The sequence below is a fragment of the Hyla sarda genome, chromosome 5 (genome assembly GCF_029499605.1).
Source record: "Hyla sarda isolate aHylSar1 chromosome 5, aHylSar1.hap1, whole genome shotgun sequence".
NCBI classification, from domain to species: domain Eukaryota; kingdom Metazoa; phylum Chordata; class Amphibia; order Anura; family Hylidae; genus Hyla; species Hyla sarda.
This window is the reverse complement of record NC_079193.1, coordinates 204,984,104-205,272,461: the sequence shown is the minus strand read 5'-3', so window position 1 is coordinate 205,272,461 and position 288,358 is coordinate 204,984,104.

The window sequence follows — 288,358 nt, the reverse complement described above, 5'->3', positions numbered from 1 at the left end:
TACAGCCTGGAACTGGCATCAGCATGGGGAAAACATATGGTGGCAGTATGAGACAGCATGGAGCTAGCATCAGCATGAGGAGAAAATATGGTGGCAGAATTAGAAAGCCTAGAGCTAGCATCAGCATGAGAAGAACATAAGGTGGCAGAAGGAGACAGCCTTGAGCTGGCATCAGCATGAGGAGAACATATTTTGGAAGATTGAGACAGCCTGGAGCTAGCATCCCCATAAGGAGAAAACATTGTGGCAGAATGCGACAGCCTGGAGCTGGCATCAGCATGAAGAGAACATATGGTGGCAGAATGAGACAGCCTGGAGCTGGCATCGGCATGAGGAGAACATATGGTAGCAGTATGAGACGGCCTGGAGCTGCCATCAGCATGAGGAGATCATATGGTGGCAGTAATAAAGAGCCTGGAGCTGGCATCAGCATGAGAACATTTGGTGGCAAAATGAGACAGCCTGGAGGTGGCATCAGCATGAGGAGAATATATGGTGGCAGAATGAGACAGCCTGGAGCTGGCATCAGCAGCATTAGGAGTCCTGAAAGTGACCCCAGTGACAGAGTGGGGCGGTGGGTGGCAGTACCAATACCCGGTGACGAAGGTGGGTGAAAAAAGGAGAACTTAGCATCAGATGTGTGGCGTCATGCAGGTGGCAGGATCAGAATAGTAGCTGAGGCAGGTAGGCAGAAGAAGACGGTCTCTTTTGTAAAAGTGTTAGCGTGCACAAGTAAGTATTGAGGATATACATTACGTAAAACTTAACTTTTAATAATGTTCTTAGGATAAAATATGTGGACCCAACATTTTTCTTTTTATTTAACAAAAGGAAAGGTGTGCAAAAAATACCATGTGCCACCTACACCAACAAATTATTGATGTGATGCAAAGACCTCTAAAAGGGGGAAGGGAACAATGGATGGTCCATTGTAACCGGTGGGGGTAAAAACTTCGCCTGTAAGGCCCTACTCTCGCACTATTAATTCCCTTCTTGGCAAGTGTTACTCCCCCTAAAAAGGGTGGCCCCACACAGGAACCTCTCCCTATTTCCACCTAAAAACCCTGGGAAATGGCAGTGTTTGTAGGTAGAAATAGGGAGAGGTTCCTGTGTGGGGCCACCGCTTTTAGGAAGAGTAATACTTGCCAAGGGCAAGTTTTTACCTCCACCAGTTACAATGGACCATATGTTGTTCCCTTCCACCTTTTAGAGGTCTTTGCATCACATCAATACTTTGTGGTGTAGGTGACACATGATGTTTTTTGCACACCTTTCCTTTTCTTAGATATAAAAAAAAATTGGGGTCCATATATTTTATCCAAAGAAAAGTTAAGTTTTAGCTAATACATATCCTCAACACTTATTTGTGGTCTGATACGGAAGCATTCCTGTAAGGGTGGTTTCACACCACGTTTTGTACTTACGGTTCCCGTATATGACTGGGAGGAGGGGGGCGGGGCTTAATCGCGGCGCCCGCACTCAGCCATATAGGGGAACCGTATTTAATGCATGTCTATGAGCTGACCGGAGTGAACCGCAGCCTCCGTTCGGCTGTGTTTTCGGCCGTATGTGGTTTCCCGACCGTAGGCAAAAATGCGGTTGACCACGTTTTTGCCTGCAGTCGGGAAACCGCATACGGCCGAAAAACGCAGCCGACCGGAGGCTGCGGTTCACTCCAGTCGGCTCATAGACATGTATTATATACGGTTCCCCTATACGGCTGAGTGCGGGTGCCACGATTAAGCCCCACCCCCCTCCTCCCAGCCGAATACGGGAACCGTAAGTACAAAACGTGGTGTGAAACCACCCTGACTGGGGAGCAGCACCTTAAATATGTTTTGCACTATCCATATTTGTAAAGTGTTGTGGCACCATGGTCAAGAGGTGAGGCACCATGGTCAATCTACTCTGATGCTGATGCATCAGGCATTGGTGGGTGGAAATCCTGGCTGATCCATACCTGATTCATCTTCACAAAGGTCAGTCTTTCCACATTTTTCATGGACATACGAGTTCTCCTTTGGGTAACTATGGCCCCCACCGCACTAAACACCCACTCTAATGGCGCACTACTGGCCGGGAAGGACAGTTTTTCTAGGGCAAACTCTGCTAGCTGCGGCCACAAATCATGTTTGGCTGCCCAGAAGTCCAAAGTGTGTTGGCAGGTTCATGTCAAGGTATGCTATCACCTGCTGGTTCAGGTTCTGCTCCAAGTCTACCTTCTGCTGATTAGTGTTGCTCGCGAATATTCGCAATGCGAATTTTATTCGCGAATATCGCATATTTACGAATTCGCGAATATTCGCGAATATAGCACTATATATTTGTAATTACGAATATTCGTTTTTTTAGTTATTTTCGTTATTTAGTTTTTTTTTTTCACAGTACACATCACTGTGATCACCCCTCTCTGCTTCCAGCTTGTGTGGTATAAAGAAGGCTCTAATACTACTGTGAGAGACCGCCGGGCGAATTTTCACATATGCGGAAATTTGCATATGCTAATTTTCGCGTATGCGAATTTTCGCTTATGCAATTTTTTTTATATGCAAATTTTTGCAAATGCAAATTTTCGCATACGCGAATTCTCGCATATGCGAAAAAAAAATGCGATTATTACGAATATGCGAATTTAGCGGATATATGACGAATATTCGGCCATATATTCGCGAAATATCGCGAATTCGAATATGGCCTATGCCGCTCAACACTACTGATGATGAGTTGCTTCACTATACGGGTGTGTCTGGGTGCTCTGTCTAGTCTTCCTCACAACCCTCTAGCTCCTCTGGCTGCTCCTGCTCCTCCTCTCCTGTTGGATGACTATAAAAAATGCATATTTCATGAAACCTTAACTGTGCTCCACTGTCCCCCTCCTCCTCCTCTTCTAGTTCAGCTCCCACAGGGCTCATGTGGCCGTGAGATGTAGGCGCCACATCTCCAGTGCCCTGACCAGCCATCGTTTCCAACACGTATTGTAGTAAATAAAGCAGTGGAATGATGTTGTTCATCCCATAATCCTGGCGACTAACAATGTGGCTTCCTCAAAGGGCCTGAGAAAATGGCAGGTGTCACATAGAGCTGCCACTGGTTGACATTGAAGTTACACAGGGGAGTACCCCTATCCGCTTGGATCATCAAGAAATCGGTGATGGCTTTTCTCTGTTCGTACAGTCGGTCCAACATATGGAGGGTGGAATTTCAACATGTGGAAACGTTGCAAATCACACTATGTTGGTGGATGCCATTCTGACGCTGCAGCTCAAGGAGGGTGTGCTTTGCGGTGTACCAGTGGCGGAAGTGCATGCAAAGTTTCCTTCCATTGTTAGGATGTCTTGCAGATGGGGGGAACACTTCAGGAATCGCTTGACAACCAGATTGAACATGTGTGGCATGCCGGGCGCATGGCTCAGCCTTCCTCTTCGCAGCGCAGACAAGATGTTCTTCCCATTGTCGGTCACCATGGTTCCCATTTTCAGTTTTGGTAGACTAAGCCATGATTCTATGATTTCTTGATGAATTACTTTTAGCAGTTCATCCTCTTCGTTCGCCAAGACAAACCATGTGAAGGAAGCATGACACCACCGTGCCCTGCACACATGGTATGCTAGAGAGGCACTTAGACTTGTCTGCTCAGTGGAGGCTGAGGACACTGTGGAGGATGAGGAGTGGAGTCGCACACTGTCACAGGACCAACGGCCTGAGAGCATAGAGGTGGAAGTGGCGTGACCTGTCCAAGTTGCTGTTGTGGCTTTGCAGGAACCACATTCACCCACATTCACAGGACATGTATTGTCTCTGACCGTAGTTACAGCTCCACACGTCGTCGCTGCCGTGCACTTTTGGTACACACTGACAGGCTCAAGGAATGGCCCACTTTCTGTTTCACAAAATTGTGCTGGGCTTGTACTGCCTTCTTCGCAAAGAAATGATGGCTTGGGACTCTCCACCTCAGCTCGGCACAAGCCATCAGTTCTCTGAAAGGTGCAGAGTCCACCAATTGAAAAGGGAGGGACTGCAGCCCCAGCAACATAAACAGCAGCTCATTTAGCTTCTGTGCCATTGGATGAGTGGGTGCATACTGTTATCTCTTGGACATGGCTTCACCGATGGATTGCTGGCAGAATGACTGACTCGAAGTAGGACGAGCAGGAGCATCTGGAGTGATAGAACATGGGTATGACAGACAGCTCTCTTCGGCTGAAGTGGTGGAGCCTTGGCTGGCTGAAACAGAGAGCGGCCTTCCACTGAGTGATGCAGGAGGTTGGACCACCACATCGGAGCCACGGTTCCCCCAGGTCGCTTAATGTATATGTTGATGCAGAGACGTGGTGCCAACATTGGGACCTTGGCCATGCTTCACCTTCTGCTGACACATCTTGCATTTGGCCATGTTAACTAGCTGGCCAGTAGCTGCTGACTGTCCTCTGGTAGATCGTCCTCTCTAAATAGTGGAGCTGAACCTGCAGCATACGATTCTTCTGTGGGGGAGGGAACAATATAAGACAGAGGCAATGGAAGGACAGAGACTGCTCCTGGGCTATACCAACTGAGGGTTGTGTCTGAGGTACCCACCAGCTGTAGACTGGGGGTGTCAGATGTCACTTGTGAGGAAGTGGATGACTGACTTAACCAACCGATGACGGCTTATGGGTGCTGATAGCATGACCTCAGGCCTCTCGCTGCAACTCCTGCTGCCGCTCGCCCCTAGTCTCCTGCGACCTTTGCCTGCGCCTGATGAATTTAGGCCTCTGTGCATGTCCTAGCACTTCTCTGCCTGACATAATTAGTGCTCCACTACGCTTAAAACAGTATTTGTCTAGAACAGCTTCAGGTGTGTACTTTTGGCTGTCCTTTCAGAGTAACTAGGCCCTTAAGACTTTATCAGGAACAAAATGGTGCACCACGTAGATGTAGGCCTGTGCTATGCACTTATGAGGGGAGTACAATATGCTCCACTACTCTTAAAACAGTATTTGTCTACAACACCAGTAAGTGTGTACTTTTGGCTGGCCTTTCAAAGTAACTATGCCCTTATCCTCTTAAGGACTCAGGGCATACCTGTACGCCCTGAGCCCGGTCCCGGTGTGAAAAACGGGGTCACACCGTGACCCTGCATCACACCGGGTTGGTCCCGGCTGCTAATCATAGCCGGGACCCTGGGCTAACAGCGTGCGGCATCGATCGTTGTACCGCGCGCTTTTAACCTTTCAAACACGGCGATCAAAGTTGACCGCCACATCTGAAAACGAAAGTAAACACTTCCCGGCAGCTCAGTCGGGCTGATCGGGACATCGCAATAAAATCGCGATCTTCCGATCAGCTGGGACGCAGGCGGAGGTCTCCTTACCTGTCTCTGCGACGTCCGATCGCCGATTGATTGCTCCAAGCCTGAGTTACAGGCTTGAGCAATAGTGTTGCTCGCGAATATTCGCAATTCGAATATTATTCGCGAATATCGCATATTCGCGAATTCGCGAATTTCGCGAATATAGCGCTATATATTCGTAATTACGAATATTCGTTTTTTATTTATTTTTTTTATTCACAGTACACATCACAGTGATCACCCCTCTCTGCTTCCAGCTTGTGTGGTGTAAAGAAGGCTGTAATACTACTGTGTGAGACTGGCGTGCGAAAATTCGCATATGCGAAAATTAACATATGCTAATTTTCGCATACGCGTATTTTCGCACACGCGAAAATAAAACGAGAATATAGCGAATATGCGATATTCGCGAATATATGACGAATATTCGTCCACATATTCGCGAATATTCGCGAATTCGAATATGGCCTATGCCGCTCAACACTATTGAGCAATGGAGCCCCTATCTGACTGATCTGTGCAAAGCTATGGCTTTGCAGGAATCAGCATAGGAGATCAGTGTGTGCAGTGCTAGCACTGCAAAAAAAAAAAAAAAAAGGGAAAAAAAAAAAGTTAACAAAGGTCATTTAACCGCTTCCCTAATAAGAGTTTGAATCACCCCCCTTTTCCCATAAAAAAACCTGTGTAAATAAAAATAAACATATGTGGTATTGCCGCGTGCAAAAATGTCCGAACTATAAAAATATATCCTTAATTAAATTGCACAGTCAATGGCGTGCACGCAAAAAAATTCCAAAGTCCAAAATAGTGTATTTATGGTTACTTTTTATATCGTGAAAAAATGAATAAAAAGCGATCAAAAAGTCAGATCAATACAAAAATGGTACCAATAAAACGCAGAAAAATAAAAAAGTTATAGGGGTTAGAAGATGAGAATTTTTAACATGTAAATTTTCCTGCATGTAGTTATGCTTTTTTTTCCTAAGTACGACAATATCCAACCTATATAAGTAGGGTATCATTTTAACCATATGGACCTACAGAATAAAGATAAGGTGTTTTACCGAAAAATGCACTGCGTAGAAACGGAAGCCCCCAAAAGTTACAAAATGAAATTTTTTCTTAAATTTTGTCGCACAATGATTTTTTTTTTCCATTTCGCTGTGGATTTTTTTGTAAAATGACTAATGTCACTGCAAAGTAGAGTTGGTGGCGCAAAAAATAAGCCATCATATGGATTTTTAAGTGCAAAATTGAAAGCGTTATGATTTTTAGATGGTGATGAGGAAAAAATGAAAATGCAAAAATGGAAAAACGCTGAGTCCTTAAGGGGTTAAGACTTTAACAGGAACAAAATTATACACCACCTATGTATGCACAGGTTACACTTAATAGAGGACAACACGCTCCACTACGCAACTTGTATTTGGCACTAATAGAAGGTGATTATGGCTTTTAGTGCTCTGCTCTCCCAGACTGGCTGGCTACTATTAGCTTTTCAGTGTTTGTACACACCAGTGCTGCAGTACACAGTCGCTGTGTGGTACACACCCTTTCAGTGCTTCTAGGCTGGAATTGAGCTTGAGGGAAATCGCTGGTGTAAATGCTTCTCTGTGCCACACACTGCTCTCTGTCCCTCTCTCTCTCTCTCTGCAATAAAACGTTGATGTGACTGACCGCAATATGGCTGCCGATTATATAGGGCTGTGACACCACAGGGGTGGCTGGCTGCTGATAGGCTGCATGCTGCATGGGATTCAGGGTCATCCCTCCTACCTGGCTTGCCACCTTCCCAGAGTTCCTTGCCCCATGTCCTGACATGTGGAGCCGCCATCTTAGATGCCCTGGAGCCTGGACCGCAATAAATGGAGTTTAATTAATCGATTCGTGTGATTAAATCGCAGCGATATTCGGATTCATTGCAAAGCAAATTTTTCCTGAAATTCGTAACAAATTCAGATTAATCAGATTCGATTCGCTCATCCCTAATGGATTTTTGTTTTATACTGTAGTTTTAAGCTAAGGCTAAACTAAACCTAAGATTTTATTCAGTATGTGACATTTTTGTAATTTAATTACATTATGCCTTTTATTGACTTGGTTCTGCGGTAGTCAGTGGCACTGCTGTTTTAAACCAATGGTTTCACAGTTTGATGTGCTGAGGTCCTATTTATGTTAAAGGGTAAAAGAAAGCATTGGTGTAGAAGCTGGGAGCAATTCCGAGAAGCCCATTTTGTGCATCCATGTAATTGCACTCTCTAGCAGCAGAGTTTACAAAACAGATCATTACGTTAGATAAGGATCATAAAGTCAGCAAAGGCTACTACAATAATATATCTATATAGCCAAACACTTGTATGTAGAACTGAATAAAATAATGAATTGTAAAATTCTACAAGACACATCAGGAAGAATACATCAAGAAAAGGTCACTGTAGGCAGACAAAAGACGGTCAGCAGAAAGGGAGGTTCATTTAAACACAGTAATTTGAAAACAGACACAACAGGAGACAATCTATATTATCTTTTACTTGCTGAATCTTTTTGGTTTTACTACTGTCAATTCCACCCCTGCCGCTCAGACCTGCTAGCTAAACTGCAGTTTTTTCCTAAAGAAATACAAGGAAAGAAAGAGAAAAAAAGGAAATAAGCAAAGATAAAATACATATGGAATGGTAATTTATATATGCCTGCCTTTCCTCCTTTTCCCTATGATAATGATTTCATGAACAAGAGGATATTTACTAACCGACTCATATTCTGTTACTAGACAATATGTGACTGTACTGTAATTGTACTTTATTGTTATTATAATAGATTGACACTTAAAACATCATAGTGAAGCACTACTATATTCACAGGCAGTGAAATTATAATATGAATACTTTTTTATACTAGTGAAATCAATAATAATAAAAATAAATATCTGCATTCGTATTGTCCCAAAGGGTCCATACAAAATAATAAAAAAAAGTTATCAAGGACAGAATGGAACATTTTATAGCATACTATTTTTTTTTTTACAAAAAGTTTTAATTTGATAAAAGAAAAAAAAAACTTAAATGGTACCTGTCATTAGTAATAATTAGTCTATTTGAGTTACTTTTCTAATATATTTCCTTATAAAATTTTGTAACTTAGGGTACGTTCCCACACGGCGTATTTTGCTGCGTATTTGCTGCATATTTGGTGCTGCGTATTTTCCTACCCATTGACTTCAACAGAGAAAATAAAATACGCAGCAGCAAATACGCAGCAAATACGGCGTGTGGGAATGTACCCTAAATGTGCTAAATTAACCCCTAAAGGTGTGGCCACCCAATGTTTTCCTTCTGATCCGGCTGCAGTGCTGCTTGCAGATTTTCTCCTGCAGCAGCCTAGCAGAGACAAAAGTCAGAAAATGCAGGTGATACCTCAACTCAGCACGGTGCATAGAGTATATAGAGCTAAATATTTCAGCTTCCTTTCCCTTTGAGCAGAGCTAGACTGTAGAATCATGATGTCTTCTGTGCATAGTGCTGAATATTGTGCTGAATATTTCAGCTCACTTTGCAAGCGACTGGGCAGAGCTGACACATTGAAGAGTTCAGTTCTGAGAGCTGAGGTGTGTGTGTGTGTCTCAATCAATCACAGCCAATCTCACACCAAACTGCTCTTGGTTGTGTGTAAGCAGAGTGAGGGAGGAAATTCTTCCCAGCAGGGCTCCAGATGATGTCACACCTGCTGGGGAATGCCTCTTCCTAACCTTTGGAGCTTTCTGAGACTGAGCAGAAGATACCGAACAATATCAAGGTAGAAAACTAAAAAATAATAAAAATAAAAGCAGGTGGTTATTTATCATGATGGGGGAGGGACTGGGAGGGTCAGAAAATGTATCAAACTCATGACAGGTTCTCTTTAATAATAAAGAATTGTTGTAATCAAATCAAGTAAAGCTAACATGTCAGTTTAACCATAAAGTTTATGCATTCCCTGTCTGTCTTTTTGCTCTGGTTTTCTAGTTAATCCTCTCATTTTCTGATTTATTTATTGTGGTAAGCCTTTGCAACGCCATGCACTTAAGTACTGTAGGGACTGACATCGTGGTTGGGGCAATTCTTCTATGGAAGTTAGTACCTCAAAAGGCAGGGACAGAAATATGGGAGGAGGTCATGGCTGAACTTATCTCTGCCCAATATGGCAATGTTATTACAAAGTATAATTGGTTTCATATAAAATAAGCCCTCATATGGCCCTGTAGGTGGAACATGTAAAAACTTATAGCTATTAAAAGGTAGGAGGAAAAATTTTAAAAGCAAAAAAAAAATAATAAATAATAATTCCTGCGCTCTAAAGGGGCTAGACGAGTCAAAAGTTTGGTTGCACAGAATCTCAGTCCTGAGGGGCGCTGTGATCCTAAGTAATAGCCAGGTAGAGTACACAGCATCTCGCTCCTAACTAGTTGATCCATCAAATTTTGTTTGTTTACTTTTTTTTTTATACATAGGAAAAGAGGGGTGTTATTAAAATTGTTATAAGGGGCGGAACTTTTTGTTATATTTTTAAAACCTTTTTTTCTTTTATACTTTTTATGTCCCTGTAGGGGAATTTTATATAATCAATCATTGGATTGCTTATACTGATCAGTGCAATGCAACAGTGTTAGATCAGCACTGTATTAGCAGAGTTAAAATGGCAGAAATGGAGGCTTAATAAAGGCCTTTGTCTGCCATAATGTTGTTGACACCCTGTGATCGCATTGTAGTCCCCAAGCCGCACATGCCGTAACTGTACAGCATGTTCCACCAAGGAGTTAATGAGGTTATCCAAAATATTAAAATTTTCACTTATCCACAGTAAAGGTCATAAGTATGTGATCATTAGATTTCTGACTACTCGGACCCCTACCTATCAGAAGAACAGGGTCTCTTGTTCTTTTCATCTAAACCTACAAAACTAGCTCCAGTGCCAAAGCCAATATATAAACCTACAATTACTGACTTGTTTGTCACAATACTTTATTGAATACCAAAAGACACGAATAGCCCTCCCACTATAAAAGCAATCCACCCCCTTAACCCCTTAAGGACCGAGGGTTTTTCCGTTTTTGCATTTTAGTTTTTTCCTCCTTGCCTTTAAAAAATCATAACCTGAAAATCCATATGATGGCCAATTCTACTTTGTAATGACATCAGTAATTTTGCCCAAACATCTACGGCGAAACGGAAAAAACAAATCATTGTGAAACAAAATTGAAAATAAAACGCTGTTTTGTAAATTTTGGGGGCTTCCGTTTCTACGTAGCACATTTTTCGGTAAAAATGACACCTTGTCTTTATTCTGTAGGTCCATACGATTAAAATGATATCCTACTTATATAGGTTTGATTTTGTTGTACTTCTGGAAAAAATCATAACTATATGTAGGAAAATTAAAAAAGTTTAAAATTGTCATTTTCTTACCCCTATAACTTTTTTTATTTTTCCGCGTATGGGGCGGTATGAAATTTTTAGCGGTACCATTTTTGCATTGATAGGACTTTTTATTCATTTTTTCATGATATAAAAAGTGACCAAAAATGCACTATTTTGGGCTTTGGAATTTTTTTGCGCGTACGCCATTGACCGTGCGATTTAATTAACAATATATTTTTATAATTCGTACATTTCCGCACGCGGCGATACCATGTATGTTTATTTTTATTTACACTGTGTTTTTTTATGGGAAAAGGGGGGTGATTCAAACTTTTAATAGGGAAGGGGTTAAATAATCTTTATTCATTTTTTTTTTGCTGTGTTATAGCTCCCATAGGGACCTATAACACTGCACACACTAATCTATTACATTAATCACTGGTTTCTCATAGGAAACCAGTGATTGATGATTCTGCCGCTTGACTGCTCATGCCTGGATCTCAGGCACTGAGCAGTCATTCGGCGATCGGACAGCGAGGAGGCAGGTAGGGATCCTCCAGCTGTCCTGTAAGCTGTTCGGGATGCCGCTATTTCGCCGCGGCTATCCCGAACAGCTCCCTGAGCTAACCGGCATGCTTTCACTTTAGACGCGGCGTTCAACTTTGAACGCCGCATCTAAAGGGTTAATAGCGTACGGCACCTCGATAAATGCCACCCGCTATTAGCGTGGCCCAGCGTAATAGCGGGTCAGGCCCGGCCTCTAACAACGGCCTCGACCCGCTATTACGCTGGGCCACGCCGTGGCCCTGCGTTATAGATCGGGAACGGACTCATGACACACCGGTACGTCATGTGTCCTTAAGGGGTTAAAACACATACACCCCACAAGGAGAAAACACAAGGGTTAGGAAGCACCAGATATTGACCCTAACACAATAAAACTCAAAGGTACAACATGCATCAAACTACCAATATATTGCTGTGCCCAATAAAATGCTAAAATCATACCATACCAAATTGTGGGACATAGTAAGGGTCATGTCATGACACAGTGCTTGTGTGTGAACAGATTCATGTCCCACGGTCAGGGAATAGTGAAAGCCTTTGGCATTCTATCCAATAGCTCTTAGGGTGTGCCTAGATAATGATCATCTCAGCCTAGCTACTGGGCTGGTGATACATTTGACATTTTGACTTCCTGAGATCCTGACATGCTGCTATGGAGCTCTTGGTGAAATACTCTTTATTTGAGCTTTTAATCTACTATATCTGTTAGAGATGAGCGAATCAAAGCAGATGAACCTGAATTCATTACGAATTTCAGGATTTATTCTATTTATAATTTTTTTTAGCGGACTGTAGTGCATTTTTCTGCCCTCATACGTGCATACTACATACCTACATCAAAGCAGTCTACTATTTTGTATCTGTAAATCTGTAATAAGTCTAGATACTGGGAAAGTCCAAGAAAAAGTCATCACTGGCTGGTGTTTTACGAAAATATGTTTTCCAAGTGTACTGTAGCGCATTTTTTTGCCCTCATACGTGCAAAAAACATACCTCTAAGTAGTGCACTTTTTTGTACCTGTTAATCTGTAACAAGCCTACATACTGTGAAAGGCCAGGGAAAACTAATCACTGGCTGTTGTTTTATGAAAATAAGTTTCCAAGTGTACTGAGGCGCATTTTTTGCCCTTATACGTGCAAACCACATACCTACATCTAAGTAGTCTACCATATAGTACCTGTTAATCTGTCAAGGGCCTACATACTGTGAAAGCCCAAGCACTAGTACTAACCGGCTGGTGTTTTACAAAAATACAGAGTTTTTAATGCATATTGTAGCGCATTTTTCTGCCCTCATCAGTGCATACCGCATATGTACATCTAAGTAGCTCACCATTTTGTACCTTTTAATCTGTCAAGGGCCTACATACTGTGAAAGTCCAAGCACTAGTACTCACTGGCTGGTGTTTTACAAAAATACAGAGTTTTTGATGCGTATTGTAGCAAATTTTTCTGCCCTCATCAGTGCATACCGCACACGTACATATAAGTATTGTACTATTTTGTACCTGTTAATCTGTAAAGGGCCAAAATACTGTGAAAGGACAGCCAAAAGTAATCACCTGCTGCTGTTCTAGACAAATACTGTTTTAAGAGTAGTGAAGCGTATTGTACTACCCTCATATACGCACTAAGTATGTCAGGCAGAGAAGTGCCAGGACATGCACATAGGAGTGTCAGAGGCCTAAATCATTCAGGCAGAGGTTGCAGCAGAAGTGAGTGGCAGCAGGAGTCGCAGTGAGATCAGCTAGAGGTCGTGTCTCGACCCGCAACTATCTGCCATCGTCGATTGGTTAACACGATCATCCACTTCCTCACAAGTTACATCTGACACCCCCAGTCAACAGTCGTTGGGTTCCTCAGACACAACACTCAGTTTGCATGGCCCGGGAGCAGTCCCTGTCCTCTCATTGCCTCTGTCCTATGCTGTTCCTTCTCCTACAGAAGTATCTTATGCTGTGTGTTCAGCTCCACTATTCACTGAGGACGATCTAATAGAGGACAGTCAGCAGCTACTGGCCAGCCAAGAAGGGAAGGAGACATGTGCTGTTTCCTCCGCTAGGCGGGCAAGTAATGATTTGGAAAGTGATGTGGGAGGCGGTGTTACCAGGGTTCAGGTTCCTGAAGCAGACAATGTTGAGGAACCTGAGGAGGACATCAGTGACATGCAGACACAGCTCGATGATGATGATGAAGCCGATCGCAATTGGGAGCCGGGTGTAGAAATGGCTTCATCATCATCAGGAGAAGAGAGTTGCAGGTTGCCCGGGTAGCAGCAGCGGAGCCAGCAAGGCGGTAGCATGGTTGGCAGTCAGGTTGGTGGCAGAAGTGGAAATTCTGGAGCCAAACGTGCCCGGGGAAGACCACCTGCTTCGCGGAAGCCTACCTTTCCGGGAGGTAGAGGAACAGAGGTTCCTGGAGACGGCGGCAGTAGCAGTCAATTAGTGCGGACTGTTGGTGGGAAAATCAGCTACTCGGCGGTGTGGCAGGTTTTCATCAAGCATCTGGAGGAGGTTCACATAGCCACATGCAAGATGTGTCGGCTGAAGGTGAAGCGTGGCCAGGGTCCCAATGTTGGCACCACGGCCCTGCATCAACACATGCTTCGCCACCATAAAGCGGTCTGGGAGAACCATGGATCTGATGTGGTGGTCCAGCCTGCTGCATCACACAGTGGGCAGCCGCTCCCTCTTTCAGCCAGCCAAGGCTCCACCACCACCTCATACCCTCCTTCTGTCGCTCCAGATGCTCCTGCTTCTCCCACTTTTAGTCAGCCATTCCGCCAACAATTCATCCGCGAAGCCATGTCCAAAAGACAACAGTGTGCACTCATCTAACAGCGCAGAAGCTTAATGTGCTCCTGTCTAAGTTGCTGGTGCTGCAGTCCCTCCATTTTCAAGTGGGGGACTTTGCACCTTTGAAAGAACTGATGGCTTGTGCCGAGCCAAGGTGGAGAGTAACAAGCCGTCATTTCTTTGCGAAAAAGGCAGTACGAGCCCTACACAATTGTGTGGAAGAGAAGGTGGGCCAGTCCTTGAGCCTTGAGCCAGTCCTGAAGGTGGGCCAGTCCTCGGTGTGTACCAAAGTGCATGGCAGTGCCGACGTCTGGAGCTGTAACTACGGTCAGGGATAATACATGTCCTTTATGTCTCACTGGGTGAATGTGGTTCCTGCACAGCCACAACCCAAACTTGGACAGGTCACGCCGCTTTCTCCTTCACGCTGTTAGCCCATTGGTCCTGTGACAGTGTGCGACTCTGCCTCCTTATCCTCCACCGTGTCCTCAGCCTCCACTGCCTGGACAAGTCTCAGTGGCCCTTCAGCATACCACATGTGCAGGGCACGGCGGTGTCAGGCTGTTCTTCACATGGGTTGCCTTGGCGAAAAGAGTCACACAGGGGATGAACTTCTAAAAGTAATTCGTAAAAAAAATAGCATGGCTTACTCCCCGAACACTGGATATGGGAACAATGGTGACCGACAATGGGAACAACATTTAGGCAGCGCTGCGACAAGGAAGCGTGACCCATTCGCCCTGCCTGGCACACGTGTTAAATCTGGTTGTCAAGCAGTTCCTGAAGTGTACCCCCCATTTGCAAGACATCCTAAAAAATGGAAAGGAAAATTTGCGTGCACTTTAGCCACTCGTATACAACAAAGCACCCTCCTTGAGCTGCAGCGTCAGAATGGTATCCCCCAACATATTCTGATTTGTGACGTTGCCACACGCTGGAATTCCACCCTGCATATGTTGGACCGACTGTACGAACAGAGAAAAGCCATTGCTGATTTCTTGATGATCCAAGCGGATAGGGGTAATCTTGTGAGTAACTTCAATGTGAACCAGTGGCAGCTCATACGTGACACCTGCCGTTTGCTCAGGCCCTTTGAGAAAGCCACATTGTACGTAAATCGCCAGGATTACGGGATGAACGACATCTCTCCACTGTTTCATATCCTACAAGTGTTGGAAACGATGGCTGGTCAGGGCAATGGAGACTTGGGCCTACATCTCATGGCCACATGATCCCTGTGGGGGCTGAACTGGAGGAGGAGGAGCGGCACAGTGGAGCATAGTTTAGGTTTGATGAGATGGGCAGTGTTTCTAGTCATCTGACAGGAGAGGAGGAGCATGATGAACTAGAGGAGCTAGAGGGTTATGAGGAAGGCGAGACAGAGGACCCAGACACACCATGGCAGTATGCAGGGGAGATGGAGGTAGGGAGTCCCTCTGAGTCACTTGCACAAATTACACGATGCATGCTCACTTGCTTGCGTAGTAACAGACGAATTGTCAGCATTCGGCAGGTGGATGACTTCTGGGTCTCCACCTTATTGGACCCTAGCTACCCGCACAAAATGGCTGCCTTTTTTTACACCCACTAAGAGGGTGGACAAACTGACCTACTACAGAGAGATCCTACTTAGTCAGCCATCGCCCATCCACTAGCAGGTCTTACTCGGGGGGCCCTCTGTGCTCACCTTCCACTGCCATGGCTGCTGGGGAGGGGAGGGGTGGGGTGGCAGGAGCAGTACCAGCTCCATCAGCAGCAGCCTGAGTCTACAGTCGCTGATGAGTACCTTTCTTCACCCGCATAGTAAAGCAACTCATCAGTAGCAGGTAGATATGGAGCAAGACCTGAACCAGCAAGTGGTGGCATACCTTGACATGCTCATGCCAACACACCTTGAAGATCTGCAGGACCTTTGGGCAGCCAAACTTTATTTGTGGACGCAACTTGCAGAGTTTGCCATGGAAAAGCTGTCCTGCCCGGCCAGTAGTGTGGCATCAGAGCGAGTGTTTAGTGCGGCGGGGCAAGAGCCAACCCAAGGAGAACTCGTCTGTCCACGAAAAATATGGAGAGACTGACCTTTGCGAAGATGAATCAGGCATGGATCAGCCAGGATTTCCACCCACCAATGCCAGATGCATCAGAGTACATTGGTCCCTCAACATACGATGGTAATTCGTTCCAAATGAGCCATCGTTTGTCGAATCCATGGTATGTTGAGGGATTCATGCAATGTAAAGTATTGGAAGCTGTACTCACCTGTCCCCGCCGCTCCGGACCGCGTCCTGCCGCTCCCGATGGTGTCCCCGCCGCTCCCGATGGTGACCCCGGGCCTCCGCTGGGCTCTGCTGGTCTTCTCCGGTCCTCTGCTGGGCTCTTCTGGTCTTCTCCGGTCCTCCGCTGTCTTCCGCAAGGCCTTACTGGGCCTGCGTAGCGACGTCATTACGCAGCTGCGTACTCCGCTCCTATTGGATGACTGGATGGCGTGCGCAGCAGCGTATTGACGTCACCGGAGAGGGCCGAGAAGACACTGTAGGACCAGCGCTGGACCCAAAGGGCACCCCGGAGCATCGTGAAGGGGTAAGTAATACTCACCGCACCACACGGGAAACATTAAGCTGCTATCCGGCAGCAGCTTAAGCATTTTGGATAGCACTTAATGCCATGGCCCCAACATAAAAAAGCATCGTATGTCGATGCTGACATCGACATGTGATGGCCTCTGAGAGGCCATCGTATGTCGATTTGATCATATGTTGGGGCCATCGTATGTCGGGGGGTCACTGCAGATTGACCATGGTGCTACACCAACATTGCATAAATATGGATAGTGCCAAACAGATTTAAGCCACTGCTGCCCAGTTACAAACATTGCAGCCACCTTCATCACTGGGTACTGGTATTGCCACCCACCACACCACTCTGTCACCGGGTCACTTTCAGGACTCCTGATGCTGCTGCTGTCACCTCCGGGCTGTTTCATTTAGCCACTGTTTTGTCTCCTTATGCTTCTGCCAGCTCCAGGCTGTGTTATTCAGGCAAAATATACTCTCCCAGAATTATTGCCATGTTGATACCGGACCAGTAATTAAAGGAATAATGCCAAGGACTAGAAGAAACAGGCAACTGTGGTACTGACCACCGGCTGTTGGAATTGACTGACTATCCTATGTTGTAGATTTACCATTTTGAAGTTCCTCAGTTTCAGTAGGCTTTAAGTGGATAGCACTTAATGCGATGGCCCCGACATAAAAAAGCATCGTATGTCAATGCTGACATCGACATGTGATGGCCTCTGAGAGGCCATCGTATGTCGATTTGATCATATGTCGGGGCCATCGTATGTCGGGGGGTCACTGTAGATTGACCATGGTGCTACACCAACACTGCATAAATATGGATAGTGCCAAACAGATTTAAGCCACTGCTCCCCAGTTACAAACATTGCAGCCACCTTCATCACTGGGTACTGGTATTGCCACCCACCACACCACTCTGTCACCGGGTCACTTTCAGGACTCCTGATGCTGCTGCTGCCACCTCCAGGCTGTTTCATTTAGCCACTGTTTTGTCTCCTTATGCTTCTGCCAACTCCAGGCTGTGTTATTCAGGCAACATATACTCTCCCAGAATTATTGCCATGTTGATACCGGACCAGTAATTAAAGGAATAATGCCAAGGACTAGAAGAAACAGGCAACTGTGGATACTGACCACCGGCTGTTGGAATTGACTGACTATCCTATGTTGTAGATTTACCATTTTGAAGTTCCTCAGTTTCAGTAGGCTTTAAGTCGTTCTTCAGTTGTGGTTCTTCAGTTGCAGAATTAAGTTATATCATCTTTTCCTGTTCCTCTGATGAACTAATGTCACTGGAACACACAATACTCATATTGTCATCTAATGAAGGATCCTTTTCTTCAGAGAGCGTATCTATCATTTTAGTATTTTCAATGTCAGGTGGTATTCTGACAATTTTTGTGAAGCCCTGGGGTCTCCTCATGCTTCAGCCAACTCCAGGCTGTGTCATTCAAACACTATATGGTCTCCTCCTACTGATGCCACCTCCAGGCTCTGTCATTGTGCTGACATGTGACATGGGCTCCTTCTTAGATTAGGTCCTTTGTACCCACACGCCGGGGCCCGGGCCACTAAAATTTAGGAGTTAAAAGTTCAATTTCAAAATCCTTAATTTCAATATCTTAGATTTCTATTTAAAATTCTTGTATTTCAATGGTCTCCTCATGCTTCAGCCACCTTCAGGCTGTACCATTCAGACACTACATGGGCTCCTTATGCTTTCCCCACCTCCAGGCTGTGTCATTCAGCCAATATATAGTTTTCTAATGCTAATGGGACTGGGATTTTAACTCCAATTTTTTTCTGGCAGCACTAGCTAACATAAATGCTTAATTGAGATTTCAAGATTGATCTTTCAATGTAAGGGGTTATGAAACCCTCTGATGTACTGCTGATACTTGACTGCTCCTGTGTCTTTCAGGAATTACTTGGCTTACTGATGATTCTGGGATTGGGCCTTATATTTTTGAATGTTTAGCACGAGCTAAATACATGCTTAATAGAATTTTCAACTTTGATCTTTCAATGTAAGGGGTTATGAAACCCTCTGGTGTACTGCTGATGCCTGCTCCTGACTCTGTGTTTCAGGGACTACTTGGCTTATTGATGCTTCTGGGCTTGGGCCTTAAATTTTTGGATGTTTAGCACTAGCTAAATACGTGCTTAAGCGAAATTTCAACATTGATCTTTCAATGTAAGGGGTTATGAAACCCTCTTGGGTACTGCTGATGCAGGCATCTGACTATTCCTGCGTCTTTCAGGAACGTGGGCCTTACATTTTTGGATGTTTTGCACTAGCTTGCATACATGCTTAATTGAGATATCAACATTGATTTTCAATCTTAGGGGTTACTCTTGTGTACTGCTGATGCCTTTTTGCTGACTGTGTCTTTCTGGAATTACTTGGCTTACTGATGCTTCTGGGCTTAGGCCTTAACCACTTAGCGCAAATGGACATATAAACATCCATATGCGCCTCCCCAGATAAAATGTGCGCTATACATTTTCCTACATGTAGTTATGATTTTTTTCAGAAGTAATACAAAATCAAACCTAAAGAAAAATGTACTGCGTAGAAACGGAAGCCCCCAAAAGTTACGAAATGGTGTTTTTTCTTCCATTTTTCCGCACAATGATTAGTTTTTTCCATTTCGCTGCAGATATTTGGGTAAAATGACTGATGTCATTACAAAGTAGTATTAGTGGTGCAAAAAAATAAGCCATCATATGGATTTTTAGGTGCAAAATTGAAAGTGTTATTATTTTTAGAAGGTGATGAGGAAAAAACGAAAATGCAAAAACTGAAAAACCTCAGTCCTTAAGGGGTTACATTTTTGGATGGTAGCACTACCTAACATGAATCTTCAATAGAGATTTCAACATTCACCTTTTAATTTTAGGGGTTGTGAACCCCTCTTGTGTACTCATGCTGCTTCCTGCTCCACTCTGTCAGCCCGTTGGTCCTGTGACAGTGTGCGACTCCACCTTCTCATCCTCCACCATGTCCTCAGCCTCCACTGCCCGGACAAGTCTCAGCGGCCCTTCAGCATACCATGTGTGCAGGGCACGGCGGTGTCACACTGTTCTTCACATGGTTTGCCTTGGCGAAAAGTGTTGGAAATAATGGCTGGTCAGGACAATGGAGAAGTTGCACCTACATCTCACGGCAGTGGCAGATCCGGGGGGGGGGGAACGGGGCAATTGCCCCCCCCCCCCGAGATTGCTGCCCCCCGCCCCCCAGCATGGTGGAGCCGAAGCTGTAAGCTCCTGCTCCAGCATTCACTAACCTTTCAGACACGCTGTGAGTATACAGCGTGTGAGCTGCGGGGACGCGATCCACTAAAGGCCGGCACGATGACGTCACATCATCGCGCCGGCGCCTGGAGAACCCGTCCCCGTGGCCCGCATACTGTAAGTAAGGGTATGCTCAGGGTCCAGGGATTAGGGAAACAGGATATGCGCCACTGTTCGGAGGGGGAGGGGGAGGGGGATTTAATAACTTGGGGGGAGGGGGCAGAGAAAAGGGAATATTTAATGAGGGGCTGCAGGGCAAAGCACAGGGGGCATTATATGTGAGGGGCACAGCACAGGGGGCATTATATGTGTGGGGCACAGAACAGGGGGCATTATATGTGTGGGGCACAGAACAGGGGGCATTATATCATATAATGCCCCCCTGTCCTGTGCCCCTCACATATAATGCCCCCTGTGCTGTGCCCATCACATATAAATTTAATGTGTGGGGCACAGCACAGGAGGCATTATATGTGAGGGGCACATGACAGGGGGGCATTACATGATATAATGCCCCCTGTTCTGTGCCCCAGACATATAATGCCCCCTGTTCTGTGCCCCACACATATAATGTCCCCTGTGCTGTGCCCCTCACATATATTGCCCCATGTGCTGTGCCCCTCACATATATTGCCCCGTCATGTGCCCCACACATATAATGCCAGCTGTGCTGTGCCCCTCACATATAATGCCCCATCATGCGCCCCTCATATATAATGCCCCCATCATGCGCCCCTCACTTATAATTCCCTCTCTGCTGTGCCCCTCACATATAATGCTCCTGTCATGTGCCCCTCACATATAATGCCCCCTGTGCTGTGCCCTTCACATATAATGCCCCCATTCTTTGCCCCTCACATATAATGCCACCATCATGCGCCCCTCATATACAATGCCCCCTGTGCTGTGCCCTTCACATAGAATGCCCCCATCATGCGCCCCTCACATATAATGCCCCCATCATGCGCCCCTCACATATAATGCCCCCTGTGCTGTGCCCCTCACATATAATGCTCCTGTAATGTGCCCCAAACATATAATGCCCCCTGTGCTGTGCCCCTCACATATAATGCCCCCTGAGGGGTCAGGACAGGGGGCATTATATGTGAGGGGCGCATGATGGGGGCATTATATGTGAGGGGCACAGCACAGAGGGCATTATTATTATGTGGGGGGAACAGGACGTGTCATAATTATTATATGCAGGGGCACAAGATGGGGCATTATTACTATATGTGAAGGCACAGAGTGTTTTGCATTTCAGAAGTATAGTGTATATTATGAGGAATTTCTGGGGTGGTGCGTTTTTTAGGGGCCACAATACATTACGGTATTTTACTCAGAGGGTGCACTGCACAGCAAGTTATATTCAGAGAATGCAGTGTGTGGTAGTATTCGATTTAGAGGGCACAGTGTGTGGTAGTACTATATTCAGTGGGTACAGTGTATGATAGTATTATTTTTAGAGGGTGCAGTGTGTGATAGTATTATATTTAGAGGGTGCAGTGTGTGATAGTATTATATTTAGTGGGTGCAGTGTGTGATAGTATTATATTTAAAGGGTGCAGTGTGTGATAGTTTATATTCAGAGGGTGCAGTGTGTGATAGTATTATATTTAGAGGGTGCAGTGTGTGATAGTATTATAATTAGAGGGTAAATACAAAGGAATGGGATGGAGTAATAAGTAGATAAAAATATGACTTTATTAATAATTCATTACATATTAAAAACAAGAAAAGACATCATACAGAGGGAGAAAACAACTTGTGGTGGAAAAGAGGGCGTCACTCCAGAAAGTCCACAATGTAAACCATAGTATTAAATACATTTCATACGTTGTACTACTTCTCATTCTATTGCACAATCCCATAGAGGAAATACCTCAACAACTATAAAGTGCCTAGAGACAGTATACATACCAATAAATAGAATCAAAGTGCAAATTCAAGAGGGACCGCTGGAGAGACGCCACCCCAACGTACGTTTCGTGTTGTCCTTCGTCCTGGGGGTGGCGTCCTCTCAGCAGGAGCTGCTTTTTATATGGTCCCCGTCCAATAACATACATCCACGTCATAAATTGCCAGGTAAGACATACCTTTCTATCGGCGCATGATGCCGGGACCCGCAGGCTCCGCTACTTCCGGTCGCCGCGTCCCCGACGCGGCCATGATAGCGGTCACATGACCGCATCACATGACCAGCCGGATAGGATACAGCGCCGGAAGAGCGAAGTACGGGCACCCCGGCGCATGCGCACATTCGGTATGACATCGGCGCTGCATCAGTGGAGCATCAAGGCAACCACCCGCCCACAGGCGGTGATTGGCCGGAGGCTCCACTGGCGCAGCGCCGATATTACAATTTACAGTAATGCAATTGCAAAATAATACACTTATTACAGGGGTGTCTTACATATGTATATATGAAATGAAATTATTATATAAAAAAGAAAAATTAAGCAGTGCGGATCATGATACCAATCAGAGGAAAAGGAAAAATTTATATTTATAATTCAAAACATTAACAATCAGGTGAGTAATTACTATATGTGACACTCATAATATTTAAATTTCATAATCAATTAAATATGTAATATATATATCATATATACTTAACTATATATGTATGTAGGCTGTTATATGTGATACCTAGTGCAGTCATGATGGACAGAAATACTATTCCATCATTATTATAAATTGTGTAAATACTGTGAATAAATATTATAAGTAAAGTATGTGTTGAAAACTAATGGATAAGCTGTGTACATATATGTGATAGCGTGAATATATAATTAAAAATATAAAAAATATATATAAATAAATAAATAGAATATAAAAAATATATAAAAGATATAAAAATATTATAGAAATGTTTGTGATCAAAATTTAATTATTAATCGTGTAACAAATTCATATAAATTAATAATAATACTAAAGGTGTATAAATCGTACCAAACTGGTGCAAAACAACTAAAATAAAATAGTCTGTGAATAATAAATAATATAAGTGATAAAAAGTGTATGTGTATAAATTTATAATTGCACATAATTCCGTCCCGCAAACAATACTTTGAAATTAATCGAGAAGATCTCTATATCAGTCTCATACATATGTCCGAGTGTGTGATCATGTCCAGATGTCACAATCCGTCATGTGATTCTTCAGGCGTGGAGATGAGGAGGGGAACAAAGAAAGACCAATCAATGTAAAATAATCTAGAACAAGAAAAGAAGAAATAAAATAAATTAGTATACAAATACTAAGTGATTAAAATATCATCTAAAAAGCAAACGCGGCTGAAAGGAAACGTCCGGTGATCAGAGAAATGGGGCGAATGGTTGTATTTCATTAAGTCCAAGTGGTTGTAGGGTATGAAGACGCCAAATCCATTTGCTTTCGCACTGTGCTAGAATTTTTGGAATATCACCACCTCTGATGCCTAGGTTCACTTGATCAATTCCTTTTACCTTCAGGAGGTTTGGGTCACGCTCATGTTCTGACAAGAAATGCCTTGCAATGGGTTTTAGTTCTTCTACATGTACCCGTGTAGCCGCCTGTCTAATGTCTCGCATGTGTTCCCGCACCCTGACCTTTAATGGTCTAGTAGTTAGTCCGATGTAGATTTTAGGACATGGGCAATAAGCATAATATACCACTGCTTTAGACTCACAAGTAATGTGATGTCGAATTTTGAATGTTTTCTGTCCACCAGAATCACTGAAGTCGGTGCTTCTCACAATGTTGGGACATGCGACACATTTACCACAAGGAAAACAACCATTTTTTATGGTACCCAAATTAAATAGATTAGGAGTAGATGAAACATACTCACTTTTCACGAGGATATCTTTCAAATTGCGGGCACGTCTTGCTGTCATCTGTAGTCTATCTGGAACGTAGTGACGAAGGACAGAGTCCGTTTTCAGAATGGGTAGATGTTTTTCAATTGCTCATCTCATCTCTTCCCAGTGTGCATTGTAATCTGATATATAACGTATAGAATCATCTGAAATACGTGGAGGTTTCTTTTGGAGTAATTGTTTTCGTGGTGTCTCTCTAGCACGTCGATAAGCTTTTTTCAAACATCGTTGGCTATACCCTCTCTCTTTAAACCTTTTTCGTAGAGTCCTTGCTTGTTCTTCAAACATTGTGTCGGTGGAGCAAATTCTTCTGATTCGTAGATATTTTCCAACAGGGACTGCATCTTTCATATGTTTCGGATGTGCGGAAGTAGCATGAAGGTAAGTATTAGTGGCGGTTGGTTTTCGATATACATTTGTTTGGATGAATCCCTCCTGATCTCGTGTTAAGGTGACATCTAAAAATGGAATTGAGGATCTGTCAAATGAGTATGTAACCTTAATATTCATATTATTGTTGTTGAGACCACAGATGAAGGCTTCTAATTCAACGGCCGTTCCCTGCCAGATCATGAGGACGTCATCGATGTACCGAGCCCAAAACAGGACTCTGTCCATCGAGACGTCCCCACGATCTGACAGGAATAGATCCCTCTCCCACAGCCTCAGGAACAGATTAGCATACGAGGGCGCACAAGGCGCCCCCATAGCTGTGCCCTGGAGCTGCAGGTAGAGGGATCCATTAAATGTAAAGAAGTTATGCGTTAAGACAAATTGTAATGTCTCACACAAAAACTTGGCAAGTCCACTCCCAATATCACTTGATCTCAGAAAGAATTCAGTTGCTCGCAGGCCATCCTCATGTCTAATGCATGTATATAGTGATTCAATATCTATTGCCACCAAAAGTGTGTCTTCAGCCAGATGGAGTCCCTCAATACGGCTCAATAAATCATTGGTATCCCTCACAAATGAGGGTAAGCACTCGACCAATGGTTTCAATTTATCATCAATATATCGTGAAATATTTTCAGTCAGATTACCCATACCTGAGATAATTGGTCGCCCAGGTGGTCTGGTAGGGTGTTTATGCACTTTCGGCAACAGATATGGCGTTGGTATCTTGGGGTGTGATACATTCAGGGCACGATGAAGTTCTGAAGAAATAATGGAATCTGCTTCTGCCCGCTCAAGAATTATTTCAAGACTGTTTTTAAATGAAATCAAAGGGTTAAAGGACAATTTTTTATAACAGGTATTATCACGTAATTGTCTGCGTGCTTCTGCTTCATACATCTCTCTAGGCCATACAATGATATTCCCACCCTTATCGGCTGGTTTAATTATCACATCATTAAGATTTCTCAATCTTTCTAAACTCTGTCTTTCCTCTCTGGTCAAATTATCATTGTATGTATTCCTTTTGATCTTCTTGAATTCTTCATCAACCATATTGACAAAAGTATCAATTATTGGGCAGACAGAGAGGGAAGTATTAGTATTAGTATTATTATTAATTTATATGAATTTGTTACACGATTAATAATTAAATTTTGATCACAAACATTTCTATAATATTTTTATATCTTTTATATATTTTTTATATTCTATTTATTTATTTATATATATTTTTTATATTTTTAATTATATATTCACGCTATCACATATATGTACACAGCTTATCCATTAGTTTTCAACACATACTTTACTTATAATATTTATTCACAGTATTTACACAATTTATAATAATGATGGAATAGTATATCTGTCCATCATGACTGCACTAGGTATCACATATAACAGCCTACATACATATATAGTTAAGTATATATGATATATATATTACATATTTAATTGATTATGAAATTTAAATATTATGAGTGTCACATATAGTAATTACTCACCTGATTGTTAATGTTTTTAATTATAAATATGAATTTTTTCTTTTCCTCTGATTGGTATCATGATCCGCACTGCTTAATTTTTCTTTTTTATATAATAATTTCAGTTCATATATACATATGTAAGACACCCCTGTAATAAGTGTATTATTTTGCAATTGTATTGCTGTAAATTGTAATATCGGCGCTGCGCCAGTGGAGCCTCCGGCCAATCACCGCCTGTGGGCGGGTGGTTGCCTTGATGCTCCACTGATGCAGCGCCGACGTCATACCGAATGTGCGCATGCGCCGGGGTGCCCGTACTTCGCTCTTCCGGCGCTGTATCCTATCCGGCTGGTCATGTGATGCGGTCATGTGACCGCTATCATGGCCGCGCCGGTGACGCATCGACCGGAAGTAGCGGAGCCTGCGGGTCCCGGCGTCATGCGCCGATAGAAAGGTATGTCTTACCTGGCAATTTATGACGTGGATGTATGTTATTGGACGGGGACCATATAAAAAGCAGCTCCTGCTGAGAGGACGCCACCCCCAGGACGAAGGACAACCCGAAACGTACGTTGGGGTGGCGTCTCTCCAGCGGTCCCTCTTGTATTTGCACTTTGATTCTATTTATTGGTATGTATACTGTCTCTAGGCACTTTATAGTTGTTGAGGTATTTCCTCTATGGGATTGTGCAATAGAATGAGCAGTAGTACAACGTATGAAATGTATTTAATACTATAGTTTACATTGTGGACTTTCTGGAGTGATGCCCTCTTTTCCACCACAAGTTGTTTTCTCCCTCTGTATGATGTCTTTTCTTGTTTTTAATATGTAATGAATTATTAATAAAGTCATATTTTTATCTACTTATTACTCCATCCCATTCCTTTGTATTTGTTCTTAGTATAAGGAGTGTATAGTAGGGCCATATGTAACAACACTACATATATAGGTATCATAGATCCCTAATTATAATAATATATAATATATTGTGCCATAATTTTGGTTATAATTAGAGGGTGCAGAGTGTAATAGTATTATATTCAGTGGGTACAGTGTGTGATAGTATTATATTTAGAGGGTGCAGTGTGTAATACTATTAAATTCAGTGGGTACAGTGTGTGATAGTATTATATTCAGTGGGTACAGTGTGTGATAGTATTATATTTAGAGGGTGCAGTGTGTGGTAGTATTATATTTAGAAGGTGCAGTGTGTGGTAGTGTTATATTTAGAGGGTGCAGTGTGTAATAGTATTATATTCAGTGGGTACAGTGTGTGATAGTAATATATCCAGTGGGTACAGTGTGTGATAGTATTATATTTAGAGGGTGCAGTGTGTGATAGTATTATATTCAGAGGGTGCAGTGTGTGGTAGTATTATATTCAGAGGGTACAGTGTGTTGTATATCCAGGGGGTAAAGTGTGTCAGAAATATATTCAGAGTGTGTGTGCCAGTGTTATATACAAAGAATACTGTCACGATGCCGGCTGGCAGGAGGTGGATCCTCTGTGCCAGAGAGGGATAGCGAGGACCGTGCTAGTGGACCGGTTCTAAGACACTACAGGTTTTCACCAGAGCCCGCCGCAAAGCGGGATGGTCTAGCTGCGGCGGTAGTGACCAGGTCGTATCCACTAGCAACGGCTCACCTCTCTGGCTGCTGAAGATAGGCGCGGTACAAGGGAGTAGACAGAAGCAAGGTCGGACGTAGCAGAAGGTCGGGGCAGGCAGCAAGGATCGTAGTCAGGGGAGATAGCAAAGTTCTGGTACACAGGGTATAAACACACAAAAACGCTTTCACTAGGCTCTAGGGCAACAAGATCCGGCAAGGAAGTGCAAGGGAGTAGACTAGATATAGCCAGGAAACAGATGGGAACCAATCAAGCTAATTGGGCCAGGCACCAATCATTGGTGCACTGGCCCTTTAAGTCTCAGGGAGCTGGCGCGCGCGCGCCCTAGAGAGCGGAGCCGCGCGCGCCAGCACATGACCGCAGGAGACGGGAACGGGTAAGTGACCTGGGATGCGATTCGCGAGCGGGCGCGTCCCGCTGTGCGAATCGCATCCCCAACGGCCATGACAGGGCAGCGCTCCCGGTCAGCGCTGACCGGGGAGCTGCAGGGAGAAAGGCGCCGTGAGCGCTCCGGGGAGGAGCGGGGACCCGGAGCGCTAGGCGTAACAGTACCCCCCCCCTTAGGTCTCCCCTTCTCTTTATCGGGTAACTGCCTCCCCTGGGATGAGGACACCGGGAAAGGAAGGAGGGATTCCTCAACGGCAGGCAGAACCGCAGGAGTAGGAATGGGGAGAGAGGGCAGAGGGCGAGACCTGGCACGGGGCAGTGTGACACCAGGACGAGGGCCATGAGGGGACACAGAAGCTTGCCTGGGAGGGGGGGAGGGGCATTTCCTGTGGCAGGCAGAGTCCTTAATGACCTTAGGGGGACCGGATACAGGAGGAACCACAGAGTTACGGCAAGGGTTACTGGGAACCGGTTTTAGACAGTTCTTGGCACAAGAGGACCCCCAACTCTTGATCTCCCCAGTGGACCAATCCAGGGTTGGGGAATGAAGTTGAAGCCAGGGAAGTCCAAGGAGAATTTCCGAGGTGCAATTGGGGAGGACCAAAAGTTCAATCCTCTCGTGATGAGATCCGATGCTCATAAGAAGGGGCTCCGTGCGGAAACGTATGGTACAGTCCAACCTGGCTCCGTTGACCGCGGAGATGCGGAGTGGCTTGACAAGACGGGTCACCGGAATATGGAATTTATTCACAAAGGACTCCCGAATAAAATTCCCAGAAGCTCCAGAGTCCAGACAGGCCACGGCTGAGAGGGGAGAGCTGGCTGAAGTGGAAATCCGAACAGGTACCGTGAGACGTGGAGAAGCCGACTTGGCATCAAGAGACGCCACACCCACGAGAGCTGGGTGCGAGCGTGCGTTTCCCAGACGTGGAGGACGGATTGGGCAATCCACCAGAAAATGTTCAGTACTGGCACAGTACAGACAAAGATTCTCTTCCTTACGGCGATTCCTCTCTTCCAGGGTCAGGCGAGACCGATCCACTTGCATGGCCTCCTCGGCGGGAGGCCTAGGCGCAGATTGCAGTGGAGACTGTGGGAGAGGTGGCCAGAGATCTAAGTCTTTTTCCTGGCGGAGCTCTTGATGCCTCTCAGAAAAACGCATGTCAATGCGAGTGGCTAGATGAATGAGTTCATGCAGGCTAGCAGGAGTCTCTCGTGCGGCCAGAACATCTTTAATGTTGCTGGATAGGCCTTTTTTAAAGGTCGCGCAGAGAGCCTCATTATTCCAGGAAAGTTCAGAAGCAAGAGTACGGAATTGTATGGCGTACTCGCCAACGGAGGAATTACCCTGGACCAGGTTCAGCAGGGCAGTCTCAGCAGAAGAGGCTCGGGCAGGTTCCTCAAAGACACTTCGAATTTCCGAGAAGAAGGAGTGTACAGAGGCAGTGACGGGGTCATCACGGTCCCAGAGCGGTGTGGCCCATGACAGGGCTTTTCCAGACAGAAGGCTGACTACGAAAGCCACCTTAGACCTTTCAGTAGGAAACTGATCCGACATCATCTCCAGATGCAGGGAACATTGGGAAAGAAAGCCACGGCAAAACTTAGAGTCCCCATTAAATTTGTCCGGCAAAGACAGGCGGAGGCTAGGAGTGGCCACTCGCTGCGGAAGAGGTGCAGGAGCTGGCGGAGGAGATGGTTGCTGCTGCTGTAGCTGAGACTGAATCTGCTGTAGCTGAGACTGGAGTTGCTGAGTCATGGTGGTCAAGTACGACAGCTGGTGATCTTGTTGGGCAATCTGTCGGGCTTGCTGGGCGACCAGTGTGGGGAGGTCGGCGACAACAGGCAGAGGAACTTCAGCGGGATCCATGGCCGGATCTACTGTCACGATGCCGGCTGGCAGGAGGTGGATCCTCTGTGCCAGAGAGGGATAGCGAGGACCGTGCTAGTGGACCGGTTCTAAGACACTACAGGTTTTCACCAGAGCCCGCCGCAAAGCGGGATGGTCTAGCTGCGGCGGTAGTGACCAGGTCGTATCCACTAGCAACGGCTCACCTCTCTGGCTGCTGAAGATAGGCGCGGTACAAGGGAGTAGACAGAAGCAAGGTCGGACGTAGCAGAAGGTCGGGGCAGGCAGCAAGGATCGTAGTCAGGGGAGATAGCAAAGTTCTGGTACACAGGGTATAAACACACAAAAACGCTTTCACTAGGCTCTAGGGCAACAAGATCCGGCAAGGAAGTGCAAGGGAGTAGACTAGATATAGCCAGGAAACAGATGGGAACCAATCAAGCTAATTGGGCCAGGCACCAATCATTGGTGCACTGGCCCTTTAAGTCTCAGGGAGCTGGCGCGCGCGCGCCCTAGAGAGCGGAGCCGCGCGCGCCAGCACATGACCGCAGGAGACGGGAACGGGTAAGTGACCTGGGATGCGATTCGCGAGCGGGCGCGTCCCGCTGTGCGAATCGCATCCCCAACGGCCATGACAGGGCAGCGCTCCCGGTCAGCGCTGACCGGGGAGCTGCAGGGAGAAAGGCGCCGTGAGCGCTCCGGGGAGGAGCGGGGACCCGGAGCGCTAGGCGTAACAAATACAGTGTTTGGCAGTATTTTAATGATTATTGTTTTCATATAGAGGATCAGAATGTGCTGACATAGTGAGGAGCCATCTGGTCATCAAGTTCTGCAGAGAGAAGATTTAGCTGGAACAAATCCTGGCAGTATGAACAAATCCTGGCAGCGGAATTAGATAAGGAAAGACTATAGAGAAGACGTCACCTGTATCTATATCTATCAGCAGGCACCCCGCGCAAATGCCCAGGGGGGTCATCAGAATGTGATTTGCGGCTATTCCGGGTCATACGGGTCTGTGGTGACCCGGAATATAACGGGGATCGCGGTTGTCCAAGATACCCACGAACCCCCTTGAAGGCACAGGAGTGAGGTGGCAGGGGTGCCACCCCTCCTATCCCTGCTATTGGTGGTCTAGACGCGACCACCAATAGCAGATTGGGGGCGGGGGGCTTTACTTTCGGTTTCCCTGTTCTGCCCACCCACAATAGATGGGGTAGAACAGGGAACCGACAGAGGACTGGTGCCGACATCCACTTACCCCGCGGGCGAGGCTGCGGGCGACCATCAGTGGAGGAGATCGGAGTCCGGCGATGTCGTGCGGCTGGCTCCCTGGATCTGACGGGAGCCGGTAAGTTGCCTAGCAACATCTGGAGGGTACAGTTTGAGATCACTATACAGTGGTCTCTAAACTGTAACCCTCCAGATGTTGCAAAACTACAACTCCCAGCATGCCCAGACAGCTGTTAGGGCATGCAGGGATTTGTAGTTTTGCAACAGCTGGAGGGCCCCAGTTTGGAGATCACTGGCAGTGATCTCTAACTGTGGCCCTCCAGATGTTGCAAAACTGCAACTCCTAGCATGCCCAAACAGCAGTTTGCTGTCAGGGCATGCTGGGATTTGTAGTTTTGCAACGGCTGGAGGTCCACAGTTTGGAGATCTATAAATAGTAGACCTCCAGATGTTGCAAAAGTGCAAATCCCTGCATGCCCTAACAGCAAATGCTGTCTCGGCATGCTGGGAGTTGTAGTTGTGTACCTCCAGCTGTTGCATAACTACATCTCCCAGCATGCCCTTTCGGCGATCAGTACATGCTGGGAGTGATAGTTTTGCAACAGCTGGAGGCACACTGGTTGGTTAATACTGAGTTAGGTAAAAGAACCTAACTGAAGGTTTTCCGAACCAGTGTGCCTCCAGCTGTTGCAAAAGTACAACTCCCAGCATGCACGGTTTGTCAGTGCATGCTGGGAGTTGTAGTTTTGAAACAGCTGGAGGTTTGCCCCCCCCCCATGTGAATGTACAGGGTACATTCACACGGGCAGGTTTACAGTAAGTTTCCTGCTTCAAGTATGAGCTGCGGCAAATTTTTCACCGCAGCGCATACTCCTAGCGGTAAGCTCACTGTAAACCGCCGCCAGTGTGAATGTACCCTAAAAACACTACACTACACTAATACAAAATAAAGGGTAAAACACAACATATACACCCCCTTACACTGTCCCCCCAATAAAAATGAAAAACGTATTGTACGGCAGTAATAAGGCATACAGTGAGCATGTAATAAGTCATAATGTAATAAGTAATAAGGCATACAGTGAGCATTTATGCCCCACAGGGGTCTTACAGATTTTTGTAACAGTGGTCCGTGAAAATGAAAATTGTAATTTTTCATTTCCACAGCCCACTGTTCAAATGATCTGTCAAACGCCAGTGGGGTGTAAATGCTCACTGCACCCCTTATTAAATTCTGTGAGGGGTGTAGTTTCCAAAATGGGGTCACATGTGGGGGGGTCCACTGTTCTGGCACCACGGGGGGGCTTTGTAAACACACATGGCCCCTGACTTCCATACCTTACAAATTCCCTTTTCAAAAGCTTAATGGCGCTCCTTCTCTTCTGAGCATTGTAGTGCGCCAGCAGAGCACTTGATGTCCACACATGGGGTATTTCCATACTCATAAAAAATGGGGTTACAAATTTTGGGGGTAATGTTCTCCTATTACCCCTTGTAAAAATGTAAAATTTGGGGAAAAACCAGCATTTTAATGGAAAAAAATTTTTTTTTTCATTTACACATCCGACTTTAACAAAAAGTTGTGAAATACCTGTGAGGTGTTAAGGCTCCCTGTACCCCTCGTTACATTCCTTGAGGGGTGTAGTTTCCAAAATTGTGTTCCATATGTTTTTTTTTCTCGCTGTTCTGGCACCATAGGGGCTTCCTAAATGTGACATGCCCCCCAAAAACCATTTCAGAAGAACTCACTCTCCAAAATCCCATTGTCGCTCCCTCCCTTCTGAGCCCTCTACAGCGCCCGCCGAACACTTGGCATACACATATGAGGTATTTTCTTACTCAAGAGAAATTGGGTTACAAATTTTGAGAGGATTTTTTTCCTTTTACCTCTTGTAAAAATTCAAAAACTGGGTCTACAAGAACATGCGAGTGTAAGAAATGAAGATTTTGAATTTTCTCCTTCACTTTGCTGCTATTCCTGTGAAACACCTAAAGGGTTAAAACTACTGAATGTCATTTTGAATACTTTGAGGGGTGCAGTTTTTATAATGGGGTCATTTGTGGGGTATTTCTAATATGAAGGCCCTTCAAATCCACTTCAAACCTGAACTGGTCCATGAAAAATTCAGATTTTTAAAATTTGGTGAAAAATTGGAAAATTGCTGCTGAACTTTGAAGCCCCCTGATGTCCTCCGAAAGTAAAAACATGTCAACTTTATGATGCAAACATAAAGAAGACATATTGTATATGTGAATCAAAATATTATTTATTTAGAATGTTTATTTTCCTTACAAGCAGAGAGCTTCAAAGATAGAAAAATGCTAAATTTTCTATTTTTTCATCAAATTTTGGAATTTTTCACCAAGAAATGATGCAAGTATCGACAAAATTTTACCAATAACATAAAGTAGAATATGTCACTAAAAAGCAATCTCAGAATCAGAATGATAGGTAAAAGCCTCCCAGAGTTAATGATGCTTAAAGTGAAAGTGGTCAGATGTGCAAAAAACGCTCTGGTCCTACAGTGAAAATTGTCCTGGTCCTTAAGGGGTTAAAATTTCAAAATCTTAAATTTAAATAAAAAATCATCCATTTCAATGGTCTCCTCATGCTTGAGCCAACTCCAGGGTGTGTCATTAAGGCAATATATAGTTTACTGATACTGCTGCTGGGCCTGGGAAAATTTTTTAGTTATGGTAGGGAGCACTAGCTATCCAAAATCTTTGGTTCAAATATCTGAATTCATCTTTTAATCTTAGGGATTGTGAAGGCCTAGTGTCTGCTCATGCTGGTGCCAACTCCTCCACGCTGTGTCAGCCACTATATGGTCTCCTCATGCTGCCAACACCTCCATGCTGTGTCATTCAGCCACTATATGGTCTCCTCATGCTGCCAACACCTCCACGCTGTGTCATTCAGCCACCATATGGTCTCCTCATACTGATGCCACCTCCAAGCTCTGTCATTGTGCTGCTCTGCGGCAGTGATTCTAAAAGCGATGCTGGTAATTTGCATGTTATTCTGAATAACAGTATTATTTCACTACCCCAGCACACTCCATATGTGTGTTTGAACACAGCAAAGTGTTCTATACCCCTATTGATGCTCTCTGCAGGCCAGAAATTTTTAATTTTAATATAGATTTGCCGTGAATAACTTCGGATCAAAACACATTTTTTGGGAAAATTCGTTGAGTCGGCCGAACCGAATTTTTGAAAAGTTCACTCATTTCTAATCTCTGTCTTAGCATGCACCTTGTATGTTTTGGTTTTAGCCATGGTTATGTGGCATGCTCTTAGTAGATTTTAGCTGTGTTTGTTTAGTCGGTTTTAGGATTTGTATATCCTTTCTGTTATTTATCTGTTCACACTGTGTTCTCTCTTGTATCCGTTTTCTGTGTTTCTATAACTAGGCTTTCCTGTAGCTGTCAATGGGGACTCCGTGTCTACTGGAGATTTTCTGAGGGATAGCGATTCCAGTCTTGTGTTCAGTGTGAACAGTGTTTTATAATTATATCCTGTTGTATCTGTTTTCTGAGTTGTAACTAGGCATCCCTTTTAACGATCCATGGGGACTCAGAGGGTATAGTTATTCCTGTGTCTACTGGAGGTATTTTGAGGGATTGAGATTATTCCTGTCTTGTGTTCAGTGTGAACAGTGTTCTATAATTATATCCTGTGTATCTAGGCATCCCTGTTATCGGTCCATGGGGACTCAGAGGGTATAGTTATTCCTGTGTCTACTGGAGGTGTTCTGAGTGTTTGCGATTATTCCTGTCTTGTGTTCAGTGTGAACAGTGTTCTATAATTATATCCTGTTGTATCTGTTTTCTGAGTTGTAACTAGGCATCCCTGTTACCTATCCATGGGCACTCCATGTCTACTGGAAGTTTTCTGAGGGATTATGCTATATTCCTGTCTGTTCCTGGAATCTGTTTAGACTCATCCATTTTCTTGTCTGGTGTTTTGAACTCTATTTGTTTATTATTTCTGTATTCAGATCTTTGGAGTTTTTATACATGCACTGATCTTAGAGTACATGATATCTTGGCTAGTGTTTTCCTCTGTGCTTTACCATAGGTCTATGATGTCCTCTGTGCTGCTCACTGATCTGTGTCCTCTGAACTTAATCTGTTATAGCGTTCTATGTTCCTGTTATGTTTCTTGTTTGTGACCGACTGTTTATTAGTATGTGTTTTTAAGCCCACTGCACTTTAGTTCAGGAAGGGTCTGGCGCCCAGTTGTCGATCCACCGTTTAGGGTGGATTGGCAAGTAGGCAGGGAGAGATGTTTTTGGGTTAGTTTAGGGCTCACTCTCCCTGTCAACTGGTCAGTCCCTGACAATGGGAATGCTGAAGATAGCCGAGTGCTGTAATTTATCATAAAACTGCTGCAAGGTATCACAGTTATTTCAATATGGTTGTCTCTTTCTTAAGAACATTATGAAACTGCTTCCCAATTATTTCAATATGACTGTCTCTGTTATAAGAACAGTATAACTGTCATTATTACAGGGCCATTGGTGCTGGCAACGCTATAATGGAACTGCTATTGGCAATAATATATAGGAAAGCTTTGCTATTGCTTTTATAGTAAGCTCTGCATTAGTCTGTATGGCACTGTATCAGGTTGTTTATAGGGAAATTGTACATTGAAGGCTATGTAGTTCACGCTACATTGTAGTACCCAATTCAACATTGTCATTTGTTCTGTTATGGAGAACTGTGGTCAACACTTTTGGCAAATTGCCTTTTTGAACACTCATCATCAGGCTACATTATACAGTCAATAATGTATTTAGCAAGTGTGCTTTATACTGCATATGCTTATTATGTAAATATAGAACCAGAGTTTAGGAGGATGTAAACTGCTTTTGCTGGTAATGTAGTAGGCATAGGACAATTATTCCTATGTGCAAAAGAAGAAAAATAATGAAATTGAATTAAAAGTAACAGTATGTCATTGTTTTTATTCTCTATTATTATAAGTAAAATCCTTCTCATCCCTGTTGAGGCATAGAGGGATATACTTAATTCCCTATTAAAGCATCAGGGAAGCTTCACAGCCATTCATTAGATAAAAACCAATGAGTAATCACATCATCACAGCAAGACTGATTACCTGTTCACATACCAATTATGCAAACATATGTATCCTCACAACCAGCCTCCCATGCTAAAATAGGTACCATGAACAATCACATTTCACAATACCTGGCTATTATATTAGATTTTGATGTTTGAGCTGCTGGCAAAACTGGAAGGAATTTGCTTCAAATTTTTGACAATATATTGTAAAAGAATAAAGGGTAGCAGGAGGAAAATAGAGAACTTCTGCGTAGGCAACTGTTGAGAGAAGTTAAGTGGCCAGCAGCCCATCATAGTTTAACGTCCCACAATTAAATTTCAGCAATAATCCAGACTAAAGTTATAAAAAGCAAGGTAATATCTTAAAGAGGACCTGTGCCACTCCAAAAAAATATGGATATGTGGGTTTATAATTTGTCTGAAAATTTAGTTGCTAGCAAGATGGGTGTTAATTTTAAAAATGGGAGTTAATATCAGGTGATGGGTGGGGTAGTACAATCAGGGGGGTATATTAGGTATACATGCCCCTTAATGTACAACATATGCATCCCCTGACTATATCACCACACCAATATTTACTCCAAATATAAAAATTTTGTTCACGCCCATCTGACTCAATTTGTGAATTTTTATGCAAGCTATAAACCCACATACAGTGGGGCAAAAAAGTTTTTAGCCAGCCACCAATTGTGCAAGTTCTCCCACTTAAAAGGGTACTCCCCTGGCCAGTGTTCAGAGGCAAATGCTCTGAACGCTGTTTACGCTCTGCGGGGGTCGGTCATGCCCCTCGTGACATCATGCTCACGCCCCCTAAATGCAAGTCAATGGGAGGGGGTGTGATGGCGACCACACATCTCCTATTGACTTGCATTGAGGGGGCATTACAATGACATCACGAGGGGTGTGTCCGACTCCTGCAGTGTGAAAACAGCATTCGGAGCATTTACTTCCAAACGCTGGCCAGTGGAGTACCCCTTTAAAAGATGAGAGAGGCCTGTAATTTTCATCATAGGTATACCTCAACTTTGAGAGACACATAATGAGAAAAAAAATACATAAAATTACATTGTCTGATTTTTAAAGAATTTAATTGCAAATTATGGTGGAAAATAAGTACTTGGTCACCTACAAATAAGCATTATTTTCGGGCTCTCACAGACTTGTAACTTCTTCTTTAAGAGTCTTCTCTGTCCTCTACTCATTACCTGTATTAATGGCACCTGTTTGAACTTGTTATCAGTATAAAGGACACCTGTCCACAACCTCAAACAGTCAAACTCCACTATGGTTAAGACCAAAGAGCTGCCAAAGGACACCAGAAACAAAATTGTAGACCTGCACCAGGCTGGGAAGACTGAATCTGCAATAGGAAGCAGCTTGGTGTGAAGAAATCAACTGTGGGAGCTATTATTAGAAAATGGAAGACATACAAGACCACTGATAATCTCCCTCGATCTGTGGCTCCATGCAAGATCTCAACTTCTGCGTAGTCAAAATGATCACAAGAACGGTTAGCAAAAATCCCAGAACCACACACGGGGGGACCTAGTGAATGACCTGCAGAGAACTGTGACCACACACTACACTGCTAAGGACTCAAATAATGCAGTAGAACTTTTTGGTAAAAAAAACTCAACTTGTCATGTTTGGAGGAGAAAGAATGCTGAGTTGCATCCAAAGAACACCATACCTACTGTGAAGCATGGGGGTGGAAACATCATGCTTTGGGGCTGTTTTTCTCCTAAGGGACCAGGACGACTGATCCATGTAAAGGAAAGAATGAATGGGGCCATGTATCGTGAGATTTTGAGTGAAAACCTCCTTCTATCAGCAAGGGCATTAGAGATGAAACATGGCTGGGTCTTTCAGCATGTCAATGATCCGAAACACACCTCCCGGGTAACAAAGGAGTGGCTTCATAAGAAGCATTTCAAGGTCCTGGAGTGGCCAGTCTCCAGATCTCAACCCAATAGAAAACCTTTGGAGGGAGTTGAAAGTCTGTGTTGCCCAGTGACAGCCCCAAAACATCACTGCTCTAGAGGAGATCTGCATGGAGGAATGGGCCAAAATACCAACAACAGTGTGTGAAAACCTTGTGAAGACTTACAGAAAACATTTGACCTATGTCATTGCCAACAAAGGGTATATGACAAAGTATTGAGATGCACTTTTGTTATTGACCAAATACTTATTTTCCACCATAACTTGCAAATAAATTATTTAACCTCTTAACGACCATGGACGTAAATGTACGTCCTGGTTTGGCAGTACTTAGTGCACCAGGACGTCCATTTAGGTCCTGTACATGACTGTGAGCATCAGACTGATGAGCTGGTCATGTGCGGCAAGTCCCAGCTGCTGAAAGCAGCCAGGGACCCGCCGGTAATGGCAGACATCTGTGATCGCGTGGATGTCTGCCATTAATCCCTCTGCTGTGATGCTGTGATCAATACAGATCATGGCATCTGTGGCAGTGCGGCTACATTTTATGCTGATCTGATCACCTGTGGCATGGCCGCTGAGATCAGATCAGTTAACATAATGGATGGAGGTCCCCTCACCTGCCTCTGCCGCCTTCCTGGCTTCTCCTGCTCTTGTCTGAGATCAAGCAGACCAGATCAGAAGATAGCTTACAATACTGATCAGTGCTCTGCTTTATGTATAGCACTAAACAGTATTAGCAATCAACTGATTGCTATAAAGAAAATCCCCTCCTACAATAAAAATGTCAAATGTCCCTTTTTCCCATTTTACCCCCAAAAAGTGTAAAAAATAAATACATTTATAAACATATACTCTATGGTAATGCCACGTGCGAAAATGTCCAAACTATTACAATATATTGTTAATTATCCCGTATGGGGAATGGCGTGAACGTAAAAAAAAAAAAATCCAAAATTGCTGCTTTTTTGTCACATTTTATTTTAAAAAAATGTATAAAAGTTTTATATACACAAATGTGGTATCAATAAAAATTTAAGATCACGGTGCAAAAATTAAGCCCTAATACCGCCGCTTATACGGAAAAATGAAAAAGTTATAGGTATAGGGATATAGGGATTTTTAACGTACTAATTTGGTTAAAATGTTGTGATTTTTTTAAGCACAACAATAATAGAAAAGTATGTAATCATGGGTATCATTTTAATCACATTGACCCACAGAATAAAGAACACATCATTTTTACTGTAAATTGTACAGCGTGAAAATGAAACCTTCCAAAATTTGCTGAATTGTGGTTTTCTTTTTAATTTCCCCACACAAATAGTATTTTTTTGGTTGCGCCATACATTTTATGGAAAAATGAGGGATGTCTTTTCAACGGACAACGGGTCGTGCAAAAAAACAAGCCCTCATACTAGTTTGTGGATGAAAATATAAAAGAGTTACGATTTTTAGAAGGCGAGGAAGAAAATAAGAAAATGCTAAAATAAAATTGGTCCTTAAGGTTAAAATGGACTTGGTCTTTAAGGGGTTAAAAATCAGACAAGGTGATTTTATGGATTTTTTTTTGTGGGAGCTATTATTAGAAAATGGAAGACATACAAGACCACTGATAATCTCCCTCGATCTGTGGCTCCATGCAAGATCTCAACTTCTGCGTAGTCAAAATGATCACAAGAACGGTTAGCAAAAATCCCAGAACCACACACGGGGGGACCTAGTGAATGACCTGCAGAGAACTGTGACCACACACTACACTGCTAAGGACTCAAATAATGCAGTAGAACTTTTTGGTAAAAAAAACTCAACTTGTCATGTTTGGAGGAGAAAGAATGCTGAGTTGCATCCAAAGAACACCATACCTACTGTGAAGCATGGGGGTGGAAACATCATGCTTTGGGGCTGTTTTTCTCCTAAGGGACCAGGACGACTGATCCATGTAAAGGAAAGAATGAATGGGGCCATGTATCGTGAGATTTTGAGTGAAAACCTCCTTCTATCAGCAAGGGCATTAGAGATGAAACATGGCTGGGTCTTTCAGCATGTCAATGATCCGAAACACACCTCCCGGGTAACAAAGGAGTGGCTTCATAAGAAGCATTTCAAGGTCCTGGAGTGGCAAGTCTCCAGATCTCAACCCAATAGAAAACCTTTGGAGGGAGTTGAAAGTCTGTGTTGCCCAGTGACAGCCCCAAAACATCACTGCTCTAGAGGAGATCTGCATGGAGGAATGGGCCAAAATACCAACAACAGTGTGTGAAAACCTTGTGAAGACTTACAGAAAACATTTGACCTATGTCATTGCCAACAAAGGGTATATGACAAAGTATTGAGATGCACTTTTGTTATTGACCAAATACTTATTTTCCACCATAACTTGCAAATAAATTATTTAACCTCTTAACGACCACGGACGTAAATGTACGTCCTGGTTTGGCAGTACTTAGTGCACCAGGACGTCCATTTAGGTCCTGTACATGACTGTGAGCATCAGACTGATGAGCTGGTCATGTGCGGCAAGTCCCAGCTGCAGAAAGCAGCCAGGGACCCGCCGGTAATGGCAGACATCTGTGATCGCGTGGATGTCTGCCATTAATCCCTCTGCTGTGATGCTGTGATCAATACAGATCATGGCATCTGTGGCAGTGCGGCTACATTTTATGCTGATCTGATCACCTGTGGCATGGCCGCTGAGATCAGATCAGTTAACATAATGGATGGAGGTCCCCTCACCTGCCTCTGCCGCCTTCCTGGCTTCTCCTGCTCTTGTCTGAGATCAAGCAGACCAGATCAGAAGATAGCTTACAATACTGATCAGTGCTCTGCTTTATGTATAGCACTAAACAGTATTAGCAATCAACTGATTGCTATAAAGAAAATCCCCTCCTACAATAAAAATGTCAAATGTCCCTTTTTCCCATTTTACCCCCAAAAAGTGTAAAAAATAAATACATTTATAAACATATACTCTATGGTAACGCCACGTGCGAAAATGTCCAAACTATTACAATATATTGTTAATTATCCCGTATGGGGAATGGCGTGAACGTAAAAAAAAAAAAAAAATCCAAAATTGCTGCTTTTTTGTCACATTTTATTTAAAAAAAATGTATAAAAGTTTTATATACACAAATGTGGTATCAATAAAAATTTAAGATCACGGTGCAAAAATTAAGCCCTAATACCGTCGCTTATACGGAAAAATGAAAAAGTTATAGGTATAGGGATATAGGGATTTTTAACGTACTAATTTGGTTAAAATGTTGTGATTTTTTTAAGCACAACAATAATAGAAAAGTATGTAATCATGGGTATCATTTTAATCGCATTGACCCACAGAATAAAGAACACATCATTTTTACTGTAAATTGTACAGCGTGAAAATGAAACCTTCCAAAATTTGCTGAATTGTGGTTTTCTTTTTAATTTCCCCACACAAATAGTATTTTTTTGGTTGCGCCATACATTTTATGGAAAAATGAGGGATGTCATTTCAACGGACAACGGGTCGTGCAAAAAAACAAGCCCTCATACTAGTTTGTGGATGAAAATATAAAAGAGTTACGATTTTTAGAAGGCGAGGAAGAAAATAAGAAAATGCAAAAATAAAATTGGTCCTTAAGGTTAAAATGGACTTGGTCTTTAAGGGGTTAAAAATCAGACAAGGTGATTTTATGGATTTTTTTTTCTCCTTATGTTTCTCATTGTTGAGGTATACCTATAATGAAAATTACAGGTCTCTCTCATCTTTTTAAGTGGGGGAACTTGCACAATTGGTGGCTGACTAAATACTTTTTTGCCCCACTGTATCTTGGTAATTGGAGGTCGTATCAAGAAAACATAAAAAGGTCTGTAATAAGGGAGCCCTCAGCTATTTAATAATCATAACATCTAGTTATATTTTCCACAGGGTACTGTCAGAATCAAAAACATTTTATATGTTGTACATCTTGGCAAAACATTATCCTTTCTAACATACTTTTTAGATTCTTTTTTACAGAAATCATGGGTTATACAAAGGACCACTCCATGGGAGGTTCCCATGAATGAAGACACCCAGCACTGCACAATATACTCAGGGCAGAGGTGAATGCATGGTGAGTGAGGGCGAGCATAGTGCTTGCCTCGGATACACCCCTTCCTGAGCAGAGGGTGTCCGGATGAGTAAGCAGCAAAACAGAGGAATTTATGAACCAAACACAGATGCTAGACACATAAAAATTTTAAGCATATAGAAGTATAATCTTTTTCTGTGATATTAAAGGTAAGCTTTAACCATGTTAGAAAGTGCATATTATCCTAACAAAGATTGTTTTTTTCTTCTTCTAACATTTACAGCATTTATTACGGTAACTTATATGGCACTGATATATACCTCACAAGATCTTCTTCATTCACTTCAATATTTGACCCCAACAGGATAAACAAATTTTCTTATTTCAGACAGAAAGATAAACACATACACACAGGGGTCAGTTTCGTAGGAGGCAAATTAACCTCCTGAAAATATTTTTGGGTGTATATGAAAAACAAAGCACTTTAAAGTAACTCATGCAAACACAGGGAGAAGATCTAAGTTCCATGCAAATGTTGCTCTTGGTCATATTTAGAGATGAGCGAATCAAAGCTGACGAACCCGAATTTGTTATAATTTCATGAAATATTCAATTTGCAGTGAATGCGAATATCGCCATGATTCTATTGTGCGAATCACTTCATTAAACTCCATTTACTGCGGTCCAGGCTCTAGTGCATCTAAAATGGCAGATCAACATGTCAGTACATGGGGCAAGGAATGCTGGGAAGGCACGGCGGGAAGGGAGGTAGGCGGAATGACGCTGAATCACATGCAGGATGCAGCCTATCAGCAGCCAGTCACCCCTGTGATGTCACAGCCCTATATATTCGGCAGCAATTTTGCGGCTCGTCATATCATTCATTACACCATATAGAGATAGGACGGACATCGCTATGTGTGTGTGTTACACAGAAAAGCTCATTCCAGCAGCGTTTCACATCCTAGTCACATCAGTGTTCTGGTGGAAAGAGAGCAGTGTTTTTTTCACTGAAAAGGATTTTTACTGCAGCCATTAACCTCCCAGTCACTTTCTTCAGCATAGTATTACAGAGAGGGGCAGATAGCTGTGTGTTACCTCATATATTTCCACAAGCTGCCTCAACTTCATAAACCTTCGCAGAGGAGGCAGGAAGAATTTTTCAGCGCAATTCTCTGTCTTTGTTCCACAATAAATTATCTCCTGGTTATACTAGTCTGTAGACAGTAAAATACCCAGCAGTCCATTCTTAATAGTCTTTGACAGACTATTTTGTGTTTAGTACACAGCTTTTTTGTGCTGCAGCACTGTTGTGTACTGCTGGTGTTGTGCAAAAAAAATGTTTTTTAAGCGTACTTTACCACATTTTTCTGCCCTCATAAGTGCATACCACATACGTACCTCTAAATATTCTACTATTTTGTACCTGTTAATCTGTCAAGGGCCAAGATACTGTGAAAGTCTAGGCAAAAGTAATCACTGGCTGGTGTTTTACTAAAATACGTTTTTTTAAGCGCACTGTTCGCATTTTTCTGCCCTCATAAGTGCATAACTGCATACCACATACGTACATCTAAGTAGTGTACTATTTTGTACCTGTTAATCTGTTAAGGGCCTAGATACTGTGAAAGTCCAGGCAAAAGTAATCACAGGCTGGTGTTTTACTAAAAGATTATTTTTTAAGTGTACTGTAGCGCATTTTTCTGCCCTCATAAGTGCATATCACATACATACATCTAAGAAGTGTACTACTTTGTACCTGTAAATCTTTCGTGGTCCCACATACTGTGACAGTCCAGGCAAAAGTACTCACCGGCTGGTGTTGTACTCAGGTACTTTTTTAAGTGTGAAGAAAAAAAGGGGGGTATCATAAGCCTTCAGACTAATACCAGATATGCTGGTACATTAGTGACCAGATTAAATAGATATTAGAACTGTGCTTCATTTTATTGATGAGAAAAAAGATATATATTTTTTAATTTATGCAATAAAAAACAGTTTATTATAAAAATGATAATAATAATAACAGACTCCTTACACAGGGCCCTTGTGGGGAGGTAAAAATAAACCATACAATAAGAAATGCAATAAAATGTAGTAAAAAAAATTTGCTAAGTATGCATTGAGTTCCACTAGTCTGGCATCTGAAGGACCGGCAAAGTTCACAATCCGTGATTGAATGATAAAGCCCGCCTAGATATATGGTAAATGTCCAAATTTGCACAACAGATCACCATTTGTAGTTACCAGCTTATGATGGAAAAGCAGTTCATAAAAATTCTAAGAAGATGCAGCTGTATGCTAGACTTCCGGGAGGTAGATGGTATGCAGACCCGGGGCTGTGTAGAAGCCCTGGCGAGCGCTGCTGGCCTGCCTGCCACAGGCCTTAGAAGAGCCGCTGGTTTCGGAGAAGATGGAATTACACCGGGGATGAGAAAAGTCTCGTGGAGGAAACCTTGGCATCTGACGTCAGCCAGGTAAGAATGGAAGAGAGACCGGCAAGATGGAATGCTGGATTAGGTGATTGAAGAACGAGCGGCTATAGTCGAGGATATCGGTCCTTCAGGGATTGTGGAATAATGCAGTAGAATTGCGATATTAATGCGATAATATTCTCTAGACGCGTTTCAGGGTACTTAGTGTAATGACCCTTTCCTCAGTAGAAGTATTGTGTTAATGCAGCAACAAGTCCTACAATTCTATATCAAAATTCATGCATCAAAGATACAAAGTATTACTTGTAACCTTTAGATAGATGGTATAAACATAATGAATAAGTATAAAGGAAATGAAAATGGGGACAATAGATGCAAAAATACAGTAACATGGAAAAATAGAGCAGTAATAGTAGAAGTGGATAATAAATGAATAAATAAATAATAATAATAATAATAATAAAATAGAAATGAAAATGAATACAAAAATAAACATAAATAAATAGAGACAAACGTGAAAAAGTGAAATACAAATAATAAAAAAAATAATAAAAAAATAAAAGTTTAAATAAACATAGAGATATAAACTTTGTGTAGATGAAATAACAGTAGAACACAGAAAATAATTGCAGTGGAATACTTATGAATTATATCTTTTCTCATGAAGATTGAATATAGGGTGTATCAAGGTCTCCAACGGGGGCCCAAAATTTAAATAGGACATCCGTGGGAAAGCAAAATACACCCTATAAGAAACCAAACAATTCATAATTTTCAAACCACTGGGTTCCAATTTTCTGACTTTCTGTCCTAGACAAAATGTTTTAAATTTCCATTTTTTATATTTGTTAAATGTTCTGCAATCCATACTTTTAAAGCTCTTTTCATCCTTCCTATGTATTGTTTTCTGCAGCCACATTGAAGTAAATTTAAAACCCCACTTGTATGGCACGAAATATGATCATTAATTGTCCACTTAAATTCTGAGGTGTATGATGTCACCTCTAGAGTTTTTTTGGGACTTTTCACTTTTAGACAATTGGGGCACATCCCACATCTGTAGAAACCTTTAGTGTTTAGCCATGTCTTGGAATTAATATGGGTTTTGGGAGGGGATTTTACACTGGGTGCTATGGTTATCCCTACGTTTGGGGCTTTTGTGTAAACTATGGGAGGGTGGTCTGGCAGCGATCCCCCTATGTCCTTATCGTGTTTAATTATATACCAATGCTTCTTTATAATTTTTTCTATTTTTTTGTTTTCATAGTTATAAGGCAAAATCAGTTTGATATTGTGCTCTGTGGGAATAGTGTCTGAATCTTTTGGTGTGAAAAAAGTGTCTCTATCAAGAAGTTTAACTTGATTGAGTGATTGAGACAAAAGGGAGTCCGGATAATTTTTTTTTCTTTAAAGAGAGATGTCATGTTTTGAGCTTCTTCTAAAAATGTACTATCAGAAGTGCAGTTGCATTTTTCTGCCCTCATAATTGCATACCACATACCTACATCTAAGTAGTGTACTATTTTGTACCTGTCATTCTGTCAAGGGCCTATATACTGTGAAAGGACAGCTAATGGTACAAATACTGTTCTTGACAAATACTGTTTTAAGCGTAGTGAAGCGTATTGTACTCCTCTGATATATGCAATAAGTATGTCAGGCAGAGTAGAGCCAGGATGTGCACAGTGGAGTGTCAGAGGTCTAAATTCATCAGGTGCAGGCAGAGGTCGCAGGAGAGTAGGGCCATGTGGCAGTTGGAGTCGCAGCAAGAGGTCTGAGCTCCTGGTGTCAGCTAGCAGTTGTGTCTCGACCAGCAGCCCAGCATCTGTGATTGATCGGTTCACTCGGTCATCCACTTCATCCCAAGTGGCATCCGACACTCCCAGTCAACAGTCGGTGGGTTCCTCAGACTCAACCCTAACTTGGCACTGCCCTCTTGCTGCTGCTGCCACCTCAAGGCTCTGTCATTTTGCAGCTCTATGGTCTCCTCATGCTAATGCTACCACCTCCAGACTTTCTCATTGTGCTGCTCTATGGTCTCCTCATGCTAATGCTACCTCCTCCAGACTCTGTCATTGTGCCGCCATATGGTCTCCTCCTGCTGATGCCGCCACCTCCAGGCTCTCTCATTGTGCTGCTCAATGGTCTCCTCATGCTGATGCTACAGCCTCTATGCTATTTCATTGTGCCACCATATGGTCTCCTCATGCTGATGCTACCACCTCCAGGCTCTCTCATTGTGCTGCCATGGATACTGCAAAACATAATGAAGGTGCTTGTCCCCAGTTTCAGAAATTCCTTTGCATTAGGGTCACTTTCAGGACTCCTGATGCTGCTGCCACCTCCAGGCTGTCTCATTCAGCCACTATATGGTATCCTCATGCTTCAGCCACCTCCAGGCTTTGCCATTCAACCACTATGTGGTATTTTCATGCTTCAGCCACCTCCAGGCTGTGCCATTCAGCCATTATATGGTCTCTTCATGCTGCCACAAACTCCAGGCAGTCATTCAGCCATTTTATGGTCTCCTAATACTGATGCCACCTCCAGGCTCTGTCATTGTGCTGCCATGTGACAAGCGACTCCTTGTTAAATTTGGTCCTTTGTACCCCCATGCTGGGGCCCGGAACACTAAATTTGGAAGTAAAAATGTCATGTGCCATTCAGCCACTATATGGTCTCCTCATGCTTCAGTCTACTCCAGGCTGTGCCATTCAGACACTATATGGTCTCCTCATTCTTCAGCCAACTCCAGGCTGTGTCATTCAGCCACTATATGGTCTCCTATATGGTCTCCTGCTGCCAACACCTCCATGCTGTGTCATTAAGCCACTATATGGTCTCCTCATGCTGCCAACACCTCCACGCTGTGTCATTAAGCCACTATATGGTCTCCTCATGCTGCCAACACCTTCACCCTGTGTCATTCAGCCACTATATGGTCTCCTCATGCTTCAGCCACATCCAAACTGTGTCATTCACTCACAATATGGTCTCCTCATGCTGCAAACACCTCCATGCTGTGTCATTTAGCCGCTATATGGTCTCCTCGTGCTGCCAACACCTCCACGCTTTGTCATTCAGCCACTATATGGTCTCCTCATACTGATGCCACCTCCAGGTTCTGTCATTGTGCCGCTCTGTGGCAGTGATTCTGAAAGCGATGCCTGTATTCTGCATGTCATACTGAATAACAGTATTATTTCAGTACGCCAGCACACTCCATATATACGTGTTAGAAGAATGCAAAGTGTTCTACACCCCTATTGAGGCTCTCTGTCGGCCAGAGATAGACATTTTTAAAATAGATTCGCCGCAAAACAATTCGGATCAAACCAATTTTTTGGGGGAAAATTAGGCGAATCGTCCGAATCAAATTTTTCAAAAGTTTGTTCATCTTTAGTCATATCCACGCCCAGGACCCCAGCCTGTTAATAAATTAGTCACATCTGTAGCCAAATGTACACCACAGACTAAAATTTATGTTGGCTGTGAGCAGCCACAGATTTCAGCTAAAATATGTATCAGTTTTGTGGCATAAATTATTGTGAATCTGGTGAAGATCTTTTAATTTAAAAAAAGTGACAAGGGCAATGGGAGAAGGTCAAAAGCTAGTAATTTTAACGCAAAACACTAGCTTGCAAAAAAACTTTACATTTTTTGACACAAGAAAAATTGCATATGCCTTTACTAAATTTCCCCCAAAAAGTGTGCAGTTGCATAAAGCGGATTTGTTACAGAAATCTTTTTGACAGTGCCAAACTTTTCAGTACTTTTTCAGTACTTTTCAGTAAGTTGAGTTACACACAGCATTTTGGCCAATGTTTTGATCAGTGTTTTTAGCCTCAAAAGACTTATTAAAATACTGTGTGTGATCCCTGCCTTATGGTAAAAAAAAATATGTGGCAGATTTGGATGCCAGTAAATGCATTTCTTTAAGCCCTATTCAAATGAATAGGACAATCACAGAAATTTCTGTAACAAATCTGCTATGCAGGAATTTACCCTTAAGCATTTTCTGAATTTTTTTATATAAACATCTGACACAATTTAAAAAGCAAAATACGCAAGTTGTTGCCAAGAAAAGTGAAATAATCTGACAATATTATAGTAGGTTAACCACACAAGGAATTTTTTTTATTATTTGGCATCTTCAGTAGCTTTTAACAATTTGTGTAGAAAATTGTTGGAGAAGGGGGAGAAGAGTAATTAATCATAGACAGCAAACATAAAGATCCGGTCTTAGCTAGAATTGTGCTTATCGATTAGTCATAGCAAATTGCTTTGTTTACCTAGAGAGGAGACTATTTAAGAAGAGGATAGTTTCCCCAGGGACTATCTGCACATTAATGAGGCTTAAAGACAGTGAGAGTACTTGGCAAGTTTTAACCAAAAGTTTCAGATTTCAGACGTGCAAAATGTTCATATTAGAAGTTTACATGCACATGGACATATTGGGGCTCGAAGATATGTCTGAAAAATTATGTAAATAGATATAGCTTTTGTTCATAAAGTTCATGTAATACTCATGAGGTGGCCAATGGAATTAAATGGGTACTCCGGTCCTAAGGCATCTTATCCCCTATCCAATGCAAGTCTATGGGAGGGGGCTGCATGCGAGATAGCGGGGGGCCCCAGTGGTGGGACCCCTGCGATCAGACATCTTATCCCCCATCCTTTGGATAGGGGATAAGATGTCTTAGGGCCAGAGTACCCCTTTAAACGTCATATGTATGAAAATAATGACAATATATGTAAGTGATTACAGTATTAGAGGGAAAGGATACATTTATTGGGGAAAAGTGAAAGGAAACTCTAGTAACTCCCTGTTGGGCCACTTCTAGCCTGGAACAAGATGAGATACATACCGGTGGTCATCGAGGCACATAGATTCTGTATGGCATCCCACGGCATATTTGCCCAAAGACATTACAGGTGGGTCTGTAGATTCTGCAGACTGGTCGGTTGACAAAGCAGACTATCCATAAAAGCTTTATTGGTGGTAAATAGAGATGATTTCTCTGGTTTGGCGAACAGTCAAGTGTTTATCGGTTCGGGTTGAGTGACCCAGTAAACAGAGCGAAAAACCAGAAAGCATGGTTTTTGGTTGGCGGAGCAAGCAGGGCAGGCGGGGGTGGTGAGAAGACTTAGGGAAAGCAGCAGATCACATGATAACCCAGGATTATCATGTGATTTGCTGCTTACTGTGTCAATCAAGCACAAAGGCCAATAGAACACAGCCAGGGACACAGATAAAGGGGCACACAGCATTCAGAGTGCTCAGAACTTTTGCAGAGAGCAGACAGATAGGGAGAGAGCAAAACATAGGGACAGTTAGTGGTTAGAAAGAGAGAGAAAGCTAGATAGATAGATACAGACTAGAAAGAGAGACTGTGTGTGTTTGTGTGTGTGTGTACAGGAGTCAATCCCCATGCAAGAAACATATAGGGGCCCCTATACAGCAGATAAGGACATCCTTCTCACAGCCTCTGAAGGACTAATCTTTTGTTACCACAAATCTAAAGCCTTTTTCAAGGCTCATACTTGCAAATACTTGAATTGAATAGTGTTCCCCAACCAGCTACAGTAGCCAGTGCTGTGATCTGTATCTTGCCTGTAGTTCTGGTGCATTTCATATATTTCATAAAACACTTTCAGTACGCATTGTGCAGTAATCTCTGCCAGTCAAAAAGCGTGTTGAAGTTCTACGTATCTAGCCTGTAGTGGTAATACAGGTATGGTACATTTCATATAGTTTCGCATACACCGTCAGTACGCATTGTGCAGTAATCTCTACTAGTCAAAAAGCGTGTAAAAGTTATACGTATCTAGCCTGTAGTGTGAATACAGTTGTCCATTTCATAAAGTTACACAAACACCTTCAGTACTCATTGTGCTGTCATCTCTGCAACGCAAAAATCGAAGCTGACATGTACAGAGCAGGAGGGTAGTGTCAGTGAAGAATAGCATAGCCAAAGTAGGGGAAGAAAACCTGTTAAATGTAACAGGTCTAGGGCTGCTGGTCTGATTAGCTAGGGTGACGGCAACGCTGCTGCATGTTTGGGTTCTAATAAAAGACCAGTGCGAGGAGGGGCACAGTCAGGTGTGAAACTTCTTCTCCACCTTACCTGATGCAGAGAACCGGGCAATATGTCCTCTCTGCAAACAGAAAGTAAGCCGTGGCCAGGGTCTGAGTGTAGGGACTACGTCTCTAAGCAGGCATGTGGAGCGTCACCACAAGGCCTCTTTGGACAGTCGAGATCCCTCTCAACTGTCTAACAGCCAGGCCTCTTCAACAGGCAGAGGCCATCTGTGTCATGCCCTCCTCCTCCCTGATCCTGTCAGTTATCCATTGGGAATCTATGTAGAGTATTCTCCCAGTCACTCTGTTGTAGTTCACCTCAATTCCTACCTGCGAGAAAAGCCACCCAATGGAGGAGCTGCTGCTCTGTCTGCAACAAAAGTTTTCACACTGGTTCACAGATTGTGAGCTGACATTGGGCACACGTCATCACCGATAATGGCATTGTCAAAACGCTGCGTGTAGGTGGCACGACACATACTCCCTGTTTGGCATACGTGCTAAATATTGTGGTCAAACATTTCTTGACAACTTGTCCAGGTGTGACGCTAGTGGTGTCTACATTCAGGAAAATTTGTGTTTGGTTTAGCCGTTCCTATACTTCTAAACATGACTTGCTTCATCAACAGTGCCAAAATGGTCTCCCAACACAGCCTTATTTGTGATGTTCCAACATTGTGGAACTCACCTTACACATGTTGGACCGCCTCCACAAGCAGCATAAAGATTCTCTCTCATGCAACAGCAGGACAATTTCTGGATCCAGTGTGATTTATAGCTCAGGGATTGGCAGCTTCTGCATCCTGTATACTCCCCTGACATAAGTCATGAAAGGGATTAAATCACCAACTTAACAACCAAATTGAAGCCTACCTGAGGAGTGCCATTTGTTTGACAGGCACAATGAGCCAAGACCCCATGGACTTCTGGCTCACCAGATTACCCCATTGGCCAGAACTTGCCCAGTTTGCCATGAGTGTTCTGTCTTGTCCACCCTCTAGTGTAGCTTCGGAGAGAGTGTACAGAGCAGCAGGCGGCGTGGTCACCCCAAACGAACAAAATTGTCAGCCAGCAGCGCGGAAAAACTTTTACTAAAATGAATCAGGCATGGATCAGTGAGGAATTTAAACCTCCTGTACCAGACGCCACTGATTAGGCAGTACTAACACCCCCCCCCTGCTGAATGCTAGTTACATCAGCTCGCCATCTCATGCTGTACAATAGTAACATCAGTTAGCAAAACAGCCCACCACCTTCCTGCCACTAAAAGTCTGCAATCTCATGCTGTACGCTAGTGACATCTTTCCTCCATCTCATGCTGTACACTTGTAACATCTGTCCGCCATCTCATGCTGTACAATAGTAACATCAGTCATCCACCAGCCCACCACCTTCCTGCCACTACCAGTCTGCCATCTCATACTGTACGCTAGTGACATGTGTCTGCCATCTCATGCTGTACGCTAGTGACACCTGTACACCATCTCATGCAGTATGCTATAAACATCTGTCTTCAATCTCATGCTGTACACTATTAACATCAGTCAGCCACCACCTGCTGTGGTACTACTAGTAACACCAATCCACCATCATCCTACTTCCAGCCAGGCCTAAATATACACACACCATCTTCCCCAGAAAAATGATAATTTTTGGGGGCTTTTCATGTAAGAGCAATTTCTTCTTCAGTCTTCATTTTTGAATGCCAAGTATTACTTCCAAAAAAGGGATCATTTTTGGAACACTTGGAAAAATCCCTGCCGTCTTTTTCACTTGCTAGATTAAGAACCTATTACTACTCCCAAAAAAAGGAATCATTTTTAGAACTCTTGGAAAAATCCATGCCGGTTTCTTTACTTCCTAGACTAAGAACCTGTTGCTACTCCCAAAAAAGGATAATTTTTGGCATGCTGGGATAAAGCCCCGGCACCTTCCCATGCCTCCATAGCGTATCTGCCGACAATCAGGGATACTTTATTTAGCATTATTTTGTTGTGAATAAGCCTAAAAAAATTGTGAGCTGAAATAGTTACCATAGATTACAGCATGTTGTCATAACTGAGCCTTAAAAACACTTTAAAAATACTTGAATACACTCCCAACAATGTAAGACAGGGGTTTAGAGCTGTTAGGCAGTGTTTAATTAAAAACGCCTGCGCCGAATGGGTGGAGCAGAGTGCTGGCTATGAAAGAGGGGACAGACTAGAATTGTAAAACAAAAATAGGGAAAAAGAAACACAGCCACACATCCACAATTTGTATTTTGATCCATTTGCTTCTCAGCATAAATAAAAAAACTAACAGGTTGTTAGTATACATTTTGATCAAAAAATACAAGCCCACTCGCCATGTCAAGGCCACCTATTATGAGTGGGTCCCTAACCTGACATCGGCGTAGCGCCGGGTGGCAGCCACCACCACCGCAACACCATGCCCACAGGGGGAGCCACCCAGTGGCCAGGAAGCCCCACTGCTGCCCGACCAAGCCCATGGCTCTGGGCCACACCACTCCACAGACAAAGCATCACAGCAACAATGACCGCTGCAGTGCAACCACACCAATGTGAATACCTTCCAAGTACTCCCTGCCAAAGGGCTTGGAGAATGCTAGGAGGAAACCCTTATGCAGTCTCCTGCTAATTAAAAATGCTTGGGATGAATGGGTGGAGCAGAGTGCTGGCTATGAAAGAGGGGACAGACTACAATTGTAAAACAAAACTAGAGAAAAAGAAACACAGCCGCACAGCCACAAGCACAGCCACAATTTGTATTTTGATCTACTTGCTTCTCAGCATAAATTAAAAAACAAATAGGTTGTTAGTATACATTTTGATCAAAAAGTGCAATCCCATTCGCCACATCAAGGCAATCTATTAAATATGGCTCCCTAATCCGAAATTGGCGTAGTACCGGGTGACGGCCACCACAACTGCAACACGTTGCCCACAAGGGGAGCGACTGCCTGGCCACACCACCTCACAGACGAAGCATCACAGCAACAATGACCGCCGCAGTGAAACCACACCAATGGGAACACCTATGAAATACTCCCTGCCAAAGTGCTGGGAGAATGCTAGGAGGAAACCCTTATCCTGCTAATTAAAGGGGTTCTCCGCTGCCCTGCCTTCTGGAGCTCCGCTTGCAGCATCCTGAAGTTTATTACTCTGAATGCTGTGTGCGGGCTTCTGTGTTCGAGGCCGCCCCCTCGTGACGTCATGCCCACCCCCTCAATGAAAGTCTATGGGAAGGGGGCGTGACAGCCACTTCAGCCTTTTATTTCAGAGAGAGAGAGAAAGAGAGAGGGACAGACAACAATGTGTGTTGCACAGAAAAGCATTTTTACAGCAGCGATTTACCTCAGTCACATGAGCATTCTGTTGCAGAGAGAGAGACAGAGAGAGAGAGACAGAGAGCAGTGTGTGTTGCACAGAAAAACATTTTTACAGCAGTGATTCACCTCCCAGTCACATCAGTGTTCTATTGCAGAGAGGGACAGAGAGAAGTGTGTTGCACAGAAAAGCTTTTTAACAGCAGCGATTCACCTCAAGCCCAAATCCAGCCTAGAAACACTGATAGGGAAGGGAGTGAGATTGAGAGAAAAAAGTGCAATTTTGGGTGTAGAACACAGCTTCTGTGTGCTGCAGCACTGGTGTGTACAACAAATGATAAGCTAATAGTGGCCAGCCAGTTATGGTGAGCAGAGAGCTAAAAGCATACTGTCCTCGATTAAGTGTAACCTTTGCGCACACCTAAGTGGTGTACCATTTTGTTCTGTTTTGTCCTGTTAAAGTCTTAAGGGCCTAGATACTGTGAAAGGCCAGCCAAAAGTACACAACTGCTGGTGTTGTAAACAAATACTGTTTTAAGCACAGTGGAGCGCATTGATCTCCCCTCATAAGTGCATACCACATACGTACATCTAAGTGGTGTACTGTTTTGTTCCTTTTAAAGTCTTAAGGGTCTAGATACTGTGATAGTCCAGCTAAGTATGTCAGACAGATAAGGCAGAGGTCGCAGCAGACTAGGGGCGAGTGGCAGCAGGAGTCGCAGCGAGAGGCCTGAGATCCTGGTATCAGCTAGCGGTCATGTCTCAACCAGCAACCCATCAGCCATAATCGATTGTTTATCTCAGTCATCCACTTCATCACAAGTGACATCTGACACCCCCAGTCAACAGTCAGTGGGTTCCTCAGACACAACCCTCAGTTAGCATGGCCCAGGAGCAGTCCCTGTCCTCCCATTGCCTCTGTCCTATGCTGTTCACTCCCCCACAGAAGTATCTTATGCTGTGAATTCAGCTCCACTATTTAGTGATGACGATCTACTAGAGGACAGTCAGCAACTACTGCCGCTGCTTCCTCCACTAGGCGGGCAAGTAGTAATGAGGAGAGTGGCATGGGAGGTGGTGTTGCGAGGGTTCAGGCTCCTGAAGCAGACACTGTTAAGGAACGTGAGGAGGACATCAGTGAAGTGCAGACACAACTCGATGATGATGAAGCCGATCGCACTTGGGAGCTGGGGGCAGAAGGGGTTTTATCATCATCAGGAGAAGAGAGTTGCAGGTTGCCCGTGAGGCAGCAGCTGAGCCAGCAAGGTGGTAGCATGGTTGGCAATCAGCATGGTGGCAGAAGTGGAAAGTCTGGAGCCAAACGTGCTTGGGGTAGACAACCTGCTTCGTGGCAGCCTACCTTCCTGGGAGGTAGTGGAACAGGGGTTCCTGGAGTCGGTGGCAGTAGCAGTCAATCAGTGCGGACTGTTGTGGGAAAATCAGCTTCTCGGCGGTGTGGCAATTTTTCATCAAGCATCCATAGAATGTTAACCTGGCCACATGCATGATGTGTTGGCAGAATATGAAGCGTGGCCAGGGTCCCAATGTTGGCACCACGTCCCTGTGTCAACATATGCAGCATCAACATAAAGCGGCCTTGTAGTACCATGGCTCCAATGTGGTGGTCCAGACTGCTTCATCACCTAGTGGCACGCCGCTCCCTGTTTCAACCAGCCAAGGCTCCACCACCTTGGCCAAAGGAAGCTGTGTGTCATACCCATCTTCTATCGCTCCAGATGCTCCTGCTCCTCCTACTTCGAGTCAGTCATTCTGCCGGCAATCCATCAGCAAAGCCATGTACAAGAGACAACAGTAACCCACTCTTCCAACGGCACAGAAGCTGAATGTGCTCCTGTCCAAGTTGCTGGTGCTGCAGTCCCTCCCTTTTCAAGTGGTGGACACTGCTCCTTTCAGAAAACTGATGTCTTGTGCCGAGCCGAGGTGGAGAGTCCCAAGCCGTCATATCTTTGTGAAGAAGGCAGTACAAGCCCTGCAAAATTTTGTGGAACAGAAGGTGGGCCAGTCCTTGAGCCTGTCAGTGTGTACCAAAAATGCGCGGCATCACTGACGCGTGGAGCTGTAACTATGGTCAGGAACAATACATGTCCTTTACGGCCCACTGGGTGAATGTGGTTCCGGCACAGTCACAACAGCAACTTGGACAGGTCATGCCGCTTCCGCCTCCACGCTCTCAGGCCATTGGTCCTGTGACAGTGTGCGACTCTGCCTCCTCATCCTCCACCATGTCCTCAGCCTCCACTGCAGGGACAAATCTCAGTGCCCCTCCAGCATACCATGTGTGCAGAGCACAGTTGTGTCATGTTGTTCTTCACATGGTTTTCCTTGGCAAACAGAGTCACACAGGGGAGGAACTGCTAAAAGTCATTCATCAAGAACTCGAATCATGGCTTACTCCACGAAAACTGGAAATGGGAACCAGAGTGACCGACAACGGGAATAACATCTTGTCTGCGCTGCGACAAGGAAGCCTGAGACATCCGCCCGGCATGGCGCACGTGTTGAATCTGGTTGTCAAGCGACTCCTGAAGTGTTCCCCCCATCTGCAAGACATCCTAACAATGGGGAGGAAACTTTGCATGCACTTCAGCCACTCGTAAACAGCAAACCACACCCTCCTTGAGTTGCAGCGTCAGAACGGTATCCCCCAACATAAGTTGGACCGACTATACAAACAGAGAAAAGCCATCACCGATTTTTTATGATCAAAACGGATAGGGGAACTCCCCTATGTAGCTTCAATGTCAACCAGTGACAGCTCATAGGTGACACCTCAGGCCCTTTGAGAAAGCCGCATTATTAGTCAGTCGCCAGGATTACGGGATGAACAATGTCATTCCACTGTTTCATCTACTACAACATGTGTTGGAAACAATGGCTGGTCAGGGCACTGGAGACGTGGCACCTACATCTCACGGCCACATGAGCCCTGAGGAGGCTGAACTGGAGGAGTAGGAGGGGGGGCACAGTGGGGCACAGTTTAGGTTTCACGGGATGGGCAGTTTTTCTAGACATTTGACAGGAGAGGAGGAGCAGGAGAAGCTAGAGGAGCTAGAGGGTTATGAGGAAGGTGAGACAGAGGACCCATACAAACCATTGCAGTATGCAGTGGAGATTCAGGCAGCGAGTTCCTCTGAGCCACTTGCACAAATGGCACGATGCATGCCCACTTGCTTGCGTAGTGACCTCGGAATTGTCACCATTCGGCAGTGGGAAGACTTCTGGCTCTCCACCTTATTGGACCCTCGCAACCGGCACAAAATGGGGCCTTTTTTTACATCCACTGAGAGGGAGGACAAACTGAGCTACTACAGAGACATCCTACGTAGTCAGATGGCCGATGCCTATCTGCGCCATCATCCATCCGCTTGCAGGTCTGACTCGGGGGGGCGCTCTGTGCTCACCTTCCATTGCCATGGCTGCTGTAGAGAGGTGGGGTGGCAGGAGCAGTACAAGCTCCATCAGCAGCAGCCTGAGTCTATAATCACTGTTGAGTAGCTTTCTTCAACCGCATAGTGAAGCAACTCATCAGCAGCAGGTAGACCTGGAGCAGGACCTGAACCAGCACTTTGTGGTATACCTTTCCATGACCATGCCAACACATTTCTGCGCAGCCAAACTTGATTTGTGGCCACAACTAGCAGATATTACCTGGAAAAGCTTTCCTGCCCACCCAGTAGTGTGCCATCAGAGCAGATTTTTAGTGCGGCGGGGGCCAAAGTAACCCCAAGGAGAACTTGTCTGTCCACGAAAAATGTGGAGAGACTCACCTTTGTGAAGATGAATGAGGCATGGATAAGCCAGGATTTCCACCCACCAATGCCTGATGCATCAGAGTAGATTGACCATGGTGCCACACGAACACTTCACAAATATGGAAAGTGCTAAACATATTTAAGGTGCTGCTCCCCAGTTACAGACATTCTTCTGCATCAGACCACAAGTAAGAATTGAGAATATGCATTACGTAAAACTTAACTTTTAATAATATTCTTAGGATACAATATATGTACCCAAATTTTTTTGAAATTAAACAAAAGGAAAGGTGTGCAAAAAACACCATGTGCCACCTACACCATCAAGTACTGATGAGATGCAAAGACCTCTAAAAGGTGGAAGGGAACAACGTATGGTCCATTGTAACAGGTGGGGGTAAAAACTTCCACTGTAAAGCCCAATTCTCGCATTATTAATTGCCTTCTTGGCAAGTGTTACTCGCCCTAAAAAGGGAACCTCTCCCTATTTCCCCCTACAAACATTGCCATTTCCCAGGGTTTTTAAGTGGAAATAGAGAGAGTTTCCTTTGTGGGGCCGCCCTTTTTATGGTGAGTAACACTTGCCAAGAAGGGAATTAATAGGGCGAGAGTAGGGCCTTGCAGGGAAAGTTTTAATTCCCAACTGTTACAATGGACCACACGTTGTTCCCTTCCACCTTTTTGAGGAAAGTGTTACTCTTCTTAAAAAGGGCAGCCCCACACAGGTACCAATCCCCATTTCCACCTAAAAACTCTGGGAAATGGCAGTGTTTGTAGGTGGAAATAGGGAGAGGTTCCTGTGTGGGGCCGCCCTTTTTAGGGCGAGTAACACTTGCCAAGAAGGGAATTAATAATGCGAGAGTAGGGCTTTTCAGGGGAAGTTTTTACCCCTACCTGTTACAATGGACCATACGTTGTTCCCTTCCGCTTTTTAGAGGTCTTTGCATCACATCAATACTTGGTAGTGTAGGTGGCATATGGTGTTTTTTGCCCACCTATCCTTTTGTTTGATTTAAAAAAAATATACTAGTGTCCATATATTTTATCCTAAGCATATTATTAAAAGTTAAGTTTTACGTAATGCATATCCTCAATACTTACTTGTGCACATTAAAACTTTTACAAAAGAGACCGTCTTCTTCTGTCTACCTGCCTCAGCTACTATTCTATTCCTGCCACCCCCCTCATGCCACACATCTGAAGCAAAGTTTTCCTTTTTTCACCCACCTTCGTCACTGGGTGCTGGTATTGCAACCCACCGCACCACTCTGTCCATCAGGTCACTTTAAGGAATCCTGATGATGCTGCTGCCACCTTCAGGCTGTCTCATTCTGCCACCATATGTTCTCCTAGTGTTAATGCCACCTCTAGGCTGTGTCATTCAGCCACTATATGTTATCCTCATGCTGCCGCCAAATCTAGGCTGTGTCATTAAGCCACTATATGGTCTTCTAATCCTGCCGCCACCTCCAGGCTGTGTCATTCAGGAACTATATGTTCTCCTCATGCTGCCGCCAACTTCAGGCTGTGTCATTGAGCCACTATATGGTCTTCTCATGCTGCTGCCATCTCCAGGCTGTGTCATTCAGCCACTATATGGTATCCTCATGCTTCTGCCACCTCCAGGCTGTGTCATTCAGCCACTGTAGTTTTTCCTCATGCTGCCACAAAATCCAGGCTGTGTCATTCAGCCACTATATGCTGCTGCCAACTCCCAGATGTGTCATTAAGCCACTATATGGTCTCCTCATGCTGCCACCAGCTCAAGGCTGTGTCATTCGGCCACTATATGGTCTCCTCATGCTGCCCCCACTTCCATGCTGGCTCATTCAGCCACTATATGGTCTCCTCATGCTGCTGCCAACTCCATGCTGTGTCATTCAGCCACTGTATGGTCTGTTCATGCTGCTGCAACCTCCATGCTGGGTCATTCATTCACTATATGTCTCCTCATGCTGCCGCCAACTCCAGGCTGTGTCATTTAGCCACTATATGGTCTCCTCATGCTGCCACCACCTCCACGCTGGGTCATTCAGGCACTAAATGGTCTTCTCATGCTGCCGTCACCTTCACGCTGGGTCATTCAGCCACTATATGGTCTCCTTATGCTTCCGCCACTGCCACGATGTGTCATTCAGGCACTATATGGTCTCCTCATGCTGCCGCCACCTCCACGCTGGGTCATTCAGCCAATATATTGCCTCCTCATGTTGCCGCCAACTCCAGGTTGTATCCTTCAGACACTTTATGGCCTCCTCATGCTGCCGCCAACTCCCGGCTGTGTCATTCAGCCACTATATGGTCTTTTCATGCTGTTGCCACCTCCACGCTGGGTCATTAAGCCACTATATGATCTCCTCATGCTACCGCCAACTCCGGGCTGTGTCATTCAGACACTGTATGGTCTTCTCATGCTGCCATCACCTCCCCACTGGGTCATTCAGCCACTATAGTGTATCCTCATGTGGCCGCCACCTCCACGCTGTGTCATTCAGCCACTGTATGGTCTCTTCATGCTGCCGCCAACTCCACGCTGTGTCATTCAGCCACTATATGGTCTCCTCATTCTGACGCCAATTTCAGGCTGTCATTCAGCCACTATATGGTCTCCTCATGCTGCCGCCACCTCCACGCTGTGTCATTCAGCCACTATATGATCTCCTCTAGTATTGGGCGCAAATATTCGCATTTCAAATTTTTATTGTGAATTTCGCAAATTCGCGAATATTGGGAATATATTCGCTATATATAAAAAATTGTGAATATTCGTTCTTTTTCTGCATATGCGCATATTCGCATGTGCGAATATTCGCATGTGTGAATATTCGCATATGTGAATATTTGCATATTCCTTCTTTTCACTTGTGGGCCAACTAGAATGATGCAAATACACTTGTCCGAGGTTATCAACAACATCCCTAGCAACCAATAGTAAAGTTGCCCACCCCCTCACTGTTTTCTTCCTCCAATACACGAATTCGCAAATATAGGACGAATATTCATCTATATATTCGCAAAATATCGTGAATTTGAATATGGGCAATGCCGCTCATCACTATTCTCTTCTTGCTGAGGCCAATTTCAGGCTGTGTCATTCAGCCACTATATGGCCTTCTCATGCTGCTACTACCTCCACTTTTGGTCATTCAGTCACTATATGGTCTCCTCCTGCTGCCACCAACTCCAGGCGGTGTCATTAAGCCACTATATGGTCTCCTCATGCTGCTGCCACCTCCATACTGTGTCATTCAGCCACTATATGTTCTCCTCATACTGTCGTCACCTCCACACTATGTCATTAAGGCACTATATGGTCTCCTCATGCTGCCGCTACCTCCACGCTTGGTCATTCAGCCTTTATATGGTCTCCTCATGCTGCTGCCAACTCCACGCTATGTCATTTAGTCACTATTTGGTCTCCTCATGCTGACGCCACTTCCATGCCGTGTTATTCAGCCACTATATGGTCTCCTCATGCTGCTGCCACCTCCACAATTTTTCATTCAGCCACTATATGTTCTCCTCATGCTGCCGCAATCTCCACGCTGTGTCATTTAGGCACTATATGGTCTCCTCATGCTGCCGCTACCTCCACGCTGGGTCATTCAGCCACTATATGGTCTCCTCATGCTGCTGCCAACTCCACGCTGTGTCATTCTGTCCCTATTTGGTCTCCTCATGCTGCTGCCACCTCCATGCTGTGACATTCAGGCACTATATGGTCTTCTCATGCTGTTGCCACCTCCCTGCTGTGTCATTCAGGCACTATATGGTCTCCTCATGCTGCCGCTACCTCCACATTGGGTCATTCAGCCACCATATGGTCTCCTCATGTTGCTGCCAACTCCACGCTGTGTCATTCAGTCACTATTTGGTCTCCTCATGCTGACGCCACCTCCATGCCGTGTCATTCATTCATTCACTATATGGTCTCCTCATGCTGCTGCCACCTCCACGCTGGGTCATTCAGCCACTACACGGTCTCCTCATGATGCTACCAACTCCACGCTGTGTCATTCAGTCACTATATGGTCTCCTCATGCGGCCACCACCTCCACGCTGTGTCATTCAGCCACTATATGGTCTCCTCATGCTGTGCCACCTCCACACTTTGTCATGCAGGCACTATATGGTCTCCTTATGCTGCCGCTACCTCCACGCTGGGTCATTCAGCATGAAGGCAATGATGGCTGGCTGTCAATGGTAGGACACACAATGGGCGCTGTGACACCTTTCTGGAAACAGTCCAGGCAGAGACGGGTGTGTAATAAAGGTGCCACCTCTGTCTGGATGGTAGACCTACACATTGATTCGGCTACAAATACTATGTGCAAACCCAGCCTTAAGCTATATGTGAATTTGTACCTGACAACAATCAGTTTAAGAGTCTACAGCATTGTCATATAGTACACAGTTTATATTAGAGGTGCACCGAAATGGAAATTTCAGAACCGAAACAAAACCAAAATAAAAAAAAATGTCTGGCCGAAACCGATACCGAAACCGAAAATGACTTCTCCCCATCTTCTGGTAAAATGCAGCCAGGGCAATAGAGTCAGCAGCAACAATAGAGTCAGACACAGGCTGACAATCAATGGCTGATGGACTACTATACCCAGCATGCCCTGAAAATCTGCAGCAGAGATAGTGCCAAGCGCAGTGCACATGCTGCAGCCCCATGTGAGGCCACTAACCCTACCCCTCCTTCACCATGCCGGTACCTGCTATGCTCCAACTTCCAGGGATACATGGCTGCATGGTGCCAGGGGTTTCTCGGCCCCAGGCGGTCGGTCCCAGGACGCACCAACTACAGCCCTGTAGGCCTTGGGGCTTTTACTAAGGAACCAGAGGCTAGTGGGCGGTATGCACCTGGCTGGTCACCAGGCAACCAGGGTGCGGAGGCAGCGGCCTATTCTGTCTATCGGTTGCGCCGGCCCTGTTTGAAAACAATAGCAACCCTGCTATTGGCAATTTCAAAATTCAATAGCCAATCGCAGGTTGGCTATTGGACCCGCCCATTATCTGCAGAGGAGTGGACCTGAAGGAGAACTTACTCCTTCAGCAGGTAGAGGGCGGGTCCAAAAGCCAACCTGCGATTGGCTATTGCATTTTGAAATAGCCAATAGCAGGTTTTTCCATTTGGTAAATGGTATACGGGAAGCGGAGCTTGAAGAGGCCCCGGAGCAGCCCCGGAGCCGATCGGCCAGCGGGAGATGGTGAGTTGGGATGGTCTTGGGGGGAGGTGGGTCATTATTGGAAATTTTTTGTTGTTTAGGCATTTCCCCAAAATAGCTATTTTCGGCCGATATGTTTCGGCCGCCGATATATCGGTGCATCCCTAGTTTATATCATATACAAGAAAAAGCAGGCTCAGCAACAATAATCATACCAGGGGTGCCACTGCATATCAATAAACTAACATTACAACACAAGAAAATACAATATGCCAAAAAGCGCACACCCACTGTTAATTTATAATAGAAAATATCCTTTATTATCATTTCAACATGATAATACAGCAGACAAGGATATTTAAAAACATCTAAAAGGCCCCAAAGCCATTACACAACATGGGGGACCCCCCTAAAAGAGGGAGAGACCACTCCCGGGGTACTTGATTGATAACAATCTATAAATTACTCTAGTCCTAAGCAGCCCTAATCATACTGCTGCAAAAATAACAATACAAGGGGGCGGAGCCTAGCCGCGGACTGAATGGACGTGTGAGCCTGCAGCTCCCTGTCCTGGCACGCTACTAACACCTATTACTGCCTTGTTACAAGCTGAAAAATGGGTTAAATAGGTAGGGGATCCTACCAGGACCGCTTTGAATCTCCTGGACCAGGAAGAAATCAAGCCCACATGGCCAAGTTTTTAAAGAAGAAAGATGCTGCCTCACCAGCGAGACCTTCCAAGATGGCGCCGGCGTCCTCCCTGCAGAGTATGTATGACGACGCTGAGGATTCTGGCAGGGAGGAAGAGGGGCAGGAGGCGGCGGTTATTATGCAGCAGTTCCTGAAATTGTTTATGAAGAAGGCAATCTCAGATGCGCTGAAGCCGGTCATTGCTGACTTATCAAAGATAAAGACAGATGTCCACGCCATAGGCTACCGTACCGAGGCTCTGGAAGCTACATGCATAGGGCTCAAAACTCACTCGGAGGCGCTGGTGGCTAGGCAGAGCAAGGTGGTGTTGCACGTCAACTCGGCTCTGGCCCTCATAGAGGACACAGAGAACAGGAGCCGCAGGAAGAACCTGAGACTCAAAGGCATCCCAGAGACTTGGAGGCCTGAAACACTGTCAGACGCTGCACTGGAACTTTTCACTGCTTGACTGGGCCCTGAGAGGGCAGCGGGGATCACCATAGAGCGGATCCACAGAGCATTACACCCCAAACCTCGTCCCTTGGAGCCCCCGAGAGACGTTATATGTGGCCTACTCTCATATGTGGACACCGCGGCTGTTCTCAAAGCTGCAAGGGACCACAGGCCGCTTGTTCTGAGTGATAATGAGATTGTGATCTATCAAGATATCTCCCCGACCATGCTGGCCAAGAGAAGGATACTTAGACCCTTGCTGGAGCTGCTGAGGAGCAGAAATATTACCTACGCCTGGCTTTACCCCTTTGGGCTTTCTGTCAATGGGAAAAGAATCGTTGTTAGAACCCCAGAGGACTTATCTGCTATCTGGTCGTCTCTGGATGTGCCACCGATGGACATTCCTACTTGGCTCCTGGTCTCTGATTTACCCCAGTTACCCGTGCTGCCTAGGCAAGTGGGTTGGAGACAATCCGCGAAGCAGAAGTCCAACAAGAATAAGAAGACCCAGACGAAAGAACTCCCCCCTCTGCGCTGAGAGATCCCCTGCCTCAGCCTGAAAGCCAGCTGCTGCTGCGCCTGGGATGTGTGGAGCTGATTTCGGCAGTCTGAACGAGAAGCTGCTTCTTGCCTCCGGTGGGAGAGTGACTGACATCTCTGTGCGAGACTGTATCCTGCTGCGAGCTCTTGTCCTCACAGGGAGTACCTATTACCTAACTCTGGACTGAATTCCCTCTTCTTTCTCTTCTTCTTGCCATCTCTACCCTCCTTTCCTTGTCCCTCTCTTATGTTTCCTTCTGTAATTTACGCTTATGCCCCATGTCTTCCTGCTACCCCCGCCTACCACCTGCCTTGTTCTGCCTATCTCCAGCGTTCACTATATAATGTGTGTGATGGAAGGAACGCGCCCCAGCTACCGTCCCCTGCCTATGAATCTAATGTGCTATACCGTATGTAGGATTAGCATCTCCCTACACAATGCATTTATGTGTACCTGTTGGAATGTTTGGGGGTTAAAACTTCTCCTATATGAACACATGTTCTTCCTTCCCTGTATCCCTATTGCACTTACTCTCTCCCTGATCTCCTGAACTCTCACTTCACTTGTCTCCGCTGTCTCTCGTTTACTCATCCTGTCTCCCCTAACGCTATGTTCACTAGACAGCGCTGACAGCATGAGATGTCTAGGTTCCATCAGCTGCTTATTCTGTACATAACGCTCTTGATTAACACTGCACTAACGTACTGCCTGGGTACTATGTCTCTGTCCTATGTCTTACTGATTTGTCCTAGCTCTGGATGCCAGGTAGTCGCATACAGCCAGCCTCGCTCTGGGAGGCTGTTTTCCCTATCTCCACAACTACTCTCTTTTTCCCTCCCTTTTCTCTAACAACTCTTCTCCTCATTAACCCTCCTTACCTACAGCTCTGTTTCCTCTTCTATCCGCTACTCTGCCAAGACAGTCTGGTCTCAACCACCTCACATTCTCGACCCCCTGTGTCCCCTCTTAATGGGTCTCTCATGTAGCTCAGGGACTGTGGGGATGTTTCACGTCATGGTTTATGTTCTGTTGTATATATCATGTTATCTTGGATTGGTTCTCCAAAAACCCTTATGTATCTTCCTGGACTGATAGTCCACTGTTTGTAATATGCTCTTGACCCAACCCAGCGTGGTGTTAGGCCCGTGCACACAGGCTGGGACACCCGTTAGTTGTGTTCTGACTGACGTCTCCCCCCCGCTCTACTCTGTCCTGAGTGATTACCTAATTTCTTATTTGCATTAACCTCCCTAGCGGTACGATTCCGTCTGGAAATTTGTACCAAAAGCGGTACAATTTTTTGCATTGAAATTCCACATCTCCCCCCGTCACATTCCCCCTCCCTTCTCACATTTCCCCCCCCCATATCACATTCCCCCCCTGTCACATTCCCCCCCCTTGTTGCATTCTCCCCCCCCCCTGTCACATTCATCCCCCCTGTCACATTCTCCCCCCTTGTTACACTCTCCCCCCCGTCACATTCATCCCCCCTGTCACATTCCCCCCTTGTTACATTCTCCCCCCCCCCCCTTGTTACCTTCTCCCCCCTCCATGTTACATTCCACTCCCCCCCCTGTCACATCCCCCCTTTGTCACATTCCTCCCCCCTGTCACATCCCCCCCCCCTTGTCACATTCTCCCCTCTGTCACATTCCCCCCTATGTCACATTCCCCCCTATGTCACATTCCCCCCTATGTCACATTCCCCCCCCCCCCCTTGTCACATTACCCCCCCCCCCCTTGTTACATTCTCCCCTGTGTCACATTCCCCCCTTGTCACCTTGTCACCTTGTCCTGCAGCAAATACACTAGGTTTGCCGGGCAGATTTCAAACCTAGTGTATTTGCTGCAGAACAAGTCCTTTCCCCTTCAGCCAATCACAGGCTTTACACCACTGCGGCCTGTGATTGGCTGAAAAGGGAAAGGTCCTGTAAGATGAATAGAGCAGTGAACAGAGCGCACGGAGGGGAACGACATCTTCAGGGACCGGGACTTGGTGAGCAAAAGGTTTTTTTATTTTCTTCCTTCTTACTTTTACACTTAGTTCAGGGTTTTCTACCAGGGGGCCTCCAGCTGTTGTGAAACTACTGCTCCCAGCATGCCCGGACAGCCTTTGGCTGTCCGGGCATGCTGAGAGTTGTAGTTTTGCAACATCTGGAGGCCCCCTGGTTGAGAAACACTGACTTTTAGTATATGTCTTTACCTGCTCTGGCCGGCCCCCGCAACGGGAGCCGACCCGAGCAGATAATCACATATTTTCCCGGGGGCTGCATCACTACATCGCAAAAAGCAAAAATCGCGATTTGATTGCTTTTGCGATATACTGTGCAGCCCGCACAGCAACTCTGCAATTCTACCCCGAGCGTGACTCGGGGTTACCGCTTCTAGCAGCGAAAATTAACCCCGAGTCACACTCGGGAATACCGCTAGGCTGGTTAAAGAGTACCTGTCATCAACAAAAACTTTTAATATGTTGTTCATAATCATTAATGAAGAGATATTGTAATATATCTTCATTAAAAAATATTAATATTTATACCAGTTTTTTCATTTTATACTTTTGGCCACTAGGGGTCTCTCTTCTATGCCTGGTCTGCAGGCAGCTTCCTATGCTTTTCATAGTAAGTGTACAGCTTTTAGGACTAATGCTGAAAGGGTTCTGGTCCTTCCACCGGAAGTTCAGTTCTCTCAGCTCACTGTGAGCTACAAGCCTGTGAGCTGAGAGTACTGAACTTCCGGTGGAAGGACCAGAACCCTTTCAGCATTAGTCCTAAAAGCTGTACACTTACTATGAAAAGCATAGGAAGCTACCTGCAGACCAGGCATAGAAGAGAGACCCCTAGTGGCCAAAAGTATAAAATGAAAAAACTGGTATAAATATTAATATTTTTTAATCAAGATATATTACAATATCTCTTCATTAATGATTATGAACAACATATTAAAAGTTTTTGTTGATGACAGGTACTCTTTAAGGGCCACGTAGACACACCTCTAGTGTGCTATCTCCCTGTTTTATAGGTTTCACACCTATTTGCTAGTCGTCCTAGCAGGTTTTCCCGTCCCCTTTCCCTTCCCCGACACTCGGCCCACCTACCCTCCTCTCCTAGCCCCCCCCCCCGGTTAGCACTCTACATTTGACGCAAACAACATACACAGCACGTCCACTGTCACGGTTCTCTCCTACAATGTAAGAGGGTTTAACACCCCTAATGAACGGAATCATGTGCTGGAGGTGATACGTAAGTGGAAGGCAACATTGCTCCTATTACAAGAGACACACTTTAGGGAGGGGAGAGTTCCTAGTCTGCCAACTCGTCAATACGACAGATGGTTTCACTCTTGCAACCCTTCATCTGCCTCACGTGGTGTCTCTATAGCGATACACAAGTCCTTGACATTGAGGGTACTGGACACATTGAGTGATTCCGAGGGTAGGTACCTCTTCATGAAAGCACACTCACAGACCCACACCTTCTCAGTAGCTAACTTATATGCACCGAACCAGGGCCAACTCCAATGGTTATTGACCACTCTTGATCGTCTTGTACTGTATGCTTAGGGGCCGATTATACTGGGTGGAGACCTAAATATCACTCTGAACCCTTTACTTGATTCTACATCGGGCAAATTTCATCTTTCTCAGTGGGCCATCACCAAGTTAAACTCTAAATTGTCTGATATGTCTCTTCTAGATGTGTGGCATTACCTCCATCCTGCGGACAAGGACTACTCCCACTTCTCAGCTGTACATCGATCCTACCAAAGACTGGATTACTTACTTTTACATTCTTCTCTGCTCGCCAATGTCACCACCGCAGGTATAGATGCTATAACTGTTTCTGACCACGCACCTGTTCACCTATCCCTTTCTCTTTCCCCTCCCACGCCAATCAGGTGGACGCTTCATGAAAGTCTTCTAGACAATCAGAAGGTTAGGGAGGACATAGAGGAGCACCTCCAGACATATTTTAGCATCAATTCGGGATCTGGTCCCTCAGTGCCAATTGTATGGGAAGCCCACAAAACGTATATCAGAGGTATACTCATCTCATGGGGATCTAAATTGAAGAAGGAACGGCAGGGACACATAAACCGATTACTCGGGGACATCTCGAGGCTGGAAAGAATGCATCAGCGTACAAATGCCCTTGGGGTTCAATCCGAACTGTAGGCGCTAAGGGAAAAACTACTTACCTACCTAGAACAAAAATCGGCCAAATATTATCTCCACTCCAGACACAAAATTTATGCCCATGGTAATAAAGGAGGGAAGATTATGTCCACGCTGCTCAAGAAGGCGAGGGCTAAAACTCACATTCATGCTATTCGCGCTCCCAATGGGACGATCCACAAATGATCTCATAACATGGCCCTTTCTTTCTGGGAATACTCCCAATCCCTATATAATCTATGAGTGAGCGACACCCCCACACAGATTGAGGAGCGACAATCCAAGGCAAGGTCCTTCCTACGGGAGTTAAATCTCCCCACCCTTACTCCGGAGTTGGGTCAGGACCTAGTCAGGCCAGTGTCGGAGGAGGAAGTCACTAGAGTTTTGTCCTCCTTCCCACAAGGTAAAAGCCCAGGCCCGGATTGCCTACCCCTTGCCTACTATAAAAAATTTAGTGCCCTATTAACACCTAGACTCTACGAATGGTGCAACACAGCCTTTCGGGGTGACACTCTCCCCACTCAGACACTGGAGGCCCATATCACTCTATTAGCTAAGGAGGGTAAGGACCCAGCGGACTGCAGTAGTTATCATCCTATCTCACTGTTAAATGTGGATTTAAAGGTCTGGGCGAAACTGCTGTCTTTGCACCTAAAGAAGCACTTGCCACATCTGGTTGGGGATGAGCAGGCAGGATTTATCCCAGGCAGGGAAGGATGCATGAACACTTGGAAATTGCTGATGAGTATGCATGAAGCCTCCCACCATGGCACGCCCCTAGTCCTTCTCGGTGTAGATGCTGAGAAGGCTTTCGATAGAGTTAGCTGGCATTTCATGAGGGAAGCCTTGATGAAATTTCAGATTCCGATGCCCTACATTGACGCTGTATTCTCGCCCCCGTTCGCCATAGGGAATGGCACCCGCCAAGGGTACCCCTTGTCTCCCACCCTTTTCGTGTTGGTTATGGAGACGCTTTTACAGAAAGTTTGTCAAATGGAGGGTGTAAGGGGCACACAGGGAGCGGAACTGAAGTTCCTCGCATTCGCTGATGATCTTCTTTTTCTATTGAGAGATCCGGTGAATAGCTTGCCACATCTTATCACTCTGTTTGAACAGTTTGGCGAAATCTCTAATTTTAAGGTTAAAAACAAAAGGAAAAATAGCCAGCACAACAACCTAATACACAGGTGCCCGCTGCTGTGGCAAATACAACATTTTAAGGTTAATATTCTGAAATTCGAGCTCTTAAATGTCTCCCTGCCTCTGGTCCTAGAAAGCACCTAGCCAGCACTATCCCCTTCCCATGGGCGGCTTCTCATCTGCAATACCTGGGAATTTGCATTCCTAGGAGTGTGTCCAGGAGATACGATTGTAACTATAGGCCATTATTAAAGGAAATAGGTACAATGCTAGAGGAATATGACCTCCCGTTGATTTCATGGTTAGGAAGGAAAAATGTCATAAACTGCTACGTCTTACCAAAAATTAGATATGTTTTGAGAATGCTGCCGATTTCTCTACCTCAATCCTTCTTCAAACTCACAAGATCTATGTTCTCAAAATATGTCTGGAAACTACAAAAGCCGCGTTTAACACACAGCATCCTAATTAGAAGTCCTAGGAATGGGGGTATTGGTCTCCCTGATGTCCGGCTGATCTACAAGGCTACCCAGCTGCAGAAGTGGATGAACCTGGTAGCCCCACTGCGAGCGAGTGGTGCTGATTCTACCCATGATGTGAGGTCTCCTCCGCCTGATATCCTAGAGAGCTCATGGTTACCCCCTAAGGGTAGGTTTAGACATGGCTCCCCAAATCTTCTGTTCAATGGCATGCAATCTACTTGTTCTGAACTATCCCTTCTCTCTCTCCTATCTCACCACTCCTCGCTGCTAGCCTCGTACCTGCGGCTGTACAGAGGTTCTCGGAGACCTTTCAACCAATGTGGGATAACCTACGTGGTATATCTGTGAGTCGTTTGTACGAGGGTGGAGTGATGCCATCATCTGAGACGCTGTTGAGACTGATCCCGAATCAGAGGAACTCCTTCCTACATGTTAAAGGGGTACTCCGGTGAAAACCTTTTTTCTTTTAAATCAACTGGTTGCAGAAAGTTAAACATATTTGTAAATTACTTCTATTAAAAAATCTTAATCCTTCCTGTACTTATTAGCTGCTGAATACTACAGAGGAAATTATTTTCTTTTTGGAATGCTCTCTGATGAAATCACGAGCACAGTTCTCTCTGCTGACGTTGTTATAATAATAATAACACTTTATTTATTGTTGTCCTTAATGGGATTTGAACCCAAGTCCCCAGCACTGCAAGGCAGCAGTGCTAACCACTGAGCCACCATGTTGCCCTTAGCATGCATCTGCTATGCATGGTTGCTAAAAGGGACAGAAATGTCAGCAGAGAGCACTGTGCTTGTGATGTCATCAGTGTTCCAAAAAGAAAGGAATTTCCTCTGTAGCATTCAGCAGCTAATAAGTACTGGAATGATTAAGATTTTCTAATAGAAGTAATTTACAAATATGCTCAACTTTCTGCCACCAGTTGATTTAAAAGAAAAAAGGTTTTCACCGGTGTACCCCTTTAACCCCTTAAGGACGCAGGACGTAAATGTACGTCCTGGTGAGGTGGTACTTAACGCACCAGGACGTACATTTACGTCCTGTGCATAACCGCGGGCATCGGAGCGATGCCCGTGTCATGCGCGGCTGATCCCGGCTGCTGATCGCAGCCAGGGACCCGCCGGCAATGGCCGACGCCCGCGATCTCGCGGGCATCCGCCATTAACCCCTCAGGTGCCGGGATCAATACAGATCCCGGCATCTGCGGCAGTGCGCGATTTGAATGAATGATCGGATCGCCCGCAGCGCTGCTGCGGGGATCCGATCATTCATAACGCCGCACGGAGGTCCCCTCTCCTTCCTCCGTCCGGCTCCCGGCGTCTCCTGCTCTGGTCTGTGATCGAGCAGACCAGAGCAGAAGATCACCGAAAACACTGATCTGTTCTATGTCCTATACATAGAACAAATCAGTATTAGCAATCATGGTATTGCTATGAATAGTCCCCTATGGGGACTATTCAAGTGTAAAAAAAAATGTAAAAAAATGTAAAAGTAAAAAAAAAGTGAAAAATCCCCTCCCCCAATAAAAAAGTAAAACGTCAGTTTTTTCCTATTTTACCCCCAAAAAGCGTAAAAAAATTTTTTTATAGACATATTTGGTATCGCCGTGTGCGTAAATGTCCGAACTATTAAAATAAAATGTTAATGATCCCGTACGGTGAACGGCATGAACGAAAAAAAAAGTCCAAAATTCCTACTTTTTTAATACATTTTATTTAAAAAAAAATTATAAAAAAATGTATTAAAAGTTTTTTATATGCAAATGTGGTATCAAAAAAAAGTACAGATCATGGCGCAAAAAATGAGCCCCCATATCGCCGCTTATACGGAAAAATAAAAAAGTTAGAGGTCATCAAAATAAAGGGATTATAAACGTACTAATTTGGTTAAAAAGTTTGTGATTTTTTTTTAAACGCAACAATTAAATAAAAGTATTGACCCTCAGAATAAAGAACACACGTCATTTTTACCATAAATTGTACGGCGTGAAAACGAAACCTTCCAAAATTAGCAAAATTGCGTTTTTCGTTTTAATTTCCCCACAAAAATAGTGTTTTTTGGTTGCGCCATACATTTTATGATATAATGAGTGATGTCATTACAAAGGACAACTGGTCACGCAAAAAACAAGCCCTCATACTAGTCTGTGGATGAAAATATAAAAGAGTTATGATTTTTAGAAGGCGAGGAGGAAAAAATGAAAACGTAAAAATTTTATTGTCTGAGTCCTTAAGGCCAAAATGGGCTGAGTCCTTAAGGGGTTAACCACTTTATCTCATGTTGTGCACAATTTGGAAACTATATGGCCCGCTGAGAAAGCCAAACAAGTTTGAGGAAATGCTCCTCCTCCCCCAAGCCAGGCACAGACATCACCTTGTACTGCTCCTCATTATGTGGCCTCATGGGCTAAGGAACTGAATCTCACTCTGTCAGACACCGATGTCGCCACTATATTGAAGCAATCGCATGGCTTTTCAAGGTGTGTGAAACTCCTGGAGACGCAATACAAACTAACATCGAGATGGTACAGGACGCCTGAGTTTCTTTACACACATGGCCTGTCAGATACCAACCTATGCTGGAGATGTAAATCCCACACAGGAACACACGCCCATATCTGGTGGACTTGCCCAGCTATAGAACCATTCTGGAGGGAAGTGTTGAGAACCATAGATTCCATTGTACCCACTAAGACACGGATTTCACCCGCAGCGCCCCTTTTAGGACTGCCATGCCTAGGCTACTCAGCGGGAACTCATTCACTTGTTCCATACCTTCTAATGGCAGCAAAATCGATTATACCTCTCCACTGGCTACAAACTGACCCTCCCTCTATAGAGGAGTGGCTCTCTAAAGTACACCAAATATGTCATTTTGAGGGGATGCTACACAAACAAACGCGTACTCGCAACAAGTTCCTCAAACTGTGGCAACCGTGGATAATTTCCAAGTTTTGCGTGGACAAGGAGATCTAGACCACTCCATCTGGAGGTTCCTTGGAGTGGTGTTAATGTTAATGTTTATATGCTTAAGCGGGGATGGGTGGGTGGCCACATAGCATGTTAGATCAGCACTCCTGAAAAGCCCTAAGCACTCACGCTCTCCGTCGCATATCTTGGGTCAAGGTTGATCCTCGGTTGGAGCTCAATCTCCCGGTCAGAAAGTTACCCATACGCCTCCCCACCCTGGGCATGTTGCCATAGACAGCCAATTGAGTGCTATCCTCTCTCCCTCTCCTGGTAGTTATCACGACCCTTTGGACCCCCTCACCACCCTCTCCTCCCCTCTTTCCTCTCCTCCAGCCCCCCCCCCTTCCCACCGATGACCTCACCCACTCGCCACCCTCCTCCCCTCCCCCTCCAGGGGTGTTGTGCCATGTTTTACATTTCCTGCTTTATATATACATTCTAATTAAGTTAATATGCCTCAGGATTAGATACCTGGTGGTCCGTGGAGCCATTCACACCAGCATGCAAGGACGGCATCTAGCGTCAGCTTGTACTTCCGGGTGCTCCCTAGTTCACATCCGTCCTGTCACAATAGCCACACGCATGTGCCCCTCTCATCCCACTCGCTATATTCGCCAATCCCATACTGCTTTGTCAGTGCATGCACTATGCGCTGCGCTTTCAGTCCCCACATTGGTATTAGCACTTTGCGTTTGTTACCTCGTGTGCCTGCGCACTACGTACTCAATCATCTTATGTGCTGCACTCTCCACTCTCATATCATTCATGCATGGGTTACCTAGTGCGCATGCGTGTTGACAACTATAACCTTATATATCAATATACACTCTATATATACATATCTTGCAGTCCAAATACTCATAATAATACAATTAATTGAACTTATCAGAAAAAATAATGCCACTCATATGTATACAACACCTTCATATTTATTATATAGTGGACAATAGAGTCCTATGTATCATCTATATTCCTAATTCACATTTATTGCATACATAATTATTATACATATATAAGGATGAAATCTTAACCACCACACAGTACCTCTTAATTCTTATACATAATTATACATAATATTTTTACCTTGCTTAGGCACTTATAACAAAATACTACATACAATACATTATAGAATCCCAATACCACATATCCCAACTTGACTTTAACTTAATCACATTATATGAGCTATATTGCAACATACCTACATAAATTTCTACTTATTAACCACAAATGTCTTATACACTTGTTTGCATATCATCCTATATATAAACCTATTTCAACTCATATAATGACCTTCGTGACCTATTATTGACCTCTAAAATCCCATTATTCAAAATTATTGGGTGGTCCATATCACACTTCTGAGCAGGGCACATTCCTCATGATATTCGATAGCTCTGTACTTGACTAGCTATGTATAGCATAATACATGTCAGGATTGCTCCAATATTCTCAAAATAGTTCAACAAACATCGGAAGAAATCCAAAGTAACTCCATCACTTGGACGTCAGATGAAATAAAGTAATGGTGCATACATTAGGAAGGTCCATATTTCTTTAATACTGGAAATTCAGATAGGGTAGAGTAGTGGGCATCAGAACTCCAGAGTTCCTCCATAAACCGGGTGTCTGCCTGACACTTCCATTGTCACATATGGGCCATAGCTGTTAGAATCCGCCTCTATATATGGGACCCCAGTGGATCCAGTATAAAGTCTACTAGGGATAAAGACATACTAATTAGAACAAATAGACAGCATATCATTCCATGCATGGAAAATTGTGGTTCTAGACCAACCATAGTTTACACTGCAATCCTCTAAACCACTGTGAGTGCTACCCACTATGTGTACCCCTTATAGTAAGTGTATATGTATAGTAATCTACCCAATGTGTCTCACACCTACAAAATTGTGTGTAGCTATTGTAAACCTATGTGTATCCCCAATAAGGATGGTCCCTAATCAATGTGACTCTATGGCAGGTGAATAAATCACCATCCTACTATGCGAAAATTTGCACACCAGTCTCACACAGTAGTATTAGAGCCTTCTTTACACCACACAAGCTGGAGGCAAAGAGGGATGATCACTGTGATGTGTACTGTGAAAAAAATAAATAAATAAAAAATAAACGAATATTCGTAATTACAAATATATAGAGCTATAATCGTGAATTCGCGAATATGCGATATTCGCGAATTAAATTCGCATTGCAAATATTCGCGAGCAACACTAAACAGAATGTAAGTGGCTTATGTAACACTGCATCTCGCCTGGCCAGGGCTATTGTCGAGAGATGCTTTTTCACATTTTTCCGTAGCTGCTGGCCAGTCTGACCAACATATACTTTCCCACAGGAAGAAGATAGAGCATAGATTACATGTGTCGTTTTGCAGTTGATAAATCTCCTCAAAGCATATTCTCGCCCATCACCTGGATTCACAAATCTCTCTGTGGGTACCATATGCTGGCACACATTACAGTTTCCACATGGAAAGGATCCCTTGAATTTCACTCCTCTTCTGAGGCTTTTAGTTGGTGTTTGAAAATGGCTGGTGGAGAGTATGTCCTTTAAATTTGGCGCTCGTCTAGCCACCAATAAACGGGAATCTGAGATAACACCACTAATTTTATCATCGATGATCCAATTTTAGAGAATAAAAAAGATCAGTAGCGCTGGATGGGTCTGGTTTGATGTGTGATTGTACTGCTGCTTTACTATAAATGTGCTCCCCTATGGATGCACACTGTGTAGAAAGCAATATACTGAAAAATAATTGAATAGTAAGCGCTGTATTAAACACACAAGTTACAAACTGACCTGTAGATAGTACGGTTGCTGATAAAAATCGGTGGTTGCGGTGTAAGTGTAATGATCCCACAGCAATGCTGTTACAGCGCAATCGCTGTGTATTGCAGTGAAGGAGGTACCGCTCTGCAGATGCGTGGGCTCCCTGAAGTGGTGTTCCAGAGGTTGCAAGTGGTTCTTACTGAATTGTCTCCCAGATGTAGGGGGTTACTTCTTTTAATGTTGTTTCCCAGAGTGTTACTTCATGAAGGGTCTGGTCTCTAGGAAGGAGCGTGGATTGCAGTGGGAGCGCGCCCCTTTACAGATTGATGGTGCATTGTTTTATAATGTAAGGATAGAGGATGACCCTCATATCCTCTCTGAATATTATATATATGTTCTTTAATGCGAGAACCTATTTGCCTTTTGGTGTGCCCCACATAGATCTTCTCACAGGGGCATATTATGACATAAATTACCCATTGTGACTTACAGTGTATGTGGCTCTTTATTTTATATTCCATTTGTTTTTTACTGTCCATTATGCTTAATTTTGGTTGTTTATTGTCCATAGCATTGCAAGCTTTACACCTTTTGTACAGATAGAAGCCATTTTTTTAATGTAAAAAATTATTAGCACTGTTTCCATTATTTTTATGCATGTCTGTTTTATTCTTTATGGTGGGTGATATAAAGTTCCCTATGTTTGGGCCTTTTTGTACACAAAAGATGGTGCTCTCAGAATAATTTCTCCCAAACTTTTGTCCTCCAATAAGATATCCCAGTTTTTTTTTTTCTTTTTACAATTTCCTGGAATTTGAAGCTGTATTTGTTATATTGGGTTATTATAGGAATTTTTATATATCCATGATGTTCCAATTTTGTTTAAGAATAGTCCTTAGTCCCTTCTACTGATTATTGTACGTTGTTACAAATCTTGGGGAATCATCCTTCTTCGTTTTCTTATTTGATTGGTGCAATGTCTGATGCTCCGTGCCATGAGCTCTCTGATATGCTTTTGAGATCGTTCTCCTCCGGTATCTCCATTCACAAAACCTAAAAGTGAGATCCAATGCCTGCTTTTTAAAGTCAGCATCATCAGTACAATTGCTCTTCACCCTTAAAAATTTACCTACCGGGATCCCCCATCTGGTGTTTAGGATGAAAAGAGGTTTAGTGCAAGAGACTATTTCTAGCCGTCTTTTTTCTGTACAATTTTGTCATCAGTCGATCATTCTTTTTGAAGATATGAAGGTCCAAGAAATCGGCCATGTCTGGGGAGATGGAGAAAGTTAAAAAATATTTAGAATATTTTGGTTGAGGGAGAAGATAAACTCAAGACACTCCTCCCTCGAACTCTGCCATACAAAAAAAATCATCTATAAACCCATGTAAATCATTTCTGAAATACCGCGACGGCTACAAATGTTTGGCGAAAGGTGGGACACAATGCTCACCCATCGCGGTACCAGAAACCGGCAAATAAAACCAATTATCGAAAACAAAATAATTGTGCCTAAGAACAAAAGCTGAAAAATAAATCCAAGTTCCTCTCTCCATCTCCCCGTCTCTCCAAAAAGTGTGTGACTACCATAATGAGATGTCCATGGGCTATGTTTGAGTACAGAGACTCAAGATCACAGGTGACTAAGAGTGACCCTTCCGGAATAGGAATCTCCTATAGCCTCAATATATAGCTAATGTAATGCGATTAAGTTAAAGTCAAGTTGGAATATGTGGTATTGGGATTCTATAATTTATGGTATGTAGTTTTAAGTGCCAAAGTAATGTAAAATATTGTATGTATAACAGGTACTGCGTGGTGGTTAAGATTTCATCCTTATGGATGTATGGGAATTAGGAATATAGATGATATATACTAAATATAAAGGTGTTGTATACACATGAGTGGCATATTTTTTTCTGATAAGTTCAATTAATTGTATTATTATGAGTATTTGGGCTGCAAGATATGTATATATGGAGTATATATTGATATATAAGGTTATGGTTGTCAGCACGCATGCACACCAGGTAACCCATGCACGAATGATATGAGAGTTGAGAATGCAGCATAGGAGATGATTGAGTACGTAGTGCGCAGGCGCACAAGGTAACAAACGCACAGGTGCTGATACTAATGGGTCTGAATGCACTGACAAAACAGTATGGTATCGGCGAATGTAACGAGTTGGATGAGAGGTGCGCATGCGTGTGACTATTGTGACAGGACGGATGTGAACTAGAGAGCACACGGAAGTACAAGCTGACGCTAGATGGCGTCCTTGCATGCTGGTGTGAATGGCTTCACGGACCACCAGGTATCTCCTCCTGAGGCATATTAACTTAATTAGAATGTATATATAAAGCAGGAATTGTAAAACATCGTACAACACCCCTGAGGAAGTTGCCAACCGGCAACAGAACATGTAGGGTCTAGGGGGGCACCTGCAAGGTTATTCTCCATCTGCTGTCTATAGCCCTGTTTTTCCAGTATTGTATTGCTGCATACAGGCTGTATTTGCATTTGATCATTTACAGGTTGATTATCTTGGCCTTATTACTTGTCTCAGGAAAACTTTTTATGTGATTTGTAATGTTACTTTTGAGCCCATATGATTAGGGCTGCTTAGGACTAGTGTAATATATAGATTGTTATTAAGCAGGTGCCCCGGGAGTGGTCTCCCCCTCTTTTAGGGGGTCCCCCCTGTTATTTAATGGCCTTGGGGCCTTTTAGATGTTTTAAATGTCTTTGTCTGCAATATTATCATGTTGAAACTGTTATAAACTTCACTTAATCCCTCATGAGTCCCAGGGTGAACTAAACAATATATTCCAAAACCCTTTGGAGGGCTAACCCTCCTCGGGGACTAATACCCTTATCTAGGGTGTCACTAAAAACACTCTTTATTGGTATGCACTAAAATCAATATAATTGTGAATGGGTTTATAAACAGTGATTAAAACTATCAGAGACTCCCTCTTATATACTGAAGGTGTATGGTTATGACCAATGGACACCCTCCTGACCCTATAGGCTCATCTTTTCTGTTTTACATTTTACTTGTGAGAGCCTGGTGAATATTTTAGACAGAGACTTTCGATAGGAAATACAAGTAGAATGTAAAATAGAAAAGATGAGCCTACATTGGACCTAATAAGATCTCCTGGCACTTGGGGTGGATGAGGATGGGGGGCAAAAGACCCATTCAGGGACAGAACGGAGGGTATGTGAGACCCCCGATTAATACATAAGGTGTGAGAGACCTACTAATGCCCCCCTCATCTAAAACCATACGACCAGCAGATGCTGGAAAAAGGGTCAGGAGGGTGTCCATTGGCCATAACCATACGCCTACTAGACAGAATATAAGAGGGAGTCTCTGATAGTTTTAATCACTGTTTATAAACCCATTCACAATTATATTGATTTTAATGTATACCAATAAAGAGTGTTTTTAGTGAGACCCTAGATAAGGGTATTAGTCCCTGAGGAGGGTTAGCCCTCCAAAGGGTTTTGGAATTTATTGAAATTGTAATAAAGCATATTTTCTATTATAATACATAGTTTGGCTATTTCTTTAAGAAAAAAACAGATGACCATGTCAACATATAAATTCTGAAAAACCCAGCTAATTGCGGTCACATTTCTTCAGCTTGTAGAGACAGGTGTACATTAAATCTGAAGCAGATGCTTGTTTTTACAAATAATCCTATGAACTTAGATGTGTCATTATATTTTACCACATACTACAATGGGAACTGTACATTACATTGCTTTTTAATGCAGGATTAGATAGTTAATCCGATATAGTGTGTGCCACAGCTGGCCAATGTTTAAAAAGACTTCAGCATTGGAAATTGTCTCTTGTTTTAAAAAATATATAATTTCTTTGCTTTTTCCAAGGTAGATATAAAAGAAAATTAAACGTATCATCTTAGAAGACAATTTCTGTGCAAAATAGAAGTGCAAATTGCTCGATGTGACATAGCATATATTTATAATGTCTGTAATATTAAAAAAAGGTTCTGCCTTTATTTTACATTGTTGACAAAATGTGAAGCTACTTTACTGGCTGATTGCTATTGAAACTCAAATTATATTGAAGGAAGCTGCAATCACTTTCGAATGCTTATCTTCTGGGTTTTAGAGATTGACAGCTCGGCAGAAAAAGAAAGGCTCTTCATTTTAAATAGGTACTGTAAATGGAACACCAGTGAATATCAGATATTGTCAGGAGGCTAGCAGAAAAGGAGTCCTTGAGCATGCTTCTGCTTGTCCATCTGTTGTTTTAATTTGTCTGTCTAATAATTCCCAGAGCGGTCTTCTGGATTGACTGTTTGAATAAACAGAAATAAATCATAGCCTTTTTTACAGTACTAATTTAAATTGTGGGTTCGCTAGGTATCAGAATCTTCAAATGTGTTAATTTAAATATCTTTTGGAAGCAAGCCTTTGGAATGAGTATTTCAGAGTTAACATGGAAGAATAAATTGGGCTTTTTTTCTCATTTGTTTTATGGACCATTTACTTCAGTAATCATATTCTGCAGAAATCTTGTCAATTAATTATTAATATAAATGTAAAAGAGATGTCATCCACAGTTCGCATTTATCAAACACTAGAAACAGATGTAGCAAAGCTGAGCCTATTGTCTGATGTTTTGTGTTGTAACCTTAAAGCACCAGTGGGGCAACAACATAACTTACTGGGGTAAATGCACACACTCTGGTAAAGTTTTTCTATTGTGTACAGTAAAAATTATTTGAACCCATACAAATTTCTAAAGTGTATAAAGAGAGAGATCGTTTGAGAGTGTGAGTAAAAAATAAGATTGTACACAATAGGTGTTATCCGCAGTACCATTCCCGATTTTTGAATACCATCTTGTGAGATTTACATCCCATAAGCTCTGGAATCACCCCTGAGATACAGAGTCACATTCTATAAAACAGCATGCCAATCAGAGCAGAATATATGTGTTAACAGTCAGGACACTGTGACTCTTAATCATTCCAATACCAACTATGTGCCAGTTCAGGGAGGCTAGTCCTGAACTGGCACACCCCAACAAGTTTGCTCGCTTGGCAGATGAGGGGGATGCCATTACAGAGCTAGCAGAACTGCAGCAGGATACCGCCTCTGACCGCCAGGGGGGTGTCTGCTCCAGTAAGGAGGGAGGGAGGAGTACAGGGCAGGCCAGACAGGTACTAGTGGTGGGGGACTCAATTATTAGGGGGACAGACAGGGCAATCTGTCACAAAGACCGGGATCGCCGAACAGTGTGTTGTCTGCCTGGCGCACAAGTTCGGCACATGGCGGATCGGGTTGACAGGTTGCTCGGCGGGGCTGGAGAGGACCCAGCAGTCATGGTAGATATTGGCACCAATGACAAAGTAAGAGGTACGTGGAGTGTCCTTAAAAATGATTTCAGGGACTTAGGCCGCAAGCTTAAGGCAAGGACCTCCAAGGTAGTATTTTCTGACTACCAGTATTTTCTACTACCAGTACCACGAGCCGCACCAGAGAGGCAGCAGGAGATCAGGGAGGTAAACAAGTGGCTCAGAAGCTGGTGTAGGAAGGAAGGGTTTGGGTTCATGGAGAACTGGGCTGACTTCGCTGTCGGTTACCGACTCTACCGTAGGGACGGGCTGCACCTCAATGGGGAGGGTGCAGCTTTGCTTGGGGAGAAGATGGCTAGAAGGGTGGAGGAGTGTTTAAACTAGGGACTTGGGGGGAGGGAACCTACAGCAAAGAGGGGGAAGATAGTGTACATAGAGAGGTGGGAATTATAAATGTACCTGGGGTGGAGCAGAGGGAGGGGTTAGAATAGTTAATAGGAATAGGCTTCATAGGAAAATAAAACTTACACCCTTGAATCCCATTAACCCCAATAACATAAAGGATGGAAATGTAAAGTGTATGTTCACAAATGCCAGAAGCCTAGCAAATAAAATTGGGGAGCTTGAGGCCTTGATACTGGAGGAACATATTGATATAGTTGGGGTCACTGAGACATGGCTGGACTCCTCGCATGACTGGGCTGTCAATCTGCAGGGGTTTACATTGTTTCGCAAGGATAGAATGAACAGAAAAGGTGGTGGAGTCTGTCTGTATGTAAGAAGTGGTATGAAAGTCAGTGTGAACAATGCCATAGTGTATGATGATTCTGAGGAGGTGGAATCACTGTGGGTAGAATTACAAAAGGAGGGAAATACTGAAAAAATAATACTTGGTGTAATCTACAGACCCCCTAATATCACTGAAGAGATAGAAGTTCGGCTTCATAAACAAATAGAGAGGGCTGCCCGGGCAGGTACAGTGGTAATAATGGGAGATTTTAACTATCCAAATATAGATTGGGGTCCGGGGTTGGCTAAAACTACAAAGGGGCGACTATTCCTAAATTTATTGCAGGATAATTTTATGGGCCAGTTTGTGGAGGACCCAACAAGAAGTGATGCCTTGTTGGATCTGATCATTTCCAACAACGCAGAGCTGGTTGGTAATGTAACTGTGCGGGAAAACCTTGGTAATAGAGACCACAATATAGTTACTTTTGACTTAAAATGTAGAAAACAAAGACAGGCGGGGAAGGCAAAAACATATAACTTTAAAAAGGCAAACTTCCCTGGGCTGAGGGCTGCACTACAGGACATAGACTGGGGGGAGGTGTTCTCAAATACTGAAACAGAAGGTAAATGGGACATCTTTAAATCAACTCTAAATAACTATACAGCTAAATATATACCAAAGGGGAACAAATATAAGCGACTAAAACTAAATCCTACATGGCTGACAAATGATGTTAAAAGAGCAATAAACAACAAAAAAATAGCCTTCAAAAAATTCAAATCTGATGGGTCAGCTACAACATTTACACAGTACAAGGAGCTTAATAAAATCTGTAAAAATGTAATAAAAACAGCAAAAATTCTAAATGAGAGACAGGTGGCCAAAGAAAGCAAAACTAATCCTAAATATTTTTTTAGATATATAAATGCAAAAAAACCAAGGACAGAGCATGTAGGACCCCTTAATAATGATAATGGGGAGGTTGTCACGGGCGATCAAGAGAAGGCGGAGCTACTGAATGGGTTCTTTACTTCTGTATACACTATGGAAAAAGGAGCTGACATTGGCCAGGTCAGTGCTGGTAACACATCATGTAATGTACTGAACTGGCTTAATGTAGAGATGGTACAAGGTAAGTTAAGTAATATAAATGTAAGCAAATCTCCAGGGCCAGGTGGATTGCACCCAAGAGTTCTTAGAGAGGTAAGTTCAGTAATATCTGTACCCCTGTTCATGATATTTAGCGATTCACTGGTGTCTGGTATTGTGCCAAGGGACTGGCGCAAGGCGAATGTGGTGCCAATCTTCAAAAAGGGCTCTAGGTCTTCCCCAGGAAACTATAGACCGGTAAACTTAACGTGCATTGTGGGTAAATTGTTTGAAGGACTTTTAAGGGATTACATACAGGAATACATAGGGGATAACTGTATTATAAGTGATAACCAGCATGGGTTTACTAAGGATAGAAGTTGTCAAACCAATCTAATTTGCTTTTATGAAGAGGTGAGTAGAAGCCTTGACAGAGGAATGGCTGTGGATATAGTGTTTCTGGATTTTGCTAAAGCGTTTGATACTGTCCCTCATAGACGTCTGACAGGTAAGTTAAGGTCTTTGGGTTTGGAAATTTTAGTTTGTAACTGGATTGAACACTGGCTCATGGATCGTACCCAGAGAGTGGTGGTCAATGATTCGTACTCTGATTGGTCCCCGGTAATTAGTGGTGTACCCCAAGGTTCAGTACTGGGCCCGCTGTTGTTTAATTTATTTATCAATGAAATAGAGGATGGCATTAACAGCTCTGTTTCTATCTTTGCAGATGACACCAAGCTTTGTAGCACGGTACAGTCTATAGAGGATGTGCATAAGTTACAAGATGACTTGGATAGACTAAGTGTCTGGGCATCCACTTGGCAAATGAGGTTCAATGTGGATAAATGTAAAGTTATGCATCTGGGTACTAATAACCTGCATGCGTCGTATGTCTTAGGGGGAATTAAACTGGCAGAGTCATTGGTAGAGAAGGATCTGGGTGTACTTGTAGATCACAGACTACAGAATAGCATGCAATGTCAGGCTGCTGCTTCCAAGGCCGGCAGGATATTGTCATGTATAAAAAGAGGCATGGACTCGAGGGACAGGGACATAATACTCCCCCTTTATAAAGCATTGGTGAAAAACTGTTCCAGGTTAAACCCCCCCAAAGGACTAGGGGGCACTACCTCCGTCTGGAGAAGAAAAAGTTTAGTCTCAAGGGGCGACTCGCCTTCTTTACCATGAGAACTGTGAACTTATGGAACAGTCTATCCTCAGGAACTGGTCACAGCAGGAAAAATTAACAGCTTTAAAACAGGATTAGATACATTCCTGGAACAAAATAACATTAATGCTTATGAAGAAATATAAAATCCCATCCCTTCCCCAATATCGCGCCACACCCCTACCCCTTAATTCCCTGGTTGAACTTGATGGACATATGTCTTTTTTCAACCGTACTAACTATGTAACTATGTAACTACTATATATGATTTTTTACAAGCCATATACATAAAGCCAATGCATCATGGCATTGGCTTTATCAGAAAAACTTAAGCCTTCCTACCTAAACATTGTGGGAGTGGAAAAGCAACAATTACGCTCCCATCCTCATACCCTGATCTCATATTCCATCCTCATATCCATCCCCCCACACTAACTTAACACTACCTGCCTGCCAGACAGTCTCAGTCAATCTCTACACTCCAAGAGTAACGCAATAAGGAGATGTACCGGATGCCTTAAATGGGGGTGGATTAGGGTTAACTTAACTATACTATATATTAGGTTGACATAGGTAACATGTGTACCAAGTTTCATCAAAATATCTCCAGCCATTTGAAAGTTATGCTGTAACATACATACACACGTTGATGGAACATACATGCACATATTGAGCACTAGAGAATTTGATTCGGCCGATTCGCTGAACTTAACGAAAAGATTTGTTTCGGTCTGAATTTATTCACAGCGAATTGCTATTAAAAATGGCTATTTCTGGCCTACAGAGAGGCTCAATAGGGGTGTAGAACACTTTGCATTGCTGTAACACGCATAGGGTGTGTGCTGGGTTAGGGAAATAATACTATTATTTAGTATGACATGCAGATCAGAGGAGTCGCTAATAGAATAACTGTCGCAGAGCTGCAAAATGACGGAGCCTGGAGGTGGCATCAGTACGAGGAGACTGTATAGTGGCTGAATGACACAGCGTGGAGGTGGCGGCGGCAGCATGAGGAGACCATATAGTGGCTCAATGACACAGCATGGAAGTGGCGACAGCATGCGGAGAACATATTGTGGCTGAATGACACAGCCTGGAGATGGCAGCAGCATGAGGAGACCACAGTGGCTGAATTACACAGCCTGGAGTTTGCAGCAGCATTTAGTGGCTGAATGACACAGCCTGGAGTTTGTGGCAGCATGAGAACATATAGTGGCTGAATGACACAGCCTGGAGGTGGCGGAAGTATGAGGACACCATATATTGGCTAAATGACACAGCGCGGAGGTGGCAGCAGCATGAGGAGAACATATAATGGCTGAATGGCACAGCGTGGAGGTGGCGGCAGCATAAGGAGAACATATAGTGGCGGAAAGACACAGCGTGGAGATGGCGGCAGCATGAGGAGACCACATAGTGGCTAAATGACACAGCCTGGAGTTTGCGGCAGCATGAGGAGAACATATAGTGGCTGAATGACACAGTCTGGAGATGGCGGAAGCATGAACATACCATATAGTGGCTGAATGATACAGCGATGAGGTGGCAGCAGCATGAGGAGACCATATAGTGCCTTAATGACACAGTGTGGAGGTGTCGGCAGCATAAGGAGACCATAGTGTGGCTGAGTGACACATCCTGGAGTTGGCAGCAGCATATAGTGGCTGAATGACACAGCCTGGCGTTTGCGGCAGCATGAGGAGAACATATAGAGGCTGAATGATACAGCCTGGAGGTGGCAGCAGCATGAGGAAAACATATGGTGGCAGTATGAGACAGCTTTTTTCTTTTGTAAAAGTGTTAGTGTGCACAAGTAGGTATTGAGGATATGAATTGCGTAAAACGTAACTTTTAATAATCTGCTTAGGATCAAATATATGGACTCAAATTTTTTTTTAAAATCAAACAAAAGGAAAGGTGTGCAAAAAAACACCATGTGCCACCTACACCATCAAGTGTTGATGTAATGTAAAGACCTCTAAATGGTGGAAGAAAACAACGTATGGTCCATTGTAACAGGTGCGAGTAAAAACTTTCCCTGTAAGGCCCTACTCTCGCATTATTAATTCCCTTCTTGGCAAGTGTTACTCGCCCTAAAAAGGGTGGCCTCACACAGGAACCTCTCCCTTTTTCCACCTACAAACATTGCCATTTCCCAGGGTTTTTAGGTGAAAATAGGGAGAGGTACCTGTGTGGGGCCGCCCTTTTTAAGACGAGTAACACTTTCCTCGAAAAGGTGGAAGGGAACAACGTATTGTCCATTGTAGCAGGTGGGGGTAAAAACTTCCCGGTAGCAGGCCCTACTCTCGCCCTATTAATTCCCTTCTTGCAAAGTGTTAATCACCCTAAAAAGGGTGGTCCCACACAGGAAACTGTCTCTATTTCCACGTAAAAACCCTGGGAAATGGTACTGTTTGTAGGGAAAAATAGGGAGAGGTTCCTTTGTGTGGCCGCCTTTTTTAGGGCGAGTAACACTTCCCAAGAAGGGAATTAATACTGCAAGAATAGGGCCTCACAGGGATACTTTTTACCCCCACCAGTTACAATGGACCATACGTTGTTCCCTTCCACCTTTGCATCACATCAATACTTGGTGGTGTAGGTGGCACATGGTGTTTTTTGCACACCTTTCCTTTTGTTTGATAAAAAAAAAATTTGGGGGTACATATATTTTATCCTAAGAATATTATTAAAAGTTAAGTTTAACCCCTTAACGACGAAGGGCGTATATTTACGTCCTCCGCCGGCTCCTGCGATATGCCAGAGGGTCACGTGGTGTCCCCGCGTCATATCGGGTCAGTCCCGGTGGCTATCAAAGGCCGGGACCCGCGGTTAATACAGGACATCACCGATCGCGGTGATGCCCCATATTAACCCTTCAGACGTGGCGATCAAAGCTGTCCGCCGCGTCTGAAGTGAAAGTGAATGTAACCCGGCTGCTCAGTCAGGCTGTTTGGGACCGCCGCGATGAAATTGCGGTGTCCCGAACAGCTTACAGGACACCGAGAGGGCCCTTAACTGCCTCCTCAGTGTCCGATCGACGAATGACTGTTCCGTGCCTGAGATCCAGGCAGGAGCAGTCAAGCGCCGATAACACTGATCACAGGCGTGTTTATACACGCCAGTGATCAGCATGAGAGATCAATGTGTGCAGTGTTATAGGTCCCTATAGGAGCTATAACACTGCAAAAAAAAAGTTAAAAAAAAGTGTTAATAAAGGTCATTTAACCCCTTCCATAATAAAAGTTTGAATCACCCCCCTTTTCCCATAAAAAAATAAAACTGTGTAAATAAAAATAAAAATAAACATATGTGGTATCGCCGTGTGTGTAAATGTCCGAACTATAAAAAATATATTGTTAATTAAACCGCATGGTCAATGGCGTACACGTAAAAAAAACTTCCAAAGTCCAAAAAGCTTATTTTTGGTCACTTTTTATACCATAAAAAAAATGAATAAAAAATTATTAAAAAGTCTGATCAAAACAAAAATGGTACCGATAAAAATTTCAGATCACGGCGCAAAAAATGAGTCCTCATACCGCCCTGTACGTGGAAAAATAAAAAAGTTATAGGGGTCAGAAGAGGACATTTTTAAACGTATACATTTTCCTGCATGTAGTTATGATTTTTTCCAGAAGTACGACAAAATGAAACCTATATAAGTAGGGTATCATTTTAACCGTATGGACCTACAGAATAATGATAAGGTGTCATTTTTACCGAAATATGCACTGCGTAGAAATGGAAGCCCCCAAAATTTACAAATTGGTTGTATTTTTTCTTCGATTTTGTCGCACAATGATTTTTTTTTCCATTTTGCCGTGAATTTTTAGCTAAAATGACTAATGTCACTGCAAATTAGAATTAGTTATGCAAAAAATAAGCCATAATATGGATTTTTAGGGGGAAAATTGAAAGGGTTATGATTTTTAAAAGGTAAGGAGGAAAAAACAAACGTGCAAAAACTGAAAAACCCTTTTGTGTAATGTATATCCACAATACTTACTTGTGGTTTGATGCAGAGGAATGTCTGTAACTGGAGAGGAGCACCTTAAATATGTTAAGCACTATCCATATTTGTGAAGTGTTCCTTTGGCACCATGGTCAATCTACTCTGATGTTCTGATGTATCAGGCATTGGTGGGTGTAAATCCTGGCGGATCCATCCCTGATTCATATTCAGAAAGGTCAGTCGGCACCCGCCGTATTAAACACCTGCCCAGAAGTCCAGCGGATCTTCAAGGTGTGTTGGCATGGTCATGTCAAGGTATACCACCAACTGCTGGTTCAGGTCCTGCTCCAGGTCTACCTGCTGCTGATGAGTTGCTTCACTATGCGGCTGAAGAAAGCTACTCATCAGTGACTGTAGACTCAGGCTGCTGCTGATAGAGCTGGTACTACTCCTGCCACCCCACCCCTCCCCAGCAGCCATGGCAGTGGAAGGTGAGTGTAGAGGGTGTTCCCAAGTCAGATCTGCAAGAGGATGGATGATGGCGCAGATAGGCATCGGCCAACTGACTACGTAGGATGTCTCTGTAGTAGGTCAATTGGTCCTCCCTTTCAGTGACTTTAAAAAAGGCCCCCATTTTGTGCCGGTAGCGAGGGTCCAATAAGGTGGAGAGCCAGAAGTCGTCTCGCTGCTGAATGGTGACAATTCGGCGTTGACTACGCAAGCAGGTGAGCATGCATTATGCCATTTGTGCAAGTGACTCGGATGGACTCCCTGCCTCCATTTCCACTGCATGCTGCTACGGTATGTCTGGGTCTTCTGTCTCGCCTTCCTCATAACCCTCTAGCTCCTCTAGCTGATCCTGCTCCTCCTCTCCTGTCAGATGATTAGAAAAACCGCCCATCTTGTGAAAACTAATCTGTGTACCACTGTGCCCCTCCTCCTCTTCCTCCTCCTCCTCCAGTTCAGCCCCCACAGGGCTCATGTGGCTGTGAGATGTAGGCACCACATTTCCAGTGCCCTGACCAGCCAACGTTTCCAACACATGTTGTAGTAGAGGAAGCAGTGGAATGATGTTGTTCATTCCGTAATCCTGGCGACTGACTAATAATGTGGCTTCCTCAAAGGGCCTAAGCAAACGGCCGGTGTCACGTATGAGCTGCTACTGGTTGACATTGAAGATACACAGGGGAGTCCCCATATCCACTTGAATCATCAAGAAATCTGTGATGGCTTTTCTCTGTTAGTCGGTCCAACATATGGTGGGTGGTATTCTAACTTGTGGAAACGTTGCAAATCAGACTATGTTGGGGGATACTGTTCTGACGCTGCTGCTCAAGGGGGGGGGTGCTTTGCGGTGTACAAGTGGCTGAAGTGCATTCAAAATTTCCTTCACATTGTTAGGATGTCTTGCAAATGGAGGGAACACTTCAGGAACTTCTTGACAACCAGATTGAACATGTGTGCCATGCAGGAGGCATGGCTCAGGCTTCCTTGTTGCAGCACAGACAAGATGTTCTTCCCGTTGTTGGTCACCATGTTTCCCATTTCCAGTCTTCGTTGAGTAAGCCGTGATTCGATTTCTTGATGAATGACTTTTAGCAGTTCCTCCCCTGTGCGACTCAAGTCGCCTATAGCAAACCATGTGAAGAACAGCGTGACACCGCCATGCCCGGCACATATGGTATGCTAGCGGGGCACCGAGACTTGCATTGGAGGCTGAGGACATGGCTGAGGATGAGGAGGCCGAGTTGGAGGCGGAAGCGGCGTGACCTGTCCAAGTTGGTGTTGTGGCTGTGCAGGAACCACATTCACCCAGAGGGATGTAAAGGACATGTATTGTCCCTGACCATAGTTACAGCTCCACACGTTGGAGCTGCCGTGCACTTTTGTACACACCGACAGGCTCAAGGACTGGCCCACCTTCTGTTCCACAAAATTAAGCAAGGATGGTACTGCCTTCTTAGCAAAGAAATGACAGCTTGGGACTCTCCGCCTTGGCTCGGCACAAGCCATCAGTTTTCTGAAAGGTGCAGAGTCCACTACTTAAAAAGGGAGGCACTGCAGCACCAGCAACTTGGACAGGAGCACATTCAGCGTCTGCGCCCTTGGATGAGAGGGCGCACACTGTTGTCTCTTGGACATGGCTTCACCGATGGATTTCTGCCGCAATGACTTACTCGAAGTAGGAAGAGCAGGAGCATCTGGAGCAACAGAAGATGGGTATGGCAAGCCGCGCCCTTCAGCTGAGGTGGTGGAGCCTTGGCTGGCTGAAACAGGGAGCAGCGTGCCACTGGGTGATGCAGCAGGCTGGACCACCACATCGGAGCCATGGTTCTCCGAGATCGCTATATGGTGACATTGCATATGTAGACGCAGGGCCGTGGTGCCAACATTGGGACCCTGGCCACGCTTCACCTTCTGCTGACACATCTTGCATGTGGCCAGGTTAACATCCTCCGCACACTTGATGAAAAACTGCCACACTGCCGAGTAGTTGATTTTCCCACCAACAGTCTGCACTGATTGACTGCTACTGCCACCGACTCCGAGAAGGTAGGCTACCGCGAAGCAGGTGGTCTACCCCAGGCACGTTTGGCTCCAGACTTTCCACTTCTGCCACCATGCTGAATCCAACCATGCTACCATCTTGCTGGTTCAGCTGCTGCCTCACGGGCAACCTGCAACCCTCTTCTACTGTTGATGATGAAGCCCCTTCTGCACCCAGCTCCCAAGTGTGATCTGCTTCATCATCATCGAGTTGTGTCTGCACGTCTCTGATGTCCTCCTCAGGTTCCTCAAAAGTGTCTGCTTCAAGAGCCTGATCACTTGCAGCACCACCTCCCACGCCACTCTCCTCATCAGTACTTGCCCACCTAGCGGGGGAAGCAGCGGATGTCTCCTCCACTTCTTGGCTGGGCTGTAGCTGCTGACTGTTCTCTAGTAGATTGTCCTCACTAAATAGTGTAGCTGAACCCACAGCATAAGATACTAGTGATGAGCGGCATTGCCCATATTCGAATTCGCGATATTTCGCGAATATATAGACGAATATTCGAATTTCGCGCAAATCGTGACATTTGCATGTGCGAACATTGGCATATGCAAATATTCGCATATTCGAGTATTTGAGGAAGAAAACAGGGAGGAGGTGGGCAACTTTACTATTGGTTGCTAGGGATGTTGTTGATAATCATTTTAGTTGGCCCACAAGTGAAAAGAAGGATTATGCGAATATTCACATATGCAAATATGCACATATGCGAATATCCGCATATGCGGAAAAAAATGAATATTCATAATGTTGAATATATAGCGAATATATTTGTGAATTTGCAATATTCACGATAAAAATTTGAAATGCGAATATTCGCGCCCAACACTATAAGATACTTCTGTGGCGGAGGGAACAGCAAAGGACAGAGGCAATGCGAGGACAGGGACTGCTCCCGGGCCATGCTAACTGAGGGTTGTGTCTGAGGAACCCACCGACTGTTGACTGGGGGTGTCAGATGTAACTTGTGATGAAGTGGATGACCATGTTAACCAAGCGATGACGGCAGATGGGTTGCTGGTTGAGACATGACCGCTAGGTGATACCGGGAGCGCAGGCCTCTAGCTGCGAGTCCTGCTGCCACTCGCCCCAGGTCTGCTGTGACCTCTGCCTGATGAATTTAGGCCTCCTCTGTGCACATCCTGGCACTTCGCTGCCTGACATACTTAGTGCGTATATGAGAAGAGTACAATACACTCCCCTACACTTAAAACAGTACTTGTCTACAACACCAGCAGGTGTGTACTTTTGGCTGGCCTTAAGCAGTACTTACAGGCTCGCATGCAGACTCCAGTGATCTGAGTGAGGTGTTATTAACATTTTGAATTATATGATGTTTGGAGAGCCTTGCACTCCACTGAGATGGATTATTCCTTTCACTCTCCCGCTCATAATACTTATGCAAGGCTGGATATGTTCCTGGTCGACAGGGCAGTTCTTTTGAATGCTTGCTTGTCTTCCATTGAGTTAATTACAAGGTCTGACCACGCAGCCATCACTCTGTCGACATGGGAACAGGTACATCATGTGCGCTAGCAGCCGGCAGTATCGCACAGCTCCCCGCCACTGCGGGTGCGTACTTGGAGACTCTGTCAGGACATCTGAATCGAATCACCAGATTCTATGCAGAAATCTACGGTGCCACAAGATTATAAAATTATACTAAGATGTGGCACACTCTGTTTATACTGTCAGCATTACAAGTGGGGATGTAACTGTATCTGCACCCCCAGTAAAGTGGCATCATTTACCCTTATGTACTGTGGGACAGGTTGTACTGACACACTGTCCCTTCTTATTGTTGGACACATTGCGGAGAGCCCCTGATGAGGTCACCTACTCAGGTGTACAAAAAACGTAGGGAAGTGCATTGTGCATGGTCCAAATGCTGTATGGCCGTGATAATCTAGGTGGTGACTGCTATTGGTCAGACTTGATTAATATAAGGTGAATAATCGACAGTATATCTTACTATATATTAACTGTGTGTTTTTTCCTTTGTCTATACGGATCACGGGATCATCAGCAGTATCCCCTGTGAGCACATTGTGCACTATATATATATATATATATATATATATATATATATATATATATATATATATATCTATATATATATATATATATTTCTTAATAGCATATAAATAAAAAGTTAAGTTTTATTTCACTCCCTCTCCCCCCTCTCTTTATCTATTGACTTGTTTGGGAGTCTGCATTATCTAAGTGGGTAGACACTTTATCTATCTACGAGTATATTACTTTTGACATGTCGCAGAGGTTTATAATGAAGCCATCTCCTGCAACTGGAAGGAAATTGCAGTCAGCCAAGCAGTGAAGAGCGCAACCGTGCATTTCACACAGCTGTTTCTAGAGATTGGTAAGCATGTGAGCACTTGAAGCCCCAACTAATCAAAACTTTTTTTTTTTTTTTTGCTGCAATTGTATAATGACAGGGACACTTGAACTATACTGGTTTGGAGTTTGGACTTTAATTTAGTCTGGAAACTGCATAAGTCTTCTGAAAGAAAGATAGTCTGATGAAAAGTTACAATAGCAGAGGCAGACAATATCAGATCATATGTTGATTATGATCCTGTTAAGGAAGTAGAAGAATTGAGACATTTTTTTTTAGAAAAATGTTAACAGGATTTTTAGATGGTCTTGAAATTGATTACAAATGACAAGTCTCAGTTGAACATAACAATAAATATAGGTATGGTATTGTTGGCATATAGAAACATGGAAGGGTTGTGTTAGTTAAATATTTTAAAAGATAGAAACAGTATGGTTGCTAAAACAGAGAGAAAATGTAGTGGTGGCAGGGGGCAATTATAATTTACTAGGTTGTATCTGGTGTTCTTTTGTTGAATAGTTAAGATTGTCATGGACTTTGCCAACAGAACATTTCCTACTCTTAAAATGGACATAATTTCTAGTGGCTGTCTGTCCCTAGGCACATTTAGGCAAATCACCTTAAATAAAATAATGCATTAGTCAATGCCATGGTAAATATCAACATTTGAAAAACATTAGGAGGGCTCTTGATTGTCAAGTATTTTTCTTATAAATAAAAATGAATGTATAGCGATTCATGTTCTTTTCTTCTGTTTTCATTTACTGGTTGTTAATTTTTTTAATCATATTTCCTGAATGTGATTTTGGATGTAGTCATCTTACCTACGCTATTTTCAACAGCATTAAGAGACATGCTTTACAATAGCCATCTGGACCAAAGCCAACAACAGTCTGGAGCTTATTTATTGACTTCTATGGGAGAGATTTCTAGACATCATAAGTGATCTGTGCAGAGGTAATTGTACAGGGAGTAGATGGGGTGAGCTGTGACCATGACCAATTGTGAATAGTGGTAGATCATTATTTATTTATATACTGCTATGACTTTTCACTTTAATTTTGCCCAATACTACTAAAATAATAAGGAGGCTGCTTAAAAGTTTTTCTACCTAACAGGGGTCAACTTATTGTTAAGCTTAGTCGCCAAATTGAATATTTCAAGATTTAATCATTTTCTTTACTGTGTAGAAAATATCCTGTCCGGTTATATCTTGTCCTCATATCCCATCCCCTGCTCTTACTGATCTCTGCATTTGCCTGACAGACAGTAGGCAGGATTTTTAATAGTCCTGGGTAATCTCTGCAGCCCAAGAGTAATGCAATCAGGAGATGTACTGGAAGTCCTGAAGACTTGTATGGGACTTTAGACAAAATGGCCCACCCTAACAAATACAGATGAGTCATAGTTTTTTTTAAATTATACTGGGACATGCATACACACGTTGAGTCATATATATATATATATATATATATATATATATAGCAAAATCATCGGTAGTTGCAGTATCTTGTAATACCTTTTTTATTGGACTAACAAGATTATGTAGAGACAAGCTTTCGGGATTCCTCCCTTTATCAAGTCATAAACATTTCTGAGCTCACAAGGAGAAAACACACGTTCTAGAACGTGTGTTTTCTCCTTGTGAGCTCAGAAATGCTTATGACTTGATAAAGGGAGGAATCCCGAAAGCTTGTCTCTACATAATCTTGTTAGTCCAAAAAAAAAGGTATTACAAGATACTGCAACTATCGATGATTTAGCTTTTTGCATCACTGGACTAATACGGCTACTCCTAACTAATCCATATATATATATGTATATATATATATATATATATATATATATATATATATATATATATATATTTAACCAAAGGAAAAGTCAGCCAGCACTATTGATTCCAAACTATTATATGGACCTGGCTTACAGGTGCAAGCTGTTGGGCTAAATATACAGCAACTGGAGAATACAGCAGCACACTGCTAGCACAAAGATATAGATAAAACATGAGTTTATAGATACAACATGAAAAGTTATACAGCTATGGTGCAAGAAATGGAAACATAAAATAATGAAGTTATGAAATAGTAAGCTAATTGTAAGCTAGGTCATTATAATAGTTTGGAATAGTGCTGGCTGACTTTTCCTTTGGTTGTATTACACATACGGGGGAGTGGCTACCTCCATGTTGGCTCTTGCACCCCACCTAGCTCTATCAGTTGTATATAAGGTGTCTTGGATGTTTCAGATCCTGCAATGTCTGCAGAACAGAGGCATATTCATAGTGTAGGGTCCGTCCCAAATGAGGTCACCTTACCGTGGTGGGACGGTCCAAGTAATTTGGCCGCCAAATTGCAAGCTAAGTACGTCACTATTTCATAAATTCATAATTTTATATTTCCATTTCTTGCACCATAGCTGTATAGCTTTTCATGTTGTATCTACATATTCATGTTTTATCTACATATTTGTGCTAACAGTGTGCTGCTGTACTCTCCTGTTGGTGTATATATACACATATATATATATATATATATATATATATATATCCCGTCCTCATATCCCGACCTCCTATCCCAACCTCCTATCTCGACCTCCTATCACAACCTCTTATCCCGACCTCCTATCCAATCCTCCTATCCTGTCCTCCAATCCTGTCCTCCTCTCTCGACCTCCTATCTCGACCTCCTATCCCAACCTCCCATCCCAACATCTTATCCCGTCCTCCTATCCCGACCTCCTATCCCGTCCTCGTATCCCATCCTCATATCCCGTCTTCATATCCCGTCCTCCTATCTCGACCTCCTATCCCGAGCTCCTATCCTGACCTCCTATCCCGTCCTCATATCCCATCAACCTATCTCGACCTCCTATCTCAACCTCCTATCCTGACCTCCTATCCCGACCTGTAATATGCGTACCAGGTATTGAAATATCTCCAGCCATACGGAAGTTATGTGGGAACATACATTTCCCATTGATTTGCATCGGACTTTAAACAAAAACCCAGACCCTCACAAATGGGGATAGTTAACGGTTAAATGAACTATCCTATATTTTAAGTGGACATATAAGTAACATATGACCAAGTGTTATCGAAATATCTCCAGCCTTTGTTATGCAGTAACATATATTTCCATAGACTTGTATGGGACTTTAAACAAAAACTCCGACCCTGGCAAATGAGGGTGAGTAAGGGTTAAATCACCTATCCTATGTTTGTTGTTGACATATAAGTAACATGTTTGCCAAGTTTCATGTTAATATCTTTAGACGTTTGGACTTGATGCTGGAACATACATACACACACACACACACACACACACACATAGGCCCTTATTTACTAAGAGTGGAGTGTAGGTTTCTTTGTGGGTTTTAATTCCCCACAATTTATTTTCCACGGTATTTACTAAGGTTTCCCTACATTTTCCACTTTCCAAAAACGTTACTTTTTTTTTACACATGCTCTGATCTGTCGGGTTTTCCTCAGCTCAAATCAACCACATTTTATGTGGAAACCTTAGTAAATATGTTGGGTTTTTGTGAAAATGTTGAAAACACGCCCCTTCTATATGACCATGCCCCCTCCGGCGGCCATGCCCCTTTTTCTGGTTTTCTTTGCAAAATGGAGAGTTAGTCTGGGTTTTTCAAATTTTACATAATGTCACACCAAACTCCAAAAATGGGCTGGACAAAATCATTGACACCCGTAACTTAATATTTGGCTTATTACACCTCTCAGCCCTTAAGAAATGTTGGACCACTCATCCTTTGCAAACTGCTCCAGGTCTCTCTTATTGGAAGGGCACCTTTTTCTCAACAGCAATTTCTCCACAGGTGTTCAATAGGATTTAGATCTGGACTCATTGCCGGCCACTTCAGAACTCTCCAGTTGCCATCCATTTCTGGGTGCTTTTTGATGTATGTTTGGGGTCATTGTCCTGCTGGAAGACCCAAGATATCAGATGCAAACCCAGCTTTCTGACACTGAGCTATATAGTGCGACCCAAAATCCATTGGTATTCATCAGATTTCATGATGCCTTGCACACATTCAAGGCACCCAGTGCCAGAGGCCGCAAAACAACCCAAAAACATGATTGAACCTCCACCATATTTCACTGTAGGTACTGTGTTCTTTTCTTTGTAGGCCTCATTCCGTTTTCAGTAAACAGTAGAATGATGTGCTTTACCAAAAAGCTCTATCTTGGTCTCATCTGTCCACAAGACATTTTCCCAGAAGGATTTTGGCTTACTCAAGTTCATTTTGGCAAAATGTAGTCTTGCTTTTTTATGTGTCTGTGTCAGCAGTGGGGTCTAACTGGGTCTCCTGCTTCATTTCATTTCATTTAAATGTTGACAGATAGTTCGTGCTGACACTTATGCTCCCTGAGCCTGCAGGACAGCTTGAATATATTTGGAACTTGTTTGGGGCTGCTTATCCACCATCCGGACTATCCTGCATTGAAACCTTTAATCAATTTTTCTCTTCCATCCACGCCCAGGGAGATTAGCTACAGTGCCATGGGTTGTAAACTTCTGGATAATGTTGCACACTGTAGACAAAGGCAACTCTAGATTTCTGGAGATGGACTTGTAACCCTGAGATCGCTGATATTTTTCCACAATTTTGGTTCTCAAGTCCTCAGACAGTTCTCTTCTCTTCTTTCTGTTGTCCATGCTTAGTGTGGCACACAGAGACACACAATGCAAAGACCAAGTTAACTTCTCTCCTTTTTATCCGCTTTCAGGTGTGATTTTTATATTGCCTACACGTGTTACTTGCCCCAGGTGAGTTTAAAGGAGCCTCACATGCTTGAAACAATCTTATTTTTCCACAATTTTGAAAGGGTGCCAATAATTTTGTCCAGCCCATTTTTGGAGTTTGTTGTGACATTATGTCCAATTTGCTTTTTTTATTCCTTTTTTTGGTTTAGTTACAATACACACAAATGGAATAAACATGTGTATAGCAAAACATGTGTTACTGCAATCCTTTTCTGTGAGAAATACTTAATTTTCTTGAAAAATGTCAGGGGTGCCAACCTTTAGGGCCATGACTGTATAAACCTTACTAAGGTTACTAAGGAGGCAGTGTGGCAGAGAGCAAGTTGACAAAATGTTTACTGGATCTCGTGACACACACACATATATATATATATATATATATATATATATATATATATTATATATATATATATATATATATATATATATATATATATGTATTTTTTTATTTATACTATATGAACTGTAATATCAACTGCCGTATATGTCTAAGGGTATATTCACATGGTGCAGTCAAGTTAATTGATGCAATTGCAACTGATGCATAACTGCAGTGTTTTGCTGTTATTTCACAAAATTGCTACAAAAATATAATTTTACTTACTGTGTGAATACAGCATAACAGGGTATCACCATGAATCTAAAAACTTAACCTTGCAATTGCAACTATAAAAGTCACTAGGTACAAGAGGATTGACTAAAGCTAAGGGAAATCTGAATGTAGCTGTCTGCCATTTAGAATTAACATCTTAAATTTCATTTCCATGAAAAATGCATTTCTGTGATACTGAATGCTATAGCTACATATAAATACCAAACATAAAAAAAAATAAAAAATAGCCTGTGTGAATGCAGCCTTAGTGGCCCTGGGGTTCATGTCATAGTAAATAAGGAATGAACAAATGTTGTCATTTCAAAATAGACAAGGGCTGATTTAAAGAGGAAGGACATATAAAACAATATGAAATTATTTCATGAATACATTGAAAATGCTTAAAAAACCTTTATCAATCCCAACATGCTAACTATCTGAGGTATTTATTTACCTGGGAATGTAGAAAATATCCAGGAAGTATATATCTCATGGAAGAGCTTTACAAGAAAGCTTCTGCAATGAATAGTTGTCAGTGAATATGAAACACGTCGCTTAGGTTCTGTACTCATGTTGTTTTTCACAGATACACATCGGAAATGTTCTTTGATGTATACCTTGATGATGCCTTCATCCTATGCCTCTTAGGGGACCTTCTGCCATGGGGGGTCGACTTGCATTAATAGCCTAAGGCAGAGACAACTTCTGTCAGAAGTGTGTGTTTGGGGGGGGGCACAATTTAACCCCATTAATTGGATCAGGTGGTATGGCACGGGCTCGTGAGCTGGATGCATACCGTACCCAGCAGGTCCCGGATGATACCTGAAGTGACACCTGGCTGTAAGGACCAGCAATGGAGATCACTCAGATACTGACATGGGCAGCCTAAGGCCTATTCTAGGCCATAGTGTCTGCTGTGACTCAGCTATTGATACAGCCTGCCTGAGACATATAAATGTGGGCGTTCACGAACTTGGGTATGACAAAAGGGCCAAGCGACAGCGTACCCTAGGTTATTAGATGGATACCAGATCCCTCATTCTTTGTGTCACTTAGCCCTATGTCACAACCAATTAATAGTTAAAGCCCATTGAGGCATATATAATAGTTAATACCAAAGGTACAGAAGGGGTGAATGGCAACGCATCCTGAGCTATCAAAAGGATACCTGATCCATTCGTTCTACTTGTAATATAACCCCATGACTGTACTGTATTTGGTAATGACACTAATCCATAGAGGTATATAATCAGGTAATATTAATGATAAACGTTATTGAAAAACGCTATATCAAGGGAGCAAGACCGAACAATGACCCAAGGACTAAGGTAGACCATAAATCATAGTCCCCAACGACACACAGGTGAAACCCATCCAGTAGTGTTTACTACTTTTTACAGTATTTTTTGCAATCAGAAATGATAGAATATTGTAGAATAGGTTATTTCTAACTAAGAGGTGGTCCCCTGGGGAAACTAACAAGGGGGAATGAGAGGGAAGGATGTGTGGCCCTAGGGATCCTATCTCACCCTACTCTATCTAAAACCCTAACCCTAGGAGGAGTTTACGCCCTAAAAAGGGCTGCCCCGCGCTGGTACCTCCTATTTGGCCTAACATGCCCCATCCTCTCTGCAGGAGGATCCTATCAAAGTACCCACCTCTTGCGGATGGATAGATTTTTTCCAAACCAAGAAATCTCAGATCGGATTCACTACCTCTATGGGCGTGATTCATGTGGCGGGCTACAGGGGTGTCTCTTTCCCTTCGGATATCTCCTAGATGTTCTAATATCTTCTTCTTAAATATTCTGAAGGTCTTTCCCACATATTTCTTATTGCATGGACAAACCGCCAGATAAATCACGCCTCGTGTTTTACAGTTAATGTAGTCCCTAATATTATACCTCTTTCCCATATTCTCATTAATTAATTCTTTTAATTTTAATAAATTGGGGCATGCTTTACAGTGGCCACATGTGTGATTCCCCGGTGATATGGGTCCTCTATTTAATCATGTGGTCCTACTAGATGTATTAGGGGAAAGGTGACTCTGTGTGATCATATCTCCCAGATTTTTACCACTACGAAAGGTAATCTGTGGATAATTTGATATTAGTTCTTTGAGGTCAGGGTCCATCTGGAGTATATTCCAATGACGTTGTAAGATCTCTCACATTTGGGTGACTCCATTATCAAATGTTGCTACAATTCTCATTGGGTTAATCACATTTTCTGATTGTTTAGGCGTCAATAAAGTTTCCCTGGGCGTCCCAAGGGCATGATGGTAAGCTGTCCTTAAGACATAGTCCGGATATCCCCTATGAATAAACCTGCGCCTCAAATCTTGTGCCTCCTTCAGAAAGTCAGTTTTTTTCCGAACAGTTCCTCCTGAGGCGGATATACTACCCCCTCGGGATACCCCTTTTTGGGGGTCCAGGGTGGCAGCTCTCCCACCTCAGGAGGCTGTTCGTAGCTGTAGTTTTTCTGTATATAGTAGTACGTAAATTCCCATCTGATTTTTTGTGTATACAGATGTCGAAAAAAGGAAGTTTAGTCTCATGATGTTCAAATGTGAAGGCCAGACCAAACGAGTTTTGATTGAGTAAACCAACAAACTCTTCAAATTGCGCCGCACTTCCTTGCTATAATACAAAAATGTCATCAATGAAGCGTGCCCATAAAAGGGCATGCTCATTGAACTGTTCCGTGAGACCCACAAATACCTTGGTGGATTCCCACTAGCCCAGAGTGAGATTCGCATAACTGGGGGAACTAGGGCTCCCCATTGCGGTCCCTCTGAGCTGTTGGAAATATTTGTTGTAAAATAAAAAGTAGTTGTGGGTTAATGTGAACCGTAATAGTTCCATGACAAATTCATTATGAGGTTTCATGTGAATTCCTCTAAAAGACAGGAAGTGTGCTACTGCCTTAAGGCCTAACTCATGTGGTATTGATTAATATAGTGATTCAACATCGATACTGGGCTTTAACTATTAATTGGTTGGGATATAGGGCTAAGTGACACAAAGAATGAGAGATCTGGTATCCATCTAATAGCCTAGGATACGCTGTCGCTTGGCCCTTTTGCCATACCCAAGTTCGTGAACGCCTACATTTATATGTCTCAGGATACAAATAATAACTATCATCAAAGGAAATACTTAATATGTATTTAAGTATAATGGCACATAAGTGATGCTTTGCTACCTGTAACTAGATTTTGATTAAGCTAGCCGTAATCACAACATCAAACTTCCGGTCCATTATTGTGACACTGCGCTCGGAGCTTAGCCCCGACCCCTGAGGCATCAGAGGAGGGCGCGCCCCGACTGACGTAGTGCTGGTGAGACAGGATATGACGCCAGACGCCGGAAGAATCGCATGGAGAGCACAGCGCAGCTGACATTAACAGTACGGCTCCCCGCCACTGCGGGTTTGTGCTCCATCTGGTTCTTTAGGCAACTGTAAGTAGCTTCCTAGCGGCATAATAGCTAGGTTTCTTGCAGGTATCCCGGACATATCAGTGATTTGTACTTCTATGCTTTATTCCCTTTAGGTGAATGGAAACTAAGCCGGGACTGTAAGTACAGTACCCAGAAATATGGGAATATACGGCATTAAACAGGACGAGAATATATGACTAGAGGCCGTTTTGTTTGTCTTTCAGGTCCGGTATTCCATATCTAATTGCGGCTGCCATAAAAAATACTCTACACACCATGTAATGAGCATCTGACAAAGGGTGCTATTTTTATCTCTCTTATAGGAGGCACTGTGTATCGGGTGCCACTATAATAATATTTCATGCTTTCAGATTATAACTATAATATTCATATGCAGTTTGTGCTAGTCCCCTGATGATGCTCAAAATCTGAGCAGAAACGCGTAGGGAATGTGCAATTAATAATTGTTGATACAAAAAACCACTCAATAGTGGTATGAAATATGGTATATATTTTTTTCATATGGTTTATGGTGATGGCATTGTTATATGCACTTTGATTTTGGTGTGTTTTTAAGAGACTTGAGTAAAAGTTACGTTTTAGGCACACCCATTCTTTCCAATAGTGTAAGCTATATTGTTTTCATTGGTTGGAATTGTTCTTCAAAGTGCAGAGTTAGATTTAAATTGGCTACAGTGATGTCACCATTCTGGGCCTCCTTCTGCCACTATTAGTCATTGAAATACTAGATGAGTATCCGGCGCTGCCCGGTTTTTCCTACCTTATCCTTGTGGGGGAGGAAAAGCCACAAAGGAGGAAGCTTTTGTCCTCATATCTCATCCCTAAATCCTGACCCCATATCCCCTCTTCATATCCTGACCCCAAATCCCCTCCTCATATTCTGAACTCTTATTTTGTTCTCATATCTCGACCCCGTATCCCATCACCATATCCCAACCCCATATCCCGACCCCATCTCCCGTCCTCATATCCCGCCATCATATCCTGTCATCATATCCCAACCTCATATCCCGACCTTATATCCCGTCCCCATAGCTAATCCTCATTTCTAAACCTCATATCCCATCCTCAGGTGGCGCTGTGTTGTGGTAAAGATATTGTAAGCTGAAAATAAAAGGGATTTGGCTTAAAAGGTGGGCGTGTCTTTGTGAGATGGGACATGGCATGCAGGGAGGGTGTGTCTTACCAGCCGGACTGATGCATTCACCAGGAGAAGCAGAGCGGAGCTGGTGGAGTAAGGTACCAAAAGTCCTATATACTTGAAATAAAAACACCATCCTTCACATATGGGGGCAGGTTAGGGGTTATTTTAACTATTATATATTTTTGACATTTAAGTAACATGTGACCAAGTATCAAAATATCTCCAGCTGTTTGGAAGTTATGCAGTAACATATACAGTATTTACCATGGGACTTTGAATATAAACCCTGACTTTCACAAATGAGGGTGGGTAAGGGTTAAATTACCTATCCTTTGTTTGTTGTTGACATATAAGTAACATGTGTGCCAAGTTTCATCTTAATATCATTAGCCGTGTAGAAGTGCTGCTGGAACATACATACACACACATACACACACACACAATGGCCCTCATTTACAAAGACTGGAGTGTCGGTTAGGTTTTTTTTTTTCAGTGTACTCCTCTTTTTTTTCCTTATGATTTACTAATCTGTCACCCAATTTCCCTTTCTTTCTGTCGCAGTGTTTTTTTCTGTCGCACAAAATGTATTCTGTGCGACAGAAAAAAGTTTTTGCAAATTCTGACTACATTAGTGCTTGTACTTGTACCCACATCATGGAACAGGGTCTGTTTCATGTTGGGGGTAGTAGTACAGGGGCTGAGGGATTGATCGCATTGGGTCTCACTTCTGAGACCCGATCCGATCAAAAGTTATTAAGCAGGTGAGCGGGCGGCATATTCCGATCCCCTGCAATGTACTGTAAACTTTAATTTTTAAATTCCCCACCAGAAGCCCTGAATGGCCAGGGCCGAGGAGCCAATCAGGGCTCCTGGCAGGGTTTTAATATAGAAGCTCTGTGGTGGGCAAAGATGTATAGAATCGCTAGGGGGCGGTAATATATCTGGCCCCTCCAGCGTTTCTATATATATTTCCCCCTGCTGCGCTATATCAAACTTAGTGGCCGCTGCGCTTGTATAAATGTACTGCCCCCCAGCGCTATTTTATATATATACTGCCTCCCCCAAGCTGCGCATAATAATCTTCATCTTCTCCCTCCCCTGGATGCCAATGAATGAAAACTCTATTAGCGGGGGAGCGGAGGGCTGCATATCCATATGTCTGACCCCTACCGTGCATCTATATATACAGGTGTCGGCTCACCGCTATGAATGACAAGTAAAGCAGTGCAGGGAGCGGAGGCTCGCACTGCTGCTGCCAATAGCTTACTTGTCATTCATAGCGGTGAGCCGGCATTTGTATACGTATGCTGTGAGGGTCAGACATATATCCATATGTCTGACCCCCATAGCAGGATATGCATCTGCTGCCCGCTATGAATGACAAACTCTTAGCAGCGAGAGCAGGCAGCAGCCCTCTGCTCCCCCGCTAATAGAGTTTTCATTCATTGGCAGCCAGGGGAGGGAGAAGATGAAGATTAATATGTGCAGCTTGGGGGAGGCAGTATATATATAAATATGCGCAGCTGGAGTCAATATATGCGCAGTGGGGGTCAGTATAGATATATAATAGCGCTGGGGTTAGTACATTTATTCAAGCGCAGCGGCCACTAAGTTTGATATAGCGCAGCAGTGGGAAATATATATAGAAACGCTGGAGGGGCCAGATATATACCCCCCCAGCGATTCTATACATCTTTGCCCACCACAGCGCTTCTATATTAAAACCCTGCCAGGAGCCTTTATTGGCTCCTCAGCCCTGGCCATTCAGGGCTTTTGGTGGGGAATTTAAAAATGAAAGCTTACAGTACATTGCAGGGGATCGGAACATGCCGCCCGCTCCCCTGCTTAATAACTTTTGATCGGATCAGGTCTCAGAAGTGAGACCCGGTGCGATCAATCCCTCGGCCCCTGTACTACTACCCCCAACATGGAACAGACCCTGTTCCATGCTGGGGGTAGCAGGATTCACTCCGTTTTGAGGAATTTACCGACAGCTCTGAACTGTCGGTTTTCTGTGAAGCAAAACTCACAGGTTTTCCTATGAGTTTTCTTCACACTCGGAGTGTTTTTTCTCTTTTTGTCGGGAACATGCCCCTTTTATCAGGAAAAACGCCCCTTTTGTAGTTTTTTTTTTTTTTTCACTCTGAGTGATTTTGATTTTGTCGGGTTGTGCGCCAGATTCTGGCGCAAATTCTGGCGCAGACAGAATTCTGGCGCAAAACCCGACAAAAAGTGTCAGGATCCTGTTAGTAAATGAGGGCCAATGAGTTATATATATATATATATATATATATATATATATATATATATAGATGAGGTGACTAGATGCCTACTGCATACCACCACGCAAAGTTGCCCATGCAGGAAGTGAAGGAGTGAGGCTGTGTTTAGACAGTGCCTGCCTCCAGTGCCTAGCCGCAAGTATGGCTCAGACAAAAAGTAGTAATTACAGAAGCCCCCTTTCCAATCACATTAGTTTAAGTAATTTCCACTCCTCTTTCAATTTTGTCCTACAGAAAACTCCTACAATGACCTGTGTGACAGATGGTCTATATAGTTACATATCTATTTTTTTCCCAGTGCAATAAAAGTGCATCAAGTTATTCGGACCTATAAGAAGTCTGCAAAATCTTAAAATATTTGCAAATTCAATGTATTGAAAGTGAAACAATTTTGTAAGATGAAAATGACTAGGATAAAAGAGTCTTAAAAGGTTTGGAAATTCCATCTTATGTGGTCATCATGGCTTGAACAGATAAAGTTTATTGATGTGTCAAAAGGATACTAGAAAATATAGTCAAAGACTGAATGAAAAATAAGGAAATTAAAAATCTCTTCTCTGTTCTTTAAATACCTTGAAATGAAATGCAAATGACTACCAAAGAGCAAAAATATTCCTTGAGTGAACTTTTCACAATGAAAGGGGAATATGAAAAGTTAATTGAGGTCATTTTATTTCCATCTTAGTCATCGACAAAGAACAATATATTTTAAAAGGTGAAAAACATAAAAAATTCTAAAAAGTAATAGTTAATTATACTGCACTAAAATGGCTAGGACTAGGAGTCAAAGTAGTTTTTTTTACGAATAGATGGGTGGATGAATGAATAGATAGATAGATGTGCAGATGGACAAATACATAAATGAGAGTAAAAAAAATTATATATATATATATATATATATATATATATATATATATATATATACTGTATACTGATTTAAATGCATATAAGAGGGATATTGGATTGGATGTTTTCGCGTAAATTATAAATAGTAACATGGTTGCAATTCTATAGCCTGGTCACTTTTCTGTTCAGTTTTACACTTTAGGTAGAATTGAAAGAGATGTCAGGGCCACTAGAGTACACTTCTGTGATCTAAACTCATTTAAAGCTCTATACTTTCTATGCTTGATAACATTCACTAATTACTCTCTTGTTAAATCTATTGATGCTTTGGGTAACCAAACTTTAAAGCTTTATAGTATGTCAAAAGTTAGAATCTTGTTTAGGTATATTAAAAGTTTGGATAGGATTTCTGCTTTTGCATCATATTGTTCTGTTATTTTGTATATTTAGGGCAGTGGATCTTAACCTGTTAAGGACACAGGGCTTACAGGTATGCCCCGAATCCTGAGTCCTTAAAGGGATTTTAGTACGTACCTGGCAGGCAGTAATGAACATGCTTAGGAAGGATCTGCGCTTGTCTTGGGGCTAAATGGCCATAACTCTGTGGCTAGCTTTTTGTGAACTGGTATTTCCTATTTGAGTTTTCTTCTTTTGTGCACAAATCCCATAATTCCATTTTCCTCATTCCCACACACCAGCCACCCCACCCATTGAAATATAAATGAGCTGCATCCATTCAAAAGACCTGTGGTTTTCAATCAGGGTGCATACAGCTGTTACATTAGTTGCAGATTGATCTCTCTCCACCAAGTGATCCCTCCACCCATTGAAGCAGACAGGCTCCTTGTCATCAGCTGACTAGTGAGTCAAATCTCGGCCGCATTGCAACCTGGCAAAAATCTGAGACAACAGTCATTTTGTATGCTGTTAAAAATAAATATTGGGGTTAAAAATCACATAAGAATTGTGACAAAAACCGTCACACACAGGTACAGTTACTATATTATGAACTACACTTACAGCCCCTGTAGAAAATTAAAAAAGTTATAGGGGTCAGAAGATGCCAATTTAAAACATACAAATTTTGGTGCAGGTTGTTTATAATTTTTTTAAGTATTAAAATAAAATAAAACCCATATAAATAGGGTATCTGTATGAATCTACAGAATAAAGATAATGTGTAATTTTTACCAAAAAATGCACTGCGTAGAAACAGGAGCCCCAAAAACTTACAAAATGGCTTTTTTTAAATTTTTATTTCACCCTACAAAATATTTTCTTTTCATTTCGCCACAGATTATGTTATAAAATAAGTGATGTCATTACAAAGTAAAATTGGTGATGCAAAAAACAAGACCTTATATGGGTCTGTAGGTGCAAAATTGAAAGCAGTGTGATTTTTAGGAGGGAAGGAGGAAAAAAAGAACATTTGCTGCGTCCTTAAGGTGAAAATGGGTTGAGTTCTTAAGGGGTTAATGACAATATAAAGAGGATATCTCATATAATTTTAATTTAGTTTTTTTCCCCTTCTGTCTATAATGCAGCATAGGCTAATATTTAAAGTAGAGGATTTTGTGTATGTTTTGTGTATATCTTGTGGCATACATGATGTGTCTGTTATCTTGATTCCTATATTCCTCCTGTAAGGCTATTCCAAGACAACCTACATTTCCCATGATGGATCTAGCTTTGCAGATCAAATATCCCATTTAACCTTGTAGTGAATGTCAAAATGCATGTTTTTACAAATAGTTGTAATGACCTTTTTTTGCACCCTTTCAAAGATATGAACTTTTGTCACCTTCCCTGGTTGACAGCTCGTTGTCTAGGTTACAGACCCCATCTGTGCTCTAGAAGCAGCGGTAGGGCTGGTTACATCCTTCCCTCTCTGTGCACACAGCAGAAAAGGGATGGCAGGCTGGGACTGCAGGAGTCTTGACTGGCAACCTTATCTGTGTGTTTACAAATGTCTGTGTGTCTACAAGTTTGCATTGCTGTCTGACTCTTAGGAATGGGGAGGGGAATGTATAGGAAAGCCCTGCATACATCTGAGCCTCCATCCTTAGTCTTATTCTCACAGTTAGAGCAGGAACAGAATGTTTAATCATATGAACAAAAAGTTCTCAACAAAATGTGATTGAAAGGAAGTGTGCGTGTGTGTGAGTGTTTGTGTGTGTGTGTGTGTGTGTGTTTGTGACTGTGTAAGACTGGTGCAATGTACACTCAACAAATGGCTTACATGACTTCGATCACATTTTCAATTTGTTTTAAACACTTTTTAGACGCGCATGCATCACTCTTGACAAGGGGAGGTGGTTCACCAGAAAATGTTGGTGAAGAGGGAAGTGGCTTAAATGCATCAAAATGGATGGATGGTGCTTACTTAAACTAGACACCTTAAGAATTTGCAAAATTTTTAACAGTTACTAATGCTGTTTGAAAAGGTAGTGCATTTTTAGACTGTCTAGTGTAAGTTTAGATTGTTTAAAGATTATTCTGTTTTTGAGTATCTCACTCACTGTCTAAGTAATTTTCTAAGTCCCTGTTACAAATTTGGTATTGGGCTATGTTATGTCATCTTACTACCAGATTCTCTGAATATAATCAGGCATCACCATCATCAAATATTGGTGCAACTAAAGTCACATACATATGCTTTTTCTCGGGAGTCAAATTACCAGGCACATATATCTTTATTATTGGTCACAATCCCCAAACAAAAATCCTAACAACAGTTTAAAGAATTTAAAAGCTGTTATAAAAAAAAGAAACAGACTCATTATCTGATGTCGCGCCTAGACCAGAACCTCAATAGGTATATCTTCCTCCTATGACTAAAAAAAACCTAACATGCATAATAAAAATGTATGTAGTCAATCACACAGTTTAATGCATTACAAAAGATAAATATCCATATTAGAAGTGCAACAACTAAATAACAGAAAGTGTAATTGCCATAAAGCAAGAGTTCAAATGTTCTGAGCCGGGACCTGTAAATAGGAGTTTATGCACTTTTCCGGTGCACAGAAAGAAGGGATATTTTAGCGCTGTCCACAACCAAGGTAGGTATTCTTTAAATCTTTTATTTCAACATGAAACGCATTTCAAGGACACTCTGTCCTTGAAACGCGTTACATGTTGAAATAAAAGTTTTAAAGAATACCTACCTTGGTTGTGGACAGCTCTAAAATGTCCCTTCTTTCTGTGCACCGGAAAAGTGCATAAACTCCTGTATACGTTCCCTATGCTTTGTCGAGGGTGTGATAAGCTGCAGTCCTGAGTGGATGTCTGGGCGGGAGCTCCACCACAACCTTCCGAAAGGATTTTTCATTACATGCTCTGAAGAGTGTTGTGCCTCTCCCCTAGCACAACACTATCTGGTGAGTTGCTCTATTGTTAGGGGCTCACCTCATTGTATACTGTCCTTCACAGTGGAGCGCTTTGTTTCTATTTTTTTCATTTTATTTTTTTCATTTTAGCGACCTGTAAATAACCCACTCATATCAGCCTGGCATGAGGCTTCCTTAAAGGTGATCAAGCCACATGGCAGCATGGTATTCATGGGGTGTTTGCAGGTCAACCAAATTAACAAAAGGAAACCAGCAAAAGCTTCAAAATCCCACAGCTGCTTGGTTATTAACTTTACTATCAAACTTATAATAATAATAAAAATACCTAGAAAGCACATAGAGAAGGGGAAGAGAGGGGAAAACGCAGTAGGGCTGTGACATGGCTTGTGCTACTTTAAGTGCTAGGAAGTGCAATTACCGGAGATCTAAGACTGCAAGATCTTCACATATTGTAGCTCAACTGCCACAATATATAGGAGCTCCTTCTGGTCACCTTGGGGATTTCATGACAGTGCAGGAACTCCTATGAAACAGACACTCATAAAATAGTCAAGATAGCAGCTGTGCATGCCGCCATTACGACCAAAAAACTCAGAGCAACAAGACAGCCAAAGGCCAACTACAGATAGGGGAGACTATAAGACAAGAGATACACACAAGAGACTACACTACCATGGATAGTAAAGGCATGGACATGTTAGCCAGGGGTGTATGAAGATGGGAAGTTGTTCATGATAACCAATGTTTTATTTCATTGTTAGGAAGAAGAAAAGGCACATTTGTGTTCATTTATTTTATTAACTTTATTTATTTATTTGTTAGAAACTGTTACGCCTAGCGCTCCGGGTCCCCGCTCCTCCCCGGAGCGCGTACGGCGTCTCTCTCTCCGCAGCGCCCCGGTCGGTCCCGCTGACCGGGAGCGCTGCACTGTCATGGCCGTCGGGGATGCGATTCGCACAGCGGGACGCGCCCGCTCGCGAGTCGCATCCCAGGTCACTTACCCGTTCCCGTCCCCTGCTGTCATGTGCTGGCGCGCGCGGCTCCGCTCTCTAGGGCGCGCGCGCGCCAGCTCCCTGAGACTTAAAGGGCCAGTGCACCAATGATTGGTGCCTGGCCCAATTAGCTTAATTGGCTTCCATCTGCTCCCTGCCTTTATCTGACCTCCTCCCATGCACTTCCTTGCCGGATCTTGTTGCCTTGTGCCAGTGAAAGCGTTTTGTGTGTCCTAAGCCTGTGTACCAGTACTACTGCTATCCACCCTGACTACGAACCTTGCCGCCTGCCCCCGACCTTCTGCTACGTCCGACCTTGCTTCTGTCTACTCCCTTGTACCGCGCCTATCTTCAGCAGCCAGAGAGGTTGAGCCGTTGCTAGTGGATACGACCTGGTCACTACCGCCGCAGCAAGTCCATCCCGCTTTGCGGCGGGCTCTGGTGAAAACCAGTAGTGACTTAGAACCGGTCCACTAGCACGGTCCACGCCAATCCCTCTCTGGCACAGAGGATCCACCTCCTGCCAGCCGGCATCGTGACAGTAGATCCGGCCATGGATCCCGCTGAAGTTCCTCTGCCTGTTGTCGCCGACCTCCCCACACTGGTCGCCCAGCAAGCCCGACAGATTGCCCAACAAGATCACCAGCTGTCGTACTTGACCACCATGACTCAGCAACTCCAGTCGCAGCTACAGCAGATTCAGTCTCAGCTACAGCAGCAGCAACCATCTCCTCCGCCAGCTCCTGCACCTCTTCCGCAGCGAGTGGCCACTCCTAGCCTCCGCCTGTCCTTGCCGGACAAATTTAATGGGGACTCTAAGTTTTGCCGTGGCTTTCTTTCACAATGTTCCCTGCACTTGGAGATGATGTCGGACCAGTTTCCTACTGAAAGGTCTAAGGTGGCTTTCGTAGTCAGCCTTCTGTCTGGAAAAGCTCTGTCGTGGGCTACACCGCTCTGGGACCGCAATGACCCCGTCACTGCCTCTGTACACTCCTTCTTCTCGGAAATTCGAAGTGTCTTTGAGGAACCTGCCCGAGCCTCTTCTGCTGAGACTGCCCTGTTGAACCTGGTCCAGGGTAATTCTTCCGTTGGCGAGTACGCCATACAATTCCGTACTCTTGCTTCTGAACTTTCCTGGAATAATGAGGCCCTCTGCGCGACCTTTAAAAAAGGCCTATCCAGCAACATTAAAGATGTTCTGGCCGCACGAGATACTCCTACCAACCTGCATGAACTCATTCATCTAGCCACTCGCATTGACATGCGTTTTTCTGAGAGGCATCAAGAGCTCCGCCAGGAAAAAGACTTAGATCTCTGGACACCTCTCCCACAGTCTCCATTGCAATCTGCGCCTAGGCCTCCCGCCGAGGAGGCCATGCAAGTGGATCGGTCTCGCCTGACCCTGGAAGAGAGGAATCGCCGTAAGGAAGAGAATCTTTGTCTGTACTGTGCCAGTACCGAGCATTTCTTGGTGGATTGCCCCATCCGTCCTCCACGCCTGGGAAACGTACGCACGCACCCAGCTCACGTGGGTGTGGCGTCTCTTGGCTCTAAGTCTGCTTCTCCACGTCTCACGGTGCCTGTACGGATTTCTTCTTCAGCCAGCTCTTCCCTCTCAGCCGTGGCCTGCCTGGACTCTGGTGCCTCTGGGAATTTTATTCGGGAGTCCTTGGTGAATAAATTCCGCATCCCGGTGACCCGTCTTGTCAAGCCACTCCACATTTCCGCGGTCAACGGAGCCAGGTTGGATTGCACCGTGCGTTTCCGCACGAAGCCCCTCCTAATGTGCATCGGACCTCATCATGAGAAAATTGAGTTTTTGGTCCTCCCCAATTGCACTTCTGAAGTTCTCCTTGGACTACCCTGGCTTCTACACCATTCCCCAACCCTGGATTGGTCCACAGGGGAGATCAAGAGCTGGGGTACCTCTTGCTTCAAGGACTGCCTTATACCGGTTCCCAGTACTCCCTGCCGTGACCCTGTGGTTCCTCCTGTATCCGGTCTCCCTAAGGTCGTTATGGACTCTGCCCGCCTTAAGAAGTGCCTCTCCCCCCCTCCCAGTCCAGTCAGGCAAGCCTCGGTGCCTCCTCATGGCCCTCGTCCTGGTGTCACACTGCCCCGTGCCAGGCCTCGCCCTCTGCCCTCCCTCCCCATTCCCACTCCTGCTGTACTGCCTGCCGTTGAGGAATCCCTCCATCCTTTCCCGGTGTCCTCATCCCAGGGGAGGCAGTTACCGGACAAAGAGAAGGGGAGACCTAAGGGGGGGGGTACTGTTACGCCTAGCGCTCCGGGTCCCCGCTCCTCCCCGGAGCGCGTACGGCGTCTCTCTCTCCGCAGCGCCCCGGTCGGTCCCGCTGACCGGGAGCGCTGCACTGTCATGGCCGTCGGGGATGCGATTCGCACAGCGGGACGCGCCCGCTCGCGAGTCGCATCCCAGGTCACTTACCCGTTCCCGTCCCCTGCTGTCATGTGCTGGCGCGCGCGGCTCCGCTCTCTAGGGCGCGCGCGCGCCAGCTCCCTGAGACTTAAAGGGCCAGTGCACCAATGATTGGTGCCTGGCCCAATTAGCTTAATTGGCTTCCATCTGCTCCCTGCCTTTATCTGACCTCTTGTTGCCTTGTGCCAGTGAAAGCGTTTTGTGTGTCCTAAGCCTGTGTACCAGTACTACTGCTATCCACCCTGACTACGAACCTTGCCGCCTGCCCCCGACCTTCTGCTACGTCCGACCTTGCTTCTGTCTACTCCCTTGTACCGCGCCTATCTTCAGCAGCCAGAGAGGTTGAGCCGTTGCTAGTGGATACGACCTGGTCACTACCGCCGCAGCAAGTCCATCCCGCTTTGCGGCGGGCTCTGGTGAAAACCAGTAGTGACTTAGAACCGGTCCACTAGCACGGTCCACGCCAATCCCTCTCTGGCACAGAGGATCCACCTCCTGCCAGCCGGCATCGTGACAGAAACTAGGATTCAGTACCCATTTTATGATTGTTAAATCATAAATTTAGGAAAAATGTAAAAGAAAACTTCACATCTAAATATTAATGTTAAAAATTACCCAACAGTTAAAGATTTATTACTATGGACCTTATCTAATGGAAACCCTTATACTAATTTGGTTACATTAGATTTTTTATATGAGTTCTGAATCTTAGGATAAAATAACAGGAAATTAAGTTTTTGTACTTAAAGTGCTACTTTTCTGTGCCCTGATACTTGCCTTTATAAAATAATTTTGTGCAATTTTAAGAAAAATGTGTGCTCTAATGGAGTGTGTGAACAGGTACAGTACTGAATGTGCTGTGCACTGATTCAGTTTAAAAAGCCAATTTTCATCTTGACTTTTATCCATTGTTCTATATATTCCAGTTTCTTGATCTGATGTGCCTTGTCAGCTAATAGTTTTAAAACATGGTTGGAAAATATTCTGAAAAAATATCAGACTTGCATACTATATTTTTACTATCTCTTTGTAATATCTGATCTTCACTTGGATGTTTTTATGGTATTCTATGGTATACAGAAGTAGAATTAAAAGCTTTGATGCATTTTTATACTTTTGACAAATATGTCAAGTTTTTGCAAAGTCTCAATATTTACAGTGGTAACCGTTCTTTTTAAGATGTTTTCAATTTGCCAAGGTATGCTGGCTTTCAACTTCCATGCCAAATCTTGGCTGATATTTAAAATACAGTACAGTATTTAAAGCAGGAAGGAAGCAGACCTGTATACCACTTGTTTGTCAGATGAACTGAAATGATCTTTTCATGAGTGCAGATAGAGAGAGAGTAGAGCTGCTAGATCTAGTTTATGGTTATACAGGGGTGTACCTATAGGGTTTGCAGAGGTAGCAGTCGTACTTGGTCCCTGATGCATAAGGGGGCCCCAAAAGCACCTCTGCCCTATAAGAAAACACCAGTATTATAAATGGTGCACAGTAGACATGGGGCCCTGAAACTACAAATTACGCCTCTGGGGTTACTGTACATTAATGCTTCATTCACAGTTTACATGACTATGTCTTTCATGCTTCTGCATCTCAGGGTGTATTATATAAAATAAATATATAAAGATATAGGGAAAACAGGATCTGATTCTCTGTGTGTAAAATTTATGGGAGGCATCATGGCAGCTAACCTCTACCTACTAGCTAAGAATTAACTGGAAATTAGAGATAAGCCTTGCAAAGAGGAAAGTTATACAAAAATGTACTTTCAAGTTGTATGGAGGTCAAAAATAGTGCAACTCCTCATGTACATGCATGATGTTTATTGTGAAAGGTTTGTTAGGGGTGTGTTCACACGTTCAGGTTTTATATTGCATTATTGAGTACAGAGCCAGGCATGGAAGTGAAAAGAAGTGAAGTCTTAATCTTTACTTTATATACATATATTGTCCATTTATGATCTGTTCTGGCTTTGAATTTAATAATAGCAATAAAAAACTTGAACGTGTGAACACAGCCTAAAGGTAGTGACCATTTAAGGACTAGAATCAATTGGCAGTATTTGTCTCATTAAGAAAGCCAGAGTATGCTAATAAACCATCAAGCGATTTAACCTACATTTTATTTTGTATTCTTTTTCTGCATAAAAGATTGTCATAAGGATAATATATTTCTATAAAAAAAATAAATTAAGCTCCAGTAAGTAGCAGTTTGCAAATAATTAAATTTGTCTTCGGCAAGAAAAGAAATCCTTCACTTTATAACAATCAATTACTTAAAATCCTAAGCTATTATGAATTGTTTATATAAATATTATAACACATTAGGTTGATATTTTGTATTGGCAAGAAGGAAATTTAATTAGTGCAACATAATGTGATTATGTAAATGTGAAAGGAAAGCTTGACACATAATGGGTTTTAAATTCATTTAAAGGACTATTTAGCTTATTCAGCAATGTTTAAATTATTCCTGTAATGCTTTCCATTAGTCAAACCGGACATTAAAAATGTGTGCAGTTTAGTACTTCATGATAACTAAGTGAACTTGGTAACTGACATGACAATATACGTAGGCATAGTGTGCAATGAAGGAGGAAAATGATAAGGCTTAATACAAATATTTTTATGATAGAAAATAAATGTGTTTATTAGAATGTTTACAGTATCTGTAATATACATGCTTTTATGGCTTTATTTTCTATTGTTTGAAGATTACATTTTTTCATTCTTCTTTATTCGTTTCAGCTCTAAGGGCCAATAAATAAACAGCTGATGCAGTTACATTTAATAGTGTTAACTGGGCTTTTTAAATATCATCCCTAATAGGACTTATACATCCTTGGGTCAAAGTCAATTATGCCTGATTCTTCTGTTATAAAACTGACTTTTATTGTCCAGATATCAGTCTATAAGATAATCCATACAAGGTTTATATGACTCGTGGTGCATGCTCTCTGCCCCTAATTAAAACACTCCTACAAGCTGTGCCCCCCGCAAAGTGTCACCTGACAATAGTGCTACCTACTGTGCCCCCTGAAATTTATAATAATATACATTGTGCCTACTGAAACAAAAATGTTGACCACTGTGTCCCCAAAAATAAATAATAATGAACACCGCACCTGTCCCTGAAATAAATATTGTACTCTTTGCCTGATGACAAACTTAACCTGTCCCAGTTCCCATGTTGTCATTTAGTTATGTAGGTCGAAAATCTTGTAGCCAATGCTGACTACTGCAGAGTGATGCAGCAGGTGCAATGATGTAAGGATTTGCCAAATGGAGGGACAAGGAGTTTAGGGTCCCTATAGGCAGGATATGGATCTCTCTTCTTCAAATTTCTCTAAACTGGATTTTATTTTAATAACCTGTTCTGGAGAACTGGAGAGAGATAGCTGAGAATTGGCGAGAATTGGCTTGATTCCACCATTGGTTGGGGCACAGACATAGAGCAACTGTTTCTTCGTTAGCCTTTCATTATGTGGCAAGTACTAGAAGTCTGCTATAGGACAATTCTGTAAATGTCTGTATTAGCAGGAGCAATGGAAGGTCCATTGATGGCCATGGTGACACTCATTCAGGATATACCTCATGTTTATTTGTCCCTCACTTTTATGGTGTATTCACACATTCAGGTTTTCATATGTAATGAGTAAATATAAAGAAAGGAACAGATAATACAAGGAGGACAAGTATGAAGAAAATACATTTCCCTTTTAAAGCCATGTATTTAATAATTGCAACTTAAAACCTGAATGTGTGAACACACCCTGAAAATAGTAGCTAACAACTGACAATTCTGCATTTGATTATTCCTTGACCCCCTCCCTCCCCACTACTCTCTGACATTATTATTTATGATTCTACCTTTCTTCAATATTTATTTGCTCATAACAATAAATAGCACTCTTCTTTTCTGTGAAGCACTAGACAGCTGCCTAAGCTACCAACAGCTTATACAGTCCTGCATGTAAATATTGGAAAGATACAGAATATACGTTTTTATTGTGAAAACATAACATTAATTATTATTCCACACATTGTATCTAATTTGATTACGGTTAAAACTATAGAGAAGTGGTCTCCACACTGCCTATGAATGCTGGGATTGAAGTTTTGCAACAGCTGGCAGTCCACAGTTTAGAGAGTGCCGCTTTAGAGGCTCAGTAATAAACTATATTGGTTTGTTGAACATTTTGGAAAATATCTGGCTAAAACTCAGGCAAGATACTTATCTATTTAGCCTTACTCTGTAATAGGTCTATGCAGAATACAGGTTGCATAATGTACTGGATTTATTAAATACTAAGAAGTAAAAAGACTTCCTAATTGGATGCACAATCTCTTTTTAGGAACAATAAAATGTTTGTTTTTTTGCTACATAGTGGTAAATGGAAAATTCTGTAAACCTTCCAGTTCTGGAAATCTTCCCAGCAGCAGCGAGAAAATTATAATAATGACCATCTTTTAAAAGAAAAAGGGAAAAAAAAGAAAAAACTGCAGTGAACCATCTGAAAAGGGAGATTACAGAAGCGCTCTTAAGACGATTGAGGTTCAGCCAAAAACTCTCACTTAATGGAACCAACTTATTACAGATATCATTTTACGAAGATTTGGCCTAAATACAAAGGCTTATGCCTTGGCAAAGCATAGCCTATTCCTGCATACCACGCTGAAGCAGAAGGAAGGTTAGTAAAGACAAGTCTGATTGAAAAAAAAAGAAAAGAAATGGTTATAGTTTGCAAGGTCATTGATCATTTTAAGAATGTGTTTATTATTATATTATTTATAGTGTTTTAGAAGAGCATTTCAAAGCATTTCAGAGAAAAAAGCAGCAGGATGTCTCTATCTGTACAGAGCAGCTCTTGTGCAAGCTGTCTATCTGTAGAGAGCTTCTCTTGTAGCAGGCTGTCTCTATCTGGACTGAACAGCTCTTGTAGCAGGCTGTCTCTATCTGGACTGAACAGCTCTTGTAGCAGGATGTCTCTATCTGTACTGAACATCTCTTGTACCAGGTTGTCTCTATCTGGACTGAACAGCTTTTGTTGCAGGCTGTCTCTATCTGGACTGAACAGCTCTTGTAGCAGGATGTCTCTATCTGTAGAGAGCCTCTCTTGTAGCAGGCTGTCTCTATCTGGACTGAACAGCTTTTGTTGCAGGCTGTCTCTATCTGGACTGAACAGCTCTTGTAGCAGGATGTCTCTATCTGTACTAAACAGCTCTTATAGCAGGATGTCTCTATCTGTACAGAGCAGCTCTTGTGCAAGCTGTCTATCTGTAGAGAGCAGGTCTTGTAGCAGGCTCTAGCCTGAGAGAAGCTAAGGTAGACACATTCGCAGGAATCCATATAATATCAGGAATTTCGAGTAGTTCGGGGTCAAAAGCAGACTATTAGGGGTACAAAGCCTCAATTACGCAGTGTCCAAATTGCAGTAATAGTGAAAGATATAGGCTGCACTCACCCAATCAAAGTAAACATGTCCAATCTTTATTGAAGCATTCTTAAAGGGGTACTCCACCCCTAGACCTCTTATCCCCTATCCAAAGGATAGGGGATAAGATGTTAGATCACCGGGGTCCCGCTGCTGGGGACCCCCGGGATCTACCATGCAGCACCCACCTTTAGCGGCTTCCGGAACCGCTTGAGGTCCTCAGGCTGAGTCCATCTTGACCACGAGGACGGAGCATAGTGACTTCACGGCTCAACCCCTGTGTGACATCACAGGGGTGGAGCCCATAAAAGCTATCACATAACAGGCAGGCAGGCATTAATCATTGGGCTGTAGTCCGACAGTGACCTCCTGTCACCTGCAGTACTGTGTCCAGTTTGTGCACTACAAATGCCAGCCAGCAGCGAACGAGTCCATAAAAGCTATTGCATTACAACAGCTCGCAAGCTAAGGCTGACCTGTTTTTTAACATAACAACAGATTGAAAGCATTGTGAACAAAAAATACTCATTTTAGGCCAAGTTATGTATATTTTCAGGGTTGAATCTAAGGACAAATTAGGTGTACTTTCTGTGTTTAATTGAACAAATTGTGTGTCTACATTTAATATAACAGTGTTTAAAAGTGTTGTGAGTAGAATAGCCATCTAAGGTATGTGTATTTTTCTTGGTTTAATCAAACATATAGTATTTCTACCTAATTTTAACATTACTACACATTTAAAGAGTTGAGAGTGAATGCGGAATAGCAATCTAATACAAAGTTATGTGTATGTTGCTTGGCTTAATTGAACATACAGTGTTTCTACCTGGGTTTAGCAAAACTATGCATTGAAAAGTGTTGAGAGGGAACGCGGCAAAGCTATCTCAGGACATGTTAAAGGGGTACTCCACTGGAATTTTTTTTTTTTTAAATCAACTGGTGGCAGAAAGTTTAAAGAAACCAACAGTGCAGGTAACACTGATAACAACGTTACTTATCTTGTCCTGTTCCGGGTTGGAGATGCCTGGTAATCTTTGTTGGTTAGCTCCATCTCCGAGCACCCGGCTTGGGGCATGGGCAGATCTTAGTGATGTCACCGCTGCTCCCTGCTGGGTCCCGCTGCTAGAGAACAGCAGCAGTGACATCACTAAGCTCTGCCCATCCCCCAGGCCGGGTGCCCCGAGCTGGAGCTATCGGACAAGATTACCGAAGATCCCCACCACGGAACGGGACAAGGTGAGTACCGTTGTGATCAGTGACACCTGTTGGTACTAACAGATTAGTGCAGGTGACTCTGGTGACAGATTTCCTTTAAACAGATTTGTTAATTACTTCTATTTAAAAATCTTAATCCTTGCAGTAATTATCAGCTGCTGTATGATCCACAGGAAGTTATTTTCTTTTTGACTCTCCTTTCACCTCAGTGCTGTCTGCTGCCACCTCTGTATATTTTAGAAACTGTGCAGAAACTGAAACTATGTCTTCCTCCTCTTTCTGGTCAGTTATCTGTTGGGGAATCTATGTCATACAGATAACAGTATTCGCCTAGTCACCTTGTTAGAGTGCGCCTTAATTCGCACCTAGCCAAGTTGTTAGTGGTTCAGGTGCTACTCTGCCATCTTGTTAAATCCACAAACTTTAGGCAACTAATAAGGTATGCCCAGCCCAGGTGGTGCATATCTGGTCGCCATTTGTTTGCCAAAAAAGTCCCTGCTTTGTACAATCTTGTGGTGGAGAGGGTGGGTCACAACATGCAGTTGTTGGTGTACAGCACAGTGCCAACCACAGTAGATACTTGGAGTTGTAGCTACTGTCAGGGCTAATACATGTCTTTTGTGGCCTACTTGGAACACCCTGCAGAATTAGACTTCACCAAAACGAGGCCAGGAAATAGTAGTGACATCTACACTCTTTTGCCGATCCAGTTCAACTTCTACCATCTGCCACCTATCCTCCTTCTCCTTATTCAGGTCCTCCACCACAGACATCTTGCATCCCCCCACCCTCCTGTTTTCTTTCATTGGTGCAAAGTCAAGCACTGCCATGCTGTATTACATCTGGGAAGCCTGGGAGAGAAAAGCCACATATCGGAGAAGTTGCTGCCCTGTCTGCAACAGAAAGTTTCCCACTGGCTCTCTCCTCGTAATCTGACAATAGGAGACGGGGTTATAGATAATGGCACAAACATAATAAAAGTGCTGTGTATAGGTGGCATGACATACTCTCCCTATGTCCTATGTGCTAAATCTTGTTAGCAAATGTTTCTTGAGAAATTGTGGTGGTCTGAATGATGTGCTGGGCATGTGCAGGGAAGTTTTAATTAAGTAAAAGGGAGTAGTCCAGTGGTGAAAAACGTATCCCCTATCCTAAGGATAGGGGATAAGTTTCAAGTCGCGGGGGGGTCCGACCAATGGGGACCCCCGCGATCTCCTGCACGGGGCCCTGGCTCGCTGGCCAGATAGCACGTGTTTACCATCACACAAAGCGGCGGCCGACACGCCCCCTCAATACAACTCTATGTCAGAGCCGGAGATTGCCAAAGGCAGTGCTCCGGTTCTGCCATAGAGTTGAATTGAGGGGGCGTGTCAGCCGCCGCTTTGTGTGGTGGTCAACATGCCCCCTTCCCATGGGCTGTCGGTGCCCCGTACAGGAGATCACGGGGGTCCCAGCGGTTGATCAGTTTTTCACCACTGGATATCTCCTTTAAGCCGTTCCTATGCTTTAAAATTTGTCCCCTTTGACCTACAGCACCAAAATGGTCTTCCTCAACATCGCTTGTTGATTCAATGCTCCACTCCTTCCAGCATTACCCATGCAAGATGCAGGAGCAGCAGTGACATTTTGACATCCTCAGAGATGTACACTATCATCTGAACCACCAGGTAGATGCATATTTAAGCTGTGTCCTTTATTTCACAGAGCATACACCATGGACTTCTGGGTCACCAGATTAGACCATTGGTCAGAAGTTGTTTGATCACTTAATGAAAGTACAATTATATTCCTATATTTATCTCACATAGAAAATCACTCAGTGGTGGATCCAGGGGGGGGGGGGGCAAGGGGGCAATTCCCCCCCCCGTACTATAGCATGGTGGAGCGGGCAATGTCAGCTGTCCCGCTCTTCCACTCCCTCACCTTTCTCACACGCTGCTCCATTCTTGGAGTGAGAGCCGTGGGGATGCCATCCATGGCAGGGGGGCACGATAGCATCACATCATCGCACCAACGCCCAGAGATCATGTCCCCGCGGCTCTCACTCACACTGCAAGAACGGAGCAGCGTGTTAGAAAAGTGACCACTGGAGAAAGCTGCTCGGGCGTGGTATGGAGGGTACAGGGGAATTATGAAGACTTGGGAGGGGGGGGGCAAATTATAAGTGAGGGGCATTATATGTGACGGGCACAGAAAATGGCAAATTATAAGTGAGGGGCACATGTCAGGGGGGGCATTATATGTGCGGGGCACAGGACATGGGGCATTATATGTGGGGGGTCACAGGACAGGGGCCAATATATGAGGGGCACATGACAGGGGGGAATTATGTGTGGGGGCACGTGACAGGCCCCCAGCCATATAATGCACATATAATGCCCCCCTGACATGTGTCCCTGACTTATAATGCCCTCTGCCCTATGCCCCTAACATATAATGCCCCATGTCCTGTGCCCCTTACATATAATGCCCCCTGAGGGGGCAGGACAGGGGGCATTATATGTGAGGGGCAAAGAACATGGGCATTATATATGAGGGGCACATGACAGGGGGGCACTGTATGTGAGGGGCACATGTCAGGGGGCATTATATGTGGGGGCATATGACAGGGGCCCCCCTGTCATGTGCCCATATAATACACATATAATGCCCCCCTGTCATGTGCCCCTCACTTATAATACCCCCTGTCCTGTGCCCCTCACATATAATGCCCCATGTCCTGTGCCCCCTGAGGGGGCAGGACAGGGGGAATTATATGTGAGGGGAACATGACAGGGGCATTATATGTGAGGGGCACAGGACAGGGGCATTATATGTGAGGGGCACAGGACAGGGTGAATTATATGCAAGGGGCACAGGACAGGGTGCATTATATGCAAGGGGCACAGGGCATTATTATTATGTGGGGGGAACAGGACGGATTATAATTATTATATGTGGGGGCACAGTACAGAAGGCATTATTATTATGTGGAGGGAACAGGACGGGCTATAATTATTTTATGTGGCTGCACAGGATGGGGCATTATTACTATATTTGAGGGGCACAGAGTGTTTTGCATTTCAGAGGCATGGGCCGGCATTTATCATTGTAGGTGTAAGTGAAACATTTTCTACACCTTTTTTTTGTGTGCTGGTAATGTGTAGGAGCGCCAAATTTATTAAAAGGTAGCAGAGCATTTGATAAATTTTGTGTAGGTCAAATTTTCTAAACTTTCTCTCTTCACATACACCAAAAAGTTAAGTCTGGGCTGGTTTCAGAGACTTTTCGGTCGCTCTGTGCCTTTTTTGCGCCTTTTCACAAAAAGGCACAGTTCATAAAACCCTTCCATATCATGTGTATTGCCAAAATCAGTGAATTGCAACTCAACCGCAAAAAAAGGCACAAATAAACCCTGCTTGCACCTTTTTTGAACCATTTTTAGACAGAAAAAACTGTCTTAAGACAATTATACATGTCGGCCATAGTGTATATTATAAGGAATTTTTGGGGTAGTATGGTTTTTATGGGCATACCTTACTGTATTGTACTCAGAGGGTGCATGGCAAGGTTATATTCAGAGAGCACAGTATGTGGTAGTATTATATTCAGAGGGTACAGTGTGTTGTAGTAATATATTCAGAGGGTTCAGTGTGTAGTAGTATTTTCAGAGGTTACGGTGTGTGGCGGTTTTATATACAGAGGGTACGGTGTGTGGCGGTATTATATTCAGAGGGTACAGTGTGCCAGAATTATATTCAGACGGTGTGTGCCAGTATTATATTCAAACAATACAGTGTTTGGCAGTATTATAATAATTGTTTTCATATAGACGATCAGAATCCATAGGAACCATCTGGGTGTAAAGTTCCGCTGAGTGAACATTTAGCTGGAACAAGTCCTGGCGGTATGTACATCTGAATTAGATAAGGAAAGAGAAGACGTCACCTACAGTCACTGATATCATTCTGTATTCTCCTTATTATGTCCTATCAGAGCTGGAGTCACTTGTAAATTTTGCAGTTATGATGGGTGAAACAATAACTCCCAGCATAACCTTACCACATACTTAAGGTCATACTGGAAGCTGTAGTTTTAAATGGTAAAAACCTCTTTAGCACTTTGCCATCATGTGGCAATTGGTATATTTGATTATTATACTGGAAATAATTTTCTGTAACATGCTACAGTGCGGGCATCACAACGTGCTAAAAAAAACAGACTCTAATAAAACCGTATTTGCAGGCAAAGGATTCTACATCCTTATTGTTCTTAGTGTAAAAAACCCTTTACTTTGCCTTAGACAAAATCTCCTTTCTTCCAGTCTAAGGGGGAGATTTATCAAAACCTGTGTAGAAGAAAAGTTGCTGAGTTGCCCATAGCAACCAATCAGATCGCTTCTTTCATTTGTAAAAAGGCATTGGTTGCAATGGTCAACTTTTCTGGACAGATTTTGTGTGACCATGTGTCCTATGTGTAGTCCGGGAAAAACATCCTGGATCCCCATTAGAGAACACTTTGGCGGCCTGTGCACACCCCCTCATCCCCCCCCCCATGCATGCAGAGGCTAGTTTTGCCATAGAATAGGTACACCACTGGCGATGATTGTGCAATATCTGATGATAAAGTTATCATGAAGTAAAATAATTTTTTTCTTAATTAAGTTTTACTATTAGTTTGAGGGGGTAATATATCCCCATAGGGGAGAACAACAAGCTGGCACAGGGACTCTTATTGGCCAGGCAATGAGAGTTACTTGGCAACCTTTTGTATAGTGGCATTATTTTGAATGCCCTTTAAAAATGAAAGTTTCTGTATGCGCTTTTAAGAAAATGAATGACAATTTAGTCAAACAATGAAAAAGGAAAAAGGTTTTGTTGCAATCTGCATGACATTACCATATATTTACAGTTCACAATAAGAATAAATTTCATTATAGCATTCAACATACTGAAAGTATAAAATCCACAGGTAACTAATCATTGTCGATTTCACTTGGCCGTGACAGCAAGATGCCTATGCAAATTTTAAGTGTTGACGTGAGAATGAACAGCACACATCTGACAAAGATTTGCCTAGAATTATGTGCTGCACAGAGCAGTCAGGTAATAAGTTTAACAAATCTTAATTAAAGAAAAGGCACTTGAAAAAGTATGCAACCTGGTGACACTTTTGGTCAAGTGATTCTCACATTGCTGTTAATATCTACGGAAATGTTAAAATTACCAGCAAGTGATATGGGTAATAAAAACAGTTAAGTTTCAGTGAGCTGTCAATTTAAATTCTGCAGATGGGGAAATTACAAGTATAATTGTGCGTGCTGTTTTTTTTTTTATGTTTTTGTTTGTTTTTTGTTTTTTTTTATAAAATTTGTCTAAATTGATACATTTTAATGTTTAAAAACATACTTTTAACACTATGCAAATAAATAAAGAAAATGTTATGAGAATAGGTATAAAATGCCGTAATTTGGTAGCCTTATATAATGTGCTAGCCTACATACCAAAACAAATCAGCATCAGACTCCATCCCAGATCCCTGCACCAATCCAGCTCCAGTGCAGAAAGAGGGCTCTATCTCCTACACTACGCCCCCTTTCCTTCACAGCTTACGCTGCCACATACACATGGCCGCAGAAGACTCACATCACAGCAGACCACCGGCGCTCACTGTGAGAGACGGCTGGCCCGGAGTGGCAGCCGCTACGTCCAGCTAAGAGAGCCACGGCAAAGACAGCACCACAGCAACTACAGGAATGGGTAAGCCAGGACACAGTCCTCACTAACTTCTCTCTCTAGGATCAAATTACAGAGCATAGCTCTTCTGCTATATAAATGACTGACATTTACAGGAGCATAAGTGAAGCTCTCACAACAGCCCTACAACAAATAGAATCACATCACTGCAAACTCCTAAGTGTTTTTCCTCAAAAGGGACAATCCCAAGGCACATAGTGCTCCAACAGATACACCATTTTGTGTTGATAGGAACAACTTGGAGTACATAGTACTCATTGGGAGATATATGCAGTGTGTCAATCTCACAAACTGCATACCCACCTTTACTGGATTCCAAATCAAATGGAACCAATAGAGTTTGATTTGGTAGATCTGATACCTGAGACATTTTAATCATTTTAGCTTGTGATATATATATATATATATATATATATATATATATATACAGTGGTCCCTCAACATACGATGGTAATCCATTCCAAATGAACCATCGTTTGTTGAAACCATCGTATGTTGTGGGATCCGTGCAATGTAAAGTATAGGAAGCTGTACTCACCTGTCCCCGCCGCTCCGAACCCGTCACCGCTGCCCTGGATGTCGCCCTCCATCGCTGCCGCCGCCGCATCCCCGTGGTGTCCCCGACGCTTCGGACATCTCTGCTTCCCCGGGATCCTCCCTCTCCGCTCTCCGTCGCCGTCATCAAGTCACTACACACGCACCTATTGGATGACGGTACGGTGTGTGCGCGAAGTGATGACGACGATGGAGAGCACCATCGCATGTTGAAATTATCGTATGTCGGGGCCAAAATAGGTCAGGGGGGGTCACTGTATATATATATATATATATATATATATATATATATATATTTCATTTTATACTGCTTGAGTCTTTTTTAGGAACTGTACATTGCAAGTTTTATTACTTAAAGGGGTTATCCACCATAAGGTGATTTTAGTACGTATTTGCCAGACAGTAATGGACATGCTTAGGAAGGATCTGTGCTTGTCTTGGGGCTAAATGGTTATGTTGGGAGATTACCATAATGCTGTGGCTAGCTTTTTGTGAGCTGGTATTTCCTGTTTGAGTTTTCTTTTTTGCCTACAAATCCCATAATTCCATTTTTCTCCCTCCCACACATTAGCCACCCCACCCATTGAAACATAAATGAGAGCATCCATTCAAAAGACCTGTGGTTTTCAATCAGGGGGCCTACAGCTGTTGCAAATTGATCTCTCTCCCACCAAGCGATCCCTCCACCCATTGAAGCAGACAGGCTCCCTGTCAACAGCTGACTAGTGAGGTCAAGTATTGGCTGCATTGCAACCTGGGAAAAATCTGAGACAACAGTCATTTTGTATGCTGTTAAAAATAAATATTGGGGATTTACAGAATTACAGAATTGTGAGAAAACCGTCACACACAGGTACATACACTATGTTTTGAACTAAACTAACTTTACAGCCCCTGTAGCAAAGTCAAATAAAAAATAAACCCTGGAAAACCCCTTTAAATCCACACATTAACCCCTTCCTTATTAAAGGTTTAAATCACCCCCCTTTTACCAAATTACATATAAAAAAATATATAAACATAATAAAAAAAACATATGTGGTATCACTGCATGCATAATTGTCCGAACTATAAAAATGTATTGTTTATTAAACCAAACGGTCAATGGAATACGAGCCAAAAAATTCCAAAATCCAAAATAGCGTATTTTTGGTAACTTTTTAACCATAAAAAATTTATAAAAAGCAATCAAAAATTCTGATGAAAACATAAATGGTACAAATAAAAACTTTAGAGCCCTCATACAGCCACGTAGGTGAAAAAATAAAAAAGTTATAATGGTCAGAAGAGGACAATTTTAAAAGTATTACTTCCGTGCATGTAGTTATGATTTTTTCCAGAAGTGTGACAAAATCAAACCTATACAAGTAGGGTATCATTTTAACCATATGAACCTACAGAATAAAGATAAGGTGTCATTTTTACTGACAAATGTACTGCGTAGGAACGGAAACCCCCAAAATTTACAAAATGGTGTTTTTTCTTCAATTTTGTCATACAATTATTTTTTTTTTTTTTCGTTTCGCAGTAGTTTGGGTAAAAAAGTACAAAGTAGAATTGGTGGCGCAAAAAAAAAAAAGCCCTCATATGGTTTTTTTAGGTGCAAAATTGAAATGGTTATGATTTTTAAAAGGGTACCTCAGTTCCTTTATTCCCATAGAAGAAGTATAGCGGGAGGCACTCGTGAATGCAACACATATATTTATTCAGGTAAGGTCACAGGATGCAACATAGTCAACAAGCTGTTTCACGCTGCATGCGCTTATTTATGAGGTCATGACCACTATACTTCTTCTATGGGATTTGAGCTTCCTTATTTCCTGGGATAGAGCACCGTGACAGGACGACTACACCTGGGATCCTGAAGTTGGTTGCAGTTCACACCACCTCCGGCAATAGGTAGTAGGCAATGCCGACATTCTTCTTTTCTTGTTGAACTTCAGTTCCTTTATTGCCCATCACCTCCGTTCCTTTATTGCCCATCACCTCAGTTCATTTATTTTCCAGGTAAATATTGATAGTTGTATTATTTACTAATACAGCAGATACACATATTCATGCCACATAATAAAAGACTTGTATGAATCACAAAAACACAAATGGGTGACTATTGATAACATAAATATTAGAAAACAAATACAGTTGAACACCCTTTGTTAAATCATAAGAGGCTTTGAAGTATAAAATCAACATTCAAATGTATATAAAAAGTACTTCAATAGACAACAGTAAGTTGCATACATTAAGTCTTGCAATTCTACAATTTCATAATATTCAAATATTTTTAAGAATTGGCATAAGTTTTCATGACTATGGTAGCATTAATATATCTTTGGAACATCAAAACTTTTTGCTATTAATTTCTTTGTATTATTTTCAGTATTAGTAAGGTCTATCTGGAAGCCGCTGATAAATCTTTTGCCGCAGTAAGTCCTCAATCAATCTATTTAGGCTTTTTCCAAGAGCAATATTTCATAGAGCCTGTTGTATATTAGGATGAAAAAGCATTCCTCAGTGCCTATCAGAGGTGAATAGTGTGCCATAAGGATTAGCAGTTTGCACATAGCATTTTTGCTATATGACTTATCGGCTCTTTGCTACAATATATAAACATTCCCTTCTTTGAAACTGACAGTATAATCTGCTATCTTAAATTATTCTAAAGATGAAGCTATGAAAGAAAATGTTATCAACTCATATGGTCGAACACAGAGTTTATGGCCTTATGCTTCTGCAGCCAGATAAAAGTTCCCTTTTTAAATGCAATTTAGTGATGCATTATTTTACTATTTTAGGATGCCGTAGAATTTAAAATAAAAAACATATATCCTATTTGCAAAGGAAACACATCTAAAGGCCCATTTATGCCATTTAAACAAATGCTAATCTAGCAGATGGGTACTCATTTAAAGATCTCTTACACAGTGTCAGTTGTGCAGGTGCAATCGCTGGAAAGTTTATGATGGCGTTTAAATTCAGTGTGTTGGCCGCACATCACCCAGTTTCGTAAAATAGCTGTATAATTGCAGCCATGTTTAAACACAGCCTTACATGAGCCAATTATTGGGAATGGGCATTCCTATAAACCCCAATAATTAGAAGGGGTACTCTGCTCCTAGACATCCTATCCCCTATCCAAAAGATAGGGGATAAGAAGTCTGATCACGGAGGGGTCGCCCCCTGGAATTCTTGACATTTATATTCAGAATGCCAAATTTGGGTGAGCATGTTCACAACGTCACGTCACACCCTCTCCTTTAATGTCTATGGGGGAGGCGTAATGGCTATGTACTAGCCGTCTCGCCCCTTCCCATAGAAATGAATGGAGGGGGCGTGGGGTTCAGAACGCTGGGGTGCCAGCCTTACTTTAACTGGTGCCAGAAAGTTTAACAGATTTGTAAATTACTTCTATTTAAAAATCTTAATCCTTCCAGTACTTTTCAGCTGCTATATGCCCCCACAGGAAGTTCATTTATTTTTGAATTTCCTTTCTGTCTACCCACAGTGCTCTCTGCTGACACCTCTGTCCATTTTAGGAACTGTCCAGAGTAGGAGCAAATCCCAATAGCAAACCCATTCTGATCGGACAGTTCCTGACATGGACAGAGGTGTCAGCAGAGAGCACTGTAGTCATATAGAAAGAAAATTCAAAAAGAAAACAACTTCGTGTGGAGCATATAACAGCTGATAAGTATTGGAAGGATTAAGATTTTTAAATAGAAGTAATTTACAGATCTGTTTAACTTTCTGACATCTGTTGATGATTTAAAAAAAATATATTTCCAGTGGAGAATCCCTTTAAGGACCCCATTATGACCTTAAGGACCAGAGATTTTTTTGCAAATCTGACCACTGTCCTTTTAAGCATTAATAATTCTGGGATGCTTTTACTTGTGAATTTGATTCTGAGATTTTCTTTGTGACATTTTCTACTTTATGTTAGCAGTAAATTTTCGTCGATACTTACATCATTTCTTGGTGAAAAATTCCCAAAGGTAATGAGAAATTTAAAAATCTTGCATTTTTCTAACTTTGAAGCTCCCTTCGTGTAAGGAAAATAGACATACCAAATAAATAATATCTTGATTCACAAATACAATGGCCCTCATTTACTATTGCAAACCCAACATGTTGTGTCGGATTGTGCGCCAGGTTCTGGCACATTGCACCAGAAATTCTGTCTGCGCCAGAATTTGCACAAGAATTTGCCCCAGAAATTAGAAAAACCTGACTATCTCTCCATTTTAACTATGAAAACCCGACAAAAGAGGCGTGACAGTTTGGACAAGGGACGTGGTCACAGAAAAGGGGCGTGTTCCCGACATTTTCACAAAAACCCAACATATTGTAACGGTCCGGACAGGTGACTGGAGGTGGATCCACTGGACCAGAGGAGTGATGGTGTGGGCCGTACCCAGGGAACGGAATATAAGGAGCTACTGGTCTTCACCAGAGCCCACCGCAAAGCGGGATGGTCTTGCTGTGGCAGGTAGCCCCCAGGTCGTTCCACCAGATAGCGACTCAACCCCTCTGGTTGCTGAGATAGGTGCGGTACAGGAGGAACAGGCAGAAGCGTAGTCAGACGTAGCAAAGGTCAGGGCAGGCGACACAGGATGAGAAGCGGTAGTCACTAGCAACAGGTCTAGGCAGGCAGCACGGGTTCAGAGGCGGTGGTCACGGGCAAGGGTCGGCAACAGGCAGGGAACACTATAATAATATGGAACGCTTTCTCTTGGCACGAGGCACAAAGATCCGGCAAGGACAGGAAGGGGTAGGAAACATTTATAGGAGACTTTGGGCCAGGCACCAATTAATGGTGCGCTGGCCCTTTAAATTTCATGAAACCGGCACGTGCGTGCCCTAGAGAGCGGGGCCGCGCGCGCCGGGACACAGAGGAGCGACGTGGAGCCGCAGAAGGTAGGGGACAGTGTCGGGATGCGGCATGTGAGCGGGCACCTCCCGCCGCGCTAACTGCATCCCCGTCAGGGATAACTCTGCGCTCCCGGTCTGACCGGGACGCGCAGGGACGCTGCGGACCGGGACAGGGGCAGTGAGCGCTCCGGTCCAGGAGCGGGGACCGGAGCGCACACTGTAACAGTACCCCCCCCCCTCTTCTTGGTGCCCAGAAACCTGAGGATAAGGTTCCGAGATGTTCTCCTCCAGCTCCCAAGACCTCTCCTCAGGACCGCAGCCTTCCCAGTTGACCAAAAAAAATCTTCTCCCCCAGATCAACTTGGAAGCCAGGATTTCTTTGACAGAGAAAATGTCCGATGTGCCGGCCACTGGGCTAGAAGTGGTGACCTTGGGGGAGAACTGGTTAAAGATAGCTGGCTTGAGGAGGGAGACATGGAATGAGTTAGGGATCCTAAGAGTGGAGGGAAGATGAAGCTGGTAAGCCACAACGTTAATTTTTCTTTTATTCTTGTAGGGACCCAAGTAATGAGGTCCTAGTTTGTAACTTGGGACCCTAAAACAGATGTAGTTGGCCGAGAGACACACTCTGTCACCTGGAGAAAACACTGGAGGAGCCCTGCGTTTCTTGTCCGCTTGGGATTTCATGCGGGCTGAGGCTTTAAGAAGAGCGGTGCGAGTCTCTCACCAAATGGAGGAAAAATTCTGGATGAGCCCATCAATTGCAGGAACAGAAGAAGAGGAAGACAACAGTAGAGGGGGCAGAGGATGGCGACCGTAGACCACGAAAAATGGTGATTTGTTGAAGGGGGAGGAGTTCCTGTAGTTGTATGAGAATTCCGCCCAAGGAAGAAGATCAAACCAATCATCATGACGTGAAGATACAAAATGGTTATTCCCCCAAGACTTGGTTTACGCATCCCACTTGGCCGTTAGTTTGGGGGTGATGAGAGGATGAGAAATCTAATTTCACTTTGAACCGTCCACACAGAGCTCTCCAGAATTTAGAAACAAATTGCACCCCACGATCAGAAACAATATGCAAAGGAAGACCATGAAGGTGAAAAATGTGCAGGAAAAAATGTTTCACCAGCAGAGGCGCAGAAGGTAATCCTGGTAGGGGTACAAAGTGTGCCATTTTAGAGAAACGGTCAACAACGACCCAAATAACCGTCATACCCTGGGAAAGAGGAAGGTCAGTTCAAAAGTCCATGGCGATGTGAGACCATGGGGTCTCAGGAACAGGAAGAGGTTGGAGCAGCCCAGCCGGCTTCTGAGGAGGCAACTTGTCCCATGCGCAGACTGTACAGGCTTGAACAAACTCAAACACATCCTTAGCCATAGTGGGCAACCAATATCTTCGGGAGATTAGTTGAAGGGTCTTTTGTACATCTGGATGACCCACCAGCAAGGAAGAGTGCCCCCCACTTAAGGACTTCCATCTGTTGGCTAGGAGGTAAATAGGATTTGCCCGGAGGGAGAAGACGAAGATCCACAGGTGCCACGGCAATAAGGCGCTCAGGTAGAATTATATGTTGTGGAGTAACCTCTTCACCCACTACATCAGAAGAGCGGGAGAGGGCATCTGCCCTGATGTTCTTGCTAGCTGGACGGAAGTGGATCTCAAAGTTGAAGAGAGCAAAGAACAGGGGCCAACGAGCTTGTCGTGGGTTGAGCCTCTGTGCGGACTGGAGATAGGCAAGATTTTTGTGGTCCGTGTAAATGCAAAAAGGAAGAATGGAGCCCTCGAGAAGATGCCTCCACTCTTCGAGTGCCAATTTGATGGCCAACAACTCCCTGTCTCCAATGGAATAGTTTCTCTCGGCTGGGGTGAAGGTCTTAGAGAAAAAAATGCAAGTTAAGGTCTTGCCCTTAGATGATTTCTGGGTGAGAACAGCTCCGGCTCCTATGGAAGAGGCATCCACTTCCAAAGAAAAGGGCTTAGCGGGGTCAGGTCTGGAAAGCACAGGTGCGGAGGCGAAGGCGACTTTAAGAGACTGGAAGGCCTCTTCAGCCTGAGAAGGCCATTTTGGACTAGCCCCTTTCTTGGTCAAGGCCACAATAGGAGACACCAGGGTAGAGTAGTGTGTAATGAATTGCCTGTAATAGTTGGCGAAACCCAAAAATCTTTGAATTGCATGAAGTCCAGAGGGGCGTGGCCAGTCCAGGACCGCGGAGAGCTTAGGCGGGTCCATCCGTAAGCCCTGGACGGAGATGATGTACCCTAGATAGGGCAGACTGGACTGCTGGAAGAGGCACTTCTCGATCTTAGCGTAGAGGCGTTTTTTTATGAGGCGAGACAGAACTTGGCGTACATGTACCAGGTGTAGATCAAGGTTTGGGGAGAAAATGAGAATGTCGTCAAGGTATACAACCACGCAGGTGTAAAGCAAATCTCTAAAAATGTCATTGACGAATTCTTGAAATACGGCAGGTGCATTGCAGAGACCGAAGGGCATCACCAGATATTCGAAATGGCCATCCCGCGTGTTGAAGGCGGTCTTCCACTCATCACCCTCTCTAATTTGGATCAAGTTGTAGGCTCCTCTCAGATCCAATTTGGTGAAATTCTTGGCACCTCGAAGTCGATCGAAGAGCTCAGAAATGAGTGGAAGAGGATACCGGTTCTTAATGGTGATCTTGTTTAGGCCTCTGTAATCGATGCACGGACGGAGGGAACCGTCCTTTTTAGCCACAAAGAAAAAAACGTCTCCAGCGGGAGAGGAGGACTTCCTAATGAATCCTCTCTGCAAGTTTTCATGAATGTAGTCCGACATGGCGAGAGTCTCTGGTTGAGAGAGTGGGTAGATTCAACCTCGAGGGTATATGTTTTTTTCATTTTCACATCCAATGTTAATGAAAATTTGTCAAACACCTGTGGGGTGTTAAGGCTCACTATACCCCTTGTTACATTCCATGAGGGGTGTAGTTTCCAAAATGGGGTCACATCTGGGTATTTCTTGTTTTGTGTTTATGTCAGAAGCGCTGTAAAATCAGCCACCCCTGTGCAAATCACCAATTTAGGCCTCAAATGTACATGGTGCACTCTCAATCCTGAGCCTTGTTGTGCCCACATATGGGGTATTTCTGGAGAAATTGCGTTACAAATTTTGGGGGTCTTTTTTTCCTTTTTACCGCTTGTGAAAATTTAAAGTATGGGGCAACACCAGCATGTTAGTGTAAACATTTTTATTTTTTTACACTAACATGCTGGTGTAGACCCCAACTTTACCTTTTCATAAGGGGTAAAAGGAGAAAAAGACCCCCAACATTTGTAATGCAATTTCTCCTGAGTACGGAAATACCCCATATGTGGCCCTAAACTATTTCCTTGAAATACGGCAGGGCTCCAAAGCGAGAGAGCGCCATGCGCATTTGAGGCCTCTTTTGGGGATTTGCATCCGCCACCAAAATACCCTACCGCAGTGTTTCCCAAACAGGGTGTCTCAAGCTGTTGCAGAAGTCAGTGGCTGTCCGGCAATGCTGGAAGTTGTAGCTTTTCAACAGCTGGAGGCTCCTTTTTGGAAACAGTGCCGTACAAGACATTTTTTTTTTATTGGGGGGGGGGGGGGGGGGGAATGTGTAGGGGTATATCTATATATAATGTTTTACTTTTTATATTGTGTAGTGTAGTGTTTTTAGGGTACATTCACACAGTTGGGTTTACAGTGAGTTTCTCCCTGGGAGTTTGAGCTGTGGCGGAAAATTTGCTGCATCTCAAACTTGCAGCACAAAACTCACTGTAAACCCAACCGTGCACCCTGTACATTCACATGGGGGGGGGGGGTCGCAATGTTCCAGCTGTTGCAAAACTACAACTCCCAGCATGCACTGACAGACCATACATGCTGGGTGTTGTAGTTATGCAACAGATGGAGGCACATTGGTTGTGCAACACTGAGAGTTTGTTACTTAACTCAGTGTTTTGCGACTAGTGTGCCTCCAGCTGTTGCAAAACTAGAACTCCCAGCATGTACAGTCTCTCAGTGCATGCCGGGAGTTGCATTTTTGACACAGCTGGAGACACACTGGTTGCGAAACACTGAGTTAGGACACAAACTCTGTTTCACAACCAATGTGTCTCCAGCTGTTGCAAAACTGTAACAATCAGCATACATTGACAGCCGAAGGGCATGCTGAGAGTTGTAGTTTTGCAACAGCTGGAGGCACACAGCTAAAACTCCCAGCATGCCCTTTGGTAGTCTGTGCATGCTGGGAGATGTAGTTATGCAACAGCTGGATGCACACTTTTTCATAGAAAAATGTGCCTCCAGCTGTTGCATAACTACAACTCCCAGCATGCACAGACTACCAAAGGGCATGCTGGGAGTTGTAATTGGAACTCCAACTGTTGCAAAACTACAACTCCCAGCATGCCCTTTGGCTGTGCATGCTGAGAGTTGTTGCTAAGCAACAGCAGGAGGTGAACAGGCCTCACCTCCTGCTGTATTCTGCCGCCTGCATGGCCGAGTCCATCAGCGCTGCTGCCGCCTCGACCATCGCCCCACGCCGCCACTCTTGAGGGGACCAGGGCAAAGGTAGGAGACCCCCGCCGGCGCCGATCTCCGCCCCCGATTTCCGCCCAGCATTACAGTGATTGATCGGTCCAATCACGTGATCGTGAGGCTGCACCCGTGCCACCTCCCTCCTGCTGGGTCCTTAAGGGGTTAATGCTTTGGAATACTTAGTATTCCAAAGCATTGCAGATATATGCTGCCTGCTAGTTTTATACTAGCAGGCAGCTTATCAGGACGTGGCTCTGGCACGTCCTGACAGGCAATAACCAGCTGTAAGGGTTAAGCTTCCGACCGCGGCTGTAAGGGTTAAACTGTAAGGGACCGCTCTGATTGCTACCGGGGTGAGGACCAGTGACCCTCAGCTGTCTGTGACAGCGAGCGTCATGCAATTGTCACCGCTGTTTAGGAGCGGTGACAGTTAGAATCATGGACGAGTATAGACGTCCAGGTGCCGGAACGGCCGCCAACCTGGACGTCTATACTCGTCCATGGTCGTTATCGGGTTAAAGTGCAACTAGATACACTGCACTTTAAATGAACTATTGCCTTTTAATATATTATTAATAAACAGTGATTTTATGCAGTGGTTATGCTTTTCTTGTTTTGTATATATTTCAACTTTACTGCAGTATATGGTACAAGAGACCCCATACACCTAGACACTATTATGGTGAGACATAGGTGTATACAATTGAGGTGACAGGTGGTATTCCTTTTTATCCTTTTTTTTTGTTGTTTTGTGATTCCCATAGCTGACAATTCTATGAGCAAACTTGGCTCTCTCAGATCAGCAAAGTACTTAGGGAAAGTCCTGTGATTTGAAATGCAAACTGATACAACATACAACCCCAGATTACTAAACTGAAAGATCTATTGCACAAAAGGACCAACGTTTGGTGGAACAAAAACTTCTTAGAAAATTACTTGATTAAAGGGCTGATTCTGAGGGGTTTAATCCCTTAACCCCTTCATGACCTAGCTAGTTTTGGCCTTCATGACCCAGTCCGTTTTTTCAAATCTGACATGTGTCTCTTTAACTGGTAATAACTTTTAACTGCTTTTACCAGGCAAAGTAATTCAGAGAATGTTTTTTCGAGACATATTGTACTTTATATTAGTGGTAAATTTTTGTTGATACATGAAGCTATTTCTGTGAAAAACTCTAAAACATTGTGAAAAATGTGACAAATTTTCATTTCTCTATGTTTGAAACTCTCTACTTGTAAGAGAAATAGTCATGCCAAATAAATTTAGTTATTAATTCACATCCACAACACGTCTACTTTATGCTGGCATCATTTGCTAAACATTCTTTTACTTTTTTACGACATTAGAAGGCTTATATTATTACGAGCATTTTTTCAAATTTTCAACAAAAGTTCAAAATCCCATTTTTTTTTTTTGGGGGGGGGGGGGACAATAAAATTCTGAATATATATGTGTGTATGTGTATATATATATATATATATATATATATAGATAGATAGATAGATAGATAGATAGATATATATATATATACATATAGATATATATATATATATATATATACATATATGTATATATGTGTATGCATATGTATCAGTATATATATATATGTGTAAATAAATATTAAAAAAAACATCTTTTACTACTGTACAATAGCTCCCCCCTGGTGTCTAGTGCACAAAACCTGCAGTACCAGGTTTAGGACATATGGAGGAGCTTTTGTACAACAAAGGAAAAAAATAATGAAGTGAAAGTGAAAGTAAAGCATGTAGGCGGGCACAGAAGGCCCAGCGTCGGCATTTCGGGATGGGTAAGGGACGCAGAGGGAAGGGGGGGGGGGAGATAAGGGACACTGGGGCCACCTAGCAGTGTGTGTGTCTCGATCCCCGTGATCGTGACACACACTGCACAGCTCAGGATTTTTCTATGCGAAACGCTGCCATCAGCTAGTCAGATTTGACTAGCTGATAGGAGCGATTGCGTGAGGGGTGGGGTACAAAACCCCCCTAGGTCCCGAGGCAGCAGGATGCCGCAAGTAGCGGCCAGTATCTGCATGACGTACATGTACGTCACATGTTGGGAAATGACGTACATGTATGTCATTGGTCGGGAAGGGGTTAAAGGGGTACTCCGGTGGAAAACATTTTTTTTTTAATCAAATTGTGCCAAAAAGGTAAACAGATTTGTAAATGAATGGAAATGTGTATGCAGCTCACAACCTTGTATCCAAGGTTAAATTGTGGTTGACAAATCGGTCCCCACCGACTGAGTAAAATAAATGTAGAAAATAAATTTCAACCACCCATCAAGGATACCACCCTACTGGGTGCACAGTGAAAAAATAGTTTGAAGAAAGTTTGTTTGAACAATGCAAAAAATATTTATTAAAATACAATTAAAATTATTCAATTAAAAACATTTGAACAGAGCAATATTGAATATAGTTGATTACCATAGGGCCCTAATGATATATATTCATAGTGATATATGAGGCACTGCAGTTATAAATAATGGCCGACTTTCCGGATTGTACTGTTAAACTGGCAATTTGTATACCTGGTTGTAAAGTCCTTTGTGTTGATTGGACTAAAAATTCCTGTAGTCTCTATGGAGATGAATAATGCTCACCGTGTCCGCTGGTCCCGTACTGCGACGGGCCGAAAATTATGGAAGTAGCAGTTCTACTTCACAAGCAGAGCGTTAATTTCGGCTTGGTTTGGGAGCGGTGATATAGCAGATGGCTGATATAGCAGATGCCTTTTTTTTTGCCTCTTAGCCCTTGATAAAGCCACAGCCTGTGGCGAAACGTCGGGCGGGTGGGCAATGTGTTAGAATTTTAATTGTCTCACACTTGTAGATTGTGGACTGCAGCCACAATTTATCTTTTCAATTCAATCAGATAGCATGCAGTGTCATGCCAATCAATGGATTATGGATCAATATGTGTGAGGTTATTTTAATCTTGGCTCAATAAACGTTAAGTTTTATATTGGGTGGGAAATATAGGGTCTTAGTGATCGCTTAGCGGTCAAATGTAAATAATATTGGATTAACCCTCCACTCATAGGTCCTTTTTGTTGCATTAATCTGCTATATCACCGCTCCCAATCCAAGCCGACATTTTTAGTCCAATCCACACAAAGGACTTTACAACCAGATATACAAATTGCTGGTTTAACAGTACAATCCGGATAGTCAGCCATTATTTACAACTGCAGTGCCTCATATATCACTATGAATATATACCATTAGGGCCCTATGGTAATCAACTATATTCAATATTGCTCTGTTCAAATGTTTTTTAATTGAATAATTTTAATTGTATTTTAATAAATATTTTTTGCATTGTTCAAACAAACTGTCTTCAAACCATTTTTTCACTGTACACCCAGTAGGGCGGCATCCTTGAATGGTGGTTGAAATTTTGTTTCTAGATTTGTAAATGACTTCTGTTTAAAAATCTTAATCCTTCCAGTACTTATCAGCTGTTGTATGCTACAGCAGAAGTTATTTTCTTTTTGAATTTCTTTCCTGTCTATCCACAGTGCTTTCTGCTGACACCTATGTCCATGTCAGGAACTGTTCAGAGCAGGAGCAAATCCCCATAGCAAATCTACCCTGCTCTGGACAGTTCCTGACATATTTATTCTGCCATATAATTAGTATGTGTTTTTTAGATAAATGTTTTTATAAGAATAGATTGATATATTGTCTTTTTGTACATGTGGGAGTGAATGAGTTAACTACTAGCGCACAGTTGTCAGTGATCAGTGTGTTTCCTCATTTTCCTTCATATAAAAGATCCATTTACCTGTAAGGGTCTATTCACATGGCAGAATTTCCACTTGCGGAATTCTGCCTCAAATTAAAGCCCTTAGACATCTATGGAATTATGCTATCCCACTCACACTTCTGAACTTTTGCCTGCGGAATTCTGCAAGCGGAAATTCAGAAGTGTGAATGGAAGTGCTGAATCCCATAGATGTCTATAGGCTTCAATTTGAGGTGGAATTCCGCAAGCGGAAATTCTGCCATGTGAATAGACCCTAACCTTTGTATAACTATGGCTAGGTTTCCACACAGGTTTCTTTCCATTTTTTGTAAAACTGCCACAGCAGTTTTTGAGCCAAAACCAGAAGTCTCAAACTGAATGAGACGTGGGGCGTGCATGGGTGAGCTAATTTGTACCTATAGCAAAAAGGACAAATATTATCACCATGCATATTGTCAATATATTGTTAATGACCAAAGTCTGTATACTGAGACCAATATCACCAATTTTACCAGTATACAAGAAGGAATATTATCACCATACATATTGTCATCATACTGTTACTGACGAAATCATGTACACTGAGATCAATATTACCAAAATTACCAGTATACAATGAAAAATATCACCATGCATGTTACCTTCAAACTCTTACTGACCAAATCCTGTACACTGAGACCAATGTTGCCAATAATATCAGTATACAAGGGACAAAAATGCTGCCATACCACAACCACATATTACACCATGTAATGACAATTACCACCACATGGCTACTGAATAAAATCCACTATATAAAGACATATATTCCCCTCATGCAGTGCCCATAAAGAAGTAGATTCAAGAGTACCTGTCACAAACCATATTTTCTAAACTAACTCAGATTATGTTTCCTAACTACTCTTACATCCCTCCTGCCCTCCTTCCGAGCTTTAAAAAGCTCTGTATCACACCTTTTCCCTTGCTCACATCAGGAGAAAGTGGGCGTTCCCCAGCAGACGCAACATCACTGAAGCCTGCGAGAGCTGTGCCTCACCATGCCCTGCACGCACTTCCTGAGTTTGGTCTCCTGCGAGGCCGGGAGGAGACCAAACTAACTTTTTGACTTGCGGCAGGGAACAGAACAGAGCCACCTAGTGGCCGTTTTTTCAAATTAAAAACATATAAAGGTTGAGAATTGTAACAGCAAGTAAATAGAAAAGTGTCTTATAATCACATAAAGAACAACATATCAAAAGTTTAGTTTGGTGACAGGTACTCTTTAACAAAATTGCTGCGGACCATATAATTGATCACAGTGCAGTTTCATTCAGTGATTCACAGGTGACATCTTCTCTAAGTGAATCACAGGTGATGTCTTCTTTGAGTAATTAACATTTCTTCTTCTTTCCTTTCTGTCCTGGGGAGTCTTGAAGACTTCTACAGGCCACAACTCATTGATACAGAATCTGCCAGACAAAAATGTTAGGTTCCTCACTTCACCACCATCCTCACCTCTATACAAACTTTCAATGTATATTGCCCCAGACAGTAATAGTACTTGAGCTGTCATATAGTAATTTGGCTCCCTCTGTGCTTATGTGTAGTAGTTAGGCCCCTATTAGCACCCTAATAGTAGTTAGGCTACCTCTGTGTCCCATAAAGCTGTTAGGTCCCTATAGTAGTATTAGGCAGATCAAAATGTGCTCACAAATGGTAGGTAGGACCTCCATACTGTGCCTCAATATAGTAATTAGGACCACATCTGGCCCCCATACTGTATCCCCATATAGTTAGGGCCTCCTCTGACCCCCACACTGTGCCCTAATATAGTTAGGTCCTAAGGGGAAGGACCACCAAATGTGTGTTTTGGTGCCCTTACTTCTATACCTCCTCAAACAAATTGGTGAGTATTAAAATTTTTAAACATTAAATCAAACCAAGAGAATGACTTCATGCAGTGCAGAAGCGAGCAGGCCAGTATCCACTAATGTGATTTGTTTAACTGTTATACGAAGATATTTAACTCTACTATTACTATTAAAAATAATAACAGTATGTAGGCATTGCAACTGGCAATGGTATGTAAACTTAATGTATGATCATTGGTGTTTTATATATACCCTGTTCTAAATTATTATGCAAATAATATTTTTCTCATTTACCTAAATAATTCATATAAATAACAGTCAGCACAATTCTCATATTATCAACTATTAAGAGTACAATTCAAATTTTATTGAGGAGACCATATAGTGGTTGAATGACACAGCCTAGAGTTGGTGGCAGCATGAGGAGTGTCACGATGCCGGCTGGCAGGAGGTGGATCCTCTGTGCCAGAGAGGGATTGGCGCGGACCGTGCTAGTGGACCGGTTCTAAGTCACTACAGGTTTTCACCAGAGCCCGCCGCAAAGCGGGATGGTCTTGCTGCGGCGGTAGTGACCAGGTCGTATCCACTAGCAACGGCTCTACCTCTCTGGCTGCTGAAGATAGGCGCGGTACAAGGGAGTAGACAGAAGCAAGGTCGGACGTAGCAGAAGGTCGGGGCAGGCAGCAAGGTTCGTAGTCAGGATGGATAGCAGAAGTTCTGGTACACAGGCTTAGGACACACAAAACGCTTTCACTAGGCACAAGGGCAACAAGATCCGGCAAGGGAGTGCATGGGAGGAGGTCAGATATAGTCAGGGACCAGGTGGAAGCCAATTAAGCTAATTGGGCCAGGCACCAATCATTGGTGCACTGGCCCTTTAAGTCTCAGGGAGCTGGCGCGCGCGCGCCCTAGAGAGCGGAGCCGCGCGCGCCAGCACATGACAGCAGGGGACGGGAACGGGTAAGTGACCTGGGATGCGATTCGCGAGCGGGCGCGTCCCGCTGTGCGAATCGCATCCCCGACGGCCATGACAGTGCAGCGCTCCCGGTCAGCGGGACCGACCGGGGCGCTGCGGAGAGAGAGACGCCGTACGCGCTCCGGGGAGGAGCGGGGACCCGGAGCGCTAGGCGTAACAGTACCCCCCCCCTTAGGTCTCCCCTTCTCTTTGTCCGGTAACTGCCCCCCCTGGGATGAGGACACCGGGAAAGGATGGAGGGATTCCTCAACGGCAGGCAGTACAGCAGGAGTGGGAATGGGGAGGGAGGGCAGAGGGCGAGGCCTGGCACGGGGCAGTGTGACACCAGGACGAGGGCCACGAGGAGGCACCGAGGCTTGACTGACTGGACTGGGAGGGGGGGAGAGGCACTTCTTAAGGCGGGCAGAGTCCATAACGACCTTAGGGAGACCGGATACAGGAGGAACCACAGGGTCACGGCAGGGAGTACTGGGAACCGGTTTAAGGCAGTCCTTGAAGCAAGAGGTACCCCAGCTCTTGATCTCCCCTGAGGACCAATCCAGGGTTGGGGAATGGTGTTGAAGCCAGGGTAGTCCAAGGAGAATTTCAGAAGTGCAATTGGAGAGGACCAAAAACTCGATTTTCTCATGATGAGGTCCGATGCACATTAGGAGGGGCTCCGTGCGGAAACGCACGGTGCAATCCAACCTGGCTCCGTTGACCGCGGAAATGTGGAGTGGCTTGACAAGACGGGTCACCGGGATGCGGAATTTATTCACCAAGGACTCCCGAATAAAATTCCCAGAGGCACCAGAGTCCAGGCAGGCCACGGCTGAGAGGGAAGAGCTGGCTGAAGAAGAAATCCGTACAGGCACCGTGAGACGTGGAGAAGCCGACTTAGCATCAAGAGACGCCACACCCACGAGAGCTGGGTGCGAGCGTGCGTTTCCCAGACGTGGAGGACGGATAGGGCAATCCACCAAAAAATGTTCGGTACTGGCACAGTACAGACAAAGATTCTCTTCCTTACGGCGATTCCTCTCTTCCAGGGTCAGGCGAGACCGATCCACTTGCATGGCCTCCTCGGCGGGAGGCCTAGGCGCAGATTGCAATGGAGACTGTGGGAGAGGTGTCCAGAGATCTAAGTCTTTTTCCTGGCGGAGCTCTTGATGCCTCTCAGAAAAACGCATGTCAATGCGAGTGGCTAGATGAATGAGTTCATGCAGATTAGCAGGAGTATCTCGTGCGGCCAGAACATCTTTAATGTTGCTGGATAGGCCTTTTTTAAAGGTCGCGCAGAGGGCCTCATTATTCCAGGAAAGTTCAGAAGCAAGAGTACGGAATTGTATGGCGTACTCGCCAACGGAAGAATTACCCTGGACCAGGTTCAGCAGGGCAGTCTCAGCAGAAGAGGCTCGGGCAGGTTCCTCAAAGACACTTCGAATTTCCGAGAAGAAGGAGTGTACAGAGGCAGTGACGGGGTCATTGCGGTCCCAGAGCGGTGTGGCCCATGACAGGGCTTTTCCAGACAGAAGGCTGACTACGAAAGCCACCTTAGACCTTTCAGTAGGAAACTGGTCCGACATCATCTCCAAGTGCAGGGAACATTGCGAAAGAAAGCCACGGCAAAACTTAGAGTCCCCATTAAATTTGTCCGGCAAGGACAGGCGGAGGCTAGGAGTGGCCACTCGCTGCGGAAGGGGTGCAGGAGCTGGCGGAGGAGATGATTGCTGCAGAAGTTGCGACTGAAGTTGCTGCACAATGGTGGACACTTCCGACAGCTGGTGGGTTAGATGGGCGATCTGTCGGGATTGCTGGGCGACCACCGTGGTGAGATCAGAGATATAAGGCAGAGGAACTTCAGCGGGATCCATGGCCGGATCTACTGTCACGATGCCGGCTGGCAGGAGGTGGATCCTCTGTGCCAGAGAGGGATTGGCGCGGACCGTGCTAGTGGACCGGTTCTAAGTCACTACAGGTTTTCACCAGAGCCCGCCGCAAAGCGGGATGGTCTTGCTGCGGCGGTAGTGACCAGGTCGTATCCACTAGCAACGGCTCTACCTCTCTGGCTGCTGAAGATAGGCGCGGTACAAGGGAGTAGACAGAAGCAAGGTCGGACGTAGCAGAAGGTCGGGGCAGGCAGCAAGGTTCGTAGTCAGGATGGATAGCAGAAGTTCTGGTACACAGGCTTAGGACACACAAAACGCTTTCACTAGGCACAAGGGCAACAAGATCCGGCAAGGGAGTGCATGGGAGGAGGTCAGATATAGTCAGGGACCAGGTGGAAGCCAATTAAGCTAATTGGGCCAGGCACCCTAATTGGGCCGCGCGCGCCCTAGAGAGCGGAGCCGCGCGCGCCAGCACATGACAGCAGGGGACGGGAACGGGTAAGTGACCTGGGATGCGATTCGCGAGCGGGCGCGTCCCGCTGTGCGAATCGCATCCCCGACGGCCATGACAGTGTAGCGCTCCCGGTCAGCGGGACCGACCGGGGCGCTGCGGAGAGAGAGACGCCGTACGCGCTCCGGGGAGGAGCGGGGACCCGGAGCACTAGGCGTAACAAGGAGACCATATTGTGGCTGAATGACACAGCCTGGAGGTGGAGGAAGCATGAGGCAACCATATAGTGGCTGAATGACACAGACTGGAATTGGCAGCAGCAAGAGCAGACCATAATGTGCCTGAATGACACAGCCTGGAGTTGGCGGCAGCAAGATCAGACCATTGAGTGGCTGAATTACACAGCCTAGAGTTGGCGGCAGCATGAAGAGACCATATAGTGGCTGAATGACACAGCCTTAGTTGGCGGCAGCTTGAAGAGACCAAATAGTGGCTGAATGATAAAGCCTAAGTTGGCAGCAGTATGAGGAGACCATATAGTGGCTGAATGACACAGCCGGGAGTTGGCAGCAGCAGAAGGAGACCATATAGTAGCTGAATGACACAACCTGTAGTTGACAGCAGCATGAGGAGACCATATAGTGGCTGAATGACACACCCTGGAGTTGGTGGCAGCCTAAGGAGACCATATAGTGGCTGAATGACACAGCCTGTCGTTAGCGACAGCATAAGGAGACCATATAGTGGCTAAATGACACAACGTGGAGGTGGCGGCAGCAAGAGCAAACCATATAGTGGTGAATGAGACAGACTGGAGTTGGCGGCAGCATGAGGAGACCGTATAGTGGCTGAATAACACAGCCTGGAGTTGGTGGCAGCATAAGGAGACCATATAGTGGCTGAATGACATAGCCTGGAGTTGGCGGTAGCAAGAGCAGACCATATAGTGGCTGAATGACACAACTTAGAGTTGGTGGCAGCATGAGGAGACCATATAGTGGCTGAATGACACAGCCTGGGGTTGGCGTCAGCATGAGGAGACCATATAGCGGCTGAATGACACAGCCTGGAGTTGGCAGCAAATTGAGGAGACCATAAAGTGGCTGAATGACACAGCCTGGAGGTGGCGGAAGCATGAGGAGAGCATATAGTTGCAGAAAGAGACAGCCTGGAGGTTGCAGCAGCATGAGGAGAACATATGATGGCAGTATGAGACAGCCTGGAGCTTGCATCAGCCTGAGGAAAACAAATGGTGGCAGAATGAGACAGCCTGAGGAGAGCATATGAGGAGAACATATCGTGATAGCAAGACACAGCCTGAAGGTGGCATCAGCAGCTGAAGGAGTCCTGAAAGTGACCAGGTGACATAGTGGGGAGATGGGGGGCAATACCAGTGCCCGGTGAAGAAGGTGGTTGAAAAAACAGAGAACTTGGCATCAGATGTGTGGCATCAGGCGGTTGGAAGGATCAGAATAGTAGCTGAGGCAGGTAGACAGAAAAAAAACGGTCTCTTTTGTAAAAGTGTGCACAAGTAAGAGTTGAGGATATACATTATGTAAAACTTAACTTTTAATAATATTCTTAGGATAAAATATGTGTTAACAAAATTTTTGTGAAGTCAAAGAAAAGGAAAGGTGGGCAAAAAACACCATGTGCCACCTACACCTCCAAGTATTGATGTGATACAAAGACCTCTAAAAGGTGGAAGGGAACAATGTATGGTCCATTGTAAATGTCGGGGGTAAAAACTTCCCCTGTAAGTCCCTACACTCGCATTATTAATTCCCTTCTTGGTAAGTGTTACTCGCCCTAAAAAGGGTGGCCCCACACAGGAAACTCTCCCTATTTCAACCTAAAACCCCTATGAAATGGCAGTGTTTATAGGTGGAAATAGGGAGAGGTTCCTGTGTTGGGCCACCCTTTTTAGGGCGAGTAACACTTGCCAAGAAGGGAATTAATAATGCGAGAGTATGGCCTTACAGGGGAAGTTTTTACCCCCACCAGTTACAATGGACCAAACGTTGTTCCCTTCCACCTTTTAGAGGTCTTTGTATCACATCAATACTTGGTGGTGTAGGTGGAACATGGTGTTTTTTTGCACACTTTTCCTTTTTTTTTTTTTAGATATAAAAAAATTTGGGGTCCATATATTTTATCCTAAGAAAAGTTACGTTTTAGCTAATGTATATCCTTAATATTTACTTTTAGTGTGATGCGGAGGAATTTCTGTAACTGGGGAGCAGCACCTTAAATATGTTTTGCACTATCTATATTTGTGAAGTGTTGGTGTGACACCATGGTCTACTCTGAGGAATCACACATTGGTGGGTGGTCCATGTCTGATTCATCTTTACAAAGGTCAGGCTCTCCACACTTTTCATGGACAGACGAGTTCTCCTTGGGGTTACTATGGCCCCCGCTGCACTAAACACCAGGTCTCATGGCACACTACTGGCTGGGCAGGACAGCTTTTCCAGGGCAATCTCTGCTAGTTGCGGCCACAAATCAGGTTTGGCTGCCCAGAAATCCAGCAGATCTTCAAGGTGTGTTGGCATGGTCATGTCAAGGTATGCCGACACCTGCTGGTTTAGGTCCTGCTCCAGGCCTACCTGCTGATGATGAGTTGCTTCACTATGCAGGTGAAGAAAACGACTCATCAGCAACTGTAGACTCAGGCTGCTACTGATTTTGCTGGTACTGCTCCTGCCACCCCACTCCTCCCCAGCAGCCATGGCAGTGGAAGGTGAGAGCAGAGAGCCCACCGAGTCAGACCTGCGAGAGGATGGACGATGGTGCAGATAGGCATCAGCCAACTGAATAAGTACAATATCTCTGTAGTAGTTCAGTTTGTCCTCCCTCTCAGTTGGTGTAACAAAGTCCCCCATTTTGTGCCGGTAGCGAGGGTCCAATAAGGTGGAGAGAAAGAAGTCATCCCACTGCCGAATGGTGACAATTCGGTGGTCACTACACAAGCAAGTGAGCATGTATCATGCCATTTGTGCAAGTGACTTGGAGGGACTACCTGCCTCCATCTCCGCTGCATACTGCCACAGTCTTTCTCGCCTTCCTCATAACCCTCTAGCTCCTCTGGCTGCTCCTTCTCCTCCTCTCCTCTCAGATGATTAGAAAAACCACCCATCTTGCGAAAGCTAATGTGTGCTCCACTGTTCCCCTCCCTGTCCTCTTCAAGTTCAGCCCCCACAGGGCTCATGTGGCCATGAGATGTAGGCGCCATGTCTCCAGTGCCCTGACCAGCCATCGTTTCCAACATGTGTTGTAGTAAATGAAGCAGTGGAATGACATTGTTCATCCTGTAATCCTGGCGACTGAGTAATTATGTGGCTTTCTCAAAGGTCCTGAGCAAACGGCAGGTGTCACATATGAGCTGACACTGGTTGACATTGAAGTTACACAGGAGAGTCCCCGTATCTGCTTGGATCATCAAGAAATCGGTGAAGGCTTTTCTCTGTTCCTATAGTCGGTCCAACATATGAAGGGTGGAATTCCAACATGTGTGGTTGATATCGTTCTGACACTGCAGCTCAAGGAGGATGTGCTTTGTGGTGTACGAGTGGCTGAAATGCATGGCTCAGGCTTCCGTGTCGCAGCACAGACAAGATATTCTTCCCATTGTCGGTCACCATGGTTCCCAGAAAAGCTTTTTCACAGCAGCAATTTACCTCAAGCCCAAACCCAGCCTAGAAGAACTGATAGGAAAGGGAGTGAGATTGAGAGAGAAAGTGCAATTTTGGGTGTAGTGCACAGTGACTGTGTGCTGCAGCACTGCTGTGTACAACAACTGAAAAGCTAATAGTAGCCAGCCAGTTAGGGTGAGCAGAGCACTAAAAGCGTATTGTACTCTATTAAGTGTAACCTGTGCGTACATCTAAGTGGTGTACCATTTTGTTCCTATTAAAGACTTAAGGGCCAAGATACTGTCAAAGACAAGGCAAAAGTACACACCTGCTGGTGTTGTAGACAATTACTGTTTAAAGCGTACTGGAGTGCATTGTCCTCACCTCATAAGTGCATACCACATACGTATGTGATAGCCTGGGGGATGTAGGGTATGGGGAGTGTAGCTGTGCGCTTATCAAAGGGTGCTTGTTAACCCTTGCTATTCGTGACACTAGGGTGAGGGATCCTCAGTAATGCTTGTCCTACCGCCACCCTTCCCAAGAGCGATGGGGAGGTAGATAATAATAGATTGTCCACAACCGGAGAGTTTTCTGAAACAGTATTAACTTTTACTGAAGGTTTTCTACAAGCTTCAATAACATAACAGTCTCTAAGCATAACAACGGCTTTCCTTGGAGATTGACAAAGGTTGCGACTTTAGCATTTAGAGTCTTTTAGTACTGTGCGTTGTTCCACTGGATTTAGGGGTTTAGTTGCAGTCCAGTAGTCATGCTAGCATAAGCGGGGATTTAGATTTGAACTCACAGTTTTGGTTCAGCTGAGGCTGGCAGGTTTTTGAGGCCTAGCGTGTCTTTGAAAGTTGCATAGCACTGTCCTGTTAGTCCGGCATCCACGAGAGCAGCAACCCAAGAGAGCGATAATTGGACGCAGCTCCCTTATATGGGCAGGGGCTGGACTAATGCTAATTGGTCCATACTGATGTCAATCACCATTACAAAGATTTGTGGGTAACACGTGACCCAAGGACCTCCAAAGGTCCTCCAACACACCATAGAGGTTATTAGCATGGTCACATGACCGAAAGTCCTGCGACGCTGAACAAGGTAAGCACTATACATTACTATAAAATATATACTATTATTAAATGTATACATATATATATATATATATATATATATTATCATTAGAGATAGACTTGAGGAGAGGCGACTAGGGGTTGTTACTCTGAACGTAGTTACTCTGACTTTGGGGACCTCTACAATAGGTACGGTATGCAATACTGTACCGGGACACCACACGTACATCTAAGTGGTGTACCATTTTTGTTCCTGTTAAAGTCTTAAGGGCCTAGATACTGTAGAAGGCCAAACAAAAGTACACATCTGCTGGCGTTGTAGACAAATACTGTTTTAAGCATAGTGGAGCGTATTGTACTCCCCTCATATACGCACTAAGTATGTCAGGCAGAGAAGTGCCAGGATGTGCACAGTGGAGTGGTAGAGGCCTAAATTTACCATGCAGATGTCGCAGCAGACAGCAGGGCAAGTGGCAGCAGGAGTTACAGCAAGAGGCCTGAGCTTGTGATATCAGCTAGCAGTCATGTCATGACCAGCAACCCATCTGCCGTCATCGATTGGTAAACACTGTCGTCCACTTCATCACAAGTGACATTTGATACCCCCAGTCAACAGTTGGTGGGTTCCTCAGACACAACCCACAGTTGGCATGGCCTGAGAGCAGTCCCTGTCCTCCCATTGCCACTGTCCTATGCTGTTCTGTCCCCCACAGAAGTATCTTATGCTTTGGGTTCAGCTCCACTATTTAGTGAGGACGATCTAGAGAACAGTACGCAGCTACTGCCCAGCCAAGAAGTGGAGGAGACATCTGACGCTTCCTCTGCTAGGCGAGCAAGTAGTGATGAGGAGAGTGGCATGGGAGGTGGTGTTGTGAGCGTTCATGCTCCTAAAGCAGACACTGTTGAGGAACCTGAGGAGGACATCAGTGACGTGCAGACACAACTCGATGATGATGAAGCTAATCGCACATGGGAGCCGAGTGCAGAAGCTGCTTCATCATCATCAGGAGAAGAGGGTTGCAGTAGCTGAGCCAGCAAGTGGTAGCATTGTTGGCAGTCAGCATGGTGGCAGAAGTGGAAAGTCTGGAGCCAAACGTGCCCAGGGTAGACCACCTTCCCGGGAGGTAGTGGAACAGGGGTTCATGAAGTCGGTGGCAGTAGCAGTCAATCAGTACGGACTGTTGGTGGGAAAATCAGCTACTTGGCTGTGTGGCAGTTTTTCATCAAGTATCCGGGGGAAGTTAACATGGCCACATGCAAGATGTGTCGGCAGAAGGTGAACAGTGGCCAGGGTCCCAATGTGGGCACCACAGCCCTGCGTCAACATGTGCATTGTCACCATAAAGCGGCCTAGGAGAACCAGTGGCACGGCGTTCCCTGTTGCAGCCAGCCATGGTTCCACCACCTCAGCTGAAAGGAGCTGTGTGTTATACCCATCTTCTGTCGCTCCAGATGCTCCTGCTCCTCCTACTTCGAGTCAGTCATTCTGCAAGCAATCCATTGGCGAAGCCATGTCCAAGAGACAATAGTATGTGCCCACTCATCCAATGGTGCAGAAACTGAATGTGCTCCTGTCCAAATTGCTGGTGCTGCAGTCCCTCCCTTTTCAAGTGGTGCACTCTGCACCTTTCAGAGAATTGATGGCTTGTGCTGAGCTGAGGTGGAGCTGAGCTGAGGTGGAGAGTCCCAAGATTTCATTTCTCTGCGAAGAAGGCAGTACCAGCCCTGCATAATTTTGTGTAACAGAAGGTGGGCAAGTCCTTGAGCCTGTCGGTGTGCACCAAAGTGTGGAGCTGTATCTACGGTCAGGGACAATACATGTAATTTATGGCCCACTGGGTAAATATGATTCCTGCACAGCCACAACAGCAACTTGGACAGGTCACGCCGCTTCCGCCTCCACACTCTCAAGCCGTTGGTCCTGTGACAGTGTGCACCTCCGCCTCCTCATCCTCCACTGCATGGACAAGTCTCAGTGCCCCTCCAGCATACCATGTGTGCAGGGCACGGTGGCGTCACGCTGTTACGCGGTTACATCTCATGGCCACATGAGCCCTCTAGGGGCTGAACTGGAGGAGGAGGAGGGGGAGTGGCACAGTGGAGCACAGTTTAGGTTTCACGAGATGGGCGGTTTTTCTAGTCATCTGACAGGAGAGGAGGAGTAGGAGCAGCCAGAGGAGCTAGAGGGTTATGAGGAAGGCGAGACAGAGGACCCAGACACATTGTGGTATGCAGTGGAGATGGAGACAGGGAGTCCCTCCACGTCACTTGCACAAATGGCACGAAGCATGCTAACTTGCTGATCGCCAAATTGTCACCATTCGGCAGCGGGATTACTTCTGGCTCTCCACCTTATTGGACCCTTGCTACCGGCACAAAATGGGGGCCTTTTTTACCCCCACTGAGAGGGAGGACAAACTGACCTACTACAGGGACATCCTACGTAGTCAGTTGAAACATGCTTATCTGCGCCATCGTTCATCCTCTCACAGGTCTGACTTGGGGGCCCTCTGCTCTCACCTTCCACTGCAATGGCTGCTGGGGAGGGGTGGCCGGAACAGTACCAGCTGAATTTTCCCTGGAAAAGCTGTCCTGCCAAGCCTGTAGTGTGCCATCAGAGCTGGTGTTTAGGCCATAGTAACCCCAAGGAGAACCCGTCTGTCCACGAAAAATGTGGAGAGACTCATCTTTGTGAAGATAAATCAGGCATGGATCAGCCAGGATTTCCACCCACCAATACCTGATGCATGAGAGTAGATTGACCATGGTGCCACACCAACACTTCACAAATATGGATAGTGCAAAACATATTTAAGGTGCCTCTCCCCAGTTACAGACAGTATTGAGGATATGCCTTAGCTAAAATGTAACTTTTCTTAGGATAGAATATATGTACCCAATTTCTTTTTTAAATCAAACAAAAGGAAAGGTGTGCAAAAAAACACCATGTGTCAATTACACCACCAAGTATTGATGCGATGCAGAGACCTCTAAAAGGGGTAAGGGAACAATGTATGATCCATTGTAACTGGTGGGGGTAAAAACTTCCCCTGTAAGGCCCTACTCTTGCATTATCAACCCCTTAAGGACCGAGCCCATTTTGATCTTAAGGACCAGGCCAATTTTATTTATGCATTTTCGTTTTTTCCTCCTTGCCTTCTAAAATCCATAACTCTTTTATACTTCCATCTACAGACCCATACAAGGGCTGTTTTTTTTGCGTAACCAATTATACTTTGTAATGAAACCTCTCATTTTACCAAAAAATTTATGGCGAACCCAAAGAATTATTTTTTTTGGGAGGAAATTTAAATGAAAACCATAATTTTAAACATTTTGAAGGGTTTAGGGTTTTCACACTGTACACTTTATGGTAAAAATGACATGTGTTCTTTATTCTGTGGGTCAATACAATTAAAATGATAACAATGGCTAGATACTTTTCTATTTTTGTACTTTTGTTCAAAATCAGTAATAGAAAATCGCCCTATTTTGACCATCTATAACTTTTTCATTTTTCCGTATATGGGGTGGTTTGAGGGGTACCCTTTTGCGCAATAATCTGTACTATTTATTGATACCACAATTGCATATATTAAACTTTTAGATCACTTTTTATAAATTTTTTGGGGGAATAAAATGTGACAAAAACAGCAGCATTTTTGGACTGGTATTTTTTTACGCTTACGCCGTTCACCGTATGGGATCACTAACATTATATTTTGATATTTCAGACCTTTACACACTCGGCGATACCAAATATGTTTATTTAAAAAACAATTACGCTTTTTGGGAGTAAAATTTGAAAAAGGGACAGTTTTCCTTTTTATTGGGATGGGGATTTTTCCCTCCCTTTTTTTACTTTTTATTTTTAACATTTTCAACTTTTTACTACACTTTTTATGTCTCCATAGGGGACTATCAATAGCAATCAGTTGATTGCTAATACTGTTCAGTGCTATGAATAGGGCATACAACTGATCAGTATCATCGGCTATCTCTTGCTCTGGTCTGCTCGATCTCCGACCAGAGCAGAAGACCCAAGCAGATGGACGGAAGCAGGTAAGGGGACCTCCGTCCGCCATTACAAATGATCGGATCCCCGCGGCAGTGCTGCGGGCAATCCGATCATCTATTTTAATATGCGCATTGCCGCAGATACTGTGATCTGTTTTGATCACGGCATCTGAGGGGTTAATAGTGGACAGGGATCTGCAGTGTATGACGTACGTAAATGTACGTCCTGGTGCACTAAGTACCTCTGCACCAGGACGTACATTTAGGTCCGTGGTCGCCAAGTGGTTAATTCCCTTCTTTGCAAGTGTTACTTGCCCTAAAAAGGTCGGCACTGCACAGAAACCTCTCCCTATTTCCACTTACAAACGCTGCCATTTCACAGGGTTTTTAGGTGGAAATAGGGAGAGTTTCCTGTATGGGGCCGCCCTTTTTAGGGTGAGTAACACTTGCCAAGAAGGGAATTAATAGGGCGAGAGTAGTGCCTTACAGAGGAATGACCCCCCCCCACCCAGGTTACAATGGACCATACGTTGTTCCCTTCCACCCTTTAGAGGTCTTTGCATCACATGAATACTTCCACGTTTTCAAGGAAAGTGTTACTTGTCATAAAAAAGGTGGCCCCACACAGGAACCTCTCCCTATTTCCATCTAAAAACCTAGGGTGAGTAACACTTGCCAAGAAGGAATTAATAATGCAAGAGTAGGGCCTTACAGGAGAAGTTTTTACCCCCCCCCCCCAGGTTACAGTGGACCATATGTTGTTCCCTTCCACCTTTTAGAGGTGTTTGCATCACATCAATACTTGGTGGTGTAGGTGGCACATGGTGATATTTGCACACCTTTCCTTTTGTTTGATTTATAAAAAAAATTGCTGCCAAGTTCTTTTTTCACCCACCTTTGTCACCAGGTACTGATATTGCCACCCACTGCCCCACTATGTCACCGGGTCACTTTCAAGACTCCTGATGCTGCTGATGCCACCTCCAGGCTGTCTCATACTGCCATTATATGTTCTCCTCATACTGATGCCAGCTCCAGGCTGGATCATTCTGCCACCATGTGTTCTCCTCATGCTGCTGCCACCTCCAGGCTGTCTCATTCTTCAAGTATATGGTCTCCTCATGCTTCCGCCACCTCCAGGCTGTGTCATTTACCTACTCTATGGTCTCCTCATGCTGCCGCCAACTCCAGGCTGTGTCATTCTTCCACTATATGGTCTACTATTGCTGCCGCCAACTCCAGGCTGTGTCATTGAGCGACTATATGGTCTCCTCATGCTGCTGCCAACTACAGGCTGTGTCATTCAGCCACTATATGGTCTCCTCACACTTTTGCCACCTCCAGGATGTGTCACTGTACCACCATGGGGTCTCCTCATGCCGCTGGCACATTAAATAAGACTTTTTAAATGTTAAAAAATATCTTTAACCTTTTCAATTGTGAGGCTGTCAGGCTGTTGCCACCTCCAGGCTGGGTCATTCAGTCACTATATGGTCTCCTCATGCTGCCGCCACCTCCACACTGTTTCATTCTGCCACTATATGGTCTCCTCATACTGATGCCACCTCCAGGCTCTGTCATTGTGGCGCTCTGCGACAGTGATTCTAATAGCGACACCTCTAATCTGCATGTCATACTGAATAACAGTATTATTTCACTAATTCAGCACACACCCTATGTGTGTTACAGCAAGGCAGAGTGTTCTACACCCCTATTGAGGCTCTCTGTTGGCCAGAAAAAGCCATTTTCAATACAGATTTGCCACAAATGCATTCGATATATAGGTATGGTTGTATGCAAGGTACTCAACATTGTCCCTACTATAGTGAGACTACTGTGTGGTAAAATTCAGGCTAGTGTATAGCTGGGTCACGGTTTTGACCTTTGATTGTCATATTTGCACAGCTTTGTCATAAAGATGCCAACTATTTTTATACTTGGATAAGGCAAAATAAAATAAGGATATTGCAGAATTTAAAATGTACTACATTGGTGCAAAAAAAGGAATGAATGTTTAAATGTTTTACCTGGTTGGGATTAGGGAGAACGTATTTTGTACACACTAGGGAAATTGTGACATGTTGGGGTATTGGGATACATTTTGTATTACTGGATAATTCCTAATCTTAAATCAACAGATCTATGCTGAAAGTGCATATGCCTGAGACCTTAGGTGGTAAGTAAACAAGAGCAGTGGGCATTGAATTGCAGAAAGTATTCATGAGATTTTATTTTTTTCGATATAATAAAAGATAGCGCCTTATCACAACCATGCACTTCCATATTATTTATCAGCCAGTCGGTCAGTCGGTTTTTGTTCAAGTAGCTTTTTAGGCAGACAGGTTCTTAAAATGTATCTATAATTTCACTGTGTATATATTTGCTTGCACTTGTACAAAAAATGAAATTTTAAGGACCTTGGCAGATTGCCATTTGCAAGAACAATTTTAGGCGGCAAAGGCTTTTTAATAACAGAAATTTTCCAGCTTTACATTTCTATAGTTTTTTAACCAATTCAATGGCTTTGATGCACTGATGATTCCATGCTGCCTGTTATACATATGCAGATTTCTTTCTAAGGATTTTAGTCCAAGAAAAAATGTCTGTATATTATTAAAGGGGTACTCCACTGGAAAGAAAATTATCATTTGGTGCCAGAAAGTTAAACAGATTTGTAAATTACTTCTATTAAAAAAACTTAATCCTTCCAGTACTTATCAGCTTCACATGAAGTTTGTTCCTTTTTGAATTTTCTTTCTGTCTGACCACAGTGCTCTCTGTTGACATCTATGTCCTTATCAGGAACTGTCCAGGGCATGATAGGTTTGCTATGGGGATTTGCTGCTGCTCTGGACAGTTCCTAAAATTGATAGAGGTGTCAACAGAGAGCACTGTGGTCAGACAGAATATGTTTAACTTTCTGGCACCAGTTGATTTAAAAAAATAATAATTCCAGCCAAGTACCCCTATAAATCAGAAGTTAGAAAGGCAAGGCATGCTGGGATTTGAAGTTTTGTAACATCTGGAGGGCCACCAGTTTGAGACCCCTGCTCTAACTTGAGTTTACCAATATATGATCATTTGTTTCAGGTAAAAACCCATTTTCCTATCATCCCTTTCCTTATGAACAGAAAAAAAAATCTGGTACAGTATGAGACTAAAGTACTGGATATGTAACAGAGGTATTAGGCTATGTTAACAGAGTGTAAAATTAATAGTAAAATATGTCTGTAAAAGGGTAATAAAATACTGTCTCTAGCCCAGTTAACCACATACAGCTGATAGTGGGGGTGCCAGGTGTCAGCACTCCACCGATTAAATATTGATGGCCTTTTCTGGGGACAGACCATTTAATATGTGGACCCCCTTAAGGGAAATTTCCACCAACCTACTAACCTGCCTGCCGTGTGGATTCCCTACTAATCTACCTACCTACTGGGGAGCTCTAATTAATGGGGGGGGGGGGGGATTGACTACCTTTTATAAGGGACATCTACTTGGGGGGGAAATTACTTACACATTTGGTCTATGTTCATAATGAACTAGGAATTTTTCACCTACTGGGGTTTCTTCCTAATGGAGGGAATAATCTATGAACTTCCTACTGTCGTAGAATCCATCTAATTGGGGTGCAATTACCTGCCTGCAGGGGGCATCAACCTAATAGGGGGGGAATGGGCCCAGGTGGCAAAAGGCCTCAAAAAGTCTAAAGCTACATCTAAGTATACATATAGCTATACCCCCTAAAAAAAAGTTGGCGTAGATAGTAATTGATAATAAATGTAGAAAACTGTATTAAATATTACAAATATACAAATATAATAAAAGCACCCCCTACTCCCCCACACAATCCTACAGTACTCCAGGAGAACAAAGGAAGACAAATAGGTGGAGAAATCAACATCTAGATGGTAGAGGTATGATATGCAGACATAATAAGGTAGTAGTATACAAGCACATCATACAAATGTCATTACAATAATTGTACAAATATATGAAATAGCTGGAAAAAAATGCAACAATAATAGACAAAAATTACAAACCACAATGCCTGCCGTGTAAAGCAAATACACCTGGAGTACCGAGTACCCCTATTTGTGTATACATACAAAGTTACATAGTTAGTACAGTTAAAAAGACATATTTCCCTCTAGTTCAACCAAAAAATTAAAGGGAAGGGGTATGGTTGGATGAAGGGGAAGGGATGTGTTCTATATTTCTGCATAAGCTTTAATGTTATATTATTCTAGGAATTTATCTTACCCAGTTTTGAAGCTCTCAACTGTTCCTGCTGTGACCAGTTCCTGAGGTAGACTGTTCCATAAATTCACAGTTCTTATAGTAAAGAATGCTCGTTGCTCCTTGAGACTTTCTTTTTTTTTATATATGAGGTGAGGTAAAATACTTATAAGACAAAATGTTGCTTGTTATTTATTTTTACTTTGTTAGATGAATGCATATTTGAATAGACCATCATATGCTGACAGTAATATAAGCCTATCACACCTATTACCTGGCCATGTGGTGCAGCCACCAAGGAGGATGAGCTAAGAGCAAAATAGGTTCTCAAGACTTGAATACCTTTTATAATAAATCATATTCTTCATAACTTCTGTGGTGTATATATCAAAAATGTAATGAACAACATTTAAACTTTAAGAATAATGTGATAAGCGGCTTTAGTTTCTCACATTTATCATAAATATTTTATACAATATTTTTGGCAAAAATTCAGACCTCATTAAGCTGAAAGCATATGTTTCTTCATATCAAGAATTATTACAAAACACATAAAAATTCTATGTTTGTATTCAGGGAATTAAATGAAATGTTCCCATTTCTTCAATCTTTACAAAATATTAATGAAAAAATATTTATATCAATGTCATCTTACAATATCACAGTATTATCACTTTTCTAGCAACTGATTAAGTGTGGTGATAGCAGCAAGGATCCACCATGCACACGTTCCCTTCATGAAGAGGTCGTAAATGTATGTTTCCTTGTGTGAAGTACCAGGGCATCAGGACATACATTTATGTCCATTGTTCTTAAATAGATACTCCGCTGGAAAACTATTTTTTTAGATCAACTGGTGCCAGAACGTTAAACAGAATTGTAAATTATTTCTATTAAAAAATCTTAATCCTTCCAGTACTTCTCAGCTGTTGTATGCTCCACAGGAAGGTCTTTTATTTTCAAATTTATTTTCTGCCTGAACACAGTGATCTATGCTGACACCTCTGTCCATGTCAGGAACTGTGCAGAGGGGGAGCAAATCCCCATAGAAAACCTCTCCTGCTCTGGACAGTTCCTGACATGGACAGAGGTGGAAGCAGAGAGCACTGTGGTCAGAAAGAAAAGAAGTTAAAAAATAAAAAAACTTCCTGATAAGCTAATAAGTACTGGAAAGATTAAGATCTTTTAAATGTATTTTTTAAATGTTTTTTAACCCCTTCAGTACTAGTAAAATGTATTGATTTTCCTAGTACTCCGTACAAATCCATGCAGTAAGGGTACACAAAATCACAAAACCAGTGCAGTTTACACCCACAGACAAGGAAGCGCCAAAATTGTATATTTTTTTATGCTTTTGCACCTATTACCAAGTTTCAGTAATATTATTTCATTTCTAGTGCCACTCCTGTGCAAGACTATTTAATGCTGCCAATTGTTTGGGGGTCAAATGTGGTCACAAATAATGGATAAGCCCAAATCACAGCACCTTACATACTCTGATAAAACATTAGCGATTACATACTGTATATCAACATAGTTTGCATTATTAAAACTTCATAAGAAACTCTTAGTACAAAAAAGTCTGAAGCTACAATTTTAAACAATGATAATCAAAAATTGTATTTGTAATGAAACAATAATGTAACTAACCTGTAAAAAACCCAGAACAAGTAATTAATATCATCATAGTCAAACAATTAGAAATGTATTGTGTCTAAACTTTTATAGTTGTATCATAATGGTTAGTGATAAAGAAAGGCTAAGCTCACACTTTATAAAATGTATCAACATATTTTATTAAAATGTTGTCAGTAAGCTGCAAAAAATAGCTGCATTTTTATGAATATTTTTTTTTTATGCAGATAAAAATTAACTTAAGATAACAATAAATAAGTAAATGCATTTATAATATATGAACTTAGCCTTAGTCTAAAGCTGGGTCCACACATAAAAAAAAAAAAGGCTTCAGTACAATGGCTACAAAAAGTGTCATTTTTCAAAGCTGATAATGTGTTCTATTAAAGTTTATGGAAACCTGATTGTCAGTGTACACACATAAAAAACTCAGTAATTCCAATATTTTACTGCCATTGTTATATTTTCAATTTACTATGTATGAACTTAGCCTTAGACAAAGACTGAGGTAAAATGTGAAAAACTCAGCCTAAAAAGGTGTAATATTTAATGGGCACTGTCAGATACAAAAACTTTTGATATGTTGTAAAGCATGCAAAACCAATAGGTTTTGCAATTGCTTTCATTAGAACATTTTCAGTATTTCATACTGAAAAAGCCAGTCAAACAACTGCTCTCCCCCCCCCCCACCTGCTTGGACACATACTAGTCCTGCTGTGTCCATGCATCATCACCTATGTCATGGACACACTTCCTTGATTGACAGCTGTGAGCGCAGGACTCACAGCTCGAGGGAAAATCCTCTCACTTGGCTTGTGTCCCGCTACTGTCAGTGAGGACAAGCTGGGAGTTGTAGTTTTGCTAATACTAGGGGAGATGTGAGCAGACTGCATACTGAGAGGAATCCCTTTGAGAGGGATTCGGACTAGTGAGCTAAATTAAAAGTGTAATAAAAAAATACAGTTGCTAGACACATAAAAATTAGATGTACATGGTCAGGATTAGGTACTGAGTGATATATTGAAAAAAAAATGTTTTTTTGTTGGATCTGACCGGTACGTTTTAACCCCTTAAGGACCCAGCCCATTTTCACCTCAAGGACCCGGCCATTTTTTGCACATCTGACCACTGTCACTTTAAGCATTACTAACTCTGGGATGCTTTACTTTTAATTCTGATTCCGAGAGAGTTTTTTCGTGACATATTCTACTTTATGTTAGTGGTAAAATTTCATCGATACTTGCATCATTTCTTGGTGAAAAATGCAAAAATTTTATGAAAAATTTAAAAATGTTGCATTTTTTTTTTACTATGAAACTCTCTCCTTATAAGGAATATGGACATCCCAAACACATTATATCTATTGATTCACATTATATATTGATATGTCTACTTTATGTTTGCATTATAAAGTTGACATGTTTTTACTTTTGGAAGACATCAAAGGGCTTCAAAGTTCAGCAGCAATTTTCCAATTTTTCACAAAATCTTCAAAATCTGTTTTGAAGTGGATTTGAGGGGCCTTCATATTAAAAATACCCCATAAATGACACCATTATAAAAACTGCACACCTCAAAGTATTGAAAATGACATTCAGAAATTGTGTTAACCCTTTAGATCTTTCACAGTAATAGCAGCAAAGTGAAGGAGAAAATTCAAAATCTTCATTTTTTACACTCGCATGTTTTTGTAGACCCAGTTTTTGAATTTTTACAAGGTGTAAAAGGAGAGAAATCACCCTAAAATTTGAAACCCAATTTCTCTTGAGTAAGAAAATATCTCATATGTATATGACAAGTGCTCTGTGGGTGCACTAGAGGGCTAAGAAGGGAAGAAGCGACAATGGAATTTTGGAGAGTGAGTTTTTCTGAAATGGTTTTTGGGGGGCATGTCACATTTAGGAAGCCCCTATGGTGCCAGAACAGCAAAACAATACCACATGGCATACTATTTTTGAAACTACACCCCTCAAGGAACGTAACAAGGGTCTAGTGAGCCTTAACACCCCACAAGTGTTTGATGACTTTTCGTTAAAGTTGGATTTAATTCGTTAAATCAATTTTTTTTTCACTAAAATGCTGTTTTTTCCCCAAATTTGACATTTTTACAAGGGGTAATAGGGTACAGGGTTTTAGGGTACATTCACACAGAGGGGTTTACAGTGAGTTTGCCGCAGATCAAACTAGAAGCAGGAAACTCACTTTAAACCCGCCCCTGTGAATGTACACTGTACATTCACATGGGGAAAAACCTTCAGCTGTTGCAAAATTACAACTCACAACATACACTGACAGACCATACATGCTGGGAGTTGTACTTTTGCAACAGCTGGAGGCTCACTGGTTTGAAAACCTTCAGTTAAGTCCTTTTAACTAACTCAGTATTTTCCAAACAGTGTGCCTCCAGCTGTTGCATAACTACATCTCTCAGCATGCCCTTTGTCGATCAGTACATTCTGGGAGTTGTAGTTTTGCAACAGCTGGAGGCACACTGTTTGGAAAATACTGAGTTAGTTAATAGAACTTAACTGAAGGTTTTCAAACCAGTGAGCCTCCAGCTGTTGCAAAAGTACAGTTGTCTGGGCATGCTGAGAGTTGTAGTTTTGCAACATCTGGAGGGTTACAGTTTAGAGACCACTGTATAGTGGTCTCCAAACTGTAGCCCTCAGGATGTTGCTAGGCAACTCACCGGCTTCCGTAGTCTGCAGCAGGTTGCACCAGGGAGCCAGACGCACGTTATTGCTGCCCGCCGATCACCGCCGCCGATCGCCGCCGCCAATGGTAAGTGAACCTCCGGCGCCAGTCACCGACGGTTCCCCCGTTCTGCCTGCACTACTGTGGGTGGGCAGAACGGGGGAACCAAACTTTAACTCCCCCGCCCCGATCTATTAGTCGGTTGCTTCTGACGACCAATATCAGGGATAGGCGGGGTGGCACCCCAGCCACTTCACTCATATGCCTTTAGGGGAATCGTGGGTGTCTTGGACAACCCTGATCCCCCTTATTTTCCAGGTCACCGGAGATCCGTATGACCCGGAATCGCCACAAATCACCGGTGTGAGTCTCAGGAACCCCGTGGGAATTTGCATGGGATGCCTGCTAATAGATATCAGCAGTCATCCCAGTCTGGTCACCAAAATTCCCACGGGCGTACGCCCTGGGTCCTTAAGTTGTTAAACCATTGAAACCATACCTTGAATAGACTTTACATATTTGGGTGCTCCATTTTAGGAAGGACATACAATAATAAAAAGGGTTGAAATGTTGGAAACCGTACATAAAAAGGCCTGTCATATGAGTGGAGTAGCTTAGGGAAAAACATGTAGTTTCATGAATATATAAATGCATCTTTAGGCCATATATAAATTTGTCATATAAACAATATATTTAAGATTTAAACAAAAGAATAAAGCAATGTTTATACACAGTTTTTGAGCTGTATTTTCAACCTTTTTTGTTTTTGTGGTGTTTTTTTTTTTTTACATTTATAGCTCAAAATAATGCTTTTAAACATTGTGTTTGTGAATATAAATATATATTATGATTATATAACATATTATAACATATAAGAGACCTCAGAACCACACTCAGTAATAATTAAGAATACAATAGGATTTATAGTTCTATACAAAAAAGATAAGTACTACCTATGCTGAAATATTGGACAAAAGCAATAAACATTCTGAAGCCCTTGAAAACTAACAGTGATGTTCAAATGTCATGAAATAAAATGTAGGTAGAAAAATACAATATAGACATGCCATTGTAAATACTAATACAAAGCAGAAGCCGCACAGAAGGTAGAATCAATGATACACAAGGTTCTAGTAATAAGGTTCCTTGTGTGCAAAGCTGAACCTGCAAATTTAAAGTGCACATTTACAGAAAATACTTAACCGGCTTTTTCAACTTCAACCTGAAATTATAAAGGATAAAAGGTTCTGTGAGTCCTTTCCATGTGAGCGTAATACACTGTAGAATTTATTTCTGACATATTCACCACTGGATTTCTTATTCTTTTATTAAATTCATTTATAGTGAATACTTTGTAGTAAGTCAGTATAAAGTATGTTGATTTGTTCTCATGTGGAATGGGTGGGGGAGGGGGAGTCTGTATTCAATAGCTGCCATTAAAAACCTGAAAATGTGAACACGGCTTCACAGAATTATTTTATTAGGTGATTATGTGGCTTCGCTTATTTTGCTGGATTGCATTTACTGTAAAGGGGATAGGGGATAAGATGTCTGATCGCGGGGATCTCGCTATTGGACAACCCCCACGATCTCCTGCAGCACCCGGCATTCTCAACAAATGCTGGGTTCCTGCGGCAGTGGTTGTGACATCACGGCCACGCCTCTTCATTCATGTCTAGTGGAGGGGGTGTGTCAGTGACATGCTCACTACCATAGACATGAATGGAAGGGGTGTAATGTGACATCACGAGGGGTGTGACCATGGTATCATGATCAGGGCCTACGGCTCCGAGTGTTCTGAACAAAATGTTCAGAACCTGGAGCATCCGAGTACCCCTTTAATCTGGTTGGTCCTCACTGCAGCTGCAGTTGTTAGACTCAGACAATAAAAGCCATTGGTAATTTAACACAACCAATCTATCTGTTTAAAAGGAGGATGAATAATGGACCAGTATCCTAGACTCAATAAATATAGAAATAGTAAAGTTCTCCCACTAAATCTAATAGAGAATAAGGACAGCTTAACACTACAGAATTTCAGAGCGGAATGCTGTTTGTTGCTGACAATGGGATCCACTGAACAGTGCACACTGCAGAGTTTTCCAGGCGAACTTTCCGGGCAAACTTTCTGAACTTGAAAAATTCCAACAGAACATTGAACTCATTCAATGTTCTGGTGGATCTCTGCTCCGCAGACATTGCCGACTTGGAATCCAGCCGAATATTCCATAGTGTAAAGTCAGCCTAAGAAGAAACCATTGTAATACTGCTGCTGCAAAAAAATTTCAACTTGTTTCACACACAACAGTTTGTTGAAAAACTACCACTACAGTTTTTAAGCAAAAGCCAAAAGTGGAATCTCAAGAAATACAAAATATAAAGGGAAGACTCATACTTGTCTTTCCTGCTGGATCCATTTCTTATGCATATCATCACAAATAGACACTGCTCAAAAAAATTAAGGGGACACTTAAACAACACAATGTAACTCCAAGTCAATCACACTTCAGTGAAATCACACTGTCCACTCAGGAAGCAACACTGATATGGAATCAATTTCACATGCTGTTGTGCAAATGGAACAGACAACAGGTGGAAATTATTGGCAATTAGCAAGACACCCCCAATAAAGGAGTGGTTCTGCAGGTGAGGACCACAGAACACTTCTAAGTTCCTATGCTTCCTGACAGATGTTTTGGTCACTTTTGAATGCTGGCGGTGCTTTCACTCTAGTGGGAGCATGAGACGTAGTCTACAACCCACACAAGTGGCACAGGTAGTGCAGCTCATCAAGGATGGCACATCAATGTGAGCTGTGGCAAGAAGGTTTGCTGTGTCTGTCAGCATAGTGTCCAGAGCATGGAGGCCCTACCAGGAGACAGGCCAGTACATCTGGAGACATGAAGGAGGCCGTAGGAAGGCAACAACCCAGCAGCAGGACGCAACCTCCGCCTTTGTCCAAACAGGAGCAGGAGGAGCACTGCCAGAGCCCTGCTAAATGACCTACAGCAGGCCACAAATGTTCATGTGTCCACTCAAATGGTCAGAATCAGACTTCATGAGGGAGGTATGAGGGCCCGACATTCACAGGTGGGGGTTGTACTTACAGACCAACACCGTGCAGGACATTTGGCATTTGCCAGAGAACACCAAGATTGGCAAATTTGTCACTGGCGCCATGTGCTCTTCACAGATGAAAGCAGGTTCACACTGAGCACATGCAACAGACGTGACAGAGTCTGGAGACGACGTGGAGAACGCTCTGCTGCCTTCAACATCCTCCAGCATGACCAGTTTGGCTTTCGGTCCGTAATTGTCACATATGGGCAGGGAAAGAGCGCTCGTTAAGCTCACCCGCGCCCCTGTCCCTGCCTACTTGTCCGCCTATCCTAAATGATAGGTCGGCAACTGGTCGACAATCCCTTCCTAAATAAGTGAGGGGAGTCAAATGTCAACACAATAAAATACAATCCTGTTAGTTGTCAGGAGCAACAGGGAAACAAGCAACTAACAAAGACAAACTAAACATACACACATAAAGTCGATGTCAGTCAAACCGAGTCAAGCCAGGAGTGGGAAGAAGTGCCGAATGCTAACCAAAGAGAAGTCAGATAAGAAGCCAAAAGTCATGTTGCCGGGTATACAAGAAATAAAGGGATTGCTAGCTACTCGGGTAATGACCGCTTTCACAGGCATCTTCCCAGTGACTGATGCCTGATAATATAGGGAGATACACATGTGCTCAATCAGTAGGTAGCCACTCAGACAGCAGGGCGTAACCCGGCAACCTTGCAACAACACCTTGTCAGCACCTGTTAACCCTGCTGGTGCTGACAGTAATAGTGTGGGTGGCATTTCTTCGGGGGCCTGCACAGCCCTCCATGTGCTTGCCAGAGGTTGCCTGACCACCAATAAGTACCCAGATGAGATCCTCAGACCCCTTGTGAGACCATATGCTGGTGCGGTTAGCCCTGGGTTCCTGCTAATGCAAGACAATGCTAGACCTCATGTGGCTGGAGTGTGTCAGCAGTTCCTGCAAGAGGAAGGCATTGATGCTATGGACTGGCCTGCCCATAACCCCAGACCTAAATCCGATTGAGTACACGGGGACATCTTGTCTCACTCCATCCACAAATGCCACGTTGCACCACAGACTGTCCAAGAGTTGGCAGATGCTTTAGTCCAGGTCTGGGGGGAAATCCCTCAGGAGACCATCCGCCACCTCACCAGGAGCATGCCCAGGCATTGTAAGGAGATCACAGGGGCACGTGGAGGCCACACACACTACTGAGCCTCATTTTGACTTGTTTTAAGGACCTTACATAAAAGTTGGATCAGCCTGTAGGGTGGTTTTCCACTTAGATTTTGAGAGTGACCCCATATCCAGACCTTCATGATACATTTGATTTCCCTTGATAATTTTTTTGTAGTTTTGTTGTCAGCACATTCAACTATGTAAAGACAAAAGTATTTCATTTGATTAGTTCATTCATTCAGATCTAGGATGTGTTAGCTTAGTGTTCCCTTAATTTTTTTAGCAGTGTACTTCATTTTAACTCCTAGAGGACACATAACATAAATGTATGTGGTGCCCTGGTACTTAGCACACTATGACATACATTTACGTCACTGCTCATCACTCCACAAGCAGTTCTTGTGCCTAGTGACACTTAAGGGACCACCCACAGCGTGATTGGGGGGTCCAATAAACGAAAATTGTAGCCAGAGGTCCCTTACTTGCTCTGTGCCGTTCTGCTATGATCCTCTAGTATGCTCTGCTTCTGCCAGGCTGTACAAGTGGATCACCTATATTACTGATCAGTGCTATCCCAATGCATGGTAATGTAAACAGTAATGGAAATAGAAAGAGAGCTATCATTAGTCCCCTGTAGGGATTTTAACCCGTTATGGAGTCTGCTCCCTTTCTATAACGCGTGGCCAGGACCCGTGGCTAATAGCACGCGTTACTGATCGTGGTGCCGCGTGCTATTAATACTTTTGATGCAGCGTTTAAAGTTGATTGCCGCATCTAAAGCTGTAAAAAGCACCCCCAGCAGCTCAGTCGGGCTGATCAGGACCATCACAATGAAATTTCAATGCCCAGATCAGCTAGGACGCAGCAGAAGGGTCCCCTACCTGCCTCCTGCGCATCCACTCGCCGAATGACTGCCCCATGCCTGGGATCCAGGAAGGAGCAGTCAAGCATCAGAATCATTGATCAATGTTATCCTATTCGCAATATGCAAATTTAATGCAAATTTTCACATGAAAAAAAAAAGAACGAACATAGTGAATATGTGAATTTCGCAAACATAGAACGAATATTCGTCCACATATTCACGAAATATCGCAAATTCGAATATGGCCCCTGCTCCTCATCACTATTCAATTCCTTGTAACTATTCACTACAAGTTATGCTACCATTCACTTGTATGGGTCTGCAGACCCATATCACTTCTTGGCCTTTTGGCTAAGATCTGGCGAAATGGACAGAGTTAAATGGACTGTTATGCACAAGGAACCCAGCAAGAGTGGGAAGGGAGTCCCCTATATCCCCACTCTGCTGGGGGCTTCTTTTGCATGCGTCACGTGCAGAGGACTTTGGTTGAAAAGAATGGCTCCGCGGGCAGGTCCATGTCCCGCCTGTTTCTCCTGCCCCACTGGAAGAGTATTGGCTGGGACAAGTGGGAAGGTCCATCCGTTACAACTGGCACACTCCCTGGTTCTATGGGGATGTCATCCAGTTCATAGGGGAACACCAACTGGAGGGACTCAAGCCGACATGTGGAAGCCTAAGACTGTTTACAAGCTCCTCAGAGCTAAGGACTTGCTGGAGCTCATTCCAGGGCTCCCTAAGGCCACTGCAAAGACTGTTTGGGACAATACAGCCTTGGCAATGCTAACCAATGGACACAAGGACTTGTCGTGGATGGCCATTCAGGGGAGACTATCTCTGAGGTCATTTATGCATGCCCATGGCCTGTGCAAAACTAGGTACTGCCCCAGGTGGCCCTATGTGGTGGAAACATCTATGCACGTCTTTTGGCAGTGCCCCTTTGCGCAGGGCCTACTGAATGCCCTGGAACTTGAACTCAGAGACTCAGTACCCAGGAACAACCATTTGGTACCATTCGGTACTTTATGGACTTTTTCCTGGGGTTCACGACGTGGAGGCCATCCAGGAGGCCTGGTGCCTTATGAACTGTTTTAAGAACACTATATGGCTGGCCAGGAATCGCCTCATCTACAACAGTAAGGACATGTCCGTCCAAGACTGTCACATGCTGGTCCACAGCCAGCTTCGAGACTATTCCATCTTGGACTGTCCGGACGTTGATGAAGAAGAGGATTAAAGCCCCTCTGCTTCTGATACCTCCCCATACATTTGCCCAGTAGTTTGACCCAGTCATCCGCCCTACCCCCATTGATCACATGCCCCTCCCCGTTCACAGATTGTAATATGTTGTCTTTTTTTACTTTGTTTCTTCAATATCGTTTGATGGAGCGGAGTGTTAGCGTAGCATGTGGTACGGTGTATAGCTTAGGGAACCTGTGCTGTAAATTGTACTGTTATGCTGTGTGTGATTGTATTTTATTGTATGACTTGTAATGACGACTGAATGACAAATAAAGCTCTTTCAATATCTTTTGGCTAAGATCAAGTGTAGTATCTGTTCTTATCAGGCAGTCCACTGGTAGGAATGGATAGCTGCATGGAGAAGCAGGTGTTCCGGAGCTTGCACTCAACCAGCTCAACTGCTGCCCTGATGTGACCTGTTTCATCTGGGTCTCGCCATGAGGCCGAGAGGGTCTAGAGCCGAGGTACTTTAGTGCCTCGGGGAGTGGTGACCCCCGAGGTGCCGAAACTCACTGGGTGTATTGGCTCACTGAGTATTTGCTCACCTCTTGGTTCCTGGCCTTATGGCTAGGATCAGAGACATTTTTATAGATCCAGACGTATGTCCAGGCAGTGTACCTGTGCACATTCACTTATTAATTTATTTTGTTCACTGTGTCACTTTTTGTGTGTTGTGTGTCCATAGAATTGTTAGGATGTGGTAGCCCTTCTGGTTTTCCCTCCTAGAGGTCTAGGGGAGGTGTGTGCGGCCATTAGGTTCCACACCTCCCTTCAAAAAACCCTGGGTACTCCTGCATGGGCAGGGTACCGAACGTTAACAGCTTTGTGGGCAGATACCTTTGCTAACACCAAGGGGGATGCCAGGAGCATTTGTGGTTCCTTAGTAGCTTCAGCGAAAAGTGACATCGAACCTGGAACTACGCAGGCATCTTTTGGTCTGGAGGCAAAGGGTAGGTTTGTTGGGGGGCCTCTCTCCTGTCGGAGAAGGGCTTGCAATAGACCGCATCCTTTGTGCACTTTTTCTTGCACCTTGGGTTATTCCTCAGCTAAATTTAAAAAAAATCGTAGTGGATTTTCTACAACAAGACGCCCGCTGCTAGTTATGAGCATGTGATCATGCCCTGTAAGCTCATTTTCACCAAATGAGTTTCTGTCTCCCTTACACAGATGACATTACATATACCCCATACATAAGAGTGCAGCATTTTTCCAATCAAAGGAGGCAGAGGTGAGTCGCTATAGTGCCATAGTGCTCGTCTCCCCATTCCCCCTCCCTCCCTTTTCCTGCTTGATTGAGAGGCAGCACTCTGCTTTCACCACTGAGCCTTAAAACTAAATCTTGCTTCTCCACTATACTTACTTATATCAAGGTATGTGCACTGATTCTCTAAAGCGGTGGTCTCCAAACTGCAGCCCTCCAGAATGCTGGAAGCAGTAGTTTTCAACATCTGGAGCGCCACGGTTTGGAGGCCACTACTCTTAACCCTTTGCCCTCAGCATCATTACTAGTACACACAGTTGTGGGATTTATAGTCAGGAAACATCAACTAAAGCATGGGTAGGAGGGGTGTGAGGAATTGAACAACGCTGCCGCAGCCTATTCCCTCCTCCTGGACACTTAAACCGGTCAAATAAAGGGAATTCTGCACAGGAGTGTCTGTAGTTGTCACGATGCCGGCTGGCAGGAGGTGGATCCTCTGTGCCAGAGAGGGATAGCGAGGACCGTGCTAGTGGACCGGTTCTAAGACACTACTGGTTTTCACCAGAGCCCGCCGCAAAGCGGGATGGTCTTGCTGCGGCGGTAGTGACCAGGTCGTATCCACTAGCAACGGCTCACCTCTCTGGCTGCTGAAGATAGGCGCGGTACAAGGGAGTAGACAGAAGCAAGGTCGGACGTAGCAGAAGGTCGGGGCAGGCAGCAAGGATCGTAGTCAGGGGCAACGGCAGGAGGTCTGGAACACAGGCTAGGAACACACAAGGGAACGCTTTCACTGGCACGATGGCAACAAGATCCGGCGAGGGAGTGCAGGGGAAGTGAGGTAGATATAGGGAGTGCACAGGTGAAGACACTAATTGGAACCACTGCGCCAATCAGCGGCGCAGTGGCCCTTTAAATCGCAAAGACCCGGCGCGCGCGCGCCCTAGGGAGCGGGGCCGCGCGCGCCGGGACCGGACTGACGGAGAGCGAGTCAGGTACGGGAGCCGGGGTGCGCATCGCGAGCGGGCGCTACCCGCATCGCGAATCGCATCCCGGCTGGAGGCGGTATCGCAGCGCCCCGGGTCAGTGGATCTGACCGGAGCGCTGCAGTGAGGAGAGTGTAGCGAGCGCTCCGGGGAGGAGCGGGGACCCGGAGCGCTCGGCGTAACAGTACCCCCCCCCTTGGGTCTCCCCCTCTTCTTAGAGCCTGAGAACCTGAGGAGCAGACTTTTGTCTAGGATATTGTCCTCAGGTTCCCAGGATCTCTCTTCTGGACCACAACCCTCCCAATCCACTAAAAAAAAGGTCTTCCCTCTGACCTTTTTAGATGCCAGAATCTCTTTGACGGAGAAGATGTCCGAGGAGCCGGAAACAGGAGTGGGAGGAACAGATTTGGGAGAGAAACGGTTAATGATAAGTGGTTTAAGAAGAGAAACGTGAAAGGCATTAGGAATACGAAGAGAGGGAGGAAGAAGAAGTTTGTAAGAGACAGGATTAATCTGGCACAAAATTTTGAAAGGACCAAGATAGCGTGGTCCCAACTTATAGCTAGGGACACGGAAGCGGACATATTTAGCGGAGAGCCATACCTTGTCTCCAGGGGAAAAAATGGGAGGAGCTCTTCTTTTCTTATCCGCGAACTTCTTCATGCGTGATGAAGCCTGTAAGAGAGAATTTTGGGTCTCTCTCCATATGATGGAAAGATCACGAGAAATTTCATCCACAGCGGGTAGACCAGAGGGCAAGGGGGTAGGGAGGGGGGGAAGAGGGTGACGGCCGTACACCACGAAAAATGGGGATTTGGAGGAAGATTCAGAGACTCTGAAGTTATATGAGAATTCGGCCCATGGAAGAAGATCTGCCCAGTCATCCTGGCGGGAGGAAACAAAATGTCGTAAATAATCACCCAAGACCTGGTTAATTCTTTCTACTTGTCCATTGGATTGAGGATGATATGCAGAAGAAAAATTTAATTTAATCTTGAGTTGTTTACAGAGAGCCCTCCAGAATTTAGACACGAATTGGACGCCTCTATCCGAGACGATCTGCGTGGGCAACCCGTGAAGATGAAAAATGTGTACAAAAAATTGTTTAGCCAACTGAGGCGCTGAAGGAAGACCAGGAAGAGGGATGAAATGTGCCATTTTGGAGAATCGATCAACGACCACCCAAATAACAGTGTTGCCATGGGATGGGGGTAAGTCAGTAATAAAATCCATACCAATCAGAGACCAAGGCTGTTCGGGGACAGGCAGAGGATGAAGAAAACCAGCGGGCTTCTGGCGAGGAGTCTTATCCCGGGCACAGATAGTGCAGGCTCGCACAAAGTCCACAACATCCGTCTCCAGAGTCGGCCACCAATAGAAGCGAGAGATGAGTTGCACAGATTTTTTGATGCCCGCATGACCTGCGAGATGGGAAGAGTGACCCCATTTGAGGATTCCGAGGCGTTGGCGTAGAGAAACAAAGGTCTTTCCTGGAGGAGTTTGCCTGATGGAGGCTGGAGAAGTGGAAATCAGGCAGTCGGGAGGAATGATGTGTTGCGGAGAGAGTTCAACTTCAGAAGCATCCGAGGAACGAGAGAGAGCATCGGCCCTAATGTTCTTATCGGCAGGCCGAAAGTGAATTTCAAAATTAAATCGGGCAAAGAACAGAGACCACCTGGCCTGGCGAGGATTCAGCCGTTGGGCAGACTGGAGGTAGGAGAGGTTCTTGTGATCGGTGTAAATAATAACCGGAAATCTTGATCCCTCCAGCAGATGCCTCCATTCCTCAAGTGCTAATTTAATGGCTAGAAGCTCTCGATCCCCGATGGAGTAGTTCCTCTCCGCCGGAGAGAAGGTCCTAGAAAAAAAACCACAAGTAACAGCATGCCCGGAAGAATTTTTTTGTAGAAGGACAGCTCCAGCTCCCACAGAGGAGGCATCAACCTCCAATAGGAAGGGTTTGGATGGGTCAGGTCTGGAGAGCACGGGAGCCGAGGAAAAGGCAGACTTGAGCCGTTTAAAGGCGTCTTCCGCTTGAGGAGGCCAAGACTTGGGATCGGCATTTTTTTTGGTTAAAGCCACGATGGGAGCCACAACGGTAGAAAAATGTGGAATAAATTGTCTGTATTAATTGACGAACCCCAAAAAATGTTGGATAGCACGGAGTCCGGAGGGGCGTGGCCAATCTAAGATGGCAGAGAGTTTGTCTGGATCCATTTGTAGTCCCTGGCCAGAGACCAAGTATCCTAGGAAAGGAAGAGATTGGCATTCAAACAGACATTTCTCTATTTTGGCATAGAGTTGATTGTCACAAAGTCTCTGAAGAACCATACGGACATGCTGGCGGTGTTCTTCTAGATTGGCAGAAAAAATCAGGATATCGTCCAGATATACAACAACACAGGAGTATAAGAGATCACGAAAAATTTCATTAACAAAGTCTTGGAAGACGGCAGGGGCGTTGCACAGGCCAAAGGGCATGACCAGATACTCAAAGTGTCCATCTCTGGTGTTAAATGCCGTTTTCCATTCATCCCCCTCTCTGATGCGGATGAGATTATAAGCACCTCTTAAGTCCAGTTTGGTAAAAATGTGGGCACCTTGGAGGCGATCAAAGAGTTCAGAGATGAGGGGTAGGGGGTAGCGGTTCTTAACCGTGATTTTATTAAGACCGCGGTAATCAATGCAAGGGCGTAGAGAGCCATCTTTTTTGGACACAAAGAAAAATCCGGCTCCGGCAGGAGAGGAGGATTTACGGATAAAGCCCTTTTTTAAATTCTCCTGGACGTATTCAGACATGGCAAGAGTCTCTGGGGCGGACAGAGGATAAATTCTGCCCCGGGGTGGAGTAGTGCCCGGGAGGAGGTCGATAGGACAATCATAAGGCCTGTGAGGAGGTAGAGTCTCAGCTTGTTTTTTGCAAAAAACATCCGCAAAGTCCATATAGGCCTTAGGGAGACCGGTTACAGGTGGAACCACAGAATCACGGCAAGGGTTACTGGTAACCGGTTTTAGGCAGTCCTTGGAACAAGAGGGCCCCCAACTCTTGATCTCCCCAGTGGACCAATCCAGGGTTGGGGAATGAAGTTGAAGCCAGGGAAGTCCAAGGAGAATTTCAGAAGTGCAATTGGGGAGGACCAAAAGTTCAATCCTCTCGTGGTGAGATCCGATGCACATTAGAAGGGGCTCCGTGCGGAAACGAATGGTACAGTCCAATCTTTCATTGTTTACACAATTGATGTAGAGGGGTCTGGCGAGACTGGTCACTGGGATGTTGAACCTGTTGACGAGAGAGGCCAAAATAAAATTTCCTGCAGATCCGGAGTCCAAGAAGGCCATAGTAGAGAAGGAGAAGGCAGAGGCAGACATCCGCACAGGCACAGTAAGACGTGGAGAAGCAGAGTAGACATCAAGGACTGTCTCACTTTTGTGCGGAGTCAGCGTACGTCTTTCCAGGCGGGGAGGACGGATAGGACAATCCTTCAGGAAGTGTTCGGTACTAGCACAGTACAGGCAGAGGTTCTCCATGCGGCGTCGTGTCCTCTCTTGAGGTGTCAGGCGAGACCGGTCGACCTGCATAGCCTCCACGGCGGGAGGCACAGGAATGGATTGCAGGGGACCAGAGGAGAGAGGAGCCGAGGAGAAGAAACGCCTCGTGCGAACAGAGTCCATATCCTGGCGGAGCTCCTGACGCCTTTCGGAAAAACGCATGTCAATGCGAGTGGCTAGGTGAATGAGTTCATGTAGATTAGCAGGGATTTCTCGTGCGGCCAGAACATCTTTAATGTTGCTGGATAGGCCTTTTTTAAAGGTCGCGCAGAGGGCCTCATTATTCCAGGATAATTCTGAAGCAAGAGTACGGAATTGTACGGCATACTCGCCAACGGAAGAATTACCCTGGACCAGGTTCAACAGGGCAGTCTCAGCAGAAGAGGCTCGGGCAGGTTCCTCAAAGACACTTCGGATTTCCGAGAAGAAGGAGTGTACAGAGGCAGTGACGGGGTCATTGCGGTCCCAGAGCGGTGTGGCCCAAGACAGGGCTTTTCCAGACAGAAGGCTGACTACGAAAGCCACCTTAGACCTTTCAGTGGGAAACTGGTCCGACATCATCTCCAAGTGCAGGGAGCATTGGGAAAGAAAGCCACGGCAAAACTTAGAGTCCCCATCAAATTTATCCGGCAAGGATAGGCGTAAACCAGAAGCGGCCACTCGCTGCGGAGGAGGTGCAGGAGCTGGCGGAGGAGATGATTGTTGAAGCTGTGGTAGTAACTGCTGTAGCATAACGGTCAGTTGAGACAGCTGTTGGCCTTGTTGCGCTATCTGTTGTGACTGCTGGGCGACCACCGTGGTGAGGTCAGCGACAACTGGCAGAGGAACTTCAGCGGGATCCGTCGCCGGATCTACTGTCACGATGCCGGCTGGCAGGAGGTGGATCCTCTGTGCCAGAGAGGGATAGCGAGGACCGTGCTAGTGGACCGGTTCTAAGACACTACTGGTTTTCACCAGAGCCCGCCGCAAAGCGGGATGGTCTTGCTGCGGCGGTAGTGACCAGGTCGTATCCACTAGCAACGGCTCACCTCTCTGGCTGCTGAAGATAGGCGCGGTACAAGGGAGTAGACAGAAGCAAGGTCGGACGTAGCAGAAGGTCGGGGCAGGCAGCAAGGATCGTAGTCAGGGGCAACGGCAGGAGGTCTGGAACACAGGCTAGGAACACACAAGGGAACGCTTTCACTGGCACGATGGCAACAAGATCCGGCGAGGGAGTGCAGGGGAAGTGAGGTAGATATAGGGAGTGCACAGGTGAAGACACTAATTGGAACCACTGCGCCAATCAGCGGCGCAGTGGCCCTTTAAATCGCAAAGACCCGGCGCGCGCGCGCCCTAGGGAGCGGGGCCGCGCGCGCCGGGACCGGACTGACGGAGAGCGAGTCAGGTACGGGAGCCGGGGTGCGCATCGCGAGCGGGCGCTACCCGCATCGCGAATCGCATCCCGGCTGGAGGCGGTATCGCAGCGCCCCGGGTCAGTGGATCTGACCGGAGCGCTGCAGTGAGGAGAGTGTAGCGAGCGCTCCGGGGAGGAGCGGGGACCCGGAGCGCTCGGCGTAACAGTAGTGCAGAACATTTAATGAAAAGGAGCTGACAGATTCCCTTTAAACATCATCAATCTCTAAATAAACTATCTGCCAAAACATTTTTTCAAGGTATGTAATAACATTTTAAATAGAATCAAAGCTAATGTATCCAGAATTTTATTGTAGAACATAAAAGAGATTCTAGCTCCAGATTCCTGTTGTGCTGGCATAGGAAGAGAGTACTTAAAAGTGATACATAATAAAAAAATATAGGTAATAAAAAGAAAACTCAGAATTCATTAACTAAATAGAGTTGACCAAGTTTTGTATTTATTTTAAACTCCATGAATAATGTTGTTGTTTTTTACTCTTTAATACGTAATATAAAATACTTTTATATTTTGGTTGTCAAAAAAAGATCTAAAGAAAAGGAGGATATTCTCACCTGTCATTTAAAGTGCATTCAAACATGCAGAATTGTAAAATTTTCAGTTACAGATTTGAAGTTGTAAATCCACTATTGTGAATTTTACAAGGCAATTTATACACCCTAAGAGGGTATTCACACATAGCAGACCACCCACCCCCACCACCACAAACCTGCCAGAAAATCTGCATCTGTTACCTACAAATTTTCATATAAATTTTTTGCAAAACTACGGCAAGTCCATATCTGCATCCAATAAAAGCCACAATTATTATTTTCCTGTAATATATTGCAATTATTCACATTTTCCTTTTGGAAATATCCGCATTTACCCTTTAACTTACACTCTTTGTCAACTAGAAGCATATGTAGTGTATTATTACAGCAAACATTTCAGGTTTGCCAAGTTCAGAAAAAAAAACCTGCAGACATGCTGTAGCAGAAGTGTTTGCTCATTTTGCTATATGGTGACAAGCAGGCAATGTCAACTATCAGACATGACATATGTGAAGTTCGGATATGACAGTAGCCTGTAAGGTTCCAGCTGCAGTTTATTTCTATAAAACAAAAGCGCTGCATGTCACAGTCAATTAGAGACGTCTCCGACCAGCTAGATGACAATGTCAGCAAACCTACAGGCTCACTATAGATTAAGCTTGAAGAGTTAGAAGGGTTTGAAATATGAGTCAGATGCTCTCTTTTAGTATTTTACCAACATAAGGTACACTGGTTGTGAATGTCTCAATTAACATTAAATGGTCAAAACTAAGATTTTTTTTTTTTACTAAGACAGAATGCCAAGGAGCCCAATGCATTTAACTCCTAAAGGACATTCAAAGTAAATCTAGATCCTGATGCTCTTCTACATAAAGGGGAATTCCCGGATTTTTATTTTTATTTGACTGTGCTACAGTGACTGTAAAGTTATTGTACTGTAGTTCATAATATAGTGTCTGTACCTGTGTTTGATGGCTGGTCTTGCATCCGAATGTTGTCTCAGCTTATCCCAGGTTGCAGTGCACCCCGAGACATTACATCACTAGTCAGGTGTTGAATGGGAGCCTGTCCTTGCATCAGTGGGTGGTGTGACCGTTGGGTTTATTCACACGGGCAGGTTTACAGTGAGTCTCCTGCTTCAAGTTTGAGCTGCGGCAAATTTTCCGCTGCAGCGCAAACTCCTAGCGGGAAACTCACCATAAACCCCCGCCAGTGTGAATGTACCCTAAAAGCACTACACTACACTAACACATAATAGACTACACTACACTGTCATCCCCCCAATAAAAATTAAAATCATATTGAACGGCAGTGTTTCCAAAAAGGAGCCTCCATCTGTTGCAAAACAACAACTCCCAGCATTTCCGGACAGCCACTGACTGTCTAGGCATGCTGGGAGTTTAGCAAGAGCTGGAGGCACCCTGTTTGGGAATTACTAGTGTAGAATACCCCTATGTCCACCCCTATGCAATGCCTAATTTAGGCCTTAAATGCGCATGGTGCTCTCACTTTAGAGCCCTGTCATATTTCAAGGAAACAGTTAAGGGCCAAATATGGGATATTTCATTACACATTTTGGGGGGCTTTTTCTCCTTTTATCCATTATGAAAAGGAAAAGTTGGGGTCTATACCAGCCTGTTAGTGTAAAAGAAATAAAACATTTTACACTAACATGCTGATGTTGCCCCATACTTTTTATTTTAACAAGAGGTAAAAGGAAAAAAAGACCCCCAAAATTTGTAATGCAATTTATCCTGAGTACGGCCATGCCCCATATGTGGGCATGAAATGCTCTGTGGGCGCACAACAAGGCTCAGGAGTGAGAGCGCACTATGTACATTTGAGGCCTAAATTGGTGATTTGCCGAGGGGTGGCTGATCTTACAGCGGTTCTGACATAAACGTAAAAAAAAAAAAAAATATCCACATGTGACTCCATTTTGGAAACTTCACCCCTCACGGAAAGGGGTATAGTGAGCCTTAACACCCCACATGTGTTTGACAAATTTTCGTTAAAGTTGGATGGGAAAACAAAAGAAAATAACTAAAATGCTGGTGTTACCCTAAATTTTAAATTTTCCAAAGGGAAAATAGGGAAAAAATCCTCCCAAAATTTGTAACCCCATTTCTTCTGAGTAAGAACATACCCCATATGGGGCTGTAAATTGCTCTGCGGGCGAACTACAATGCTCAGAAGAGAGGGAGTGTCATTGGGCTTTTGGCGAGAAAATGTGTCTGGAATTGAAGGCCGCGTGTGCTTACAAAGCCCCCATAGTGCCAGAACAAAGGACCCCCCCACACGTGACCCCATTTTGGACACTAAACCCATCACAGAATATTATCAGGGGTATAGTGAGCATTTACGCCCCACAGGTGGCTAACAGATTTTTGGAGCAATGGTCCGTGAAAATGAAAAATGTAATTTTTCATTTGCTCAGCCCGCTGTTCCTAAGACCTGTCAAACGTCAGTGGGGTGTAAATGCTTACTGCACCACTTATTAAATTCTGTGAGGGGTGTAGTTTCCAAAATGGGGTCACATGTGAGGGAGTCCACTGTTCTGGCACCACGGGGGGCTTTGTAAACACACAAGGCCCCCGACTTCTATTCCAACCAAATTCTCTCTTCAAAAGCTCAATGGCGCTCCTTCCCTTCTGAGAATTGTAATGCGCCATAAGAGCACTTGATGTCCACACATGGTGTATTTCCATACTCAGAAGAAATGGAGTTTCAAATTTTGGGTGGCATTTTCACCTATTACCCCTTGTAAAAATTTGGGGAAAATCCAGCATTTTAGTGAAAAAAATTTTTTTTTTCACTTACACATCCCACTTTAACAAAAAGTTGTAAAACATCTGTGGCATGTTAAGGCTCACTGGACCTCTTGTTACGTTCCCTGAGGGGTGTAGTTTCCAAAATAGTATGCCATGTGTTTTTTTTTTTTTTTTTTTTTTGCTGTTCTGGCACCATAGGGGCTTCCTAAATGTGACATGCCACCCAAAAACCATTTCAGAAAAACTCACTCTCCAAAATCCCATTGTTGCTCCTTCCCTTCTGAGCCTTGTAATGCCTCCGCAGAATACTTTACATACACATATAAGATATTTCCTTACTCGAGAGAAATTGGGTTACAATTTTTAGGGTGATTTCTCTCCTTTTACCCCTTGTAAAAATTCAAAAACTGGGTCTACAAGAACATGCAAGTGTAAAAAATTAAGATTTTGAATTTTCTCCTTCACTTTGCTGCTCTGCCTGTGAAACACCTAAAGGGTTAACACATTTACTTAATGTCATTTTTAATACTTTGAGGGGTGCAGTTTTTATATTATATTTATATATTTAAATGATCTCATAAAGATTTTCATATATGGGCTGGGAAACAGTGCCCTAAACGGTGACTGGACAACTAGAAGACTTGCAATAATTGGGAAAAAAGGACCTTGGAGAGGCGCTGCTGGTTCCAAGTAGTATATAATAAACCAAAGCCAGAGATACAGAACACTGAAGGGTTTATTATGAACAAATAAAATAAATAAAATGAGATTATGTGTTTAGGGGGTGCCACCCCCTTCTTCAGATCAGTATGCATACAGTAGGTACAATCAGACTATATATAGGTAAAAAATGGTGCCAGGCACAATGTGGGAGGAGCCCAACAAACACACATCACATGATACAGAGTTTTCACCAAAAAAACTTTACATAACTTATAAAATTACAAATAGTCATCATTAGAAAAATACAGATGCAAGCATAACAAAATAATCTGAAAGGTTTCAGTAAAAGAGGTATTGAACTGTAAGCCAGTGGTGGCAACATCCGGACCATAGCTGTAAACATCCGGAAAGTGGTGATGTCAGGGACGGTAGTGAGCCACATGCTGCTGCGTTTGGGATTGTAATCGCGAGCGCACCGCTGTATAGTCACAGACGTGTCGCTAAGGAGCGCCTGTCAAAAGGCCGCAGCTGTCCAATCAGCGGAAGAGGAGCCAAGACAGGATCAGTGTGAGCTGTCAGCGCTGTCAGCTCTGGCCTGCGGCGCCGAGATAGGCTGCTGTGGATCTTGGGAGATACCAGCATTCAATGACAGTGATGCTGGTATGCACCCGCAGCGCTGTGATCTATTAGGCAGCTGTATGTGTTAAGAGAGGAAGTAGGAATGGGTGAGTGGAACAAATATATAAATATAATGGAGGCAGAAAAGTACAAATGGTGTGATGCTGGGATGCAGTTACCGGTAAAATGTATAAACTGAGTGTCAGTGTATCAGTGAAAAGATCAGCTATAAGGATATTCTGGAAACAGCAGAACACAAATGGTGTGATGACAGGTCTTAATTGCCGGTGAGATGTAAAAAATAGATAGGATGTCAGGGAAGAGACTCAGTATGTGTAGATAGTGTACACATCATAGAAAAGGTAGCACAATGGTGAATATTGTAATCAACATGGTAGTACAGTATGCTGTAAGGGAGGAATAGGCCTGTAGTACAGCGCAAAAGTAATTCCTCATAAGATATTATATAAAGCATGAGGCTAAGGGAAAGAAAGCATGAATAAAAGATGCATGAATAAAAGAAGCATGTACATGATGTACTGCTATGGGGTACAAAGTGGCAAGCAACAAGCGGGGTTATTTAAAGAGGCATTTGTATATATACACATCCCCTGTTTTCCAACTGTATTTACTATTGACGTTACATAGACAATATTTTCATTGTCTGGAAAGGCGACAGGTCGAGCCTGGACAAATTCCTTTTACACCTTAATTCAAATGACTGGTCCATGCAGTTTACTCAGACAGTGTACACCAATAACGCAGAATTTTTGGACATCCTAGTGTCCCATGATAATGATTCACTTAACACTAACACACACTTTAAACCTGTTGATAGCAATAGCTATTTGAACTTTGATAGTGTACATTTAAAAAATGGTTATGCAACATACCTTTTGGTCAATTTAAAAGGATTAAGAGGAACTGCACCTGAGAGGGGGATTTCATCTCTCAAAGCAACATTCTCAAGACCTGTTTTAAAGCTAAGGGTTATCCCCGTTCTCTGGTTCAGTCCTCCTTTGCCAGAGCCCTTTCCCTTAATCAGGATGTGTGTTTACTCCCTAGAACTGAGCAACCTACTCTAAGCACCACAGATCCCTCAGCCAATTTCATTACCACCTACAGCAGGGAACATAGAGACATCTGTAATATACTGACCAAACATTGGTCTATCCTACTAAAGGATCCGCATCTCAGCGGTATCCTTCTGTCTAAACCTTCCCTCACCTTTCGACAAGCTCGAAACCTTCGCAATTTGGTAGTCTGCAGTAAGTTCAAGTAAAAATCTGGTGCGGTATACCATGATCTAAATGCTGTCCGGTCATCACACAGAAATGTAAGACATTCTCTTCCACTGTTACTGGAGAGGCCTTCTCCTTTAAGACACTTCTCATCTGTGGGTTTCAGTATATCATTTATTTGCTCCAATGCCCTTGTAACTTACAGTATGTAGGTGGGACCATATGCTGTTTCAGGGAACGCCTTAACAAACATCGCAGCAACACAGCGTATGGGTTCCTACTACATAGTGTTTCATGACACATGACGGAACGACACAATGAAGATTTTAACTCCATCCGGGCCACTCCAATTGAACAAATTGCTAAAGATTTGAACAAGAGGTATAACACATTAAGAAGAAGAGAAAATTTCTGGATTCACACCCTCCGCACTCTGTCCTCCGGGGGTTTGAATGAAATGATAGTGTAACCTGTGATGCTGTGAATATGCTTAACTGTTAGTACCCATATATGTTATATGTTTTATTCTGTATAATAAGTGTACCGCACTTTCCATATATTTGTAGTCTCTAGGTACCTGTATTCCCTTTTATACTTAGGTGCTTATTAATGCATGCTCTTTTTATGGTTGTAATATATAGATTTATTATACTCAATATTTTATTACACCTCTGCATTTTATACATCCCTATATATATATATATATATATATATATATATATATATATACATATCACGTACATAATTCTTTAATTCATGCATCTTTTATTCATGCTTTTTTTCCCCCTTGGCCTTATGCTTTATATAATATTTTATGAGGAATTACTTTTGCGCTGTACTACAGGCCTATTCCTCCCTTACAGCATGCTGTACTACTATGTTAATTACATTATTCACCACTGTGCTACCTTTTCTATGATGTGTACGCCATCTACACATACTGAGTCTCTTTCTTGACATCGTATCTATTTTTTACATCTCACTGGCAATTAAGACCTGTCATCACACCATTTGTGTTTCGCTGTTTCCAGTATATCCCCATAGCTGATCTTTTCACTGATTCACTGACACTCAGTTTATACACTTTACCGGTAACTGTATCCCAGCATCACACCATTTGCACTTTTCTGCCTTCATCAGGGGCGTAGCTAGAAACCCCAGGGCCCCGGTGCAAAAATTTGCCCAGGGCCCCCCTATCACCCGACGACCCGCTTCCCCAATCCCGGGCGACCCCTTACTCAAAGATATCAGTGACTACAGCACTGATGAGACACAGTCAGGAGAATACACAACTATATAAGTGACTAACAGGCAGGGACGGATAGACAAAACATAGGCCCAGGCATTTAAGAATAAACAGCCCATTTTTCTAGTGGGGGTCCAACTGCTGGGACCCCCACCTATCACCTTGGTTCCAGTTGCTCTCCAGCTGTTATAAAGCTATAACTCCCATCATGTCTGGAGAGCCTCAGGCATTATAGGAGTTGTAGTTTTGCAATAGCTGGAGAGCCACAGATTAGGCTACATCGTCACCCATCATCACTGCGGAACTAACAAATGATTACAGCTCTAATGGGACAGTCAGGAGAATACACAATGATATCAGTGACCTGAGTGACGTCTTCTCTGTTGTCTTTTCTTTTCTTCTGCATCTGGTCCAGACGTCAGGACTTCATCCAGCTCCATCTTCTCTGCAGAGTCTGACACCCGGACATCATAGGTTCTCACTTTGTCTGTAGATCCTCATCCTCTGTATGAAGACAATAATCATTATTATTCTGCTAAATACTGTACCCTCTGAATATAATACTGCCACTCAATTTATCCCCTGAATATAAAACTACCTTCAACTGTACCCCTTGAATATAATACTGCCACCCACTGCACCCCCTGAATATAATACGGCCATCTACTGTACCCCCTGAATATAATACTGCCACACACTGTTCCCCGGAATATAATACTGCCACACACTGTGTCCCCTGAATATAATACTGCCACACACTGTATCCCCTGAATATAAAACTACCATACACTGTACCTCCTGCATATAATACTTCCACCCACTGTACCCCTGAATATAATACTGCCACCTACTGTTCCCCCTGAATATAAAATTGCCACCTCCTGTTCCCCCTGAATAAAATATTGCCACCTACTGTTACCCCTGAATAAAATATTGCCACCTACTGTTACCCCTGAATATAATCCTGCCACCTACTGTGCTCTCTGAATATAATACTGCCACATACTGTTCCCTTTGAATACAATCCTGCCACACACTGTACCCCTGAATATAATCCTGCCACACAATGTACTCTCTGAATATAATACTACCACACACCATACCCTCTTAATATAACATTGTCACACGGTGCCCATGAATGTAATACTGCCACCCACTGTACCCCTGAATATAATACTTCCACACACTGTGCCCCTGAATATAAACCCTCAAAAATAACCATGTTATACGCTGTACCATATGACCCTGCCACACACTACCTTCCAAATCCCTCCATAATAATAATACTAATACTGTCACATACTGTTTCTTCTCAATTTAGCTGAATCACACCTGTCCTCCTCCAGACCCCTATTTCCTCCTCCTAGCTCCTCTGTTCCAACCCCCCTTTGCTCCCAGACCCATGGGTCCTCCTACATGCTCCTCTTACCCCCTCCCTAGACCATCCGCCACCCCCCCCCGCCCCTCCAACACACACACATGCATAATACATACATATACACACACATCATACACATACATTATACATAAACACATACACCTGCCGCCTCCAGATCTCCCAGCATAATACATCTCCACACATCATACATACATCTTGCTTACACACATCTATCATTCATACACACACCATTCATACACACACCACTCATACATCACACATACAGTACATACACACACATCATTCATACATCATATATACAGTACATACACACACATCTTTCATGCATCATATATACAGTACATACACACACATCATTCATACATCTTAAATATAGTACATACACACATATCATTCATACATCATACATACAGTACATACACGCATATCATTCATACATCTTACTTACAGTACATACACACATATCATTCATACATCATACATACAGTATATACACACACATCATTCATACATCATACATACAGTACATACATACACACATCATACATAAACACATCATATACACCTCAAGATCCCCCCGTATAATACATCTCCAAACATCATACATACATACTTACATGCTTACACACATCATTCATACACACACATCATTCATATACCATACACACATCATACATACACCATACATACAGTACATACACACACATCATACAAACACCATGCATACAGTACATACACACACATCATAGATACACCATACATACAGTACATACACACACATCATACATACAGCACATACACACACCATACATACAGTACTTGCACATACATCATACATACACCATACATACAGTACATACACACACATCATACATACACCATACATACAGTACATACACACATCATACATACACCATGCATACAGTACATACACACACATCATACATACACCATACATACAGTACATACATACATCATACATACACCATACATACAGTAAATACACACACATCATACATACATACACCATACATACAGTACATACATACATCATACATACACCATACATACAGTACATACACACACATCATACATACAGTACATACACACATCATACACACACACCATACATACAGTACATACACACACATCATAGATACACCATACATACAGTACATACACACATCATACATACACCATACATACAGTACATACACACACATCATACATACACCATACATACAGTACATACACACACATTATACATACACCATACATACAGTACATACACACACATCATACAAACACCATACATACACACTCGGCCTCCGGACCCGAAATCAACACGTACCCCCCCCCCAGTCCCCCCTCCAGACCCGACATTAACATCGACACCCACCTCCCCCCCTCTCCGGACCCAAAATTAAGCCCCAGAAACCCGCCCACCTGACTATTTGTAATTTTATACGTATAGTTTTTAGTATCCAAACTCTGTATCATGTGATGTGTGTTTGTGCTCCTCCCACACTGTGCTTGGCACCTTTTTTGTACCTATATATAGCCTGATTGTACCTACTGTATGTTTACTGATCTGAAGAAGAGGGTGGCACCCCCGAAACACGTAATCTCCTTTTATTTATTTTATTTGTTCATAATAAACCCTCCAGTGTTCTGTACATTTTCCTCTCTGGCTTCGGTTTATTGTATACTACTTGGAACCAGCAGCGCCTCTCCAAGGTCCTTTTTTCCCTGATTATTGCAAGTCTCTATCCAGGATTGGTTCTCTCTCTCCTGTGACCTCAGGCTCAGCAGCTGTTCCGGCTACATTGTAACCCCACTGGTGGGTTGACAAGCAAGTTTTTACTTGCTCCAAGGTTAGCAGCCACTACCTAGGGGTATACGCCCCAAACCCTATCATTCCCAGTACCTCAATGGTATCACAAGAGGCGCCCTCCTCGGTCTCTCTCCTTTTTCCTTATAACAACTAGAAGACGGTCCGTACTCTGGAATTGTCACGTACCTGGATGAGGATGTCACAGAGCAGGTAGTGGATCCTCTACCTGTGTGGCAGATGACTCAGTCCGAATCGAGGAGCGGAATCTAAGGTGCCGCTGGTCTTCACCAGTGCCCGCCGCAAGGCAGGATGGCACCCAGGTCACTACCCCCGAAACGGCTCAACCACACAGGTACTGGGCAAGGCGAGGTACAGGAGGATGAGACAGAGGCGTAGTCAACGTAGCAGAAGGTCAAGGCAGGCGGCAAAGGTTCGTAGTCAAAAACTTAGCGGGAAAGGTCTGGGTACACGGGTATGGCAAACTGGCAATAGGGTACGCTTTCTCTCAGGCAATAGGCACTGAAGATCCGGCAGGGATGTGTGGGAGATGCAGGGATTTATAATATAGTGGTCAGGTGCAGTACTAATTATGGGCACACTGGCCCTTTAAATTTCAAAGCACCGGCGCGCACGCGCGCCGAGGCTGAAACTGAGCAACTAAGCAGCAGCAGGAGTCGACGTGGGTAAGTGACGGGCCGGGATTCACATGCGGGCGTGTCCTGCACTGCGAATCCCGGCCCCGCCGGTGAGCGGGGACACAGGGTACTGTGCTCACGGCTGGTGAGCAGGGACACGGGGCTACTGCGCTCACGGCCGGTGAGCGGGGGCACGGGGCTACTGCGCTCACGGCTGGTGCTAACCACCGGAGCACAGTATGTAACAGGAATAAGTGCAAGGACGTCTTAGGTCAAAGCAACAAACTACACACAATACAGTAAAGGACAGGGAGAAACAGTCAGGACACAATGGGTAAAATGCAGACTGCAGACTTGAATAACCATAGCTAGATGGGTTTTGTACTTAAAAGCGACACCTCATTGGCCAGAAAAACTCCAGACAGGATAGGCCAGGGCGTCACCACAGCAACCACAAGCTTAGCCAGAGACTAGAAAGGTTTAACCCTTCAAAACTAGGTTTGAGTCATTAAAAAGATATTGTCTGTGATTAATTAACCCCTTTTTATCTCTTAAACGATATATTTACAAGTTACAAAGAGAGAAACATATTATCATAAAAAGTCGATAACATTTTTATTGAATGTAGTATATTTAATAATCCTTTTTCTAAAAGATTCATTTTGTAAGAAATATTCACTGATCATGGCATTTATCAAGTTTCTATTGTCTTGAGGAAAATAGAGCCGCTGTGTTTTTCTTTCCATGAATGGAAAACCTGTGGAACAAATCCTAACTGCCTGTGTGAATCGAGACAAAATTGATGACTGTAAATTAGAAAGGATTTATTTTAGACCAGTGTCTGAATGTTTCTCTTGAGCATAAGCTAAAGAAGAAGTAGTAAAGTACAACAGAATGCATGTTTATGATGTGCTCTTGTGGCTCCAATATTAGACATCAAAGACTTATTTGACATTTGTCTTATAGCAATAAAAATATCAAAAGTAGAAATATGAAATACTGTACTTCACTTGTCAGGATGAGTCACTTGATGTTAGTGAGCTGGTGCTCAGACAAGCTACAGACTCTCAGCTATAAATACAGCCATAAAATTACTTTTAAAGGAAAAAAGATGAAAAATATGATAGTGTCATGAGGGGTTAGTGCTGTGCAAAATAAGCATGAAGAAATTTCTGATTTTACATTTTAATATCACATTTTATATACCAAAAGCGATAGCAATATAACAATAAAAAAAATGCATTAAAGGGGTAATCCGTCCCTAGACATCTTATCCCCTATCCAAAGGATAGGGGATAAGATGTCTGATCGTGGGGTTGTCCCACCGCTGGGGACCCCCGCGTTCTCAGTAGCGGCACCCCGCCGTCATCACAGCACAGAGGAAAATCTCTTTGCGTGATGACGGGGAGATACAGGGGCCAGAGCACTGTGACATCACGGCTCCGGCCCTTCGTGCAGTCATGTCCAACCCCCTCAATACAAGTTTATGGGAGGGGGCGTGGCGGCCATCATGACTCCTCCCATAGACTTACATTAAGGAGGCGTAGCGTGACATCACGGTGCTCCGGCCCCTGTATCGCCCTGTCATCATGCACAGAGATTTTTTCTGTGCTGTGTTGATGGTGGGGTGCTGCTACTGAGAACACAGGGGTCCCCAGCAATTAGACATCTTGTGGGACTCCCGCAATTAGACATCTTATCCCCTATCCTTCGGATAGGGGATAAGATGCCTGGGGGTGGAGTCCTGCTTTAAACGTTAGATCCAGATTGTTAAAAAAAAGGTCCATATTCTTAATGCCATAAGTAAATGACTTCCTCATTGGGTTTTCCAAAACTAAGACAACATGCTCAAGTGATTCACACAGCAAAACAAAAAGAAAAAAACTAAACAAAAACATTTTATACAGTAATACAGTATAGGCAATTATTACTGCAAAGTAAATTTAAATTTTGAAACAAAATACTAAGGACTAATATTAACCCTGTAAGGATATAGCCCCTTTGGCCTTGAGGACACAATTTTTTTAAACTTTTGCATTATTTCCTCCTTAGCTTCGAAGAGCCATATCTTTTTAATATTTTCATTCACAGACCCATAAGGGGTTTGTGGATGACGGGCATAATTTTTGCACAACCAACTGTTCTGTGTAATGACACTATTTGTTTAACCATAAAAGTTTCAACACAACCAAAAAATACTATTTATGGTGAGAAACTGAAAAGGAAAAAGGTGATTTTGCCAATTTTGGGGGTTTTAGTTTTTATGCAGTGCACTTTATGGTACAACTGACATGTTTTTTTTTATTCTGTGGGTCAATGATATACATCTTTACATGCTTTTCTATTATTGTACTACTTAAAAAAAAGACTCAAACTAAATTAGTATATTTTAAATTGCTAATTTTGAATATGGGGCTGTATGATGGCTTAATATTTGCACCATGATCTTTAGTTTTCAGTGGTATCACTTTTGCGTATGTGACTTTTTGATTGCAATTTATTAACTTTTATCTGGGATGTGATATGACTGAAAATCTGCAATTTTGGACTTTGGTATTTTTTTACGTTTATGCTGCTCACCATTCGGGATTATTAATAGAGATGAGCGAATTTTTCAAAAATTTGATTTGGCCGATTCGTTATAAAAATGGCTATTTCTGGCATACAGAGAGCCTCAATAGAGGTGTGGAACACTTTGCCTTGCTGTAAAACGCATAAGGTGTGTGCTGGATTAGTGAAATAATACTGTTATTCAGTATGACATGCAGATCAGAGGCATTATTAGAATCATTGTCGCAAAGCAGCACAATAACAGAGCCTGGAGGGGGCATCAGTATGAGGAGACCATACAGGGGCTGAATGACACAGCGTGGAGGTGGCAGCATGAGGAGACCATATAGTGGCTGAATGACACAGCGTGGAGGTGGCGACAGCATGAGAAGAACATATAGTGGCTGAAAAAAATATCCTGGAGGTGGCGGCAGCATGAGGAGAGCATATAGTGGCTGAATGACACAGCCTGGAGGTGGCGGCAGCATGAGGAGCACACATAGTGGCTTAATGACACAGCCTGGAGTTGGCGGCAGCATGAGGAGACCATATAGTGGCTGAATGACACAGCTTGGAGCTGGCGTCAGCATTAGAAGAAAATATGATGGCAGAATGAGAGAGCCTGGAGGTGGCATTAGCATGAGGAGAACATATAGTGGCAGAATGAGACAGCCTGGAGGTGGCATCAGCAAAAGGAGAACATATGGTGGCTGAATTAGACAGCCTGGAGGTGGCAGCAGCAGCAGCATTAGGAGTCCTGAAAGTGACCCGGTGACAGAGTGGTGCAGTGGGTGGCAATATCAGTACCCAGTGAGGAATGTGGGTAAAAAAAGGAGAACTTGGCATCAGATGTGTGGCATCAGGCAGGTGGCAGGATCAGCATAGTAGCTGAGGCAGGTAGGTAGAAGAAAATAGTCTCTTTTGTTAAAGTGTTAGTGTGCACAAGTAAGTATGAGGATATGCATTACGTAAAACTTAATGTTTAATGATATGCTTAGGATAAAATATATGGACACAAAACTTTTTTTTTTAAATCAAACAAAAGGAAAGGTGTGCAAAAAAAAAAAAAACATGTGCCACCTACACCACCAAGTATTGATGTGATGCAAAGTCCTCTTAAATGTGGAAGGGAGCAACGTTTGGTCCATTGTAATCGGTGGGGGTAAAAACTTCCCCTGTAAGGCCCTACTCTCGAATTATTAATTTCCTTCCTTCAAATGTTATTGGCCCTAAAAGGGCAGCCCCAAACAGGAACCTCTCCCTATTTCCACCTACAAACACTGCCATTTCCCAGGGTTTTTAGGTGGAAGTAGAGATTGGTTCCTGTGTGGGGCCGCCCTTTTTAAGAGGAGTAACACTTTCCTCCGAAAAGGTGGAAGGGAACAACGTATTGTCCATTGTAGAAGGTGGGGGTAAAAACTTCCCCTGTAAGGCTTTACACTCACCCTATTAATTCCCTTCTTTATTAGTGTTACTCACCCTAAAAAGGGTGGCCCCACACATAAAACTTTCTCTATTTCCACCTAAAAACCCTGGGAAATGGCAGTGTTTGTAGGGGGAGATAGGGAGAGGTTCCTGCGTGGGGCTGCCCTTTTTAGGGCAAGTAACACTTGCTAAGAAGGGAATTAAAAATGCGAGAGTAGGGCCTTACAGGGGAAGTTTTAACCCCCACCAGTTACAATGGACCATACGTTGTTCCCTTCCACCTTTTACAGGTCTTTGCATCACATCAATACTTGGTGGTGTAGGTGGCACATGGTGTTTTTTGAACACCTTTCCTTTTGCTTGATTTTAAAAATGTTTTGGGTACATATATTACATTTTTATCCTAAGAACATTATTAAAAGTTTAGTTTATGTAATGCATATCCTCAATATTTACTTGTAGTCTGATGTGGAGGAATATCTGTAACTGGGGAACAGCGCCTTAAATATGTTTTGCACTATCCACATTTGTGAAGTGTTGGTGTGGCACCATGGTCAATCTATTCTCATGCATCAGGCATTGCTGGGTGGAAATCCTGGCTGATCCATGCCTGATTCATCTTCACAAAGGTCAGTCTCTCCATATTTTTCGTGGACAGACGAGTTCTCCTTGGTGGGAACCATGGCCCCTGTCGCACTAAACACCCACTCTGATCGTACACTACTGGCTGAGCAGGATAGTTTTTCCAAGGCAAACTCTGCTAGTTGAAACCACAAATCAAGTTTGGCTGCCCAGAAGTTCAGCGGATTTTCAAGGTGTGTTGACTTGGTCATTTCAAGGTATGCCACCACCTGCTGGTTCAGGTCCTGCTCCAGGTCTACCTGCTACTGATGAGAAGCTTCACTATGCGAGTGAAAAAAAGCTATCCACCCCTCCCCAGCAGTCATGGCAGTGGAAGGTGAGCACAGAGGAACCCCCGCGTCAGACCTGCGAGAGGATGGACGATGGAGTAAATAGGCTTCGGCCAACTGACTATGAAGGATGTCTCTGTAGTAGGGGAGTTTGTCCTCCCTCTCAGTGGGTGAAAAAAAGACCCCCATTTTTTGCTGGTAGCGAGGGTCCAATAAGGTGGAGAGTCAGAAGTCATCCCACTGCCGAATGGTGACAACTACGGTAACTACGCAAGCAAGTGAGCATGCATTAGTGCAAGTGACTCAGAGGGACTCCTTGCCTCCATCTCCACTGCATACTTCCATGGTGTGTCTGGGTCCTCTGTCTCGCCCTCCTCATAACCCTCTAGCTGCTCCTGCTCCTCCTCTCCTGTCAGATGACTAGAAAAACCGCACATCTCGCAAAACCAAAACTGTGCTCTAATGTGCCCCTCCCCCTTCTCCAGTTAAGCCCCCACAGTGCTCATGTGGCCATGAGATGTGGGCGCCGCATCTCCGGTGCCCTGACCAGCCATTGTTTCCACCACGTGTTGTAGTAGATGAAGTAGCGGAATTACGTTGTTCATCCAGTAATCCTGGCCACTAACTAATAATGTGGCTTCCACAAAAGGCCTGAGCAAACGTCAGGTGTCAGATATGAGCTGCCACTGGTTGACATTGAAGTTACACAGGGTAGTCCCCCTATCAACTTGGATCATCAAGAAATCGGTGATGGCTTTTCTCTGTTGGTCCAACATCTGGAGGGTGGAATTCCAATGTGTGGAAACGTTGCAAATCGGACTATGTTGGGGGATACCGTTCTGACGCTACAGCTCAAAGAGGGTGTGCGTTGCGCTTTACGAGTGGCTGAAGTGCATCCAAAGTTTCCTTCCCCTTTTTTGGGATGTCTTGCCCATCGGTGGAACACTTCAGGAACTGCTTGACAACCAGATTGAACATGTGCCATGCAGGGCACATGTCTCAGGCTTCCTTGTTGCAGTGCTGACAAGATGTTCTTCCTCTTGTCGGTCAGCATGATTCCCATTTTCAGTTTCCGTGGAGTAAGCCATGATTCGATTTCTTGGTGAATGACTTTTAGCAGTTCCTCCTCTGTGTGACTCAGTTCACCAAGGCAAACCATGTGAAGAACAGCGCGACACCGCCGTGCCCTGCACACATGGTATGCTGGAGGGGCCACTGAGACTTGTCTGTGCAGTGGAGGCTGAGAACATGGTGGAGGATGAGGAGGCAGAGTCGCATACTGTCACAGGACCAACGGCCTGAGAGCGTGGAGGCGGAAGCAGCGTGACCTGTCCAAGTTGCTGTTGTGGCTGTGCAGGAACCACATTCACCCAGTGGGCCATAAAGGACATTTATTGTCCCTGACCGTAGTTACAGCTTCACACATCGGCACTGCCGTGCACTTTGGTACAAATCGATAGGCTCAAGGACTGGCTCACCTTCTGTTCCACAAAATTGTGCAGGGCTGGTACTGCCTTCTTCACAAAGAAATGACGGCTTGGGAATCTACACCTTGGCTCGGCACAAGCCATCAGTTCTCTGAAAGTTGCAGAGTCCACCACTTGAAAAGGGAAGGACTGCAGCACCAGCAAGTTGGACAGGACGGCTTCTGCTCCATTGGATGAGTGGGCGCATACTGTTGTCTCTTGGACATGGCTTCACCGATGGATTGCTGGTGGAATGACTGACTTAAAGTAGGAGTAGTAGGAGCAACTGGAGCGACAGAAGATGGGAATGACACAGCTCCCTTCGGCTGAGGTGGTGGAGCTTTGGCTGGCTGAAACAGGGAGCAGCGTGTCACTGGGTGATGCAGCAGGCTGGACCGCCACATCAGAGTCACGGTTCTCCCAGGTACTGACTCTGTTGACACAGGGCCGTGGTGATAATATTGGGACCCTGGCCACGCTTCACCTTCTGCCGACGCATCTTGCATGTGCCCGGGTTAACATCCTGTAGATGCTTGATGAAAAACTGCCACACCACCGAGTAGCTGATTTCCCACCAACAATCTGCACTGATTGATTGCTACTGCCGCTGACTCCAGGAACCCCTGCTCCACTACCTCCCAGTAAGGTAGGCTGCCGCGAAGCAGGTGGTCTACCCCGGGCACGTTTGGCTCCAGACTTTCCACTTCTTACACCATGCTGACTGCCAACCATGCTACCACCTTGCTGGCTCAACTGCTGCCTCACAGGCAACCAGCAACCCTCTTTTCCTGATGATGATGTAGCCCCTTCTGCACCCAGCTCCCAAGTGCGATCGGCTTCTTCATGATCGAGTTGTGTCTGCATGTCACTGATGTCCTCCACAGGTTCCTCAACAGTGTGTGCTTTAGGAGCCTGAACGTTCGCAACGACAACTCCCACGCCACTCTCTTCATCACTTCTGCCCCCCTAGCGGAGGAAGCAGCGGATGTCGCCTCTACCTCTTGGCTGGGCAGTAGCTGCTGACTGTCCTCTAGTAGATCGTCCTCAATAAATAGTGGAGCTGATCCCACAGCATAAGATATTTCTGTAGGGGAGGGAAAAGCATTGGACAGAGGCAATGGAGGAGAGGGACTGCCAACTGAGGGCTGTGTCTGAGGAACCCACCGATTGTTGACTGGGGTTGTCAGATGTCACTTGTAATGAAGTGGATGACCATGTTAACCAATATATGATGGCAGATGGGTTCCTGGTCGAGATACGACCGCTAGCTGATATCGGGAGCTCAGTCCTCCCACTGCGACTCCTGCTGCCACTCACCCCTAGGCTGCTGCAACCTCTGCCTGATGAATTTAGGCCTCTGCAACTCCTTTCTGCACGTCCTGGCACTTCTCTGCCTGACATACTTAGTGCATATATGAGGGGAGTACAATACGCTCCACTACTCTTAAAGTATTTGTCTACAACACCAGCAGTTTGTACTTTTGCCTGGCCTTTCACAGAATCTAGACCCTTAAGACTTTAACAGGAACAAAATGGTACACCACTTAGATTTACGCATGTGGTATGCACTTATGAGGCGAGGACAATGTGCTCCTGAATGCTTAAAGGGGTTCTCCGGTGCTTAGACATCTTATCCCCTATCCAAAGGATAGGGGATAAGATACCTGATCGCGGGAGTCCTGCTGCTGGGGTGCCCCCTCCCATAAGCTTGCATTGAGGGGCGAAGCATGACATCACACGGGGGCAGAGGCATGACGTCACACGCCGTCGGCCCTGTGGTCGCTGGTAATCAGACCCAGAGCGAACACGCTCCGGGGACTGATTATAAACGGGGTGTCGCGTGCAAGATCACAGGGGTCCCCAGTGGCGGGACTCCCGCGATTAGGCATCTTATCCCCTATCCTTTGGATAGGGGATAAGATGTCTAAGCACCGGAGAACCCCTTTAAAACAGTATTTGTCTACTACACCAGTAGGTGTGTACTTTTCTCTGGCCTTTCACTGTATCTAGGCCCTTAAGACTTTAACAGGAACAAAATGTTACACCACTTAGATGTACCTATGTGGTGTGCACTTATGAGGGGAGGACAATGTGCTCCAGTAAGCTTAAAACAGTATTTGTCTACAACACCAGCAGGTGAGTACATTTGGCTGGCCTTTTTACAGTATCAAGGCCCTTAAAAGGGTACTCCACAGAAAAACATTTTATTTTAAATCAACTGGTGCCAGAAAGTTAAACAGATTTGTAAATTACTTCTTTTTAAAAATCCCAATCCTTCCAGTACTTATTAGCTGCTGTATAATCCACAGGAATTCTTTTCTTTTTGAATTTCCTTTCTGCCTCACCACAAGTGCTCTCTGCTGACACCTCTGTCCATGTCAGGAACTGTGCAGAGCAGGAGAGGTTTTCTATGGGAATTTGCTCCTACTCTTGACAGATCCTAAAACGGACAGAGGTGTCAGCAAAGAGCACTGTGCTCAGACAAAGGAAATTCAAATAGAAAAGAACTTCCTGAGCATTATACAGCAGCTGATAAGTACTGGAAGGTTTGGGATTTTTTAATAGAAGTAATTTACAAATCTGTTTAACTTTCTGTCACCAGCTGATTTGAAATAAAATGTTTTCCAGTGGAGTACCCCTTTAAGACTTTAACAGAAACAAAATGGTACACCACTTAAATGTACATATGTGGTCTGCACTTATGAGAAGGGGACAATGTGCTCCAGTATGCTTAAAACAGTATTTGTCAACAAAACCAGCAGGTGTGTACTTTTGGTTGACCTTTCACAGTATTTAGGCCCTTAAGACTTTTACAGGAACAAAATGGTACACCTCTTAGATGTATGTATGTGGTATGCACTTATGAGGGGAGGACAATGTGCTCCAGTACGCTTAAAACAGTATTTGTCTACAACACCAGCAGGTGTGTACGTTTGTCTTGCCTTTCACAGTATATAGGCCCTTCAGACTTTAACAGGAACAAAATGGAACACCACTTAGATGTACGCACAGTTTACACTTAATAGAGGACAACATGCTTTTAGTGCTCTGCTCACCCTAACTAGCTGGCTACTTATTAGTTTTGCAGTTGTTGTACACACCAGTGCTGCAGCACACAGTCACTGTGTACTACACCAAAAATTGCACTTCCTCTCTCAATCTCACTCCCTTCCCTATCAGTGCTTCTATGCTGGATTTGTGCTTGAGGTGAACTGCTTCTGTAAAAAAGCTTTTATGTGCAACACACTGCTCTCTGTCGCTCTCTCTCTGCAATAGAACGCTGATGTGACTGGGAGGTGAATCACTGCTGTAAAAATGCTTTTCTGTGCAACACACACTGCTCTCTGTCCCTCTCTCTCTCTGCAATAGAACACTAATGTGACTAGGAGGTGAATCGCTGCTGTAAAAATGCTTTTCTGTACAACACACACTGCTGTCTGTCCCTCTTTCTCTGTAATAGAATGCTGATGTGACTGGCCTCAACATGGCTGCCGATTATATAGGGCTGTGACATCACAGAGGTGGCTGGCTGCTGATAGGCTGGATGCTGCATGTGATTCAGGGTCATCCCGCCGACCCTCGTTCCGGCCTTCCTAGGATTCCTTGCCCCATGTCCTCACATGTGGATCCGCCATTTTAGATGCCCTGGAGCCTAGACCACACTAATTGGAGTTTAATTAAGTGATTTGCGCGATCAAATCGCGGCAATATACGTATTTGTTGCAAATCTTATTTTTTCTAAAATTTGTAACGAATTTGCATTCTTCAGATTCGATTCGCTCATCCCTAATCATAAACATAACATTTCTGCATGCGGCTATACTAAGTAGGCTGATTTCTTTTTTTTTAGTTTTTTTCTCTTTTTTATAAATTGGGAAAATAGGAGAATTTTATTTTTTACTTGGGCTTTTTTACACTTTTTAGTTCACACAGGGGACTATTTATTACAATGTTTAGATTGCAAATATTGATCAGTGCTATGCAAAGGAATAGCACTGATCAGTGTTATCTTACTGAAATCTGTGGACCAGACCCCCACTGATCCCTTATCTTGTGGATAGAGACAACTAGCACTATCATTACAGCAACAGACCATATAAGTAATTACAATGCAGTAATATATGGTGATGCCCTTAAATAATGACCAAATAATACCACTATATTATAACTATTATCATTAACACTACAGACCATATAAGTGATTACAGTGCAGTAACATTCAGACACTCACAGGTGATGTAATTTCTGGTCAGAGTCATTGGTCATTTATCTTCTTCAGCCATGACTTGTCTCTGCACAATCTTCCATAGAAACGAAACATTTTAGGCTCTACACTTTTTCGGGAGCAGTAGCACCCCAAACAGAAATAATCCACCCACTCCACAGGACTGTCCTGGTTAAATCGGGACAGTTGAGGGGCATGCTGGTTTAAAACTTGCGCAATGCGGCATCCAGCTTCCAAGTTTCTCGTGTTCCAGTGCTACCTGCAGTGTCTGAGCTCAAAGTGTTCCAGTGCCACCTCTGATGTCCAAAATCCTAATGTTTCAGTCCCACCTCAGGTGTCCAAGTTCCCACTACCAATGCCATACCCTATTATCCCTGCTGTATGCCTAGCAGGTGCCCATTCTGGGAATTGCTACCTGGGCATAATCTTCCTTAGACTCTGTGCCTCAGTGTGGCCGAAGTAGCAACCCAGAAGATCCACACATCCCATAATTCATGCCTCTATTGAATTTTTATCATGAGAAATTAGAAAACTTAACAAAATGTAATGAAGGGTAAGGGTTGACACATCAGTATTTTTTAAAAAATATTTCAGTTTTTATATGAGCAACTGAAACATTTTTGTTTTTTTATAAATCACTTTTTATAAATATCTTTTGCTGTGTACTCCTGGAGTAATCATATCTGTCGTTATCTTTAGAAGTCTCGATTATAAAGCAGGGGGGTAAATAACACAGGATGCAGTAACTGACGATAGCTGATGGAGGTAGCACAGCACACATTCAATCTGTTTCTATACAGAACTATTGCACTTGACACAGAGCTTGCTCACAATTAGTGTTGCTCACGAATATTCGCATTTCGAATATTATTCGCGAATATCGCATATTCGCGAATTCGCGAATTTCGTGAATATAGCACTATATATTCGTAATTACGAATATTCGTTTTTTTATTTATTTTTTTTTTTTTTTTTCACAGTACACATCACAGTGATCATCCCTCTCTGCTTCCAGCTTGTGTGGTGTAAAGAAGGCTGTAATACTACTGTGTGAGACTGGCGTGCGAAAATTCGCATATGCTAATTTTCGCATATGCGCATATTCGCGTATGCTAATTTTGTATATGCTAATATTCACATATGTTCATTTTCGCATACGCGAATTTACGCATATGCGAAAATAAAACGAGAATATAACGAATATGCGAATATTCGCGAATATATGACGAATATTCGCCCATATATTCGCGAATATTCGCGAATTCGAATATGGCCTATGCCGCTCAACACTACTCACAATGTCTTTCCAGTGAATAACAATTTTCTTTGCTTTAGTTTTTTCAAGCAAGATGACCATCTAAGTAAGCAAAACATATTCACTATCACACACACACACACACACACATATATATATATATATATATATTGTGACACTCGTGCAGGTTTGGTGGTAGGAGGCAGATATATTTCTCTTAGGTTCCCTTCCTATGTGAGGTAACTCCAGAGCCTCTCACCTGTCAGGTGATTAATTAAGGTGAATGAGAGGGCAGATATAAAAGAGAAGCCAGGGGGGCAGATCTCTCTATCTCTCTCTCTCTGGCTGAGGACACAGAAAGCCTGTCTATGGAGAGGCTCATGTGAGTAAAGGTTGCTGAAAGTATTTTTTGTTAGCTGGCAGCCTAGTTTTGTATACCAGCTTAACCCTGCTGTAAAGCAAGTATCTGAGCCCTGTCCCTGTCAGTGTGTCGAGTCCAGTTCCTGTTGTTAAAGTTCATCATTAGAGTCATCTGGGTCAGTTGCAATGATCGTGGCACCATGTGACTTTTTAGGAGGTTTAACCCAAGACTCCAGTCCACCTCCAGTCCACATCAAGTGGGAATTTATCTAGAGAATCATCTAGACAGAAAAGGGAATGGCTAAGCATGTATTCTTCTGCAATCACTTAAACCTTTCTGGACTTACAGTTGGAGTTAGTGTCACATGAATACCACATCACAATTTTCTGTATCTTATGATAGGGGACCATAAAATTTGCAACCAAGTCTTCTCAAGTATCTACACATGAGCTTGCTCTGTGCATGTCTCACTACTAACAGAAAGTTATCAGTGGTCTATTGTAGATTGTGGAGAATAAAAGCATACACTGGCCTCTTTCTTTTTGAGTTTTAGTCAAAGACCCAAGTTTGCTTGGGACGATGCCTGTTCTTGCTGAGAACATTGTCATCATCTCAACCTGTAAGTGGAGAGAAGGACACTAAGCAGAGGAAGGAAAAGACAGACAGCCTTTGGGAAGAAGCTGCAAAAGGGACCCATAGCGTCACCTTGAGCCCCTCAAAACTTGCACTCTGGAATCAGAAATGACAGTATCACTTATAAATAAAGACTGTTGTACAACCTAGGAGCTGCCAAGCTTGGAGAAGGTATAGAAATAAGTAGAGATGAGCGAATCGAATTGGACGAAGTCAAATTTGTTCCAAATTTCATGAAAAATTCAATTCAGACCAAATCTGATTCAAAATAATGAATTTCTTCATTAGCGACAACCGCTGTGATCGTCCTGTATATTGCATAGATGCGAGCGGCTTTCTCCTGTGCATCTCTGCAATAGATAGGACGATCGCAGCAGGTGTAAGGAGTGACACTTGCTGTGATCTGTCCTCAACTGCAGGTACTACTGCTTCCAACATGGAGCACACTCTGCTACCTGCATTAATATACAGATCGCAGTGGGTGTCACTTCTGACACCTGTTGCGAATTGTCTATTAATGCAGGTATTACAGCTCCCAGAATGGAGCAGAGTGTGCTCCATGTTGGAAGCAGTAGTACCTGCAGGTAAGGAAAGATCACAGCGGGTGTCACTCCTGACACTCGCTGCGATCGTCCTGTATAATGTGGAGATGTGGGTGGCCGGCCGCTCTTCTCTAATCCCACTGTAGTATGAGTATATACCATAAATATACCTATCATTCAATCGGGCCAATCACAGCTCTCTTCCAGAAATATGAATAAGTGATGTGAATTCTATTCACATCACTGGCCAGCCGGAGTATAGTGCAGTGATGTGAGCTCAGGAGAAAGTCACTCTATCTCTGCAATAGATAGGACAATTGCATTGAGTGTCAGGAGTGACACCCGGGGCGATCTGTCCATTAGTACAGGTACTACGGCTCCCATTGTGGAACAGTAGTGTTACTTAAAAAATTTAAAAATTTGAGAAAAAAGAGTGACACAAACACTTTTTTAAACACAATATTAAAATACATTGCTAATAAAAAATAAAAAATAAAAATTATAAAAAATATTTATTTTTACATTTAAATGCCCCCTTTCTACATTTTTATTGTCAGCTACATTTTTAGGTCCCTGTCTGCCCACATAAATTGATCCCTGTTTAAAAATTTACATTTATGGGAGCTATAATTACAGTAGGATGGAAAGGACTTTTTTATTGCTGTAAGCTGTAGAAGGGAATATGTAACCATGGATGTGGGATTACCTTTTTATATATGTGAGAAATATTTACATTTTTTATGTAGGGGATGATGGGAGTTGTAATTCTTGAATTCCAGTTGTCCCTGCTTGCAATCACAGTGGTTGCAGCGGGGACCAGCAGGGAGTCGCTGGAAGAAAGAATGGAAGAATGTTTTGAAATATACAGTAGCTGTTCTAATTGGAGCAAATTAAGGTTAATTGAATAATGAGACCACAGCCAAATAAGGTCAAATAGGTAATAGAACATCTAAGGAATGCAGGTCAAGTGGTTTGACGTTAATTGGCTGTGGTTTCATTATTTAATTGAGGTCTTTCCCTCCTATTTCCTGTTCTTCATTCATTTGTCTGCTGTGTCAGTAAAAAAAAAAAAAAATAAAAAAAAAAATATATATATATATATTATGACAAAAACATGTGTGTGTGTGTATATATATATATATATATATATATATATATATATATATATTCTAATGTGAAAGTGTACATTTACACAAGCGAAAAAAAATAAATGATATATACAGATATAAGATTTATATATCTATCTATATATATTTATAGCTAGCTATACATATAATATATTGAGAGAGACATAGATATGTGGATATATATATATATATATATATATATATATATATATATAATCTCTAATGTAAAAGTTTACATCTACAGTATATATTATTACATATTTTCCATATGGTACATATACTCGATATGCTGGGTCCTGCAACAGTATTGAGATGTGCTGCGGGACCCACCGACAGTCAGTTTGTAAACAGTGCACAATATATGTTTGCAAACTATCCGTGGGTACCGCCGATCCCACAGCATATCTGACCTGGGTTGAAGGAACAATACCCGCATCCTATTTGAGTACCCACAGACAGTTTGCAAACATATTTTGCACTGTTGTCTGCAATACTGGTGCAGGACCCAGCATATCTGTCACGATGCCGGCTGGCAGGAGGTGGATCCTCTGTGCCAGAGAGGGATTGCGTGGACCGTGCTAGTGGACCGGTTCTAAGTCACTACTGGTTTTCACCAGAGCCCGCCGCAAAGCGGGATGGTCTTGCTGCGGCGGTAGTGACCAGGTCGTATCCACTAGCAACGGCTCACCTCTCTGGCTGCTGAAGATAGGCGCGGTACAAGGGAGTAGACAGAAGCAAGGTCGGACGTAGCAGAAGGTCGGGGCAGGCAGCAAGGATCGTAGTCAGGGGCAACGGCAGGAGGTCTGGAACACAGGCTAGGAACACACAAGGAAACGCTTTCACTGGCACGATGGCAACAAGATCCGGCAAGGAAGTGCAGGGGAAGTGAGGTGATATAGGGAAGTGCACAGGTGATCAGACTAATTGGAACCACTGCGCCAATCAGCGGCGCAGTGGCCCTTTAAATCGCAAAGACCCGGCGCGCGCGCGCCCTAAGGAGCGGGGCCGCGCGCGCCGGGACAGGACCGACGGGGAGCGAGTCAGGTACGGGAGCCGGGGTGCGCATCGCGAGCGGGCGCTACCCGCATCGCGAATCGCATCCCGGCTGGAGGCGGTATCGCAGCGCCCCGGGTCAGTGGATCTGACCGGAGCGCTGCAGTGAGGAGAGTGTAGCGAGCGCTCCGGGGAGGAGCGGGGACCCGGAGCGCTCGGCGTAACAGTACCCCCCCCCTTGGGTCTCCCCCTCTTCTTAGAGCCTGAGAACCTGAGGAGCAGACTTTTGTCTAGGATATTGTCCTCAGGTTCCCAGGATCTCTCTTCTGGACCACAACCCTCCCAATCCACTAAAAAAAAGGTTTTCCCTCTGACCTTTTTGGATGCCAGAATCTCTTTGACAGAGAAGATGTCCGAGGAGCCGGAAACAGGAGTGGGAGGAACAGATTTGGGAGAGAAACGGTTGATGATAAGTGGTTTAAGAAGAGAAACGTGAAAGGCATTAGGAATACGAAGAGAAGGAGGAAGAAGAAGTTTGTAAGAGACAGGATTAATCTGGCACAAAATTTTGAAAGGACCAAGATAGCGTGGTCCCAACTTGTAGCTAGGGACACGGAAGCGGACATATTTAGCGGAGAGCCATACCTTGTCTCCAGGGGAAAAAATGGGAGGAGCTCTTCTTTTCTTATCCGCGAACTTCTTCATGCATGATGAAGCCTGTAAGAGAGAATTTTGGGTCTCTCTCCATATGATGGAAAGGTCACGAGAAATTTCATCCACAGCGGGCAGACCAGAGGGCAAGGGGGTAGGGAGGGGGGGAAGAGGGTGACGGCCGTACACCACGAAAAATGGGGATTTGGAGGAAGATTCAGAGACTCTGAAGTTATACGAGAATTCGGCCCATGGAAGAAGATCTGCCCAGTCATCCTGGCGGGAGGAAACAAAATGTCGTAAATAATCACCCAAGACCTGGTTAATTCTTTCTACTTGTCCATTGGATTGAGGATGATATGCAGAAGAAAAATTTAATTTAATCTTGAGTTGTTTACAGAGAGCCCTCCAGAAATTAGACACGAATTGGACGCCTCTATCCGAGACGATCTGCGTAGGCAACCCGTGAAGACGAAAAATGTGTACAAAAAATTGTTTAGCCAACTGAGGCGCTGAAGGAAGACCAGGAAGAGGGATGAAATGTGCCATTTTGGAGAATCGATCAACGACCACCCAAATAACAGTGTTGCCACGGGAAGGGGGTAAATCAGTAATAAAATCCATACCAATCAGAGACCAAGGCTGTTCGGGGACAGGCAGAGGATGAAGAAAACCAGTGGGCTTCTGGCGAGGAGTCTTATCCCGGGCACAGATAGTGCAGGCTCGCACAAAGTCCACAACATCCGTCTCCAGAGTCGGCCACCAATAGAAGCGAGAGATGAGTTGCACAGATTTCTTGATGCCCGCATGACCTGCGAGATGGGAGGAGTGACCCCATTTGAGGATTCCGAGGCGTTGGCGTGGAGAAACAAAGGTCTTTCCTGGAGGAGTTTGCCTGATGGAGGCTGGAGAAGTGGAAATCAGGCAGTCAGGAGGAATGATGTGTTGCGGAGAGAGTTCAACTTCAGAAGCATCCGAGGAACGAGAGAGAGCATCGGCCCTAATGTTCTTATCGGCAGGCCGAAAGTGAATTTCAAAATTAAATCGGGCAAAGAACAGAGACCACCTGGCCTGGCGAGGATTCAGCCGTTGGGCAGACTGGAGGTAGGAGAGGTTCTTGTGATCGGTGTAAATAATAACTGGAAATCTTGATCCCTCCAGCAGATGCCTCCATTCCTCAAGTGCTAATTTAATGGCTAGAAGCTCTCGATCCCCGATGGAGTAGTTCCTCTCCGCCGGAGAGAAGGTCCTAGAAAAAAAACCACAAGTAACAGCATGCCCGGAAGAATTTTTTTGTAGAAGGACAGCTCCAGCTCCCACTGAGGAGGCATCAACCTCCAATAGGAAGGGTTTGGAAGGGTCAGGTCTGGAGAGCACGGGAGCCGAAGAAAAGGCAGACTTGAGCCGTTTAAAGGCGTCTTCCGCTTGAGGAGGCCAAGACTTGGGATCGGCATTTTTTTTGGTTAAAGCCACGATAGGAGCCACAACGGTAGAAAAATGTGGAATAAATTGCCTGTAATAATTGGCGAACCCCAAAAAGCGTTGGATAGCACGGAGTCCAGAGGGGCGTGGCCAATCTAAGACGGCAGAGAGTTTGTCTGGATCCATTTGTAGTCCCTGGCCAGAGACCAAGTATCCTAGGAAAGGAAGAGATTGGCATTCAAACAGACATTTCTCTATTTTGGCATAGAGTTGATTGTCACGAAGTCTCTGAAGAACCATACGGACATGCTGGCGGTGTTCTTCTAGATTGGCAGAAAAAATCAGGATATCGTCCAGATATACAACAACACAGGAGTATAAAAGATCACGAAAAATTTCATTAACAAAGTCTTGGAAGACGGCAGGGGCGTTGCACAGGCCAAAGGGCATGACCAGATACTCAAAGTGTCCATCTCTGGTGTTAAATGCCGTTTTCCATTCATCCCCCTCTCTGATGCGGATGAGATTATAAGCACCTCTTAAGTCCAGTTTGGTAAAGATGTGGGCACCTTGGAGGCGATCAAAGAGTTCAGAGATGAGGGGTAGGGGGTAGCGGTTCTTAACCGTGATTTTATTAAGACCGCGGTAGTCAATGCAAGGACGTAGGGAGCCATCTTTTTTGGATACAAAGAAAAATCCGGCTCCGGCAGGAGAGGAGGATTTACGGATAAAGCCCTTTTTTAAATTTTCCTGGACGTATTCAGACATGGCAAGAGTCTCTGGGGCGGATAGAGGATAAATTCTGCCCCGGGGTGGAGTAGTGCCCGGGAGGAGGTCGATAGGACAATCATAAGGCCTGTGAGGAGGTAGAGTCTCAGCTTGTTTTTTGCAAAAAACATCCGCAAAGTCCATATAGGCCTTAGGGAGACCGGTTACAGGAGGAACCACAGAGTCACGGCAAGGGTTACTGGGAACCGGTTTTAGGCAGTCCTTGGAACAAGAGGGCCCCCAACTCTTGATCTCCCCAGTGGACCAATCCAGGGTTGGGGAATGAAGTTGAAGCCAGGGAAGTCCAAGGAGAATTTAAGAAGTGCAATTGGGGAGGACCAAAAGTTCAATCCTCTCGTGATGAGATCCGATGCACATTAGAAGGGGCTCCGTGCGGAAACGTATGGTACAGTCCAATCTTTCATTGTTTACACAATTGATGTAGAGGGGTCTGGCGAGACTGGTCACTGGGATGTTGAACCTATTGACGAGAGAGGCCAAAATAAAATTTCCTGCAGATCCGGAATCCAAGAAGGCCATAGTAGAGAAGGAGAAGGCAGAGGCAGACATCCGCACAGGCACAGTAAGACGTGGAGAAGCAGAGTAGACATCAAGGACTGTCTCACCTTTGTGCGGAGTCAGCGTACGTCTTTCCAGGCGGGGAGGACGGATAGGACAATCCTTCAGGAAGTGTTCGGTACTAGCACAGTACAGGCAGAGGTTCTCCATGCGGCGTCGTGTCCTCTCTTGAGGTGTCAGGCGAGACCGGTCGACCTGCATAGCCTCCACGGCGGGAGGCACAGGAACGGATTGCAGGGGACCAGAGGAGAGAGGAGCCGAGGAGAAGAAACGCCTCGTGCGAACAGAGTCCATATCCTGGCGGAGCTCCTGACGCCTTTCGGAAAAACGCATGTCAATGCGAGTGGCTAGGTGAATGAGTTCATGTAGATTAGCAGGGATTTCTCGTGCGGCCAGAACATCTTTAATGTTGCTGGATAGGCCTTTTTTAAAGGTCGCGCAGAGGGCCTCATTATTCCAGGATAATTCTGAAGCAAGAGTACGGAATTGTACGGCATACTCGCCAACGGAAGAATTACCCTGGACCAGGTTCAACAGGGCAGTCTCAGCAGAAGAGGCTCGGGCAGGTTCCTCAAAGACACTTCGGATTTCCGAGAAGAAGGAGTGTACAGAGGCAGTGACGGGGTCATTGCGGTCCCAGAGCGGTGTGGCCCAAGACAGGGCTTTTCCAGACAGAAGGCTGACTACGAAAGCCACCTTAGACCTTTCAGTGGGAAACTGGTCCGACATCATCTCCAAGTGCAGGGAACATTGGGAAAGAAAGCCACGGCAAAACTTAGAGTCCCCATCAAATTTATCCGGCAAGGATAGGCGTAGACCAGAAGCGGCCACTCGCTGCGGAGGAGGTGCAGGAGCTGGCGGAGGAGATGATTGCTGAAGCTGTGGTAGTAACTGCTGTAGCATAACGGTCAGTTGAGACAGCTGTTTGCCTTGTTGCGCTATCTGTTGTGACTGCTGGGCGACCACCGTGGTGAGGTCAGCGACAACTGGCAGAGGAACTTCAGCGGGATCCATGGCCGGATCTACTGTCACGATGCCGGCTGGCAGGAGGTGGATCCTCTGTGCCAGAGAGGGATTGCGTGGACCGTGCTAGTGGACCGGTTCTAAGTCACTACTGGTTTTCACCAGAGCCCGCCGCAAAGCGGGATGGTCTTGCTGCGGCGGTAGTGACCAGGTCGTATCCACTAGCAACGGCTCACCTCTCTGGCTGCTGAAGATAGGCGCGGTACAAGGGAGTAGACAGAAGCAAGGTCGGACGTAGCAGAAGGTCGGGGCAGGCAGCAAGGATCGTAGTCAGGGGCAACGGCAGGAGGTCTGGAACACAGGCTAGGAACACACAAGGAAACGCTTTCACTGGCACGATGGCAACAAGATCCGGCAAGGAAGTGCAGGGGAAGTGAGGTGATATAGGGAAGTGCACAGGTGATCAGACTAATTGGAACCACTGCGCCAATCAGCGGCGCAGTGGCCCTTTAAATCGCAAAGACCCGGCGCGCGCGCGCCCTAAGGAGCGGGGCCGCGCGCGCCGGGACAGGACCGACGGGGAGCGAGTCAGATACGGGAGCCGGGGTGCGCATCGCGAGCGGGCGCTACCCGCATCGCGAATCGCATCCCGGCTGGAGGCGGTATCGCAGCGCCCCGGGTCAGTGGATCTGACCGGAGCGCTGCAGTGAGGAGAGTGTAGCGAGCGCTCCGGGGAGGAGCGGGGACCCGGAGCGCTCGGCGTAACAATATCAAGTATTAGTGTTGCACGCGTATGTACGCAATGCAAATTTTTATCGCAACTTCACAATATTGTGAATTTAGCACTATATATTCGAAGTTACGAATATTCGTTTTTTGTTTTTTTTTTCACAGTACACATCACAGTGATCATCACTGCTTCCAGCTTGTGGTCTGAAGAAGGCGCCAATGCTATTTACTGAGAATGGCGCAACAAAAATATTTAGCATATGCGAATATTCTTGAAAATTGATCCCTCCCTTCTTTTAGCTTGTGGGCCAATGAGAATGATGCAAATACAGTTGTCAGAGGTTAGCAACATTCCTTGCAACCAATAGGAAAGTTGCCTACCCCTTCACTATATAAGGTTCCCCCCAGCAGCACTCCCTTTGCAGTTTGATGTGGTGGATTTTGTGAGAGGAGCTTGAATACGGTCTGTGTGCTTTCAAGTGCTTTTTTTAAAAGCAAATTATCCAGCGAATCAGATAGTGTTAGCTTAGCAGATAGGTTCTAGTGTATGGTATAGAGTTAGTGCTTTGCTTTTTTAAAAGCAAAGCAAATCATCTAGTGAATTTATGGTGTTAGAGTAGGTTAGTTTAGCAGATTTAGTGTAGGGTATAGAGTTAGTTAGTTTAGGTATAATATAGTGTAGGCTTTAGGTGTGTTTTAGTTTAGTGTCTGTGTAAAAAAAAAATTTAGCTTTAGTTTTTTATTGTTTAGTTGGTGTAGTATCTGTGTCCGTGTCTGCATGTTTGTCTTTGTTTTTGGTGTGTAGAATAAAAAAAAAGTTTATTAGCGTTACGTTTAAGTGTTAGTATCTTCGTAGCTAAGGTAATTTTTGTCCCAGAGTCCTCATCCCAATAAAGTTCTTACATCAATTCTTACATCAGTACTCCACTTTGTAAGGTGTGTTTGTGCGACTTTTTGTGCAACTTTTTTATCCGTGCAACAATTACGCGACTTTTTAATAATGTTGTCCACAGTTAGTTTGCAAGTGCTTTTTTATTTGGTGGGGATTAGCGCTCGTTTTGGAGGGTTACGCCAAAGTATGCGACTTTTGAAAAATTTTCATAAATCCCTGATCACTTCAAAAATTCAACCAAAAACACATCTACCACCGCAACAAACCAAAACACAGGTAAATGAAAAGTCACAAAAAACACACTGTGCCCAAATATTGAGACAAATTTACCCAAGAAAATCAGGGTAAAATGCTTCATAAATACCCCCCCTGTGTGTTAAACACCCAGACAGGATTACTGTACGTTTTCAAGAACCGAACGGATCTAATTTTCGACAGAGATGAAGCAGAGCTGCATTCGTTTTGTGGATAATGTTTGGTGATAATTTCTTTGCATTGGTGAAAAACATAATATCAAAAAAAAGAAGGCATGTGTTTTAACCAAAATAAATATTGATAACAAATATATAATAAGAAAAGAAAAAAGCCTCTAAGGCAACTCTTTCAGTTTCGTCTAGAGATCCAGCACTTTCTGCAGCTCCTTCTGGTGCTGCTCCTCCAGATTATTGGCCTTCTGCTCCAGAAGGTACTGCTGCTGCTGCATACTTCTTCCGTTTTTGCATTTTCATTTTTTCCTCATCACCTTCTAAAAATCATAACGCTTTCAATTTTGCACATAAAATTCCATATGATGGCTTATTTTTTTGCACCACCAATTCTACTTTGCAGTGCCATTAGTCGTTTTACCAAAAAATCCATGGCGAAATGGAAAAAAAATTCATTGTGCGACAAAATTTAAGAGAAAATGCCATTTTGTATTTTTGGGGGCTTCCGTTTCAATGCAGTGCATTTTTCTGTAAAAATGACACCTTATCCTTATTCTGTAGGTCCATATGGTTAAAATGATACCCTACTTATATATGTTTGATTTTGTCATACTGAAAAAAATCATAACTACATGCAGGAAAATGTATACATTAAAAATTCTCATCTTCTAACCCCTATAATTTTTTTTATTTTTCCGTGTACGGGCCAATATGAGGGCTCATTTTTTGCGCCGTAATCTGAAGTATTTATCGTTACCATTTTTTATTGATCAAACTTTTTGATCGCTTTTTATTCATTTTTTCACGATATAAAAAGGGACCAAAAAAACGCTATTTTGGACTTTGGAATTTTTATTTTATTTTTATTTGCACTGTTTTTTTAATGGGAATAGGGGGTGATTTAAACCTTTATTAGGGAAGGGGTTAAATAAACTTTATTCACTTTTTTTTTTTGCAGTGTAATGGCTCCCATAGGGGGCTATAACACTGCACACACTGATTTTTTACAATGATCCCTGCAAAGCCACAGCTTTGCATGGATCAGTGTGATAGGTGGTCGAGTAGGCTTGGAGCAATCAAACTTCGATTGGACGTGACGGAGTAAGGTAAGGGGACCTCTGCTCGCGTGCTAGCTGATCGGGACATCGCTATTTTATCTCGATAGTCCCGATCAGCCTGACTGAGCTGCCGGGAAGCTTTTACTTTCATTTTAGACACGGCGATCAAAGTGGAGTCTAAAGGGTTAATAGCGAGCTGCACAACGATCGGTGCCACACATTATTAGCCCAGGGTCTCGGCTATCATTAGCGACCGACCTGGTATGATGCGGGGTCATGGCCTGACCCCGTTTTAAATACCTGGACCAGGCATAGGGCATACAGGTATGCCCTACGTCCTTAAAGGGGTACTCCCATGGAAAACTTTTTTTTTTAATCAACTGGTGCCAGAAAGTTAAACAGATTTGTAAATTACTTCTATTAAAAAATCTTAATCCTTCCAGTACTTATTAGCTGCTGCATACTACAGAGGAAATGGTTTTCTTTTTGAAACACAGAGCTCTCTGCTGACATCATGACCACAGTGCTCTCTGCTGACATCTCTGTCCATTTTAGGAACTGTCCAGAGCAGCATGTTTGCTATGGGGATTTTCTCCTACTATGGACAGTTCTTTAAATGGACAGAGAGGCACCAGTTGATTTACAAAAAAAAGTTTTCCATGGGAGAACCCCTTTAATTTCAAGCATTGCTGCCTTGTGGTCCAGCTGCAGCTGGTTTGTCATTTTTATTATTTCTGAAAGAACTGTTAGGATAAAAAAAAAGTTATATTACTTTCAATGAATATTAAGATAAGATGGGGCATGATTGTGGTATGATAATAAAATATATAACATATATAAAAATATTAGGATTTATTAGCCTGAAACGTGTTAAGATTGTGGACTTTTGAATGCGCACTACTACTGCAAGAAAATTGCCATCTTTGGAAAAGCTATAGCAGTATCCCGTTTATGCACTTTCAATCAAACAGCCGGCCTTTGCTCCCAACATCTCCCCCCCACCCCACGTGGACCTTCTCCTGACATCAGACTCCACTCCGCTGAAGCTCCTATCTTGCCGATCGGAGCAACAAGTCTCTATTCTCTGCTTAACAAAATGAAGTGCGGCAGTGGTGCAGTGTAGACGGTGTGTTATAATCCATCGTACTTTCCATTGCAGAACAGTGCCAGCCGTCCTCATGCTGTCAGAGCTGACCCTATACAGGACGTCCACAATGTATTTGTAGAGATTATCAATAAGTACTTCTATATAACATTATTTAGACGCGTATCTTGTGTCAGTGACTGTGAGGCATTTAGGCCGATAGCCACTGACATTTAACCATCTCCTGCCACCTGTGCCGGAGAAGTACAGGGTGGGCCATTTATATGGATACACCTTAATAAAATGGGAATGGTTGGTGATATTAACTTCCTGTTTGTGGCACATTAGTATATGTGAGGGGGGAAACTTTTCAAGATGGGTGGTGACCATGGTGGCCATTTTGAAGTCGGCCATTTTGAATCCAACTTTTGTTTTTTCAATAGGAATGGGGTCATGTGACACATCAAACTGATTGGGAATTTCACAAGAAAAACACTGGTGTGCTTGGTTTTAACGTAACTTTATTCTTTCATGAGTTATTTACAAGTTTCTCTTTGTTTAAATCCATTGACATGTCGTCGAGGTTAACACCTGAGTAGTGGATAGAAATTGTGTTGATGTCTGGTGAACGCAGTAACTGGGTCAATGCAGCAGATTTCAATGCAAGACACCCTACGAGATCACCCATCTCCCATGCTACAGTTAGCAAACTGCTTGCTAAGTTTCGTGAAACCTGTTCAGTGTTGGATTTGCCAAAATGTGGACGCATGAAATCTGTCAATAGATGAAGAAACATCAGTGACTGTCCTAGCTTCATTCAGCAAGAGCCCACAGCGTACCACTCACCACGTCACTGGAGAGTGGCATTAGTCGAACATCCCTTCGGCGGATATTAGCTACTCACAAATGGCACCCTTACAAACTCCAGCTACTGCAGCATCTCAGGATGACCCAGATCGGCGCACTGAATTTGCAGAATGGGCAAAACAAAAATTGGTAAAGGACCCTCAGTTTCGCAGAAGATTTTGTTCAGTGATGAGGCAAACTTTAATGTGAATGGTGAAGTTAACAAACAAAACCACCGCTAATGGTCTGTCACTAACCCAAGGTCTCCTGATCTGACCCCCTTAGACTTTTATCATTGGGGTCATCTGAAAGCAATTGTCTATGCTGTGAAGATAGAAGATGTGCAGCACCTGAAACTACGGATACTGGAAGCCTGTGCTAGCATTTCTCCTGCGGTGTTGCTATCAGTGTGTGAAGAGTGGGAGAAGAGGGTTGCATTGACAATCCAACACAATGGGCAGCACATTGAACACATTTTATAAGTGGTCAGAAACTTGTAAATAACTCATGAAAGAATAAAGTTACATTAAAACCAAGCACATCATTGTTTTTCTTGTGAAATTCCCAATAAGTTTGATGTGTCACATGACCCTCTTCCTATTGAAAAAACAAAAGTTGGATTCAAAATGGCCACCATGGTCACCACCCATCTTGAAAAGTTTCCCCCCTAACATATACTAATGTGCCACAAACAGGAAGTTAATATCACCAACCATTCCTATTTTATTAAGGTGTATCCATATAAATGGCGCACCCTGTAGATGCCGGATTAACTGATATTCAATGGGAACTTTAATCTGCTACCTTGATTCAGCATATATATTTTATGCCTAGACTATACATTATAATTACAGTAAGTGTGTATTTACAGTTATTGTTAAAGGCCATAAATACCTCAAGACTGTGTCATTCTGCCACTTTACGGTCTACTAATGCTGCTGCCACCTCAAGCCTGTGTCATTCTGCCACTATATGGTCTACTCATGCTGCTGCCACCTCAAGCATGATTAAGATCAAACCAAATTTTTTCTGAATATTCGGTGAATCGGCTGAATGGAATTTTTAAAAACTTTGTTCATCTCTAGACTTATTTAGTTGATTAGTTGGTGTTAGTTCAGTATAGTTATACACAACAACAAAAATTCCCCAGGGATTCCAGGGCAAATTCTATGTAACAACAACCTTTAGGGGTCGCCCCCCAAGGGGTTAACCCTAAACTAGAAACCCCCCCTTAAAACTAAATTTTATTAAATCATTTAAAATGTATGAGCTCCGGTGTTTTGATTAAAAACACAGCTAATAGTTGCTTGAATAGTATGCTTGCATCCTATAACTTCTTTAGTAGTGATATTGTGCTTTGATGGCACTGATCTGCAGATGAAGCTGTATTGACAGAAAAGCACTGATAGCTGCTAGTTAAAATGTGAAATGTGATAGCTGCTAACTATAGGAGCATTGTGACATCACGGCCCCGCCCTGTATGACGTCACGCTCCGCGCCTTCAGTGCAAGCCTTTGGGAGGGAGCGTGACAGCTGTCAAGCCCCCTCCCATAGGCTTGCATTAAGGGGGCAGAGCGTGATGTCACACTGGGGCGGGTCCGTGACGTCACAATGCTCCAGCCCTCGTGATCGCCAGTAATCAGACCCAGTGCGAACACGCTCTGGGGACTGATTATAACGGGGTGCTGCGTGGAAGATCACGGGGTTCCCCAGCGGCGGGACCCCCGCGATCAGGCATCTTATCCCCTATCCTTTGGATAAGGGATAAGATGTCTTAGCGCCGGAGTACCCCTTTAATATTTAGTGCACCAATCAGTAATATCTACTTAGAACTGATAGATAGTAAAGTTGTATCTATTGCAAAATCATTTTTGCATGCTGATTTTTCACATGCCAATTTTCGCATGCGCAAATATATTTTTACACTCTATCGGTATTTAAAGAGATTGATCTAATATGCATGTGGAGTGTAATAAAATACACTGGTGTAATGTGAAAATACTTACACTGATCAACAGTTTTCCCTCCTCCTTGGTAAATTTGCTCCCCACCATGTTTGCTCAGTCACAGGAAACTTCACAATAAACTTTGCAGGAAACTTTGCATAGAGTAGAGTAACAACTTGTGTAAGAAGATCACGCCGATATTGCGTATGCTCATGCAAATTTTTTGACAAATTTTGCATAGAAAAAAAGAGGCTGCGAATATGCGATTTTCCCGAATATAGGACAAATTTTTGCCCACATATTCACGAAATATTGCGAATTCGAAAAAATGGCCTATGCCGCTCTATCGAATATATGTATGTAATAATATATACTGTAGATGTAAACTTTCACACTAGATCATATATATATATATATATATATATATATATATATATGTGTGTGTGTGTGTGTGTGTTATATGTATTATATATATATATATATATATATATATATATAGTAGGAATAGGAAGGAAGCAAACTTTAAAAAGAGCAGGTGCTGGCTGCAGTCAGGCTCTGGTCCTGAGTCCCCACACGATACACCAAGCAAATGCACAGTAGCACTCCAACTGTGAATCAAGTGAGTGGCTATTTTCAAAAGGTGTGCAACATTTTGGTCACCTCACGTGACCTTTGTCAAGGAGAACAAAGGTCACGTGAAGGGACCGAAACGTCGCGCACCTGTTGATGACAATAAAGCCACTTACTTGATTCACCGTTGGAGTGCTACTTTGCATTTTTTTAGTGTGTGTGTATATATATATTACACACACACATATAATTTTTTTTCACACTCTCTCACTCTCTCTCTCTCTTAACTGAATAAGGAAACCACAGCCAATTAACCTCTTAAGGATCGTTGTGCCGTGCGCTATTAACCCTTTAGAATCGGCATTCAAAGTTGATAGCCGCGTCTAAAATGAAAGTGAAAGCTTCCGGGCAGCTCAGTTGGGCTGATCGGGACCATCACGATGAAATTGCGATGTCCCAATCAGCTAGTACGCAGCAGGAGGGTCTCTTACCTGCCTCTTTCGCATCCAATCGGCAATTGATTGCTCCAAGCCTGAAATCCAGGCTTGAGAAATCGACCGCCGATAACACTGATCTTTGCCGTGTCAATGCACGGCAATGATCTGTGTATGAGATCGGTATGTGCAGTATAATAGCCACTAGGGGGGGGGGGCTATAACACTGCAAAAAGTTTAAAAAAAAAAAGTTAATACAGATCATTTAACCCCTTGATAAAAATAAGAATCACCCCCTTTTCCCATTTAAAAAAAAATTTGTAAATAAACATATGTGGTATCACCGTGTGCGGAAATGTCCGAACTATAAAAATATATCATGAATTAAATGGCACGGTCAATGGCGTACGCGCAAAAAAAAGTCCAAAATATCGTATTTTTGGTCACTTTTTATATCATGACCAATCATCATGTCTGATATCTGAATACTCTAATATACCCATGGTCATTTTCCACAGGTACTTCGATTCTTCATCTACCACATGTTTGGTTTTCATGGAATTTAACTGTGCGTTTCTATGCATAGCCCCCTATCCTAGGGGTTATTCTCCTGCGGTATCTTGTTGCAATACTATAATTATATGTCCCCCCATCTATCCTAGGGTCTACTAGGAGGTTCCGGTGTAGGCCCAGGTCATTAGGACAGAGGACCTACAGTATTGTCAGGCAGGAAACACAAATAGGGATAAGATCAGTTGTCCCCATCTGATTTGTTATCTATAATTACTGACTGCTTATATGTTTGTAAATACTAATGTCTTGAACCACCTCGATCACTACTATAGTGTTGTGAAAAAATTATTGCAATTGGAATATGTTGTTCTTTATTGATACATATATAAAAAGGTAATCCCACATCCATGGTTACATATTCCCTTCTACAGCTTACAGCAACGAAAATGTCCTTTCCATCCTACTGAAATTATAGCTCCCATCCATGTCTTCCTGCATATGCAGAGACATTAAAATTACAAGAAGAGTTTTGTAGTAATTTGTCATTTAAAACCAGTTCATACTGTATAATTACAATGACATTGTCCTTCACAATTACATTAAATACATACATACATTATTGTCCCGGCCATCTGCCTCCGCAAATTACAATTTGAAGTATCTTTAATTTCTGACAGAAGACCTCTGTAAATTTATGGATTTTTGGTAACTTAGGGAAACTCAGCTTTTTTTTTGCCTATTGTAGTATACATTTTACTGATGTCTCTGTCCTCAGCTCGTCTCTGACCCCCACAACTATTCATGGCAGCACATCTAAATGCCCCCAAAAAATTAAATAAAATAAAATGGGGCTAAAAAAGTTAAAGTGAAAATAAATTTAAAAAAAAATTGATTTTGAACGAAAACTAGAAGAAAATATTAAAATTCACTCCTCATTCATATTTATATTGAGTGCTGAATTTTCTGGTCCCTGTTAATGTTCATTTTGAAACAGGGATCAATTTATGTGGGTGGGCAGGGACCTAAGAATGTAGCTGCCAATAATAAAAATGTAGAAACGGGATATTTAAATGTAAAAATATTTTTTTATACTTTTTTTTTTATTAGTAATGTATTTTAATATTGTGTTTTATAAAGTCTGTATGTATGTGTGTTTCACTTTTTTTCTCTATTTTTTACATTTTTTAGGTAGTTCTACTACTCCCAGCATGATGGGAGCTGTAGTACCTGTACTAATAGACTGATCGCCCCGGGTGTCACTCCTTACACCCGATGCAATTGTCCTTTCTATTGCAGAGATGGAATGGCTTTCTCCTGCGCTCGCATCTCTACACTATACTACGGCCAGCCAGTGATGTGAATAGAATTCACATCACTTATTCCTATTTCCTGCAGAGAGCTGTGGTTAGCAAGATGGTTCCAGCCAATCAAAGCTCTCTGCGGGAAATATGAATAATGGGTATATTTACGGCATATACTACATTGGGACCAGAGAAGAGCGGCCGTCTGCTCGCATCTATACATTATACAGGACAATCGCAGCGGGTGTCAGGAGTGATCTTTTCTTACCTGCAGGTACTACTGCTCTCAACATGGAGCACACTCTGCTCAATGCTAGGAGATTTAGTACCTGCATTAATAGACAGATTGCATGAGGTGTCAGAAGTGACACCCGCTGCGATCTGTCTATTAATGCAGGTACTACAGCTCTCAGCATGGAGCGGAGTGTGCTTCATGTTGGGAGCAGTAGTACCTGCAGTTGAGGACAGATCACAGCGGGTGTCACTCCTGACACCAGATGCAATCGTCCTATCTATTGCAGAGATGCGAGAAAGCCGCCCGCATCTATACATTATACAGGACGATCGCAGCGGGTGTCAGGAGTGACATCCGGGCGATCTGTCTATTAGCACAGGTACTTCTACTCCCATCATGAAACAGACCGTTCCATGCTGGGACGAGTGACAAGTAGTGTTGAGCACGAATATTTGAAATGCAAATTTTTATCACAAATATCGGCATTTCGCGAATATTTAGACCATAGTGCTATATGTTCCTAATGATGAATATTCTTTTTTTTTTCTTTACAGTACACATCACAACAATGATGTGTACTGTGTAAACCAAGGGATCATCCCTCCCTGCTTCCAGCTTCCAAAGAAAGCTTCAATATTATTTACTGTGAGTCTGTGTGGAAAGCAAATATTTCGTATATTGCAAATATTTGAGAATGTCGGTACTTCTAGAGGACATTGCTCCCTCCCTCCTTTTAGCTTTAGATAGGGTAGATTAGTTAAGCAGATAGGTTCTAGTGTAGGGTATAGTGTTAGTTGGTTGAAAGAAAGAATTGGTCATGCACACTATACGAATTTCATTACCATTTTCGCATGGAAAAAAATTGAACGAACATAGGACCAATATTCATCGAATATGGCCCCTGTCGCTCATCACTGGTGACAAGCGCACAGGCTAGAGTTAAAAAAAAAAGTACACGCTCCAGTTACCCTAGCACATTTAAGGTTTCTGGGTTACCCCAGTTGCAGCAATCAACTGCCTGTTATATCATTTCAGAGACTTGTGAAATAATCCATTGTTCCAAGAAAGACTATGACTCATATACATTGCCTCAGTGTTTAGCCTTCTTTCCTCCATTTTATATCTTTTTATATGATAAAGACAACCTCATCTTCTTATGAAGCTGGCCTCAGGGTCACAATTGCCATAGGTTAGGCTTCTGAACCCCCAGGGATCCTCTGTTATTGCAGGTAAACCTTAGATGATCAGAGGTGTCTTTTATTAGTGCCATTAATGTTGTGGTGTCAAAAACCGCAAACTTTCTGTAGCAACCTACACAATATTATTGTGTTACTTTTATGGCTGATTGGTGTATGCATGATAAGTTTTCTGCATTCTTTTCTGTTCTGTGCTAGAAGCAAATCTTTTTTCTTATTCTGCGGTTGTAAAGCATATCACTGCCCTCTGGTGGACAAATGCTATTTATTTCAAGTTTATATTTAAAACATCTACACATACGTTTTAGCATTAACCATTTCAAAGGTATATGTTATGAAATGTGTATAGAATGGAAAATTACTATAAAATGAGGAGACAACGTAAGTTTATGTATTTTGTATTGCTTTGCTTTTTCTTTAGTCATGCAGAATAGATGTTCCATGTCTACTTGTGAAACACTTTACCTGTGAAACATTTTCTAAAGAAAATCATTAACCTATGAAGCATGTTATTACATAAAGTTTATTGTTTGAAGAAGCATTTTTTTTCTTATATCGTAAAGCATAGGCTATTATTATAGGAAAATGCATTGGTTCTTATGTATGCCTTGTGCTTACCTGTTTTAGCTGATGGAGCATGCACATTGAAATAATTTCCTAATACTGCCTACATTTCTTATGAGGGGGTGGAGTTTTATCATTGCACATGGTCATCTAATTAGGCTGCTAGAATTCAGCCAGGTAAAATGCTTAGACTCATATGTAGGTTGAGGTTGTCACGATGCCGGCTGGCAGGTAGTGGACCCTCTGTGCCAGAGAGGGATTGGCGTGGACCGTGCTAGTGGACCGGTTCTAAGCCACTACTGGTTTTCACCAGAGCCCGCCGCAAAGCGGGATGGTCTTGCTGCGGCGGTAGTGACCAGGTCGTATCCACTAGCAACGGCTCACCTCTCTGGCTGCTGAAGATAGGCGCGGTACAAGGGAGTAGGCAGAAGCAAGGTCGGACGTAGCAGAAGGTCGGGGCAGGCAGCAAGGATCGTAGTCAGGGGCAACGGCAGAAGGTCTGGAAACACAGGCAAGGAACACACAAGGAACGCTTTCACTGGCACTAAGGCAACAAGATCCGGCAAGGGAGTGCAAGGGAAGTGAGGTAATATAGGGAAGTGCACAGGTGAAAACCCTAATTGGAACCACTGCGCCAATCAGCGGCGCAGTGGCCCTTTAAATCGCAGAGACCCGGCGCGCGCGCGCCCTAGGGAGCGGGGCCGCGCGCGCCGGGACAGAACAGACGGGGAGCGAGTCAGGTAGGGGAGCCGGGGTGCGCATCGCGAGCGGGCGCTACCCGCATCGCGAATCGCATCCCGGCTGGCAGCAGGATCGCAGCGCCCCGGGTCAGAGGACGTGACCGGAGCGCTGCAGCGGAGGGAGTGAAGCGAGCGCTCCGGGGAGGAGCGGGGACCCGGAGCGCTCGGCGTAACAGTACCCCCCCCCTTGGGTCTCCCCCTCTTCTTGGAGCCTGAGAACCTGAGGAGCAGACTTTTGTCAAGGATGTTGTCCTCAGGTTCCCAGGATCTCTCTTCAGGACCACAACCCTCCCAGTCTACTAAAAAAAAATTTTTCCCTCTGACCTTTTTGGCAGCCAAAATTTCCTTGACCGAGAAGACGTCCGAGGAGCCGGAAACAGGAGTGGGAGGAACAGATTTGGGAGAAAAACGGTTGAGGATGAGTGGTTTGAGAAGAGAGACGTGAAAGGCATTAGGGATACGAAGAGAAGGAGGAAGAAGAAGTTTATAAGAGACAGGATTAATTTGACACAAAATTTTGAAAGGACCAAGATAGCGTGGTCCCAACTTGTAGCTAGGGACACGGAAGCGGACATATTTAGCGGAGAGCCATACCTTGTCTCCAGGGGAAAAAACGGGGGGAGCTCTTCTTTTCTTATCCGCGAACCTCTTCATGCGTGAAGAAGCCTGTAAGAGAGAATTTTGGGTCTCTCTCCATATAATGGAAAGGTCACGAGAAATTTCATCCACAGCGGGCAGACCAGAGGGCAAGGGGGTAGGGAGGGGGGGAAGAGGGTGACGGCCGTACACCACGAAAAATGGGGATTTGGAGGAAGATTCAGAGACCCTGAAGTTATACGAAAATTCGGCCCATGGAAGGAGATCTGCCCAGTCATCCTGGCGGGAGGAAACAAAATGTCGCAAATAATCACCCAGGATCTGGTTAATTCTTTCTACTTGTCCATTGGACTGGGGATGATATGCAGAGGAAAAATTTAATTTAATCTTGAGTTGTTTACAGAGAGCCCTCCAGAATTTAGACACGAATTGGACCCCTCTATCCGAGACAATCTGCGTAGGCAACCCGTGAAGACGAAAAATGTGTACAAAAAATTGTTTAGCCAACTGAGGCGCAGAAGGAAGACCAGGAAGAGGGATGAAATGTGCCATTTTGGAGAATCGATCAACGACCACCCAAATAACGGTGTTGCCACGGGAAGGGGGTAAATCAGTAATAAAATCCATACCAATCAGAGACCAAGGCTGTTCGGGGACAGGCAGAGGATGAAGAAAACCAGCGGGCTTCTGGCGAGGAGTCTTATCCCGGGCACAGATAGTGCAGGCTCGCACAAAGTCCCCAACATCCGTCTCCAGAGTCGGCCACCAATAGAAGCGGGAGATGAGTTGCACAGATTTCTTGATGCCCGCATGACCTGCGAGATGGGAGGAGTGACCCCATTTGAGGATTCCGAGGCGTTGGCGTGGAGAAACAAAGGTCTTTCCTGGAGGAGTCTGCCTGATGGAGGCAGGAGAAGTGGAGATCAGGCAGTCAGGTGGAATGATGTGTTGCGGAGGGAGATCAACTTCTGAGGCATCCGAGGAACGAGAGAGAGCATCGGCCCTAATGTTCTTATCGGCAGGACGAAAGTGAATCTCAAAATTAAATCGGGCAAAGAACAGAGACCACCGGGCCTGGCGAGGATTCAGCCGTTGGGCCGACTGGAGGTAGGAGAGGTTCTTGTGGTCGGTGTAGATAATAACAGGAAATCTTGATCCCTCCAGCAGATGCCTCCATTCCTCAAGTGCTAATTTAATGGCTAGAAGCTCTCGATCCCCGATGGAGTAGTTCCTCTCCGCTGGAGAGAAGGTCCTAGAGAAAAAACCACAAGTGACAGCATGCCCGGAAGGATTTTTTTGTAGAAGAACAGCTCCAGCTCCTACTGAGGAGGCATCAACCTCCAATAGGAAGGGTTTGGAAGGGTCAGGTCTGGAGAGCACGGGAGCCGAAGAAAAGGCAGACTTGAGTCGTTTAAAGGAGTCTTCTGCTTGAGGAGGCCAGGACTTGGGATCAGCATTTTTCTTGGTTAAAGCCACGATAGGAGCCACAATGGTAGAAAAATGTGGAATAAATTGCCTGTAATAATTGGCGAACCCCAAAAAGCGTTGGATAGCACGGAGTCCGGAGGGGCGTGGCCAATTTAAGACGGCAGAGAGTTTGTCTGGATCCATCTGTAGTCCCTGGCCAGAGACCAAATATCCTAGAAAAGGAAGAGATTGGCATTCAAACAGACATTTCTCAATTTTGGCATAGAGTTGGTTGTCACGAAGTCTCTGAAGAACCATACGGACATGCTGGCGGTGTTCTTCTAGATTGGCAGAAAAAATTAGGATATCGTCCAGATATACCACAACACAGGAGTATAACAGATCACGAAAAATTTCATTGACAAAGTCTTGGAAGACGGCAGGGGCATTGCACAGTCCAAAGGGCATGACCAGATACTCAAAGTGTCCATCTCTGGTGTTAAATGCCGTTTTCCACTCGTCCCCCTCTCTGATGCGGATGAGGTTATAGGCGCCTCTTAAGTCCAATTTAGTGAAGATGTGGGCACCTTGGAGGCGATCAAAGAGTTCAGAGATGAGGGGTAAGGGGTAGCGGTTCTTAACCGTGATTTTATTAAGACCGCGGTAGTCAATGCAAGGACGTAGGGAGCCATCTTTTTTGGACACAAAGAAAAATCCGGCTCCGGCAGGAGAGGAGGATTTACGGATAAAGCCCTTTTTTAGATTCTCCTGGACGTATTCGGACATGGCAAGAGTCTCTGGGGCAGAGAGAGGATAAATTCTGCCCCGGGGTGGAGTAGTACCCGGGAGGAGGTCGATAGGGCAATCATAAGGCCTGTGAGGAGGTAGAGTCTCAGCTTGTTTTTTGCAGAAAACATCCGCGAAGTCCATATAGGCCTTAGGGAGACCGGTTACTGGAGGAAGCACAGAGTTACGGCAAGGGTTACTGGGAACCGGTTTTAGACAGTTCTTGGAACAAGAGGACCCCCAACTCTTGATCTCCCCAGTGGACCAATCCAGGGTTGGGGAATGAAGTTGAAGCCAGGGAAGTCCAAGGAGAATCTCCGAGGTGCAATTGGGGAGGACCAAAAGTTCAATCCTCTCATGATGAGATCCGATGCTCATAAGAAGGGGCTCCGTGCGGAAACGTATGGTACAGTCCAATCTTTCATTATTTACACAATTGATGTAGAGGGGTCTGGCGAGACTGGTCACTGGGATGTTGAACCTGTTGACGAGAGAGGCCAAAATAAAATTTCCTGCAGATCCAGAGTCCAAGAAGGCCACTGTAGAGAAGGAGAAGGCAGAGGCAGACATCCGCACAGGCACAGTAAGACGTGGAGAAGCAGAGTAGACATCAAGGACTGTCTCACCCTTGTGCGGAGTCAGCGTACGTCTTTCCAGGCGGGGAGGACGGATAGGACAATCCCTCAGGAAGTGTTCGGTACTAGCACAGTACAGGCAGAGGTTCTCCATACGGCGTCGTGTCCTCTCTTGAGGTGTCAGGCGAGACCGGTCGACCTGCATAGCCTCCACGGCGGGAGGCACAGGAACAGATTGCAGGGGACCAGAGGAGAGAGGAGCCGAGGAGACGAAACGCCTCGTGCGAACAGAGTCCATATCTTGGCGGAGTTCCTGACGCCTTTCAGAAAAACGCATGTCAATGCGAGTGGCTAGGTGAATAAGTTCATGTAGATTAGCAGGAATTTCTCGTGCGGCCAGAACATCTTTAATGTTGCTGGATAGGCCTTTTTTGAAGGTCGCGCAGAGGGCCTCATTATTCCAGGACAATTCTGAAGCAAGTGTACGGAATTGTACGGCATACTCGCCAACGGAAGAATTACCCTGGACCAGGTTCAACAGGGCAGTCTCAGCAGAAGAGGCTCGGGCAGGTTCCTCAAAGACACTTCGGATTTCCGAGAAGAAGGAGTGTACAGAGGCAGTGACGGGGTCATTGCGGTCCCAGAGCGGTGTGGCCCATGACAGGGCTTTTCCGGACAGAAGACTGACTACGAAAGCCACCTTAGACCTTTCAGTGGGAAACAGGTCCGACATCATCTCCAGATGCAGGGAACATTGGGAAAGAAAGCCACGGCAAAACTTAGAGTCCCCATCAAATTTATCCGGCAAGGATAAGCGTATCCCAGGAGCGGCCACTCGCTGCGGAGGAGGTGCAGGAGCTGGCGGAGGAGATGACTGCTGAAGCTGTGGTAGCAACTGTTGTAGCATAACGGTCAGTTGAGACAGCTGTTGGCCTTGTTGCGCTATCTGTTGTGACTGCTGGGCGACCACCGTGGTGAGGTCAGCGACAACTGGCAGAGGAACTTCAGCGGGATCCATGGCCGGATCTACTGTCACGATGCCGGCTGGCAGGTAGTGGACCCTCTGTGCCAGAGAGGGATTGGCGTGGACCGTGCTAGTGGACCGGTTCTAAGCCACTACTGGTTTTCACCAGAGCCCGCCGCAAAGCGGGATGGTCTTGCTGCGGCGGTAGTGACCAGGTCGTATCCACTAGCAACGGCTCACCTCTCTGGCTGCTGAAGATAGGCGCGGTACAAGGGAGTAGGCAGAAGCAAGGTCGGACGTAGCAGAAGGTCGGGGCAGGCAGCAAGGATCGTAGTCAGGGGCAACGGCAGAAGGTCTGGAAACACAGGCAAGGAACACACAAGGAACGCTTTCACTGGCACTAAGGCAACAAGATCCGGCAAGGGAGTGCAAGGGAAGTGAGGTAATATAGGGAAGTGCACAGGTGAAAACCCTAATTGGAACCACTGCGCCAATCAGCGGCGCAGTGGCCCTTTAAATCGCAGAGACCCGGCGCGCGCGCGCCCTAGGGAGCGGGGCCGCGCGCGCCGGGACAGAACAGACGGGGAGCGAGTCAGGTAGGGGAGCCGGGGTGCGCATCGCGAGCGGGCGCTACCCGCATCGCGAATCGCATCCCGGCTGGCAGCAGGATCGCAGCGCCCCGGGTCAGAGGACGTGACCGGAGCGCTGCAGCGGAGGGAGTGAAGCGAGCGCTCCGGGGAGGAGCGGGGACCCGGAGCGCTCGGCGTAACAGAGGTCAGTTTACATAAGGTGCAGTTTTTATGGGGTCAGAGAGTTCGGAGGAAGTATCTGATGGGTGGTGATGGAATCCTGCAGTTGACAGGCAGTCAGCTGACCCAGGACTGACCACTTCCTCTGACACATAAGCACAGTGATTTTAAGTAGGTCAGACAGGTGATCCCGCGACTCAGTTAGGAATAATGAAATGCATAGATGAGGTTGTGCTGGAATCAAACAGATGCCACTGTGGGCTTAGTGATGATGAGTGTGCATGATGAAAAAAAAAAAAAACTGGAGTATTTCTTTAAATATGTTCCCACTGTATATGAATGTATGCATTTTGGGAATAAGGCTGCGGACAGGATGTGCCTGCAGGTCCTGCAAATCCCACTCACTTCCGCACCGCAGGCTGCAAACTGGGTGCCGATGACTTTTTAACCCCTTAAGGATGCAGCCCATTTTGGGCTTATAGGGGTACTCCACCCCTAAACATCTTACCCCTATCCAAAGGACAAGATGTCTGATTGCTGGGGACCCCCGTGATCTGTACTGCTGCACCCCCATACATTAGCAGCTTGGAGCTATGCTTGCTCCGTGGCAGATGACGGGGGATACAGGGGACAGGGTATCGTGACATCACTGCCCCGCCCCCTTGTGATGTCACTTCCCGCCCCCTCAATGCAAACCTATGGGAGGGGGCGTGATGGCCACCACACCCCCTCCCCCCGCGATCAGAAATCTCCCCCCCATGATCAGACATCTTATCCACTATCTTTTGGATAGGGGATAAGATGTTTACGGGTGGAGTACCCCTTTAAGGACACAGCCAATTTTATTTTTGCATTTTTGTTTTTTCCTAACTCTTTTATAGTTCCATCCACAGTCCTGTCAAGTCATCGTCAGTCCTGTCAAGTCTAAATATACAACCAGAGAAATGAAGGATAGCACTCACCTCATCTTTTGAGCAAAGTTCATCTTTATTGGAACAGCATCATAAAGTGATACAGTGTTGGTCACAGCTTCCTTTCGGCAGCAGGTGCAGATGCCGAGACAATCCCATGATTGGTGTGACAGCTGTTTCGTAAGACAATGCCTACTTTGTTAGACTACGCCTCCTGGAGATGTCAGTCTCTTATCCCTACCGGGGCTGACGTCCCCGGGTAGACATCTCACAAAGTGCTAGTGACTTAAATCCAATTAAAAACAAATGTATCTTACCCAATGCATTATATTTCTACAAAAAACTGCAAAGAATATCGAGTTATAACAATAAAAAAAAACACCTAGATCCACCTTATCGTTTAATTTTAACCTACCTTGTGCATCTATGCGCAGGATCCATTTCGCCTCTGTACGTAGTAACATTTTCTTTCAATCTTTTTCCTCCTTACAAATAATTATTTCGATCCCAAAGAACTTAACAGAAAATGGGTCACCATTATGTGTTTCACATATTTGCTTAATCAGTCTGGGGGAGCCTTTGCATGTGGTACTACCCACATAAAAATGCCTGCAATTGCACACAAGGCCATACACCACAAAATCTGTCCGACAGCACATTAAATCCTTCACATTCAACTGTTAACTTCCTAATCTAAGTATGGGGTCTTTTTGAATAAGATACCAGTTTTTAATATTGTTTTTTTTTTTTACGATGTTGGCTAAAGGACTATATTTATGTTAAAGGTAAAACTAAAATGTTGCTCTCATCTCTACACCTTCTGTTCCTATTTTTATGTTTTAAAAACGATTTTCTGAGCTATGTCATTCTATCTTTCCTACTGGTCTTAACATCTGCTTGGAGTACATCATGAGGGTAACCCCCATCTAGTATCCGTCTAAAGAGATCTTTGGCTTGTGATTCAAAACGGTCTTGTGTGCTGTTAATCCTCCTCAATCTGAGAAATTGCCCATAAGGTACTGCAGATTTCACATGCTGTGGGTAGTAACTATTATAATGTAGTTGTCACGATGCCGGCTGGCAGGAGGTGGATCCTCTGTGCCAGAGAGGGATGGCGAGGACCGTGCTAGTGGACCGGTTCTAAGACACTACTGGTTTTCACCAGAGCCCGCCGCAAAGCGGGATGGTCTTGCTGCGGCGGTAGTGACCAGGTCGTATCCACTAGCAACGGCTCACCTCTCTGGCTGCTGAAGATAGGCGCGGTACAAGGGAGTAGGCAGAAGCAAGGTCGGACGTAGCAGAAGGTCGGGGCAGGCAGCAAGGATCGTAGTCAGGGGCAACGGCAGGAGGTCTGGAACACAGGCTAGGAACACACAAGGAACGCTTTCACTGGCACGATGGCAACAAGATCCGGCAAGGAAGTGCAGGGGAAGTGAGGTGATATAGGGAAGTGCACAGGTGAAGACACTAATTGGAATCACTGCGCCAATCAGCGGCGCAGTGGCCCTTTAAATCGCAAAGACCCGGCGCGCGCGCGCCCTAGGGAGCGGGGCCGCGCGCGCCGGGACGGGACCGAGGGAGAGCGAGTCAGGTACGGGAGCCGGGGTGCGCATCGCGAGCGGGCGCTACCCGCATCGCGAATCGCATCCCGGCTGGAAGCGGAATCGCAGCGCCCCGGGTCAGTGGATCTGACCGGAGCGCTGCAGCGGGGAGAGTGTAGCGAGCGCTCCGGGGAGGAGCGGGGACCCGGAGCGCTCGGCGTAACAGTACCCCCCCCCCTTGGGTCTCCCCCTCTTCTTAGAGCCTGAGAACCTGAGGAGCAGACTTTTGTCTAGGATGTTGTCCTCAGGTTCCCAGGATCTCTCTTCAGGACCACAACCTTCCCAGTCCACTAAAAAAAAAGTTTTCCCTCTGACCTTTTTAGAAGCTAAGATTTCTTTGACAGAGAAGATGTCCGAGGAGCCGGAAACAGGAGTGGGAGGAACAGATTTGGGAGAAAAACGGTTGAGGATGAGTGGTTTAAGAAGAGAGACGTGAAAGGCATTAGGGATACGAAGAGAAGGAGGAAGAAGAAGTTTGTAAGAGACAGGATTAATTTGACACAAAATTTTGAAAGGACCAAGATAGCGTGGTCCCAACTTGTAGCTAGGGACACGGAAGCGGACATATTTAGCGGAGAGCCATACCTTGTCTCCAGGGGAAAAAACGGGAGGAGCTCTTCTTTTCTTATCCGCAAACTTCTTCATGCGTGATGAAGCCTGTAAGAGAGAATTTTGGGTCTCTCTCCATATGATGGAAAGGTCACGAGAAATTTCATCCACAGCGGGCAGACCAGAGGGCAAGGGGGTAGGGAGGGGGGGAAGAGGGTGACGGCCGTACACCACGAAAAATGGGGATTTGGAGGAAGATTCAGAGACTCTGAAGTTATACGAGAATTCGGCCCATGGAAGGAGATCTGCCCAGTCATCCTGGCGGGAGGAAACAAAATGTCGCAAATAATCACCCAAGACCTGGTTAATTCTTTCTACTTGTCCATTGGACTGGGGATGATATGCAGAAGAAAAATTTAATTTAATCTTGAGTTGTTTACAGAGAGCCCTCCAGAATTTAGACACGAATTGGACGCCTCTATCCGAGACGATCTGCGTAGGCAACCCGTGAAGACGAAAAATGTGTACAAAAAATTGTTTAGCCAACTGAGGCGCTGAAGGAAGACCAGGAAGAGGGATGAAATGTGCCATTTTGGAGAATCGATCAACGACCACCCAAATAACAGTGTTGCCACGGGAAGGGGGTAAATCAGTAATAAAATCCATACCAATCAGAGACCAAGGCTGTTCGGGGACAGGCAGGGGATGAAGAAAACCAGCGGGCTTCTGGCGAGGAGTCTTATCCCGGGCACAGATAGTGCAGGCTCGCACAAAGTCCACAACATCCGTCTCCAGAGTCGGCCACCAATAGAAGCGGGAGATGAGTTGCACAGATTTCTTGATGCCCACATGACCTGCGAGATGGGAGGAGTGACCCCATTTGAGGATTCCGAGGCGTTGGCGTGGAGAAACAAAGGTCTTTCCTGGAGGAGTTTGCCTGATGGAGGCAGGGGAAGTGGAGATCAGGCAGTCGGGTGGAATGATGTGTTGCGGAGAAAGTTCAACTTCTGAGGCATCCGAGGAACGAGAGAGAGCATCGGCCCTAATGTTCTTATCGGCAGGACGAAAGTGAATCTCAAAATTAAATCGGGCAAAGAACAGAGACCACCGGGCCTGGCGAGGATTCAGCCGTTGGGCAGACTGGAGGTAGGAGAGGTTCTTGTGGTCGGTGTAAATAATAACTGGAAATCTTGATCCCTCCAGCAGATGCCTCCATTCCTCAAGTGCTAATTTAATGGCTAGAAGCTCTCGATCCCCGATGGAGTAGTTCCTCTCCGCCGGAGAGAAGGTCCTAGAAAAAAAACCACAAGTGACAGCATGCCCGGAAGAATTTTTTTGTAGAAGAACAGCTCCAGCTCCCACTGAGGAGGCATCAACCTCCAATAGGAAGGGTTTGGAAGGGTCAGGTCTGGAGAGCACGGGAGCTGAAGAAAAGGCAGACTTGAGTCGTTTAAAGGCGTCTTCCGCTTGAGGAGGCCAAGACTTGGGATCGGCATTTTTTTTGGTTAAAGCCACGATAGGAGCCACAACGGTAGAAAAATGTGGAATAAATTGCCTGTAATAATTGGCGAACCCCAAAAAGCGTTGGATAGCACGGAGTCCGGAGGGGCGTGGCCAATCTAAGACGGCAGAGAGTTTGTCTGGATCCATTTGTAGTCCCTGGCCAGAGACCAAATATCCTAGAAAAGGAAGAGATTGGCATTCAAACAGACATTTCTCAATTTTGGCATAGAGTTGATTGTCACGAAGTCTCTGAAGAACCATACGGACATGCTGGCGGTGTTCTTCTAGATTGGCGGAAAAAATTAGGATATCGTCCAGATATACAACAACACAGGAGTATAACAGATCACGAAAAATTTCATTAACAAAGTCTTGGAAGACAGCAGGGGCGTTGCACAGGCCAAAGGGCATGACCAGATACTCAAAGTGTCCATCTCTGGTATTAAATGCCGTTTTCCACTCATCCCCCTCTCTGATGCGGATGAGGTTATAGGCGCCTCTTAAGTCCAATTTAGTAAAGATGTGGGCACCTTGGAGGCGATCAAAGAGTTCAGAGATGAGGGGTAGGGGGTAGCGGTTCTTAACCGTGATTTTATTAAGACCGCGGTAGTCAATGCAAGGACGTAGGGAGCCATCTTTTTTGGACACAAAGAAAAATCCGGCTCCGGCAGGAGAGGAGGATTTACGGATAAAGCCCTTTTTTAAATTTTCCTGGACGTATTCAGACATGGCAAGAGTCTCTGGGGCAGAGAGAGGATAAATTCTGCCCCGGGGTGGAGTAGTGCCCGGGAGGAGGTCGATAGGACAATCATAAGGCCTGTGAGGAGGTAGAGTCTCAGCTTGTTTTTTGCAGAAAACATCCGCGAAGTCCATATAGGCCTTAGGGAGACCGGTTACTGGAGGAACCACAGAGTCACGGCAAGGGTTACTGGGAACCGGTTTTAGACAGTCCTTGGAACAAGAGGGCCCCCAACTCTTGATCTCCCCAGTGGACCAATCCAGGGTTGGAGAATGAAGTTGAAGCCAGGGAAGTCCAAGGAGAATTTCCGAGGTGCAATTGGGGAGGACCAAAAGTTCAATCCTCTCATGATGAGATCCGATGCTCATAAGAAGGGGCTCCGTGCGGAAACGTATGGTACAGTCCAATCTTTCATTGTTTACACAATTGATGTAAAGGGGTCTGGCGAGACTGGTCACTGGGATGTTGAACCTGTTGACGAGAGAGGCCAAAATAAAATTTCCTGCAGATCCAGAGTCCAAGAAGGCCACAGTAGAGAAGGAGAAGGCAGAGGCAGACATCCGCACAGGCACAGTAAGACGTGGAGAAGCAGAGTAGACATCAAGGACTGTCTCACCTTTGTGCGGAGTCAGCGTACGTCTTTCCAGGCGGGGAGGACGGATAGGACAATCCCTCAGGAAGTGTTCGGTACTAGCACAGTACAGGCAGAGGTTCTCCATGCGGCGTCGTGTCCTCTCTTGAGGTGTCAGGCGAGACCGGTCGACCTGCATAGCCTCCACGGCGGGAGGCACAGGAACAGATTGCAGGGGACCAGAGGAGAGAGGAGCCGAGGAGAAGAAACGTCTCGTGCGAACAGAGTCCATATCTTGGCGGAGCTCCTGACGCCTTTCGGAAAAACGCATGTCAATGCGAGTGGCTAGGTGAATAAGTTCATGTAGAGTAGCAGGAATTTCTCGTGCGGCCAGAACATCTTTAATGTTGCTGGATAGGCCTTTTTTAAAGGTCGCGCAGAGGGCCTCATTATTCCAGGATAATTCTGAAGCAAGAGTACGGAATTGTACGGCATACTCGCCAACGGAAGAATTACCCTGGACCAGGTTCAACAGGGCAGTCTCAGCAGAAGAGGCTCGGGCAGGTTCCTCAAAGACACTTCGGATTTCCGAGAAGAAGGAGTGTACAGAGGCAGTGACGGGGTCATTGCGGTCCCAGAGCGGTGTGGCCCATGACAGGGCTTTTCCAGACAGAAGGCTGACTACGAAAGCCACCTTAGACCTTTCAGTGGGAAACAGGTCCGACATCATCTCCAGATGCAGGGAACATTGGGAAAGAAAGCCACGGCAAAACTTAGAGTCCCCATCAAATTTATCCGGCAAGGATAGGCGTAGACCAGGAGCGGCCACTCGCTGCGGAGGAGGTGCAGGAGCTGGCGGAGGAGATGACTGCTGAAGCTGTGGTAGTAACTGCTGTAGCATAACGGTCAGTTGAGACAGCTGTTGGCCTTGTTGCGCTATCTGTTGTGACTGCTGGGCGACCACCGTGGTAAGGTCAGCGACAACTGGCAGAGGAACTTCAGCGGGATCCATGGCCGGATCTACTGTCACGATGCCGGCTGGCAGGAGGTGGATCCTCTGTGCCAGAGAGGGATGGCGAGGACCGTGCTAGTGGACCGGTTCTAAGACACTACTGGTTTTCACCAGAGCCCGCCGCAAAGCGGGATGGTCTTGCTGCGGCGGTAGTGACCAGGTCGTATCCACTAGCAACGGCTCACCTCTCTGGCTGCTGAAGATAGGCGCGGTACAAGGGAGTAGGCAGAAGCAAGGTCGGACGTAGCAGAAGGTCGGGGCAGGCAGCAAGGATCGTAGTCAGGGGCAACGGCAGGAGGTCTGGAACACAGGCTAGGAACACACAAGGAACGCTTTCACTGGCACGATGGCAACAAGATCCGGCAAGGAAGTGCAGGGGAAGTGAGGTGATATAGGGAAGTGCACAGGTGAAGACACTAATTGGAATCACTGCGCCAATCAGCGGCGCAGTGGCCCTTTAAATCGCAAAGACCCGGCGCGCGCGCGCCCTAGGGAGCGGGGCCGCGCGCGCCGGGACGGGACCGAGGGAGAGCGAGTCAGGTACGGGAGCCGGGGTGCGCATCGCGAGCGGGCGCTACCCGCATCGCGAATCGCATCCCGGCTGGAAGCGGAATCGCAGCGCCCCGGGTCAGTGGATCTGACCGGAGCGCTGCAGCGGGGAGAGTGTAGCGAGCGCTCCGGGGAGGAGCGGGGACCCGGAGCGCTCGGCGTAACAGTAGTAACAAGTTACACGCAGTGGGCTTTCTGTAGTCAACCATGCGCAACTCATCACCATGGACTTGGACAAGAACATCTAAAAATCCTAATTCTTTTTGACTCCTTTTAAAAGGTGAACCGCAAATTCATATTGTTGGTGGTCTGCAAACTCTGTCTTTGAACGTGTTCAGATAAGAAAGTCATCCACAAATCTTACATAGTTCTTAATCAAAGAAATGGATTTGTGGCAAAAAAAAAATCTTTTTTCGAAAGCAGCAACTTATTAATTTGCTAATGAGCAGTCTCCCAGAGTGCCCATAGCCACACCACTTTTCTTGCTATGCCATTCCTGTTAAACTAAAGAACTTTATTGGATAAAATCAAAGACAGAGCTCTGCAGACAAAATACTCACTTTTATCTGTTTCTCGTAATAAATCATGAATACATGAGAACTTTTAATATCTATGAATGCAAGAATGCACCCTTTATGCCAGGTAGTGTCACCCAGAATAGGGAGGAATTCATTAGTATCCCTAACCATAGATGGAGACCTCTTTTACAGAGGCCGGAGGAGCCAGTTCATGTATTGTGAAAGAAGCTCAGTTGGAGACCCAAAACTGGAAACAATAAGGCGTCCGGGTGGGGCTTCCAAAGTTTTATATACTTTTGGCAAGAAATTCCAGAAAGGATATTTCGGATTCGGATTTTGTGGCAGTGGGAATAGAAATGATGCCCCTTTCCACCTTTTCCCTCAAAAGACTGTAGTTTAGAAGAAAGTTTGAGGATAGGATTCATTTTTTAAACCCTTAAGGATCAAGTCCATTTTACCCTTAAAGAGGCACTGTCATTGTTAAAAACTTTTCATATATTGCAGGACTCATTATAATATGACATTTCACAATATACACCTGTTAAAAAAATTTTTTATTTTCACCTGAAATTCAAGCTCAAAATAGCCACCACTAGGGGTTGCCTCTTTTAGCCAGACAGACTAGTCTAGATTTTACAGCATACTGGATACCGGCCGTAAAGCATACCGGTATCCAGTATAGGAGATTTCTATTGTATATGCAAAACTACAGATAAAGGATGTGTGGACATGCTGGGAGCTGTAGTTTTAAAACAGCTGGAGGCAACACTGCTCTAAGGCTGGGTCCACACTACGTTTTGTCCCATACGGGAGCGCATACGGCAGGGGGGAGCTAAAAGCTCGCGCTCCCGTATGTTACCGTATGCGCTCCCGTATGTCATTCATTTCAATGAGCCGACCGGAGTGAAACGTTTGGTCTGGTCGGCTCATTTTTGCGCCGTATGCGCTTTTACAACCGGACCTAAAACTGTGGTCAACCACGGTTTTAGGTCCGGTTGTAAAAGCGCATACGGCGCAAAAATGAGCCGACCGGACCGAACGTTTCACTCCGGTCGGCTCATTGAAATGAATGACATACGGGAGCGCATACGGTCACATACGGGAGCGCGAGGTTTTAGCTCCCCCCTGCCGTATGCGCTCCCGTATGTGACAAAACGTAGTGTGGACCCAGCCTAACACAGTTATTTACAAACATTGCAGCTTCAGTTGTTACTAAACTGCAACTCCCAGCATGCTGAAATAGTCAAAGCTTTCTCGGACTCCTGAATGTCAAAGAAGTTGATCAGACATTCAGGAGTCTGTGAAAGATGAATGACACACATAGTGAGAGCTATGCTGATTAGCATCCAGCTTTACTAGGAGAAGATGAAACAGATAGAACATGTATAAAAATGCTGTACTTTTATCTAAAAAATCCTTGCACTAATTTTATAAAGATCTATTCTTATATTTATAAATTTTTCCCTGTTATGAATTCACCATAATGTCTTCTGATTACTGCAGGCAAGCTCCAATATCTTCCTCTGACACATGACACAGCATAAAACCAGAGAGGAAAGGGTTACAGAGTAGAGAGTACTGATTGGCTGACTGCCCAGGCTTGCTCCTGTGAGGGAGACAGACTGACACGCCCCCTCCAGCCTGCACAATGAAAAAGTAACTCACCAGCAGATAAATGCTTATATCTCTGGATATATAGGTCCAAGACACATAATTATATGCACATGATCAGGATTGGGTCCTGAGTAACATATCACTTTTTTTCTTTTTTTTGCACTATGACAGGTACGCTTTAAGGACCAGGCTAATTACATTTTTGTATTTTTTCGTTTTTTCCTCCTCCCCTTCTAAAATCCATAACTATTTTATGTTTCCATCTACAGACCATATAAAGGCTTGTTTTTTGCTTGACCAATTTTACTTTGTAATGAAACCTCCTCATTTTACCATAAAATGTACAGCGAACCCAAAACATTATTTTTTTTAGGGAGGAAATTTAAATGAAAACCACAAATTTGCACATTTTGGAGGGTTTCGTTTTCACACTGTACACTTCACGGTAAAAATGACGTGTTCTTTATTCTGTGGGTCAATACAATTAAAATGATACCCATTGCTCGATACTTTTATATTTTTGTACTGCTTGAAAAATGTTTTACTTTTTGTACAAAATTATAATCTAAAATTGCCCTAATTTGACCATCTATAACTTTTTCATTTTTTCATATATAGTGCAGTATGAAGGCTCATTTTTGCACCATCATCTATACTTTTTATTGATACCACATTTGCATTTATAAAACTTTAAGATCATTTTTATAAAAAATTTTTGGAATGAAATGTGACTAAAAAGCAACATTTTTGAATTTATTTTTTATTTTTTATGTTTACGCCGTTCACTGAATGGGATCATTAACATTATATTTTGATAGTTCGGACATTTACACATGTGGTGATGCCAAATAGGTTTATAAAAAAAATGTACGCATTTTTGGGGTAAAATGGGAAAAACTGACAATTTTCATTTTTTATTGGGGAGGGGATTTTCCCTTTTTTCTCAACTTTTTATTTTTCAGTGCTATGCATAGGGCATAGTTCTGATCAGTATTATCGGTGATCTTCTGCTCTGGTCTGCTTGATCTCAGACCAGAGCAGGAGACACCAGGAGATGGACGGAGGTAGGGGAGGGGACCTCCTTCCACAATTACAGATGATCAGATAATCTATTTTAACATGCCCACTACCAAAGATGCCGTGATCTGTACTGATCACGGCATCAGAGGGGTTAATGGCGAACATCCACACGATCGCGGATGTCAGCCATTACCGGTGAGAACCTGCTGTGTATGACGTGAACACCGCTCCGATGCTTGTGGTCATACAAAAGACGTAAATGCATGTCCTGATTCGCTAAGTACCGCCGCACCAGGACGTACATTTACGTCCGTGGTCGTTAAGGTGTTAAACGGTCATAGTTAGCTGTATTTGATCATTCCTGCAAGGTCTCGTTCACATAGTACTGTTCCATCATCAAAACAACATTTCCCCCTTTATCTGTTTATTTTTATAACAATGCCCTTGAGGGACTTAAGACAATTTAATGCTTTCTGTAACACTCACGTTTCAGTAGACTGGAACACTGATGATAGTGGATCCGCTGGACCTGTGTGGTAGATGGCTCGGACCGTACCAGAGAGAGAAGTCTAAGGTGCTGCTAGTTTTCACCAGAGCCTGCTGCAAAGCGGGATGGACTTGCTGCAGCAGGCGGCACCCAGGTCGCTACCCCTGGCATGGCTCGACCACACAGGCGGCTGATGAGATTCGAGGCACAGACAGGATAAGACAACTCGTCTGGATAGCAGGAGGTCAGGGCAGGCAGCACACTAGTGTAGTCAGGAACGTAGCAAATAGTCAGTAGGCAGGCGGCAAAGGAGCAAGTTCAGGTCACGGAGCAAGGGTATGATATCACAGCAAGGCAATAAACAGGAATGATTTCTCTAAGGCTCTAGGGCAACAAAGATTCATCAGGGAAGTGTGGGGGTGAAGGAATTTATCAATGAGCCACAGGTGTTACTTCACTAATAGGGGCACTGGCCCTTTAAATCTTAAAGCTCTGGCACGCGCGCAGCCCAGGGGATGGGGACACGCGCCCCGAAGCAGGGAGGCAGAGGTGGGGGCAGGAGAAGCACCAGGTGAGTGAAGGACTGGGATTTTCATGTGGGCACGTCCCGCGATGTGAATCCCAGCCGCGCCAGCAGCAGCAGATAACGGGACCACAACATAACACTTTCTTCTCCTTAGAAAGTATTGCCTGCTTCAGCCTGCCTGATTCTACATGTGTTATCTGCCACAATAAAGCTTCATTATGGTTGGTGAGTGCAGTCTACTTTGAATCTTCTTTATTCTGTTAAATCAGATTTGTCTACCAGATATTTAAGGGCTCTTATATTTTAGAGTACTTTGTTGAAATAAATCAAAGTTGCTACATTAGCAACCTGTGGCTTAAAAGTCGATTTCACACCCCTGGAAAAGAAATCCACCTCCTTACTACCGTCCTGTTTAGATACAAGATTAGCACCCAATAACTCAGCAAGAGAAAAAAGACAATTTAATTTGACTTCATTCGGGTTAAAGGATTAACCCCTTAAGGAGACAGCCCATTTTGGCCTTAAGGACAGGCCAATTTTTTTTTGTATTTTCCTCTTTTCCTCCTCTCCTTCTAAAAATCATGACTCAACATAGATTTATATTTTCATCCACAGACCAATATTTGTTTTTTGTGCCACCAGTTGCCCTTTGCAATGACATCACTCATTTTACCATAAAATGTATGGTGCAACCCAAAAAATATTATTTGTGTGGGGAAATTGAAAAGAAACCCGCAAATGTGCAAATTTTGGAAGGTTTCGTTTTCATTATGTACACTTTACAGTAACATGTTTTATTCATTCTGTTGGTCAGTAAGATTAAAATGATACCGCATAATTACATACTTTTCTATTATTAAAAAATTACTTTCAAATATTTTCGTATACGTATACTACATTCTAAAAGCTATACAGAAAAAACACATGAATGTATGCTACAATATTGTGCCACTATCAGTGGAGAGTATAATGCAACATACCTTTAATGGTGGCTTACACATTGTAAACATAATTCATCAGATGTAGTATTTATTCTACAACTGTATAAGCAAAACATTTGTAACTTTTCCTCTACTTTTAGATATGCAATTTCTTGTATCAGTAGGTACCATAAAAAGTCTTAAATTGGCTGTACTGACAAAATGCCAGAAAGTAATTTCTTACCCTTGACTCTATTATGAGGACCAACTACATGGGTTATAAACTCAGAAATAAAAAGTGATATACAGCAAGAGTGTACATCATAAGAAAAGTGAGAATGTGCTAGGCTATTTTTATTTTTCTCATTTATATTTTGTTATAAATTAGTGGCCTCAGGACACCTTAAGTATTAAGATATGTAGACATCTGTGAATCTATAATGTGCTAAAGACCTGGAATTGAACTCTATCTTTAATAGTATGATTATTTCTTACTTTCTTTTAAGTAAAATATAAGATGTGACAGAAAAGGAAATGTTTCATATATTTAAAGGGACTGTCCAGAAAGCAGAAAAGGCACTGACTTCACTGCTGCCCTGCACACATCTCACACATTGTTTATTACTTAGTAGTGTTGAGCGGCATAGGCCATATTCGAATTCGCGAATATTCGCGAATATATGGACGAATATTCGTCATATATTCGCGAATATTCGCATATTCGTTATATGTCCGTTTTATTTTCGCATATGCGAAATTTCGCATGCACGGAAATTCGCGTATGCGAAAATCAACATATGTGAAAATTAACATTCGCGAAAATTCGCATATGCGGAAATTAGCATATGCGAATTTTCGCACATGCGAATTTTCGCACGCCAGTCTCACACAGTTACAGCCTTCTTTACACCACACAAGCTGGAAGCAGAGAGGGTTGATCAGTGTGATGTGTACTGTGAAAAAAAAAAAAAAAAAATATTCGTAATTACGAATATATAGCGCTATATTCGCGAAATTCGCGAATTCGCGAATATGCGATATTCGCGAATAATATTCGAATTGCGAATATTCGTGATCAACACTATTACTTAGTACTGATTTGCACAGCTCAGACTCACTGATGTGAATAGGACTGACAAAACATAAAAAATTATATTATTTATTTATTTATTTTTTAAACATTTTGTAGTCAATACTGTAGTTATGTCTATCCCAACCTATTTAAAATTGCACTTCCTTTCACTGATCATGCAGGCATTCTCTGATTCATCTGTCCTCTACATTTCGCCAACATACATATTTGCCTCTCCTGTAATGTACACGTAATGGTCTTTTTTATTGGACATAAACTAAACAAATGGCAGCATTGGTATGTTCTTGTATTCTATAATTTACTGAACAATGTGGGAAAAAAAATGTAATCATCACTGCCATAGATAATTACAACTTTTTTTTTACAAATTATTCTAGACCGCTAAGAAAATAACAATGAAGTGACTTTATTTCAATCAGGTATATGGAATGAGCAGAAAACAATGGAATGAGATGACAAACTATTATCCCAGAATTAGGATTCTTCAGCTCTTTTGTACAGTACATGTCTATCTTGTACAGCTTGTTCATATTATACAACTTTCCTGTCACTGGTATTTATTATGGAAATGTGACGTTTTCATGTTCTAATTAATTCATTTTCCAAAGTGATCCAATAGTTTTATAGCCCATATCTATTAACCTAAAACAAAATTATGTCAAAAGGAATACATCAAGTGAAAATTTCTAATGTCAGTTTAGAAGCTCAACAATATTCAATCCAAAAATATGAACCAAATAATATACATTCTATTACCCTATAGTGTATACAATTAATAATGTCTCATAAAGGTGAAAACACACACATAAATGTCCTTGTATGACTTAATGTATAAAACATGTATGTCGTTCAGAGGAGTTCTTGTTCAAAGTGTCTTCAGCTGCTTACAACTATGCAATCTTTTTTTATGTTTTACGGTAGACAAATGCTCCATATTTCCTACCATTAGGGATCCCTTCACTGGCCAAAACACTGTCTTGTCCTTGCAGCCTGTAGTTTTTTGCTGGAACAAAATACAGAAATGCAAGTGTGGGCAGGACAAGCGGGGCTCTGTGCATTCTCCTGGCTTGTCTGTCAGCCTGCTCTGTGAGCCGGCTCAGTGCAAATCCTCATTGCACAGAGCAGCCAGTTGTCAGCTCTGAGAAGGGAGGGAGGACATTCCTACATGAGATGTTAGAGCAAGTGTCATGCTACTTAAGGTAATACTCTCTCCTACTCAGTTAAAGGGGTTATTCCCCATGAGGTGACTTTAGTACTTACCTGCCAGACAGTAATGGACATGCTTAGGAAGGATCTGTGCTTGTCTTGGGGCTAAATGACTGTGTTGTGAGTCCACCATAATTCTGCTGCTTTGTTTTTGTAAAATGACTAATACCTTCCGAAGTTTCCTCCCTCCAACTACAAGTCCCAGGATCCCTTGTTTGCAAGTGTGAGGTCCCTTTTCTCCCTTCCACACATGGGTCACCCCACCCTTTGCAGCATAGCTGAGCTATGCATGCTGTTCATGAAACTACAAATCCTTGCAGCCCTGTGGAGCATGATCTCATCCCTCCTCCCACCCAGAGGTCACTCTACTCATTAAAGGAAATAGGCTCCCTTTCAACACCTGACTAGTGATGTAATGTCTCGGGCCGCATTGTGACCTGGGAAAACCGGAGACTACACTAATTTTACAGCCTCTGTAGCACAATCAGAATAAATCCTGGAATATCCCTTTAACTGCATGCAGTGTGAGCAACATAAACAATGGAATTAAGAGCCTCAAAAGGATGAAAATCAGGATTTAAGCACACAGACAGGATCAACACCAGGAGATTGCGACATATCATAAAGCAACATATCATTTGGCATTGGCTATACAAGTGAACAAGTACCTGGCACTGGTCCCAAAATGGTTAAAGTCCTTTCAAACATTTGGGAGTTTGTGGAAAGGATAAGACATTAGCTGTGCCGGTGCTACACGTCAAGGTATAGTCACCGATGGGCCTTATGACACGCCCATGTGCGTGAAACAGCTGCCGTCGCCCTGTGCATGCTACTGCCTCTGCTCCCACTAAACTAGATTTTTATATTTGTATTATATTGCAATAAAGATCTTCTATCAAGCTTACCTAGTGAATGCTCTTTATATGCTTCTTTGTACTTCTACATATCATTTGGAAGTTGTCTCACCATACTTTAGCTAACCTTGCTGAGCTATGCACAGATCTCTCCCCTATATACAAAAGTAGCAGAGTTAACAGTCAACGTTGTAGCTCATTAACTAGATTTGTTTCCACTTCAAGTCTGACTTAAGTCTGCACACATCTGTACATACAGTAAGACTAATGCTGGTATTTATACAAGAGGCAGCGACCCAGACCTGTATGTGTTGTTATAAATCAGAGGGAAGCATGGATTTACTTTTCAGGGACAGTGTAGATATTCTGCAGGAGGCAGAAGACAGGCTCCTGTTAGCAGATTGCCTCCTACAGCAGCCTGGCAGAGACCAAAGTCAGGAAATGTAGGTGGGACCTCAGCTTAGCACAGTGTATAGAGTATATAGAACTGAATAACTATTCAGTTCTATACACTCTTCACACACTTTCCTTTTGAGCTGAGCTAGACTGTAGAGCAGGGTTTCCCAACCAGGGTAACTCTAGCTATTGCAAACCTACTGTCACGATGCCGGCTGGCAGGAGGTGGATCCTCTGTGCCAGAGAGGGATTGGCGTGGACCGTGCTAGTGGACCGGTTCTAAGTCACTACTGGTTTTCACCAGAGCCCGCCGCAAAGCGGGATGGACTTGCTGCGGCGGTAGTGACCAGGTCGTATCCACTAGCAACGGCTCAACCTCTCTGGCTGCTGAAGATAGGCGCGGTACAAGGGAGTAGACAGAAGCAAGGTCGGACGTAGCAGAAGGTCGGGGGCAGGCGGCAAGGTTCGTAGTCAGGGTGATAGCAGAAGTACTGGTACACAGGCTTTGGACACACAAAACGCTTTCACTGGCACAAGGCAACAAGATCCGGCAAGGGAGTGCATGGGAGGAGGTCAGATAAAGGCAGGGAGCAGATGGAAGCCAATTAAGCTAATTGGGCCAGGCACCAATCATTGGTGCACTGGCCCTTTAAGTCTCAGGGAGCTGGCGCGCGCGCGCCCTAGAGAGCGGAGCCGCGCGCGCCAGCACATGACAGCAGGGGACGGGAACGGGTAAGTGACCTGGGATGCGATTCGCGAGCGGGCGCGTCCCGCTGTGCGAATCGCATCCCCGACGGCCATGACAGTGCAGCGCTCCCGGTCAGCGGGACCGACCGGGGCGCTGCGGAGAGAGAGACGCCGTACGCGCTCCGGGGAGGAGCGGGGACCCGGAGCGCTAGGCGTAACACCTACATCTCCTGGCATGCCTGGACAACCAAAGGCTGTAGCTTTGCAACAACTGGAGGCACCTTGGTTGGAAAAACACTGCTGTGGAGTCATGATGCCTTCAGTGTATAGTGCAAAACATTTTGCTGGACATTTCTGCTCCCTTTTGCAGCTGCCGAGCAGAGCTGACAACCTGTAAAGTTCAGTGCCCAGAGTTAAGAGGGGGGGGGGGGTCTTGTGGTCTCAGCCAATCACAGCCCATCTTACTCTATATTAGAGTGAGGGAGGAATTTCTCCCCTGCAGGGCTTCAGATGATGTCACACCTGCTGGGGAACACCCCTTCCCAGTCTGTGAAGTTGACTGAGACAGAGCAGAAATACTCGTGAACTGGGATGATTAAAAATCTAGATTATTAATGTAAAGCAGAAGAAAAGACTCTGCAACTGCTGTAGAATGCGTGGACTTTGTTCCATATAGCGGATCATGACACTGTGTCATGCTCCGCTACATGGAATAAAGTCCACGCATTCTAGAGCAGTGGTGAGTTGCCGAGTCTTTTCTTCTGCTTTGCATTACTTATTGTATTCACGCATTACTCAGAGCACCACCTAGCTGTTCAGTGGGGATCTGGAACACCTGTCTCCGCCTTTAGCCAGTTGCTTCACTTCTCAGGGTACTAGTAGTGCCGGACGAATAAGATTCTTCTACATTGTATCTAGATTATGTCAGGTACTCTTTAAGGGGTTAAGAAATTATGAAAACATTCACTTTCGCTTTTATCTTGTCTGGGCTTAATTTTCTAATTCTACGTTCTTTTGTAACACAAAAGCAGTTATCTGTCCCCTTAAAGGTTTTAGGAAAATAATTTGTAGTTGTCATATCATTCAACCTAATTGCAGAGTGTTAAGCTGGAAGGGGTATTAAGTTTAGCACAGCAGTACAATCAAACCTAAATTTCTGAGAGGTCAGGCCATTATTTAAACCCTTAAGCTCCAATAAAACCTGTGCAAGTATGATATACTCTTGTGTTTCGGTGCTACAATAAATTTGAAATACTATAAACTATTGCAATGTACCTTTTAACACAGTAATACATTCTTAGCTGAAGTTGGATCACTTGCAAAAAATGTCATCTTGCGGAACTAAATCGAATGGTGCATTATATATTACCAAAGATTAGGAAAGTAGCCACGGACCATTCCTTTGGGGAGAAAGGTAGTAATTCATTGAATCGGGACTAACACATAAAATAATTCATAATGGTAAACCTATTTTAAAAGTATACTATAAAGGAAGTTCAAAAGGCCCTGCAAGCTGGGTAAAAATGAATACCTTTTAGCGTCTATTTTTTCTAGCAATCTTTAAGTCTTTATACTTGATTAATCAAACGCATATTAGCTTTAAAAGCAAAACAAGCAACCATTTGCCAAAGTACGCAATCATTATTTAAGGAACAAAAAAAAAATGTATACATATTTTACTGTACACATTGACATGGCCTGGGGACACCGGAATACCCCTATAACATAGATTACCCCCCACACCTCCACAATATACAAATAAATGGGATTCATAGAATTAGCAGTTCCTTCAGAAGTATTTGTTTGTGAAACTATATTGTGAGTCAGAACCAGTTTCTAATTGTTTGAAATTTTTGGAACAAATGTAATAAAGTTTTTACATGTCTCTAATAAATGTGCGTTCTTTGTGAAGGAACATATCAACCATGTCCATTTTCATTAAAGGGGTTATCCAGGAATAGAAAAACACAGCTGATTTCTTTCAAACACAGCTCCATGTCTATCTCCAAGCTTGGTGTGGTTTTAAAATTTAGCTCCATTCACTTCAATGGAACTGAGCTGCAGAACTACACCCAACCTGGAGACAGATGGAGAGCTGGTTTAAAAAAAAAGTAGCTCTGTTTGTCAATTCCTGGATAACCCCTTTAAAGGAGTATTCCGGCCTTATACATCTTATCCCCTATCCAAAGTATGGGGGATAAGATGTCTGATCACAGGGGTCCCGCAGCTGGGACCCCCACAATCTCAGTGCAGCCCTTGGCATTCAGTGCCGGGTGCTGCCTCTGAGACGTGACGTCACGACACCACAAGATGTCACATCTTGGAGGCAGCGCCTGGCACAGAATTGTTATTTCTAATATTTAAGGGTGTTTTCAAGTGATAAAATAAATAGAGGATGTGTCTAATCACAGCATTCAGCTCCATCCGGTGACTTGATAGAGCATGAATATATAGTGATGGTATAAATGAAGTATTTCTCACAGAAAAGGATTGCAGTAACACATGTTTTGCTATACACATGTTTATTCCATTTGTCTGTATTAAAACTAAACCAAAAAAGGGAGGAAAAAAAGCAAATTGGACATAATGTCACACCAAACTCCAAAAATGGTCTGGACAAAATTATTGGCACCCTTAGCTTAATATTTGGTTGCACACCCTTTGGAAAAAATTACTGAAATCAGTCACTTCTTATAACCATCAATAAGCTTCTTACACCTCTCAGCCGAAATGTGGGACCACTCTTCCTTTGCAAACTGCTCCAGGTCTCTCTTATTGGATCAGCGCCTTTTCCCAAAGGCAATTTTAAGATCTCTCCACATGTGTTCAATGGGATTTAGATCTGGACTCATTGATGGCCACTTCAGAACTCTCCAGCACTTTGTTGCCATCCATTTCTGGGTGCTTTTTGATGTATGTTTGGGGTCATTGTCCTGCAGGAAGACTCAAGATCTCAAACCCAGCTTTCTGACACTGGGCTGTACAATGTGGCCCAAAAATCCATTGGTAATTCTCAGATTTCATGATGCCTTGCACACATTCAAGGCACACAGTGCCAGAGGCAGCAAAACAATCCCAAAACATCATCAAACCTCCACAATATTTTACTCTAGGTACTGTGTTCTTTTCTTTGTAGGCCTCATTCCGTTTCTGGTAAACAGTAGAATGATGTGCTTTACCAAAAAGCTCTATCTTGGTCTCATCTGTCCACAAGACATTTTCCCAGAAGGATTTTGGCTTACTCAAGTTCATTTTGGCAAAATGTAGTTTTTTTATGTCTCTGTGTCAGCAGGGGGATCCTCCTGGGTCTCCTGCCATAGCATTTAATTTAATTTAAATGCTGATGGAGAGTTCGCGCTGACACTGATGCTCCCTGAGCCTGCAGGACAGCTTGAATATCTTTGGAACTTGTTTGGGGCTGCTTATTCACCATCCGTGCTATCCTGCCTTGACACCTTTCATCAATTTTCCTCTTCCGTCCACGCCCAGGGAGACTAGCTACAGTGCCATGGGTTGCAAACTTCTTGATAATGTTGCGCACTGTGGACAAAGGAAAAATCTAGATCTCTCGAGATGGACTTGTAACCTTGAGATTGTTGATATTTTTCCACAATTTCAGTTCTCAAGTCCTCAGACAGTTCTCTTCTTTCTGTTTTCCATGCTTAGTGTGGCACACACAGACACACAAGGCAAAGACTAAGGGAACTTCTCTCCTTTTTATCTGCTTTCAGTTGTGATTTTTATATTGCCCACACCTGTTACTTGCCCCAGGTGAGTTTAAAGGAGCATCACATGCTTGAAACAATCTTATTTTTCCACAATTTTGAAAGGGTGCCATTAATTTTGTACAGCCCATTTTTGGAGTTTGGTTTGATATTATGTCCAATTTGCTTTTTTTTCTTCCACTTTTTGGTTTAGTTCCAATACACACAAAGGGAATAAACATGTGTATAGCAAAACATGTGTTACTGCAATCCTTTTCTGTGAGAAATATTTCATTTTATAAAAAAAAAAAATCAGGGGTGCCAACATTTACAGCCATGACTGTACATGTGTCAACCTTTCTCCCCAACCCTATGCAGGCACTTATCCCATACGGGATATGATTTAATCACACAAATAATTCTTTAAGGACTCAATAGTGACAGGGTATATTCCACAGGACTAGCACATTGCTAGTGCAAAGAGCTGGATTTCTCCAAGTTAAATATTAATGGTCCATTGTAAGGAAAACCCCTATATGCAGTTCAGAGACATGTCATTACACTAAGGCTAGGTTCACACTGTGGAATTTCTGGGCAGAATTTCTGCCTGAGATCGAGCCGGCGGCGCTAGGACAGAGCAGACTGCATTGCTGCCCCAATAGACTGCAATGCATTTCTGGGTGGATCTTTTGGGAGATCTGCTCAAAAATGCATTGCCATCTATGGGGACGGCAATGTTGTCCGTGCGGTCCTAGTGCCGCCAGCTCGATCTCCAGCAGAAATTCTGCCCAGAAATTCCACAGTGTGAACCTAGCCTTACAGTTATCTTTTCCAGCTCCCACATGAACATGCCCTTTCAGCGCTGTGAATAAACACACATTTAGGGACATTTATCAATGTTTGCTTATGTATTCCTTTTTTTAGTAATTTTTTCCTTACTTTTTTTTGCTTATGTGTGACTTATTTATCAACTGCTTTCAGCCTGTTGATAATTTTCTTTCACGTAAGCAATTTTTCCTTTTTAACTTTGGTAGTAGCTTTTTCTGCTCAATGTTTGAGCTGGAGTAAATTTAGTCAATTTTTAACGCTGTTGCGACTGTCGCAGTTAATAAATACCTGACTACCCGTAGTCCATTTTAAAATTATTACTACATAGTAAATTTTAGGAAAACTTGCTTTTCTCGCTTTCCAGTCAAAATGTCACACGAAAAAGCGTGTAGTCGCAGTTGCGACAATTTTGCGACAATTATAGTAAAGAAAACCTGACTAAACCCGTTGATAAATGTCCATAATTGTGACTGGTGGGTACTGTTGCGTTGCAGTGCAGACCTGGCTGGGCTTGAATCCAATTGTGTTTTTTATTTAGAAGTTAGACTGCAAGCTGCTCGACAACCTCTAGGACCATGTAATGTATATATCAGGTAAAGAAAGGATGAGGAAATCAAACAAATTCAACCATTGCTTCCCCTATCAGGAGACAGCCCATCAGGAAATATCAGTCTTGTATAGCCAGTTTAACCCTGCCACGCTGAAAACAGGCACAGTCTTACAATCAAATAAAATATAATAACTCAAGATGGCTCACCCTAGAGTTCATATTTGTTGTAGAAGTTGTAAAAGAAGATATATCCAATGCAATTAGCTTTTCATGTGCTCTTTGTTACACTTAAGAAACTATTAGAGGTTTTTGTGTATATTTTAGTGTCAGCGGTGAAGGATTTACTATTATTTTTATGCTACAATATCCTCATGATTTATAGAGCAGGCAGACAGCTGATGCAAGGCAGAACTTGAAAAGTGACAAGAAAATTGTAGTGTTTTAGATTAAATGATTACTTTTTTAGGATCATTTTAAGCAGCCTGTGTCATTTCATTATAGTTGCCAAGATGCGATGCTTATTCTGCTTGACACTTGAAATCATGAATACAATAATGAAGAGAAATTATTCAGAAATGACAATAATCTACACAAAGAAGCTTCAGCTAATTAACTGTGATTAATCAATTAATATAACAAATCCAAAAAAACATTTAAAAGTTTCATTTACCATTTTACAGACAAGCTAGCTACTTTTTTTCCCTTTTCAATCACATGAATAAAAAAAGTAATCAAATACAAATTAAATAAAGAAATCTAGGCATACATACATATTTCCGGCACTTAAAATAGGGGTTTCCTTCTCATTAAAGGGGTACTCCGGTGGTCAACGTGTTTTTCAGTTTTTGACTTACCCTATTTGTTTTGTTTCATTTCTATTCTTGTTGTTTAGCCTACTCTATTTCCGTTCTTTGTTGTCTTTTTATCCCCCTTTTTGTTTTCCTATCTTTGCTTCCATTTCCTGTTTCTTGCTGTGCTGAAAACTACAAATCCCAGCATGCCACATGACTTGCTGGTTTGGGGCAGCTCCTTTTTTTTTTTTTTTCCACCCTTTACCCATACTACTATTTTCCCGGGTCGGCCCCCTTATACACAGCACACTAATATAATCAGCCCTGGTTGGGATACACTGGCATACGCACACAAAAGGGACTACAACTCCCAGCATGTGTCATTCAGGAGTCTTCAGTCTGTGGTATAACACCAGCATGCTGCCTCTGTAGTCACACTTCTGTAGGGCATACACCAGTGTTTCCCAACCAGGGTGCCTCCTGGTGTTGCAAAACTACTACCAGCATGCCCGGAGAGCTAAAAGCTGCCTGGGCATGCTGGGAGTTGTAGTTTTGATACAGCTGAAGACACCCTGGTTGGGAAACAATGCACTTTGTTTGTAATATACTGAATAGGCTAGGCCAGTGTTTCCCAATCAGTGTGCCTCCAGTTGTTGCAAAACTGCAACTCCCAGCATGCTCAAAGGCTGTCAGGGAATGCTGGGAGTTGTAGTTTTACAACAGCTGGAGGCACACTGATTTGGAAAGACTGGTGTAACATGATGCGTATGCTGAATAGGCTAGGACAGTGTTTCCCAACCAGTGTGCCTCCAGCTGTTGCAAAACTACAACTCCAAGCATGCCCAAAGTCTTTCCCGGCATGCTGGGAGTTGTAGTTTTGATACAGCTGGAGGCAGACTGGTTTGTAAACACTAGCATACACACATAACAGGGACTACAACTCCCAGCATGTGTCATTCAGGAGTCCCCCCCCCCCTCCTTCATACATAGAAATCATCCCCAGTCCGAGATTTATTCCCCTGCAGTCCATACATCCCCAGCCCATGCACCTTGTTATCCCTTCACATAACACTTCCTCCCCTTCACATACATCTTCCCTGTCTTCTTTCAGTGCAGACCTGTGTCCTCAGAAGACAGAGCAGGGGGGAGGGGAGATGAGGAGCTGTGTAGGAGCTTCTTGCTCTCATGCACACATGTGACCACCTGGAGGGGGGAGATGAGGGGGCGTGGCCTATTTCTCATGCAGTTTAGAAAGAACAGAGAAAAAAAAAAAAACATGACATCTTGTCCACAGCCTAATCCTAACCTGTGGACAACAGTCAGAGACCCAACACAGAACTACAGAACTTCCTGGCCCACAAACAGGTAAGAAAAAAAGACACATGCTACACAAACATATAATACATGTCAATTGCAAAAAACATGAACATTAAAAGAAGATGCAATATAGCCAAAAATCTTAACCACCGGAGTACCCCTTTAAATTATCCCCTATGCACAGGATAGGAAACAACAAGCAGATCAATGGTGGTCCAATCCTGTTCCCTGAATTATCCAGAGAACAGGGGCTTAATTGTCTCCAGAATTAATGGTGCAGACTGCCCCTGATTAGCCACCGCTTAATTCATTGTCTAAGGGGCGACTGAACATTTTCAAGTTCAAGGCTCATAAATGTTTGTCAGCCCCTTAGACCATACTTGGAGCAGTAGCTATGCAGGACCGCCTTGCGCCATTCATTCCAGGAACAATATGTCCCTGTTGTGGGACCCCCACTAATCTGCTTGTCATTCCCTATCCTTTGGAAAGGGGATCATTTAATGAGATGGAAATACTCCTTAACCACTTGATGCCACAATCCTTTTTGGAGTTCAGGTTTTTTGAGTTTAGTTTGTAAGGCTTTTACTGTATGGCATACAAATACAGGATGACTTACCTCTTATGCATGTTTGTTAAAGCTGACAATAGCTACGGTACTGATGGTAGCTCCCTGCTTCCATTGTATTGGCAATAGTTCTACCACTTTATAAATCACTAGTCAGAAAACCCATGGAATAATATGTACAGTTTTGGGCATCAGTATACAAGAAAGTAATAGTGAAGCTTCATAGGGTTCAAAAATGGGCAACCAGTGTAATATGGGGAAAGGACTATAGTGCCCAGGAAGATTATCAGAATTAGGGTTATTTTGTTTACAAAAAAAGACAGCTGAGGGGCGACCTAATAACTATGTGTAAATATATCAGGGGACAATACAGAGATCTCTCCCATGATCTATTTATACCCAGGACTGTATCTATAACAAGGGGGCATCCTGTACCTTTAGAGGAAAGAAGGTTTCTACACCAGCACAGATGGGAATTCTTTACTGTAAGAGCAGTGAGACTGTGGAATTCTCTGCTATAGGAATTAGAGATTATAGTCACTAGATTGGGGAGAAGTGCTGTTGATTCAAACATTTATTCTGATTGCCACATTTGGAGTCAGGATTGATTTTCTCTCTCTAAAGGGTGTATTCACATGTACATTATGCTGCACATATTTGATGAACAGGATTTGAAACTGCAGATTTAATTCTACAGATTTCAATGTAAACTAACTGACTGAACACAGCATTAGGAGCAGACTGGCAACACTCAGGGCCCCCGGACCAAAAAAATGCAAGGGCCCCCTGCGATGCTCTGCTGCTGGTCAAATTTCTGCCCCTATTCTACCCAAATCCCTCCACCAGCTCTACACACAACATAAACTAAATTTTTTATATAAGAAACACTTTAAGATAGGTAAAATAATTTTCCATTACCAATAATACCAGTATATAAGGAGTAAATACCTGCCATACTTTACTGAATAAAACTACTATACAGGATCTGTATGCAATATAAGTGATTTTGTACAGGACCACATGTAGGTAAATATCAGCTGTACACAGGATCTGTATACCATATAAGTGACTACAGTTACATATTTTCTGATCAGCAGCATCCTCTTTCTTTTTCTTCTCCGTCTGGATCAGATCGCCATGTCCATCTCTTAACATCTTCAGGGCAAACATGTTTGACTCTGCATTTTTCCAGTGCCCACCCCCACTCTTTACACAATCTTCCCATCTACAAGCCCCTAACTGTTATAAAGCCCTTTTTTATGTCCTGCACAGTAAAATGGCAGGTAGGTAGATAGCTAGCAAGATATGTAGGTAGGTAGTTAGGCAGCCAGGTACTGTATGTAGGTAGTTAGATAGCCAGGTATGTAGGTAATTAGTTAGGCATCCATAGAGAGATGCAAAGGACACAGCACCAATGCTTGATAAAGGTTCATATGGAGTGGAAACATCACATTTTGTAATTAATAAACTTCAGCTCTATTTTCACTGACCGGAGCCTCCAGACTGGTGCTGTAGCCTTTGCACCTCTCTATGATTGTTTGCTGGATTGGCAGTCCAGGTGACCACGGGCACAGTGGATGGGTCCAGTGCTGTTCTCCACCTACCTTCTGTAGTAAGGCATCCAGGAACAAAGTTAGGTAGCCAGGGAGTTAGTCAAGTAGGTAGCCAGCACCACTTCCACCCAGAGTTTAGTCTAAGGAGGAGCATTATGAAAACCCCCTATGCAGTTAGTAGGTAGCCCTCCTATTAGTTTAGCAGTTTGTAACCATATTAGCTGGGCAGTAACATAGTACAGTAGATAGTTCCTTACATTAGGTGCAGGCAGCAGAGTTCCCTCACATTAGGTGTCAGCAGCAGAGTTACCCCATAGTAGGTGTAGGCAGCAGAGTTAGAGTCCCCCTCCCCCCCCGCAGTAGGTGTAGACAGCAGAGTTAGTCGCCCCCTAGTAGGTGTAAGCCGCAGAGTTAGAGTCCCCCCCCCCAAGTAGGTGTAGACAGCAGAGTTGGTGTCACCGCCCCCCCCCCCCCCCCCACCCCAGTAGGTATAGACAGGTGTAAGCAGCAGAGTTTTCCCCCTCCCCCTTCTCAGGTTGAAAAAAAAATTATGCTCACCTGTATGTGTCCCATGCAGCGATCTTCTCCTCAGCAGCAGGTCCCATGTCTTCCTTACTCCACAGTGCAGGTGCCAATGAATGACGTCATCGGTGCCTGCACGGCGTGGGGGAGAAGATACGGCTCACACAGAGGAGACGCCTTCTCCTGTATGTGCGGGTACTGCATATACAGGAGATGGAAGCGCTGTCCAGAGTGTTTTGTATTGATGATACACTATAGGTAAATAGGCTTTATTGGATGGATGGATGGATGTTTTTTTTTTTCAGCCTTACAAATATGCAACTATGATATGATAGCAAAACCCTTAAAGGGGTTCTTCCCTGGAAATCAATTTTGCCAGAAAGATTAGTAAATTACTTATATTTTTTAAATACTAACCCTTCCAGTACTTATCAGCTACTGTATACTACAGAGGAAGTTCTTCTCATTTTGAATTTCCTTTCTGACAGTTCCTAAAATGGACAGGGGTGTCAACAGAGAGCACTGTGGTAAGACAGAAAGGAAATTCAAAAAGAAAAGAACTTCCTCTGTAGTATACAGCAGCTGATAAATACTGGAATGGTTTAGATTTTGAAATAGAAGTCATTTACAAATCTGTAACTTTCTGCCACCAGTTGATTTAAAAAAAAAAAAATGTTTTCCAGTGGAGTACCCCTTTAAGAGGCTGCAATTTATATTACAACATATGTTTTCTTTACAAACTGGTCATTTTGTGACTTAAATTTTGGGACATGTTGAGTCATAAGGAAAACTAAAAAAAGGTCATCTGTATATGGTAGGTTGCAGGAATTACCTTTTGACAACACCCTTTGATTTTGGCAGACATCAGGGAGATATACAAGAGGTTTTCTTCCTCGAATATGTGAATATGCGAACATTCACATATGCAAATATGCGAATACAACGAATACGCGAAATTCGCGAATATAGGACAAATATTCATCTATATATTCGCGAAATATTGCGAATTCTAATATGGCCAATGCTGTTCATCACTAGTAGTTAGGCAAAGGAACAAAATAAAGTAGTCATTAAAGTGGTATTCCGGTCAAAAACATCTTATCCCCTATCAAAAGGATAGGGGATAAGATGTTTGATCGCGGGGGGGCCGCCACTGGGACCCCCGCGATCTCCCTGCAGCAGCCCGCATTCTATGCGTAGCTGTGTCTGAAGTTTCAGAAACCTCCAGGCTTCCGAGACGGGGACGTGACGTCACGCCACGCCCTTTCCATTCATTTCTATGGGAGGGGGCGTAATGGCCAAAACACCCTCTCCCATAGACATGAATGGAGGGGGCGTGGAGTGACGTCACGTCCCCGTCTCGGAAGCCCGGAGGTTTCCGAAACTTCAGATGCAGCTACACATAGAATGTGGGCTGCTGCAGGGAGATTGCGGGGGTCCCAGCGGTGGGCCCCCCCGCGATCAGACATCTTATCCCCTATCCTTTCGATAGGGGATAAGATGTTTTTGCCCGGAATACCCCTTTAAGCATCATCTGATTGCTTTAATACAGATCAGAACCACAAATTCCTCTGCAGTAGAATATGGGGTTAATATACTAACTCTAATAACACAGAAAAGAATGGAGCTACATATATATATATATATATATATATATATATATATAATTGAAGCAGATGTGACGTACACTTAAATCAATTAAAAAGGAGGAATAGACATAAGATAAGCGGCATCACCGGGGCTAGCACAAATATATAGGGACAATATACAATAGTAGCAGTACTATCTGGATGGTACATAAAGCCTTTAACATAAAAACATCATATATAAAAAAAAAGTGCAACTTCACAGTGGCTATACAAGTGTTTCTATAAGAGGAAACTACAAAGTGCAATGTGCTGCAGCCATACTGATATGATGGAAACGATAGGAATACACAAAAGTGCATACAAAAAGCAATTCCAACCAAGTATGTTTTGCTAGTACTAGAGGTCCAGGGATGCCGCTACCATAACATTTTCGGTCTGGAGACCTTTCTAAAAGTGTTATAGATCTTAGAAGCTAAGGAGGAAAAACATGTAAGAGAAAAAAAAAATTTGATGTGTCTGGAAGGGATTAATTTCAGGGGACCATTTTAACTAAAAGGAAAAGACAACCCCTTTAAATGGTACCTGTAATCATCAATGGAATGTGATATATTATAAATTAGCCTATTTTAATTACTTTTTAATATACTTCTTAATAAAATTTTGTAACTTTATGTGTTAAATTAACACCTAAAATGTGGTCGCCAGGGGCCCTCCTTCTAATCCTGTCTGCAGTCCTGCTTGCAGATTGTCTCCTGCAGCAGCCTGGAAGAGCCAAAAGTCAGGATATGCAAGTGGGACCTCAGCTTACCACAATCTATAGAGTGTATATAAAGATGAATACTTCAGCTCCCTTTTCCCTTGAGCTGAGCTAGAATGTAGAGCAGGGTTTCCCAACCAGGATGCCTCCAGCTGTTGCAAAACTACAATTCCCAGCAAGCCTGGACAGCCAAAAGGCTGTGAGTTGTAGATTTGCAACTGCTGAAGGCACCCTGGTTGGGAAACACTGCTGTAAAGTCATGATGCCTTGAGTGCATAGTGCTGGATATTTCTACTCCCTTTTGCACCTGGTGTGCAGATCTGAGCAGACTGTAGAGTATAGATCTGAGGGGCGGGAAGGGGCTGGGTGTGCGGTCTTATCCAATCAAAGTCCATTACACACTGAACTACTTTAGGCTTTGTGTTTAGAGCAGCATAGCAGAGTAAGGGGGAAGTTGTCCCCTGCAGGGCTTCAGATGATGTCACACCTGTTGGGTAACACCCCTTCCCAGTCTGCAGAGCTGACCACGACTGAACAGAATATACAGCCTAAAATCAAGGTAGAAAACTAAAAAATAATAAAATAAAAAAAAGGCAGGAGGAGCTTTATTATGATGAGGGGCGTGAACTTGGAGGATTAAAAAATGTATCAAGATCATGGCAGGTACTTTTTAACATTTCTTGATATATTCTTAATACCTCACAAATGTATAGCTAATTCAAGTTGATTACCCCAGTGTACTACCCATCAGCTGGTGGTGCTACTGGCATATGAATTTATCTCAATTCCAGAAGTCTCCAAATTTGATATCACATTAGTGTGCACACATTGCAAAAGACCAATGCCCATAGGAGATCCAATAAGAATTAATAATGATATATAAGGGTAAAAAAAAAAAAAATCTAAACTATTCTGGAATTCTTTATGACATCTTCCCTTTATATCAATAAACATTATTTTTAATAACCTTTTCCTATATTTACCCAATCTACTGCTACTATATATAAATAGGTATCATTGTATACTGTATGTATATTATATATTTAACATGAAATAAAGATGCAAAATTACAAGGAGTATTGATAAATTTACTCTCTAGTTTAAGCTACCATTCCCCGATACAAAATGTATTACCTGCTGATAAATAATTTAAAGAGTCTTTCCACAACTTATAAAATATTAAGTTGTCTATATGAGAAATGTCAGAAATGAATAGATTGATATTTAAACAACATCCATAATTGATCATTAATTACAGGATTGTTAGGTTACTTCTGATTTCAGACAGTGCTTCGAAAGACAGAAAACAGCCCCTGTCAAATGAATAATCTATGTTAATAGAATATTGTTTCAATTAATAGATTTGCACAAGAAAAACATGAACTTGATGCCAACTATAATATCTTTAAGAACTAAATACACTACTGGTCTGATCAATAGAGGCCTTACTATATACCACACCCCCTGAGGAAGCACTTTAGAAGCGAAACGATCGTTGGGGTTGGTAGGTATGGTCTGGCATTCTTGATTAGGCATTGGGCTCTGTTTTCTTCCAATTGACTTATGTTTGTCATAGTCTTATACCGAGGTTCCCTTGCATTTATAACCCGTATTGCCATTTATTTATGTTATTTTTCTGCTTCATGACTTATACCTACCCTTCCATGGTGATTCAGTGCCCTTTTTATGTATTCTGCACCTTTCTATGTATATTTTTAACTTTTTGTATTTAATAAAGTATATGGATTTATAATGATTTCATGTTTTTGTGTGCACTGTCTGGTACACATTTTCGGCGTTCCTTACTATATACCTTGTAGGTTAAAAAGATCTACTGCTAATGCCTTGATGCTTAAAGGGGTACTCTGCCCCTAGACATCTTATCCCCTATCCAAAGGATAAGAGATAAGATGTCTGATCGTGGGTGTCCCGCCGCTGGGGACCCCCACAATCTCTCCTGCAGCACTCCTGTCATCTAGTGCTCGGAGCGAGCTTCACTCCGTACCTGATGACTGGCGATGCAGCCCCGCCCACTTGTCATGCCCCGCCCCCTCAATGCAAGTCTATGGGAGGGAGCATGGCGGCCGTCAAAGTGGAACTCCTTCAGAGGTCATGCTTCTGTGCCTTAACTAATCAAGTCTAGTCAGGGCCATATGAACAAGAGTTTACAATTTATTTAATTTATTTTCTTCACTTATGTTGTGCCAACATATCGCAATCTGCAATACATAAATTGCCATCACCCATATTGGTCCCTGTATTTATTGGGGCTCATGCAAACCATGCAAACATGAAAAGGACAATTAAAATCAAGGACCTCAGCATTGCAAGGCAACAATACTTTACAATAAGACACCATGACATTTTCATTCTTACCAGTTTATTACACGTTAACGCTTCAATCACCATCATCATAATTTTTTTCATATGACAAGTATGACCTTTAGCCACATAATACCTTTTTTTTATTCTAAAATATGAAAAACCTTTATACTTTAAAGAGTAAACAATTCAATCTTCATCAGGCTTTTTTTTTATATTTAACCCCTTAAGGACCAGGCCATTTTACACCTTAAGGACCAGAGCGTTTTTTGCAAATCTGACCACTGTCAATTTAAACATTAATAACTCTGGAATGCTTTTAGTTATCATTCTGATTCCGAGATAGTTTTTTCGTGACATATTCTACTTTAACTTAGTGGTAAAATTTTATGGTAACTTGCATCCTTTCTTGGTGAAAAATCCCCAAATTTGATGAAAAAATTAAAATTTTGCATTTTTCTAACTTTGAAGCTCTCTGCTTGTAAGGAAAATGGATATTCAAAATAATTTTTTTGGTTCACATATACAATATGTCTACTTTATGTTTGCATCATAACATTTATGAGTTTTCACTTTTGGAAGACACCAGAGGGCTTCAAAGTTCAGCAGCAATTTTGAAATTTTTCACAAAATTTTCAAACTCACTATTTTTCAGGGACCAGTTCAGTTTTGAAGTGGATTTGAAGGGTCTTCATATTAGAAATACCCCATAAAAGACCCCCATTATAAAAACTACACCCAACAAAGTATTCAAAATGACATTCAGTAAGTGTTTAACCCTTTAGGGGTTTCACAGGAATAGCAGCAAAGTGAAGGAGAAAATTCAAAATCTTCATTTTTTACACTCGCATGTTCTTGTAGACCCAATTTTTGAATCTTTGCAAGGGGAAAGGAGAAAAAAAGGAGAAAATTTTTACTTGTATATGAAACTCAATTTCTCTCGAGTAAGCACATACCTCATATGTCTATGTTAATTGTTCAGTGGGCGCAGTAGAGGGCTCAGAAGGAAAGGAGCGACAAATAGTTTTTGGGGGGCATGTCACCTTTGGAAAGCCCCTATGGTGCCAGGACAGCAAAAAAAACACATGGCATACCATTTTGGAAACTAGACCCCTCAGGGAACGTAACAAGGGGTAAAATGAAGCTTAATACCCCACAGGTGATTCACGACTTTTGCATATGTAAAAAAAGAAAAAAAAATTTTTGCCTAAAATGCTTGGTTTCCCAAAAATGTTACATTTTTAAAAAGGGTAATAGCAGAAAATACTCCCCAAAATTTGAAACCCAATTTCTCCCAATTCAGAAAACACCCCATATGGGGGGTGAAAAGTTCTCTGCTGGTGCACTACAGGTCTCAGAAGAGAGAGTCACATTTGGCTTTTTGAAAGCAAATTTTGCTCTGGGGGCATGCCGCATTTAGGAAGCCCCTATGGTGCCAGAACAGCAAAAAAAAAAACACATGGCATACCATTTTGGAAACTAGACCCCCTCGGGGAACGTAACAAGGGGTAATGTGAACCTTAATACCCCACAGGTGTTTCACGACTTTTGCATATGTAAAAAAATGTAAAAAAAAGTTACCTAATATGCTTGGTTTCCCAAAATTGTTACGTTTTTAAAAAGGGTAATAGCAGAAAATACCCCCCAAAATTTGAAGCCCAATTTCTCCCGATTCAGAAAACACCCCATATGGGGGTGAAAAGTGCTCTGCTGGCGCACTACAGGTCTCAGAAGAGAAGGAGTCACATTTGGCTTTTTGAAAGCAAATTTTGCTCTGGGGGCATGCCGCATTTAGGAAGCCCCTATGGTGCCAGGACAGCAAAAAAAAAAAAAACACATGGCATACCATTTTGGAAACTAGACTCCTCGGGGAACGTAACAAGGGGTTAAGTGAACCTTTATACCCCACAGGTGTTTCATGACTTTTGTATATGTAAAAAAATATTTTTTTTTTTACCTAAAATGATTGCTTTCCCAAAAAATTTACATTTTTAAAAAGGGTAAAAGCAGCAAATACCCCCCAAAATTTGTAACACAATTTCTCCCGAGTACGGCGATACCCCATTTGTGGCCCTAAACTGTTGCCTTGAAATACGGCAGGGCTCCAAAGAGAGAGCGCCATGCGCATTTGAGGCCTAAATTAGGGACTTGCATAGGGGTGGACATAGGGGTATTCTACGCCAGTGATTCCCAAACAGGGTGCCTCCAGCTGTTGTAAAACTCCCAGCATGCCTAGACAGTCAGTGGCTAACTGACAATACTGGGAGTAGTTGTTTTGCAACAGCTGGAGGCTCCGTTCTGGAAACAGTGGCGTACCAGACGCTTTCATTTTTATTGGGGAGGGGAGGGGGGCTGTGTAGGGGTATGTGCATATGTAGTGTTTTTTACTTTTTATTTTATTTTTTGTTAGTGTAGTGTTTTTAGGGTACAGTCGCACGGGCGGGGGGTTCACAATAGTTTCTCGCTGGCAGCTTAAGCTGCGGCAGAAAATTTGCCGCAGCTCAAACTTGCAGCCGCATACTTACTGTAAACCTTCGCCCATGTGAGTGTACCCTGTACGTTCACATTGGGGGGGGGGGAAATCCAGCTGTTGAAAAACTACAACTCCCAGCATGTACGGTCTATCAGTGCATGCTGGGAGTTGTAGTTTTGCAACCGCTGGAGGCTCCGTTTTGGAAACAGTGACGTACCAGACGTTTTTTTCACTTTTATTGGAGAGGGGAGCTGTGTAGGGGTATGTGCATATGTAGTGTTTTTTACTTTTTATTTTTTTGTTAGTGTAGTGTTTTTAGGGTACAGTCGCACGGGCGGGGGGTTCACAGTAGTTTCTCGCTGGCAGTTTGGGCTGCGGCAGAAAATTTGCCGCAGCTCAAACTTGCAGCCAGATACTTACTGTAATGCTCCGCCCATGTGAGTGTACCCTGTACGTTCACATTGGGGGGGGGGGGGAATCCAGCTGTTGCAAAACTACAACTCCCAGCATGTATGGTCTATCAGTGCATGCTGGGAGTTGTAGTTTTGCAACAGCTGGAGGCACACAGGTTGTGAAACACAGAGTTTGGTAACAAACTCAGTGTTTTGCAACCAGTGTGCCTTCAGCTGTTGCAAAAGCTACAACCCCCAGCATGTACGGACAGCAGAAGGGCATGCTGGGTCTTGTAGGTATGCAACAGCCGGAGGCATACTACTTTGGCTGGGGATGCTGGGGATTGTAGTTATGCAACAGCTGGAGACACACTGGTTTGCTACTTAACTCAGTGTGCCTTCAGCTGTTGCAAAACTACAACTCTCAGCAGTCACCGACAGCCAACAGGCATGCTGGGAGTTGTAGTTATGCAACCACCAGATGCACCACTACAACTCCCAGCATGCACTTTAGCTGATTGTGCAAGCTGGGAGTTGTAGTCATACAACAGCTGAAGGTACACTTTTCCATAGAAAAATGTGCCTCCAGCTGTTGCAAAACTACAAGTCCCAGCATGCCCATAAGGGCATGATGGGAGTTGTGGTGGTCTGCCTCCTGCTGTTGCATAACTACAGCTCCCAGCATGCCCTTTTTGCATGCTGGGAGCTGTTGCTAAGCAACAGCAGGAGGCGGTCACTCACCTCCTGCTGCTGCTCCACGATGCCGCCGCACAGGTCAGTCCCTCGCCGCCGCCGTCGCTCCTGGGGCCCTGATCCCAACAGGGATGCCGGGGATCGGGGTCCCCAGCACCCGGGGTGCACGTCCCACACCCGCTCACGTCCTCCGGAAGAGGGGCGGAGCGGGTTGCGGGAGTGACACACGCAACAGGTGCCCTGATTGGTCGGCCGGGAAACCGGCCGACGAATCAGGGCGATCGTGAGGTGGCACCAGTGCCACCTCACCCCTGCTGGATCTGGCTGTTCTGGGCCGTCAGAGACGGTCCCGATCAGCCAGTAATTCCGGGTCATCGGGTCACTGGAGACCCGATTGACCCGGAATCACCCGCAGATCGCTGGACTGAATTGTCCAGCGATCTGCGGCAATCGCCTACATGGGGGGGACATAATGACCCCCCTGGGCGATATGCCGGGATGCCTGCTGAACGATTTCAGCAGGCATCCGGCACCGGCTGGATACGCCCTATGTCCTTAAGGGGCTAAAATCGTATCTTACGGATTTTTTTTTTCATAAGCTCTCTATATGATTTGCCACTTAATTTATATCAGGTTTCTTGTCTTTGCCTACTTCTTCAGCCGATAACTTTAAATCATACCTGTCAGATCCTACAAAAAAAAATATATATATAGAAATAAATAAATTAAAGAATTAATGTTACTCAGTACCTAATTCTGACCATGTACATCAAATTTTTTATTTTTATGCCTCTATCACCTATATTTATTATGAAAATCCCTCTTTTTATTAGCATACAGTGTTAGAAATCCTCTCAGGGGAAGGGGGTGCATCTCTCCCTTGTGATGGAGGGAGGTGATTGGTGTGTCTGCTCATGCAGCCTTGTCCAGGAGTTATCTCTTGTTCATGACTCATGGACAAGCCTCATGCTGCTGTAGGACTGTTTAGTGTCCCAGTAGGTATGGAGGACATCTTTATTAACCCCTTAACGACGCAGGACGTATATTTACGTCCTGCGCCGGCTCCCACGATATGAAGCGGGATCGCGCCGCGATCCTGCATCATATCGCTTCGATCCCGGTGCTCATCAACGGCCGGGACTCACGGCTAATACCACACATTGCCGATCGCGGCGATGTGCGGTATTAACCCTTTAGAAGCGGCGGTCAAAGCTGAAAGTATCCCAGCTGCTCAGTCGGGCTGTTCGGGACCGCCGCGGTGAAATCGCGGCGTCCCGAACAGCTGATCGGACACCGGGAGGGCCCTTACCTGCCTCCTCGGTGTCCGATCGACGAATGACTGCTTCGTGCCTGAGATCCAGGCAGGAGCAGTCAAGCGCCGATAATGCTGATCACAGGCGTGTTAATACACGCCAGTGATCAGCATAGGAGATCAGTGTGTGCAGTGTTATAGGTCCCTATGGGACCTATAACACTGCAAAACAAATGTAAAAAAAAAGTGTTAATAAAGGTCATTTAACCCCTTCCCTAATAAAAGTTTGAATCACCCCCCTTTTCCCATAAAAAAAATAAAACAATGTAAAAAAAAAAATAATAATAAACATATGTGGTATCGCGTAAATGTCCGAAATATAAAAATATATCATTAATTAAACCGCACGGTCAATGGCGTACGCGCAAAAAAATTCCAAAGTCCAAAAAAGCGTATTTTGGTCACTTTTTATACCATTAAAAAAATGAATAAAAAGTGATCAAAAAGTCCGATCAAAACAAAAATCATGAGTCCTCATACCGCCCTGTACGTGGAAAAATAAAAAAGTTATAGGGGTCAGAAGATGACATTTTTAAACGTATAAATTTTCCTGCATGTAGTTATGATTTTTTCCAGAAGTGCGACAAAATCAAACCTATATAAGTAGGGTATCATTTTAACCGTATGGACCTACAGAATAATGATAATTTTTACCGAAATATGCACTGCGTAGAAACGGAAGCCCCCAAAAGTAACAAAATGGTGTGTTTTTTCGATTTTGTCGCACAATGATTTTTTTTCCCGTTTCGCCGTGCATTTTTGGGTAAAATGACTAATGTCACTGCAAAGTAGAATTGGCGACGCAAAAAATAAGCCATAATATGGATTTTTAGGTGGAAAATTTAAAGGGTTATGATTTTTAAAAGGTAAGGAGGAAAAAACGAAAGTGCAAAAACGGAAAAACCCTGAGTCCTTAAGGGGTTAAATATTCAAAAATTTTAAATAACCATATTACAAAGGTCTTTAATTTTTATTAGTAACAACAAATAAATTTTTTTGAATCTGACAGTGCCCATTTTTCAGATCTGGGTGTAAGGTCTAAACGCATACCTCCCAACTTTTGCTAAGAGAAAATAGTGACAAGCCACACCCCTAACCAAACCCACAGCCACACCCCTAACTATGCCTGCACCTGTAGAATGGAAATACCTCTTTAAAAGCAATAATGTTGTCAGTATGTTATCTAAGTTTCAGAGGACCCCTGATACACAAATTACAGACTGTTAAAAATCCCCTTCATTACCATCACAGACCATATAAGTGATTTTACATCTGGTGACTTACAAGTGACGCCTTCTCTGATTGCATTAGTTTTTGTTTTCCAACAATATCAGACTGCCATGATGATTTTTTTCTGGCTACAACTCATCGCTGGAGTGCGTGGCGGGGAAAAAACATTTTAGGCTCTGCACTTTTCCAACTTTAATGCCTCATACTGTAATAATGTGGGTGGATAAGTGGGATGGGGGGAGAGTCGGTAGGTCTCCATTGCATACAGTGGGGCAAAAAAGTATTTAGTCAGCAAACTATTGTGCAAGTTCTCACACTTTAAAACATGAGAGAGGCCTGTAATTTTCATCATAGATATGCCTCAACTATGAGAAACATAATGAGAACAAAAATCCATAAAATCACATTGATTTTCAAAGAATTTATTTGCAAGTTATGGTGGAAAATAAGTATTTGGTCACCTACAAACAAGCAAGATTTTTGGCTCTCACAGATTTGTAACTTCTTTAAAAGTCTCCTCTGTCCTCCACTCGTTACCTGTTTTAATGGCACCTGTTTGAACTTGTTATCAGTATAAAAGACACCTGTCAACAACCTCAAACAGTTACACTCCAAACTCCACTATGGCCAAGACCAAAGAGCTGTCGAAGGACACCAGAAACAAAATAGTAGACCTGCACAAGGCTGGGAAGACTGAATCTGCAATAGGCAAGCAGCTTGGTGTGAAGAATTCAACGGTGGGAGCAATTATTAAAAAATGCAAGACATACAAGACCACTGATATTCTCCCTCGATCTGGGGCTCCACGCAAGATCTCATCCAGTGGTGTCAAAATGATCACAAGATCGGTGAGCAAATATACCAGAAACACACTGGGGCCCTAGTGAATGACCTGCAGAGAGCTGGGACCAAAGTAACAAAGGCTACCATCAGTTACACGTCACCCTGCCAGGGACTCAAATCATGCAGTGCCAGACGTGTCCCCTTGCTTAACCCCTTAATGACGCAGGACGTATATTTACGTCCTCCGCCGGCTCCCGCGATATGAAGCGGGATCGCGCTGCGACCCCGCATCACATCGCGTCGGTCCCGGCGCTCATTAACGGCCGGGACCCGCGTCTAATACCCCACATCGCCGATCGCGGCAATGTGCGGTATTAACCCTTTAGAAGCGGCGGTCAAAGCTGACCGCCGCTTCCAAAGTGAAAGTGAAACTATCCCGGCTAGTCAGTTGGGCTGTTCGAGACCGCCGCGGTAAAATCGCGGCGTCCCAAACAGCTTACAGGACACCGGGAGGGCCCTTACCTGCCTCCTCGTGTCCGATGGACGAATGACTGCTCCTTGCCTGAGATCCAGGCAGGAGCAGTCAAGCGCCGATAACACTGATCACAGGCGTGTTAATACATGCCAGTAATCAGCATGGGAGATCAGTGTGTGCAGTGTTATAGGTCCCTATGGGACCTATAACACTGCAAAAAAAAGTTTAAAAAAATTGCTAATAAAGGTCATTTAACCCCTTCCCTAATAAAAGTTTGAATCACCCCCCTTTTCCCATGCGTAAATGCGTAAATGTCCAAACTATAAAAAATATATCATTAATTAAGCTGCACGGTCAATGGCGTACACGCAAAAAAAATTCCAAAGTCCAAAAAAGCGTATTTTGGTCACTTTTTATACCATTAAAAAATGAATAACAAGTGATCAAAAAGTCCGATCAAAACAAATATCACCCCGATAAAAACTTCAGATCACGGCGCAAAAAAATTGTCCTCATACTACCCTGTACGTGGAAAATAAAAAAGTTATAGGGGTCAGAAGATGAAATTTTTAAACGTATAAATTTTCCTGCATGTAATTATGATTTTTTTCCAGAAGTACAACAAAATCAAACCTATATAAGTAGGGTATCATTTTAACCATATGGACCTACAGAATAATGATAAGGTGTCATTTTTACCGAAATATGCACTGCGTAGAAACGGAAGCCCCCAAAAGTTACAAAATGGCGTTTTCTTCTTCGATTTTGTCGCACAATGATTTTTTTTCCCATTTCTCCGTGAATTTTTGGGTAAAATGACTAATGTCACTGCAAAGTTGAATTGGTGACGCAAAAAAATAAGCCATAATATGGATTTATAGGTGGAAAATTGAAAGGGCTATGATTTTTAAAAGGTAAGGAGGAAAAAACCAAAGTGCAAAAACTGAAAAACCCTGAGTCCTTAAGGGGTTAAGCCAGTAAATGTCTTGGCCCATCTGAAGTTTGCTAGAGAGCATTTGGATGATCCAGAAGAGTAGAGATAGAACATAAGGGTAAAAAAGATGAAGTATTAAAAATAAAGGTAGGAAAAAAAGGGAAGAAATTAGACAGCTGTTGGTGGTTAATGCAAAAAGATTTTTAGCAAACTGTAGGAATCACCTGTATGAATATAGTAATTAAAGCGGTAAAGCTTTAGCGGCGAAAGCACATCGGGCTAGCTCATATATTGAAGAGATACAGAAAAACTCTCAGGAGTTGACATATCGCCCTTTGGACATAGCAGAGAGATTTAGAGCTTTTTACGAGGAGCTGTACAATATTGATGCGTCTAACCCTATGGTACAGGGACGAGAATTCAGATCTAGAGTTAAAAAATACATAATGGAGTCAGGTCTCCCTAAGTTAGGTAGAAAGGAGATAGAAGAATTAGAAAAGGATATAACAGAGGAGGAATTTAATCAGGTTTTGAGAAATACTCCTGAAGGGAAGACACCCGGTCCAGATGGGTTCTCATTGGGATATTACAAGACTCTGAGGGAAATTCTATGCCCCATTTTCTTAAAAGTTATAATTCAGTGGTGCTGGGAGGTCAGGTTCCAAAAGATACAACTAGAGCTCATATAGTAGTAATCTTAAAAGAAGGGAAAGATGCAGTGCACTGTGCTAGCTATAGACCGATTTCCCTTTTAAATATTGATGTAAAGCTATATTCAAAAATTATCGCTAAAAGATTATCTAGATTTATGGGGGAGATTATAAATTATGATTAAGTAGGGTTTATAGAGAATAGAGAGGCAAGAGATAATACCATTAGAACTCTGAACGTGATCCAGTTCACTCGGTCAAAAAATATTCCCATGATGTTGCTTTCGACTGAAGCCGAGAAGGTGTTCGACTGAGTGAACTGGACATACATGGAGGAGACACTGAAGTATTTGGGTTTGGGGAGTAAATCCTCTGTCAGTCTCCCTCTGCCAAAGTTAAATGGAATATTATCTGAAGAATTTGAGAAACGGAACGGTGTTTGCATTGATTTTGGAATATTTTTTTATGTAAAATTAGAGAAGTTAAAGATATAGCGGAAGTACACAAGGTGGCAGCATATGCCGATGATTTGACATTTTATATTACTAATCCGCAGGTGTCTTTTCCAATTCTAATGAAATAATTTGAAATATATTCTAGATTGTCCAACTTTAAAATCAACTGGAGAAAATCAGAGGCACTTAATGTCTCATTAAAAGAGGAGTCGGTGGCGCAACTGCAAGGGGTTTCTAGGATTAAATGGGCTCAGCAAGAACTTAAGATATTGGGAATTTGGATTCTGGCCGACTTACGGTCTCTGTATAAATTAAACTATGTCCCTTTAATAGCTAAATTACAGAATCAATGTGCAAAGTGGTCTTCTAATTTATTCTCCTGGTTTGGTAGATGTTCTTTATTTAAAATGATTATTCTGCCAAGGATTCTGTATGTCTTTCAAAGTATTCCAATAAAATTAGCAAAGTCTTTTTTTTTAATTCTTTGACAGACATACAGAACAACTTTATTTTGGAAGGGAAGAAAACCCCGATTAAGAAAGGCGACATTGTGTAGACTGAAGGAGAGAAGGGGAGTGGGACTCCGGATTTAAGAGGATATTATGTTGCAGTTCACTTCGGTCGAGTCATTGATTGGTGTTGCCATATAAAAATGAAGTGTTGGGTACCTATTGAACAATCTCTGACATTAACTCCATTAAACTGTTTACCATGGTTGACAAGTGTAGTAAATAAAGATCTGAAAAAACACACAACTATAGGTGCTACATTATCAGTTTGTGATGATTCGATAGTAAGAAAAATATTATTACCTAATAATTCACAGATGATACCTATAATTGGATACCCAGCATTTCCTCCGGGAATAGAGGACTCGATTTTCCGTCAGTGGAGGGAGAGAGGAAAGTTTAGGGTAGGCCACTTCAGAGCAAGGTTAGATCAAGATGAGTGGAAGGTAGATGAAGAAATGGAACAATTGGTCCCGTTGGGTTTTTGGAGAAACTTTCAGTTGAGGAATTTTTTTAGAAGGTTACCTAAGCCAATTTGGTACACAAAGGGATTAACGAAGTTGAAGGAAATGTGTAGTTCTAATGAACCTGTAAAACATGTACTCTCTAAGATATATAGAATATGGTTGGAAGGTGAAGTAGTGAGTCATCCCTCGTTCGTACTGAAATGGGAGAGAGGCTTGGATTTACATCTCTCAGCTGAACAGTGGAAAAATATTTTTTGCTTAGTACATGTATCCTCAGTGAATGTGTGTATGCAAGAAGCAAACTATAAAATCCTTACAAGATGGTATCAGGTCCCAAGATTATTTAGAGATAGTAGACGAGCAGAGAGTGAGGGGAAATGCTGGCGTTGTGGGGAAGAAGAAGGAACTATCTTGCATATTTTTTGGTCATGCTCGCGATTAGAGAAGTTCTGGGAAAGGGTGCATGCGACTATTCTAAAAATTATGGAGAATGACATTCCCTTTTCACCAGAATTTTTCTTACTACAAAATAGTGAGATCCCAATTAAACAATACAAAAATTCCTTATTGGGGTTTTTAGGGATGACAGCTAGGAGTTGTATTCCTAGTTTGTGGAGGCAAGCCAGGTACCCAAATCTAGGTTTGTGGTTCTCTAAGGTTAACGAGGTGATGCTCATGGAAAATTTAAGATCGAGCCGACATAGTACTCATAAAGAATTTTTTTGTACATGGAGAAGTTGGGTACAATTTCAGGAAACAGAGGATATCGAGGAGTGGAGCCGAGAATAGGGAGAAGGGGGGAGGATGGAGAGATGGAGGTGGGGAGTGGGCGGGGAGGGGACTGGGAGAGGAGGTAAAAGGGCAAGGTGTATATGTTCTCCCCATTTTGAGTTGTGTTCAAATAGAGGTCGATTATAGGTTAGAACAAGCTAGATAATTAGGATGCTATTTCATAATTGATTATTATAAATTAGGTGTTAGAAAATAAGTTAGATTACTATGAAAAGTATGGGGAGACAATACTGGTTTTCTTTTTTTTTGTTTCTGTATATATGTATTTGTATTAATTTGATTCTTGATTGTTTTGTGGATTAATTTTTTTGTAAGCGTGTGTTGGTAATAATGTGGAAAAAATTTAAATAAAGAAGAGTATTGGGACAATGTCATATGATCAGATGAAATCAAAGTAGAATTTTTGGTAAAAACTCAACTCGTCGTGTTTGGAGGAGAAAGAATGCTAAGTAGCATCCAAAGAACACCATACCCACAGTGAAACAAAGGGGTGGAAACATCATGCTTTGGGGCTGTATTTCTGCTAAGGGACCAGGATGACTGATAAGTGTAAAGGAAAGAATGAATGGGGCCATGTTTCATGAGATTTTTAGTGAAAACCTCCTTCTATCAGCAAGGGCAATTAAAAGATGAAACGTGGCTGGGTCTTTTAGCATGACAATGATCCAAAACACACCACCTGGGCAACAAAGTAGAGGTTTCATAAGAAGCATATCAAGATCTTGGAGCGTTCTAGCCAGTCTACAGATCTCAACCCCATAGAAAACCTTTGGAGGGAGTTGAAAGTCCGTGTTGCCCAGTGACAGCCCCAAAACATCACTGCTCTAGAGAAGATCTGCATGGAGGAATGGGCCAAAATACCAGCAACAGTGTGTGAAAACCTTGTAAAGACTTACATGAAACGTTTGACCTCTGTTATTGCCAACAAAGGGTATATAACAAAGTATTGAGATTAACTTTTGTTATTGACCAAATACTTATTTTATTGTAATTTGCAAAAAAATCTTTAAAAATCAGACAATGGGATTTTATGGATTTTTTTTTCTCATTACGTCTCTCATAGTTGAGGTGTACCTATGATTAAAATTACAGGCCTCTCTCATCTTTTTAAGTTTGAGAACTTGCACAATTGGTGGCTGACTAAATACTTTTTTGCCCCACTGTAGTTAGGTCACCCCAGTAGAAAGACAAGTCCCTTCAGATATTTTCCCCTCGTGGTAATTTCCCCAAGTAGGTACCCCCCCCCCCCCCCCCAAAAAAAAAAAAAAACTTGCCCCTCTAAGTAAATCCCCCAGATAGCTGTCCCCTGTATGAAAACCCCCCATATAAGCTATATAGGTAGCCCCCGATTGGCTTGGTAGATAGCCACCATAATAGCTGATCTCCATATTAGCAGCATAATAGCAGCAGATGCTCCCCACATTAGGTAGGCAGTAGTTTCCCCTACATTAGGTGGGCAGCAAATATCCCCCACATTAGTTAGGCAGCAGATGTCCCCCATATTAGATAGGCAGGAATTTCCCACTATAGTAGGCAACAGTTTTCCCATTGTAGGCAGTAGTTCCCCCATAGTAGGTAGCAGATTCCCCCAATAGTAGGCAGCAGATTCATCTCATAATAGGAAGCAGAATGCCCCCATAGTAGGCAGCAGTTTCTCCATAGAAGGCAGTAATTCCCCATAGAAGGCGGCCATTCCACATAGTAGGCAGGAGTTTCACCCAGTTGGCAGAAGTTTCCCTATAGTATGCAGCAGAACTCCCCATTGTAGGCAGCAGTACCCCCATAGTAGGCAGAATTTTCCCCTATAGTAGGCAGCAGTTCTTCATAGTAGACAGCAGTTTCCCATAGTCGGCAGCAGTAGCAGAGTGCAGAGGAAAAGTTTAGCCTCTTGTGTTTGCTGGCTTAAAGGGGTATTCCAGGCCAAATCTTTTTTTTTTATATATCAACTGGCTCCGGAAAGTTAAACAGATTTTAAATGACTTCTATTGAAAAATCTTAATCCTTCCAATAGTTATTAGCTTTTGAAGTTGAGTTGTTGTTTTCTGTCTAACTGCTCTCTGATGACTCACGTCCCGGGAGCTGTGCAGTTCCTATGGGGAAATTCTCCCATCATGCACAGATCCCGGGAAGTGACATCATCATTGAGCAGTTAGACAGTAAACTTCAGAAGCTAATAACTATTGGAAGGATTAAGATTTTTTAATAGAAGTAATTTACAAATCTGTTTAACTTTCCGGAGCCAGTTCATATATATAAAAAAAGGTTTTGCCTGGAATACCCCTTTAATGCAGCAACAGGCACAAGAGTGATTGACAGAGGAGGAGTCAATAGCTCTTCACCCTCTCAAACTTACCACTAAGCGCCACATTTAACTGTAGGTGCCTCGTTAGGAGGCACTTACGGTTTAACGCAGGACATGTGGGTGTCATTCCAGGATGGCAGGACATCAGCCAAAAATTGTGAACTACTCACTGGATCTGTGATGGTTGGGAGCTATGCTAAAGGCCTTTCCATTCATTACTAACAGGATTTGTCGCCTACTTTGCTGGGAGGGTGAGAAAAGCAGCTGTGACATAAGGCAAGTTTGAAAAATACATACACACACATATATATATATATTATAAAGATGGAAATGTTTTGGGACAATTAAACTCCTATTAAAAGTCAAAAAGCATGCAGTAAAGAGTGACCACTTATCCTTTCTACTTTGTTAGCTATAGGAAACAAATACAAACAGGTGTACCTAGTTGCAGAAAGGTAGCATAAAAAGTGGAAGGGGTGGCAAGATATATGTCTGGGATAATATATAAACACAAATAATAAAATAGTCAGAATCCAATTTATTTTATGGATATAAATCTCAGAACACAGATTTGCCTTGTTTATGCTTGTGACTTCCTATTACAATGTGTGGCCAGCTCGACAATTGTTTATAATGTGAAAGATTAATTTAATATTAAAGCATGGCTGTTACTTAGACATAGTAGAGTTGTTTTTTTTTCGTTGATGCATTGTGACATTTGGTCAAAACATCTTAAATATTTATTTATTATATGTATTTATTTTTTTACATTCTCTACTGTCCATAGAAGAAAAGCTCTTTAAAATACCCTTGCAAAAGTATAAAATAAGTCAATTTCTTCACTGATGGATCAAGATGCTTGACAGTGTAAAAACACATTGGGCTTTCTTAATCCACCGAATATCCTTTCAACAGCTGTTCAGTCCTTGTGTTAATTGAAAAATGCACTTCAGTAAATGAATAACTGCAAATGCATTGGACTCGGAACAGCTTACAGCAAAAACAGGGGCCAAGAATTAATGCTATTATAAAATGCAACCATTATGTAACTTGGTTTACATTTATTTATATTAACACTAGGTGGCGCTGTTAAATAGAAAAACAAACTAAACACCATGAATGGTTGTGATAGGTACAGTATAAGTTAACATACTGCATAAAGTCAAAGCTAGTTTGCTTTATCCTATAATTTGTGTGTTCATCGGTCACATTTAGTCATTCGTGAGAGAAGGGTAAGTATCTTCTTTGTGTAACAGGCACGTAATATACACTGCTCAAAAAAATAAAGGGAACACTAAGATAACATCCTAGATCTGAATAAATGAACTAATCATATGAAATCCTATGTGGAAAAAAATGAAGATAAAGTACTCACCGCAGCCGGAGTTCCAACAGTAAAATGTAGATTTATTCCAGTGCTTGGATACATATAGCAGGACGGACAGACACACAGGGAGCAATGGATGGAACAGGTGAGGCAGGAGCGGAACGAAGGGGCGGCAATCGGTTTCATGCACTGAGGCCCTTCCTCTGGCTTCCTGTGGGCCAGAGGAAGCGCTTCAGTGCATGAAACCGGTTGCCGCCCCTTCGTTACGCCCCCGCCTCACCTGTTCCATCCATTGCTCCCATTGAGTCAGTCCGTCCTGCTATATGTATCCAAGCACTGGAATAAATCTACATTTTGCTGTTGCAACTCCGGCTGCGGTGAGTGCTTTATCTTAATTTTTTTCCACATATGATGAATGTGCTGCATTTCTGGACTTTCTTTTGATAAGAGCACCACCACAGCAACCACTGCCCGGACAGACACATTTACTAACTGTGTTTTATTTCTCACATCTATGCTCTCATATACCCATTTACATTAGTGGTGCCAGACTTCTACTGCTCTTGTGTAATCATATGAAATACATTTGTCTTTACATAGTTGAATGTGCTGACAACAAAATCACACAAAAATTATCAAATTTAGCAACCCATGGAGGTCTGGATATGGAGTCACTCTCAAAATCAAAGTGGAAAACCACACTACAGGCTGATCCAACTTTGATGTAATATCCTTAAAACAAGTCAAAATGAGGCTCAGTTGTATGTGTGGCCTCCACGTGCCTGTATGACAGTCTGTGGTGCAACATGGAATTGGTGGAATTGGTGGATGGAGCGAGACATGATGTCCCAGATGTGCTCAATCGGATTCAGGTCTGGGGAACGGGCGGGCCAGTCCATAGCATCAATGCCTTCCTCTTGCAGGAACTGATGACACACTCCATCGACATGAGGTCCAGCATTGTCTTGCATTTGGAGGAACCCAGGGCCAAGAGCACCAAAATATGGTCTCACAAGGGGTCTGAGGATATCATCTTGGTACCTGATGGCAGTCAGGCTACCTCTGGCAAGCACATGGAGGGCTGTGCGACCTCCCAAAGAAATGCCACCCAACACCATTACTGACCCACCGCCAAACTGGTCATGCTGGAGGATGTTGCAGGCAACAGAACGTTCTCCATGACATCTCCAGGCTCTGTCACGTCTGTCACATGTACTCCGTGTGAACCTGCTTTCATCTGTGAAGAGAACAGGGTGCACGTGGCAAATTTGCTAATCCTGGTGTTCTCCGGGAAATGCCAAACGTCCTGCATGGTGTTCGGCTGTAAGCACAACCCCCACAAGTGGATGTCGGGCACTCATACCACCCTCATGGAGTCTGTTTCTGACCGTTTGAGTGGACACATGCACATTTATGGCCTGCTGGAGGTAATTTTGCAGGGCTCTGGCAGTGCTCCTCCTGCTCCACCTTGCAAAAAGTGGTAGGCAGCGGTCATGCTGCTGGGTTGTTGCCCTCCTACGGCCTCCTCCACGTCTCCTGATGTACTGGCCTGTCTCCTGGTAGCGCCTCCATGCTCTAGACACTATGCTGACAGACACAGCAAACCTTGATGTGCCAACCTGGATGAGCTGCACTACCTGAGCCACTTGTGTGGGTTGTGGATTCAGTCTCATGCTACCACTAGAGTGAAAGCACTGCCAGCCTGTATACTGATACCAATAATTCTAGTATACGAAGAGGAATATTATCACTAGGGATGAGCGAATCGAATCTGACGAATACGAATTTGTTACGAATTTCAGGAAAGATTTGATTCACAACGAATGTGAATATCGTCGCGATTAGATCACATGAATCACTTCATTAAACTCCATTTAGTGCGGTCCAGGCTCCAGGGCATCTAAAGATGGCAGATCCACATGTGAGGACATGAGGCAAGGAAACCTGGGAAGGTGGGAACAAGCCTTGGCGGGATGACCCTTAATCACCTGTGATGTCACAGCCCTATATAATCATCAGCCATCTTGTGGCCAATCACTTCAGCCTTTTATTGCAGAGAGAGAGGGACAGACAGCAGTGTGTGTTGCACAGAAAAGCATTTTTACAGCAGCGATTCATCTCCCAGTCACGTCAGCGTTCTATTGCAGAGAGGGAGAGAGAGCTGTGTGTTGCACAGAAAAGCTTTTTACAACAGCGATTAACCTCAAGCCCAAATACAGCCTTGAAGCACTGATAGGGAAGGGAGTGAGATTGAGAGAGAGAGTGCAATTGTGTTTGTAGTACACAGCGACTGTGTGCTGCAGCACTAGTGTGTACAACAACTGAAAAGTTAATAGTAGCCAGCCATTTAGGGAGAGCAGAGCACTAAAGGCATATTGTTCTCTATTAAGTGTAAAGTGTGCGTACATCTAAGTGGTGTACCATTTTGTTCCTGTTAAAATCTTAAGGGCCTAGATACTGTGGAATGCCAGCCAAAAGAACTCACCTGCTGTTGTAGACAAATACTGTTTTAAGCGTACTGGAGAGCATTGCCCTCCCCTCAAAAGTGCATACTACATACGTACATCTAAGTGGTGTACCATTTTGTTCCTGTTAAAGTCTTTAGGGTCTAGATACTGTGAAATGCCAGCCAAAAGTACACACCTGCTGGTGTTGTGGACAAATACTGTTTTAAGCGTACTGTAGCACATTGTTCTCCCCTCATAAGTGCACACCACATATGTACATCTAAGTGTTGCGAATATTGAGCCCTCCCTTCTTTAATGGTATAGGGAACTGTGACTTGTGCATTAACTCTGTGATTTTTTTGCCCATTGAAACCAATAGGCCCATTGTGGTCTATGGGGATCTCACACCATGTAAAACAGTAAGCTAAGCAGGATCGTCTCAGCAGCACAGTGAAATGGGAGACCACCACTGGTTTGAGTCCTGGGTGGGACAGAGTGTTACAGTGTTGGGTTTAAACTTTTCCTTCCTGGGAAAGCTGCTGAGTTGCCCACAGCAACCAATCAGATTGCTTCCTTCATTTTTGAAAAGGCCTCTGAAAAATGAAGGAAGCAATCTGATTGGTTGCTATGGGCAACTCAGAAGCTTTTCCTCTGGACAGGTTCTGATAAATCTCCCTCTATGGGGGGAGATTCATCAAAACCAGTGTAGAGGAACAGTTGTGCAACTCAGAACTCTTCAGAACTCAGAAACTTTTCCAGGAAAATCTGCTGAGTTGCCCATAGCAACCAATCAGATCACTTCTTTCATTTTGCAGAGGCCTTGCGAAAAATGAAAGAAGCAATCTGATTGGTTGCTATGGGCAACTGCACAACTCTTCCTCTCCATAGAGGGAGATTTATCAAAACCTGTCCAGAGGAAAAGTTTCTGAGTTGCCCATAGCAACCAATCAGATCGCTTCTTTCATTTATGAAAAAGCCTCTGAAAAATTGAGGAAGCAATCTGATTGGTTGCTATGGGCAACTCAGCAGCTTTTCCAGGAAAGTAAAGTTTAACCACAGCACTGTAACACCATGTCTACCCCAGGACTCGAACCAGTGGAGGTCTCCCATGCCACTGTGCTGCCGAGACAGTCCTGCTTAGCTTACTGTTTCACAAGCAGTGAGATCCCCATAGACCACAATGGGCTTATTGGTTTCAATGGGCAAAAAAATCACAGAGTTAATGAACTAGTCACAGTTCCCTATACTATTAAAGAAGGGAGGGCTCAATATTTGCGAATATGCGCATATGCACAAAAAAAAGCGAATATTCGTAATTGCGAATATATAGTGCTATATTCGCAATATTTGCAAATTCGCTAATATGCTATATTCACAATTAAAATTCAAATTGCGAATATTCACGAGCAACACTAGTCAACAGTCGGTGGGTTCCTCAGACACAACCCTCAGTTGGCATGGCCCGAGAGCAGTCCATGTCCTCCCATTGCCTCTGTCCAATGCTGTTCCCTCCCCCTACAGAAGGAGCTTATGCTGTGAGTTCATCTCCACTATTTAGTGAGGATGATATACTAGAGGACAGTCAGCAGCTACTGCCCAGCCAAGAAGTGGAGGAGACATCCGCTGCTTCCTCCGCTAGGTGGGCAAGTAGTGATGAGAAGAGTGGCGTGGGAGGTGGTGTTTCAAGCGTTCAGGCTCCTGAAGCAGACACTGTTGAGGGACCTGAGGAGGACATCAGTGACGTGCAGACACAACTCGATGATGATGAAGCCAATCGCACTTGGGAACTGGGTGCAGAAGCGGCTTCATCATCATCAGGAGAAGAGGGTTGCAGGTTGCCCGTGAAGCAGCAGCTGAGCCAGCAAGGTGGTAGCATGGTTGGCAGTCAGCATGGTGGCAGAAAAGGAAAGTCTGGAGCCAAACGTGCCTGGGGTAGACCACATGATTTGCGGCAGCCTACCTTCCCGGGAGGTAGTGGAACAGGAGTTCCTGGAGTCGGCGGCAGTAGCAGTCAATTAGTGCAGACTGTTGGTGGGAAAATCAGCTACTCGGCAGTGTGGCAGTTTTTCATCAAGCATCCGGATAATGTTAACATGGCCACATGCAAGATGTGCTGGCAGAAGGTGAAGCTTGGCCATGGTCCCAATGTTGGCACCACGGCCCTGCGTCCACATATAAAGCATCACCATAAAGCGGCCTGCAAAAACCGTGACTCCGATTTGGTGGTCCAGTCTGCTGCATCTCCTAGTGACACGCCGCTCCGTTTTTCAGTCAGCCAAGGCTCCACCACCTCAGTCGAAGGGAGCTGTGTATCATACTCATCTTCTGTCACTCCAGATACTCCTGATCTTCCTAATTCAAGTCAGTCATTGCGCCAGCGTCAAGCAGTTCCTGAAGTGTTCCCCCCCCCATCTGCAAGACATTATAACAATGGAAAGGAAACTTTACATGCACTTCAGCCACTCGTACACCGCAAAGCACACCCTCCTTGAGCTGAAGCATCAGAGCGGTATCCCTCCAACATAGTCTGATTTGCGACATTTCCACATGTTGGAATTCTACCCTCCATATGTTGGACCGACTATATGAACAGAGAAACTGGGTAAATGTGGTTCCTGCTGAGCCACTTGGACAGGTCATGTTTCTGCCTCCACGCTCTCAGGCTGTTGGTCCTGTTACAGTGTGCGACTCCGCCTCCTCATCCTCCACCATGTACTCAGCCTCCACTGCACGGACAAGTCTCAGTGCCCCTTCAGTGTACCATGTGTGCAGGGCACAGTGGTGTCATGCTGTTCCTCACATGATTTGCCTTGGCGAATGGAGTCACACAGGGGAGGAACTTCTAAAAGTCATTAATCAAGAAATTGAATCATTGCTTACTCCACGAAAACTGGATATGGGAACCATGATGACCGACAACAGGAAGAACATCTTGTCTGCGCTGCAACAAGGAAGCCTGAGACATGTGCCCTGCATGGCACACGTGTTCAATCTGGTTGTCAAGCGGTTCCTGAAGTGTTCCCCCCCATCTGCAAGACATTATAACAATGGAAAGGAAACTTTGCAACCACTTCAGTCACTCATGCACTACATAGCACACCTTCCTTGAGCTGAAGCATCAGAACGGTATCCCCCCAACATAGTCTGATTTGCAACATTTTCACATGTTGGAATTCCACCCTCCATATGTTGGACAGATAAACAGAGAAAACAGAGAACAGAGAAAAGCCATCACAAATTTCTTGCTGATCCAAGCAAATAGGGGGACTCCCCTGTGTAATTTCAATGTCAACCAGTGGCAGCTCTACGTGACATCTGCCGTTTGCTCAGGCACTTTGAGGAAGCCACATTATTAGTCAGTCGCCAGGATTATGGGATGAACGTCATTCCACTGCTTCATTTACTACAACACATGTTGGAAACGATGGCTGGTCAGGGCACTGGAGATGTGGCGCCTACACATCATGGCCACATGAGCCATGACCCCTGTGGGGGATGAACTGGAGGAGGAGGGGGAGGGGCACAGTGGATCATAGTTTAGGTTTCGCAAGATGGGCAGTTTTTCTAGTCATCTGACAGGAGAGTAGGAGCAGGAGAAGCTAGAGGAGCTAGAGGGTTATGAGGAAGGCGAGACAGAGAACCCAGGCACACCGTGGCAGTATGCAGTGGAGATGGAAGCAGGGAGTCCCTCCGAGTCACTTGCAGAGATGGCACAATGCATACTCACTTGCTTGCATAGTGACAGCCGAATTGTCCCCATTCGGCAGCAGGATGACTTCTGGCTCTCCACCTTATTGGACCCTCGCTACCGGCACAAAATTGGGGGACTTTTTTACACCCACTGTGAGGGAGGACAAACTGACCTACTACAGAAACACCCTACTTATTCAGTTGGCCAATGCCTATCTGCATCATCATCCATCCTCTCGCAGGCTCGGGGGGGGGCCCTCTGCGCTCATCTTCCACTGCCATGGCTGCTGGGGAGGGGTGGCAGGAGCAGTACAAGCTCCATCAGCAGCAGCCTGAGTCTACAGTCACTGAGGAGTACCTTTCTTCACCCGTATAGTGAAGCAACTCATCAGCAACAGGTAGACCTGGAGCAGGACCTGAACCAGCAGGTGGTAGCATACCTTGACATGATCATGCCAACACAAATTGAAGATCCGCTTGATTTGTGGCCGCAACTAGCATAGTTGGCCTTGGAAAAGCTGTCCTGCCCGACCAGTAGTTTGCCATCAGAGCGGGTGTTTGGTGCGGCGGGGGCCATAGTCACCCCAAGGAGAATTCGTCTGTCCACGAAAAAATGTGGAGAGACTGACCTTTGTGAAGATGAATCAGGCATGGATCAGCCAGGATTTCTACCCACCAATGCCTGATGCTGAGTAGATTGACCATGGTGCCACACCAACACAAATATGGATAGTGCAGCGCATATTTAAGGTGCTGCTCCCAGTTACAGACATTCCTCGGCATCAGACCACAAGTACGGTAAGTATTGAGGATATGCATTATCTAAAACTTAACGTTTCTTAAGATAAAATATATGTACCCACATTTTTTTTTTTTTTAATCAAACAAAAGGAAAGGTGTGCAAAAAAAACACCATGTGCGTCCTACACCACCAAGTATTGATGGGAGGCAAAGATCTCTATAAGGTGGAAGGGAACAACGTATGGCCCATTGTAACTGGTGGGGTAAAAACTTACCCTGTAAGGCCCTCCTCTCATCCTATTAATTCCCTTCTTGTCAAGTGTTACTCGCCCTAAAAACGGCGGACCCACACAGGATCCTCCCCCTATTTCCACTTATAAACACTGCCATTTCACATGGTTTTTAGGTGGAAATAGGGAGAATTTTTTTAGGGCAAGTAACACTTGCCAAGAAGGGAATTAATAGGGTGAGAGTAGGGCCTTAAAGGGGAATTTTTTACCCCCACCTGCTACAATGGATAATACGTTGCTCCCTTCCACCTTTTCGAGGAAAGTGTTACTCGTCTTAAAAAGGGTGGCCCCACACAGGAACCTCTAACTATTTCCACCTAAAAACCCTGGGAAATGGCAGTGTTTGCAGGTGGAAATAGGGAGAGGTTCCTGTGTGGGGCCGCTCTTTTTAGGGCGAGTAACACTTGCCAAGAAGGAAATTAATCATGCGAGAGTAGGGCCTTAAATGAACCATACGTTGTTCTCTTCCACCTTTTAGAGGTCTTTGTATCACATCCATATTTGGTGGTGTAGATGGCACATGGTGTTTTTTGCACACCTTTCCTTTTGTTTGATTTCAAAAAATGTTTGGGTACATATATTTTATCCTAAGGTTTTTATTAAAAGTTACGTTTTTCGTAATGCGTTTCCTCAATACTTACTTGTGCACACTAACACTTTTACAAAAGAGACCGTTTTCTTCTGCCTACCTGTCTCAACTGCTATTCTGATCCTAATCATCTGATGCCAAGTTCTCCTTTTTTTTTCACCCACCTTCATCACCGGGTACTGGTATTGCTACCCACCATCCCACTATATCACCGGGTCACTTTCAGGACTCCTAATGCTGCTGATGCCACCTCCAAGCGGTCTCATTCTGCCACCATATGTTCTCCTCATACTGCTGCTACCTCCAGGCTGTCTCATTCTACAACTATATGGTCTCCTTAGGCTTCTGCCAACTCCAGGCTTTGTCATTCAGCCACTATATGGTCTCCGCATGCTTCCACCACCTCCAGACTGTGCCACTGTAGCGCCATTTGGTATCCTCATGCTGCTGGCACATTAAATAAAACTTTTTAGGTTCATCTATTTGAAATCTTCAATTTAAATGTTAAAAAATATCTTTAATCTTTTCAATTGTGAGGCCCTGTGGTCTCGTAAGGCTATTGCCACCTCCCGGCTGGGTCATTCAGCCACTATATGGTCTCCTCATGCTGCTGCCACCTCCACACTGCGTCATTCAGCCACTATATGGTCTCCTCATACTGATGCCACCTCCCGGCTCTGTCATTGTGCCGCTCTATGACGGTGACTCTAATAGCCACGCCTCTAATCTGCATGTCATACTGAATAACAACATTATTTCTTTGTTTTATACCCCTATTGAGGCTCTCTGTGGGCCAGAAATACAGATACAGATTTTTAATACAGATTCGCCAAATTCGATTCGGCAAATTGGCCAAATCAAATTTTTTTTAAATGTGCTCATCCCTAGTTATAACTTTTTATACCAAAAACACATAGAAAAATAAAGAATGTGGCCTCCATTTAAAGCTGTCAACACATTTAGTTCATAGCTTATACCCTTAAAGGGGTATTCCAGGCAAAACCTTTTTTTATATATATCAACTGGCTCCGGAAAGTTAAACAAATTTGTAAATTACTTCTATTAAAAAATCTTAATCCTTCCAATAGTTATTAGCTTCTGAAGTTTTCTGTCTAACTGCTCAATGATGATGTCACGTCCCGGGAGCTGTGCATGATGGGAGAATATCCCCATAGGAACTGCACAGCTCCCGGGACGTGAGTCATCAGAGAGCAGTTAGACAGAAAACAACAACTCAACTTCAAAAGCTAATAATTGTAAGGATTAAGATTTTTTAATAGAAGTAATTTACAAATCTGTTTAACTTTCCAGAGCCAGTTGATATATAAAAAAAAGTTTTGGCCTGGAATACCCCTTTAAGGACTTGGGGCGTACCTGTACGTCCAGAGTCTGCTCCCATTCTATAATGCAGGGCCTCTAACGACGGCCGGGACTCGTAGCTAATAGTGCGCGACACTGTTCGTGTAGTAGCGCGTTATCAACCCTTTAGACGCTGCGTTCAACTTTGAAAACTAAAAGTGCTGCCGGTTAGCTCAGGGGGTTGTTCGGGATCGTCGCGGTGAAATCGCGGTGTCCCAAACAGCTGTAGGACATGAGGAGGGTCCCCTTACCTGCCTCCTGGTGTCCAATCGCCGAATGACTGCTCAGTGCCTGAGATCCAGGCATGAGCAGTCAAGCGGCAGAATCATTGATCAATGGTTTCCTATGAGAAACCATTGATCAATGTAAAAGATTAGTGTGTGCAGTGTTATAGCTCCCTATGGGGGCTAAAACATTGCAAAAAAAGTGAAAAAAAAAGTAAATAAAGATCATTTAACCCCTTCCCTAATAAAAGTTTGAATCACCCCCCTTTTCACATTTAAAAAAAAAAGTGTAAATGAAAATAAACGTGTGGTATTGCAGCGTGCGGAAATGTCCGAATTATAAAAATATTGTTAATTAAACTGCACGGTCAATGGTATGCGCGCAAAAAAATTTCAATGTCCAAAATAGCATATTTTTGGTCACTTTTTCTATCATGAAAAAATGAATAAAAAGTGATCAAGAAGTCTGATCAATACAAAAATAGTACCGCTAAAAACCTCAGATCATGGCGCCAAAAATTAGCCCTCATATCACCCCATTCGCAGAAAAAAGTTGTAGAGGTCAGAAGATGACAATTTTATACGTATAAATTTTCCTGCATGTAGTTCCTGAATGAAGTACGACAAAATCAAACCTACAAAAAACGGGATATCATTTTAATCGTATGGACGTACAGAAATAAGAGAAGGTTTCATTTTTCCCGAAAAATGTACTGTGTTGAAACGAAAGCCACCATAAATTTACAAAATGGCGTTTTTTTTCTTCAATTTTGTCGCACAATGATTTTTTTTTCCCATTTTGGTGTAGATTTTTGGGTAAAATGACTGACCTCATTACATAGTAGAATTGGTGGCCTAAAAAATAATTTTTAGGTGCAAAATTGAAAGAATTATGGATTTTTTTTTAATGCAAGGAGGAAAAAACAAAAGTACAAATACGGAAAAACTCTGAGTCCTTAAGGGGTTAAATAGCTGATTCTTTGGAAGCTTTTTTTTTTAGCTAGGAATCACATAAGACAAACATACTTGATATGAAGTAGTCTGGTTACACAAAAACAACTCCTGGGAACTCGCTACCAGCATCTTGTTGTTGTGAAGCAATAGATGTTTATGACAAACATGTTATTGTGTTAGTTACATTTAACTAGCTAAATACACTGCAAAAAAAAAAATAAAGGGAACACTTTACCCCTTAACGACCAAGAACGTATATTTATGTCCTTGGCCAGCTTCCGCAATATAAGCGTCATATCGGGTCGGTCCCTGCACGTATCTAAAGCCGGGACCCGGGGCTAGTAGCGCGCAGCAGCGAACAAGGTGCCGCGTGCGATTAGCCCTTTAGACGCGCCGTTCAAAGTTGAACGCCGCGTCTGAAACGAAAGTGAAAGCTGCCCGGCTGCTCAGTGGGGCTGATCGGGACTACCGCAGTGAAAATGCGGTGTCCCGATCAGCTGGGACTCGAGCAGAGGTCCTCTTACCTGCCTCCGGCGTGTCCCTTCGGCGATTGATTGCTCCAAGCCTGAGATGCAGGCTTGAGCAATCGACTGCCGATAACGCTGATCACTGCAAATCTATGGCTTTGCAGTGAACAGTGCTGGCAATCTGTGTGTGCAGTGTTATAGGTCCCTATGGGAGCTATAACACTGCAAAAAAAAGTGTAAAAAAAAGTTAATAAATGTGATTTAACCCTTTCCTTAATAAAAGTTCAAATCATCCCCCTTTTCCCATAAAAAAACTATGTAAATAAAAATAAATATAAACATATGTGATATCGCCGCATGCGTAAATGTCCGAACTATAAAAATATATCATTAATTAAACCACACGGTCAATGGAGTACGCGCAAAAAAATTCAAAGTCCAAAATAACGTATTTTTGGTTGCTTTTTATATCATGAAAAAATGAATTAAAAGCGATCAAAAAGTCCTATCAATACAAAAATGGTACCACTAAAAATGTCAGATCACGGCGCAAACAATGAGCTTTCATACTGCCCCATACGCAGAAAAACAAAAAAGTTATAGGAGTAAGAAGATGCCAATTTTAAACGTATAAATTTCCGTGCATATAGTTATGATTTTTTTTTCAGAAGTACGACAAAATCAAACCAATATAAGTAGGGTATCATTTTAATTGTATGGACCTACAGAATATAGATCAGGTGTCATTTTTACTGAAAAATGTACTACGTAGAAACCGAAGCCCCCAAAAGTTACAAAATGGCATTTTTTCTTCAATTTCGTCGCACAATGATTTTTTTCCCGTTTTGCTGAAGATTTGTGGGTAAAATGACTGATGTCACTGCAAAGGAGAATTGGTGGTGCAAAAAATAAGCCATCATATGGATTTTTAGGTGCAAAATTGAAAGGGTTATGATTTTTAAAACGTGAGGAAGAAAAAACGAAAGTGCAAAAACCGAAAAAACCTCAGTCCTTAAGGGGTTAAACAACACAATGTAACTTCAAGTCAATCACACTTCTGTGAAATCACACTGTCCACTCAGGAAGCAACACTGATTGTTCCATTTGCACAACAGCATGTGATATTGATTGTCAGACAACAGGCGGAAATTTTAGGCAATCAGCAAGACACCCCCCAATAAAGGAGTGGTTCTGCAGGTGGTGACCACAGACCACTTCTCAGTTCCTATGCTTCCTGGTCACTTCGAATGCTGGCGGTGCTTTCACTCTAGTGGTAGCATGAGACGGAGTCTATAACCCACACAAGTGACTCAGGTAGTGCATCTCCAGGATGGCACATCAATGCGAGCTGTGGCAAGAAGGTTTGCTGTTTCTGTCAGCATAGTATTCAGAGCATGGAGGCACTACCAGGAGACAGGCCAGTACATCAGGAGACGTGGAGGAGGCTGTAGGAGGGCAACAACCCAGCAGCAGGACCGCCACCTCCACCTTTGTGCAAGGAGTAGCAGGAGGAGCACTGCCAGAGCCCTGCAAAATGACCTCCAGCAGGCCACAAATGTGCATGTGTCTACTCAAATCGTCAGAAACAGACTCCATGTGGGTGGTATGAGGGCCCGACATCCACAGGTGGGGGTTGTGCTTAAAGCCCAACACTGTGCAGGATGTTTGGCATGTGCCAGAGAACACCAAGATTGGCAAATTCGCCACTGTGCTCTTCACAGATGAAAGCAGGTTCACACTGAGTACATGTGACAGACGTGAGAGAGTCTGGAGATGCTGTGGAGAATGTTCTTCCTGCAACATCCTCCAGCATGACCGGTTTGGCGGTGGGTCAGTAATGGTGTGGGGTGGCATTTCTTTGGGGGGGGGGGGGGGGTCGCACAGCCCTCCATGTGCTTGCCAGAGGTAGCCTGACTGCCATTAGGTATTGAGATGAGATCCTCAGAGCCCTTGTGAAACCATATGCTTGCACGGTTGGCCCTGGGTTCCGCCTAATGCAAGACAATGCTAGACCTCATGTGGCTGGAGTGTGTCAGCAGTTCCTGCAAGAGGAAGGCTATGATGCTATGGACTTGGCCGCCCGTTCCCCAGACCTGAATCCGATTGAACACATCTGGGATATTATGTCTCGCTCCATCCACCAACGTGCACCACAGACTGTCCAGGAGTTGGCAGATGCTTTAGTCCAGGTCTGGGAGGACATCCCTCTGGGAGGACACCTCATCAGAAGCATGCCCAGGCGTTGTAGGGAGGTCATATGGGCACATGGAGGCCATACACACTAGTGAGCCTCATTTTGACTTGTTTTAAGGACATTACATCAAAGTTGGATCAGCTTGTAGTGTGGTTTTCCACTTTGATTTTGAGTGTGACTCCATATGCAGGCCTCCATGGGTTGATAAATTAGATTTTCATTGATAATGTTTGTGTGGTTGTGTTGTCAGCACATTCAACTATGTAAAGACAAAAGCATTTCATACGATTAGTTCATTCATTCAGATCTAGGATGTGTTATCTTAGTGTTCCCTTTATTTTTTTGACCAGTGGTATGTGGAAATATTTCAGAAGACCCATTCAACATGGATGCATTTATGATATCACAATCAAGGGGAATAATATACAATGCTAGGCCTTGATATGTACGGGAACATTTCCAGACAAAAATGCAAGAAATATTTATGGAAAAATAAAAAATAACACTATTGTGCTATTCTAAAACTCCACTAAATATTAGAATAACATGTCTTTTCATTTCATGACAAAAAGCCTGACACCATGCATGGCCTAGATTTATCAAAACTGTGTGGGAGAAAAAGTGGGGAGATTCTCCTACAACAGCCAATCACCGCTCACCTAACAAACTCTAGTAAAGTGAAAGCTGCGCTGTGTTTGGTTGTTGTGGGAAAATCTCTCCAATTTTTCTCTTACACAGTTTGATAAATCTGGGCCCTTGAACCTAATAAAGGTCCAGACTGGTCTAGTCACAGTGTCTGTTAGGCGATTCCTCCATTATGCCTTAACAGATGCCTGGACATTTTACAGTCACAGGGTGTAATGTGGGCATGTGATATTACACATTGCTTGTCCTTGAACTTAGAGATTCCAATTTCTCATTATACAAATTCAATGTAATATCGCAACAGGATAGAAAACTGTCAAAAGGCTGCAAATCCCCTTAAAACAACTTGATGGTCACAGATAGACACATATCAGTAGGGACTTATTAGGGGTATAGGTAGGGACTTATTAGGGGTATAGGTTGAACTTGATGGACTCTGGTCTTTTTTCAACCTTATGAACTATGTTACTATGTTACTATATAGCATGTACATCTCAATATACAAAATCATGGCTTTTTTTTTTAAGCCTATCATCTTGTGACACACATTTTTGGAGGAAAGGGACTCGTCAATTGCTATATTATTAACTTGGGAAAGTGTTTGGCAATAATAGGCTTTTAATGGCCTTAAAGGTGTATACTGCCCCTAGACATCTCATCCCTTATCAAAACATGTATGATCTCGTTGGTCCCACCACTGGGACCCCCCGTGATCTCCGGGCAGCACTTGGCGTTCTAAACAGTTTGTTTAACCTGTTGGGGATGAAGGGTATACAAATACACCCTTTGCATCCGGGTACTTAAGAACCAAGGGCAAACATGTACGCCCTGGTCCCATTACAGGGGTTTGAAGCGTGCTCATGAGCTAAGCACGCTACAAAACCAGTGGGTCTCGACTGCTATCAGCATTCAGTACCAAGGGTTAATGCTGGGCACCGCCAATCAGGTCGATACCCGGCATTAGCACTTTAGATGCCGCAATCAACTAAAACTAAAGTAAAAGTATCCAGGCAGCTTAGCGGAGCTTGTCGGGACCATCGCAGTGAAACTACGATGTCCCGATCAGCTGAGAGGATGGCGGGAGGGTCCTCACCTGCCTCCTCACTGACTGATCAATGCAAAGCTATGGCTATGCAGGCTGGATCAGCAGAGCACTGATAACACTGATCAATGCTATTCTATGTTGTGGCATAGCATTGAACAATATATGCAATCAAAAGATTGTATGCTATAAAATTTAGCGTAGTAGCTAATTGTCAATGGCATACACGTACAATTGTACAATTTTGGTCACTTCATTTACCATAAAAAAAAATTATAAAAAGTCCCATCAAAACAAAAATGATACAGACAAAAAATGACTGACCATGGTGCAAAAAATTAGCCCTCATGTAGCCCTGTATGCAGAAAAATAAAAAAGTTATAGGGGTTAGAAGATGACAATTTTAAACAAACTTATTTTAATGCATGTAGTTCAAATTTTTTCAAAGTAGTAAAGTAAAAAAAAAAAAAAACTACATAAATTGGGTATTCTTGTAATTATATGGACAAACAGAATAAATACATGGTGTCATTTTTCACTGAAAAGTGCACTGCATAGAAACAGAAACCCCCAAAATTACAAAATGGTGTTTTTATTTTAATAGAAAAAATACAACTTCCTCCGTAGTATAAAGCAGCTGATAAGTACTGGAAGAATTAAAATTTTTAAATAGAAGTAATTTACAAATCTGTTTTAACTTTCTGCAACAGGTTAATAAAAAAAATATATATATATGTTTTCCAGGGGAGGGGTTAAATGCTGGGTTCCAGCACTGGGGGTTTTGATGTCACACCACGCCCCCTCGTAATGTCACACCCCCTCCATTTATGTCTATAGAACGGGGTGTGTTGGTCAAAGATAGGGGATAAGATATCTGGGGCAGAGTACCCTTTTAAGTTATAAACATACTGGTCCACTGGTCATTATGGAAACCACAAATCAATGAGGAAGGAGGCAGGTCCTGTGAAGCATCGCATAGGGACCATGTTAACCCCTTAAGGACCCAGCCCATTTTCCCCTTAAGGACCCGAGCATTTTTTGCACATCTTACCACGGTCACTTTAACCTTTTATGGATGCCAGGCGTATGCATACGCCCTGCATCCCGAGTCCTTAAGGACGTGGGGCGTATGCATACGCCCGTGGGAATTCCGGTCCCCGCCGGTAGCCGGGAAATCATTCAGCAGGCATCCTGGCACATTGCCCATGGGGGTCCTGAGACACCCAGGGGGGGTCCTGTCAATTCAGACATGCAATTTTCTGCTATTCTGGGCTGATCGGGTCTCTGGTGACCCGATCACCCGGAAAATAGGGATGATCGGAGCTGTCAGTGACAGCCCCGATCATTCTGAGGGATAGGAGTGAGGTCGCAGTGCTGCGATCTCCTCCTATCCCCTGCCATTGGTCAGAACTGATTCTGACCAATGGCAGGGCAGGACAGTGGGTTGCCATGGCAACCCCCCATTCTGCCCACCCCTGGATGTCGAAGGGAACGTGGGGAGAAGATGGAGGCTGGTACCTGGAGGAGAAGATGCCTGGGGACCCCCGATCGTCGCTGAAGACTGCTGGATCATGGCTCAGGTAGGGAAACTACGGTGGGGGGGGCTGGGGAAATGAAAGTGAAAGTAAAGTGATCTTTACTGTGGCAACCACTAGGAAGGCCAAACTACAACTCCCAGCATACCCAGACAGCCAAAGGCTGTCTGGGCATACTGGGAGTTGTAGTTTTGCAACATCTGGAGGGTCACAGTTTGGAGCCAATGTTACAGTGGTGCCCAAATGGTAGCCCTTCAGATGTTGCCAAACTACAACTCTCAGCATGCCTAGACTACCCAGGCATGCTGGTAGTTGTTGTTCTATAACATCTGTCCCTTCAGATTTAGCAATTTTCATGAAATTTTTTAAAATTGCTGCTCTGCTTTGAAGCCCTCTAATTTTTTCAAAAAGCAAAAATATGTCCTTTTTATGATGCCAACACAAAGTGGACATATTGTATTTGTGAATAAAAATTAAAGTTATTTGGAATATCCATTTTCCTTACAAGCAGAGAGCTTCAAAGTTAGAAAAATGCTAAATTTTCTAAATTTTCATGAAATTTGGGGATTTTTCACCAAAAAAGGATGCAAGTAATGCCGAATATTTACCACCAAAATAAAGTAGAATGTGTCACGAAAATTTTTTCTCAGAATCAAAATATTCGGTCAAAGAGTTTTCGAGTTATTAATTCCTAAAGCGACGCTGGTCAGAATTGCGAAAAAGGGCTCAGTCCTCAAGGTGAAAAAGGGCTGCGTCTTTAAAGGGTTAAGCATTAATAACTCTGGGATGCTTTTACCTTTCATTCTGATTCTGATTGTGGTAAATTTTCATTGATACTTGCATCATTTGTAGGTGAAAAATTCCAACATTTGATGAAAATTTTTTAAATTTAGCATTTTCTTAACTTTGAAGCTTTGCTTGTAAGGAAAATAGACATACCAAATAAATTATATATTGGATTCACATACACAATGGGGGAGATTTATCAAAACCTGTGCAGAAGAAAAGTTGACCAGTTGCCCATAGCAACCAATCAGATCGCTTCTTTCATTTTGCAGAGGCCTTGTTAAAAATGAAAGAAGCAAGCTGATTGGTTGCTATGGACAACTGGGCAACTTTTCCTTTGCACAGGTTTTGATAAATCTCCCCCAATATGTCTACTTTATGATTGCATTATTAAGTTGACAAGTTTTTACTTTTGGTAGACATCGGAGGGCTTCAAAGTTCAGCAGCAATTTTCCAATTTTTCACAACATTTTTAACGTCGGAATTTTTCAGGGACCAGTTCAGTTTTGAACTGCACCCCTCAAAGTATTCAAAATGACATTCAGTAAGTGTGTTAACCCTTTGTGTAAGTGTGTTAACAGAAATAGCAGCAAAGTGAAGCAGAAAATTTGAAATCTTCATTTTTTCACTCGCATGTTCTTGTAGACCCAATTAAAATTTTTTACAAGGAGTACAAGGAGAAAAATCACCCTAAAATTTGTAACCCCATTTCTCTCGAGTAAGGAAATATCTCATATGTGTATGTCAAGTGCTCCGTGGGTACAATAGAGGGCTCAGAAGGGAAGGGATTTTGGCGAGTGAATTTTGCTGAAATGGTTTTTGGGGGGCATGTCTCATTTAGGAAGCCCCTATGGTGCCAGAACACCAAAAAAAACCACATGGCATACCATTTGGCAAACTGCACCCCTTTTCACTAAAATGCAGTTTTTTCCCCAAATTTTACATTATTGCAAGGGGTAATAAGAGAAAATGTCCACCAAAATTTGTAACCCCATCTCTTCTGAGTATTGAAATACCCCATATATCGATGTCAAGTGCACTGCGGGCGAACTACAATGCTCAGAAGAGAAGAAGTAACATTTGGCTTTTGGAAAGCAAATTTAGCTGAAATGGTTTTTGGGGGGCATGTTGCATTTTGGAAGCCCCTATGGTGCCAGAACAGCAACAAAAAAAACAAAAAAAAAAAAAACACATGGCATACTATTTTGGAAACTACACCCCTCAAGGAACATAACAAGGGGTACAGTGAGCCTTAACTACCCCACAGGTGTTTGACAACTTTTTGTTAAAGTCGGATGTGTAAATGAAAAATTTTTCACTAAAATGCTGTATTTTCTTCTGATTATGGAAATACCCCATGTGTGGACGTCAAGTGCTCTACTGGCGCACTATAATGCTCATAAGAGAAAGAGCGCCATTGAGCTTTTGGAGAGAGAATTTGGTTGGAAGAGAAGTCGGGGGCCTTGTGCGTTTACAAAGCCACATGTGACCCTATTTTGGAAACTACACCCCTCACAGAATTCAATAAGGGGTGCAGTGAACATTTGCACCCCACTGGCGTTTGACAGATATTTGGAACAGTAGGCTGTGCAAACGAAAAATTTTATTTTTCATTTTCATGGACCAGTGTTCCAAAAATATGTCAGACACCTGTGGGGCGAATATGCTCACTGTACCCCTTATTGCATTACATGAGGTGTGTAGTTTCCAAAATGGGGTCACATGTGGAGGGGGGGTCCATTGTTCTGGAACTATGGGGGCTTTGTAAACACATGTGGCCTTCTATTCCGGACAAATTTTCTCTACAAAAGCCCACTGGCACTCCTCTTCTGAGCATTGTA